The sequence below is a fragment of the Copadichromis virginalis genome, linkage group LG7 (genome assembly GCF_057382275.1).
Source record: "Copadichromis virginalis isolate Kocher_CV1m ecotype Utaka linkage group LG7, C_Virginalis_male_GT1.1, whole genome shotgun sequence".
Lineage (NCBI taxonomy): Eukaryota > Metazoa > Chordata > Actinopteri > Cichliformes > Cichlidae > Copadichromis > Copadichromis virginalis.
In genome coordinates, this window is record NC_140624.1 from 7171854 (window position 1) to 7460211 (window position 288358).

Consider the following 288358-nt stretch of genomic DNA (forward strand, 5'->3'; position numbering starts at 1 on the left):
TTTTAAAGGATGGAGTCAGGGTGGAGGGTGGTCTATTCTTTATTTAAATAGCAGTGTTAAAGGGATATCAGGAAACAAATGAGACTTGATTGGGCAGGTTGCCTGTTGGCTTAATCAAGTGTCTTCCTTTCTAAAAAAATATCTCTTTCATTTATTTCCACAGAAATGCTTTTAAATGTTTCTGTTCATTTCACTTTGGCTTGTATTACTTAATTTTAATGAATACACCATAAATGTAGGAGAAATGTATGTGAAGATTCATTTTTTACAGTGTCACTATTTCTACTTACTGGAAGTAAAGTAAAGAGACTGGGAAGCACTTGGGGTTCATCTTATAAAACTACTCAATGCTATCCACTGTCACAAGTAATATGTGATTTGGCTTCATTGAATCCGGTTGCTCAAAGTAATTTATATTTAATATTCAGTGACTTTTAATGCAACCATAATTCTATCACATCAGTCTTACCAGTCTTCCTCTCCTTCTTTCCTTTCTTGGCTGTCAGAGGCCTTGTTGACCTTATTATGAATAGTTTGACCTTTTCACAGGCTGACTTCACCAGTTGTGGACAAGGGCACATTACAGGTAAATGATCAGCCGAACAGAATGGCTGACAAGGGCTCAGATGGACAGGACAGTAGGTGGTAGAGTGCTGTAGTTGGGACATGGGCATGGAAAGCTCTTGGATGTTAGAAACGAGGGCAGGGATGAGGGGAAAAAAGATGAGATACACAGAAGAGTCAAGACACCCTGGCATGCTGTTCACTGTCCAGATGACCTCTCTCACTTTTTCACAGCAGAAGGATAAGCCTGCCAGCAACTCAGTCCATCATGTTGACTCCAACAGCTGAGCAACATCTGTTCATTAGACTTGACAGATGAAAGAGGAGCCCATGAAGATAAAAGAGAGCACATCCAACATAATATATCTCACATATAATTACGAGGACCTTGTATTACATAGCAGCCCTACTGCATTTCCAGTCTCTTGCACATGTGATCTGCACACCAAGCTGCACAGATAGGTAGTGAGAAAGGGAATTGTGAGTGGTAATCGAGGCGTTTGCTTCATCCGTCACGCTTCTTTCAGCTCTATTGTACTGTGCTGAAGGTCTTTCTCTCCATTACATTGTTTTGTTGCTTTTTTCCTCAGCCTCTGAAATGTCACAGGGAAATGGGCACAAAGCATGGACATGGATGAGAACCGATAAATAATGCAGCATACATTAATATCCCCTTCTCCTTTACCCACATCCACCTCGTTCCACCTGCAGACAAGACGGTATACACTTGCGCGCACGTTCCATACACATGAAGAAACATGTAGAAATCATTTTTATTATTTATAATCAAAATGTTTAATATGCGTCTAAAAATGATCAGTAGAATTAATGTTCTGCTGATGTAAGAACTTTCTAATTTCTTTACTTTTTTTTCTATATTTTATAAGTCAGTGAGCATCTTTCAGGTTTTTCAGGCAAATTTAGCTCTGTTGCACCTGAAGAGGACATATGTCATTGTTGCGATAAGCTTGCAATTGCGGGTAAAGCCGTATCCACACAGAAAGCTTTTCAGCTGTAATTTTCAGTTGTCCATTTGACAAAAAAAGATGCACTTCAATTTTAATTATTCCAGCTGCCTAAACTGGTGCTATAATGGCTCGAATTTTACCCACACTATACGCACTTGTACTTTTGCAATTCTATTTTCCTGCTTTCAGTGTGAGGAGCTACAGCGACTGTGTATTGGGCTCTGAGTGTTGTCAAAATGTGGGTGACCTACAGCTCAGTGTTGTGTCTGAAAAAATCCTGATACAGGTGCCTCGGCTGAATTGTTAAGGGGAGGCTCACTATGCCTTCTGCATAGTTTTTAAATATAGTTTAGTGCATTGTGTAAACAGGTTTTGCACCCATTTTATGCATAATTGTTGATACATTATATTTTGTCTAAAACACTAGTGAAAAAGTAGGTAACACAGATGTTATTAACACCTTTTAAGGAAGGATGTGCACGTTTTACTTTATGCATACAAAATACAGATGATTGTCTCTGACCATTACCCATCTGATCATCCGCATCATCTCATTTTGTCATGTGGAATACATCAAGGAACACACTCGTCAGCACAGCTTTTCTTGGCAGCCAATTCTTATAGGTCTTATGGCCATGCTTCAAACATCAGAAACACAATCCCCTGTCTTGCAAAAATTCTATTTTCTCCTTGAGTAGTTTGCTTCTCATCTTTCTACATTACTCTCACTGAGGCTCTCCTTTACAAAACAGACCATTACTTCAGAACAGTGAACATTTTGAACACTCGCCTAAGCGTGTTCTGCACAGTTGGTGTGCATAGTACTTCCCACCATGTTGACATTTTCATTTGTGATTTAAGCTGTGCATGCATTGTTTGGTTATGAAACTTGTTTGCAGAATGTTCAATCAAAGATTAGATGCGTGGTAGTTTTGGATCTAGTCACAGAATTAATTATAATGATAATATATAAAGTAACTACAGTGTAAATCATGTCGCTGGGAATGCATAACAACTTCTTCCATATTCAATGTCCAGAAACAAAAAGTGTAAAACCTGCAGTACAGGTTCAGCTTCTCATGGTTTTAAGTGTTTACGAGTAACAATAGAGGAATTAGAATTTACACTGCTGGCTTTACTTTAAAAATATGCTAATATATGCTAATGTATTCCCTTAGTAAAACCTGAAATGAAGAAGTAAGGAGTTCAATATACTGTGCCAAGGTTCTACAAAAATATTTTAATGGCTGCAGTTAGGTACATTGATTCCATGTCTATCTCCTTACTCAAATCTCAAATAAATAACTTGATAACCACCAGTGTGAAACAGTTTAGGATGACTGCAATATTTAAGCTGAGTAAAGTCACATAAGAAAGCAAATAAAATATACAACTTGCTTTATAAGACATGCCCCAGATCTACAGTGCGTGAAATTATTATTTGATTCCTTGCTGAATTTGTAAGTTTGCTCACTTATTTAGAAATGAAATGCCTTGGATTTTTATGATAGTGTCATTTTAATGGAGAGAAATAGAATATTACCAACAATTTATAAAAATATATAAATGTTCACTGGCAAACTTAAGATGGGCCTATGCATGTTCCTTCTTAAGTAGAAGGACATTCTGAAGGGCTGCAAGATTTCAGTCATTAAGGCGTAGTGTTGTGTTTTGGGGACTGTGGTCTCAGCTGCTTTCAGGTCATTAACAAGGCGTTTCCATGTAGTCTGGGGCTGATCCACCATCTTTTCATGATCATTGTCACGCTAATAGATCTTCCATGCAGCTCCAGTCCAAGGACGATTAATGGTCATTTTATATTTCTTCCATTTTGCACCAACAGTTGTCACCTTTTTCATCAAGCTTGTTGCTGGTGGTCTTGTTGCCCATTTTAGCCTTATGCAGGTTTACAGTCTTGTCCCTGATGTCATGGTGGTGGAGAGGCTAGATTGGAAGAAATGATTCTGTGGACAGGTGGGTGTTATTTACATAATACACTGAGATCAGGAGTATCGATCGGTTGGTCGGTCGTGTGCCCATGTGGCCCACATGGGCACACATCCAGTATATGGGAAAATGCAATTAAATTCATAAACTTTTTTTGTTTTTTTTTAATAGACACTGTTAATTTCTTTGTAAGTGAGCCAACTTGCAAATTCAGCTGGGAATCAAATAATTATTACCCTCACTGTGTCACGGGTAGTACTATAATACAGCATGCTCGCTGTTCATTTAAAGAAGTGCTCATTTACAGTAAATAGATACTGTAGGAGTGAAAGTGAGTAGGGATAATACACCAGATTAAAAAAAAAGCTGTGTTATGTTTAGTTGTTTTAAAACTGGAAACAAGTTGCTGGATATATATGCATACTTCAGAAAGCTTAGAGGCATTTAAACACTTTCATCCATGACTTCTGTTGATCTTCCTTTGTATTTCTTTGCATGGCCAAATTAGATACAAAAAATTTTTCTCTCACTGTTGATGATGCATTTACCATATATGAATCAATTATTTCTAAATGTTCTCTTTAACGTTTTTTCTTTCTACTTTGTCACTCTCAAACATCATCAAGTTGTCTTTAAGTAGTGTGAATCATGTTTCTGTCAAAAATACTGTAGTTTAGTTCTAGCCCTAAATAACAAAAACAAAGAAAAAGAGATGGAAAAAGAGGAAAAGGAAGACAAATGCACTGTTTTTTGTTACCCTAGGAGGCACTGTTGTTCCTAGATTGAGGAAAGCTGATTTGCAGCCACAACTGATCGCGCCAGCCCTCTTCAATATGGAGACAGATTAAACATGAAGGAATTCAAGGATAAAATGTTGGGGAGATGTATGAGAGCCACTGGTTCATTCAAACATACATAAATTTTGTACATACCAGTGGTGGCTGGTGACACAAGAAGGATCAGCTCCTGTGGAGGACATGAGGAGTGAAAAGCTCCACAAGAGGTTTTAAGAACAATTTGGATAAACCTCCTCTTTAAATAGTCCAGAAAAAGTTAATGCACAAAAACAGCAGAACAATAATCTGAAATACTGGAAATGCTTACTGTAAGTTTATGGCCCATGATCACACTTAATATGTGGATCATTGCTGTGAACAGATGTGACAGCTCACCTGTCTGATGGTCCTGATTGATCCTGTATTTGTCTAAAATAATTATGAATATTAATAATATAAAACTATGAATGTTCTAATTAATAATAATATAAATAAATATGCTCGAAAGCATAAAAGCATCTATGAAGCAACACAATTTTGTGACAAAATAAAGGACCTAAAGTGCATATATGCACTTTAGGTCCTATTTTTATCGTTTGATGATTACTTTCATTGGTTTACCAATAATGCTCTGTGTGATACGTTTGGAGAAGTCTTTGTGCTAAAATGTTCAATGTTAAAAAACAAAAACTTACAAATTGATTCCAATTGATTCATTTGTTGACAAATGAAATTTAGCACCAGCAGCAATTCAGTGTTCCAGCTACACACATGAAATACGTAAAACTGTTATGAGGAAGGGAGAAGGGAGAAAAAGAAACAAAACCTCTCTGTCTCTGGGTACCCTCCATACACCCCCCGAGCTCATGTGCCAGGCAGTGACAGGCCTTAGCTCTAACTGATCTGTGAGTATGAGTGGCAGCCACTGATCCTGCCTGGAGTGGCGCCACAGCAGAGCTAGCATTGCCCAATTTCTTTCACTGAATAGGTTAAATGTTTAGCTATTTGCAAACGGGTAACCAGCAGATCTGTTTCAAGGTCTCAAACAGGGGGTAGTGATCGGCTTGTTTCCAGGGCATGATCCTAGCTGGGTGTGATGCAACAAGCTGGAACATTTTACACAAGCTTTTATTCATCACCAGGAATGAGTCTTAAATAATCAATTCTGAAGGTAAGATGTTTTTTAGAACATATATTCTAAATGGATGTTGCATTTTTGTAATACATCTCTCACACAGCAATATAAATTCATTAGTTAGCAAGTTTTCCCATTTATAAATTAATATAGTGAATATAAATTTTATAACACCATCAGCCATCACCATCTTGCCAATAGTCTTTACGTGACTGCACGATCTATCCATCCAGCCTCTTCCGCTCATGCTTATCACAGTCGGGAGAGGAGGGGCTAGAGCTATTACCAGCTACCATAGGGTGAGATGTGGGGTACACCCTGGACAGGTCACCAGTCTGTTGCATAACTAACACAGAGATACATTAATACACAGTTAATCTAAGGGACAAGGTGAGCAGTTCCATGTAGTAGTTAATACACACACACACATAAGCTTCATGGTTTGAGACAAGGGGGAGACTCATGCTAAGCCTTAGTGAGTTACAAGCTAATGTACTTCAAGTGATGGTCCCAAGCAAAATCAAACATCCAAATTAATCTGCTGTGGCGATCCCTTGGAAATAGAAGAGTAGCTGAAAAGTACCTAAAATACATTCACTTTAAACTCATGGCATACAATGATATACTAAAAATGTGTAGTTCCCATGTATGCATCTGTGTGTGTGTGTGTGTGTGTGTGGGGGGGGGGGGGCAGGTTGGGGTGCAAAGCTATTTCTACACTGTCAGAAAAGAGGGCAGTGGTACCTGTTTTACAGTCTTGTTCTTGCTTTCACACTGTAGTGTCTTCCTAATGGTATGAGTGTGAACAGTGTCTGTCGAGGGTGGCTACTGTCCTTCTGATGACTCTACAGACTCTACAGATGTTGGTTAGGGCTGTTTCAGAGATGGGCTGCTGTCACCACCCTCTGCAGGGCCTTACTGTTCAATATTGTGCTAACAGCACGTTTAGAAATGGTACAACTTAAATAAGTAACCAGTTATAAATTAAGCAAAACTTTTCAAATCTGGAGACTGATAAACCCTTAGGTGGCATCTACATGGTGTAGATGGCATCTCAGTGGCAGATTGAAAAAATTTCTTGCTTTGCATGAATTCACTTTACTGATGTAATTGAAAATCCAATTCTGAAAGTAAACAAATAAAACAAATGATGATTTCAGTCAGCTAAATGAGCAAATTTGCACTCAAAAGACAGTTAAAGAGAATTTATATCATTCCATCTACAAAATCTTTACAGAAATAACATTTTTAAGAGCAAGATTTCTCAGAACATGATACCATATTTGTAAATGTTACAGTTTAAGTACTGCTAAATATATAGTAACTCCCCTAATGCTGAAACATGTGCCATATGTTCATCTAGAAAGACATCTACCCAAAGTTCTTATTAAAAAATGGTCTAGTTTTCAAGTTATACTAAGACTATAGACATATCCTCAAAGAAGGGAAATGCCCTGATGCTTCACTTGTGTTGGTGTAGATGGTGTATGGGCATCTCTGCCGTGTGCTCCTGCACTGAACAGGAGTGTCAGTAGCATTTTGTCCAAAAATCTCCACTGAGGAGAGGTACGTGACAGGGAAACAGTGCAGCTTTGAGATTTAAGTTGGCTTATATATTTTTTAAGTGAAGGGTAGTTCTGAAACAGTCATGGGTCACTGCTCCAGTTAACACTGCATGGTTTCAAATTTTATTTTATAGTAGATCTTTAAGTAACATGAAATATGACGTGATAATAGAGTAGAGTTAGTGGCCCATCTTTTTTTTGTGTGTCTTTTTTTTTTATTGACCATCTGATGTTACAATCAAGGTCATCTTCCCTAACCTGCTCACCACCTGAGGAATTTCAAATGCTGGCTGCTCCTAATTACCTCCTTGGACAAAGAAAAGAAAATTGCAGTATTGCAGTGCACTTGGGACTTGCAGCTGATGGTGGAAAGTTTTAACCCTGTAGACGTCTTGAGCTTTTGAAGTAGCTGCATGAGGATTCACCGCATCTTCCATGTTTTCTGTGTCTGACCTGTCAGCAATAGTTCACATGAATAAAAGGTGAACTGTTTGATCTGTGTCTCTGAGCTGCGCTATTCAATCCTGTTTTGTTTTTGTTTTTTTAGTTGCGATACTGAGAGCTTACTTTGATGCCTTTGTTTGCCTGCTTGAGCTCCATTCAAGGGTTCCCTTGGTCCATTACCTGCTGCCATATTCATGATACACCTTACTGTCATACCCCCCATGATCCTATTGGCACACAGATTACCCACATCTGCTCACACTTCCTCCTGGGCCTGACAACATCAACATTTGCTTTGGTGATTTAGCTAAATGCCAAGTGAGGAACTGTAGCATTTTATGTTAGCTGGCATGTGAAGCAAGACTGTCAATAATATCAGCTCTTAGGAAAAGACGAATGTTTGCAAAATATGGATCTATTTTTTTATTATTAACAACCATCTGATTGCACTTCATTTTCCATCACATGGAATAAGTAAAATTCATAACAAAATAATGAATTTGAAATTAAAGTTTGGACAAGTAAATACATTTTTTATTTTGTTGTTTTTTCACAATTTTTATCTTGGTATGCAGTTTCCTCTAGCAGTGACATCGTTATCGGTTTTCCTCATGGTTACATACTTTGTTATAGGTTAGGGAATTCCACTGTGCAACATCACTGGGATAACACAAAGAATCAACAATTAACCTGACAAGCATATCTTTGAACTACAGGAGGAAACCACAGCACCCGGATAAAATGCAGGCAAAGATAAAACATTCACACTCCATAGACAAAAGATCTGTAGCATGAGGTGACAGTGCTACACACTGAACCAAACAAGAAATATAATTAGTTTTTCTTCTGTTATCCAAGCTGTCATGGGGTGAGAGGCAGGGTATAGGGTCCTGGGCAGCATGGTAGCATGGTGGTTAGCACTGTTGCCTCACATGCAAGAAGGTCTTGGGTTTGAGTCCATCATGTGGACTATGCATGTTCTCCCCATGTCTCTGTGGGTTCCCTGCATGTACTCCAGTTTCCCCTATAGCCCAGAGACATGCAATTAGTGGGGTCAGGCTAATGGTGAATCTAAATATCCCATAGGTGTGAATGTGAATGGTCTGTCTCTTTGTGTTAACTCTGTAACAGGCTGGCGAGGGTGCACCCTGCCTCTCGCTCTATAGCAGCTGAGATAGGTTCCATTGCCCCCTCTTTGACCCTGAATTGGTATGCTGATAAGCTCCAATCAGTGCCTCTGGTTCTTAAGACATAGCTTTTAAAACTGAAAACAAAAACATAAATAAAACTCTAATAATTTTAGAATTAGTAGAATATATACAATCACATTTTACCAGGGTTTTTTTTTTTCTTAATTCATAGTCCAGAAGATGCACTTTTGCATGTTGGTCAGTTGTGAGTAGCTTTGAATTACTCTGCCACATGCAACAGTATTGTCTTTCAAAATGAGCCCTTCAATATCGCTGCCTGAAAGAGTGAAAAACATATCCTCCTTGCTTGTTTCTGAATATGTTTGACTAACTGCCTCACTGTATTACTGTTCTGGGAAAAGTCAACAAAATAAATATCCACACTGCCTGAAAATATGTGATTCAGTTCAAAGATTCACAATAACCATCAGCTCATGGTTTGTCTTCCTGGTATTAAAGTGTAAGCCAATATGAATGTTTCCTGGAACTGGAACTACACACAACATATCAAATGTTCTCTGCAAGTAATCTCTTTTGGAAAAATAGTAAAACATCTTTAACTAAATGAAGGATAAGATACCTGAAGAAAGTAAGACTGCAGAGATACTACACTCGTTTAATCAGTTTGAGCTATCCAAAGATAACCACTCTTCAGAACATCTAGTTTTTCAGAGTCTGTAACTGATCATTTACCAACCGATTCATTTGCAGCCTTTTATTCTTTCTCATTTTGTTTTACCTTGGAGGCATCCACATTTTAATCATCATCACCATGATTGTAATTACCATTCACATAACTATAATCCTAAAGACATTAAACAAGCTGCTGGTAATTTCTCATGACAAAAAGCATGGGTGCATTCAGTAGCCTGATTGTCTCGCTTGCTGAAGTCCCAAATGAGGTTGGTACTAAGAACTGACAGGCCATTTTAACCTTACTATTGCAATTAAATGCAAATATGTACTGTAATTTGGTGAGCCGTCAGTCTGAAATACTGTAAAAAAACAAAACAAAACAAAAAAAAAACATAGAGAACTACAGTATTACACATTTGTGCCAAATAAGCGAACATGTCAGTGTGTTTGATGAATTTAAGAAATGAATATGGAAAGCAGGTCTATGCATCATGAGATTTCCTGAATATTGATGGTCACTGTCTTCTTGTCAAAATCAAGCTTGAACCAAGTGCATTGTACAATTGGACGCCAAGAATTCCACTAATGGGTTTCTGAGAAATAGCAGTACATAGCTGAATGTGCCTTTTTCTTTGTGAGCATAGTCACCACTTCATCTTATCTTTTCTCCCTGAATAAAACATTTACGCTTAAAATACTTAAATTGCTCTTTCATATCCCTTGCCATAACCCTGATCGTCTAATATGTTTTTATTATTATTATTATTATATTAAATGATTAAGTTAAGGTAAAAAACACAAAAGCACTTACAAAAAAAAACCAAAACAAAACAAAAAAAACAAAAAAAAAAACACAAAAGCAGTCATTATCGCCAATGAGAACCTTAATCACTACAACACTTGAGAAATGCCCCTTTTTGTAATAGGGACAGATGAACAACATAAAAAAATGTATATGGTGTGAGAGAAAGTGGAGGTATGTTTGCAGTATTATTTTCTAACTTACTTAGAGTTACCAAAATTGTCTTACTCATTTGCACTCTGACAAAGCACTCCAGATGACATTACATTAACCCGCATAATTTTTTAGAGCGCTGGACTAACTTTACCCCTATTTTTATCACTTGCCTTAATTCGATCTTTGCCATAATTGTAACATAAACCAAAATCTACCTTTGCCCTAACAATTAAAAAAAAACAAAGCCTTTTATCCTCCAAGACTCTCTATAAAAGATGGACAGAGATAATAATGTCTCATTTGATTGTTGACTGGTATTTTGAAGTTTAGCTTTAAGCTCAGATATGTCTTTAATTTTTGAAGCAAAGAGTGATCATATTTAGATCAGACGTTAGACAGATAAGTCCATCCATTCATCCACCCATCGATCTGTCATCCATTCATCCATCCTCTTCCCCCATCCAATTCAGGGGGGCTGTAGCCTATCCTAGCTACCATAGGGCAAGAGATGGTGTACACCGATGAGAGGTTGTCAGCCTGTCACAGGATTCATGCAAAAAGAGAACCACTCGCATTCACACCTATGCGCACTTAGGAAGCAGAAATACCCGGAGAAAACCCAGGGAGACACAGCTAGAACATGCTAACTAAACACAGTGAAGTAGAGTGATTTCTAAGTCCCTCATGTTGCTGTCATTGGTTTTATGCACACACAGCATGAGTAACACAAATGCATAGCACATCTATGCAGACAGTTTTATTTTATTTCTTGTAGTTTAAAATGTTCAGAAAATTTTGGCAGTGTTTCATAGTAATTATATAATGTGATTTGTGCGAACGTTTAAAAGGTTATTTTGAGGATGCCAGTTTGCGTATATAGCGACTTCTTGATTTTGGATTAATATCCTGTAGGTTTTCAGTGCTATGTCATTGTATAACCCAACAAATCCTTTACAGATATCCATACCCTACAGATCAACATTATTCATATGTTTGTTCAAAAAATCTGATACTATACATCATACAAAATAGTCTGGTCCAGTACACTTTATGTCAGTACACTTTATAGTTTGTACTGTGGCAGTGCAGGCTATAAAGTCTGTAATGCAATGTAGCTTCTCAAAACGAAGAAACAACATGACAGAGATAAACAAAAGAATGTTATCTCTGAGCAATGTTTCTGTGAATTATGCAATCGCACACACTGTCAAGGAACAGCAGAAGTGCTGTGAGGTCTGCTTCTACTACCTTTGGGATGCTGAGGAGGCATCACTCCAAACTAAATGTGGCAGCTTAGATAGATGTTGATTTATGGTGCTCCTCTTGCCCTCTGCACCCCTATCTGTCTTTACCATCAGGCTGCATTTGCAAGGTTTGTACTCAATATGAAGTGCCAACCACCCATACACCCATCTTTTTCACTGTGCCAAGAGCACTGACCATGGACTGCTGCAGGTCCAGATGTAAGTGTGGTAGACTAATTAATTTAGTTTGTGAAACTCTATTTTAAAACAAATGAATTGACAACTATCCAGCTGTGCTAAAGCCATTTTAAGAATTAACTTAACTGTTATCGGGCAGAAACAGTACTTAGAGAGAATGGAGATTTTACAGTTAAAACATTCATATCAAGCTATCAAAACCATTTGTGGAAACTTTTTCTGATCTTTTCAGTCTGCTTTAAACCTGCAGTTTCTAGCAACTAGGAGAATTTTCCTATTAATAATTTTATGCAGGTTTAGCTTTACAAGGATGTTGCATCAGTGATCATTTCCAAGAATGTGACAGGAATAAAAGCTAGGGGTTTTCTAAATTAAACCTACAATTAAATATATTACAAATTTGTCAACATACACACAGCTTAGGATAATATGTTCTGGGTTAATATTTTTTCACATACACAAGGAGATTCACAAATCAGCATGCACTGCCCTTGACACTCTGCATTGCGTGATTAGTTTTAGTGCAGCATGTTCAGGGTAATGCAAATCACATTTCTTTGAATAAGACATAAAGTTGGGTTTTCTAAGTCTTTCTTTGTATATGTAGGTAAATACATGCACTTCTTACCACACCCTGAGTCTTCTTCATACAACTTGAAATTTAATTCTGGCTAACAGCATGGTTTCTTGTTTCACAAAATAAATACATTTCTTCAGCTTTCTGAACATAGACAAATACATGATGGTGGGCTGTTGAGGGAAATGTACGGTAGACTACCGAGCAATAAACCTGAGCACAAAGCTGTAGATGAGAATTTCCTTCTTTTGAATTTACTAGAGAAAAAGATACCTGCTCTATTTAGTTTTCAATATCTATTTATGTGTCCTATTGCAACAACGGAAACAAAATTATCATGAAGAGTTTACTTTCGCACAACCTCTGTTGAAGCTTTTTATTTCAGTTTGAGATCCAAACTCTCCAACTGGTGCTCTGTTACTTTTCACTCAGTCAGTACACAGGCTTGTTTGCTTTCTGTAAGGCAGTGGTTTCAAACTTTTTGCAATAAGGCACATGCCAAATAACCCATACCTACATTAATTTCTCTTCAATATAGAATTATGCTATCTGTTACGTTATGGATTTTTGCTTTGCTTCTATGGTGAGATGAAACCATTTTTGACAGCCCATTCTAAACATCTGTGCTATGAAAAATTATTCCAGATTTCTTCTTTCACAGCTAGATGTTTCAGATCATCAAAAAATATTAGACAAAGATGACCCCAAAAAATACAAAATACAGCTTTTAAATTACTTTATTTATTAATGGGAAAAAGCCATCCAAATGTACCTAGCTTTGTTTGAGAAAGTAATTGTAATCTTAATAATCCTAAAGACGTTTGGGAAAAATATTTTGTGGACTGATGAGACAAAGTTGAACTTTTAGGAATGTTTGCATCCCGTTACATCCACCGTTACATTTCATAAAAAAGATCACACGAACAAGTCAAACATGATGATGGCAGTGTGATATTCTGGGGCTGCTTTACTGCTTTAGGACCTACATGACTTGGCAAACTCTGTTCTCTAACAGAAAGTCCTGAAGTAGAATCTCCAGTCATTAGTTGATGCCCCAAAGCTCAAGTGCACTTGGGTTGTGCAGCAGGACAATGAGCTTAAACACGCCTGAAAACCAAACTCTGACTGGATCAGAAAAAACAAATGAAGGTTTTGTAGTGGCCTAGTCATAGTTCTGGGTTAAATCAGATTGAGATGAGTTGACATGGTCGTCATGATCCCTGGAAATCATCATCACTTGAATTGAAACATGCAAATGTGACAAATATAGAAAATATTGTTGTCTTGTCCTATGATTAATAACCGCCTTGCATCAGAGAAAGACTTGTTTTTTGGGGGTTTTCGTGTTTTGTATTTTTGTTGTCGTTTTTAGGGAAAATAATTATATATGAAGTGCTAATATGGTGAAATAAATGGTAATTAGTGATTCTTTGTGGAGTTATTTGTTGCAATACTGATGAATGGTTGTCACAAAATCCTAAAACCAGCAGTACTATTCTCCAGGTTTTTGATACTTAGCTACTGCAAAAACGCACTCACTTATCTGGTCCATGCATAACACAACAATTTAACTACTCAAGGTTTGAAATACGGCAGTTTGCCAGTTGTGATGTAGGAGAAAAGCTTTAACTATATTGACTGTTACCCTGGATATTTTTATGTATTTGTTTATTAATTGTATAATATTATAATAGTTGAGAGGAGAGTTTATAGCTTTGCTTGTTTTTCTATATATTTATTTTGTACTTTGCTTTTTTGTTTGTTTGTTTTTTTTTTAAGTCCCTGCTGTGAACTGGTGCTATATATATGTCATGTCTTGGAAGGTTGCAGGCTAGTGCCCAAATGCAGGACACAGACGCAGAGTTAAAAGCTAAATGCAAACCTTTAGTATGACTGGTAGACTAAATAATAAATCCAATAAGTCCAAAATACAGTGCCAGAAATCCAAGAAACGAACAAAGGAACAGGCATCAAGGGAAAAAGTACAACACGACAAGCAAATACAGGAAAACTAACACTACTTACATACACGCAAGGTAATGATGTAAGTGGAGGCAGCTGGAGCAAATTAAGAGAGGTAACAACTGACAATCAATACACTGAGGCAGGGAAAGAAGTGAAATAAACCAAAATCCACAAGAGAGAAAAGATGACCAAAATTAAAAAGGAAATGAGAATAAGTAAACCATAAATGCAGACACAGCACTAAAAGAGAATTGCAACAGGAAGAAAAGGACTAAAGACTGAAAACGTTAATGAAAACACAAAAACTTACAACAGGCAAACTAAGAATAACACAGAAAATACTAAACATACAAATACACAGAGCTTGAAAAACTCAAAATAAGACCCAGGACCATGACAACATACCTAAAAGTAAAATGAACATAATTTTTGTTGGTAGCTTTTAAATGTTTTTGCACATTCGATTCAATTTTGAAATGAAACACTCAGGCTTAAGAGGCAGAAACAATTTCTTCACACGCAGGAGATCTTATGTTCCTCAGAGAAATTAGCATTAGCTGATTGTGAATAAATTTTGATTTAGCAGGACCAAACTGAAATCATAATTGGATTTCTATTTCATTTCCTTCCCTTTCTCTGAGTTATTTAAACATTATTTTCCTATTTTGTTTCATCTTTTTTTATTAGTTGACAGCTCTTTGGCACTGTCAGCCAGAGCTCCAGAATCACCAGATTACTAAAAAGCTTGGTCATCTTTTCTCCCAGTGGGTTCAGAAGCCATGATGAGAGTCATTTTACTACACATATTGTTACCTCTGGGTAGAAATTGTAGTGAAAAACACACTAACAAGAAGCAATGTACATAGTTAAACTTGGTACAATATGTTGTGTTAATTATACACCATGCTGTGACTGTGTTCTGCATTTCCCTGAACCTCTTCAGTCTTCACTGTGGCATGGTGGCCTGTGTGTGCCCTCCCAGCAGGTGGGCATGTGTCCTGTCTGTGTTATATCTGTAGTTATTCATGGCAGCAGGTGCTGTCTCTGACATTTGTGGGGCGGGTCTCCAGCCTTTGTCTTCCAAGCCCTGGGGGAGAGCAGCAACCCTGACTTCCTAGCACCTGATTCCCTCTATGGCATACGCATTGCCCCATTACTCTCCCACACTCCCACACCACTGCAGGACAATGACTGTAATCTGGAGGCTGTATTATTAGCATGCCGAGAGGCATAGGGACTTCTTGTGTACTTTCATAGGAAATAAAGTTTCTGGAACAAAATGTAACATCAGACTGCTCGATTAATGTAATTTCCGCTTTGATGTTTATGCTCAACATTCCAAGGAGACAAACTGTGGTGGAGGCAGAAGGGACTCAGGAGACAAAATGCTATTTGGTCTATCCCACTGCTAGCAATGCATTTCATTAATGCACTACATCTAGGCTGAAGAGTAGGGTAGGTGTTACATTTATCCATAAGAAAGCTTATGTTATTTATATTTTTAAGTTGGCATCTATTCACACTAGTTATAGTTGTCCTATACCATACCGGTGGATGACGGCCCCACAGGCCTTCACTCACACTGTACTAACTATCCATGCACCTATATGCTCTGTTTTGTCTAAGGATTGCAACACTTTACTTTAATATATAGTTCTAGTCATTACACAAGCATTTGAAAAGCTCTCTTGCATAGAGATGTTTTTAAATGTATAATTGTATGCATTTAGTGTGTTAATTGGAGCAATTTGTGGATTTTTGCATCATAGATTTGTTAACCCACTGAGTTTTAAGGCACTGTAGGAGGTAATGCAACGCAAAACCTAACCTCCAAGCCTGCTGTAGAAAATGTTCTTTGTTCCTTGACTGCAGAAACCTGTGAGAACAATTTAATAAAAACACATTTTAAAAATTGCATACTCTGGCTGCTTAGGTTTTGATTTATGGTTGGGATTAAGCTTGAGGTCCTCACCCACAACTTAGACCTCAGAGGATTAATTAACAGTGTGATTTTAACTGAGGCCTTTGTCTTTGATAAATCTTATTAGATGAATAAGAGTCCAACTGAAATGTGCCTGGGGTCATCACTTCAAGTTGGAAAGGGCAGGGTATGCATAGCTACAGTGGCTTGCAAAAGTATTTGGCCCCCTTGAACTTTTCCACATTTTGTCACATTACAGCCACAAACATGAATCAATTTTATTGGAATTCCACGTGAAAGACCAACACAAAGTGGTGTACACGTGAGAAGTGGAATGAAAATCATACATGATTCCAAACATTTTTTACAAATAAATAACTGAAAAGTGGGGTTTGCATAATTATTCAGCCCCCTGAGTCAATACTTTGTAGAACCACCTTTTGGTCTTTTAGTGTATGTCTCTACCAGCTTTGCACATCTAGAGACTGAAATCCTTGCCCATACTTCTTTGCAAAACAGCTCCAGCTCAGTCAGATTAGATGGACAGCATTTGTGAACAGCAGTTTTCAGATCTTGCCACAGATTCTCGATTGGATTTAGACACCAGACAGGTCAGGGATAAAGTTATTGAGAAATTTAAAGCAGGCTTAGGCTACAAAAAGATTTCCCAAGCCTTGAACATCCCACAGAGCAGAACTGTAAACCTACCGAGACAAGGCTGTCCACCTAAACTCACAGGCCGAACATGCACGCACGCACACACACACACACACACACACACACACACACACACACACACACACACACACACATATATATATATTCATATATATATATTTTACACTTAAAGAAGTGTAAAATCTTGCTGCACTAGATTATGATCACTGCAACCGTAGACCAGCAGCGCTTTCTTATGAGGATGTTCTGGAGGATCTTCCTCTGTCTAGCATGCAGTGCAATCATGTGAGCCTGCCACCATGCTGCAGTCACCTTCTTCATTAACCCTTTCTTTTTACCTTTTTATATTACGGGCGCTCGTTGGGAGTTCGCCTTGTAATCGGAAGGTTGCCGGTTCGAGCCCCGGCTTGGACAGTCTCGGTCGTTGTGTCCTTGGGCAAGACACTTCACCTGTTGCCTACTGGTGGTGGTCAGAGGGCCCGGTGGCGCCAGTGTCTGGCAGCCTCGCCTCTGTCAGTGCGCCCCAGGGTGGCTGTGGCTACAATGTAGCTTGCCATCACCAGTGTGTGAATGGGTGGATGACTGAGTGTGTAAAGCACTTTGGGGTCCTTAGGGACTAGTAAAGCGCTATACAAATACAGGCCATTTACCATTACACAACTTTAATAATGTTGCTATTTCAAGTTTTTATTAGGGTTGAGAAAATAGAAAAACAATGTATTAAGAAAAGACACAAAATAATGTAACGGCTGTTTGAGGATTGCATTGGTCTCTCTCCTCTCTCTGCCTTTATATAGCTCCTGACCCCAAGTTCAGACTCAGAATATGACATGCTCTGCATTCCTGGAATTGATTTGACGTGGATACACTCAAAGGGTTATGTCAAATGGACTACTGAATCATGTCAGACTGGTACTGGAGATGGTGACATTTTTTTACCATAAAAACTCACTTGAATGAGTATCTGCAATGAACTCATTAGTTTTTTCCCATCCTAGTTTACTTTCTATTTTCATATTCACTTTTCCTTCCCCATCAACAAAACATGCCAGCCTCAGCTGCAGTAACATATTTGCATGAAATAATATTCAAAATAAATTATTACTCCCTATGGACAGAGAAACTTACATTAGCTCCTCAGTAAAATATTCCTTGGTTTTTTTTGTTGTTGTTTGTCGCTTAGAGTTGTGTATTGTTGACTGCTGCTGGCAGGTTCTGACGAAAATGCAAAGTTTGACTCAGGCTTGGTCTCTGTAATACACTTCAGAAATGCTAAGGGGGCTAAATTATGATTTATCACTTTAAATCTCAAACTGCTATTATAGTGGGAAAAGTCAAGATGGGCATGGCAGTCAGGTAACTGAGTATAAAAGGGAAGTCTTATTGTATGTTATTTGATTGATGGGTTGTATAACGGGGGAGGAGTACACCTTTAAAAACAAAAGTATTCCACAAAAAAATATAACAAAGTTGCTGTGTCTTAATCAATGTATTTTTAATCAATTTTTCTAGACATTTCATGAAATTGCTTCTATATTATTGTCCCCCGACTATTTCAACCCAAGCTGTAACATATACAGTGGGGCAAAAAAGTATTTAGTCAGCCACCGATTGTGCAAGTTCCCCCACTTAAAATGATGACAGAGGTCAGTAATTTGCACCAGAGGTACACTTCAACTGTGAGAGACAGAATGTGAAAAAAAAATCCATGAATCCACATGGTAGGATTTGTAAAGAATTTATTCGTAAATTAGGGTGGAAAATAAGTATTTGGTCACCTCAAACAAGGAAAATCTCTGGCTCTCACAGACCTGTAACGTCTTCTGTAAGAAGCTTTTCTGTCCCCCACTCGTTACCTGTCCACGGCCTCAAACAGTCAGACTCCAAACGCCGCCATGGCCAAGACCAAAGAGCTTTCGAAGGACACCAGGAAAAGTATTGTAGACCTGCACCAGACTGGGAAGAGTGAATCTACAATAGGCAAGCAGCTTGGTGTGAAAAAATCAACTGTGGGAGCAATCATCAGAAAATGGAAGACATACAAGACCACTGATAATCTCCCTCGATCTGGGGCTCCACGCAAGATCTCATCCCGTGGGGTCAAAATGATCATGAGAACGGTGAGCAAAGATCCCAGAACCACACGGGGGGACCTGGTGAATGACCTGAAGAGAGCTGGGACCAAAGTAACAAAGGTCACCATCAGTAACACACTACAACGGCAGGGAATCAAATCCCGCAGTGCCAGACGTGTTCCGCTGCTGAAGCCAGTGCATGTCCAGGCCCGTCTGAAGTTTGCCAGAGAGCGCATGGATGATACAGCAGAGGATTGGGAGAATGTCATGTGGTCAGATGAAACCAAAGTAGAACTTTTTGGTATAAACTCAACTCGTCGTGTTTGGAGGAAGAAGAATACTGAGTTGCATCCCAAGAACACCATACCTACTGTGAAGCATGGGGGGGGGGAAACATCATGCTATGGGGCTGTTTTTCTGCCAAGGGGACAGGACGACTGATCCGTGTTAAGGACAGAATGAATGGGGCCATGTATCGTGAGATTTTGAGCCAAAACCTCCTTCCATCAGTGAGAACTTTGAAGATGAAACGAGGCTGGGTCTTCCAACATGACAATGATCCAAAACACACCGCCCGGGCAACAAAGGAGTGGCTCCGTAAGAAGCATTTGAAAGTCCTGGAGTGGCCTAGCCAGTCTCCAGACCTCAACCCCATAGAAAATCTGTGGCGGGAGTTGAAAGTCCGTGTTGCTCGGCGACAGCCCCAAAACATCACTGCTCTTGAGAAGATCTGCATGGAGGAATGGGCCAAAATACCAGCTACTGTGTGTGCAAACCTGGTAAAGACCTATAGTAAACGTTTGACCTCTGTTAATGCCAACAAAGGTTATGTATTGAGTTGTATTTTTGTTATTGACCAAATACTTATTTTCCACCCTAATTTACGAATAAATTCTTTACAAATTCTACCATGTGGATTCATGGATTTTTTCACATTCTGTCTCTCACAGTTGAAGTGTACCTCTGGTGCAAATTACTGACCTCTGTCATCATTTTAGGTGGGGGAACTTGCACAATCGGTGGCTGACTAAATACTTTTTTGCCCCACTGTACCATAACAGAATTCTGAAGGCAGCACATTCACCTAAAATCTGAACATGAAAAATAATTGGTCAGTGAAGACGTCACTCTCCCTTGCAGTTTAACTCAGCTTCTTTTCAAACTAACTTATAGCCCTTATCTGCTCTATGCTACATTCCATCCCTCTTATTCCTTCCCATATGCAATGGCGTGTCCAGCGGGGTGGCCTGGGGGGGCACAGGCCACCCCCCCAACCAGACTGGCCACCCCAGGTGCCACCCCAAAGGCAAAACAATACAATTCAATCAAATATCAAATGTCCGATTATGTTTTCACGGTGAAGGTCAGATATCCGAGTGTAAGTGAATGCAGCATCGGCTTCTGCGGTATGCGCATCACGTTAGCAAAGGTAGGAGAGCCAAGCACGAAAGACGGCACCGCTGGAAACAATTTTTCGGTGAAAGAAAATGAGGACAGAATAAATGTCCCGGTAAGTAATATTAAGTTTGTTGAGTTTAGTAAACTTCGGTGAAATTAGAATACCAAGGAAAAAATAACACTTAAAGAATTATTGCAGCCGTCGAATATTTCTGACAGTATGCTACTGAGGGCAGCTAACATAAGAGTTATGAGTTATAAGATATCATCTGAGTCGTAACATTGCTGTATGGAGCTGCAGATTTGGTTGCATAGCTGGACTGGCCATCGGGCATACCGGGCATATGCCCGGTGACTTATTTTTTTATTTTTATTTTGTAAGGGCATGAACAATGAGAGGTGGTGGATTGGCCAGATGCAGGTCGATGTGTAAAAATAACTCAGTTGTTTGGTGGTGGCTATGGCGGGGCTTCCACAGAGGCCAGCAGGTGGATGAGGGAAGGGGAGGCAGGAGGAGGAGAGACCCGAGGCAGCCGCCAGTCCGAGTGTCAGGTGAACTGAACTTCAGGTAAGAAGTTATGACCTGCAGTCTATCTGGGTCAGATATAAACCAAGTTTAGGTGGAGTTTATTTTTGTTGTGCTGACTTTTTACTGTCAGTTGCAATAACTCATACTGCCCGAGCTAGCATGAAGGAGTTTCTGTACAGCTGTTCAGTTGCTATGATGTTACTGATAGTGAACTTTATTTTATTCATAAGGTTAGTTAGTAGAGTTGCCAACGGCTCCTTAAAAATGGAATGGTCCCTCATTCAGAGAAAATATTATGCGTTTGGTATTGAGCTGAGAAGAGACGCAGTTTGTCCCAAACTTTAGCTAGAATGGAAAAAGACAAAGCTGGATTTATTCTGTGTGTTTACGCTGCACAGCTGCCTCTTCTTCTCTCATTCTCTCCCCCTCCCTCTTCTGTTGCTACTTCAATCATGAAACTGATCAATGATCAGCTGATCGTCTCTCTCGTTTATTTATCGCCCACTTTGTGCCAGAAAGAGGAAACCAGCGGATGTCGCGCTAAACAACAGCAGCACGTTTAAGCTTGATCAGCTGTTGTTAGAATTTATTTAATATTAATTTCAAGTATCAGCTGATGTTTGCTGGAGCCACAGCTGTAAAGCTGCTGGTCATGATGTCGGTTTGTATATGTGGTGAGAGGGAAACATGAAGATGAAACCAGGAGATGTCCTTACTGAACCATCAGAGCTGAACAGGTGATGGAGAAACAGGTTTACCTTTTAGGTGACAGGAATGAGTTGAAGGGAAGTTATGAACTGTTTCTGAGAGACAAATAACACCAGGATCCTTTTTTACGTAGCTGACAGCTGGTAACTGTGCAGGGGTGGGTCTAGCAAAGTTATGCCAGGGGGCCAGGTAGGGAATTAACAGGGAAAGGTGGAGCACAAAGAAATTACTTTTCTTTCTTATTCTCATTTAAAATACCTAGTTTTTATTAAATAATTATCTAAATCTTTCAACCAAAGTTTTTATCTGATGTAAAATGTATAGAAATCATACATATACCAACAAGACAGTGTACATCACTGTCACAACAGCATTTGTTTTCATTCAAAGGCTTTATGGTTTTAATACCTGGTGGGCCGGTCTGTAGTCAAAATGCCCGATTTTTTGTCCCAGTCCAGCCCTGCAGGTTAATACTGGCAGTGTCACCATGCCAGCTGACTGTATTTCATCATCAGCCAGTGTTGTTCTTGATCAATATTACCAAAGTTTACCATAAGGCAGCAGAGAAAGTATTTACTTGCTTTCAGGTTTTATTCAAATGTTAGTCTTTTCAGTTGTTTCCCCACTTTTTTCCTGTTTCAAAATCAAACACCAGTTTGTGAGAAGATTATCTTCTTTTTTTAACAGGCAGAGAAAGTTTTACATTGGAACTGGCTAATTTGTCAATTGTTTGTTACAAATGTTCGTATTTTAATATTCAAAAATGTTTTTGCCCAAAACATATGTGCACTACATGTCAGTAAAAATACTATGCAAATATTGCTGTCCTTGAATGCTGAGTAAACACTGACAAAGCACTGATTGTATCTCTTGTACTTTATCAACGCAGTATCTAAAAACTTTGCACCGTAGTGGTTAAAATCTCATTCTAATAAGAGTTAAAAGCGCATTCGGTTATTAGGTTTATAGGATTATTGAATTATGGTTAATGGTTGGTAGAATTTTTTTTTTTAAACATTATCTGCCAATTAAATCTGCCACCCTTCTCCAAATCTGTGCCCCTACCTGGCCCCCCCAACAAAAATTTTCTAGACACGCCACTGCCCATATGCCTCTTTTCTCCTCTGCTGATCCAGCATCTGAGCTCCTCCTCTGTCTGTTCACCCCAGTCCCTCCATACCTTGTCCCTCCATCCATGCTAGCTCCTCTGACACCCAACATTACTCTAGCAGCAATGGGCACTGCTCCTGGACTGCTTCCCAGCATACAACGTCTCCAAGGGGAGAGTCTATGTGTCACAGCAGATTAATGCCTTGCCCACTGACTGATCAAGTCCCGCTGGTCTGGAACCTGAGTGTACTCTGGCATGGCCCAGATAGGGAGGTGATGCTATCCCGACTCATTGCCACTGAGGTGGTCCGGCCTGGGAAACTGTGATCCATACATTTAATCATCCCGACAGTGTCACGATGAAGTGGTCAGATGCTGTTGTGCAAAAGCCTTTGGCAGGTCTGCAAACACTGGAGAGTTGTGAGTAGGAGGTAATCAAGCTAAGTGGCTGTTTATGAAGAAAGAAAATGGTGAGGTCACTACTTGTGTAATTTAACTGCAAATGCAACATAAACGGTGTTCTTGTGTATGTGTAGAAACATAGAAATATATGGTGACTTTAAGCTGTGCCCTATTTTTATGTGCAAGGCTGTCTAACAATATGAGGAATATGCTTGTCTATTTAAAGCTGTTCATTTTTTACAAAGAAGCAAAGGGGGGTGGGGGGAGTGGGGGGGGGGGGGGGGAGGTTGACTGGGACGGAGATATATGTTTCACCAATCATTAACTCATTAACTATATGGCACTATCCACCTGTCTCTTCCATTCAGTGTGTGGATATTACAGTTTTTTCCCCTCTTTTTTTTAAATACAAAAAATGAACACCATGTTAAAATCAGTTCTGAAATTACCACCTCAGCAGTGCCTGTCTCCTCATGCCTCTTATTAACTGTAAAGGGAAGTGACATGGAAAACATGGAAATTGTCATCTCTAAAAAGCTACTGCAATAATAAAATAATAGGGGGTCATCTATAATCGTCCCTCACCTCAAGATGATGATGTCTTTTCAAACTCAATTACACATTAGCAGGACAATTTCTTCCTTTATCTATCACACTTCATCAACTAGGTCTCAGCTGCATAATATATCCTCCTCATTAGCAGTCACTCCATCACTCACTAATAATGGCCTATCAACACTGTCTCCATGACCAAAGTTACAGCACGACAGAATGAAACATTAACTTATAATGTTAACCCAGGGTCGTGTTTTAACATTGTGGAATTAGATCTGATTTAGCTGAATATGCCCATGAATCAAATATGAAGGGGAATTTTAAACAGTCAAATTTGATTAGTAGAATAAAATTAAAAGAACAAAATCATGAGTACAGAGTGATTAAAAGTCACACAAACCCAGCACTCTAGTATATCTAAAAAACTCAACCATTTGTTTCTCAGCAGAGGAAAAAACACTCAAACAAATCATTTAAGAACGGTTTAACATAGCGAGAGAGAGTGTGGTGAGGAGGAAAAAGGAAATAAGCAGGACCTGAGGCAGGCACCTTGGTTTATGTGGCCCACCATTACCATAAATGGATGCTGACTGCCTGCAGTCAGGACCAATACACTATCTATAAGGGTTCATTTCTCTCAAATTTACTTTGCAGCTGGTGTGACGGATGGTCGCTAGTCTTAGCAGCCTAAATCAGTTCACTTTCACATAGCTCTTCAGGCATGTCCGCACAGCCAGAGGTGCATGCAATGAGTGTCACATCTCCACCCTCTCTTGTCCACTCCTATTACCTACACAGATGCCATGACAAATGGCTGGCTCGAGGTTACGGACAAGGGGTCTGTTGTTTTATATTCACATCAGGATAGGGGAGTATTGGGAGCATTCATTCAATAGAACTGTGTAAGAAACATTTCCTTAGGCTGGTGTAATGACGACTATAAAATGAGATGGGAACTTATATCTGTCTCTCTTGCACTGTGAAACACACACATACACACTCACACACACATAATAAATGTCTGCCAAGAAAGCACTTAAGCAAGACTGGCATGGTGAATTTTGATACTACTTGATTAGTACTTTGCATAAGTATTGCATTTTGCTCTTAAGGGCCACAACCAATGTCAAACAGACACTTGAGAATCAACAGCCATTACCGTGTCTCCTCACGTAAACCTAGTTTTCATCACACACCAATTTACCCTCATGGGACCGTCTTGTTTTAGAGCAACTTAATCTATGCCTTGGATTAATTTTATGATGTACAGTAAAATGTGACACCATCTTGTTGTGCATTTTCTTCAACTGAGTCATTATCTCTCTGACGAAGCACATATATTTTCTTGCAGAGTGGTCTGATGCTCGATAATGCAAATGAGTTTTTTAATCTAAGCCTCCCTTAAACTGGTAATTAAATGCATGATTTATAGTCGTATGAGAGGCAATAACACTTTGTATGCAAAATATAACCCGATTGCTTGGATGTGATGTTTCTTCAATATTTTATATCAAACTGATAATAGCTCAAGCTGGAGTGTGCTGTGGAATTAGCGTTAGTTCTCCCTTACAGGGTTACAGTGTTTGTTGCTTACATAGCTGACCAGAAAAGCAATTTTTTTTACCTGAAATGCACACAGGTACCCACTCCTACCTGTAATAGGCATTATCTACTATTCAACAAGACCTTGTTCTCCATTATGAGGTCAAGGCCCCACACCTGCTTCTCCAGGTGTGCAAGAAGACCCTGATGATGGACTCGTAATGACTTGCCAGACGGAGAGGGCACTACATGCTGCTGCATACTTTACAACCACGTAAAGGCTGATTATTATCATCCATCTTGCTATATGTCAGGATTTAGAGAACTCTAGTCTAGCCTTTCTTTTTAGGAAAAACTGCTTGATATTTTTGATGATAACTAAACATGAGTGATGTATTTAAATTCCGTATAGCCAGAGCTCCAAGGAGGCATTGTTAAGGTCCCTGTGTAAGTTGTAGTTAGTTTCTATATTTTGCTGCTTTTTCTACACATTTTGGTCATTTAAAGTTTTGTCATCTACTTCTGGTCTGGCTTTCTGCTTGTATTGAATTCCTGCCTGTCCTTCCAGTCGTGGCCCCCTGTATCTTCTGCCCTAGTCTTCCCTCTTTAGGACCCTTGTAGAAATCAGTCATGCCTCCCGGTTTGTTTACTTTTCTGTCTCTGCGTCAATCTGTATTCTATCTCTGTGGCCTCTCTCCCCAGTCTGTCAGGTCTTAGTGTTTGTTTACCTTTTCCCTGTGTTAAGTTGTCTGGGCACCATTGTCTGTGTCTTGTTCCTGCTTTTATTTTGGCAGTCCTTCATCTCATTCATGTTCTGCTTTGCTTCCTGTCTCTCATCACTTAGATTGCTTTCAGCCATCTCCCCCTGGTGTGTCTCTGCTCTGATTCCCTCTTGTGTATTTGTTGTCAGAGTCTTCCTCTGGTTTTTGCCACCTTGTTTATCTCTCCTCATGTATGTTTCCTGTTCCTTCAGCTACATATCCAGTAAGTAACCAGTTAAGACTGCGTTCGGTTTTTGTCTCCGTGCCTGGAGTTTGGTTCCACACAAATTGATATATAAGAGATATTGCATCCTGATAATACGAATTAATTATTTTATATTATTATATCATTATTATTTTTTATACTATTATATTATATTTATATTATTATATTATTCAGTGAAGCAGGAAAAAATATATATATATTTAATATATATATTTAATATATAAGGATACTGTTTAGGATACAAGCAGAGTAATTGATAAAAACTTACCAGAGTATGGAAAAAGATATAGCTGGAAGCCAGGTTTGTGCAACTGATAGAATCCTACAGGTTAGGACTTAACACCAACTGCTACAGGTGGTCCAATTTTATATAATATATTTTCAGTCCTTGTGGCCTAATTTCTCAGGAATAGACCATGATGCTGAAAATGTCTTTGTAATAAAAAACAGTAATCCCATTCCTGCTTACAGCTACCTATCCACTGATGTTTTCCATCAGTGTTTGTCAACTGTAGCAACAGTTGTGAACATAGTTTCCCCATTTCAACATCTGCTCAGTCTGCCCTTCAGTTCAGTCACTCTGATTCTGTTGAACATTCCCTGACCTCGATGTCCTCTATGTTCAACTTGTCAGTGAACAAAGTTTGCTCCAGGCTCGAGGCACCACTGCTTTTCAAAAAGTCTGCAGCTGTTCTTATCCCAAGCAGAAAATCAATTCATGAATTAATTGTCAAGCATGTCTTGCCGATCAATCTTTTACTATAACCACAGCAAGGGGACACTATTCATATCAGCCAGAAGCAAAATGGGAATGGTTTTAACTTGTCACACAACTGTGGGCTGACTCTAATGTGCTAGTTCCAGTACTGATATGATGCAAGATGTAGATTCTCTTACATGTTTGGTTTGAAATATAAATCCTGCTAATTAAACATCTCTTTCCTTTGCAGATCAAATATTAAACTGCTTTCTCGGCTTCAAGTGTACAATAGCTCATACTATTGTACTTTTACAAGGTCAGTGAACAAAATAAAACAGATGAATAAAAGAGACACTGTGAAGGAGGTTTTTTCCCTTGCAATTTTCACAATTAAGGTTATACACACTACAATGGCTGGATGTAGCTTTGAAACCCGGTTTAAAGGGACAGTGTATCCGAAAATTAATTTACATGTTGTTCCTCTGGCCTGTAGTGTTATTAATCCATGTAGACTCTTTGTTGCTGGTGGAGTTGCCCAGTTTGTGTAAGGGAACTGAGGGACACTTGTGTCATAGTGCTTGGCCCATAAAAATAATACATTTGAAAAGCAATGTCTCTTTCCAGACATCATAACACGGTCTCTTAAAAATATATGTAAAACACTATAGTGAGCATTTTTGCTTATTAACTATCTTCTCAATTACTCCTGCCTGTCTCAGCACCGTACAAAAGGAATATCCATCTATCTTAATTAAAGAGGCTTGTGCATGTAAAATTGTGGCAGGGTGTAAATATAAACGACATTCCCCGAGGCTCATTTGAAATGAGTGAGTTTGTAATGTAATTTAAGGTTCTAAAGCTTTAATTTTACACTCTTTCCATAATACCTGGAAGGTGGTTGAGGGCCGAGGGCATTTTTTGTTTGTTTGTTTATTTTTTCTAAATCGTTGGACTTACTGAGGCTGATGCTATTCTCGACATGGCAGTGTAGACCACATATATAATACTTAACATAATTTTCCCAGCACTTTATTCTGCATATTTATAATTATAAAAAATTATGCTTGCCCCAAGAGTTGCTAAATGTAATAGTCTTGTTTTGCTATGTTGTCTACAGTGACTTCCTTACTGTGTACAATTAACTATGTTTTAATGCAATGCATGTGACCTTTGACATTTTAAAATTTGAAATGCCTCAAAGGAAAAGAAAAAGTCTTTGAAGCCATGCAATCTGATATGCATATAACACACAGTTAAACATTTTATGCACTATTACCTTTTTCTTTAATGTACGTCGTAAAGCTCTGATTTCTTTAATGGCAGGTCTGCACAATTGTGAAGCATTTACATTCTTATCAGCCAGCACCCCCCCCCCCCCCCCCCCCCACCCCCACCCCATCAGCCAGAAATGACTGAAGAAGTTACCAAACATTTCAATCGGGTGGCTTAAAAAGAGCCATTAACTTTGTCTGCCCTACTTCATAGTGATATAAAAGAGAACAAGACCATGGCATTTTAGATGCTTCTGGAGCAGTTGTTTTCCCTAATCTGTTTTCTCTGTCATGTTATGAAACAAGTTTTTCTCATCAAAATGCAGGTCATACATTCAGCAAGCATTTAGCCCTGCTTGTGGCTACCACAGGGAAGCAGCATGAATTTTAGAGTCAAAAATAAATAAATAAATAACATCTCACAAACTCCTTTTTTCCATCTTTTATTCACACATGGCCAAAGTACAGCTTACCCTTCCTCTGCTTTGACCTTCAACGCCCCTCTTTCTGACTTACCGTTCTCTCATCTGAGTGACCCTCATGACTCCTTCGCACTGCTCCTCTCTCCATTTGCACCCTGACCCTGTTCTCTTCTTCAGCAATGCTCATCTCTGGTGACAGCATCCTTTTGACATTAATGACACCACAGAATAGAAAGGCTAATTAAGACCAAATGTTCCCTGCCAACTCCTCATCACCATCTGCTAGGCAGCAGTCAGGTGACTACAAAAAGTTGACAGTGGAAAAATCTGAACTGTTCGGTGAGAAAGTACGTATTTGGTGAATATCTAAAGGTTTTAGATGAGTAGATATACAGTTAAATCTAGTAGAGCATCAGTTCACATTGCACATTGAGAAAAAACCATTAGCTTTGATAATAATAAAAAGTGTTTCTATTCAAAAGGCATAACTTATTTATTATTTTTTCAACCAACAAAGTTTGTTACTCAATTTGCGATTAAAAAGAAATTACACTTGGATGCAGGTAAACATTTGATAATTCTCTGCTGTGCACCAAATATGTCCAAAAAAGGCAACTGAGTGAAAAACCATGGCAAGCTGAGAAGAATCTAAGGTTTCTGTAAAATATATAAACAAAGTGATGACAAACCACTAAATATGGTGACTGGAGGGGATTTCAAGCTCTCTTTATCTTTTCTTTCATTTTCTCTCTGTCTTTATCTCCACTGGAATTCTCCACTTTGATCTTTGAACCTGTAAAATTCACACGGAAAGGCACTCTTGACAGTAAAAGAAGAAGCAAGTGTTGTGAGAAGACAAAGTGAGGGGGTGAGTGAAGGATTAGATATGCAGAACATGGACGTCAAGGGCAGAGGAGGCAGATACAGCTGGAGGCAGCCGGAGGCAGCCTATCTGAATATGTAGCTTTGGAACTGCTAAACTAAACAACCATGTTCTAACTGATGAAAGGATAGAGTAAACACTTGTAAACGCATCAGAAACAATTCTCTTCCTCTCATCCACAGCACAACATGATTTAAGAATCTATTAAAAAAAAATTTCAGAGTTAAAAGGTTAAAACTTTGTTAAACCAACCCAAAAAATTCATATCAAGTCTCAAGCAAGGTATCATTCTTAGTGAATTACACTAATGACATTTCCCTGAGTTTCATATAGATACTATCGCAACCCATTAGAGTTTAGTTTAGTGAGATTGTTGCAAAGTAAAATTCCCACTATATGCTTTTATCTTTGCAGCTATGAGGGGAATTTAAATTTAAGTAGCAGCCTTTGCAATTGTGAAGTTTTCATGTGTCTTAGTCTATTGTCTTTATGATCATCTTTGTTTCCTACGTAGGATGTAACAAAAAGATACTTTTTTTTTTACTATTTTTGATGTTTTTTTAATCAAGAAGAGTTTACATTATATATAAGTTACTAATAGCTGTGTTACGTGCAATGTTTTTACATGAATCAATACAAGTCCTGTTATGTCTCCTTTTATTTTGAGAAATTGTACAAATCTGTCAAAGTGGTGCTGCTTCAACTTGTTTGCCATTTGTCATTTGGAAATCTGGCTAACGTATGGTGAATGAAGTGTTGGTGTAGCAATTAAACTGTTGAGTTTTTAAGGGGCTTTGATATGCACCACAGTTCAAGGTGCTTTCACTAAATGCTCTGCATCAGTAGAAGTGTCCCTCAGTATTGTTTTAGAGAAGATATTTAAAATGCACAAGCTTGTTAATGTCCAAAAGATGATTAGCTTGCCCTTGATCTTGTTCCTCAACTTGATGCATTCCTTGGAAACTGCAGACTAATAGCTGTTGATAGCGGCTCATTTGTACCTGGAAACTAAGCTGGAATGATCAACAATGCCTGCATGTAATTCAGGTCAGTGTGAAGGAGAAGTTGCTCTCTGTGCATGTTTTGAATTCTGTGGTGACATTTCAGAACACACAGTAAAAGGCTGTAGCTGTTGTCATTAAGGTTGTCTGGACAAACCAAAGAAGGTGACCTTAAATCAACCTTAAAAGCAAGAACATCCACGTTTGAATCTGTTGTAAAAGTTTCTTCTCCTAGAATAAAAAAAAAAAAACTTCTCCTGTATGTTGGCATTCAAAAATTGAACACTTTCATAGTGTAATGTATCATTAAGTATGTTGTTTAGATACACTCAACAAAAATATAAACGCAACACCTTTGTTACTGCTCCCATTCCCCATGGGATGGACGTAGAGACCTAAAATTCATTCCAGATACACAATATAACCATCCCTCCCAAACAGTGGTCACAAATATAAATATAAATATAAAGTGGTCACACTGTATATAAATGCCACTTGTTTTGCACATATTCAACTCTGTATATTTTATATATTTTATTATTATTATTATTATTATTATTATTATTATTATTATTATTTTATTTTTTTACTATTTAATTTGTAAAAATGTGTATACACACACACACACACACACACACACACACACACACACACACACACACACACACGTAGGAAAATATTTAGTATACACATCCAGAAATGCATACACTATTATATATTCTACATATATTTATTAGTTTCAGGTTGGCCATTCTTGTATTTTGCTCGTTTGTGTTGTTGTGTTTGCACATCTCTGTTGCTTGTGGGGCTCGCACACAAGAATTTCACTCGCATGTGCTGTGCCAGTGTGCCTGCACATGTGATGTGACAATAAAAGTGATTTGATTTGATTTGATTTGAAATCAGTCCAAATGTGTGGTAGTGGGCATATCTGCTATATTGAGATAATCCATCCCACCTCACAGGTGTGCCACATCAGGATGCTGATCTGACATCATGAGTAGTGCACAGGTGTACCTCAGACTGCCCACAACAAAAGGCCACCCTGGAATGTGCAGTTTTTTGCGCTATTGGGGGTCTGGGGACCCAGAACCGGTCAGTATCTGGTGTGACCACCATTTGCCTCATGCAGTTCAACACATCGTCGCATGGAGTCTATCAGATTGTCAATTGTGGCCTGTGGAATGTTGGTCCACTCCACTTCAATGGCTGTGCGAGGTTGTTGGATATTCGTGGGAACTGGTACACGCTGTCGTATACGCCGGTCAAGCACATCCCGAACATGCTCAATGGGTGACATGTCCGGTGAGTATGCTGGCCATGCAAGAACTGGGACATTCTCAGCTGCCATCTGCCCTGAACAATGTGAACCATGATTCATCCGTGAAGCGCACACCTCTCCAACGTGCCAGACGCCATCGAATGTGAGCATTTGCCCACACAAGTCTGTTACGGCGACGAGCTGGAGTCAGGTCAAGACCCCGATGCACTGCAAAAACTCAAAATCTTACCAAGTATATTTGTCTTATTTCTAGTCAAAATTATCTCATTACACTTAAAATAAGACACAATCAGCTACAGGGCAACATTTCAGTAAGCTAAAGGAACTTGTTTCAAGACAGTGAATCTTGAAACTAGAGAAAAACTAGAGATTTTTCACTTGTTCCACTGGCAGATTTTTTCACTTAATACAAGATATTTTAGCTTAAAATAAGTGAAAAAATCTGCCAGTGGAACAAGTGAAAAATCTCTAGTTTTTCTCTAGTTTCAAGATTCACTGTCTTGAAACAAGTTCCTTTAGCTTACTGAAATGTTGCCCTGTAGCTGATTGTGTCTTATTTTAAGTGTAATGAGATAATTTTGACTAGAAATAAGACAAATATACTTGGTAAGATTTTGAGTTTTTGCAGTGTGAGGACGACGGGCATGCAGTTGAGCGTCCCTGAGACGGTTTCTGACAGTTTGTGCAGAAATTGTTTGGTTGTGCAAACCAGTTGTTCCAGCAGCTGTCAGGGTGGCTGGTCTCAGACGATCTTGGAGGTGAACCTGCTGGATGTGGAGGTCCTGGGCTGGTGTGGTTACACGAGGTCTGCGGTTGTTAGGCCGGTTGGATGTGCTGCCATATTCTCTGAAACGCCTGTGGAGACGGTTTATGGTTGAGAAATGAACATTCAATGCACGGGCGACAGATCTGGTTGACATTCCTGCTGTCAGCATGCCAATTGCACGCTCCCTCATTGCTTGTGGCATCTGTGGCACTTTGCTGTGAGACAAAACTGCACATTCCAGGGTGGCCTTTTGTTGTGGGCAGTCTGAGGTACACCTGTGCACTACTCATGATGTCAGATCAGCATCCTGATGTGGCACACCTGTGAGGTGGGATGGATTATCTCAATATAGCAGATGTGCCCACTACCACACATTTGGACTGATTTGTGACCACTGTTTGGGAGGGATGGTTATATTGTGTATCTGGAATGAATTTTAGGTCTCTACGTCCATCCCATGGGGAATGGGAGCAGTAACAAAGGTGTTGCGTTTATATTTTTGTTGAGTGTATTTTTATATTAGCTCGCTGAATTTCTTTCATTTTCCCACTAAACAAACATTATAAACCCAAAACCCATTAAAGAAACGCACACTTCTTTTGAAAGCTTGCATCCAAACAAGTTTATAGACATGTTTAAAATGAGACACTCATTCTTGTATGATTCTGCAATACTGTTAATGAGTCAAAGATTTTCATTGCACATATACAACAGGAACTGACACGCCATCCGGATGCTCTCCCACCATTTTCAAGTTGAACCACAAATGATTGCCACAAATAATTAAAGAGTTATCTAAAATGTAGTCTTACTCAGGAGAACTAGCTTTTAGTTACAGCATAATAAAGTCCCTTCTATATTAGAAAAGTTACTGCATCAAGTAGTATTATAGTGGAATATGCATGTGAGCATCTTCACCTAAATGATAATTCAGTACATGCTGAAATGTGACAAAGACATTTTATTTCAGTCACATTTTAACATTGTTTATCTTTATGTTCACAGAACAGCATACATCATTCAAGAAAAATTTAAATGACACATTTTGCCAGTTCACTTGGTTGCTTTTGGCAGGAACTGATGCATACAGTATAACCATAAAATCCATTGAGCACGCTGTGCCAGAATATGCCGGCATGATCACCATTGAGAAGCATCATTGCTTGCCTATTCTGCCATGTCTTCACATTGTTTCTTATCCTTTCTTTCTTATTGCCAGCGGATTAAGTGGTGCCTTATACCCCATGCCAAGGCCTTTCTACAAACAAACCATTGACAAACAGAAAAAGCAATCAGGCAAATGCAGTTAGAATACAAAGAGAATGCATGTCTATAGACAGTGAAAAAGAATTTTAAGAATCACAGAGCTTGTGAGCATGATCCAGGACATGAATATTCATTCAGTGTTCCTACAGTGTGTGTTTAATTTGTTTTTCATATTATATTTTGCAGAGACAATGGAGGAACGCCATCCCTCACATTGTTATCAATACGTTTTTTAAATATATGTTGTAGTCATTATTTATCCAAGATTTGATCAAATAAATGGGCCAAAGTAATGGACCATGAGCTTAATGAATGGACAAGTTTTTTGGACACAACTGTTGAACTTGTTTCAAAACAGTCCTCTGAGGTCCTAAGAGCTACATTATTGTCTCTATTCGCTACCAGATATTCAGTTTTAAACCATTGACAGTATTGTGAATGTTGCTGTAAACTGACACATGCACTTGCACATGAAAACACACAATCACATTTCATGTCCAAACACAGTCCATCTCCACAGGGGTTTATGTATTGAGTTTTTTGTTGCACTATCACTAGACAGTCAGACCTCACACCACCTAGACATAGAAGAGCTCAGCTTGGACTGTCCAATCTAAGTGGCTCTCCAAGGTGTCTTGTTGAATTTCATTCATTTCGTAGCTTGATAAATTCTTCTTTTTTTTTTTTAAATGTTTTAAGCAACAGTTGTTTAACTGTCATGTCACCTGCAGCCAAGTATATGATGCAGTGAACCAGGAGGGAATGAAAGCAGATCTGAAAAAGAGCCTGGCCAACAGATCACAAAATATAACAAATATAACACTTAGATGGAAATGTATATCTAATAGCCAGAGGGCAGCAGCAAGACCTTGGCAACACACTTGCTTTGAAGTTGTAGACAGTTACTGTCAGCTCAACAAAAATCCAGTATCTGTTGAACTGACAGTATGTGTCCTTGCTAAAGGCAAGAATACACCTTTGTGCAGATTGCTCAAAAACTCAGTGGCTGTTTGAGGGTTTTACTCTCATATTTGGTTAAAATTAAACTACTTTCTAGTGTCTTGAGGTTTGCCATTAAGCACTGAAGCAGACTGGATATAATCTCCACACATTTCCATATTGCAAGTGTAGAACAGTTAAGCTTGTTTTCTAATTTGGTCAATAGGCCCCATTTGGTGACTGACCAAGCTTCTGCGCAGGTACAAGTCAGCAATAATACAAATATCAATATAATGCCAGTTTTATTTATATGTCAGGCCTTTTGTGTTTACACTTCTACGATAAGGTTTTTGGTCCCAGATGTTCTGCTTCTGGATATTGAACAAAAGTGCAATAGCAGTCCAGACAGCTTTGACCAACTTACTTTACAAATGCAGCGACAGAAGAATTTTAAATTTTGGCTTGTGTCAGGAATGCAATACACATGCACATGCATGGTCAAGCTCACACAGCTCTTCTGAAACTCCCTGCCTTTTACCACTTTGATTGTGATTTATTTTCTCCTACTAGAAACTTGGATACATTTAGCACTACATCTGTGTCAGCTAAGGTTAATACTAATTATTACCAAACACATCATCAACCTTTTGCAGTAATTAGATTGTTCTTTTTTAGTAAAATAAATGCTTGTACACACAGAGTGATTAATAGGTTTTCCAAAATTTGAGCAGTTGCTGTTAAGCACTGGTCAAACAGCATAGCTAGATTAACTAATTTGTAATGTTTTAAAACATAGATTTAATAAAACACGTAAATGACCTTCTCTACTTTTAATGCATTGCAAAGGCAACTTATAATTCATAGGATTTTCGATTTATCCCTTGAATCGGGATAATATGTTTTGAGCTTGATCAAAGCTCTTAAGACATTTCTTAAACTAAATAAATCCACACACCATTCCCCGTGCATAATCAAAAGCACAATTTCTGTTCTAAGCAGAATTATTATGGGGGACTGTCAGTTTATTCAATCACATAAGCAGTTTAAAAAGATGCCTGCTATTTTCTGTTTTGCAGCATGATTGTGAAAGTTTCTCAGATATGACAGATGGCAATGCTGTAATCACTTCCATAACTAAACTATGTGGAAGACAGTTTTAGTAGAGACACTATTTAATGTCAACTGTGTTCCGCTGAAATTTCAGAAATGTAGATCATGTTGACAACTAATACTGCACCCAGCTTGGGTTCAGACCTTGTTAAATTCATTTCACATTAAAAAAGAAGGAAGGCCATACATACAGCTTAACAACAAGAACATCTTTTCTGAGAAGGAAAATAATAATCCCAATGAGGTTAAGCATATATAAACAGACAACTGGTATAAAAGTAAATAAAAACATTAAAAAAAGTTTTACATGAAATTTAAAATATTTAAATTTTATTCATTCATTCATTCACTGTATTTGTTAATAATTAAATGCTACAATTAGTGTCAGTTACAAACCTTTAAAAAAAGATCCCAAATGTTGTCTTTTTCATATGGTTTATGGCAACATCCTATGTTTCATGTCTTATTCAAATGTTTGACTCACTTAACTGCTTTGGTTTGTCTGTAGCAGTAAAAGACAGATTAGACATTTAGACAAAAAACCTCAAAAACAACCTCAAAAATTCAATTCATTTCCATTCTTTGAGTCTCTGCTGTCAAGTTGTAGGTTAATGAAATCTTAAATGTGGTCAAGGAAGTAAAGGTACTGCTTCTTCAAAATGCAGAAAAAGACGGAATAATTGTGTGGCGGGGTGTGGTTTGCGATGCTGCTGCAGGTTCGATTGACACCACCTGCACGGCATTGCAATCACGCCTTGCAGGCGTCCACACGTACATAGGTATTTTTGAAAACAGGGATTTTCCGTTTTCGTTAAAAAAAAAAAAAACCCGTCCACACGTAAGTCCACCATTGTAGAAATCTATTTCACTACCCGATCCGTACCAGAAACCCGATCGGTACCACGCTTGTGCGAAAGGCTTCTACTTCCGGTCAAAGGATAGTTACAGGTCAGAGTATCTGTTAAGATGTTAAGAATAATAAGTACCTCTTAAAATTTTTGCAATAATGAAACATTTCAATATAATGAAGACAAAAACGAAAAATAAAAAGATAGTTACGGATCAGGACTCCATAATCCTTACTGCGCATGTGCAAAGTCGGACCGTACAAATCGGGTCTGTCACTACCTGATCCGTACCGGAAACCCGATCGGTACCCCGCATGCGCGAAAGGTGTCTACTTCTGGTCGAAGCATTTTACGATAGTTACGGGTCAGAGTATCTGTTAAGGTGTTAAGAATAATAAGTATCTCTTAAAACGTTTCCGATAATGAAACATTTAATATAATGTGGACAAAAACAAAAAAATAAAAAGATAGTGACAGACCAGGGCTCCACGATCCTTACTGCGCATGTGCAGGGGTTTTCTTCTTCTTCTGTTCGTTTAATGGCAGTTTACACCCCAGTGTTCGAGGATACGGCCACCTGCTGACTGAGCGAATGAACTCTATTGTAAACTGAATTAGCGTCATTACAAACGTGTGTTAAATTTGATTTAGTGATAGTCGAGTGTGTTTATGCTTGTCTGTGTGGAGAGGATTGATTGGAATAGTGATGATGTCCGCTATCACTGTCAATTGCCAGTAAACACTTCATCTGGCTGCTGAATCTTCACGTGACATATTACAAAGTCTGTATTATTAACTCTGTAATTAGGCATCATTCTTCTTATTTTACGGCGCTGTTGTTCGGGGAACGCTCTCTGTTAAGGAGAAAAGCGTGAATTTGTTTGTATATGGATTATCCATAGTTTAAATGTCCCGGTAGTCGAAAAGGAGGCAGAGTTGTTGAAAAATGCTAGGAGCTAACTGGGCGCTAACCGTATCATTCAAATATATTGAATGTTGCAATGCTGGCAAAGAGAGGAAGTGACGTAAGATTTGCGCATGCGGGGTACCGATCGGGTTTCCGGTACGGATCTACCCGATCCGTACCACACATGTGCAGATGTTTTCTTCTTCTTCTGTTTCGTTTACTGGCAGTTTATTCTCCAGTGTACGAGGATACCGCCACCTGCTGACCGAGCGAATGAACCCTATTATAAACTGAATTAGTGTCATTTCAACTGCTTGTTAAATTAGATTTAGCGATAGTCGGGTGTGTTTATGCTTGTCTGTGAGGAGAGGATTGTTGGAATAGTGATGATGATGTCCGCTATCACTGTCAATTGTCAGTAAACACTTAATCTGGCTGATGAATCTTTACTTGACACATTACTAAGTCAGTATTATTAAGTCTGTAATTAGGCGCCATTCTTATTATTTTAAGGAGCTTTTGTTCAATCGGGGGACGCTCTCTATTGAGGAGAAAAGCATGAATTTGTTTGTATACGGATCCATTGTTTAAATGTCCCGAGCAGTCGAAAAGGAGGCAGAGCTGTTGAGAAATAATATTAGCTAACTGGGCGCTAACCGTGTCATTCAAATATATTGAATGTCGCAATGTTGGCAAAGAGAGGAAGTGATGTAAGATTTGCGCATGCGGGGTACCGATCGGGTTTCCGGTACGGATCAGGTAGTGACACACTGAAATAATAACGTGGCGCACAGTGTGACGTCAAAAAAGGCGCACACCTTTGACGCTGCGTTTTCTCAGTTTTCCTCATCCACACGTAAATGCAAAAACTGAGTTTTTGAAATCTCCACCCTGGCAGGAGTTTTTAAAAATCTCTGTTTTCAGTGACTGAAAACGCCGTTTACATGTGGACGAAAGGTGCAAACGCATAGAAAAATCTGTCTTTTCAAAAATACCCGGGTACGTGTGGACGTAGACTAAAGTTTGGAGTTTTGGTGGCATAGAGGCATTCCATCCACATCCCAAAAATCAACTATGTGAGCAGCAAAAGCGTAATAAATTCCAAGAATTAAACTAATTCAGACTTGCATTAATTAATTTAAGTCAACACAAGTATGCACATATTATTATTTTTTTACAATAGTCCATGACTCACTTTCTGTTTTTTACTTTTTAAAAAGATTTTGAGTAAGCGTGTCTCTTGATATCATGAAAATCCAGTGTGTTCATATTGGGCACTTCTGAAATAAAAAAGGAAACGACACATAAAACTGAACCCTGGGTTGCATAGCTTTAGTACAACTATTAAAGAAAATAGCAGATGCACAGTACTCATTTTCAGGAACTGGGCTGTCAATCTTTGTAGAATCATTCCTCAGGGGACATGCTCTCTGTTTTGCAAAAAAAGAGAGACACTGGGGTAAATTCACATACCAGTATCGTCATGTATGCAGTCTTCACTGCCTATGCAGTAGGGATTTCTCTTGTCACCACTGACATCAGAAGTCAGCTTATGTACTGCAGGTGTGCCATAATACTCAACAGATCTTCAGCGTCTTACACCAGGATTAGAAGTTGTTTTGATTAAGTGAGCTTTAGGTAACTCAAGGGATAATAGTCTGCAGATGCCCTTTGCTTACTTCTTAAGATTAGAAGTTGAGTGACTTGGGGAACATTAAACATTGCCATAGTTTGAAGGTCTCTTACATCCTTTAAAGCTGCACTGTGCTAAATCTTCTTTGCCATTTCTTACAGAACTTTCATTGCCACTTTTAGGTACAAGTGTCTCATTATATTACAGTTTATTGCACTGTTGGTTGCAGGGAAGTATTTGTGACAGAAACTAAAACCCTGTTTTGCTGTTTAAAGTAGACAAAACTTTATATTTTTCACAAACGTTTTGCGAGGATGATTTTAAATGGTGGTTTATCACATTGACAAGTATTTCAGGATTACTCAAACATTCCATTACCAGCATTCACTACTTGGGTTTGGTTAGCTCTGCCCTGCATTTATCCATTTAAATCTCCCCACTAGGTCACTTGCTCTTACCTTTGCATTTCCTCTTTGTGATCATGCTATGAACAAAAATAAAGTTAAAAAAAGAAGAGAGCAAGGACATGGACGCAAATGGAATTAATGACACACAAACTAAAGAGTAAGTAATAAAGCAGTAATCATTCACAGACACTATTTGAGCTGCTATTGCAGTTCTCACTAAAGTTATTCTAAAGTTCTTGCTAAAGATCCATTGTACTGCAAACAAAATGAATATTTAAAATGAGGTATGTTGATCTTAAAGTTTTCAGTGTGACAGTAGTGGTTCTCTTTTACATGTCCAGATTATCATCATAACTTTAACCTTGTCTGTACTTTGTTGCAAACACAGACGTGAACAAGTGGAAACACAATGGTCAACTAGTCATTACGGTTATAATTCTTTGAAGTCCAGTTATACTTGTTTGAAGTCCATCACATGAGGCGCATGCACAGTTGGGGCATTCCCATATGGAAAAGAAATAGTAAAAACTTATATGATTTACTCATGAAAGTGGCCACTTTCTCATTACTTTCATATATTGTTTTAATAAGTATCCAAAACATACAAGTTTCATTTCATTAAAATATAATTTTTCAAGGGATCTTATATCTGTTTTCACTCTTGTATGCTTTTCATACAAGTTTCACACAAGACAGATACAAACTTTATAAGATTTATATATATCTTTTCCGTATGGGTTGTAGTGGACAAGTCTGCAGTCTCAAAAACTTGTCAAACACAGAAATTTCTACGTGGACTCTCGTGCTCACCGTCTGATGATAAAAGTCTCTCTCTCTCTCTCTCTCTCTCGCTCTCTCTCTCTACACACACACACACACACATACATATGCTAGCCATTAGTGTGAATGTGAGTATGAATGGTTGCCTGTCTCTCTGTGTTAGCCCTAAACAGACTAGGGACCTGTTTCGTTGACTCACTGACCCATGACGGATTCTTCTCAAGAATAAATAGATGTGAACGCTTGACACTGAGGTAAGCACTGGGCTGACAGCCTACACTAAAGAGCTAAAAATATAATACAACATAATACTTAATTGACACTGTGATAATATAGAAAACACACACACCACATTACACATTGAGTGTTTGTTTTTATTTTCAATCAGTTTCTAATGGAGCTTTCCAGCTACCCTCCTCCGGCTTCACACCACACACAGTTCTCTTTTCTGGTCCCAGCGACATACTCAGATGGGATGACATGATCAGATGATGGCGGTCAGGTGTGTGAGTCAGTCTTCTCTGATACCACACCCTGAATCCACTGCTCCATCTCTTATCTGCAGCTGAGCCACAAAACCCCATCGCCCAGCTTAGGCTGGGGAGACATCCGGTCTACACCCGCCCCAAACACATACATACACGCACACACACAAAACCCTGATGAAATCAACCATGACCATCTGTGCCCCTGGCCTTTGGACCACCTTGAACTTAAAAGGCTGGAGAGCCAGATGCCACCAGGTGATACGGGCGTTGGTATCCCTCTGCAGAGGGGCATGATACGACCACAGAGTGAAAAGGTGGCCCAGAAGGTAATAACAGAGAGAGTCGACTGCCCACCAGATGGCCAGGCACTGTTTTTCTACTGTGCTGTACCTTGCATCCCACTCCAAAAAGTTTCCTGCTAATGTAAAAAATTGCGCGGTCGTCATCCCTTACCTGCCAGGACAAAATGGCCCCCAGCCCTCTGTCCGAGGCGTTAGTTTGCAGAGAGCCTTCTTCCCCTGCATAAACTTGTACGAATGCCGCCTGAGACGGCTCTGTCCATTGGACCTCTGTTTTGGTTTTGGGAGGCAGGATGTGATGGCTGCTGTTTTATCTATCTGTGGATGCACCTGCTCACCTCCCAAGTGGTACCCCAGATACTGTACCTCCCTCTGTCCAGCTGCACACTTCTTCAGGTTGGCCGTGAGCCCCACCTAACTCAGGAACTTCAGGACCACAGCCACCTGCTGCACATGCTCTGCCCAGGTGTCGCTGTGGATAAGGACATCTTAATAATAATAATAATAATAATAATAATAATAATAATAATAATGGATTGCATTTATATAGCGCTTTTCGAGACCCTCAAAGCGCTTTACAATTCCAATATTCATTCACTCTCACATTCACACACTGGCAGAGGTAAGCTACAGTTGTAGCCACTGCTGCCCTGGGGCAGACTGACAGAAGCGAGGCTGCCATATTGCGCCATCGGCCCCCCTGGCCATCACCAGTAGGCGGTGGGTGAAGTGTCTTGCCAACGACAAAGACAGACAAAGCTGGGGATCGACCTGGCAACCTTCCGGTTACAAGATGAGCTTCCCAACTCCCTGAACCACGGTTGTCCCCCATTTTCCAAGTAGGCAGCAGGGACGAGACTGCTGTAGTGGGTAATTACTGGGGGCGTCAGGCCTCACAAGAAGGCTGAGTGCAGCACAGACACTACAGACACACACTGCAACAACAGGTTATTAAACCCTGGCCAATCTGTCCCCAGAATAACAGGATAATTGTGAAGATCCCCATGAGGTCCAGGTGGTCCACTACTGCTGGTGGACATCTTCAAAGCTGCTGCTCGCTGCTGTGGGCAAGCTGAGAGTCACCGGCTGGGCTTCACTTGACAGCAGCGGGAGCAGCCTCAGTGTCCACGCCTCCTCCTCAGCCCAACGGCACGCCTCTGCCATGGCCTGAAAGATGTCCAGGAAGGACCAGGGGTCCTCTCCCTTCCCCATACATAGAGGGACATGCTGGGGCCAGCCGATCGTTGGTCGACATACTTAAATGAGGAGACATGATCAGATGCTGGAGATCAGGCTTGTGAGTCAGCCTCCCTTAAGACCACACCCCAAACACACTGCTCCACCCTCCCCCCTGCAGCTGAGCCACAATCCACACTCCCACCATAGACATATATGTATATTTTTATTCCTGATTTATTTTTATGTGTTTCTTTTACACACATGTTAAAAGTGTGTACAAAAATATACAGAGATTAATTAAGAGGTTAATTCCAGATTAATGCAGAGATTAATTCCATTCTTTAAGAGACATAATGTCAGACCTCTATCAGCAATACAAATGAATACTTTTTCTAAATTATGCAAAAAGTTTTATTTATCTTTAGTCAGATGCATGCATGCTTACATTTTGTCATGAAATACTAACATACTACAAAACATGAGGTCCTGGCTGAAAAATCCTTCTTCATCATCATTCTAAAATAGTCAGATGTCTATTCATGTCTATTCATATTAATGTACAGAATTCACCTGCTTGCTGCTACTACTGCACATTCACCCAGTGTATATACTATATGTAGATATATATAATGTTCTTCCTCTACACCCCCCCCCAATTTTTGCACATGTCGAGGAGCGTGTCAGGCTACATTTCACTGTGTGTTATACTTGTATAACTATGCATGTGACAAATAAAGAACCTTGAACCTTGAACCTTCTACTGAGCACTTCCTCTCAAGTGTGAGAATACTGGGCAATCGGGTTCAGGGTGTTATACTTTGCATTTTAGTAAGCACATCAAATACTGTAATTCTCAGTAAGGTTACACGATGGCAACCCTTTTGGGGTACCCAGGTGAGTGCAGAAGATTAGGAAAACACAAAGAGGGTTGGAGAAATGGCGCCGCTGAGGGGGTGCTAAAACAATTAGGCCACAGGTGAAAATCCGGTGAAAAATGTGTACAGGTTTCCTCACTGTTGTTTCAAACAGATGAAAAATATATAATATATAAACAAAATATATGATTGTTAAAAATTATTTCTTTAAATGTACAGTATCAAACACTAACACTGGATAGTTTTTTTGTTTCGGGCTGTTTGTTTTCAGGCTGTTCTCTTTTTGGGGCGATCGTGGCTCAAGAGTTGGCAGTTCGTCTTGTTGCCGGTTCGAGCCCCGGCTCGGACAGTCTCGGTCGTTGTGTCCTTGGGCAAGACACTTCACCTACTGGTGATGGCCAGAGGGGCCGATGGCAAGATATGGGGCAGCTGTGGCTACAACTGTAGCTTGCCTCCACCAGTGTGTGTGCGTGTGAGTGAATAGTGGAATTGTGCTATATAAATGCAATCCATTATTGTTATTATTATGTGTTTCTTTGTAGTTGCAAATAAAATTGGCTTACCTAGAATTACCTACATTATCTCACTTTTTATGAAATTTTTGAGATACAGTTAATTTTCAAATTCCAGTGTCTTTTTCCATTTTCTATTGTATTTATTGGAAATTTATTGTAGCCAATGTAGAAAGAGGAACTTGTGGCTCAAGGTGTTGAGTCTCTCAAGAATGATAAATGATGATTCACATATGTAAGTGATAAAAACTCAGAACTGAGTTCAGTATGCTGGGCCAAAACTCAGTGTGAGACTTTTCTTTAGGTTTGCACCACCTGCATGGATATTTCCAGCAGCTGCTCTCATGCCCTAAATCTTGAAACTCTTCAGTTAGTTGGTGCAAAGGGATCTTGGACACGGTCATAACCATTACTGTTCACTTCAGAAGTAGGAGATGAAGTGGTGGCTTAGTGCGGCAAGGTTTGTATGAAGAGATCTATCCTGAGCAAAGTCTCAGACAAGTAACTAGTCAATAGTTCAAGTCATAGAAATTGTGATGTTAATGGGGAAAAGTTTAGAGCTGATGTGTTGCTTTTGTTCTTGTTTTTCCTAACAGTTTGCTTTAAGAAAAAACATTTTAACAGAAGACCGCTTGCCTCAGTAGTTTTCTGATTATTATACGTTTTTCCATGTTTTGTGTAGTATGCAGTAGTATTTTGAAAACCCCTTGGTAAAAAGATATAGAATAATACCATACAAATCTAAGAGCGGAAAATATTTATTCAGTGATATATTACAATATGTAAATAAAAAGTTGCAATTCATTTTCCAACAGCAAGGCAGACCTGAATAACTTCAGTAAATTTAAGTTAGAAACTGTGGCAGCAACAAACCAAGCCATGTCTGGGTATGTTTATCATCTTCTATTGTCTTCTGGGGAAAGTTACTTTCTAACTGTTTTTACTGCAGATTGTCTGAGTTATACTTCCAAAAACAAGATGTGCGGAAAATCCCAATTCCCTTTCGCCATCTTCTTTCTCTGTGTACTGAAAGTTCTGATTACTTGTGCATTTCACCCTATATTATATTTTTACGTTGAAAATGTGTAAAATGTGATCCACGTTCAGTGTCAGATTACTCTGGAAGAATGTGTTGATGCTTTTCTGCTTAATAGCACAAGTGTCTTCCATTCTGTGCCAATAAAGTGTGAACATACCTGCTTCAACTCATGCATGGCCAGCGTTTATAATGACTGCCTTGTCTGATGTGATTGTGTATACTCCAGATGTTGGAAATATGCAGCTCAGGGGAGCATTTAATTTTAAAATGCAGCTCTAGTTTCATCATCCAACTAATAGTTTGGTCCAGAAGCTCTTGCAAACAACAGCTGCCACTTCACATACCACAATGAGGTGACAGGTGCCACCTAACATTGCAGTTTTATGTTAATAGTTAAGCTTCTAATCAGTTCATCAAAACAGGTAGTCTTCATACGCTGGGTTGGTTGAAGATAAGGGCCAAAGAGCTAGCTGTTCAATGTCAACTGTTATTGGTTGGTGTGCAGTTTCAAGGAAGACTGCATTCAGTGCACTGTTGTGCTTTTTATAGCTTTAGTCCGGATAATTAGTATTGCCATTGTTTAGCAGACTTGTCTCACTACATTACCCCATTGTTCGCATGTATTATCAGTTTGAAATCAGAGTGTAGATTACTTCTCTAAATCTAAAGGGAGTGTTCATAAGCAGACTTGGATTTGTATATTCAGTCTATTTTTGCATACTCCCAAAGAGGCGCAACAAACCATCTGCTGTTTAGATAGACTATGACCTCTATGTCTCTCCATGCCCAAGCACACCACCAGACCATATCCATCAATACAGTCTGCCCGGTTGTTAATCTCTGAGCAAAAGACAAGGAGGTTATCATCACATGCCATTTGAAGGGATGGGCCCACTGGCAAATTCCCAATGTAGGCGTTGTCTCACTTGGTGAACCCTTTCACTGTCACTTGCAGGACACAGCATGCGATTAATACATTGCCATGCTTTAGCAGTGTGACAGTCCTGATGTCTGCACAGTAAGGACCTTTAGTATATTTAATATGTTTAAACAATTTAAAAACAGCTTTTGTTTTGTCTTTGTGACAGGATAACACTGGTGACCCGAGCTGTATTCAGTATTCAGTGGGCATTCTCGGACCGTGCGTGGTTGGTGGCCCTTTCAAGAGGCAAATGAAAAAATAATAAAGAAAGAAACTTACAAGGATTGTTTTCTCTTAAACTTTAGATCCAGAAACAGTGTGTTGTACACTTGGATACAAAGACACTTTCAGGCGTGCATGAGTTTATTATAGTTTCCCCTAAATGTTTTTTTGCTCTGGAGATACAGAAACATAAACATTTCAATTCAGCATTGCTTCACTCTGCAAGCCATCTGTGCACTTAATGACATACATGATAAGGCTTCATGTTACTCCTGAACGTATGTTAACAATATATATATATTACACATTATCATTGTCACATTTTCAATATTGTGCACATTCACATAACTGCTAATTTAGATAACTGCTGGTACTTATAGTTTTATACACTTATTCCCTGAAACACTGTTTATGTACATTAACTGCAAACTCTGACATTAATGTTGTTTACATTCACTACTCTTTAGCATGTTTCTTAACATCTGTGCTGCTTTGCCTCTACATCCTTACATGACATTTGCATACCTGCAAATACAGGAACACAAGCACTCCAGTCTGGCTGCAGTCTGCGGCATGTCCGTGCATAAAACAACACAGGACCCCTGCAGCCTTCTCTAAGGGCTCCCGAGCTGACCCCCCAGTGCCTGTGTGAGCTCCACTCATGATGATTATAATTAGCCTACTAAAATATTACAATTGAATTGCCTGTGAGCATTTTGTAAGTCAGCGTGAGGATAAATGAACATAGTACCACCAACAATACTGTCGGTCCCACACATTTTTATTGAAACACACATATACATATTTGTATTGGAACAAAATGATATCATGGGTAGAAAAAAGTAGAGGGCTGTTTTATAAAAAAAATTGTATTATTTAATTATATTAAAACATTGCATTTGCACTACCTGCAAGTTGTTGAGATAAAAAAATGACATGAAATCCAGCCTGAAGGTTACCTGTGTCAGGAGCTCACAATAGCAGTGAATTTATGACCTGAAACTATGCTTGGATATAAATGAAGGAGTGAGTTTACTGTCATCAGTAGAGGAGCTGTTGCCCTTTACAACTGAAGAAGTGAGTATCCAGGGAGGTAAATTATGCCCTTTCACTTGATCTGTTGTCTTCTTAACAGTGAATAAGGTTCACAATTATATACAGAAATGAACCTTTCACAGGGAATTGTTTTTTTTTTTTTTAATTGAGTCACATTACTTTTCATTTACACATTCAGGTATGCCATGTTTAACTGCTAATAAAAACAGACTGATCATAAAGCAAGTTGACAATCCACACCAAAGTATTTGTACTCAGGAGTCTGTAACTTGATGATTTTTAGTGACGCATACCCAGTGTTGGGAAGGTTACTTTTAAAATGTATTCCATTACAGAATACAGAATACATGCCCCAAAATGTATTCTGTAACGTATTCCGTTACGTTACTCAATGACAGTAACGTATTCTGAATACTTTGGATTACTTAATATATTATCATGCTTTTTACAACAACGTGAATGTACTATTGCTGTGTGATTTATTACTATTACTGAAGGTCCGCGACTCCGAACTGTAGTAAAGGGACCTCTGACTAATACGCCGGGGTCCCTGTCGGCTCGTAGCCGAAAAATAGCTTTACTTTGTTGTGTGGGTCAACTTTTCTTGCGAGAGACAGAGAGAGGCGTTGAAAGACTGCTCCAACGGAACTTATTGTATTCGGAGGAAAACACGAACACAGTGTACAGTCGAGTCTTAATAGCTTACTTACAACTGGGCTCGTCAGGCACTCTTCTTGGCTGCAGTGGTTATTATTATATTTACATGCTTCCAGCTCCCGTTTTTCCTCGATGACAACTCGTACCTTTCCACTCCCCTTTTTCTCCCTCCTCGCGCTCACAGACCCATAACGTGTATGGCAGTCCATTCTCCCTGCAACACGGACTACACTGCCCATGATGCTACATTCTTTAGAGCTATGCTTGTAGCATTCTGCCTGTTAGCTTAGCACAACAACAACAACGAAAAGGCGCTCTCTCACCCAGGAAACACACAGTCGCAGAGAGAGAGAGAGAGAGAGAGAGCGTCGCCCTGTAACCATGGCAACCGTAACTAGGGATGGGTATCGTTTAGGTTTTATCTGATACCGGTGCCAAATCGGTACTTTTGAAACTGTGCCGGTGCTCAAACGGTGCTCAAACCGGTGCTTAAAGAATGGAGAACACAAAATTGGTCCAAAAACCTCTCATATTCAGCTGATAACAATGTTAGCCTTTTCTGCAGCTATGGGGCATATATGGTATCACTCTTGGCTGGAAGCAGTGCTTAAACAATGGAAAAAACACAAACTTTGTCCAAAAACCTCTCATGTTTAGCTGTTTCCCTCTTTTTCTTTGGTCATTTTAGCCTTTTTGGCCAGGGTGAAGGGAGTATCTGCCATCAAACAAGAAGACAGCCGCATGTAGCTATGATGATGTTTGCTAGTTCACCTTACATGCATTAATGTAATAACGTGGTTAGCCTACTCAACGTAAATTACACACGAACAACATGAAGCTACTCACGCAGAGAAGAACGGCTGCTGCTGCCATCAAATACGGCGCATTTCTCGGCTTTTAAAAAAAAAACGCTATGCGTCGCCAGGTGTTTCATCGGATTCGAGGTGTTACTTCCTTTGACAGTATCACAGTATCAGCTTAAAGCACTTGTTGCAGGCTGCTGATTTTGCATATTTTGCTGTGAAGTACAGCCAGACTTTTGACCGCTTCGCCTTGGGCATTTTTAGTCTGTAGCTCTGCATAAAAGAACGTACGTACCTGGCCCCGCCTACTATCCTCGGAAACGTAAAATGATTGGCTAGAAGTGTATCACAGCTCAGGAAAAAAAAGCACCGAAATAAAGCACCGAAATGTGCGCTGCTTTTCGGTCTGGTTACTACCGTTTATGTCATCCCTAACCGTAACGCTGCCGCCTGGAACAGCAGAACATAGCTGTCAAACAAAACCCAAACAGTCCTGACCCGCGACAAAATGAAACAGGAAAGTACCGCAGTGTAATCCATTTATTTCAACAAAGTAACTGTATTCTGAATACCACCTTTTTAAACGGTAACTGTAACGGAATACAGTTACTCATATTTTGTATTTTAAATACGTAACGGCGGTACATGTATTCCGTTACTCCCCAACACTGCGCATACCTGGATATGTTGACGTTACATACTTATCACTTGAGCTTGGTCTTCCTTCTAGCTCCCCACATATGGATACTTGGTGAGGCTCATTACTTTACGTTTAAGACATGTGAGTGAAGTTTTTATTTTACGTCATTATGTGCCTTCAATTGCCAAACTAAATGGAGGGAACAGTAAAACATCCAGTATTAGACAATCATATGGACCTAGAGCAAATAGCAAAGATGATGAAAAAGGTCAAAACATAAATTTAAATATTATTTATAGCTCTACACACAGGGTTAAAGTGGACCGGAACAAGCCAGAATAGGGTTATTGGTGCAGATGTCCATCGGTTGTGGTGGCGGTACGTCTGCATCTAGCTAACTCTACAGAAGAGGAGCGAGCTTTAAGGGTGTAAGACGTTTTTATGTGGCAGGTAAGTTCAAATGCAACTGTTGAGATATTCAGTTTGTGTACTCAAGTTGTGAAATGTGCCGGACTGCATTATTGTTATTGTTGTTTAACTGAGACTCAATATTTTAGTTGTCACCACAAGGGGGCACAGTTTCACAGTAAAGGGAGGTGTGCTCATCGGATGATCTGATATCGTGGTGTTGGTGTTGTTCCCAGATCATCATGAAAATGTTGTTCCAGGTTCAACATTGCAAGTGACCAATCACATTGTTCTGACATTATTCTTTTGCGCGCCAAGCCATTCGTGCATTTATGCAATTCCAATGTTGCAAGGACAATATCAGTTCTGCTTACCGTTTATTAAAGGGTTAGGGTTTGGGTCAGGGTTAGGGTTAGGGTCCGTTGATCAGCGGACAGAGGCTGTTTCTCGCAGCTTGAGTACAGTTTTTTGTTTTACGGCGGTTTTTCCCGAAGTAGTAAAAGTATGACGTCACAACATTCTGATTGGTCACTTGCAATGTTGATCCTGGAACAACATTTAGTATGATGATCTGGGAACAACACCAACACCACGATATCAGATCGTGCCTCTCGTCACACTACTGACCAAGTGAGTTGGCTGCACACAGGGAAATAAAGTTTCCAAAGAACTTAAGGATATTTTTTGTTCCATTATCATTTCATTGCTGTTGATGCTGCACAACAGCAACGTCAGCTCCAGGGGTGTAATTTCCTGGGGGGTTAGGGGAGCCAACCAATCTCCCCCCCCCCTCATAAAATTATGTATTATCTTGCATAAATAGGGTGTTGATTTTCTTTACTCATTTCAGGTATTACCAAGAAAATATTTGCATGTCTAAATTTATCAACTTAGACAGAGATCTTGATAACCCCCCCCCCCCCCCCAAATTCAACGTTTATACAAACTTTATACTGTCTAGCACAGAGACGGTATAAACAGTAAACTGGCAGTTTAAGGAAAGGAAATCAGCCAAGACAGTTTGTGAAACATGGGCATATATCTTGTTGAATCCACAAAGAGCAATACACATCAGACGCAGCAGGACCGGATAGCTGATCACAGGATTTGCACAAGAAAAATCCACTGGAGTTCACAATAGAAATTTTTGAGGTTCTTGAAATTATTTTGAGGTGTGTTTTTTTCCCCTTGGTAAGACATTACAACCACAAAAATTTTTTTTAATCTTTAATTCCCACATGATAATATAATTTTATTATCATATTAATATAGCACTACCTGCAGTTACCTTTGCACAAATGTCCTCCGAAGAGCTGCTTTTTACTCTCTTACATATAATTAAAAGCCTGTTCATTTCACACTTTGTGACTCAGCAGTCCATCTGCATCTTAAGGATAAAGGACACTCTTTTGAGGATGCCAATGTTCACATTTTAGACAGAGAGGACAGATGGTTTGAAAGAGGAGTGAAAGAAGCCATCTATGTCCACTGTGAGCAACAATCTTTGAACAGAGGCGGTGGTTTACGACACCAACTGTCCGCCATCTATAATTCAGTTTTGAGTTCCCTCCCCAGACGCCTTAACACCCACTCACATCCTGGGCCATCTGACCTCAGGAATTCGCATGATAAGGTGGGGCCAGGTTTCACAATGAGCTCACCCGAAACCCTGGCTGATTGGGACCCACACCCAGTTTCACACCTTGGCTCAGGCAATTAGAGGATCATCAGGGGGTCCTTTTGTCCCTCTTTGGGGGGTCACTCCCACTAGGTTTAAATCTGGGACTCCCCACCTTTTGACCTTAGAACTGAAGAAGCTTCTCGGATGAGAGGTGAAACGTCTTCAAGCAGCTTAAAGAAGTCCAGACGCTTTTCTTTGCAAACTCCTTTGACTACGATGACCTGGATGACTGAGAACCTTTACAGATATCTTAGTTTAATGTATGGGAACACTTACTGCGTGTACTATTGTGCAGATAAATGTATGCTTCACTCACACGTCAACTGAATAAATAATTCAGCCAAAATTGGTTTTCTTATGTTTGTTTTTTGATGACCCCTTCATCTAATACTATTCCCTTTTATTTATTCTTAATCAAGTTTCAATTCAGCTTGTGAAACTTGTGTTTCCTTAAAGGGCAACCACAGCCTCCCAGACACTGTTCAGAGAGGTGTACTGTTTTCCCTCCTTGTAAATCTCACATTTGATGATGGACCACAGGTTCTCAATGGGGTTCCGATCAGGTGAACAAGGAGGCCATGTCATTAGTTTTTCTTCTTTTATACCCTTTCTTGCCAGCCACGCTGTGGAGTACTTGGACGCGTGTGATGGAGCATTGTCCTGCATGAAAATCATGTTTTTCTTGAAGGATGCAGACTTCTTCCTGTACCACTGCTTGAAGAAGGTGTCTTCCAGAAACTGGCAGTAGGACTGGGAGTTGAGCTTGACTCCATCCTCAACCCGAAAAGGCCCCACAAGCTCATCTTTGATGATACCAGCCCAAGCCAGTACTCCACCTCCACCTTGCTGGCGTCTGAGTCGGACTGGAGCTCTCTGCCCTTTACCAATCCAGCCACGGGCCCATCAAGACTCACTCTCATTTCATCAGTCCATAAAACCTTAGAAAAACCAGTCTTGAGATATTTCTTGGCCCAGTCTTGACGTTTCAGCTTGTGTGTCTTGTTCAGTGGTGGTCGTCTTTCAGCCTTTCTTACCTTGGCCATGTCTCTGAGTATTGCACACCTTGTGCTTTTGGGCACTCCAGTGATGTTGCTGCTCTGAAATATGGCCAAACTGGTGGCAAGTGGCATCTTGGCAGCTGCACGCTTGACTTTTCTCAGTTCATGGGCAGTTATTTTGCGCCTTGGTTTTTCCACATGCTTCTTGCGACCCTGTTGACTATTTTGAATGAAACGCTTGATTGTTCGATGATCATGCTTCAGAAGCTTTGCAATTTTGAGACTGCTGCATCCCTCTGCAAGATATCTCACTATTTTTGACTTTTCTGAGCCTGTCAAGTCCTTCTTTTGACCCGTTTTGCCAAAGGAAAGGACGTTGCCTAATAATTATGCACACCTGATATAGGGTGTTGATGTCATTAGACCACACCCCTTCTCATTACAGAGATGCACATCACCTAATATGCTTAATTGGTAGTAGGCTTTCGAGCCTATACAGCTTGGAGTAAGACAACATGCATGAAGAGGATGATGTGGACAAAATACTCATTTGCCTAATAATTCTGCACTCCCTGTAAAAACTAATGAAATGATCCTAGAAACAGTATTTCTACTACACAGTGAATTTATTCGTGTTGCTTAATTTGATTATAATAACTGTCAAACAACTGAAACTACTTAGCTTATAACTCACTAAAGAAACACAAAGTTCTAAAACTCCATTTTAGACACGAGCCCTGGTACTGACCATTAAAAATGTGAAGTAATGAGGGCATTTTGCCTAGATTGCAAAATGGCCGTAACAATTTTGTGATAATGATCTAAAAACATCTGGCTCTGTATAAGCTTTTTTCTTAAGTTATACTACTCGCAGAGAGACTCTGGGTCCTGCGTTGTGCCTAAAGAACTATTGCTCTTCTCTGACCTGAATTCTCTCACTCCTGCAGCAGTGGTGTTAGTGGGCCACATTTGCATTTCCACTGTTTCTTTGAACCTCTGATGTAATTAATTTAGAAAATGGGGGGGGGATGATGTATAAACCACTTAAGGGAAACATATGTGTCCTACTAATAAGTAATTACCACACAGAGCAAATTTATAAAAGACAAAAAAAAAACATCTATTCTGCCAACAAAGAGGTTTTAACAATAGTTCTGATGGTAGCACATTGAGAAATAACACTTGCAACTGCAGCGTGCCTCACAGGCTGTTTGTAAAATCCTTTGAGAACAGAAAAATGATGAATTAAAAATAGAGTTGTCTCTTAAAGCTGCGAGTGACAGGTGTCTGGGTTTGACTTATGTTTGTGTCTGTACTGAGAGAAAGACATCTAAAAAAAGTAAAAAAATAATAGATAACTAAATTGCATCATCTAAGAAACTTTATTTAGTAGTGAATGGGCTGCAGAATGTCTTTTATGAATCTATTGTATGGTCTGTTTTAGCTCATTCCCCTTTGTAGTGTTTATTATGTTTAAAAAAGAGGATTCAGATGTCTAATCAAAAATGTCCAGTACACTGTTATAAATACTTTTTGGAAAATCAAACAACACATTTCATGTTTTGAAAAATACAAAACATTTAATTGAATTTGTTCCAGCTTCTCTGGTAAATTGTACAATTGCAGCTTAATTCAGCACCATAAAGCCATTTGTTCGTCCGATCAGTAATATTATGTTTGTCTTTCTCTCTCTGTTCGCAGTTTGGAAAGGTACTCATATGAGTACCAGTGATATCTCCCAAAAGTTATACCTGAACTCTTTCAAGGTCTCCTTGTTTGGTACTGTGGTGCTTCCAGGGCTTGCTACTTTCAGATCTCTCCCTGAAAGTCTCATTCTAACCGCTTGACTTGTGAAACTTTCAATGCATGCTGTGTCAGAACAGCAACTTTCAATGTGATTTTACTCTCCAGGAAGGGATGCAAATGTCAAATGAATGCAAATATGGCACGTAGGGTTGGTGGCTATGCAGTTCACATTGCCAAAAAATGTTTGTTTTTCAGTTGTTTGGATTAAGTGCATGATGAGGTTCAAGTTGTTGTCGCTACAGACTTGATGTGTCACCTCCAGGCAGACTCTTCCATTTAAGACCAGGGGCGATTCTAGGATCAGAGCTTTGGGGGTGCTGAGCACCCAGAGAGCTGCCCATCCAGGCAAGGTAAACTTTACTCATCACGATGAGAGTTCTTCCCTGTCTCTGTCAGTCCCTGCATCCTTAAATGTCTCCCGTTGTCCCGTGTTCCCTCTGACTGTCTCTTTGGTGCATTTAAACCCCTGTTCCTCCCTGTCCTCATCCTCTGTTGTCTTCATCTCCATTACCACACAGCAAATTCAAAAGTGTTAAATTTTTTGGTGTTTTAATAGTTAATAGTAATTTTACTCTAAGCAGAGTCACATTCTTTTAATGTAACTCTGAGGTGTAAAATGATAGTAGTTAAAATCGAGTGTTAAAAATGAGTGTTTCTATGTCAAATCTGGAGGTGTTACAATGGAAACATTTACTCTTGACCTCTTAACTCTGAACTCCTACAGGGGCTATGACACCAATAGAGTAAATTCACAGACTCCGCCCCCAGCACCATAGGCTCCAATCGAAGCTGAAGTGAAGCCGTTTCAGAACATATTTGAGTTGTTTGCCATGCTTGGTAAGTCATTTTTTCAAAGATTGTTTAAATTATTATTAGCTTTTACTTCTGTGGCTCTTTGGAGTTGAGACAAAGCTGTGTGGAAGGCATTAGCCATGTTGCTCGCTGATAGCATAATATTCTGTTTTAGCTAGCTGAAAGGTATTGTTTGCGGGCAAATACCACAGCCTTGAAAAAAAGCTTGCATGTGAATTTTCAGTCAAACTTTTGGTCAAATACACCTAAAACAATGTCTAGAATGTGAAATGTTGGTATAATGGTGCTACTTGAAGCCTGAAAACGATCGCCCATAAAAAAAAAAAGCGAGCAAACAGCAGTAGCAGACGTCCTGACTGGGTTCTACGTTAGCATAGATCCCTCCAGAGTTTTGTGCACACGGTTTAGGTAAAAATGAAAAAGGTTGAGGTTTTACATTTAGTTCAGTATTACCTGTTGCCTGTGTCCTTGTCTTTTGGGAAAATACTTTACACAAGTAATGGCTCAAAGAGGATTCCTTTTTTTTTTACTGTGCTGCAATTGTTTACTGGATTATTTGTGCCATTAATTAGTGTCAGCTAATTTTTATTCAATCTCCGCACAGGATATGCTTGTGAAGATGGAATATGGGGGAGAGCAGAAGTGCGTTGAAGTTCCACAAAGGGATGAATGAAGGACATGCATATTGTATTGAAGAAATAAGTGATGAGAATGCTGTTATTTGCATTTACCAGCTCACCTATGTCAGACCTTTTGATAAACAAAATTCTTTTTTTTTTTTTTTTTTTTTTTTTCTTCTAAATGACATCAGAAACAGCAGTATGCGACATTACGTGATGGCAGAGCTTCAGTTCATCCTTTGTCATTTTTTTTTTTTTTTAAATAAATAGGACAGGGGGAATGAATGAGAGAAAGAGGGGGAGAGAAAGAAAGAAAACCAAAGGGGAGAAGAGACGGTGAGAAGGGGGGGGGAAGAGAGAGAGAAAAAAAAAGAACTCCTGGGTCACCTGTATGGAGAAAAAAACAAAAACAAACAGAGGAGACAGCAAACAACAAAGAGCAACATAATAATAGAGAAAACAAAGCACCATCACAATAAACTAGCTAGTCATAGATATCAATATTTAATAAATAATAAACGATATTGTGCAGCACGTAAGATAGACAGCGCACAGTGTGCTTTGAGGCAGCAGCCAAGAAAGCTTTAGTCCGCGTCTGTGAATACCCATGTGTGCATACCTGTGTGGATCAGCATGCTTGCATTCCAAAGGTTTCTCCATGTAATGATCTGCTAGGGAGTGTGGGGGGGCCACAGCCCCGTCCTCCAGGGTGTGAAGTGGGTATGGAGGAGATCAAAACTCCAGACATCCAGAGGCCCCCAGAACACAAGAGACCATGGAAGACCAACAGAGGGGCAGCCGCGCCACTGTTCCAGTAAGAGCTAAGGAGAGTCCCAGATGAGGGCTCGCCCAGCAGCCGCGGAGCAGAAGTCAGGGGGAGTTGCAGTGACGCGCCCGTGAGCTCCGCCGGCCCCCAGCTGCGCCTGAGTGACCGAGCCCCAGGCCGAGAGGCCGGGGGCACCCCACCTCCAAAGGGGCCCGAGCGAGCCCCAGGCCCCAGGCCCCGACAAGCGGCCGCCAAGGAGTGAGCCGGTGTGTACCCGGACGCCCACCCCCAGACACAAAGAACCACCAACACACCGACACCTGAGGGAGTCCGCCACCGGCAGGGGAAGTGGTGGTGGGTGGAGATAGGCCTCCAAACCTTGGAGGGCCTGAGGTGTCCCCAGAGAGGTGGCGTCTGATACCCAACCTGACATATAGACACAGACATACGGGCACACACAGACACAAACATCCATTCCCACCCTCATGCTCTCATATGCACTCACTCCACACTCAACCAACGTGGAGACAGACATAAAGAGACGCTGTACACACAATCACACTCCCCAAGCGTACTCTACAAACCGGGTCTAGGTACCCTTGCCCCTGGAGGGGGGAATTGCACCCAGACCCAGGTGGTGTTACCCTTTTCCCTGCGGTGGGGAGAGGCAGACCACCCCGACTCCGCAGCAGCAGGGAGGCCCCACACCCCAGACCGCAGTCGGACGGCCAACTCCTCCTACTAGCCCTCCCGCTCCAGCAGGCCGCAGAGAATGGGGGTGGGAGAAGACTCCAAACCTCCCTCCACCCGCTCATTGTAGTGTTGATGCATATGTGTTCTAAGGTGCATTTAAAACCCAGGAGGGCATGGAGCTACCTGCCAAGGAGCAGCAGGTAAGCGCATAGTCCCTCCTGCTAGCCCTCAATGACTAAGTGTATTTAAAATTGAGAGGTGGGCAACGACGTCAGGGGTGAGGTATACACCCTGATGGTAATTTGGACTCCGTGATTGTGCCCACCCCCAAGATCCTATATGTATGTGTAATGAGAGTGTGAATAATGTGAATGTCTAAGTTGTGGGATAAAATTGAGGCAGAGGCAGCCAGAAGGGGACAGGGGGGGGGGGGGGGGTAGCCTCCTCTGCACCCTGGTGACATACCCCCACTCCAAGGCCCTGCATGTGTGGGTGGTTGTGGAGGAGCGGGAAGAGGGAGGCAGCTGGAGATGGGGAGGGAAGGAAGGGAGGGGCAGGTAACCCCTCCCTGGGGCCAGCTCCCCCGCTGACCCCAGTAGGCACTCCCACCCTTCGCGACCCGCCAGGGAAGGGGGGCCCAGGCCCATCAGACCGGGGCCCAGTGCAGTAGCGCCCTCCGGCTCCACAGAGCCCTGGACAGTCCACCCAACCCCACCACAGAGAAAACTGCACCCACCCCACCATCCACACATCTTCCAGACTACATAAGACGGTAAACGCCCAGGCTGAGATCTTCCTCCACCTCTCCTGTATCTCCCCCTCCTGCAGAGAGTTCCTGAAGAGAAGAAAGCTCCTGCAAGATGTGACCATCCCCCCCACCAGTTGAAGAGCCCCCCAGGCGGCTCGACGCACCCTGCTCCAGGGCCGGGCCCCCATGCACCCACCCGCCCACAACCCCGGCAACACACCAACCAGGACCCAAGCCCCCGAGGCCCGGCCCGGCCCCCAGCCCAGAGACGGAACGCCCCCAGAACCTCACGCCCATCCCGGATAAACAAAATTCTAATGAAAGTGAGAACATGTATACTGTTACATCTTTCAGAAAATGTTTTGAAATTGTGGTGCACAGTTCAGAATAAATGTTTTTCAAAAACCATTGCATCTTTTTAGTAAATGTTTATTTCCAAAATAAATTTCTAGAAGTTCAGAACAGTAAAATTCCCGCTTTTTAGAATAAATTAGAAGATAACTCTTACGTAGTTAAACTAAAATACTCTTTGAGAGTTAATATATAAACTCTTAACACCAAGTGTTAAATTATCAACTCCAGACAGATTTGGTGTTTAACACTAAATCAGAGTTAACGTACCAACTCTCCAAAAAGAGTTAAATTAACACTCTCTGGTGTGGACCCATATAGACACTTTAATAGTGTTGAAATCAAATCCGACAGTGTTAATTTGGACATGCTGGATTTGCTGTGCAGTCATCATAATTTTACCATCTCTGTGCAAGTCTGCAAATTTCTTTATTAAATCATAAGATTCTTAAATTCATCAAGTCTCTCTGTGCCTGGGTCCTCGTCACAAAACATGACATCACTGTTTTGTACATTTTAACACAATTTAATCCCCACATTTGTAAAAGAAAAGCAAAACACTTTTTTGAAAAGTCTGTAACAAAACCAGATAAAGGTTATTTAAACGCTGCTAAAGACTACTACTGCCAAAGAAGAATGGATTGGAATTTAAAAAAAAAATACATATCCTAACCTTAATTATGGGGGGAGAATAATGAATGATGCTCACAATGAGTAAAAAGTAAACTCAGTGCATTTTTTGGACAGAGATTCACTTTTAAAGTGTATATATAATACAATACAGATACATAAAAAATACACTCCAAAAATAGAAGAGTCCTTGAAATGTTAGAAAACTGAGACACCGTGGCCTATGGTACAATGTATACAATGTATGAAAAGATCTTTACTGCAGATACTACTATGGCTTTGCAGATTTTTTCTTTTCTTTTATCCTATGTCGCCTCACCTTGAGGTTGGCAAATCTGTCTATCACATTTTGGTGGTCAAGTCTCTCAAGCATCTCTTTCTCAACTGACATCACAGCCAGGTGCTGGAGTCTGCTTTGACCCATGGTCCTTCTCAGCCAGGTATGGAGCTGACTCAAGACACTAAAAGACCTCTCACAGCTACAGCTGCTAACTGGGTTTGTCAGGGCAACCTGAATAATAGTTTTCAGTTTGGGAAAGATCTGATTATCCAGAAGATTGTACAATGTTAACATATCTGGAATGGCACCAGCCTCACTCTTGAGTTTCAACTTCCAGATTGTATGAGTAAAATTAATTGGGTTTTTTTTTCTTTGCCAGTTTAACAGTTTCTGTTTTGCCTGTTAGTGCTCCCTGTCTGTTTTCTTACCTGGTTCTTCCTGACCTTGTACTTTCTCCTCATGTTCCCCTCTTTCCTCTTTCTTTCTTTGGACCGACAATCATACACAAATAGATTGTATTCAATTAGATTAAAAAATACTATTACGATCACTAATAAAAAAAGTCCTCTCTCAGTGTACTTTCAACCCAAAGGCAAATAACCAAACCACATGTACATCTAATAAAGGATATATATATTGAAACACTGATCCAACATTATCCTTTATTGATGGATCATTTGATCTTACACTTTTACCTGAATGTGGCTCCTTTTTTTGAAAAAACTTCCTCATATCCATTATGAATCTGGCTGTCTCTCCGTACACACACACGCACACAACAGGAGTTATAAGGTTAATGGGCATCCAGCCAGTTAGCTAGTTAGTACCTTGGGTTCAATATCGGCACATACACATAGGACAAAATAACCAGTTTCTCTCATTACATTTCAAACAGGACGGTGGTAACAACAGCAGGCTACGGACAATGTTAAGTTTTAGATTTTAAATAGGCTATATGCATTTAAATGGGAGCAACAGGACGTTCAAATGTCGCTGATGTTACTACAGAGCAGGACGGATTGAAGGGTAGCAGTCGGAAACACTTTTTCAGTATAGCAGGTTACCTGGTGTAATGTTTTTCATCTAAAAAGAAACATGGCCTGACTCCTATCTATCTATATAAAGAGTAACTGAAGGTTAAATGCAGCTAACATGTCCTGTTTTAAGCCCGGCACTTACACCTCTGCTCCACTGTGTCTCAGCCACCATCGCTCTGGCAGCAACGGCGCTAGAGCCAGAGCAGGGGAGAGGCGAGCTGGAACGAACCACTTTGGGAGGGGGGAGGGGTTATCTATACTTTTGTTGTTAAAATGTTCCATCTTAATTAAGTACTGTATGCTTTTTATATTTTAGTAGTGTATCCCACAAACAGCAAATATTGTGAAAAAAAGTAAGAAATCTTTGGGGGTGCTTTGATTCATTCAGCAACCCCAAAAATGGGCTAAAATCACCCCTGTTTAAGACTATTATTTTCTGTTTTTAACTCCTCAGCTCTTAAACAGATTATCATCGTGAAGGTTTAGTAGTTTAGTTTAACACAAAATTGAACACTGGTCAGCATGGGACTATCGAAGCGATCCAAAAATAGAGTGATGAGGTTGGAGGCTAGCGTTTGCAGAGCTGTGCTTAAAACAAGAGCTTAATGATGGTGCAGCATGAGGGTGGCGGCTGTACACAGCTGTCTTCCTCCCACCTGCGTCAATGAACAGTGACTTTAATTGAATGATTAACTTGTGTTTTGTTTAGCTTGGCTGTCCAAAGGAAAATGCTCCCTTTAATTCTCCTACTGCTGCTCCAAAGCACACGTGGTTAACGTGCTTTGGGATTTGACTCTGGTTTCTGAAGCTGCTTGTTTTAGTAATGATGATGGACAATCAGCTACTTTGTGTCACGGAAAACTAGAATATCTTATTTAATGTGTTTTTAAAGGCACAGACATTATAAGGAAGAATCATACACACAAAAGTCCCAAATGTGTAACATGACACATCAGTTAAATTATATGTGTCAGTTAATGGTTCTGTGGCTGTTACGTGTGGGAAACTGGGGAAGTAGGCTGGACTATGCTGTGATTACATCAGGAAATCACCTTAGTTGTTTTTAAACATGCACACAGGCATGTTTATAGCATCTCTCATTTATAATGGAAATGAGAAAAGGTTTTACATTTTTAAAACATGATTTTAAATTTCTTAAGCTCTATCAATCTGTAGTATGTCAATCAGTTTCAACCAGTATATATTCAAAGTTAAAATTGCACTCATTTTTCTTAGGCTTTTCATCAGCTGGAAATTTATTTGTTTCAGTTTTCAGTTTTATTTGTCATATGCAAGTCATATGCAAGAAATGTGTTTGACGAGCAGCAGTCACTCAGCAGCATGATACAGTAGGAGAAAATATAATAAAAGAAAAGAAAATAATAAAGAAAATAGAAAAATATTAAGGCGCAAAATATTAGAGAGACATGGTAAAAGAGAAAAGATGACTAAATATATGAATATATGTACACTAGTGATTAAATAAGAAAATCTTGAAAAGAAATATGACGGGAGGGCAGATGGGATATTGCACAGGAATGAGCAGCAGAAAATTACAGTATTGCACTTTTAAATATAAATATCAATGACAATAAAGTGGAGTGACCAGTGCAGATTCAACAGAGTACTTGTGAAGCTGCAGGGTAGCTTCTGTGTGCTGTGTTGTGTATGTTTAAGTGTTGTGGTTGAGGTGTCGTATGGCTTGGTGATAAAAACTGTTTTTGAGTCTTGTAGTCCGAGCAGACAGGCTCCTGTAACGTCTGCCAGATAGTAACAAGGAGAACAGCTGATGTGCTGGGTGGCTGTGGTCCTTGATGATGCTGTGTGCTTTACGGAGGCATCACTGGAGATAAATGTCCTGAATGGCAGGAAGCCCCGTGCCAGTGATGTGCTCTGCTGCCTTCACCACCCTCTGTAGTGATTTCGGCTGCTGGCAGAGCAGCTTCCGTACCAAACTGTGATGCAGCTCGTCAGCAAGCTCTCATTTGCACACCTGTAAAAATTTGAAGTGATGTTGGCATTCATGCTAGACTTCCTCAGCCTCCTCAGGAAGTAAAGCCGCTGGCGAGCTTTCCTGATAGCAGTGTCTGTGTGAAGGGTCCAGGAGAAGTCCTCAGTGATGTTGACTCCAAGGAACTTGAAGCTGCTGACCCTTTCGACCTTGACACCGTTGATGTGGAGGTTTGGAGGTTTTAAATTCTTATTTTCCTATTATTTTATTGTACTTTGGCTTTACTCTGGCCCATTTCACACTGGGCTGTTCATGGCACATCCCTGTTTTAGACTGTTATTAGCTGAGCTATTTATTAATTCAGTTTACATTGTGAGATTTACTCCCCTTCCCTGGGAAAATGAGAAAAGACCAGAGTATTTAACACCAGAACTGCCTAGATTCCAAAAACCCTGGAACTGCCACTGAGGATATTTTTACCCTCTTTCACAACAAGAAATTTCTCGAAACAAATCAGAAATCTAAAGATGATGCCATTTAATAGAATCAGATCTCAGGCAAATTTTCATGAGTAGAAAGTATATTCAATAAGTTCTGCACCAATAAGGCGGTACCATAACCCCATGTGTTACAGCACTGATGTAAGATATAACTACGACTACAAGGAGCTTTGACAAAACAGCAGTGTCTAATGCTCTAGGAATGAGTTATACAATAAACTTATTATCAGGTTCATAAACACATCAAAATAATGTGATTACTTTTAAACGTATCTATTCTTTCTGTTTCATAAGTCACAGTAAGAATCTTCTAAAAATGAATGGCTAGATTTGGCTGATTTCATGCTCTTGCAGCTTTGTTCAGCTTATTGTAACACATTTGTAAAGGTCTTTTCTAGCAGTGCAAATAATGCAGTTTCAACTAACATTTATTTTTAACTGAAATGGATGATACCAGTTTATGATCGGTAACCTGCAAGATTTATGCAAGACCAAGCAAAAAACCCAACAAAAACAAAACGTGGACCAGGATAAAAACAATGCTCGGTAACAGCCCAGTCCACTGAAAATCTGAATCTTGCCATCTCAAGATCACTTCTACTTTATTCACCACACTCATTCACTGTGACTTTAAAAAAAGTCATCAAATTGAAGAAGCACAATCACGTCTTTAAGAAAGACATCTTATTTGTATTCCAGACTCTCACTGTGTCTCCTCACGTGTGACTGAGGCAAGTGAACGAACAAGAGTGAGCGAGGAGGGAAGAGGGCAGAAAGAGGGAGGGAGTGCATGAATCTAATGCATTGCAGCAAAGAACTGTGACAGACCAGGCATTTATTTGAGCAGAGACTGCTGGTGTAGAAGGAAGGACGCAGGAGCAGCAGCGGCGGCAGCAGCACTCAGAACTGCTCTATCACTCAGTGCCTCTATCACAGCTGGAGACAAGGTGGACACAAAGAGGTGGAGACACAGGGATTACACACTGGGAGCACAACACCTCTCTAATGCCACCACCAGTATGATTTCTGGATTACTATATTGGCTTCTCGAGCTTTGCCTTGCAGCATATGAGTTCTCTTTTCCTTCTGACACTCTTCAGTCCATTTACTTCTTGCCTTTGGTTTGATTTCAAGGAATATTCATACCAACAGAAAGCATGGCTTAAATGAGAATTAGTGCCTGCCTATTTACTGGTCAGACATTAGTACCAGCAGAAGACTGAAGATATATAAATCTCCTGACCAATCCTCTGCGATCTGTCTTGAGTTTATCATATCACTGTGTCTCGTCCAATGGAAAAAAGTCAAGGGATATCAGTCATTAAATATATAACAGGTTCTGCTCCAAATAGGCCTTAGCCTTTCTTTTTTCACTTATTTTTTCTATACCTATATTTTATTTTTCATTTTTTGTCAAAGTTTGGTCACACAAAAGACAACAAACAGCTCCACTATTGGCTTCACAGTTCCAGTGTTGCTCAATTTTGTGCATTGCGGGGTGCCCAGGACTTTGATCTAAAACACACTGGTAAGTAATACAAGTTTCTAATGTTCATGTAAACCTTTTCTGGCTGTTGACAGACATCTGTTGAGTCTTACTCTTTGTTTCTGACATGACACTGCATAACTGTGTAATATGTTCAGTGAAATGTAATCATTTTGATATTTACTGGGTAAGGTTTGTAATATTTAATATAATTTAGATGTTCTCTGTAATTCTGGAATATTTTAATTATTATTATAATTGTATTAAAAAAGAAAATCTAGGTTTTTTGTCATGTTTGTAGCCTGCCTGCAGAGTTTCATGCATTATGCTAACAACACTGACTGGCTAACCGTTGGGTGGTCAGACTTCTTCTAAATCATCTTCTTGTAATTTTGTTGCTAGGCTACAGTTCCCTGCTGTGAGAGTAATCATCCAGGCTGTCAACAGTGACATGATTTAGTATGTTTGGATATCAGCATAACTTATTACTTTGGATCTTAAAGCTTATGCTGAATTGTTCTGTCCAGATGCACAGTGGAAACATCCATTTAGCTGTTTATGCTATACATATAGATGACAAATTAAAGGAAAAACATAAACCATTGAGACAATCTAGTAGCTGTCTTAAGTTAAGCTATCGGTCGAGTAGTACTCTAGGGAAACATGATGAAACATTCCTATGACACATTAGGCGGTTATCTAAACACCAACTTATGGAATATTGTTTTAGAAGACTAGTTGTCCATCTCGCCGGTAGAATTTTAGAGACTTGTAAATTCAATGTCAAGGTGGACTGAAGTTCTTCTAGTGGGATGAAGTGATCATATTTCCTTGTATTTCTTAGTTGTTTGTTGCTTTCTGAATTGTAATGCTGAACTGTCAAGGTTGTTTATGCTATAACAATACTGTAAGCACATATCACAGTTCATGAAAAAACAGATCTAAGCGTAACTAAGGCTATTCACCACTTAAAACATAATCACTAAATGCAGCAAAATCTGCATCGTTGTCTGTTGTAAAAGATAAATTGTCACTTTCCTGTGTGAATCCACAGGCTTCTCTGTAAGAGATTTGCAGCTCTGTTTACAGCATAAATTACTGCTTTGCCTTGACACCGTCTCGGGATGAAACAAAAAAAAAAAAAAAAACAAGCCTCCCTTTGCATCTTATCAGGTTCATAAAGAAGCCATGTGGTTCATTTTCAAGGAACTTGATGTCAACTACGGATCCCTGCCGCTTGTTCAGTCTTCTCTAACCTCTTACTATATCAACTATAATAACACATTCTTGTAATTGTGAAGTACTAAGCAGTCTGAGAATCAAGTTCACCATACACCGGCGGCCTGTGTCCTACAGGATTTGAGTATTGGTGGTGGGCGGTTTCTATTTACTGCAATCACGCTACTCTGTTACCCATAGGCATGTTGAGATAAGAAGGAGCTTTGCACACACATTTAGATTACGGAATCACTTGTTTGTATGCAATCAGGGCCTCTGAGATGCCGGACAAGTGGCGTACCCTTGAGAGAGCATGTGATGATGAGCCAATGTGCACAACCCTTGATGCTACTTGTGATTCTCGAAGCAGTAAGGTGATGATGAAAGGCTGGTAATTGCCGCTGATTAAGATATTAGAAAAGCATTCACCCATGATTAATGAAATTATATGTGTCATCAAAATCAGAGCAAACATAGTTCAATTGATACAGTCCTTTCATCAAAACAGGATCACTTAAAAAAGTGAACAGAATTTGATTTATTTACTCACAATTCAATATAAAAGGATATAGGTTATTGTTAAACAATACTTTCGGCCTGAGCTGAATACATGAATCATTGTGGCAGCATAGCTCAATATTGCAATTGTCAAGCATGGGTTGTTATTCTTACTTTTTACTCTTTACCCATCAGCCAGTATTCATCCGACTGCATATACTCTACATATTATGGCTGGAAAAAAAAAGAAAACAAGATTGCATAATATTGGTTCTATTTTCTTCTTACAAATCCAAACTGCTCTAAACCAGCAGCCCTGTGGGGAACGGAGCATGCCAGCTCCGAACAACAGACTATCAGCCATTCTTTTGAAGCTTAATCCAGCACAAATCCCATACCAAAAACATTAGTCTCAGTAGCAAGCATATGTGCCATATATTATTGAACAAGGAAAACAATAGGAACAGCATCAAAAACAAGTGAGAAACAGAAGCACACTGGTGGACCTCAAGAGTGATCTGCAGCTGGCTTTTACCTACATAAATCTATTAATGTGTGCTGATGTGTTGCAACACTGATGACTACAAACCACATATTTTGCATGTATTTGCTGAAGTTGCTGGTTTTGTTATTCTCTGTTTAGCTTTATCTCGTCACGATTACCTGATATAATATGTGGTGTTTTTTGGAATAAAGTAGATTTATGAAATATTAACAGAATGGTTACAAACTGCTTTATTTCCATTGGCACTATTTCATCACACTCTCTAATATAACATGCTACAATAAATTCAGTTTGTGTGTCATGTAAACCCCTATTTAAAAATACTTTAATGCCAATTATGCCTTTTGTTTTGTTTAATCTTTAGCATCATTATATTCGGCTTTTTTTCAAGTCAAGAGGCATTTTTATGTCCAAAGGCCTATCAAGTTTTAAGTCAGTTCATAATTAGAATTTTAGACTCTTACCTGTGCATTTTTTCACTGTCATATTCTCACCAAAGCATTATTATTTGCCAGTAAACACTGAATTAAGAACACACGCAACATCACATCAGTATGTGATGAATAATTAGTCAATAATTAGTCCCAAAAAAAGACACTTTTTTGAACTGATGATCAAATGTTATCACAAAGCAAATTAATGCAAATACCCATATGACTTTTTGTTGTATCATTAAAGTGAAAATTTTTTGTTAGAGACAAACTGAGAATAAACTTTGCGTGAAAGACGTTTAATGGGGTCACTGGAGATCCTTCATGAGCTATGAATTCATCCAGTGACTTTCCTTTTAAACCAGACTTGTGTGTATATCAGTGGTTATCTATGCACTTCACTGACGTCTCTTACAGCAGAGTGGCAGTATGAGTGAAAGAGGAACACAACCTCACTGATCTATGCCTTGTTCATATTGTAGATCTTGGCAGTTAGAGATCAGATGCAGAGAAGTTTAGGCAGTTTAAACTGGAAGGTTTGACCAGCTGTCACTGACTTTCTAAAATACTTGTTGCAACCTTATGTGTCACCTCATAGACAGATCAACATTACTATGTATTTTAACTGTGTATGTGTTAAATCAGTGACCTCCAATAATTGAGATGAGAATAAAAATGTTTTACCTTATAAAACCTTAAAAATTATTTTGCAGGTTGATGATTTATAAACTTTTTATAAAGACATTACATTATGACACAAAGCACGTAAAATGAAGAGGAAATATTAACGATTCTGTACTATAACTCATTCAAACAAATATTGACACTTTTAACTCCCTTTTAAAAACAATATGTCCTTGATTTGTACCTTCCTTGGATACATCTGTTCAGATAATATAATCAACTCAATTTGATCTTCAAATAAATCTTCTTCAATACATTTTTCAGCTTTTAAAATATTATGCCTCAAATTTATGCATGAAATTAATAGTGAGAAAATACATAATCTTTTGGTAAACTGACCAAATTAGTAACAAAAGATTGGTAGGACAGGTCTCGCCTATGCTAATGGATAAAAATGTCCCTTCCCCCAAAATCCTTTGTACCTGCTGACATCTTCAGTAGACATTTGAAAGCGTGGGCATGTCTGAACAGGTTGCTTCTGCCCTCATTAGTATTTTATCATAATTACAGTGAGACTACAGACTGACAGCTCTATTTAATCTGGTACAATGCTGCAGGTAGATAGTCACTAAATTAATAGAAATATCACCCTACCATTCTAGGAGATATAATAATGATAATACCTGTATTTGTATCAAAACACAAAGTTAGAAATGCTTCAGAGTGTGAACAAAATCATACAGTAAAGATAAGCATACATGTTCCAACAAACAGACACGTAATCAACTATACAGTCTGATATTTATTCCAACATACACACAGGCTTAAGAATGTTGTTACCAAGTCTGGTTGCTGCAACTTCAAAGATGTGATGGCCGGTTTTAAAGTAAAAGCATGGAACAATTAAGACCCCTTGATCTGACGATATGAGAAGTCGGCTGCAGTGATACGGTCTCAGCGCCTCTGATATGGATACGTTTTAAGGAAAGTCCAAATCAGGTTAGAGATTTGAGATTCAAAATTCAGATGTTGTTCAAAGACGAAACCAAGCATTTGCTGTATTCACTAAGACCAGAGGGGTTGTTGGGCTTAACAGAAAAGTACAAATGTGCATAGTGATTTTCAGGTAGAACTTCACAAAGGTGGCTTACATAAATACAAATTGAGTATTGTTCACTGTCTTATATACATATAATGCACAGGAATGCGTGACAAGGGAATATAGACATCTAATTTTGGTAGCCCAAGTTAAGTAAAATACTGCCACAGCAAGGCACAATTTGGAAAAGAAATGAAACAAGATGAATACATTGGTAGAGGGGGGAATATATTATTGAGTTTGGGTAGGCTTTCAGAGTGTCCAATTACATAAAATCTTCTCAAAGCCATTAAAAGCAACTGACAGATTCTTAATGGACAAGGCACCGAGTCCATAATATTCAACTAGGACAGAAATAGTTTATATTCCGGTAGGTGCAATGAACAGAATTACAGACCTACATATTCATGTGTAGCTCCTTTCCATCACTGAATTAAACTGGGAGTATATTTTTCCAATTAATTCAGCATAAAACTGCATAAGTCTTTGCTTATTTGTGGACTTCTGAGATTTAATAATAAACATCACTATTATCATTAATATTATATTACTGTTTCATTATGCTGTTGTTATGTTATGCTATTGTTGTTGTTGTCTAATTGGTCATTTTTAATTGTTTTTCAAGACCTGGCTCATACTTGCAGCTTGAAAAATTACCAAACCAAACTCATCCTCCTATTATACAAATGCTGATTATATTCTAGCACTGCTTGATCAGATAATTAATGAACCAGAACCTAATTGGATAAAGTGGTGTCACACCGCAGCAGTATTTATAAAATCTCTGGCAGCCTGTCATCTACAGCTCTTGGCACAGCTGTCTTTCTGCCTTCTGTCACTTGCAGCATTAGAAGTGGCCATATATGTTTGGTTTTAATTATATAGGTTATAGTGAATGTTAAATTGTAAAGAAGGTATCCCTCAGCATTACAGCAAAGCATTACACCTGCGTTAGCGTTGATCTTATAAAGAAAAGGCAAAAAAAGGGCTAATTTTTAAGATTCAGGAGTTCCAAAAAGGACAGTTTTATTTTGATCAAAATACTGCTGACATAATAATACTGTTACGTAGCTACTCTCAAATGTGTTATATTGGTACTGTTGCAGAAAGTCACAGATATTGCCAGTTTGTCTTATTTTAGGGTCAGACTGCCAGCCAATAGCCATGTGTACTGTAAGATATTGTAATGAGGCTTAGAAAGTCATTCATTTCTCAGTAGAGGACTGCTAACAGCTTGAAACATATGGAGGGAAAACCGCAAACCAGTGTTGCTGGCAATTCAGCAGTGATTATTAAGGAACACCTGTTTAGCTGGCTGGCAAGGCGACTCAGGGTCCTGCTGAATAGCAGCAGGCTAATGAAGGTCTTCTCAGCTTAATTGTTTGGGCTATAAATAGTGACCGATAGAGGAATAGGGTGCTTCACCATTCTCATCCATTTTTTCCCCATACATACAGAGAATGCGCTATTAGAGGTTTGTTGTTGTGGGTTGTGAGTAGAGGAGGCACTCACTGTCAACATTACCAATTACAAAAAAGCCATTAACAGTAAACTGTGAAATTAAACATTGGTGCAAGGACGCATGCATAAACTAAAGGGTTAGTTTTCCAAGTGTGGGCGAGACTAATAATTTCCAATAAACATCTTAGATGTAAGCTATGTTAAAACACAACTACACCATTAATATGAATTTGATTATGAAGGTTAATAGCTGCTTTTTAGCTTGTGGCCAAAGCCTAATAAAGGTCTTTATCATCAGCAATTCAAATCATGGTGAAAATGTCTTGAGTTGGCCCACAGAGCCACCAACATTCATACTGCTTTTGCTCTTACAGAACCTAATTTTAGAGGAAATGAAATGCAGAACACACTAATTGCAACATTAGCCTGAACTATGTCTTTAAATTACTTTTTGATGGACGAACTCAATGAGAATAAAGCAGGATCATCTGATTTTCTGTTAAATACTGTTTGAAGCATTGCCAGTGCAGTGTGTGCCCTGCTGTTCAGGGGTCACCTTTGTTGATGTTGTTCAAATAAGTTTGGTTGGCAGTGTTTTCCAGGTCAACTGTTTTTGAGAGAGGGAGTGATAACTTTCACAAGCCTTAAAGTTTCACAGCTAGGACTGAAAAAAACATTCTTTTGAGCAGTCAATGAGAGAACAATTATGTTAAAACCTGTTTTGCACTCTAAATTTTTGCAGCAAAATAAAATGACACAAAACACGTTTTCCTTGGTAATAATTAGTGTACAGATAAAAAAAAAAAAAAAACCCTTCCATTGCATATCCTTGTATATATATAATTAAGTAGTGTCACAGTTTCAAAAGCTTTAACACTTACCATTTACTGCAGGTCTGACCCTCATATGGGGTTCAGAAGATGATTTCTGACTAAGGTTCTGGGCTATAAAAATACTGTTGATGACATATGACGGGCTCACTGTTTCTTGCTCTTTACTCTTGCTCTTTATCACAAGACTGCCAAAACAAGATTGCCAAATTAACTTTTCCATCACAGTACTGCATCTCTATTTTAAAGAAGGTTTTCAAATTGATGGGAGTAAACCTTTATTTGACAGTGCACATTTTGGATATTAGACATAATTTTTCTTTGTCCCATGGAGGAAACTAATACATGTTGCAGTGTCTACTGATAACCGTTGATGTTTTCAAACTCACCATATTCTCTAAAGATATTTGAGAAATGACAGCAGTATTGGATTATGCAAAGTTAAAACTCTGTTAAAGTTAAAAATCTAACAAAGACTGTATTAACTAAAATATGAAACACATGAGTATACAAATAAATGTGGCTTAGTTAAAAATAACATGTGGTAAGAACAGAAATGTATATGTTTCTGATTTTTTTTTACAGTGATGAATTTTTCCTGTTGTTCAACCTTTTTGTGTTCACAGGGAAGATTTGATCAAGTAAAACTAAACTTCTTGGTCGTGCTTCAGTAAAAAACAGTTATGGTTGTCGTGTGATGTGAATATAATATAGTTTGGATGTGCTTGAGGAAAAAGAGACTATTTTATTGTATTTTGCAAACATATGCTTTGTCAGCTGATTGCGTGGTAATGTCCACCCTGCCTGGGGACGAAAATCTTCTCTTGTTGGTCTGGTGACTCAAACAGGCTCTAATCCACACTTTATCATCTATAAAATGTAGTAACCCCAACATTATAGCTAACAGGACCAGTAAAAAAGTAACAGCTTAAACTGATTTTTAGTTTTAGCCTACTTATATTCCACTGAGCTGTTGGTTCTAGTTAGCTAACATAAAATAATTTCAGGCTGCCATGTTCTGTATTGACACAAGATGGCGCTAAACATATTCTATAAACTTTAAGTGCTTATTTCTTAATCCAGTTTCACAGACAGTGTTAATCTATGTCCGTTTTTGAGAGCATGGCTCTATGGTAAATTTGCCTTTATAGATGTAGTGTTACATGTCCACTCTAAAAAAATGAACATAAAAGAATCACCATCTTTTATCATCAACTTAAGAGCAGCAGGAAATTACGGAGCCCCGCAACGGACATGGGAGAAAAAAATTTAAGACGGACTTTTGCAAGATCTCGCAAAAGTTTTGTGAGATCTCGCAAAAGTTTCATACATCTCCGAAAACGTCGGAGCACTTTTGCAAATATGTGATGTCTTGTAAAGCGAGCAGATATCTGACGTTTACACAACTACATTCACGTCTCAAAATATCTTAAAAGTGTATTTTGTGACCCAGAAAGAGTAATATTACAACTAAGTAGCTGCAGCCATTGTTGGAATTCAACTTTTGCAAGATCTCGCAAAAGTCTGTCTTAATTTTTTTTTCTCCCATGTCCCCTGCGAGGCTCCGTAGGAAATACTAGAAACACCCTTTAAAAATATGCTGCAGCAAACATCAACAACACTTAACAACAACCGCACTCCAATTTACATCAAAAGGCAGAAGGACCTGACCTATTTGATAGGACTAATGCAAAGTTTTATTCCAGATAACATTCACAAACATCTTTTTCTCTCCTCCATCGTTCCAGTAAATCATGATTTAACTTTAGCTTGACATTTAGAAATCATAAGAGTAAATCACCTTAGGTGTTGTGGATATCATCCACTGCTTGTTGTCCCTGCACCATTGTCTTTGATACTCCAGACAGTACAAGAGTGATTTTGACATCATGCTGTATGTACCTCTACTTGCAGAAAAGCCTTCAAGGCCAAGTGATGAAGGGTTGCACAAAGTCTGGCTGGCAAGCTTTCTCCCTGTCTGTAATACTAAGTCTATTTCTTTCAGCTGAAATAGAACCATATGACATGATGACCCGCACCTATTTTTCACAGAATCCTCTGACATTCCAAATAGAGTAATGTGTGGATGAAACACTCTGTCCCATTCTTGCTTCCTTTTCTGTCTTTTCTTGCAGACTTAACTTGCCATGTTAGTGCTTTTTTACAACAGGCTTGGTGTGTAATGGCCTTCAGACTGACACAAGTGTTCTAATGTGTATCAAGGTACAGAACAATGACAGAGGTTCAGTCATGTTTTATTAACACTTTTTCTAATTATTTAATAAATTATTTACTAATTCAGTGACATTCCACCAATGCAAGCAAAGCAAAAGGTGCTATTTAGTAAAATCTAAAAATAGATGTCAATTTAAAAGATGAAAGTGAAAGCATTTTGTAAGAAAGCTTTTCTCATTTAAGTCATCCTTTAAATTAATGTGATCTTGTAGAATATTGTCTCTGGAATCACGATTAATGCTGCTTCACTACAATCCCAGTGAAATCTATATTGGCCCAGTGTTTTGAGGTTGTGCCTGTGTCCTGTTAACAATGTCTTGAGCTTGTCAAGCTAAAAGCCCAGCAGCCTTTTTCTGGTTGTTTGTGCATGCATATTGTAGATAAACATCTAGGTTTTGACAAGAATGTGATGGGTTTCCCATTATACATAGCATTAGTAGAGATAGCATTAGCAAGAAAACAAGCTTTGGTGTTTCTTCATTGTAACAGATACGTTTCCTCTTACTAACCACTGTAGTGTGAAAAAGCTCCTTTTTTAACTCCTTCGGCACATTCTTTGTTTTGATCATTTTTTTTGAGACTGTGTAAATATTGGACAATTTTAGTGTTTAGTGTCTTTTATTGTTGTACTTTTAATATGTTTTTCTGAAACAATCCTTTGTAAATGAGACATTGAGTTTCAGTGGGAAAACCTGTATAAATAGAGGTTAAATTAAGAAATAAAAACATTAGCAAAGAAACCCCTGATGATGGAGAGCAGACATCAACCCCTGCCCTGTCTGGTTAAATAAGACAGGCAAGTTGAATAGGTGCAGACTCCATCAGCACTTTTAGAGTGACATATATGAGAAAATCATTTGGTTGAACAAACAAAATTTAATCGGCTCTTTTGCAAAGAAACTGTCTTAATTTTTCATTAATATTTTGAATGCCCCTGTAGATTATTGACAGTGAACCCTGTCAGATTGTACTCAAGCCTTTTAATTAGGTTCTGATTTTTAATTTGTAAACAGATATTTAATTTAAACTTTTCTAAATGAAGATGTAGGCTAGGGTTTCTGAGTTTATTAAAAGCTATTTATTCAGTGATTTGTATACATTATTATACAATATGAAAAATTATTGTACATTAACCTCCTATGACCTGAACTCTTCCATGGCATGCATTTTTAATTTCTCTTTGATATTTGGGCATATTTGGACACGATGAATATAAAAACAAAGAATTACCAGATTTGTATTTCTTTTTTTTACCTACAAAACAGGCTATATTTCTTACAAGTATACTAAAAGAGGCTTAAGAGTAGCTAAACATCTGACACGAATCAGGAAACTGCAGGAGGGACAAGTGAAAAAACCATGACTCGGCTACAAGCTAAGCTAAGCTCACATATATGTAAAGACAAATGAATGAATACTGTGAATAAGCAGGTGATTTCAACAGAGTGCGCTCTGGCTAAAGGACTATGAAATTCTTTATCTGAAGGTTTTTAATTAAACTGACTACACAGATAATCTACACAAAACACCACAGTGCTAAAACGTATTGTGGAGCAGGACAGGATACAATACTGCAGAAAGAGCCAACACCAAAACACTAAATAGAACCCTGTCAGTCATGGCAAGACAGTGTGGAGTTGTCTTGCCAGAGAAGAGAACAAAATGTAACCAACAACCAGAGAAGAAGTTTTAAATGTCCTTTAGGAAGCCTGAAGAACTATTTCCAAAGACTTAGACAAATTTCAGAAAAGGTTGTCTAAGTGAGTTCAGGCGGTGTTGAACAATAGAAGGAGAAATACCAAATATCGAGATTCAGTTTGTTAGAATTTGTACACCTTTTATACTATATTTTCAACTTTCTTCCAAGGAAAGTAATTTAAAAATGAGGAATGGCTGCAACATATTTTTCATTATACAGCACACGGCTTCATAGGAATGAAAATCGCTTTTTCATGCATACAGTTATTGCGCTTAAAGCCGTATCACGATGCTGTTTCTGCTCTTGTAGAAAGCTAAAGAAATTCAGAAGGTGAAACAAAACTAAAGGCTCATGAAGATTTTGCATCACTCTGAGAGCACTTAGTAAAACAGTTTTGTCCCTGTCACTTGTAAAACAGCGCACATGAATTGTCATTTAATGCAGCTTCTTTTCTTTAATTCTTAAACACATTCTCTTTTGTATTTTGAATTGCTGTGCATTTAGATAGGTAATGGCAAATTAGTTAAATTAGTTAAACAAACCAGTATATTTTTAATCTTCAATGCCTATTCTATTTTGTTTTGGAAAATTGTTATTTACTCTCACAGCTAACAAAATCAGAACAAATTGGAATGGTTTGGAAAATAGGTTTTCATTAGAAGTGAACAGGAGATTGAAATTTAAATGTAATTCTACTTTAACTAAGACTGTCCTAATTAGTAACTATTCTTTTTTAGCCATCCTTCCTGATTTGTCATATAATCTTCTGTGAGGACCAAAGTGATGAGGCTGCAATGTAATGAGAGAAGTGGAAGGCATTTTAACAGCTCATGCTTGTGGACAACATGGCAGCCAGTCAAAATGTAAGCAACAGGCAATACCACAATGTTCACACATAAGACTGTGGTATTTCAAAAACATGCCAAAGAACATCAAATAACCAAGATTCACTGTTGAGACTCAATGTGTAAATGTGGTCAAGACCGTCCCTTTACCATATAATATGATGAGAGTTGTTGTTGTGAATGAGTTCTTAATTACGAACACACGTTCCTGCCTGATTTGTGTGCTCTCCATAAGGACTGAGAGTTTTTGTTCGCCTGCCTGCCAGTAACAAGACATACAAAAGCACCATGAAGAATTAAGAATATTCAGATGACAATGATGAATGGCTTGTTTAAAAGCATGAATAGCTCTTGACTCACACAATACTGGTGTGTCCACATAAAAGGCTGGATAACGTGGCATTCATCTTCTTTGTAAGAGATAGAGTTAATTGCAGCTAATTATTTTCAGAATATTGATAAAAATGAGTATTTTCAAATTTCTGTGATGATGTCCATGCAGTGTGTTTCTCCTTGGTTGGAAAGAAAACATTAAGCCGCCCTCCATTCTCATATTGCAGCTTGTTTTGGCACATATACAATTGAGCAAATATTTAATTTTGTTAGGAATATTAGGGAAGCAAGAAAGCAACCATACATGAATAGAACCTGCAGTCACCATCATTGCTTTTGCTTTCCCTGCCAACATTATTGATGGCAGACAGAATGTCTCCAAGCCTTCATGCTCCCATGTGTGACAGAATGAGAGAGACAGTGTTGTCTATGAGAAAATATTTCTGTTTATCAGTCAGCCCAGCTAGCCACAATAAAAGGCATTCTGTTACATACTGTACATAAATGGCATGCTGCAATGCCTCCCTCATCCTGATTGCTTACCCCTGCACTGTCCCCTCTTGTCCCTTTTGACAGAGGGGCTTGACAGATAGATCACAAAGATGCACAATCATTGCATGGCGGGGACTGGGATGGAGTGCACCCATTATTCTAAAGCAAAGCTGTCTGGCGGGGCAAGGCCTGCACGCCACATGGTGCCATGATAGATGGGGGCCATTAATCAAGGCAGGACGGGGCCCTGAGATTGATGTGTAGAAATTCAAATGCCCAAGCAGCATTTGGAAGATTAAGGCTGTGTGGGTAAGGTTAGGAGTCTACCTTTCTGTTATGGAGAAACAGGTTTAGCTGTGCCCAGGGGTGGCATAGGGGATAATTTGCCCCCAAACTGTGCTACTTCCAGTATTCTTTGCCTCAGAGCTCCTCTGTCTTTTATATTGATTAACAATGCCTAGATTTGTCATTTTCCCACTGATGACCCGTCCTGGATCTTTTCAGCGGGAAACAAGACTCGCTGTAGTACCAAGCATTGAAATTAATATCAAAGATTACAGTTTATTTTAGTTATTTTTTTTTTCTATTTCTAAACAGATTAAGTAATAGTAATGGCAGACAAATTTAAAGAAGATCAGAACAGGCACAATTTAATCAGTCATGGGACAGTAATGCTAGTATTAAGGGTTTTCATTGATAACTGAACAACGTACCTGCAGATACTTGTTGTAAGAGGTGTTGTGGTACCTCTGTCCATCTGTCCGTTTGTTACTGACTTCATATTATCATTTCCTGTTTATGTTTGAATAAGTGCTTTTAATACCAAACTACTAGGCACTAAAAAGACAGGTAATCCCAGGCAAAAACACAGAATTGTCCTTGTCAATGTTAATACAGAAGGGATTCTTTAATGTGTTAATGTTTTGATATTTGTGCTAATCCCGTACAATCAAAGGAGTAAGTGGGCACAGATTAGCCCCCTTAGCGTGCTGCCTGCTGTAACCTATAATTTCCTTCAGGATTAATAAAGTATTTCTGAAATCTGATTTCTGAGATACAGCATGTGTGCGGTACTTGAGATAAAATCTTTAGTTAACTAAAGATTTTATCTCAACCGCTTGGTTTGGTTGCAAACTAACCAAACTTTACAGAATAAGTATAATCTGTTTTTCATATAATAATATTTATATTATTAATAATTTTCTGACGATAAATAAGTTGTATATTGTCTTATGGTGTTAGTCATTGAGTAATTTAACTTGACAAGGTTCAGTGCTTTTGCTAACAAACTGCAATAGTTTTGATGGAGATGTGCAAATCAACAAAATCCGGTTTCTATATGTAATAGAATTTTAAAAAAAAATTGTAAAAGATTCCCCCGTTGACAAAATGTTAAGTAACAGTACTGCGTAAAGCCATGGAAAACTGTGTGTTGGAGTGTGCTGTAGAACTGGTTCGACAGCTTTCTGTGCTTTTTCTTCAGGCAAATGATTCATGCTGAAAAACACCTACAGCATTTTGTGTTGCTGCAAATGGAGTACTCCAAAGTTTATTTTTTTATATCATTTCCATCTGCTGCACTATTTTTAGTCCCTGATTATATAAGACTTGAGGTGGTGCTGTGTGATTATGTTCTCGAGACATGGACATTTTTGTCAGAATTCACCAATTATTTATTTATTTATTTAGTGTTTTTTAAAACTATTATTATCATTATTTTTTCTCACTCATAGGGCCAAAGGAAGTTTGTGCCAGCAATACTGAAGACATGTAGATGAAATATATCTGACATTTTTTGGCAAAAAAACTGACTGCTATGTTTAAAAATTGAATTCAGTCATTCCAGTCAAGTTTGAAGGTTTACCTTGGAATTTTTCCTTGGACAATTCTCAGTTAACAGACGAAAGAAAATGTTGTTAAAATGCATGCCACTTATACTGTCACAGCAACCTGTGCTCATTATTGGATTTAGTATCATGTTTAGAGTCTGACATCTCATTTCTTATGATACTGTATATCAGCAGAGATGTCCATGGCAGTGCTGCTGCCATGATAATAATGATACTGCTGGCAAAAGGTTATTAACGTGTAAGTAATGCCGCACATTTTTTTGTCAAAAATTCCAGAAATTAACAAAAAAAAAAGAGCAAAAAATAAATAGCAGATGTGGATCATTGGTGCGATGGATCATTGTTACAAATATCTGTCACTCCTTTATTGCCCTGATGGTTCCTATATTAAATTTCATAAAGCACTTAATTCCACATAGCTGTTCCTGAGAGTATGCTTTTGTCAAATAATATTTGCAAACAGAATATTGTCTAAGGGTACCACCTGTTATGTTAATATGTTTAGTGTCTGACTAGTGCACCCAGAGTGTAGCACATATCAGGAGGAATAAAACAAACAAGAAAGGCAATCTATAATCAGTTAGTTATCGATAAAGCAAAGATTTGCACCTCTAGGATCAAAAGGGGAAAAAAGAAAAGAAAATTACCCTCAAGGGACTTGTTGAGATTCTCATCTGAATATTCACACAAGGCTAGCGGTAATATAGTAGAGGTAGTAAAGAATACTATAACTAGGAGAGACAGCTTGTGAATATGACTCAAAGCTTAACCAGGGCTTTATCCAAGCGAAGAGGATTCATCTGGCTTTGACAAAATAAAATGCATCAAGAAATCACTATGAAAAAAGAAAAAATACATGCTTTATAATTTTTATATTGTTCCCATGACAAGAAAGACCTTCAGCAACTCTAAATCCATCTAGAGAAGTATCATCCCTGGCTATAGTTCCCCCCAGGGAAAACTTAAGCCATTAGAGAGGAAGGGAGAGAGAAAGATACAGAAGGCTTGATACGTATAGGAAGAGGTTATAAAGTGAAAGCAGCTAGCACTTCTGATGAATTTTTCCAAGGGGAAGTGCAAGTAGAGGTACAAACATTCATCTCTCAGAAAAAACACACCTGAGGGGGGAATCAAGGGGATACTGCTGTATTCAACGCAAAACTTTGGATTTGTTTTCCTGCCTATATCACTGATTTGCCATGTGCAATCTTACAAATAAGAGTTTGTTTAACAAAGAATGTGCTCAGCAAGTTTCCCGGTAATATCACTAGGTGTACATTTATTTTTTAGGTACATGATAGTAGTGCTGAAACAAATATTCAGTAATTTTCAAAATGAAAACAAAATGTAGTTTCTAGTTTCATAAAAATATTTATTGTGTTTGATATGTTGTACATTTGTAGACAAACTAAAAGATAAAGGCATTCAATACAAAGATACTTTTTAAAAAATTTGTGTGTGGTTAAAAATATTGCTCTATATACCACTTATCCATGTGCAGTTTAAGATATAACATATCTGCACTACTTACTGGACATGTAAGTGAAGAGTTTTGCTAGCATCATTTTTCTGCTCCACTACTTCAAGGATAGATGCAAAAAATCTTAATACGTGTAGTCCTTTTAGATTAGAGCTCTTATTATACAATAATTTAGAATATTGAGCTTTTCACTTATTCAGATTTTGACATTGTTGTATTTTCTATTTCATTTAAATTTATGTTTAGCATATTTTTTGCCTTCGTGCTTTCCATTTTTCCGAGATATTGTGTTTATTTTATTAAACTGCATTGTTTATAATGATCTACTTTAATATAATTTTCCAACTTTTCCTATGCTTGTTCTTATTATTATTCTTAGGCCCAGTTTTTGTGTTATTATAAATCTTTGATTTCATCGTGGTTTATCACTGCTAGTGTTTTGGTTTCTGTTTTGTAGCTCCTTATGTTCTCTAGTATTTCTTGATTTCTAGTCTTTAGGTTTTGTTTATGTGCCCCCCTGTGTTCCATGTTATGCCTACTCTGTGCCTTCCTGTCCCACGTTTCAGGTCTCTATGGCTGTGTCCCAATTCAGGGTCTGCACGCTTGAAGTACGCGCACTACGCATACTACGTACGGTGCGTACTATAAGTACGAGAAGTGCGGAAGTGAGACGCTTGTGAAATGGGACGGTATACGCTTCGTTGCGCTGTTCAGGTTGCCTAGCAACCATGATACTAACTGCGAGACACGTTACATACAGCATTGTTTGACAGAAATGAAGGAGGAAAATGTTTTGTTGGTCATTCATTTTTGTCATGACATCACTTTGATTAGTTGAGTATCTGAGGCTGAGACCACAGGAGTGTAAAACATGATAGTTGGGCTTCATTTCTGTGCTGAACAGTCATTTAAGATTAGTTAGTAAATAATAATTAGTTAATGTTGTTCATGAGACTAAAGTCAACTCACTGTGGCAATGTAAATATAATATGGCCAATATTATAGTATTGTCAGAATATTATGATATATATATATATATACACACACACACATATACATATATCACTGACTTTCAGCTTGTTGTGTTTGTGGATATATGACTGACTTTAATTATTAAACATTCGCACATAAATAAGTGACGTCATATTCAGTACTTTTGACAGTTCACTCTTCGGCCGCTCCATCTTATTAGGGAAATTCCATATATATAAATGTAAATTTCAAAACTCAGCCCCATCATTTAATTTGGTTTTGATTGAAATTGAATATTACTTAAACTCTCTTAAATTAACTTCCAATAAAAAAGGTTTATCATTGATTGGAGTTCATTCAGAAATGTTTAAGGTATGAGTTGTGTACCTCAAGTACAAAGTTGTTATGAAGTCTGTCACATCCCCCCCCCCCCCCTTTTTTTCTTTTTCTATCCTTTATTCATTTATCCTTCTTATTTCATTGTACTGTATATTGTTACTCTTATTTGCCTTGTATGTCTACTGTACAAACTAAACTGGAATGACTGACTGTTCGCTTTATAAGTTCAATAAAGTTTTGAAAAAAAAAACCCTTTTCTGTCGCTCCCTTCTGCCTTATTTTGCGGCAAAATTATCCACACCCACCGCCGCGCTATGAATTGTGGGATATATGGGACCACGAAGCGTGCACCAGACCACGCTTGATATTTGGGGAAATCGACGGCACATTTGGAGTATGCATTTGAAGTACACTTCGAATTGGGACAGCCGCCGTCGCGTGGCGGGGACGTAACCGCACTTGATATGCGTACTTCAAGCGTGCAGACCCTGAATTGGGACACAGCTACAGTTCTCGGTCTTCCTTGTCATCATTGCCTCTGTGTTTGTGTTTCCTGTTTTACTTTGAAAGTCTGTGTCAGTGTATTCTGCTTTGCCTCCTTTGTCTCAAAACAAAGCAAAGACACTAGGAGCTACTGCTGCATGTACTATTTTGGTGAGCGTACATATATTTAATGTATATTCTGTCTAGTAATTTAATGACTTAAAGCATTTCTCCATGTATCAATGTACCAGCAAAATGCAGGCAAGCCCAAATCCACTCGCTGTTTATGCAAACATGGTTGTAAATGAATTTCATAAGGCAAGCATTTCAAAAAATCAGCATTGCAAATATTTTATGGAGAAGGAGGCACATTCAGCACATTTGTTAGACCTCAAGAAAGCACACAATGGTTATGAATGAGAGACAATGAATGCAAGCATTGCTCTGTTTGGAAGACAACTCCACAGGGTAACCATAAATTCATGATAAAAGACATTACACCCATTTGACTTGTTGATTTTACGTATTAAAAACATGATTGAACATTCTTTCCAAAAGGTGTTCAAATATATGTTTTCCAAAATATTAGGTGGATTAACCCTTTGTGTGTGTAGTTCATTGCATTTGATAAACAGTAATATTACATAATTAGCCTCACTTACCCAGAAGTGTCTAGCCTCATCATTATCTTTCTTTATGATTGTACTGATATCAAGATTACACACTTCTCTGAAGTTGTAGATGCTGCACTTTACTATAGTCATTCACTATCTCTACCATTACCAGAAGCATAAGGTCCTCTGCTACAGAAGGCAGTCTTAGTTCTGCTTGAAAGTGGGCCACCATTCATCAGGCCTTACTGTGACCTTGTTGTGCTCTCTCAGCAATATCTAGTTAGTCCAAATTGCTTCTCTTTGTTTCACAATTTTCAGCCCACATCTGTAGAAAGTAAACAATGCAGTATTGTAATGAGAAATGGCAAGCAGGGAGAAGGGGAAGGAATGACACCTTAGAGACTGTAACCCCCTTGCTCCCTCTCTCTTTCTATCTATTTCTCTGTGCAAGTGAAAACAAGTGGACTGCCAAAGGGAGAGAGGTACCAAAAATTGCTTCTGTTGAATGCACTTCTGCGCCTTTATTGCTTCCTGTAATTGCTTCTCTGAGAGGTAACTGCTCTCCTCTTGTCCTTTTTTCACTGCTGAAGGATTGTACCCTTCGAAACATGGAGCAAACCCCACCTGAGTCATGAATCCCATTTAAAGTCAATGTTGAAGGTACACGTATCAATTTGATTGAGCCTGAATGGATACATACAGCATAGTCCAACCAAACTACATTATGTGATTTAAATATTTCTATACAGAAAGTGTTCTTTACCAAACCCACCATGCCTGATCTACCAGAGTATTTTCAGTGTATACTGGTATGGTATGCACGTGGTGTGTTGATAAAAGTAACAAAACTCTGATAGTTACAAGTTTAAGATCTTGTGGGAGTAACGGTCCAATGATATATGCGCTTGCTGCATTATCAAAATGACAATATGGAGAGTATGTGCAGCGCCATATGTTTAAAGGCTAATTTCAGATGAAACAGAGACCCAAAGAATGGCTTCGTGCTTTTCTCCAGATGTTGAAGTGTTACGACCCAGCTCGGAATGACCGTAACAAGAGCGGGGTGTCCCGCGACTTCCCATGCCCAAACAGACACAGCGTCGGACTTTTAAGAATAATTTATTCACAGCAATGGCGCTCAATACAACGGTAGTGGGAGTGTATGATTTCAGGGTGAGCCAAGGCCAACACAACAAACAAAACCCAACCTAGGCTTCAGTTCCCCTTTTACCTCTTCCAGAAAATAAAGAAAGAAATGACACAGTCTGACCTCCCTGGTCTAACAGCACAGGAGAAAACGAGCAGTTACATCAGGCCGTGCCTTCCATCCACCAATCACAGCTGAGCCCCTGCACAGGTGAATTAGCATACACACATTAAGAAACAAACCAACAACACACGCACGTAACATGAAGAATAAGATTTTTTTTACATGCTAATATTTATGGATTGGATTACTCTGAATAGAGTGGGTTTACTTTTTCGACAGAGACAAGTAGAGTACTTGTAGTAAAAACAACAAGAAAGGTAAGCTTGTGTCACATTGTGTGGTATGATTTGTTCGCCTGTGTGTTTATTTTAAAGGTCAGAAATGCAACCAAATAATGGGGAACACATGATGATGTGATATTTGCTTGTAAAAATACCAAGCTACTCATACTCATACAGTATATGGATAAAAACATTTTTTAGAAAGCAAAGTAAAGTAAAAGTAGTATTATATAAGGTGTTTCTAGTATTTCACTCTCTATTATAATAAAACATGTATTTATTTGAAACATGTCCAAAAATCCCACAGAATAACTGCATGTAATACTGAAATACATTCTCACAATAAAGTACTTTTTAGTCCACAGGTATTTGCACAAGAACACAGTCAATCAAGATGTGATCTGAAATGTAGTCTTTCAGATGTGATACCAGGGATTAGACAACAAATACTAAATTGACTGCAAAGTCTTACCTTTTAATAGACATTTGATATTTGACTGATAAGCTGTTTTACGTACAAGTGAGGCCTGTTCCCTCATTATTCACGACAAATTAAGCAGATGAAATATTTGGAGTTGATTCCAAGTGTTTTACTTGCATTGGTAGCTTTTTACTGGAACACTCAATGTGAGGTGATATCAGTTTCAAAGAGATGTCAATGCAAGTGATAGAGCTCATCATTATGCAGAAAAACCTAAATTAATCAGTTAACGACATAGTAAAAACTTACAGAGTGGAATATATACAGAGTGGAATATATCAGAACTCTTTCCTTGGTTAGGCTTTAGCCACACACATGCGTGCCAACCTGTGGTTAATGGAGGTGATCGACAGTCAATAGTGTGAAATACGGTTAGGGTTATATGTTAACACCACATACAAAGAGGTTTATGGTGTTGTTATCATGAGTGCATTAAAGACATTGACTATCCTGTGAACATTTGCAAACTATTCGCCAAGCAGGAGCGAAACTGTGAAAGTGTGTAATGCTTTCAGAGTAAAACATTGTGCCTTTTGAAATGTGTTGGTTGTAGTGGTAAAGCACACTGTTTAATGTCATGGCAAACATTCTCCATTTGTGCTTTGTGAAACACTTTTGCAAGTTTCACTATAGTTTGGAGAGTAAAAGCATGGAGGACACTGACTTCTCTGCAAACACTAGTCAAACTGTGGGTGATTACAGCAATCTGCTTGTAAACAAAACAGGGATATTTGTCCTCTGCATATGCAACATATTTCACCTGGTGACAGCCAGTAACCTTCAACAACCACTTGTTAACTGATTATGGCATATCTATCAGTTAGATCAGCGATGGGAGTGACTGACTAGTTTCTAAGCCTTTGTCACTGAGGTTTTAAGAGAAATTCCTTCACAATATCTAGACAAGTCAAGAGTGCTGTCAAGGAGGGAAGCATATCGCTGTCAAGGTAAAATAAAAATGTCACGGTCTGGCTGGCAGACCGTGGGGATGTGGGGAAGGAGGAGGACCCAGGCGCGGAGCTCAAAGTTCAAGCAGTGTGTTTATTTACAGAGTGGAACAAAAACAACAATAAATCCCCGTGTTCTCCCAGACTCCCGTGTCGTGTCTCTGCGTGAATAGTTCGTGTCTCTGTGCTCTCCGCTCCCGTGTCAGCACCCCCCGGTGCTCGCTGCTCTTCGTGCCTTCCACGCTCCTCCTGCGGGAAACAATAGACGCAGCTGTCAGGACACAAATAACCGCGGGCATACACTTACACACATTAACTCAATTCAATGGGACGACTAACGCGGAGTCTCAAGGAATGATCCCGCGTCGGTGGGAGCTCCAAGACTCTCTTAAGTAGCTCCCCCGACGAGGCCTGATCAGCAGCAGGTGTGTGGCTTCGGGTGTGGCCAGTCCCCTTGCAGGGCCACACCCTCCAGGCCTGACACCGCCTATAAACAAGTGCTCAGCCACCCACACACACATATACACAAGCACAGGGAAGGGGGAGCAACACCAAAATACACAACAATAATAATAATAATAATATAATACATGACTGCTCAGGGATCCTGGGTCGCCCAGTCCCAGGACCCTGACAAAAAATGCATATAAATATAGATTTAGAGCAAAGTTCTACTCAAGAATTGGTATGCCAGATTATATTTTGTCTGAAACAATGTGCCCAGTTCGAGAAAGCATCTTTGCATTGAGCAAACCAAGTTACTCTTGGGTTGCATTGAGCAAACCAAGAGTAACTTGTACCAGAATGATATCAAAAGTTATGGAAAACATAGGAAAAGTTCCTTTAGATCATGTGCTATCAAACATGGTGGAGGCAGTGTTAGGGTTATGAATAACTGCCATTGGAACTGGGTCAATAGTGTTTATTGATTCTGGTGATGTGGACAGCCATTACTCTCTGTTCAGATGTAGCAAAATGCTGCAAAAGACCCAAAGCACACAACAAAACCAGCCAAAGAGTTTTTCAAGACAATCTCAATCCAACCAAGAATGCTTTTAACTTAGAGAAGAGGTAAGGTAGAGGGACCCACAAACAATCATAGCATTTGGTGATGTCTGTGGGTTCCTGACTTCAAGGTTCAAGGTTCAAGGTTCTTTATTTGTCACATGCATAGTTATACAAGTATAACACACAGTGAAATGTAGCCTGACACGCTCCTCGACATGTGCAAAAATTGGGGGGGGGGGGGGGGGGGGTAGAGGAAGAACATTATATATATATATATATATATATATATATATATATATATATATATATATATATATATATATAGTATATACACTGGGTGAATGTGCAGTAGTAGCAGCAAGCAGGTGAATTCTGTACATTAATATGAATAGACATCTGACTATTTTACAGGATAGACAATATAAACATATTTAAAATTAAAGGAATTGAAATGTACATTGTGCCTTGGTTTAGAGTGTCTGGAAGAGAGTCCTGTCTCAGGGTTCTACACTAGTATTAAAGATATTTATTTCAAATTATTATTATTGTTTTTTTAATTTTGTCTAATTCACTTTGGGCCTCTAAGAAGGATTCTATGTGTAGAAATGCTGGTAGTCCTAAATGGTTAACACAATGCTTTTATGAAATCCCCCAAAGATGAAGCACGTAAATTACATATTGACTGATTGATTTAAAACACACTGTCGTGTTTAGTGTGTTGCAGTTTGTGGTAAAATAACCACAAACTGCAATTGTCCAAAAACAAGCGTACCTTAGCGATGCATATTAAAACATATACATATACATATAATAATAATAATAATGATAATAGTAATATAATACATACTATAACAGCTCTGTGTACTCCATCTCTCATCCTATGAAAGCTATGATGGGCTCCAGCCTCACCTTAAATTGGGTACGTGGTTAAAAATGGATGGGTGGGTAATACAAAAACACTAATCATCTGCTTGGGGGTGCTTTTTTTGTTTAAAAAAAATACTCATTGTACTATATTGCAACTTAAATGTATCTGTTCCTGTTGTTCTTCACAGTTATTCCCCAAAAGTTATTCACATGTCAATCAAGCCATACACAAGTCAGATAAAAATAGTCCAAATACACTGAAATCCCAAAGTAGCTTGAAAGGAACTGTTATTTCTTGCTTTATAAGTTGGTATTTCCTTCTATTCATGTAACCTACATTTTACACTGAAATACTAAAACTCTTTTGAATATAACCATTTTATTTCAATTCACACTGAAGCACAATTCATGTGCTCGACTTATGCAAATATTAAAGTGAAATTGGACAAGTGATGTGGAAGAGTAACCTTTTTAGCACTACATCAGGTGTGGTTTATCATTCCAGTAGTTGTTTTGTCCATGGGCAAACACTACTTTTGTGTGCATGTCTGTATATGCATGCATATAAAACTTATTTATTTTTACTTGGGTTTGTGTTTTGTTGAGATTGCAAAGTCTGGAGTGGAAACTGCTGTGCCCAAATAGTTTTCAGCAGGTGGTGTTTGCACAGTGAATACACCATGTCTCTGAGTCCCAATCCCATTTAAATGCCTGGAAGCAAAAATCTACCCCAGTTCCCTGCTCACATGCCTATCATTGTTGCATTCATTCCTGCAGTAGCCTGTCACTTGCATTTTGTGTTTTAAAGCTGTTAATTTATTCATCCTTTTTGCCAGGCACACTGCATTTAATTTGTGATGAAGGAACTGGAGCAGGAGACAAAATGTTCCTATATTACGGTTACGTAAATCAGAAGTTTTTTTGGTTTTTTTTGTTCAATGTATATACAAAGATAAGATGCCTCCTGGCATTATTCATATTCTCTGTTTCTTTATATATATATATATATATATATATATATATATATACACACACACACACATATATACACATATATATTGAGTCTCAGTTTCTAAATGTATCACTTTTTTTCTTGTTTTTTTTAAACTTTGCTGTTGGATTTATATATATATATATATATATATATATATATATATATATATATATATACATACATACATATGTATATATACGTGTATATATATATACATATGTATATATACGTATATATACATATGTACATGCATCTGCCATGACGGTTATAAAAATGTAGTTATTGTATGAAGCAAAATAATTTCCACTATTTGTTTCTCTTAAATTTTGACATCTGATTGATATATGTGTATTTGTATGCCATGTCATATGTCAAATACTGAAACTACTGAATACCACTGGCTTTTTTTAGTATTATCAAATGTGTTTCTGTCCATTAGCTACAGCAATAGATACTATTAATCATAATATGTATTGATTTATCTTGTACAGAAATTATATCACACAACACAGGTTGAATAAAATTGGCTTTTCTGTTTCTGATATTGGCACTCAGTGTACTCAAAACAAAAACAGACACATATTCCCATGCACTATGACACTGTTCCCCTGTCTTTGGCTTGCAATCACTCAAGCTTTCCTCCATCTTGGTCTGCAGAATCCCATTATCTCCTCATTTGTGCTTACCCTGTGACAAAACCTCAATTAGTTTTCCAACCAAACATGCTAAACCCACACTCACCACTTTAGCCATTGCCAAGAAAATAATACTTATCAATTGGAAAAATAAACACTTACCGTCGGTTGAATCTCCTTAAGCATGACCTCCAGTCTTGACAGAAAAGGATGACACACAATATTGAAATGGGGTCTCCGAACTCATTAGATAGAACTGTAGAATCCTGATTTCGCCTGTCATCAAATTTGACGATGTATATTCCTTATTGTCCTTTCTAAGCATGTGATTATTATCGATTTGGTTGCAATCTACATTATTGTCACTGATATTATAGATAGAAATTGATATTCTATTTTGCATTACAACTTCAAGATCTCGGTCAGGATTTTTTTTTTTTTTTTTGAGGCAGTTACTTATCACTGATCACACAAGGGTCCCAGCACAAGTCAATAGGATTCTTTTTTTTTAATTTGGGGGACCCTTATGTTCTGATGGGGGCTGTATGGTTGAACACCACTGTCTTGCCCATGGGGGTGCTTGGTCCGGTCTGCTCGAGTCTGGACTTTCTGGTTCTTTCTGGTGCCCTGGCTCCCCCTGGGGTTGGGTGATTTCCTGGTGGTCCTCTTGGGGTGGTCCTCAGTGCTAGGCCTGCGTATTGTTGGAGGGCTAACACTTTGATGGTTGAGCCCACTTTGTTTAGCTTGCATTGGTATGCTGATCCATCCATATTTATCATACTACACCAATGTGTTTGGCTCTTCTCTAGTTTTTCTTTTTGGATGGAAAATGTGGAGAATCAACAGTAACGTGAGAGACTCGTAACCAACACATTTTATTTTAACATATGAACCATGGCATGTTTTGGATTAAATATATGTATATCATACAAGATCAACAGAAAGTCACAAATCCATTCTTATGATTTGCTTTTCTTGTCTTTGACATTGTTTTTTTGTTTTAAAGCAACATTAAAATTCAGCAACATTGACATGCTTTCAACATTCAGTGTAGGAAAGGCCAATTTTCCCACACACATATTAACAGTGTCTGTCACATCACTGCACATTTCAGGCCCATTTTCCACTTGATGCAGTATGTGCACAGTTGGTATGGGGGCACCAGGTTAGACCTCTCAGCTTTGTGTACTGAGGTGCACTAAAAAACTTTGACAAATGGCTTTTGATGGAAGCAGTGAGTGGCAGACTATATTTCCCCTCTGCTATTTGGAGTAGCCAAGAAAGCATAGCATTAAGTGAGCTGTACATTGGTGCATGCTCATTGCTGTCTTGCAAAGACTGATGGTTGAAAGTTTGAATATGAACAACACAGAGGGGGGGCAGGAATAATATTAAAGATCAGAGAATTTTTATTTTAGATTTTTAGCCATGTGTAATTAGTGGCTTTTTAAATTGTTTAATCTTGCTTTCATATGGTGGAATACACTAGATATTCTTCCATATGCTAGAAAGCCGCAGTACACTCTACACTGAGTGGTGTCTTTTGGTGGTCAGCAAGGGTAAACCAACATGTATAAAAATGTGCAGGGCAGTGAAAAAAGCTTTTCCCTCAAGGCTGCAGTCAATTCCCCTGATACAGTTCTGCTCAGCACCATTGCTCCTAAACACCCATATGTTGCTTACACTTAGATAAAAATGGGAGCTTTCCTAAGATTAGAGACACAGATCTCACAGAAATATCTTTTTCTAGAGAGCTAAATGGTTTTTTTTTTATTACATAAACTGAAGCTGAACATTTTAACAAACTGAATAATGTTTGGAGATGTGCTTTATATGTGTACCAAAGAGTTGCCGTTCTGTTGATACTACAAGTGGATATTGTACTTTTTAGTATATAAGCTCAGTCTCATTCTTTTGACCAAATATATAGATTCTTTAAAAACGCTGTAGTTGTTGGAATTGATATGAGACATGGTATTAAAAAGCACAGCTCCATGAATGTGTTCCCTTGCAGCAGCACTTCTATCTCATTTTCAACATCAAAAAGAGAGAAATGACGCGATAAGAAAGAGAACAAGGCTTCCCTTTCGAGAAGAGGTAGTCAGACACTTATGTTTGAGAATATATCGGGCTGTGGTGGAAAAAAATCAAATTGAAAATGTATTTTGTCCGTATAACAATGTGGGTTTTTTTTGTTTGTTTGTTTTTCACTTGTTATATCACTAATGACACCATAAACCTGACCCTAGTCCTCAGAACTTTGCATTCAAGACCACAAAATGCCAAATAAAAACTTGCAAATGATTATACACCACACACAAAAACACAAACACACACACACACAGGATTCGCCTAAAGCAGCATCCTATTTATACACTTCATGATATATGTAAATTTAAAGGCCAAATATAGTTGTGTATATATAAATAAAGCCCTCACAACCTTTGATAGAAACTGCAATCAGCCTAGGGACAAATCCACAAGGTGTATGATTTTTAAGGCACCTCTTCTGATGTGGAACATGCATACAATACATACATATTTTGCAATTCTTACAAAGTAAAAGGATGAACAGTGGAGCAAATTATATTTGTGGACTACAGTTGATATGTTTTATTTGTCTTTACAAATAAAATAAATTCTTACTGTATGATTTTACTGACAAATTCAAAGCTACCCATAGCATCCCCATGATAGACACTATAATAGCGTAGCAGCGTTCATGACAACTTTAATATTTTAGACAAGTGCATGTTTTTCTTCCTTGTCCATGATTTACAATAAATAACTAAAATAACTTAATGACATAGAGGAACACTTTTACGCATTATGAAAGAAACAAGTCAGCAAATGATACACCTATCATACAAGGATGCGTCCTCGATTATAACACTTCTGGCAAATGTCTTTTCTACTCCACATGCATTTTAAGAATTGAGACATCTTTCTTTGTCTATTTTCATTATCACCTCCTATAACTTTTATATTTTACTTATTTACTTAACTTTAAATTACAATTTAAGTAATTCAGCTGATGTTCTCCCTTGTAAAGGAGATGTCTGTGAGGTAAAGTTTTGATGCTTGATAAATAACATTTACTGATTTAATGTTCTCAGTGTCAGATATTTCACAAATACTCTCCAATAATCATCATTTTTTGTAGCAAGGTTTTTGTCTCTGCGTCTGTTAAGGTTAGATGTTGCCATTCAAGCTTTTCTGTCCACCCATGAAAGAAAAACAATCTCCAAGGTTTCTGTTTGAGTCATGGTGCCTTCTGAGTTTTAGGTCAAATAGAAAAGGAAGCAACATGAGGACACTGATGTGTTACTTTGGATATATACCAGCAAGGAAACACCTACAAAGGGAAAAGATGATATTTCCAAGTGGAATCAGTAACGCTCTCATTTAAATATTTACTATAGTACTAACATGCTGGTTTTCAATGTGTTCCTTTAAGTGGTAGAAGTGCTTTGTTGCCTGCTTGTTGTAAATTATGTATATTAACATAATTCACACAAAAAAACCATTTACATTTACTATCTAAATTTGTGTGCACTGCATCGGATTAAATTTGACTGCACAATTCAAGCAGACTCACATATTTTATGGTGTTATGCTCTTAAGGTTAAATGGAATTCGATGGCATGCAGTATTTGAATAATTCAGCTTATAACACATGTTGGACTTTAAACAAATCTAGTGGATGAAGATGTTACTTTTAAAAAATCTACAATATATAACACAACATGATCTGAACTACATTACAGAAGTATTTTTTGAATTGTGCATCAATTCAGCCAAATTTACTTAAAGAAATTATGAATTTTTAAACTGTTTCTACAATTTTTAAAATGTTAAAATCCAGCTGTTTTATGGAGTTGTTCTGTGCATACATGTTCTGTATGTGGATTAGATTCAGCATGATCCTTTTCTTTGAAGGAGCATTTTGATTGTTGTTGCAGCAACAAACTCCAATAAATGATGAATGTAAATATGTCACTTAACTACAACTGCACCATAAGATCAGTGCATTGTTTAAGATTGTAATCAGAGCATTTCAAGTATCGTGCAAGATCATTATGAACCTTTTGTACCGTCACTGATTATTTTTAGAGAGATGTTATTTAAGATGGGAGGAAATAATGTCCTGCCACTGACCTCAAACAATTTTGAATGAAGTGAACCACAAAGATAACCAATCATCAACATCCCTGCACCCTGCAAGAAGCTCAAAGGTACTTTCCCTCCATTACTCTGTAAACTGTTAAATGTTTTCTTTTCTTCCTCATTTCTTGCTCCTGTTAAGTGAACTTTTAATTCATACAGGAATAAGGAAATTGCTTTTCAAAAAGGCCAAATGTTTACTTCAGCTATGTTAGATGCATCCATACTATTCTAGGTAGGAAAGATATTTATTACCTATAGCTTTTAATACAATAATTTGATAACCAGGAATGGTGAAAACAGGCAAAATCACCTGCCCCAGTCAAAACTAGTATTCAATAAATAGTATTTCAAAATTAAATATACGTTTGGGTGGCATATCATATCCCCGCAACTTTGCGGGGATATGATACATTAAAAACAAAAATGTATAAAAAGAAATAATTCTAGAATCTGCTATAGCCTGTTTGCTCATTTTAATTCAGCATCTTCAGGTAAACCACTGGGTAAATACAGGGATCACAGATATCATGTGCCAGTATTGATACTTATAGCTTATGAAAGCAGCTCATGATTTGCAAAGTTTGCACCATCAATATTCTTAATCTGGATACATTTTAATATCAATTAAATGTTTGTGAATTTTGTTTTCTACTGTTAGTGTGTTTCGTTGTTTTATTTAATGCAACCAATACACAGAGTTGTTCCCAAGCCAGCCACGAGATGAGATGCCTCTAGTATGCCCAGGGTCTGTCTGGCAATCTGTCTCCAGGTAGGACATGTCCAAAACACTTCACCTAAGAAGTGCCCTGAATGGAACAGATGCCTGAAGCACCCCAAGTTGCTCCTTTCATTACAAAAGAGTACCGGTTCTACTCAGAGTCTTTCTTGAATGACTAAACTCCTCACCATATTTCAGGCTGAGCACAGACACTCTATAGAGAACCTCATTTCAGCTGCCTGTATCAGTATTCTCATTCTTTCAGTTTCTATCACTAATTTATGGCTGAAAGTAAAGTAGGATCACAGATCAACATCAGTGGCTTAACTTTAATGCTAATCTCTCCCTTCACCACAGCAGGTTGTGTCCAACCTCAAGTACCCCATTAGGGTGGCCTATGGGACTGCTCTGGCCTGGGCCTGAATGAGGCCTTGTGTCTTCAGGGTGGGGCTCCTAGTGGATGGATTCTATGACATCTGGAAGGGCATCCAAAATAAAACTCCAAAATCAAACATGTGGAACTGACTGCTGTGGCAACCCTTTTTGACCACAGAGCAACCAAAAGTAGCCAGTTTTATAGTTGATGCCCCAAACTGTGTTTCACTGAAGTGAATCAGCTAGAACAGCTACTCTTTAAAGAAGTTCATAAAATTCATTTTTGTTTAATTTAGTAGATTCCTCACCTCCTCTGTCTCAGACAGAAATACTGATGTAATTATTGATCTCTCTTCTCTAGTTCCTTCTTTTCCTTCCTCGTCTGTCTGCTTGGCTCTTCTGTAATTATATTCATGGTTACTGGAACATTTGTAACATATCAGCTGTTTAAGATGAGCCACTGCTCACTACATATGATTGCCAATACATGTGTCATCATAGCATCATTTGGTCCCTTTCTCCATCCAACAACATATATAACATATAACACTTATATAATTATTATACCTACAGATATGTAGACCCTCTAAGTCCAAAATGTTTTGATAACTACACCAATTTTACTAGCATAATTATTTTGCATAGCAATGCTAAATGCTAACATAAAATTTCTATCCCAGTTTTTCTAAATGTGTTTTTTTATGACTGCATAAATCAAAGTTCCGGTGCTTGTGTTGTGGGTTTTAAGCCTGATGTGTGTGCGGGATAGTGGTAATAAAGTGTCTTGACCAAAATGCAATCTGTACAGAAAAATTACCCTACATTCAGAGGAATACATGCCTTGTGGGATTTCTTTTCACATTTTATTGCAAAGTGGGAACACATTCAAAAATTTAATTAAAATACTGATATTTAATTAGAAGTATCAAAGGACTTGGCAAAGTGAGCTTTCCTCCAAATGCTTTTACAGAAACAACTTCATAGTATTTCTTTAGAGGAAATGGTTCTTGCCAAAAGTGACATGCTAATAACTGTTTTTTTTATTCAGCAGTAAAACAAACAAATGTCTGCATAAAAAAAAAAACATTAAAAAATTTAAATGACTTTTCACCAAAACTAAGTCTAAAAACTCAGCCATCTCACTCTCACCATGTCCTTCACACATCAGTTTGTATTTTCAAAAACATCCAACTTGTCCCTTGCATGTACAATAGCCTTGAAGAGATTCTTACAGACAGACGGCACTCACTACCCCAGTAAGACACTGCACAGCAATGACTTTTATTTACACTGACATCGCACTACGGGTATGTTTGCCAACCCCGCTCTGGGAATTCTGATAAGCTCATCTAAAAGCTAACCTAAAAACAGCACGATTAGACACACTTTTCTTTGATATGAATGAAGGGTTTCTCACCTGTTTTCTGCGTTTTCTTCTTTATCTGGCTCTGTCTTAGAAAAAGAAGAGAAAATTCAGAAAAAGGAGGAGAGTGTAAATACATTCTGTGAAATATTAAACTGCACAAACGCTCGCTTTGCCACATGTAATGCCAGTTGACCGTGAGAGACACTGAGTGCATATATTGCATTTTTCCAAAAACATTCCTGTTTGCAGTGAATGTTATAGAAAACACAATATAAGGTTTATATTAACACACAGTTATTATGAGATAATGTTAATTGAAGAATTTGTGCCTAAGAATACAATTATTTGTTTAATGAATTAGGCAGCTACTATAATTTATTTTGTTCCACACCTGTGTTGGTAATCTTTATCTCATCAAAGGCTCATGCAGTTCAGAAAGGTGTGAAATGCATTAAGCAATAACCTTGTAAACTTTTTTATTTACCTGCATTCAATGTCAAAATAACAGGCAAAAAGATGGTTGTGAAAAATAAAGGTTTCACACGTGTCTGCAGTCTTGTGAGATTTGAGAAGCTTTGGCTTCGGCTCATGCAATGTTACCCAAAGTACAGCAGAATGACCACAAACAGGGCTTGTGGTCATTCTGCTGTAAAAAAAAAAAAAAAAAAAAAAAGGGAATCAAAAAAACATAAAAATTGAAACTTAAAAAAATGAAGGTTTTCTGTTAATAGCAGTGTGAACTCTATTTTTAAATTAAATCGTATAAGGTAAAGAGACTTACATCTTTCAGTTTGTGTGCCCCAAAAATATAAATACAAGATGTAGAAATGGCAGTTTTGCCAGCTGTGGTCATTGACACTAATGAGTACTAATGATCGTTTTGAATATTGGAAACTATTAAATGTCTAGAATTGGGGAGTAGCTTATGGGATTCAGACAGTGCACACTTTTTATTATTATCATCATTATTATTATTATCATTATTATTTTTATTATTGTTTTTACTTTTTTATTTAAAATTTTCCATATTCCATAAACAAGACAATGTCTGATGATACAGCTTAAGAAAGTATTTGCCGTTGAGATGCTGTCAGCCCATGTATATATATATATATAAAAAATGGCATCATTTTCTTACTTGAAAAATGCAGTACATGGCAAAGTGTCTGGGTTATGCTAAAAAAAAGATAAACACATCACAGTGTTTTCCTCAAGTACAGTGGTGAGGCAAATTCAATTACAGGCAGGCTTATCCACTGGAGCTGAGGGTGGCTCTTACCCATGTGTCTGCAGGTGAAGTCTAGGGAGAGTTGAGCTCATTTTGTAGGTACCCTCAGGAGGACAGGTACTGAAAACCTACCCCACACTGCCTATTAAAAGAAGGCCCAAAACTTTGAAATAAACAGTTCTATTCCTTATAGCACTTTCTTCTATTTTTTTCAAGATACAAAAATATAAAAGGAAAATAATCAGCATGTTATTATTTGGAGTATCCATTCGGAGCTTTAAATATAGCAAGTATAGAGGTCATGAAGAATACTACTTAAGGGGTTTAAACCAATAGCAGTTTGAGCTTTAGCACCAAATATATCGAAACAGCCCAGCCCCATTCAGTTAGATTCCCAACATAAACTGCAATCACATTGTAATGAAAAGGCACAGACTGGTGAGAAGACTAGAGAAACAACCTAAGGAGTGTGAAAGTACAAGGTCAGGAATAGCATTAGGATAAAGATTTGTGTTGGTATGCAGGACTGTAGCATAAGGTTTATATTGTTAGCTGATAATGCGAATACATTTCAGTTTATAAAGACCCCTAATACAAAGGTAATGTAATATGTAGTGTAGCAAAGTTCTTTCGCTTTGAGTAATTAAATAACATACTGTATTGCTTTCAAGTTAAGTAATAAGTAATGTGTAATGATCCAAATATGTTGTAAATACTTATCTATATACACCAATTCTATTGTTTCATATTTATGAATATATTATTCATGTTCAGGGAGGTTGTTGTGGTCTGTTCTTAGATCTACTAGCCATTGGCCATTGCTGTTAAGGGCTGTGTCCTTCTCCTATATGCTCTTCCAGTACTGTTCTGTCTTCAGCCTTGGTGGTGCTGTTCTCATATTGTTCCCCTGCCACTGAGAGTACACCTTGGTTGTTCTGTGGAGAACGGTTGGCTTATACTCCTGCCTTCTATCTCTGGTGTACCTCTTCAAGCGGCTGGCCAAGGCCGTGAGTCTTTGCTTGGCAGTTTTCTAGGCCTCAGGTATGGACAGCCTGTTGTATTTCTCAGGCACCTTCTTCATCACACCTTTCTGCAGCTCCGATAGTTGGCTTACCTTCCACCGTGCTACCGTGATCGTGGCCTCTAGTCTCCTTGTCCATGGAGGGTACTGCTCCTAGTGGCTGTTCAACTTGTAGCCAAGCTTCTCACTGATCACTGCTGCTGTACTGTAGATCAGCTAGTTAATCTTGGTAATGGTTGTGGAAGATTGTATCCGTAGTGGTGCATTCACATCACCTAGTATATCTTCTGAGGGTACTTCACATAGCCTTGGTAACTGGCCATTGAGGATCCAGGTTTCAAGCTTTGCCATGATCCTGTCTCTCAGGTCAGTTCCACTCGCACTCAACAAACTTTCTTCCATCGCACTTGGGGCTTGGTACCCAATCTCGGGTGGTGGTGATGATATCGTCTCATTGGCCTGTCGTCCTAACTCCCCCTTACAAGAGCATTTGTGTTGTACCCCTCAATCTCTAGGCATAAGAGCAGTTCCTTCTTCCAAATGTTGGAACACTGAGCTACTAGTTGTTTCGCTGTCAATGCAGATGCTGGGTATCAAAGATTCCATAGGTCCCTCATCCTACTCATGTAACTCCATCGACTGGGGCCACTTGTGTAGTAGCATTCCGACAGTGGCCTATTTTCATCTCTTGCCCACCGATGCCGTCTTGTTCCAGTAGCCCACTCATCAGGGTGTCCTGGTTCCTCAACACCTTGTTATGGCTTCATATTTGTGTCTCTCACTCAAAGTCAGTCACTGAACTTTATCCTTACAAGTTCTATTCAAATTATAATAAGGAAAAGCAACTCCTTAAAGTAGAGTATTGCATTGGTTGGTGTTATATAAAACTGTTCTGTTTGTAGGAGATAACACACACAGCATTGTTGTTTGTCATATTAAATGTGAGACATCATGCTCCATGTATTGTTCAAGCAGTAATGCACATTTTAATGATGTGTGCATTTGTCTTACAAACCATTATTTGGCTTTTTATATTTTATGTGGGTCACGGGGTGCCAAAAACATAAACTGACACAATGAAAACATGATCTGCTTTTTTCTTTTCTCCAGTATTTCCCTCTTTATTAGCAAAGAGGTCTACCTAAATAAAGTATTCTCATTTGTTGCTGATTTTGTTTTAGGAGTAGTAGTTATTTTCTTTCTGAGAAACCTGCTACTGTATCTTCTGTATCTTCTCAACCTAGTGTAGAGATTGTTACACATGAACCTAATACAGGTGCACAGGGGTGACTTTGACAGAGATATCTCAGAGGTTAGGTAGGAATTGAGGCTACAGAGAATGAGATGCCAGCTGCAGATTTACACGCCTCCACTGGCTCACTGCACATCATTAAAGTCAGAGGCTGCTTGCAGTGGCTCCATCTCTGTCCCAGCCCACACAGGCTACATCAGGGCCCCACACACTGATTTATCTCAGCTGTCTTTCTGAACGGCTTTTCCCGCCAAGAGAGAGATGGGGGCTGACGAGATTTACGCTTGTATATGAGATGAAATTAATTTTGGGAAGAGCACATGCTTCCTCTGACAAAAAAAGAACCTTTTTTGTTTCCTTTCTCTCTCCCACCACATCTGTGACACACACCACCAGCATTTCCACAGCGAGAATCAGTGATGGATGATCACATACACAATGCCTCTAGAAATTGTGCACTAAAAATATGCAATTTAAATCACAGTTAACTTACTCTATTCTTTATTTTTTAATTGATTACTTTTGGCTTCTGATCTTACCTTATATTGCTTTTTCTACTTTTGGTAATTTTACTCAGCTGTACTATAAATGAGTTGAAATGGTCATTTGTTTTAATTGCACACAAAGTAATCAAAGTTTTACAAAAAAAAAAAGTAAAACCTTTTAATAATCTCTCAGTAGTGGCCACAATATTCTATGTGGAGCAGTATATTGGATTTGTCTAAATAACTCCCTCATCTCTAGTGCCAAATATACAATATACATGGGAATCCATCTCAACATCTGCTATATTAATATGATAATTTGGTGAAAATTCAATGCCTGAAGGAAGAAATGGTGCATTCATGTGCCCAGTAGTAAATGAAACACCTTCTTCTTCTTCTTCTACAAACTAGGTAGCACATATTTTACACACATTTCAATTTTTCTTTTTTTTCTTCTGACTATACACGTGCTTCAACACATTTAATTGAATTTCCCTCAGTGAACTAACTCTATATGCATACATATATGCAACTTACCTATTTGATGTAGTTTGACATGTTTATAGGTGTTGAATTCTATACTGCATCTACTTTTTTGTTTTAGATAAAAAAGGTTCTCTAAAGGTTTAAACTGCAGTTGTGTCATCACTAAACTTCACTGAGATCAAATCTGCATTAAAGAGGCAGGAAGTAGTGACATACACGAACTAGTCCTCTATGTCATACAGAACTAGTTAGCAGTAACTTTAAAACCGAACTTTTTATGGCACATTTCAAACAGTCTTAGAGGTCCTACATATATTATCTACATGTCTGAAGTAATGCTCAAAATTTTTTCTTGATGTTTACTGATGTTTTGATGTTTGAAGATTTCTTGCTCTGGGAAAGTTAAATGACTCTAAAACAAGTAGCAAATCTTTTTTTTTTTTCAAACTTCAATTATGATAAAATCAGTCTGTAATCTGTTCAAATATATGTTACACACGTCTCAAATTTCTAATCTAGCTCGAGTCATTAGACTGAGGGATGGAATTACCATATACAGAATCAATTATTCACAAGAATCATTTAACATGACATTTATAAAATTAAGTAACCTCATCTTTAGAAGGAAATTTTTGTTGATTCATTTGAAGGGATTTTTCTCCAGGCCTTTTTTTTTTTTTTTTTTTTTTTTTAACCTATGAAAGCTACCTAGTTTAGCTACCAAATCTTTTTTTATCTTGAATGTACATAAAATTTCTATTAATATTGTGATAGGTAGTAGCATCTCCAGACACATCATTTGACCTTAATATAATGGCAAATGATAGGGATAGTTACCAATAACCTTAACCTGTGTGCAGCACACAGGTTAAGGTTTTGTGGACAATTCTGGATGAATAACTCTTTAACAAGTTAAAAGACAGATAGTTGATGTTAACAAAGAAGAAATCATGTGCGTCTGCTCCACAAAGCAAAACAACCTGAAAATACACTAAAAAGTGTAGTTTAATTAATTTATGGAGTCCAAGAAAAACAATACAATGTTTGCAAGCCTGTACAGAGCATCAGTGTGTCAATCAAGCTTACAAGGATGCATTGAAATCATCAATGCAATCTCATGTGGCATTTGGCCAAAGATGTATGCAGACATTGTTGGAAAGAAATGTTTCACGTACGTGATGATCCACATACTGAACAAAAGGTTATTGCGTCATACGACAATTTTTCTAAAGTTTCCAAAATACCATTATACAAAACATAGCAAGTGGATCTCACAACTGTCAAGTACTTTGCTATACCTGAGGTGAGTTTCATTCACCTAAGGTACAATAAGCAGAGTGAAAAACTGAACATTATTTGTTACAGTTAACATTAACCCTCTCAAGGCAGGCGTTGCCGATTTGCAACAGTTAAAAACTAACAACCTGATTACCCCACATACATATTTTATGAGTTTTTTTTACTCAGAAGTACCACTGCAGGACTTGGTTGTGCATTAGCAACACAAAGTTTAATTTGAGCCTGAGAGGGTTAAAGGTTCATTTATAGGCTAATGAACTACATGATCTTTAATAATAATGATAATTTAATTTTGTATTAGGTTTTGATATTTTTTCTTATAAGAATTGCACTGAATTTAGATAAATGAGGATGATGCATTTTATTTTGATGCAAAGCTTTGTACAGTGAAGATATGAAAGCAATGTTATGTTTAAATGGCAGAGGAATAAAAATATTTCTTTCAATAAATTCAATAATTGTAACAAATAATCATAATTATCATTATGAATAAAATTGCATAGCCCTAGCAACCAATATAACTGTTTAGGCTGGAGGATGCCATTCTAGATTCAGTAACTTGATAACACTGATAACTTCATAACGTCATGTTATTAAGTTAAAGTGAATATGTGTGATTACCTTGTGGAAAAAAAACAAAAACAGGATTGCATTAGAATGCTTGCTCCCTCTCTGTCTGTCTTTGGCTAAGTGCATTGGAAAAATTAGATTGAAGTCTGAGCAACTGTCAGTTTAATTTACATACTACTATGTATAAGTTTCATAAGCATATAGAATTATGATAACTTATCAGGCCGTCAGGTACCAACAGATACAGATTTTGTATCCTGAACACAGACATGAGCACTTCCTATCTTGTACTTGTTCAGCAAGGGTAACCACAACACTGCTGTTTCTACATTAATTACTCCCTGAGTCTTGATAGAGCTGACAAATTACTTTTTTCCCCTTACTGCTAGAGACTTTCTGCATTCATGGTGGATAATACTACTGTCAGGGAAGTGTCCTGTGCAGTGTCTCTACCCAAACACTTTTTTCACTCTTCAATTTTCACTTTATCAGCTGAAAATACAATTTGGGGCTTAGTGGCTTGATTGTAAATTGAAATTCATTGAAGCATTTACATGACATTTAGCAATGGTTGCATAATTCAGGAATAATAAAACGTGTCAAATTGAAAGGATTCCCTTTCTGCTTGTGCTGTCTCATCATTAAGCCTACACACATAGTAATAAAAAATGTTTGTACATATTGTATGTGTTTGTACACGTGTGAGACTGTGTTATTGAGCAGAATTATATATGCATGGGTGGGGATCTGCTTGGAAGAATATTAATGCTACTGTCATGCAATGTATGCTTCACAGTAACACGAATGCATACATGGAATTCTTAATATATAGTAGACATCAAGGAAAATTCAAGTTAGGCATCAATCACACAGTCGTAGAAACTGCCTGGTAACCTCTGGTCACTAAGGGAAAATGTCTATTGCTGGTTGTTGCTGGTTGTTGCTAGTTGAAAAAAATGTAGCAAGAAAAAAGCCTTCTTGTGCTTGCTTTGGGCTCTAACAGATTGCTGTGGTTGTCTTTATGTTGCATGGAAGATGCTGACTTGTCTGCAAACACTAGCCAAATACTCACCAAGTGGTAATCAAAGTTGAAAAATTGTGACCAAATCTGGACATATTTGCTTTCATATTAAAAGTCGTGCCTTGCTGCACTTCAGTAAACATGTTTCAAAAGCCCCAGCTTTTAATTGAGATCTATGGTTCCTTGAAAGGAAGGGGGGAGGAGGAGGGAGGGGGAGTCTTTAGTCCTGCATGTCTGGGGATTTAGCAGTTGATTTCACAGCGATTTCCAGCAACCACTCGCCAACCATTTGGGGAATTTACATTTTACCATAGCAAGTAGTTTTCACCAACAAGTCCCTAAGCCTGTGTGACTAGAGTCTTAGCGTTTTATACAGCAGGATTCACCATTATAAGAAATATTGCAAGGACACTTGTACCTGGTTTTTCCTATGAAGATTGGACATCCTTAATAATGACAGCAAAGTAATACCTGAAACAAAAGGCTACTCTTACAAGCCAGGTATGTTAATAACTTTAATTGTTTTGCTGATAGTTTCCTGGCTGACCGACAGTTATTTAAATGATCAACATGCAGTCCATTGCATTTCAGTTGTGCATAACCTTTAGAAATGTGTCATGATGACTTGATCCTCCATGTGTACAGTGTATTTTGTATAGTATGTTTAGGGGACGTGTATTGTTACTAGAGCTAATATATGTTCAATCCACAAACTGTACAGCACCCAGGAACTATTTTTGAACAGTTTTACATTACACATTGTTACGTCCCTCTGCAGCCTCTAATCTGCTCAGTGTGTTTAGCTGGTGCTAATTGGCCACACCTAGTCAGGTGTGGATAAAAGCATACCTGAGGCAAGCTTCCCAGGGAGCTCACTTGTCTTTGACTTGGTGGCATCAACCATTTTAGCCAACCTGGTTTTCCATTTTAAGATGAAACCTCTTCTCACCCACACCCTGTTATTCATCTCCGTTTGTATGTTGCGGCTTTTGAGCCGGGTCCTAACACATGTACACATTTTTTAGAGCTTTTTAAAGGGACTTGGCATTTCATTTCCAAAGCCTGTATGTACAGTGGGGCAAAAAAGTATTTAGTCAGCCACCGATTGTGCAAGTTCCCCCACTTAAAATGATGACAGAGGTCAGTAAATTGCACCAGAGGTACACTTCAACTGTGAGAGACAGAATGTGAAAAAAAAATCCATGAATCCACATGGTAGGATTTGTAAAGAATTTATTCGTAAATCAGGGTGGAAAATAAGTATTTGGTCAATAACAGAAATACAACTCAATACTTTGTAACATAACCTTTGTTGGCAATAACAGAGGTCAAACGTTTACTATAGGTCTTTACCAGGTTTGCACACACAGTAGCTGGTATTTTGGCCCATTCCTCCATGCAGATCTTCTCGAGAGCAGTGATGTTTTGGGGCTGTCGCCGAGCAACACGGACTTTCAACTCCCGCCACAGATTTTCTATGGGGTTGAGGTCTGGAAACTGGCTAGGCCACTCCAGGACTTTCAAATGCTTCTTACGGAGCCACTCCTTTGTTGCCCGGGCGGTGTGTTTTGGATCATTGTCATGTTGGAAGACCCAGCCTCGTTTCATCTTCAAAGTTCTCACTGATGGAAGGAGGTTTTGGCTCGAAATCTCACGATACATGGCCCCATTCATTCTGTCCTTAACACGGATCAGTCGTCCTGTCCCCTTGGCAGAAAAACAGCCCCATAGCATGATGTTTCCACCCCCATGCTTCACAGTAGGTATGGTGTTCTTGGGATGCAACTCAGTATTCTTCTTCCTCCAAACACGACGAGTTGAGTTGATACCAAAAAGTTCTACTTTGGTTTCATCTGACCACATGACATTCTCCCAATCCTCTGCTGTATCATCCATGTGCTCTCTGGCAAACTTCAGACGGGCCTGGACATGCACTGGCTTCAGCAGCAGAACACGTCTGGCACTGCGGGATTTGATTCCCTGCCGTTGTAGTGTGTTACTGATGGTGACCTTTGTTACTTTGGTCCCAGCTCTCTGCAGGTCATTCACCAGGTCCCCCCGTGTGGTTCTAGGATCTTTGCTCACCGTTCTCATGATCATTTTGACCCCACGGGATGAGATCTTGCGTGGAGCCCCAGATCGAGGGAGATTATCAGTGGTCTTGTATGTCTTCCATTTTCTGATGATTGCTCCCACAGTTGATTTTTTCACACCAAGCTGCTTGCCTATTGTAGATTCACTCTTCCCAGTCTGGTGCAGGTCTACAATACTTTTCCTGGTGTCCTTCGAAAGCTCTTTGGTCTTGGCCATGGCGGAGTTTGGAGTCTGACTGTTTGAGGCTGTGGACAGGTGTCTTTTATACAGATGATGAGTTCAAACAGGTGCCATTCATACAGGTAACGAGTGGGGGACAGAAAAGCTTCTTACAGAAGACGTTACAGGTCTGTGAGAGCCAGAGATTTTCCTTGTTTGAGGTGACCAAATACTTATTTTCCACCCTGATTTACAAATAAATTCTTTACAAATCCTACCATGTGGATTCATGGATTTTTTTTTCACATTCTGTCTCTCACAGTTGAAGTGTACCTCTGGTGCAAATTACTGACCTCTGTCATCATTTTAAGTGGGGGAACTTGCACAATCGGTGGCTGACTAAATACTTTTTTGCCCCACTGTAGATGCTTTTTGTGTGTGTGAAATTTTAAAATAATACTAACCATTTCACTTATTTCCAGTGAAATTTGCCTACTGGTTATCACTTGTTTAGGGAATACCTCCATGCATCATTCATAAGAGTAATTTGACTATACCTTTAAATAGTTTTTCAGAGAATACTGATAATTGAGTATTTTTCCCTCAGGAATTGTGAATTTCTCTGTTGCAATGCTTAACCTACAAGGTAAAGCAAACCAGTAGCTAACATACATGCACAGTTTGTTCTGCAGTTTGTATATGCTATTTTGCATCAGTATAAGGGAAAAAAAGGGCAAGATTGAGGTGAAAAACAGAGAGTAGAGCAAATCAAGCCAAATATAAAGGGCTCTCGAAGCAGCTACAGAAAAAGCAGGTGTTTGTGCTCTTATCGGGCTGGAGACATGCCATATCAGCCACAGTCTTTGAAATATGAGATAGCATTGCATGATAAAGAACATTTGATGTTGAAATAGACTGATAGATGCACACTGTGTGAAGCAAAGGAAGAGCCTTTAAATTTGCATGTCACATCCTGAAGATCAGATTTAAGGCTTTCAACCATCTGTGATAATTCAGGGCTGAAGATGCTGAAAATTGTTATCTGTGGAATCATATGCTGTGAGTAGATTGCTTTATGAATTATTTGTATACTTGAATTATACATAACAGCATGTCTCTTTGCTAAGTTTCAACTGCCAGATTTTCCCCTTTTTTTCTGAATTTTATAAATGTTACAATAAAAAATTTTGTTAGGGGTAAAAAAAAAAGGTTACTTACAAAAATGCATTCTCATTTAAAAAATGGTCTGGATGGGCTAGATCTACCAGTTAGATGTGATATTTCTTAAACTTGCACTTTGTTGATGACATGCACACTTTAAGCATCTTATAAAACAGAATGTCAGAAAGCATGCTGCTGATTTGAACCGAGGAGAGTTCTGTAACTCCATTTAGCTCAGTTCTGTAGCTGTCATTCTACATCTGTTAAACTCCTTTACTCAGTGTGTTCTTTCCCTCTCTCTGTGTGTATTCTGAATGAAAGGACACTGAGTACATTAAGCACTTAAATGCCTGAATGTGGATAAATCTGGGGAAATAAAAATGAGTTATGAGCTTTATTACAATCTTGTGCAATCTCAAACACCTTTCTCTCTTATTTTCCAATTATAATTACAGTTGTTCTATATGTATGTATGTGTGCGTGTGTGTGGTTTAGATGATGTATGAATACATGGTGAAAACGTGCCTTCTACTCTCAGTAATCTAAACTGTTTTGAGTGGTCAGTGACAGTAGAAAAAGGCTTTATAAATGTGGGCATGTATGGGACTGGGTTCTCTGCTTAAGTTCATGCCCATTTCTGTATCTATCAAGGCACAAAAATCTACAAATAACGCCTCATTGTGTGCAACATATGCATGCATGAGAGCATCCAGGTGTTTGGTGTATGCATGTGTGTGAGTGTAAGCTCGTTTCATTGCAGCTGGCTCACTGCTGTATGCTCCTCTACACTGAGGCACTCGGACAGACCCCTTCAGCATTAATTACTGCAGCCATTAATCAGACCAGCACAGATAGCTATGTAATCCCTCTATAATGCAGTTTTCTGGAGGGGGCCACCAGTGTTAATTGGATTTGATTGGATGCTAGTATGATGCTGCACACAGAACATCTTAAGGTAATAATTAGAAGATAGATCAATTGGTCCTTTGTGACACTGATCCTGTAGTCGAGGCTGCACTGCAGTTCCAAGGTCTGTTTAAATCAAGAGCGTAATTTTGGCCTTAAGTCCTAGGCTGAATTGGCTAAGATGCTTATAACCTATAATAAAATGTAGTAAATTAATGTACAGAAATGTATTTGCATCTGTACACAAATACATTACAAAAGGATAACATATAATTAGTGGTATTACATAAACTGTTTTTTTTGGCATTGGTTTTGAAGATGACATTAATGACTTTAGCTTATTATTTAACTGGGTTAGAAACTTTGTGTTTAAAGTACATGAGAAATATACATAACAGCACACCTATTCCATTATAGTACATTTATTAAAGAATTATTAATGTGTGTTTTCGGTTGTTCCTCAAGGTCCTATTCTGTCCTTTTACAGAGCTGAATTTGGGGCATACGTGAGAAGCATTCCACCCACCCATAGTATTTTACCAGTGTCTGTGTGATTTTAGTCAATCCTACCTCAATATATTCAGCTTCCTGCGCTCATGTTGTACTCTGTATGTGCAGAGCATATTATTCTAATGGAGGAAAAATATATAATTTTGTGAAACATTAAATGTATCCATAATAAAAGACATGATTTAATGCTTGGCTACTGTAATATATTATTTTACTTATCCTTTCTCCACCATGTCTGCTTTCTGTACCAGTTTTGAAATGACACATCAATCATTTGTAAAAGCCTCAGGTGTCATTTTTACATGACGTGTTAAAAATAAATTCACTCTAAATGCAAAAGAACAGCTCATGAACATTTTCAGTGCTCACCTACACAAAGGTGTTACCTTTGGTTTTGTGAAATTAAGATTCTTCAGTCTTAAGTTCTCAGACACAAACGCCACATGGGACTTTTGTGTCCCGTGCCACATTTGTGTATGTTGAGTTTGGTAGTGATGTGCGGATCGATACTGAAATATCGATTCCTCCGATACCAGTCATTTATGTTCTAGAATCGATTCTCACATTAAAATATCGATATTTTAGTAATTTAGGGTAAATTTGTAGTTTATCATTAACAGGAACACGATGGAAAGAAACTATTTCATTTGGATTGTCTACAACTGGAAGGAACTACTTCCTCTTCCGCCTTTCATAGTCATGTGCGAAATACGGCTGTATAAATGTGACAGCCCTCACATCGCTAGAGTTTGGCATTTCTTGGGGCAGTCTCGATTTGGTTGCTTCACTGGTTCTCTTGGTTCTCTCGAGTAAGAACACATAGCCTCACTTCAGATTCAATGCAGAAAAAAAGTGCAAGAAAAAAAAATAGATGTGGCTATCTGGAGTTTGGTTAGATTTGTATAGAGGCCTGTATACTCCAGTGCAGTGTGCAGGGTCCTAAGTTCATCACATCTCATGATTTTTATAGACTAATCTTTAATAAATTTATATTTATTGCAACTTAACCATACTTGCACTGTGAACTGCAATGTTGTATAACCTGCTTTTTGTCACCCTTCTGTTGCAACAGTGTTTTCAGTCATTCACTCTGAGATGTAGATATGTCTTCGCCCACTTTAAGTGTCTGGCCTTGTTTCCACTAGAAGTACTATAGTTTATAGACTGCTATTCATTCTCTGACATCACTATTAGATACCCTTCTTTTTACAGTAATCTTGATTATATGAGTCCCATTGAACAAAGCTTGTGTTAATCTTCTGATGGGGTTATCACTCTTGTTCTGATTGTGCTTCAGGTTTCTGGGTAATTGATCCAGTTTCCAGAAAGAGGTTTAGCATCCTGTGCCATACACTACTCCCATAAAAACCTTCAGTATGATCATGTCAACACTGAGAAAGCCTCTCTTTGTTTAGAAAAACAACATCTGATACTTTAAGTTCTGATACCATGTCTGACACACTATCACAACGCTACAAAAGCAATTTTGTACAGGAAGAGCCAATGTTTTTGGCTTTCTTTACATTCTGTTTATCATTTTTTTTTTTTTTATATTAGACACTGACCATAGGGGTTGATTTGCAAAGCAATATCTTCACATTGTCTGAGCCGTCACTGTCAAACATATTTCCACTACTAATACTTAAAAACTACTTAATACTTGAAGTTGTTTACTTGAAGTACCTGGATGTCTGTTTAATAGTGGTGCAACGGATCGCGGTTGATCCGTAATCCGAACCGATCCCACTCCACGGTTCGGCACGCACGTGATCCAAAGATTCAAAAAAGAAGAAAAAAAAGTATGTGTATGGTGGCGTGGTGGGTCTGTCAAGCGATAGTTATGGCCAGTGCTAGCGATCCAAGTGGAGGAGCAGAGGAGTTTGCGGTGTTTAAGCAGCCCTTTGCTGCCCAATCCGACCGGGCTAAAGCTATTACAAAAGCTATTGGAGTGTTTAGCTGCAGACGGGAGGCCGTATTCCGTTGTGCAAAACAAGGGGTTTAAACTATGATGAACATGCTTGAGCCACACTATGATATCCCGTTGTGCGTCCACTTTAGTGGCAAGATCGTTCCAAGCATGTATGAGCAGGAAAAGATTTAAGTTATGGCTGAACTGTCCCAGGCATCTTCTGTTGCCCTAACTACTACAAACGGGTGGACCTCCAGGGCAACGGAAAGCTACGTGACCGTGACAGCTCATTATATTACAGCGGAGTGCGATATAATGAGCGGTATGTATTATTGTAGGGTCTACCTTACAATATAAAGCACCTTGAGGCGACTGTTGTTGTGATTGGGTGCTTTATAAATAAAATTGAATTGAATTGAGTGGTAGATACACAAAGCCCTATACTGCCCTATATTGTACCATAATCTTTTTTTTTTAATAACTGCGTGGAATGAGTCTAGACTTTAATGTTTTTAACAGGCAAAAAATACTTCAATAAGTAATTAATTAAATGTTCAATTTTTGTCTTTCTTTTTTTGCTGATCCGAAAATTGATCCGATCCGTGACTTAAAACCGTGACCCGATCCGAACCGTGAGATTTTTGATCTGTTGCACCACTACTGTTTATGATTTAAGTATAGAGCATTTATAGATTGGAAAGTCGGAGGTTTGATCCCTGGCTGCCGTTTCTCTCCTGCCCATGCTTTTCTATTCTTTTTAGGCCCCCTTGAACTGTTCCACATTTTGCCACATTACAGCCACAAACATGAATCAATTTTATTGGAATTCCACGTGAAAGACCAATACAAAGTGGTGTACACGTGAGAAGTGGAACGAAAATCATACATGATTCCAAACATTTTTTATAAATAAATAACTGCAAAGTGGGGTTTGTGTAATTATTCAGCCCCCTGAGTCAATACTTTGTAGAACCACCTTTTGCTGCAATTACAGCTGCCAGTCTTTTAGGGTATGTCTCTACCAGCTTTACACATCTAGAGACTGAAATCCTTGCCCATTCTTCTTTGCAAAACAGCTCCAGCTCAGTCAGATTAGATGGACAGCATTTGTGAACAGCAGTTTTCAGATCTTGCCACAGATTCTCGATTGGATTTAGATCTGGACTTTGACTGGGCCATTCTAACACATGGATATGTTTTGTTTTAAACCATTCCATTGTTACCCTGGCTTTATGTGTAGGGTCGTTGTCCTGCTGGAAGGTGAACCTCCGCCCCAGTCTCAAGTCTTTTACAGACTCCAAGAGATTTTCTTCCAAGATTGCCCTGTATTTGGCTCCATCCATCTTCCCATCAACTCTGACCAGCTGTCCCTGCTGAAGAGAAGCGCCCCCAGAGCATGATGCTGCCACCACCATATTTGACAGTGGGGATGGTGTGTTCAGAGTGATGTGCAGTGTTAGTTTTCTGCCACACATAGCGTTTTGCATTTTGGCCAAAAAGTTCCATTTTGGTCTCATCTGACCAGAGCACCTTCTTCCAGCCTCTTTCGAGGATGCCAATGTTCACATTTTAGACAGAGAGGACACATGGTTTGAAAGAGGAGTGAAAGAAGCCATCTATGTCCACTGTGAGCGACCATCTTTGAACAGAGGCGGTGGTTTACGACACCAACTGTCTGCCATCTATAATTCAGTTTTGAGTTCCCTCCCCAGACGCCTTAACGCCCACTCACATCCTGGGCCATCTGACCTCAGGAATTCGCATGATAAGGTGGGGCCAGGTTTCACAATGAGCTCACCCGAAACCGTGGCTGATTGGGACCCACACCCATTTTCACACCTTGGTTTAGGCGATTAGAGAATCATCAGGGGGTCCTTTTGTCCCTCTGTGGGGGGATATTCTCCCACTAGGTTTAAATCTGGGACTCACCACCATTTGACATTAGAACTGAAGAAGCTTCTCGGATGAGAGGTGAAACGTCTTCAAGCAACTTAAAGAAGTCCAGACGCTTGTCTTTGCAAGCTCCTTTGACTACGATGACCTGGATGACTGAGAACCTTCACAGACTTCTTCCACATGTTTGCACATGGCTTGTGGCAAACTGCAAACAGGGATTCTTATGGTTTTCTGTTAACAATGGCTTTCTTCTTGCCACTCTTCCATAAAGGTCAACTTTGTGCAGTGCACGACTAATAGTTGTCCTATGGACAGATTCCCCCACCTGAGCTGTAGATCTCTGCAGCTCGTTCAGAGTCACCATGGGCCTCTTGGCTGCATTTCTGATCAGCGCTCTCCTTGTTCGGCCTGTGAGTTTAGGTGGACGGCCTTGTCTTGGTAGGTTTACAGTTGTTCCATACTCCTTCCATTTCTGAATGATCGCTTGAACAGTGGTCCGTGGGATGTTCAAGGCTTGGGAAATCTTTTTGTAGCCTAAGCCTGCTTTAAATTTCTCAATAACTTTATCCCTGACCTGTCTGGTGTGTTCTTTGGACTTCATGGTGTTGTTGCTCCCAATATTCTCTTAGACAATCTCTGAGGCTGTCACAGAGCAGCTGTATTTGTACTGACATTAGATTACACACAGGTGCACTCTATTTAGTCATCAGGCAGCGTCTATGGGCAACTGACTGCACTCAGACCAAAGGGGGCTGAATAATTACGCACACCCCACTTTGCAGTTACTTATTTGTAAAAAATGTTTGGGATAATGTATGATTTTCATTCCACTTCTCACGTGTACACCACTTTGTGTTGGTCTTTCACGTGGAATTCCAATAAAATTGATTCATGTTTGTGGCTGTAATGTGACAAAAGTTCAAGGGGGCCAAATACTTTTGCAAGCCACTGTATAAAGTGGCTGCAATATGTAAACAGTTAATGCTATTACAGATAGATACATAAGGTGGTTCAGGTATTAGGTTAGTATGCTTATAGGGACAAGTCATAGGTACATTTAGGTCATATTTCAAAGGGTCAAAATACACACAAGGGTTTTGCGACTGGCTTGGGAATGCCTTGTCATCACCAGGGAGAATCTGGAGGTGGCTTGGGAGAGTTGGGCATTTCTACTTAGACTGACAAATCTGTGAATCTGACGTGGAGAATTGTTGAAAAGTTCTTTCCATCACATAAACAATTAATCCAATTATTCTGTTGAACTACTTGATTTAAACTCCAGATTTAAAGTCCATGAAAGTCTACCAGTTTACTTGTGTTTTGTCGACATGGAGAAGGAATTCAACATTTGTTTTCAGGGTGTACTTTTTGGGAGTATTCAGTATCAAGCCTGTTATTATGGGGTATTTGGTCCCTGTCTATATGTTAGGCTGCCCTTCGTCATGGATTGTGTTCTGTTCATTTTTGCAACTAATTGTTGGCACAGCCAAAGGCTGAAACCTGTCCACTGGAGTGGTTAGAAGCTCGGTGCAAAGTAGTCAGGATAAAATTAGACTCTCAGAGTCTGAGGCATAGAGGTACAGAGGTTTAGAGCTGAAAAGCCATCTTTCATAAAGTTTGAGCTTATTAAATAGGTAGTTTGATAAAGGACTCTTATTGGCTTTTATCCACACAGCTTTTGATAGCAGTTACAGTAGCAGCTGGACAATCTACTTGTCCAACATATTTCATGGCCCCAGGCCGCTGGTTGTGTCAAACCCTGATAAGAGGCAGAAGTGATTCCTCTGAAGGGTTTCTGGGCTTACCCTCAAATATAGGGTGATGAACTCGGTTATTCAAGAGGTGCTCAGGCTAGATAGAGTAGGAGTTTCTTTGCAGTGAAAGTAGCAAGTGGAGGTGGCTTGAGCATCAGATTAGTATGTTCTGGGACAGCTCTGAGGTGAGATGCCATCATTGTAAAATCAAGAAAAAATTATTTCTCACTCCACCTGGGTTAGTTTCTTTGGCCTCATTGCTGCACACTGTTTGTGTGTGTCAGAAATGGGCCAGCTTCACCGATAACAGTGGCATTTTAACTGCTGTTGTGAAAAAGAAAACAGTATTTGGGTTGAATATTTTTCTCGACTTTTAGTCACAAATATTAGTGAAATGCCCACTCTGTTCAGTCCTGCGGCACCACTAAGAACTGGAGTTTTATTTCAGTAATTTATGATGCTTCATGTAATATGAAAATAGGTTACTGATATAAAAAAATCTGTTATTGTTGTTGCATCTGCCTGCTTGCTTTGCAGGTGAAATAATGTCACTGACCAGAACAGGACAGCAGCTGGCCAGTCTACTTGTCCGACATACTTTTTTTATGTGTCTGGGCCATAGGTGTTGATCTATGATAACAGACTGAAGTGACTCTTCTAAAGACTTTCTGGACGCATCCACAGCAATAGGGTGAAGAGCTCCGTTATTCAAGAGACACTCATAGAGTAGATAGGTAATTTCTTTGCAACAAAAATAACCAGTTGAGGTGGTTCAGGCATTAGATTAGATAGTATTCTTAGGAACAACTCCCAGGTATGTTTAGGTCATATCTGAAAGACACAGAACACATAAGAGACTTGTGACTGGTTTGGGAATGCCTCGGCATCACCCAGGATAAGGTGGAGGTGGTGACTTGGTAGAGAGATGGCACAGCATTTCTGCTTAGACTGACAAATCTATGAGTCTGACATAGACAATTGTTCTTTCTTTCCACCACCAAAAAGAGTTGATAGGCATGTGATAACACAATACCTCTCGGCAGTGATCTCCTGGTAGCCGTGGTGCTTTTTGTTTTGTTTGCTGACATTTACCAAAATAATTTTCAGTCAAATTACATTAACTTCATTTTTTTTCTTAAACAATCCTTCATCACCATTAGAAAATAAAATCAAGCAATAGAGTAATAATAATGAGCTTGAATTAATCTTCACTTTAAAACCACTTGTATCTTTTCCTTCAATTCCTTTTTTAAATAAGACCTACAATAGAAATTCTAGTGGGAGAATATGCTATCGTTTTTCAAGCGCCACTAAGTCCCCAGCAGCATCAATCAATGTAGAACGCTTTCCACAACAAACACAATCTCATTAATGTGTATAGAACCTCGTGTGAGTACAATGTGCACTGAAACAGCAGCAGACAAAGGGAACACTAACCTGTTATTTGTCTCCATCTTCCTCTATTGGGCATATCGATTTTTTTTCTCCTTTGTTTTCAATGTAGTGTAAGAATGTTAAAAACACATAAAACATTAAATTAACACTAACAAACATGTATAACATAGATATATAACATTAATAACATGTTGTTTTCTGGTACTGAGAAAGTCTCATGTATTCTGTTAGATTAACCTTTTTTAATTTGTTTATTTTTGTGATTAAAAAATAGCATCAATTAAAGTGACTGCAGTTCATCCTGAGGGTATTTGATGGTATTTGATGGCTCTCACAGGCACAAATATGAACCTCATAGTACTAGTAACGAAAAGGTACCTCATGCAACTCGGATTTGTCATCAAGAAACCATACCAGACATAGCATAACCAAACTAGTTCCACAATTTGGATGTCCAACCATTACCCACTTTGGACGTCAATGTGACGTTCAAAGTGGGTACTTTAGACTGGACAAGTTTTTGGGCTCTACCAAGTAATCTCCCTCACTGTGCCACAAAAGGCAATTTGGTTCTCATCTGAAAACTTTGTAAATGGACAAGATCCAGAATTCAGAGGTCAGGTTTACAAACAAATGAGACAAGAACATTCAACGAGCACAAAGGGCAAGGGCTATACTAAAACGGGGATATTTTATGATTTTTTTACAACATTTTTAAATGTTAAAGCATCACCTTGAAGCATTACATACTAAATTACTTATTTTATTATTTTTACACATATGTATGAAAGAGGATGAGGGCCACTGGAAAAAAAAGTGGGCACAACTTTTTTCTCAAAATTTTTCAAAAAATGAAAATAAGAATCTCTGTGTTACGCCCCTAGTCTAGGCGTGTAGAGACACACATAAGGTTGGAGGAGAGAGAGACAAGTACCCGCCCGGGTTCCCAAGCCAAACATCTGAAACCAGTTATGAGTAAAACAAAGGTGATTTTATTGAAGTTCAGGAAGCATAGCTCCAGGGTGAACCCAGGCCAAAATAATAAACAAAACCAACTAAGTCCCGCCAGAGGAAACTAACTAAACCCTAAGAAAGAAACAAAACAAACAAATGACAATAATATCCCTCGCTCCCTGGCTCCGAAAACAGGATAAAACTGTTCAAAAGAAAAAGGGTTAGGGTTAGGGTCACCCCTTCCGCTTCAGCCTATGCGTGCCTAAGCACTACGTTAATAGACCAGTGGCGGCTCACACAGATACACAGAAAAGTATAGGTTGGAAACCAGGGCCAGGTCCTCGTCTGCTGTCAAACTGCTCACTCGCTTTTCTCTCTCTCTCCCTCTGGCGGCAGCTGTCAGAGGGGCTTTTTGAACGCAGTCACGTGTTCCATGGTCCAATCAGCAGCTCACTACTCTTCATTAGGGGAGGAACCTGCAAAGAGTTTTAAGCACATTAGAGAGACACAGAAACAAAGCAGCCCACACAGAGTCCTTATGGCCACAGCCGTAACACTCTGATATACTAATTGTAAAGGTAATAGTCACTGATCAAACTTGGGTGGATTATTTCAGTAGTGGTCACTTTCAGTCACTTCGTCAGTTTTAGCCTTACACACTGCCACCTTATAATGCGCACTCTATTTTTTTGAGATAGCATATTTTCAAGTAGAATCTATTTTTATGATGCAACTCATTTTATTTCATGTAGAAAATAACAGTTATTAAGTTTAAAGTACACTCTCAAGTTTGTCTAATAAATTCAACAAAAAAACCCCAACATTTTTTGGTGGTGTTGAAGTCCCCCCAGAAAAGTCAATAAAAAAGTCTACGCCATGCATGCGTGCAACAATGAGACAGTCCCAGTCTGAGAGAGCTGTCATGTGTCAGTCTGATGATTTAGTACCTAAGAAGCAAGGCAGTTCAACCCCCCCTTCAAAAAGTATAATATTTTGTAAAATATGAACAAAAACTGTTCCTGCCAAAGTAGGAAACAACAAGCTTGTTTCACTACTTGAGGCAAAAACACAACATTCGAGTACAAGCAGGCTATGAAGGAGGAGATGCTAGCAACTAGTGATGTGCAAACCAAATTTAAACAATTGAGCATTACTGGAGCACTCACTAACTGCACTACATATGACAGGGACAGCAGACGGTGGATGGAAATTACCAATATGGTTACATGGTGGAAAAGCAGGGCTTAAAGCAGCTGGTTGAAAAGCTTGAGGCAAGATACTACATGACAGGTAGAAAACATTTTTCAGTATGACAATATGGTGTATGATTCTGAAAACGTATACTGTTATTTAAGTTATTATTAAACTAAAGGGTTAATCAGCCATTTCATAGTTTTATTATTAAAATTTAGAGGGAAAACAATCTATGTTACTTTTGTCATTACATTTGAGTTATGCTGTGTCCCTACTTTTACATGATAGTGCTGTTGCTGACAGCGTGTTACAAATGTTACAAATGGTCCAAATCATTTCATCTTCAATAAAATGATTAATGTGGCAACTCTCCTAGGTGTTAAAATAAAGTTTATTGACATCAATAGAAAAAGTTGATTTAAGAGGTTAGCATGAAGTTAGCTTGCTAGGTTTATGCCATGCTCTAAGGAATGAGTGAGGAATTTAAAAAAAAATGGTTCTGGTATTACTTTGGACATGAATAAAAACAGAAAGCTAAACAGCAGAAATGTTTGTAAGGTTCTTCAATTTGGGCTAGCTGGTATATAATGATGTGCTAGGTGGATATCTACAGACCTGTGGTTAAGGTAATATAAACACATTCAGTGTTGGGAAGGTTACTTTTAAAATGTATTTCACTACAGATTACAGAATACATGCCCCAAAATGTAGTTTTCATTCCATTAAGTTACTCAATGTGAGTAACGTATTCTGAATACTTAATATATTATTTAATATATTGTCATGCTTTTTACAACTACTTGAATGTACAATTTCTGTGTGATTTATTACTGTTACTGAAGACCACTTGCCACTGGTGTTAGCTGAGGTTAGTTCATTGACTGCTTTCAGAACTGCACATGATTATTTGCAGCTAGCAGGTTGTTAATGCTATCCATCAAGTCCAACAGTCTGCAGTCTATGAACTAACCTCAGCTAACGCCAGCTAACCTCACAGCAGCTGATGATTACCATTTTCAATCACAGTTTATAGCTTCACCTGAAAAAAGGGATAAAGAAAATAAACAACATTTTTAAGTTTGTTGTTGGAACATTTTTGTATTAATGGTTGCACCAGGCTATACAGTGGGGCAAAAAAGTATTTAGTCAGCCACCGATTGTGCAAGTTCCCCCACCTAAAATGATGACAGAGGTCAGTAATTTGCACCAGAGGTACACTTCAACTGTGAGAGACAGAATGTGAAAAAAAATCCATGAATTCACATGGTAGGATTTGTAAAGAATTTATTCGTAAATCAGGGTGGAAAATAAGTATTTGGTCACCTCAAACAAGGAAAATCTCTGGCTCTCACAGACCTGTAACGTCTTCTGTAAGAAGCTTTTCTGTCCCCCACTCGTTACCTGTATGAATGGCACCTGTTTGAACTCATCATCTGTATAAAAGACACCTGTCCACAGCCTCAAACAGTCAGACTCCAAACTCCGCCATGGCCAAGACCAAAGAGCTTTCGAAGGACACCAGGAAAAGTATTGTAGACCTGCACCAGACTGGGAAGAGTGAATCTACAATAGGCAAGCAGCTTGGTGTGAAAAAATCAACTGTGGGAGCAATCATTAGAAAATGGAAGACATACAAGACCACTGATAATCTCCCTCGATCTGGGGCTCCACGCAAGATCTCATCCCGTGGGGTCAAAATGATCATGAGAACGGTGAGCAAAGATCCCAGAACCACACGGGGGGACCTGGTGAATGACCTGCAGAGAGCTGGGACCAAAGTAACAAAGGTCACCATCAGTAACACACTACAACGGCAGGGAATCAAATCCCGCAGTGCCAGACGTGTTCCGCTGCTGAAGCCAGTGCATGTCCAGGCCCGTCTGAAGTTTGCCAGAGAGCACATGGATGATACAGCAGAGGATTGGGAGAATGTCATGTGGTCAGATGAAACCAAAGTAGAACTTTTTGGTATAAACTCAACTCGTCGTGTTTGGAGGAAGAAGAATACTGAGTTGCATCCCAAGAACACCATACCTACTGTGAAGCATGGGGGTGGAAACATCATGCTATGGGGCTGTTTTTCTGCCAAGGGGACAGGACGACTGATCCGTGTTAAGGACAGAATGAATGGGGCCATGTATCGTGAGATTTTGAGCCAAAACCTCCTTCCATCAGTGAGAACTTTGAAGATGAAACGAGGCTGGGTCTTCCAACATGACAATGATCCACAACACACCACCCGTCCAACAAAGGAGTGGCTCCGTAAGAAGCCTTTGAAAGTCCTGGAGTGGCCTGGCCAGTCTCCAGACCTCAACCCCATAGAAAATCTGTGGCGGGAGTTGAAAGTCCGTGTTGCTCGGCGACAGCCCCAAAACATCACTGCTCTCGAGAAGATCTGCATGGAGGAATGGGCCAAAATACCAGCTACTGTGTGTGCAAACCTGGTAAAGACCTATAGTAAACGTTTGACCTCTGTTATTGCCAACAAAGGTTATGTTAGAAAGTATTGAGTTGTATTTCTGTTATTGACCAAATACTTATTTTCCACCCTGATTTATGAATAAATTCTTTACAAATCCTACCATGTGGATTCATGGATTTTTTTTTTCACATTCTGTCTCTCACAGTTGAAGTGTACCTCTGGTGCAAATTACTGACCTCTGTCATCATTTTAGGTGGGGGAACTTGCACAATCGGTGGCTGACTAAATACTTTTTTGCCCCACTGTATATATAAGCGCTATGTAAATACAGGCCATTTATATTTTAGAGTGGGATTTGGGGCAATTATCTCAGATTTGACACATTTCAGGGTGAGTAACAGTAACAGTACATAGATGTATGAACAGAATAATTATGTTTATTAACCTCTGACTGAGCAGGAGTATACTCCAGTCCAGTATACTACAATTACCACTGCAAGCAGTCAATTACAGTTTTTTTTTTTTCTTTCTCGGCACTAATTCATGCACACATTACTTGCACCATTTGATGATTAAATTGCATTTATGTTTAATAGTGGCCACATAGAAACAGTATTCATCCATTTTTCCTTCAGTATATAGTGTATATTATACTGTATTTGTTTACTTGCACTACTCTAATTTATGTGCAGGAAACTTGGGAAACATTGAGGAAAAGTTTAAATGAAGAGGGCAACATAAAACAACTGTAAACAGGGCTCTAGACTAACTTCTTAGGTGTATCAGTGGAAAATTTACGTGCACCCAAATTTTTCAACCGCATCCCTTAACACCGCAGCTTTACATGTTCACTTTTTTTTAAAAGAAAATTGCTGTCCATACAGACAATACTGATTTGTAAATGATTAACTAACAATCTTGTCAACACAAAGTTCTTTATTTGGAGCACATTTCTACAAGAAAGATAAGCTACCCTATTTTTCAGACCATAAGGTGCACTTGATTATAAGGCGCATAAAGCAAAACCAAACAGTCAGATAGGTCTAACTTTACTCAACTCATTCTTCTTGCTTCCTCCATTTCCGTACCATTTTGGGATCCTTATAAACACACAATACGGTAATATTATGTTGAAGCACGGTACGTATTACTCTGCGAGGCTCCTGACTACGGTACCCATAATATTCCAACAATCCATCAAGTGGTGCTTACCAAAGTCATACTAAAACATTTTGACAGCTTTTTGCGCACCATGTACCACATAAAATCAGTTCGTGGTCAGTAAGCACAACCAGAATTCATACATAAGGCACACTTTTGAGAAAATGAAGGGATTTTAAGTGCACCTTATAGTCTGAAAAATATGGTATTGAATAAGTTCTTGTGCTTAAAGTGCTTCACTGAGCTGAAATTTAAACTTAAACTATCTCAAGATATATAAAATAAAAAGAAAGTCAAAATCAAAAAATGCCTCAAAAGCTTCAAACTGAACATTTCAATATCTGAACATCTTACCTTGGGCATGGGGATCTGAGAGGTTCCGCCCTTGACTATTGCTGATTGGTTTAGACCACGATATGGGCATAATGTGTGTCTGTTGTCGACCACACAGAAACTTTCAGAGCTGCTGAGACTTTTTTTTTTTTTTTTTTTTTACTCGAACCGTTGGTCGACCTACGATTTTCTTTTAGTCGCACCATTGAGAGATTAGGTCGCATTTGCGACCACATTGGTCGCACTCTAGAGCCCTGGTAAATCAAGGCTCTAATCAAATCAAGTCAGCACTTGCTCTTCCAGTTGTACAAAATAAAGGCAAAATGTTTTCACTTCTTAAGCATGATCATCCATATCAATAAGTGAAATAGAGAAAGCTCAACAAAGCAAAAAGCAAAAAAAACAAACAAAAAACAAAACAACAGGAAAGCTAATGTGAAATGTCATTAGGTATGTTATTAGCTAAAAAAAAATTGTCAAAAATTTAACATTTGTGAGCTAAAATCATAGTGATTGATCAATGCAGGGTACTACTACAGCAACGGTTCAGTAGACTGTTGTAGCATGCTAGATACCTTTTATCTCATGTTCATTTGGGTTTTATTCTTTACCTTTAGTGTTTGATCACCTTTTAAGTTAGTTAAATCTTAGCTCCTGCACTTGCATTTTTTCACAAATCATCTAATACATTACCGATTGACAGGAAAAAAGTGCATTACTAACACATTTGTATACAGTGCTGACACCACCCAATTACATCTGTTCAGACAGTGAAATTGGGCTATTTTTTGAATTTCTGTACCACATCTATTTAAATTAAACTTGTCATGCTCCAAATATGATGGCTGTCAAAATGCTAGAGTGAACCAGCAATAACTCAACAAGGAAATAAATAAATAATTACATAGAAGGCTGTGGTCAGCAAAAGTGCTTACTACCACAGCCTTCTGCCTCTTTCTCTACCCTCCCCAAAATATTATTGTCCCAACTCAGCAACACTGGGCTTATGTTTTTGGATTAGATGTCTCGGAATTTAGGGATAGTCACGCAAGTAAGGCAAACCAGGTAGTGTCACAGGTGTGAAGAGAATTAGACTATGAGATTAGAGCTGAGATGAGCTACTAAGGGACTCTACCTCTGGACAGCTGCAAAGTTATAGTGGTTCTAATTTCCCTTCCCGAATGAGGAATGGTATCTCACTTGGCAGAGATTCAAGCCAGAATATGGGAACAGAGAAAGGACTGAAAACAACAGAGCAGCTTTGTCCTTATGTGCCTTTACCTTCAGTGAAGCCATTGCGTTAAAATCTATTAGTTTTTAATCCCTTTTTCATAGCATAATCTGCCTGGGATTGATAAAGATTGCTAAAATACATTGCTTTAGGAGGTCTTTACTAAATGGATTTTCAATGCCACATTTGAGATCTTTCCTCAGTTGGAATACAAATTGAATATATTTGGGACTTTTTGCACAACTGTGCTTTGCCTGAGCTACAAGATGCAAAGATTTGATACAGTGTTATAATTTCACAGTTTTCTCCAGTTGTCTGACACAGAAAGTACTGATTGATTCAGGAAAAAAACAAGGCACTTTATGAAACTACTCAAGGGTACAACTTTCTCATTAAAAAGAACCTTTCTCAGAGTATTTTATCTTGTGTCTTCTGTGGAGGGTAGAGATCTGTCTAAGTCATGGACACAAAGTACACAAACCATAGAAGCATAGATCAGAGCCATCAAAATCATGCAATTAGCATGGAAGCAGCATTTCTCAGCTTCCCATGATGATATTTCAAATTGAGTTATTTTCTGTTTTTTATCATCGAAGACCAAAACACATTTTCAGACATTCCTAAAATGGCAAAATTGTTCTTCAGCCACATGTTGTTGAAGGCTCACTCTTGCATCATCTATCTGATTTAGACGTCTTCTTCGTCTTTCAACTTTGAGGCAGAAAGTGATTCCGTTTACCGTGCTTCTTTGCTTAATCTTTAGTCTCACAAAAACATGTATTTTTTACAGGATTAAATGAGGTATCATAACCTGCAGTCAAAAAGAACTGTGCCTTAAATATAAAGAATGTAAAATCACTTTCTGAGGATAGATTGACAACAGCGAGGCTGAAAAGAAAGTGACACTATGTAATCACTTCTTCAAATTCTATTGCATTGTTATTAGAGCAGAAAATAAAAATAGAAAAACTAGACCACAGCATAAACTATTATAAAGAGTAAATAATTTTTTGATTTTATTTTTATTATTATTCATACATCAGTAAAAGATACAGTATCAGTAAGATCAATAAGTGGAGGTATGAAGAAGTAGAAGTTTGGTGTTTTGATATTCTTTACAAACTTGGGGCAACTTTTGTAAGAACTTTTCTCATATATGTCCCTTATGAGCCAAGATAGGTCGGTGTGTAATAGTAATAGATACTGTATTATGTTTTACAATAATCTTATTGAATGGAAAGGTTATTTCAGAATGCTGCAATCAATTAAATAATAATAGAAACTTTCACAGTGTTATTTAGAGACTACTACTGGTGATTTGGGACATAAACAATTTAAGTTTTCTATTAGTCCTATTCTCCCAAGTTTTGAGGCAAAAATGGTAGAGTTCATTGTATTGATTGCTGTATGGGTTTGAAATGTTTGTTTTTTTGTATTCTTGTCTAGTATAATTGTTTATCTTAGAAGAAGACAGAGAGATCACGGCCGCCTCCAAGACTATGAGCTACTGTGAGCTTTCTCAAAAATATGGTGGCAGGTCATAAAAGGCATTCCCTTTTTTGAGATTATTTTTCTCTAAAACAATGAGTAAAGAGATTCAGAGGCCAGCCTGTAGCTACTCATCACAATTCAAATGTTCAAAGCAAAGGGCATCATGCTAGTGTCCACTGAAAATAAGGATGCAAAGAACAGGGATGATACACAGAACTCAAGATTTAAGGAGAATTGTAGATTTAGACAAATTGGAAATGTCTCATTCTGGAACTTTGAATCACAGTGAAGTGATTTTTATGCCGGATTGAGAGGGTGTGAACCATGCATAAAGCCCCTGGTTCACAAACCACACCTTCAAAACTTGAATGAAATTTGCCGCTGTCCACTTGGACAGTTCACATGCCTTCTGGAGAAAACTTCTATAAATCAGACTACTTTATTAATCTCTGAGGAAGCTGACTATGGTTAGTTATGAGAAAGATTGAGCAAGTTTACACAGTGGCAAGAGATATATTTGGAGGAGCAAATGTGAGGCTTTTAAAGAACACTTTACCAATGTCAGGCAAGGTGGTAGCATCATGCTCTGGGGCTGTTTGCTGTAAGTTGTTCTGGTGGACTGCATAAACTGGATGGACTAATGAAGAAGAGAACAACCTCCAAATTCTTCATTGTTACCTCACTCATTAGCTTAATGTTCAACCATATTGGTTACAACTGGGTGTTTCAAAAGGACAAATACACATCAAGACTGATTTTGGTCCTGATGAAGCAGGCTAGCATTAAGCTTCTGAAAAATCTTTCCCAAAGCAAATTTATAGACTACACTTAAAAGGTCTGTGCCAGGAAACCAGCCAACTTTAACTGGCTCTGCCAATTCTGCCCAGAAAACTGGTCATATAGCAAAGCAAAATTATGTCAGAAGCTTGTTGGAAACTCGTGCTCACAATTCTTGTTTTCTTAAGATTTTAAAGGAGTGTGCTGTACCATCATTTCATCCTGCAAAACCAACAGTTCAAAGAGGTCATTTAAAACCCCAAATTACCATGGCATTTATGCCCATGATGAGTGTATGTAAACATCTGACCACAACTGTAAGCCGATAATGTGTGCTGAATGTACACAATAAAACATGTGCAACTCCCATAATTGTTGGTACCATCTCAGGCTGTATATTCTATCAGCAGAGTGAACGCAAATGTGTGGTGGGAACCTACTGAAATAATATACTCTGCTTAATTTTAAGTATGCAATAATTAATGAGCTAATAGTGTCATATTAAAGTCTATATGTCTGAGCTCTTCTTTTAATAAGATAGATAAAGGCAAAACGAATAAATAAATAAAAGGACTACATCATTGCTTTTCACCTTCATAGTTGGGGGCAGAAGTGGTTCTGTGTTTCCTCCTGCTGTCATAACTGGTGTTTATACTTTGACCTGTTGGCAACAAAGCTTCTAATCATCTGACCTTAAAGAGCCTGAGGTTTGGGGGTGTTTTTGTGATTGCTGTGTAGGACAGGGAATGAGTCATACTACAAGGGCTTTTTCCAAGGCCACTTTCCCAGTGGTGGCTCCTGCGGCATATTTATATTACTTCACCACCAAAGAGGTTGTGGAGAAGAAGGAGGAACAAACATAGATCACTAGTGGTTTGGCATCATGTATGCAAACTGCTACTAAAACACACAATAATTACTTTAATATTATTATTCTATCCTTTATTTGGGAAGGATAATATTTTCTGTATAATTCCTTGAGAGAAAGTAGGTGGATGCAAGATGGATGCAAAACAATCTACAGTTTTCCTTGAAAGTCTGCCCTTTGTATTCAGTGGTATCCGTGTATAACAGCATTGTTACTTGCAAGTCTCCATCTCTTCAAGACATGAATTCTCTTTTGGTCTTTGTCAGTGACAGTGTTGATGTTCTCTGGGTTTAAGGTCAGACTTCTGGCATGATGACTAGTCAGTGGAGAATGAGAAAATTATAGAAGTACAAAGAGGGAGTCTAGCTTCAGAACTGCAGACATTGCAGTTAGTTACATAGGACACAGTTCAAATGTGTTTATTCAGCCAGCCATTTTTGACACAGGGGATTTGTATTGAAGTGACATAGAACAGAAAACCTGAAATCCTTTACCCTAATGCCACATCCACCTCCCACTCATGTGAAATCCAGAGGTATTTTGAAGCCAGTCTGGCTCTGATGGAATGGCTCTATTGCGAGATGCATGGAAGGCATCCTAATCGATGCCTGATTTACCCCCAACTGGCTCGTTTCAATGCAAATGGTCAGAATTGCTTTACTGAGCCATTTAAGCATGTTTTAACACCTACTTTTTTTTTTAATTGCTAATTTTAGTCATGTGTTTTTCTTGGATTTTTGTCTCATTTATTTCATTTTTATGTCATTTTTATTTATTTCATGGATTTTAAATGTTTGTGTATTCAGAGTATTTTCAGGCAACAGTTTCCACCATTTTTCTTGAGTACTATTGTGCTGTTTACAGGTTACAGTATTTCAGGTTGTCCGCAGGAATAATAATAATTCTTTATATATCAAACTGAAAATTCTAAACTTTTAATATTTGAACACAATTGTCCAGTTTGCCCATTTTACATTTGTAGTAACTTATTCCTAAGTGTGCAGTATTATTAATATTTATATTAATTGTATTTATATTAAAATATTTATAATGTAAGAAAATTTTTTTGAAGAAAAAAACCCAAAATAAACAAAAAAAAAATGATGATGATAATGTACTTATGTTTTTGTGAAAAGAAATATAATTTCTTTGCTCTTATCTCTTAATATTTTAAACAGGGTGATAGTGTTACATTATGCTAAAAATGTATCCAACGTTGTTTCTGATTTGCTATTTCAAAAACTGTTTATGGTTGCTGAAGAAGACACAACAGAGCCACTTCGATGTCTGTGGTGACTCTAGGACTTACTGTAGTACTGTTACTTTATAAATCTGCTCTTTGTTACTAAGTGAAGTTGTGACAGATAAACAATAGCAATCTTTCTGATTGCTATTTAAATCTACATGAATCCAGGAGATGGACAGAGTTAAAGCAACATAAACTTTAACTGTAGGCCTTCATTGTTAACACACCATGTTCTGCTATCTTAAAATGTGTTTAGCCTATGGACAAACAAAACTTCTTCACCTACAAATATAATACTACAACATAGCAGAACTTAGTAGAGTCAACCTCCCATCTTGAGCCATAGTCTACTCATTTTACTATTGGAGGTGTTTGTCAGTGGAAGAAACCACGGCGTGTTCTAATAGAGACGATGAATTCGACACATAGTAATTCAACCAGACAGTCATCTTCCCTTTTTGACACATCAGTCAAAGTGCATGACATGCTATTTAGCTGCCAGGCAGTAATAGGTGGAATAAAGGTCACATTCTATGTTTAAACAAATATCGACAACCTCAGAAACCCAATTTTTTTTTTTGCTGCAAATCATGGTGACTTAATGAAACATAAATAACAAAAGGACAGATGGATAGATTTGGCTTTTATGCACAACCAAGTGCTCTTCTTCATCCTCTTTAAAACTAAACACAAGCACAAACATATTCCAGTGGTACAGTAACTGTCAGGTTTCGTAGATCGGACTCACGCGCAGACCACTAGTGTCTTCAAAAGGTGCATTTATTTACAGTGTTTCCTACAGTGGAATTCATATATACACATAATAGTGTCAAAGGAAAAAGGGGCCGGGGTTCCAGGGTCCAGGAGTGAAAGAGGCAGGAGTCCAGGAAGGGAAAGTTTCCATTCAGTCCTAGCACATCTCCTCTCCTTTATCTCTCTTGCTCCCGTTCAGTCGCCAGGCACAGGGGAAGAACAAGTCCAGAGGCAATCTATGCACAGGCAGAAAAAAAAAAAAACCATTAGTCTCCTGGTTCAGACATGCTCATAAACTGACTTTACAAAATACAGGACGACTGACGCTGATGACTCAACGATCCAGCGACGAGTAGAGCAGACTCGCCCTCTTACAGTTTTTCTCGATTGCTTAAACACTATAACCAGGCTTTTAAACTAAAATTTCAAAACCGTAACGCTATTTTTCAAAAAGCTCACCCATTTCCCTGAACTATAAACACTATTCCCTGCTTTGACACATGAGTCAAATTTGGTGAACTGTTACTGCAAAACTCTACACACAAATCCCTACATTTTTCAGTGCTTACACCATGTAGTCATTTAGAAAGCACTAGCATTCAATAATGTTAACTTAAGTCAGCATAGCTTGAGCTCAATTAGCACACAATTAACCAGGTGGAAACACTAGGAGTCAAAATTTATCACACACCAATCAGAACCTTCGATGGATAGATAAAAGGGCCAAAGTCAGCTCATTCAGGTTTGAAACAATGGATCCAAAGAGATGCAAAGGAAGAGGACGTGGTGGAGAAAGAGGATGTGTTGAAGGAGGAGGACGTGGTGGAGGAAGAGGACGTGGTGAAAGAGGAGGACGTGGTGAAAGAGGAGGACGTGGTGAAAGAGGAGGACGTGGTGGAGGAAGAGGACGTGGTGAAAGAGGAGGAGGAGGAGGTGGTCTAGGACAACAGGAAGGTGGTGGAGGAGGAGGACGTGGTGAAGGAGGTGGAGGTGGAGAACGACGGCGACAAGGAAGGGGAAGACCAAGGGCAAGAAGACAGTCAGTCTCGGATGAAATTCGAGCCACTTTAGTTGACCATGTCCCTTGTCCATGGGATGACTATGAGGGAGGCTGGGCAACGAGTACAACCAAATTTGAGTCGCTTCACTGTTGCCTCCATCATCAGAACCTTCAGGGAGGAAAACAGGTAGGTGTACTTGCAGTAAGACTGCTTTGTACAGTAACTTTTAAGTTACTGAACTTATGTTTCTTGAGTTTCAGTATGTTTCCATTATTTTCCTGTAAAAAGAATGTGTGACAGTTACAGTAATGAGTGCTTCTATTTTTGTAGGACACAGAGACGACCACCTGGTGGAGGCAGGTTAAGGCTTTTGTCGGAGGGGCAAGAGAGGGAACTTGTAAACATGGTAATTGCAAATAATGTAATCCGCCTGCAAGAGATTCAAAGGAGAGTGATTGAGGATGATCATCTTTTTCGAGGCATAAATGCCATCAGCCTCTCCACAATTGACCGCATCCTCCGAAAGAATCAATTCCGGATGAAACAGGCATACCGAGTCCCTTTCGAACGAAACTCTGACAGAGTGAAAAACCAACGTGTGGAATATGTTCAGGTATGAGTTTTGATACTGTATAAAGTATTGTGTACCATCACAGCATGGCAGTTTATGCTGCCATTTCAGCACTCTTGAACTGTGGTTCAGGGTACCGATTGACTCTACTGTGTTATGTGTTTTGCAGAGAATCTTTGAGATTGAAGGACGGCCTGTTCCCCATGAAATAATCTTTGTGGATGAGGCAGGTTTTAACCTGACCAAAAGAAGGAAAAGGGGGAGGAACATAATTGGCCATCGGGCTATTGTAAATGTCCCTGGTCAGCGTGGAGGGAATGTCACTATGTGCGCAGCCATCAGCCAACGAGGGGTACTCCACCGCCATGCCGTACTAGGACCCTATAACACTATGCTTCTCCTTGCTTTTCTTGATGGTTTAAGACAACATATGTTCCAGCTGGACTACAGGGAACCAGCACAGCCAGAGCAGCCTCACTACGTTGTTGTGTGGGATAACGTCAGCTTCCATCGCGCTGCTCTGGTTTGTGACTGGTTTACCAATAACCCAAGGTTTTCTAATATCTTTCTGCCTGCATACTCTCCCTTTCTAAACCCGATAGAGGAGTTATTTTCGGCATGGCGGTGGAAAGTGTATGACCGAGAACCTTATGTCCGTGTTCACCTCCTTCAGGCCATGGAAGAAGCCTGCCTAGACATATCAGATGCATGCCAGGGGTGGATCAGGCATGCAAGAGGATTTTACCCCCGCTGCCTGGCTAGGGTCAATATAGCCTGTGATGTGGATGAGATTCTCTGGCCTGACCCAGACCAAAGACAAGATGCTGAGGTGGAATAATGTTTTTTGGTGTGTGTTGTACTGTATAGTACATGAATAAAAATGTGCCACTGTACATACATTGGTTGCGTCTTTTGTGTTTATCATGTGAAAAGGTTTTTGAAGGGGAGAACCATAAGCAACCTAATTGTTTTGGAACTATTGTTTTGAATTAATTGTACCAGTGTGCAAAACTCTGTTGTAGTGTGTGTGTTTTTGAGGGCTTGTGTTTGATGTCTGAGGGCAAAGTTTGGTTTTTCAGCAAGAGTGAATAGTTTTGAGTGTAGAGCTTTATTTTGACCTGAAAATAGGATATTTGGGAAATTGAGTGAGATGTTATGGATTTGTGTTTACTGTTGTGAGAATATGAGGCATAGTTTCAAGAAATGTGTTTTAGCAATCGAGAAAAACTGTAAGAAGGGTTCCAATCTTTCATGATCAGCGACAGATGTGCTGATCACCTCCAGGTGCGTAGGCCAGGGGCAGGAGCCCATACTGAGCTCCGCCCCGGCAGGAGAAAGAGAGAATGGAAGAGGGCGAGAGAGAAAGGGAGAGCAGAGGTGAGAGAGAAAGGTAAACAAAAACAAAACACCTGACAGCTGTCAGCTGACGAGGAGCGGAGACCATGACAGTACCCCCCCCTCAACGGGAGCCCCCCGGCGACCCACCAGGCTTGTCCGGATGCAGGCGGTGAAACTCCCGGAGCATGGGCACATCCAGAACGGCCGCCCGAGGGACCCAGGAGCGCTCCTCCACGCCATAACCCTCCCAGTCAACCAGATACTGACAGCCACGCCCACGGCGCCGAGAGTCCATGATGCGAGTGATGGAGTAGGCCGGCAAGCCATCCATGAGTCGGGCGGGAGGAGGGGGCCTGGAAGGAGGGCACAGAGGACTAGACCGGACAGGTTTGAGTTGTGAAACATGGAAAACATCATGGATTCTCATATTGCGAGGGAGTTTTAACTTCACAGAGACAGGATTGACCAAGGCGGAGATTTCAAAAGGGCCAATGAAGGTGGGTGTAAGTTTCTTAGATTCAGTCCTGACCGGAACAAAGCGGGTAGAAAGCCATACCTTCTGGCCGACAGAGTATTTGTGTGCTGGAGTCCGGTGCCGGTCTGCGATGCGTTTATTGTTCTCCTTCGTGCGCAGTAGGGCCGCTTGAGTTGCCCGCCAAACTCTGCGACACCTGCGCAGATGAGCCTGGACGGAGGGTACAGAGTGCTCACCTTCCACAGCAGGAAAAAGAGGAGGCTGATATCCCAAGGAAGCTTCGAATGGAGACCGGCCGGTGGCAGAGGCAGTCAAGCTGTTATGGGCGTACTCGATCCACGGCAACTCCTCACTCCAGATGGTTTGATTGGTGGAGGCGACGCAGCGCAGGGCGGTCTCCAGTTCTTGGTTGGCCCGCTCGGATTGGCCGTTGCTCTGAGGATGATAACCCGAGGATAGACTGACCTTTGCGCCCAGGGAGTTGCAGAACTCTTTCCAGACCCGAGAAGTAAATTGAGGCCCTCTGTCGGACACTATGTCTTCCGGGATCCCATGCAGGCGGAAGACGTGAGTGGCGAGTAGGCGTGCAGTCTCTAGAGCTGTGGGAAGCTTAGGCAGAGCAATGAAATGAGCCACTTTAGAGAAACGATCGATTATGGTGAGAATGACAGTGTTACCTGCTGATGGAGGTAACCCGGTGATGAAGTCCAGTGCTATGTGAGACCATGGCCTGGAAGGAGTGGATAACGGATGGAGCTGACCCGCCGGGGGTTGGTTCGATGGTTTGTTTCGGGCACAGACCGTACAAGCAGTGACGTATTCCCGAGTATCTTGGGTGAGTGAGGGCCACCAGAAGTACCGCTGGAGAAACTTGACGGTGCGATGTATCCCTGGGTGGCATGAGAACCGGGCCGTGTGAGCCCATTGCAGAACCTGGGATCTGACAGAGCGCGGAACATAGAGTCGGTGGACGGGCCCCCCTCCCGGATCCGGTTCGGCTATCTGAGCCGCCCGGATGGCCGCCTCGATCTCCCAGGTGATGACCCCAATAGTACAGGTTGCCGGCAGAATGGAATCCGGATCCGCCTTTTCGTCAGCAGCGGAAAACTGACGGGAGAGAGCGTCCGGCTTGACATTTCGGGAACCGGGTCTGTAGGTGATTGAGAAGTGAAAACGGGTGAAAAACAGGGCCCATCTGGCCTGTCAAGCGTTGAGACGTTTCGCCGTTTGAAGGTAGGCCAGGTTTTTGTGATCGGTCCAGACCACGAAGGGTTGAGTGGTGCCCTCCAGCCAATGCCGCCATTCTTCCAGGGCGAGCTTAATCGCCAAGAGCTCCCGATCGCCCACGTCGTAGTTACGTTCTGCAGGGGTGAGACGACGGGAAAAATAGGCACAAGGGTGCATCTTACCTTCCCTCTGTTGGGAAAGGACGGCCCCCACCCCTGAGTCGGATGCGTCAACCTCTACCACGAACTGAAGAGTAGTATCAGGTTGGACCAGGATGGGCGCTGAAGCAAACCGTTTCTTGAGCTCCTGAAAGGCTGATTGGACAGCGTCACTCCACTGAAAAGCAAGCTTGGGAGAGGTTAACTGAGTTAATGGTAAGGCAATCCTGCTAAAGTCCCGTATGAATCTCCTGTAGAAGTTAGCGAAGCCAAGGAAGCGTTGCAACTGGCGACGGTTGTTTGGTTCTGGCCAGTTCACAACAGCCTTGACTTTCACAGGGTCGGGTCGAAGATCTCCCCGCTCGATTATGTACCCTAGGAAGGCAACCGAGGGCACATGAAACTCACATTTCTCGCTTTTGACGAACAGCCGGTTCTCCAGAAGGCGTTGCAGCACCAGCCGGACATGGGTCTCGTGTTCCGCCTGGGAGGAAGAGAAGATCAGAATGTCGTCTAGATAGACAAACACAAATCGGTTAATAAAGTCCCTTAGAACATCATTGACCAGAGCCTGGAATACTGCAGGTGCGTTAGTGAGGCCGAACGGCATGACCAGATACTCAAAATGTCCAAGGTGGGTATTAAACGCCGTCTTCCATTCATCGCCATCCCGAATCCGGACCAGGTGGTAAGCGTTTCTCAAGTCCAGCTTGCTGAAAATGACGGCGCCCTGGAGATGTTCGAAAGCGGAGGTGAGCAGAGGCAGTGGATATTTATTCTTGACCGTAATGTTATTGAGTCCCCGAAAGTCAATACAGGGTCTGAGGGTCTTATCCTTCTTTTCCACAAAGAAGAAACCTGCTGCGACGGGTGAGGAAGAGGCCCGGATAATGCCGGCAGCGAGAGATTCAGTTATATATTTCTCCATAGCCTCCCGTTCCGGCAGCGAGAGGCTATAGAGGCGGCTGGTTGGTAAGGGAGCTCCCGGCAGCAGGTCTATGGCGCAGTCATAGGGCCGATGGGGTGGCAGCGACTGGGCTCGGTCCTTCCGAAACACCTCAGCGAGATCGTGGTAAACAGACGGCACATCTGCTAAGTCGGAAGACCGCGGTGGCTCTGGGCCGGTGACAGATTTGTTAGGAGGTACGGCAGCCTTAAGGCAAGTCATATGACCCTCCTCTCCCCAGCCCGTAATGCCTCCTTTCTGCCAATTAATCGTGGGGTTGTGTTGCTGGAGCCAGGGATGACCGAGAACTAACGGCGTCTGAGTGGAGTGAAAAACAAAAAAACTAATCTCCTCCGAATGATTGCCAGACAGTGTGAGGGTGAGCGGTTCAGTGATGTGTGTGATGTCGGGGAGGCGCTGCCCTGATAAAGCCGTGACGCGTAAGGCGTGGGGTAGTGACTCCACAGTCACACAGAGTCGTTTAGCTAGTTCAGAGTCAATGAAATTTTGTTCTGCTCCAGAATCAATAAGCACAGAAAGTGAATGACACTCGGAATGGACCAGAAGCTTAGCCGGCAGGGCTAAACGTGGAGGAGATTTATCCTGATTCAAACCGCCCACCAGTACTCCTACCATCACTGGCGGGCGCGGCCTTTTGCTCGCGACGGACAGGAGGCAATCATGTGTCCCTTATTACCACAATACAGACACTCACCGGCCGTGATGCGTCGCTGACGTTCTGCAGCAGTTAGGTGAGAGCTGCCGATTTGCATGGGCTGTACCTCTCCGTCGGCGCCCCCTGATGTCCGGGAGGACCGGTAATCGGCCGAAGCCTCCGCCCATCGCGGCCCTGCGGCCTCCTGGGAACTGGAGTTCCGTGCTTGCCTACGAGCTCGTAGCCGCTCATCCACCTTAATACATAACGACATCAATTCGTCAAAAGCAGTGGGTAGGTCCCGCATAATCAATTCATCTTTCAGATCTTCCCGGATGTTATTTAACAATGTGCTCCTGAGCGCATCCGGTCCCCAGCCGGTTTCTTCAGCCAAAATCCAAAAGTCGATTGAATAATCTGCCATACTCCACTTACCTTGCTTAAAGTTAAGGAGGCGGAGCGCCGCAGCCTCGACTCCAGAGCCCTGATTAAACACAGTCTTAAAGTTAATCACAAACCTCTCAAAAGAGATCTCCGGGTTGGAGTTTAACACGACCTGGGCCCATTTCAAAGCCCGGTCACGAAGCATCTGTACCAAGAACGCAATCTTTGCCCCGTCATTGTTATGAAAACGCCGCTGTTCGCGGAAAATCAATGAACACTGGGCCAGAAAGCCAGAGCACTTCTCTGTCTCCCCTGAAAAGGGCTCAGGCGAAGGCAGAGGACCGTCAGAGGATGGGGTGGCTGCCGATGAGGGACCGGCCGTAGCCGCCGCGAGTGTCTCCTGCTGGGCAGGGCGAGCCGGCTGGGAGGTCCCTGGCTGTACTCCCCCTGGCGTAGTCAAACCGGAAACAGCTTGAGTTAGTGCAGCGATCTCACCTCGCAGCTGATGTAACATTTGTTCGTGGCGAGTCAGCGCCGCTTCTTGGGCAGCCAGTGCCTGACCGATGGTATTCTGATCTGCTGAGTCCATGTTGTGGCTGGATCGTTCTGTCAGGTTTCGTAGATCGGACTCACGCGCAGACCACTAGTGTCTTCAAAAGGTGCATTTATTTACAGTGTTTCCTACAGTGGAATTCATATATACACATAATAGTGTCAAAGGAAAAAGGGGCCGGGGTTCCAGGGTCCAGGAGTGAAAGAGGCAGGAGTCCAGGAAGGGAAAGTTTCCATTCAGTCCTAGCACATCTCCTCTCCTTTATCTCTCTTGCTCCCGTTCAGTCGCCAGGCACAGGGGAAGAACAAGTCCAGAGGCAATCTATGCACAGGCAGAAAAAAAAACCCATTAGTCTCCTGGTTCAGACATGCTCATAAACTGACTTTACAAAATACAGGACGACTGACGCTGATGACTCAACGATCCAGCGACGAGTAGAGCAGACTCGCCCTCTTAAGAAGGGTTCCAATCTTTCATGATCAGCGACAGATGTGCTGATCACCTCCAGGTGCGTAGGCCAGGGGCAGGAGCCCATACTGAGGAGAAAGAGAGAATGGAAGAGGGCGAGAGAGAAAGGGAGAGCAGAGGTGAGAGAGAAAGGTAAACAAAAACAAAACACCTGACGGCTGTCAGCTGACGAGGAGCGGAGACCATGACAGTAACTTTTTTAAGTATAGTGAAAGTACAGACTCAACCCGATGTCTTATTGCTGCTTATTGATTTTTTTTCCTAACAAACGTCCTGTAAAATGTGAAAGCAACATATCAGTGATTACTGATTTTGGTGACTCAGATCTAGAGCTACTGAGAGCCTGTCAGTTTTCCTTTCCTGCTTCATCCTTTTATTCCTGCCTGTCGGCCAGAAGACTGGACAGAAGGTCAGAGAGTTGATCTGTGCCAAAACTCTGAGGATTTTACCCCTCCCCCTTTTCTCTCGTTCTCCCTTTCATATGTGCAGATTCTGGACCTCCTAATGAGAATATGTTACTCCCCAATACCATCTGTTCCACTTGCACTCTGTATGAGAAAATAAAGAAAATGTGACATCATTCCAACGAGACTGATTAATCAAAGTCATGGGGTATTTGCACTTTGTAGAAGTATGTCACTGTCTGTCTGCAGTATACTTTTCTGTGTTTAACAGAAAACACATGTGAATAAGGATAATGAATATGGAAAATTGAGCATCCTAAGTTTATTTAAAACAAATTTGACACTTTTAGTTATCTGCACATCGCCTGGACTCAAACTCTAACTCTGTTTTTTTTTTTTTCAAATATAGCTGCATATTTATTTAACTCTGATAACATGTACAACAATCACCATAGCAGTCCACACAATGCATTTATTGTTCTTTCATTTGAAGAACAATAATATCTTGAAATGAAAGCTTAGACTTTTAATAATGAAAGACACTCATCAAGGGGCCAAAATAATGATGTAGGCAGGGCTTTGTTATTCGCCTCTGTCTTTTGACCCTGGTCATTCTGTAAATATGCAGACTTGTTTATTTTTCTCCATTAAATCGCCACACACACACACACACACACACTGATTAATACCATGGAAATGGCTGTTGTGAAGAAAGACATTCATATCTACAATTTTTAGTAAAAACTAGTAGAAGATGATTTGTCTTGGTGGCTGGTTTCCATTTCTGCAGCATCGCAGCAAACATACAGTGCTGTCACTGTCAAAATGGGAATTTCTGTGAGCTCAGTGCACACCAGTATTATTCCAATCAAATCTAGTCCTGTCTGTGGGCATGAACTTCCTCCCTTTCCCAAATAAGAAATGACAGCCCAGAGTGCTGCTCTGGTAGACCAATCAAAGAACAGCTTCGGGATGTTACAGTGATTACCAGGACAACCTATGCTGGACCAGAAAGAGGCCACAGGCATCAGAAAGAGAAAAGTAACTTAATAACACAGTTAGTGCCAGCGGTCATACAACCTTGTGCACAGCAGACACAGCAGGGATAAAAATTATAGAGTTACAGTTAAGTTGCTACAACCATGGCTGTTAAATGTGAAAGGTTGCACAAGACAGACATGAGCTCAGAGCAGTAAAACAGTATTTAAAGATTTGGGAGGGAATTCGATTTTAATCAAGACTGGTAACATTCTTACTGACTGTTCTTTTCAATATATCTGGCATTTAATTAAGAAAAGGCACTGAAAGAGGTGAACAAGTTCAATACACTTTAATAAATTTTAGAACTCTACTGATTCAGAAATAGACATTACCAAATGATTTCAACAGCTTCACTGCATAGACTGTACTGTAGGCTTGTGACCAAACCATGAATTCTTTACCAGTTACTTATTTTTGATGGAAAAATAGTCACTCATTAATTGTTACACTGCTCTTGCTAAAAACCTAGGCCAGGCTAACGCGTGGTGAAACATAGTATATAGTATACCTTTATACTAGGTGGTACAGCCTTGCACTGGTTAGCATGTCATCCCTGTGCATCTGCCTTGTCTCTAGGTACTCCAGCTTCTCCCCACACTCCAAAGACATGCATGTTAGGTTAAGTAGTGGTTTTAAATTAGCCATATATGGGAATGTGTTACTCCTGTGTCCAGCAGGTCCCCTGGATGCTTGTCTTGGTTATTATCGGGTATCATTAAATCATGGATGATTTAAATCAATTTGAAAAACTGGATAGCATTAGTGGGACATTGCAGTGCTGTCACTGTGTTTGGCCTGAAGCACTTTCTAAATAAGTTTAAGAGAGTTAAAGTGAATGTAATATGGTGGAAAATGCCAAGAGCAATTGCTTTAAAGGCCGTAGTCACAGAAACTAATTCCATTGATTTGGATTAAGTTGGATTTTGACTCCACTCCACAAAGAAATAAGCATCAGACAGTCCCAGACAAAAGTCATTTAAAAAAAAAAACCTAAAAATGGATATGATACATTTGAGATAATAAATAAATACAAAAAATGCAAGAAGCACATTTTCACTAATATGAAGTTAACCATAGTAATTATTTTCCTAGGCAAAAGACAAATAAGACATGTGGGATTTTTAGTTGTTCTTCATGTGAAATCTGTGTAATTCATGTCAGTGCTACCACCTCCTTACTCCTATGCTGTTCCTTGACACTCCAAGTACAATTTGTGTCCATGAAGAGGAATGAATAGATTACTATTTTAAAAGCTGCTACCAGTCAGACTGTGTTAAAGCCATTCTTCAATCCGTGTACTTAAAAAATGAAAAATATAAAAAGCGTGTTGAAACCATGCATCAAAGCTTAAACGTAGTTACTGTTTCATAAACTGCCATTTTACTGTTTTGTGTAGCAAAGCCACTTGGCTCACAACACTGAGGCACAATGAATACTATAATAGTATTCAGTTTGAAATGTGAAAAAAACTAAAAAAAACATAGTACTTATAGAAAAAAAATGATATAACAACATCTAACGTCTTCTTCTTAGAAGTCTGAATTGCTGGTGTAAAGACCCATTGACTGAGCTCTTCCAATCAATATATGCATTCATCTATTAGCTACAGTGTTTTGCTTTAGTTTCTGATCCAGAAAGGTAAATACAAACTAAAATAGAATAAAATTTCGCGGAAGCAGCATCTTCCAGGAATTTTATTTCCTGGTGTTTTTTTATTTTTGAGTATCTTAGTAGAACAGTCCACAATGTCTTTTGGAAATACTAGTAAGTATTGCACATAATGCCTCATCAAGTGCTTATCTCCGAATGAAAATGATATAATGTGATGAAATTCAAAGGCTCCTGATATAAATGACAAAAACATCACACTTTGGTTGATTTTGGACTAACTAAGAAATAGATTTGTCACTCTTCTTGTCTGATACGTAGAATAAAGTTTTCAAGAAAAGAAGATTTTTCTTTTTTTCCTTGTGTTGATTTTTTCCCAGTATTTCTAGTCCCTATTATTTATTTGTAGGAACTACACTTAACAGTAATAGTCGATACATTTATAAGCTAACAGATATATTATGTGTTTGAAATTTGAACTGATTTGAGGAGTATGAACCTGGAGCAACAGAGCTTAAGTAAAATATTTTACTTTACACAAAGTCAGAAAGGAAAGTAAGGTGGATGTGAAAGTTTGTACATTATTGCAAGGCTGTGGTTGTGATAACTTTTGAGGGATCACATCGCCCCAGTATTCAAATATGTTCATAACCAACTTCCTAAACTTGTCTTCCCCATAACAGCAGAGGTTATTTTGACCTCTGCTGAACAATCTGTACTCAGACCAAAAAGTCTTTTAATATTCTAACAAGAAAATCCTTTAAGAATTCAATCACACTCTAACCTCCTCCAGAACAAATCTTAAAGGCACTGCTTAAGAACTAGAAAAGAAAAGATTAGGATCATATTGTAAAGAACTTGGATCTGAAGAACGGAGTTAGGAATTTCTGAGTTATGGGTATTCAGAGCGATATCCTAGAAAGCTTCCAGTATCCATTGGGATTAACTATCCAAGTACTGTATCATTGGCACCATTACTCAGTGATTGAAATGCAACAAAGACGAAAGCTCACTCTCTGTACTTCATTTGATGCCATCTTCAAAGAATGTTTGATGTCTTTTGATTTTACAGTAATGCCACCCATGACCCCACCTTTGCAAATACTTACTGATATGCAATAAAGTGCTATTTTGATATTAAATCTGATATTGCACTCAGCAGTGTGTCCCACAGTAGAAACTTGGCTTTCTCTTTGAACACACAGACTGTCTCATTTTCTTCCAGCCCAGTACCATACACAAGTGTATCTCACACACAACTTGAATGTTAAAGTAATCATTGAAACAGATGGCATTACTTGGATGCAAATAGAATGCCAAGAAATTGTTTGAACATGCTGAGTGCAAACTGTTTTATCACAGACAGGAATCTGATCATTGGGCTGTTTTTTTTTTAGTTTTTTTTTTTAGAATGCTTATATGGTCAAATCACACATCAAGACACTATCCCATATTACATCAACACGTGGCAATAACATATTTCCATCCCAAGGATGTGCTCCTTCAGATGTTCAAATCTGAAACTGCTTTCTCAAACTATAGCTAGTGTTGATGATGCGCATTATATCATTTTAATATATTCACATTTTCTTTTTGTCTTACTGCTCTCTGCATTTCCTTCTGTAAAATGTCTGTAATTTTACCTTTTCTGTCATTTTTTGACATCCACATCTTGTATGATTAAAGGCTAAAGAAATATTCTTGAAATACAGAAAGCACACTAGTCTCTTTTTCATGCTTTTACTGTACTTTGAGATAGTAAGAGAACTGTTGTTGTCAACAAAAATCAAGGACCATCTAGTGTGAATGAGAATGAAGGTAATAATGAAAGAGAGAATAATTCATGCATTAGCTGGAAACCTTCTTGACACATTTGAATCATGAAAGTCATTTACTAGAAAGGCCAATATTGTAAAGGGAGATGAAAGTCTTATATGAATGCTTGCCCAGCTTGCTTCTCTTATATGGCTTTAGTAAAGAGTGATTTATATCCTCCCTCTGAAGCTTCCAGGAGTGTCATATTTGTCTGTTTTTTTCCTCCACACTGTCATATTCAGACTATATTGACTTGCGTGTTTTCTCAGTATGAATGCTTCTCCAATGATATTGTGTCTTTAGACAAATGGATGGCCATCTATATCCATCCATCTACCCACTGTTCCATATTGCCTAACAAAGAACCTTATTAAAAGTAGATGTTAGTTTTTTTTTTAATCAGCCTGTATTGTATATTCTAGGTTAAACACAGGAAGTCATTTAAACGAAAACGAAATAAAACGAATGAATAAAAATAGAGAATTCTGGTGAGATTAAAAAAAAACAAACAGTTAATGCACTTATGTAGCCATGGTGACCAGGACCAGTCGCTAATCAACATGATGCTAAACTAATCAATAGACTGGCTCATGTAAACTCTTTTCCACATCACAGGCCTTATCCTTCTTAAGAAGAGTAAGATTAAGGCACCGTTTAAAACAGGCATTCCAGTCATAGGATAATACACATGGAAGTGCATGTTTTACCCAGTATGTAAATGAGATACATTTGTTACTCTGATTCACTGATTGCTCAGATTTTTAGATTGCTCCATATTGCACTTACTCTTTCCACAATTTACAACAGGCTGGCAGATGCTTAAAAATAATGACCAAGTGACAGAATAAACAGAAATAAATTTCAGACTTGGAAATTATTAAACTAGCAAATATTATCAGCAGTTTTACTTCTGTTTATCTTAGCAGCAGGCAAATAAGTGTATTTTATAAACATTGACATAAAACATGAACTTAAAGCTAGAGGGATTATTTTTTATTGTATTTTGTTTTGAATATTTAGGTCTGAAATACCTATTTGAATTGAATGCTTCAGCAATTATCTGTGGTAGAAATGTTAACAAAAATGTTGATTGAAGCAGTAGCAGCGGCACACACAACATAAATGATGCATTGGAAGCCTCAATTCCAAATAAATTTGATGTACTTTATACATATCAGTGCACAGTGGGGTTAAAAAAATATCTCTCTCGCGCGCGCTCTCCTTTCTCTCGCCAATTATATTCATTAAATAAATTTAGCGATTTTTTTTTTTTTAATGTTCATGTAAAAATGTGGAAATCTCATTTATGGCTTGATCCTTTTCCTTGGTTGTGTTAGAAAATTATTTTCCAAGGACCATTGCTATTGAAAAACTGACATAAAATCAACAGATGGCATCATGCATGAATCTCAATTTCCATATCAGAGCACTTTCTACACTCCCCGGATGGATGGCTACGCAGTATATGGAAAGCACTGATCATCAGAAGCCTTAGATTAGACATGAAACAGAACAAATATGCAGTAGTTGTACAAATTTGTCTCCAAATATGCACTAATCATAACATTAGCGGTTTTTCCCATGGTTAAAAAAAATAAATGGAGGGAAATAAAGTCTCTGATTTGTCAATCTGGAGAAATAGAGATGCCAGGATTTCAGCAGTTAGCAAAGCCGTGACAAATTTGCAATCTCTGGAGATTTGGTTTTATCCAAAAGAAGTTATTTTATGACTTCTTAAGTTTGTTATTATTGACTGCATCATCTAGAATCAAAGGAGAGGCATTTTACTAAGTTTTAACTATAGAAATAAGGCAACATGGGGAAAAAAAGCATAATTTTATACCTTTGAGTCTGTATTGTTAACATCTGCTGTCTAATTTAAAACTAAAGAAAGGACTTGTGAACATTTTGTTCCTTCTTTGGAGTGTTTTTTAAGGATGGTATACATCACATCTTATTTTCCACTTGTCTCAATATATAATGATGAATGGCATTATTAAATTTGGAACCAAATACTTGGTATTTATACTGCGTAGTCCTGTTCACTCTACAGTTACCCCACAAAAGATGAATTTTCATGTCAGCACAGACGAGTTGAAGACAGGGAAGTAACAATCTCTTAACAAAAGAACAAGTGGAAAAAAGCAGCAACAAAATAGAACAATGCAGTGAAATTCCTTGAACACTGTTATGGTTCCATGCTGATATTTGTGCAGGAAATATTTGTATATAAAATTATAAAGACCACATGTTGTAATAGTGACATTAGGTAATGAGCAATCAAAGTCAGTGCTTATTTAATTGTTTCAATGACTGATCGGTAGACTACAAAGTGCACAACTACCAGTGTTGGAAGGAAAAAGTAATTAGTTATAGTTACTTCTTCAAAAAAGTAACTGAGTTACACTATTATAAAACTACCTAATTACTAGGAAAAGTAACTATTGTGTTACTTTAAAAAAAAAAGTTTAACCCTCTGGGGCCCAGGGTATAATTGGCTGTTTTTTTTTTCTCTATCATTGATTTTACCTCTGCATTTCACCTTTAAAAACTATTTATCTTGCCTTGTTTGGTATCATTCTTTTCAGCACAACCTCACACGTTTAAATTTGATGTTATTTTTTCATTTTGACATACTATATTAACACAATTCATATAAAATCAGACAAAAAAAACAGTAGAAAAAAAGTTACATTTTTTACTGTAACAACCACAAATATGTTTAACAAATCATTTTCATAACTTGAAATGCAAATATACACTGTAAATTTTAAAAACCTATGCAAAAGTTTTGCAAACAACAAAGTTATATGCAACTATTTACCTAAAGATGCAGCCAAGGCATTTTTTTTATAACCATTTCAAACTATTTACAGAGCATTGAGGTGTTCTGCATCAAATAAGAAGTTTTACAAAGGATCTGTGCCACTCCAAAAAATTATTTATGTCCACTAAGACAGAGGAGCACATCACAAGCCTGATACCTGCAGGCCTGAATGCAAGAAGCGTATAACTCCTCCTGTTTTCCACCTGGAGACAGCGTTTACACTGCCTTTGGTGGCACTTAGACAGCCACTGTGACACTGAGTCGCTGCCTCATTGTTTTGACACACAAAACAAAACTATTGACTAGACTACACACTAACTACACAATCCAAACATGCCAAACGTCACAAATCTCCCACATCTCAAAACTCACTGTCTCTCTTGTCGACGTCACTCCTAAAACTTCACCCTCTTCCTAAACAACGGCACATGTTTCCATATAATTTTTTGATTGGTCGACATGGTACATTTTCCACCAATAGTAAAGGGGTGTTTTTTGTTTTCTTAAAATTGACTAAAGTATTTATGAAAAAACATTTTGTATATTTTTTTTATCATGACTCTGGTTTCACGTGACCTATCAACACAATTTAAAAACTGGTATATCTCAGTTCAGTTTAGTTAACTAAGCTCCATAAACACACCGGTGTGCTTATGGAGTGAACCCTAACCCAAAAGCAGACACGGGAGAAGTGAACTGATGCTCAAACAAAAAGCGAGCCATTTATTTCAGGCTGGTGTCCAAAAACAGAAAAACAAGGCAAGGTGGACAAGGGCATAACTAAACTAAAACCTAAACTGGGAAAGAACTAAACTAACTATGAAAACACTGACGAGAGACAAGAACATGAAACTGAACAGGAACATGCAAAACATAAACATGAAAAAGTCTAAACATGAGCATGCAAATGAAACTGAAACTTGGCAGTAGCAAAACAAAAGGAACAGCTAGAGACAGAGGACTTAAATACACAAGAGGGTAATGAGAGAAGTGGAAACACCTGGGGAGACACAGCTGACACAAATGATCATGACGCCAAAGGAAAAAGTAAAACAAAAAGAGAAACAAAACAGTTGCCGACATGTCTATTCCATCAGATTTGTAATCAAATTAAAGAGAAGCTTAAATGCAAAAAGATAAAATTGGTTCTGATTCTTTGATATATGTCTGCTGTTTATTGTCTTTAAGCTGCTTTGTTAAATGTCTCTTAGGTCTCTTTGCCAGTCAGTCCCCACTTTGTGTGGGATTAGCTTTGCTATTCAATATCAAGCCAATGCATGTTTGGTGGAACATGTTGAGAAACAGGCTAAAAATGCTTGTTTAAGTTCATCTGTCTGGGCCTGCAGAGCTCCCTCCCTTTGTCTCTGTCTAATTATATGAGATCTGCAAGCTGCCATTTGGTGGTATCGATTTGTGCTACCAGTTACACACAAGGCTCTGGCCCCTCTAGATAATGTCTGTGGAGTGTTTGCCCACACTGTGTAGTAATTATTGGCTTGCCAGCTCTGTTGTTCAGGATATGAATAAGTATCAACACTACAGGTAAGCCATTATCATCCATGATGTGTCTTTCTCCTGAGATTTTGCAACTCAGAGACAGAGCAGCAGAGAGAGAGACAAGTGTAGGAGCATGGCAAGCTCAAGGTGTTTATGTGTTTGGGAGAGACAGAGGCATATGAAAAGGCAGAGAGGGAGAAATCACAAAGTAATGTAGCATGTAATTCAGCCATATGTTAATATTCACCTGGGGGCAGAGGCAATACCAGAAGAACATATCTATGGAACTCTGATGCCATGATTTTCCATGGCAACAGGTAAATAAAAAGCAGTGCCTCCATTTTATTCCAGTGGAGCTAGAAATATTAATGCCTGTCATTGTGGACCATGACATTTATCTTAAAAACACATGAGAGGAGAGAGGAGTCAATAAGTTAACTCTATTACATTTTATTCAGCACGCTTGCCTCATTCATCATTTACCTGACTTGAATTTCCTTTAATGGATGATGATGATGATGATGATAAAGGAATCCTTCTGGAATCCTACCTTATATTATATTGATACTAATGTACTTTAAATGCACTTATACCGTTGTTACTTTTTCAGTTGTACGAGCTAAATGCAGGTGACAGCAACTGAATATGAAAATATGGCTCAAAAAGAGGGAGTGTTTACTCAGTCATAATAATTTTCATTTCCAGTTAGTGTTGATATGCTAGTTTACATGTAAAACTCTTTTTCAGCAGTCTTTAATGAGCAAATTTTTATCATCACATTATTTTCAACAACAAAAATTGTCGTGATGTGTGCTGTGGCAGGCAGGAGATTGGACCCAAAAGGACTCGCAGGACACAAAGGGATGAACTAAAAGAGGCAGCTTTTATTGCAGTGTGAAAAACTCAAATACAGAAAACAAAAACAAATAATAACTATAGCTAACAAACTAAGGACAAAAGGAACTGGAAAAAAAGAAACCAGAACTAGGAACTATGGAGACCAGGAACATGAAGGAAACGCACAGCACTGAGGAGATATGACGTGACAACGAGCAAGGGAAGACTGAGAACTAAAATACACAGGCAGAAACATGAGAGGATGGGGGATATGTGGAAACACAGCTGAGACAAATCAGACATAATGAGACAAAGGAAAGCAAAACTAGATACACTGACACTGGACAAGGACTATCAAAATAAAACAGGAAACACAGAGACCGAAACTCCGACTTAGGACACACAAGCTTAACACAACAACTGGGGACAATTTGCAGTATCCACCACTCAGTGACAGAATTAACATTATGCACCAATTAAGGAAGAAATTTTCTCCCAATGTGACTGATCACTAAAAAAATGAAAAATTAAAGTTTGTTCCCTTATCTGCCTCTTTATGGAGATTTGTTTTTATTTCAATTCACCTAAAGGCACTTTATATTGTAGGGTAGAGACCATACAATAATAGAATAAGTGCATGTATTAGTGTAATCGACACTCTGAGAATTACTTTAATGTTTGCAGCGTTATTTTGCCCATAATACAAAGAATAATTGATGAATCCCAGATATTCCTACCACCACCATAGTATACGGGTGAAAGACATAGCATCTTAGATCTGTAGGTTCTCACTCATCCAGGTCATGGTAGTCTAAGGAGCTTGAAAAGAAGGCGATTGAACTTCTCTAAGTTGTTTATTTTTTGTTTTGTTTTGTTTTTTTAAGATGTTTCACCTCTTGTCCAATAGACTTGCCCTAACCCTAAAAAACACAGGATCATAATTTGTTTTTAACAGCGTTGCAAGTCTGCAATGTGGACACACTGAATCTGTGTTACGTTCTAGCAAGGGAAGGACCGCAGGGCTTCTGTTGCAAAGTGACTCAGCTTGTGACTTGGCAAGTGCAAGTACATGGCTTTGCTCTATAAAAAAGTCCTGCATGGTAGTCGTTGTGGCTCTGGGAAAACAGCTAGTATTAAACAAATCTGCTTTGTTAAGTGTGTGTGTACTTTGTTTGAGTGAATCCAGTGAGAGAAACAGAGCAAGCTATTTGTTTGACTCACCAATTGGCAAAGTAGAATATTGTGTTTATTAATGTGCCACATTTGAGGTTATATTTGAGCTGTGAAAATTACACCAGACTTGACTTTCTTGTCTTGATGGCCAAAATGTGCACTGTGAGACTTCGTCGTAGTAGTAAGACAACTATACTAAAAAAAAACACTCATTCAAAGTTCCTAATAACAAATCTGAGACTTTTTCTTAATGTTTTTTTGTCTGTTTCTTTTTTGTGTGTTTTTAAGGGGCGATGCATTGGGTTGACCGGGGTCTTTGTTTGTAGTAATATTACTTTTATTATTATTATTTGTATATTTCTCTTTGCATGTTTGAGTTTCCTTTGAGGTGCTGCTGTTCCCTTCCACATTCTTTCTTTTTTTTTTTTTTAGATGGCTTAATTAACCATAATTCCTGGGTTCATAATGCTGTCAATATGGTCTTCTGAAGTGTAAGTCCTTGTTAAAGGTGCCTTTATTGACTAGCTAAAGTGATCTAACATCCACAGATACACCTATGGATCACATAACCACCACTATGGCCTTCATTTTAGATTAAGATCACGTGTACATGCTGCATGGTTGTGCTCTGGCAGAGGTGGGTCGAGTACCCAAAAATTGCACTCAAGTAAGAGTAGCATTACTTTAAAATATTATTACTCAAGTAAAAGTGAAAAATAGTTGTCAAAAAAGTTACTCAAGTAAGAGTAAAAAAGTACTTGGCGAAAAGCCTACTCAAGTAGTGAGTAACTGTTTGAAATGTCCGATTTATTTTATAAATAAATGCTATCAGACAAACAAAAATAAATAAATATACAAATTGTAGTATTTTCAAATAGAATATATGTAAAAACATCAAAAAATAAGGCACAAAAATCCTAATTTCCAGATTTCAGTTTTTCACAACAAAGCTTTTTTCAGCAATACCTACAGTAAATAATATAAATATATAAACAGTGCAAACAATATACAGCGACAAGATATGCTGTAAACTTTATATTCATTTTTGCTCCAAATGGCACAGCAGCCTCAGAGAAAACATTAGAACGAGGCAACTTCAACATACAAGGCAGCTCAGTTTACCATAAATTGTATAAGTGCGCATTTATTTCTGCATATTTAGCAAAAATGTGCCATTTCTTCACTCGGTGAAGTGATGGTTAAGCTTCAGCAGCAGTTTGCTGTCAAGGTTCTTGCTGTGAAGCTGTAACTGTTTAGCAGTTAACAGGAGTCCTGCATGACTGAGAAGTCCTTCACAAGCTCCAGATGCAGGAAGAGTTATACTGATTTTAATCGACAGCTTCCTGATGTGAGGAAAGCCATGCAATAGATCCACACCTCCAGTGAATGGACATGAAAGGTACCTCTCCAGCTCCCCTGCTTCTGGCTTTCCTGACCCCATGGATCCATCATCTTAGTCGGTTAGGCTGTTGTTTGCGCTGGCCTCATCCAGCTCTGAGTCTAGGTGATGTCTGATGAAGTTGAGACCTGTGGAAAGATGTATGGTTTTCAATAGAATTAGCTCTGGTCATTATAGTGCTGTACACTGGCAAACTGCAGATGTTTGGCAAGAAGATTTGATCACACTGGAGATGTTTTTTACTAACTCTTGTCCAAAAACAAAATCTTGTCATTCATATCCCACACAAACAGTTTGCAATTAATTCCGGACTGCTAGCCAATAGATCATCCTGTTTGGCTGTTACTCTGGGCATCACTGTGTTTCTCGTCTTTTCCCATAACGTGATATAGCTCTATTTTTCTTTTGCCTGGGTGGCAGCTCTACGCTTCCGTATCCGAGGCTTTTCAATGTGGCCTCACAAAATTATCACGACTACAACAACCATGAAAAGAGTTGGATGGACATTGCTGATCAATTGCACCTGTCTGGTCAATGTTTTTCATTAGTAATTTAGCAAAGTTGATGGTGGTGGTGTGTGTGTGTGCCTGTGTGAGTGAAAGACAGAGAGAGGGAGAGCGAGGGACAGATTTTGTATGATAAGCTTCATGTTATGGACACACAGTTTGAGCACTCAAGTCGCATCAGAGCACCAGGCCGTCTAGTGTGAGACCCTGCATCGTGATCTATGAACTTCTAACCCCTGACATTCAATTGTACAGTTTGAGCAGGAGCTGAATAACGCGACTGAAAAAAAAATCGCAGTGTTTGTCCAGCTTAATGCAGACTGTTTAAACTAAACAAGCTGCTGTTTCACATAATAAATCATGTCACCCGCAGTATTGCCTTCTGTTTTAACAGTTAAAGCAGTAGAGACGAGCTGTTTGCATGTGCGTGGGACTCTAGCGTCATTAACCAGGCTAGCTGTTAGCGAAACATTCTTTGTATCTGAGGCCAAGGGTGTTCATCCTCTTCAGCTCTAGTGTAGACAACTAGCTCTGCCATGTTTTCATATGTTTCTTCTTTCCGTGTGTCCGCTACTTTGAAACGCTTGGGCGGCCACAGTTTGGTAAAACAGTTACCGGAAACTCCACTGGCGGCATATTATCTAGTGTGTTAAACTTTTTTTTTTTAAGTAACGAGTCGAATTTTGCAAATGTAGCGGAGTAAAAGTACAGTTTCTTCTTTACAAATGTACTCAAGTAAAAGTAAAAAGTAAAAGTACATTTTTTTTCAAAAACTTACTCAAGTAAATGTAACTCTTTACTACCCACCTCTGTGCTCTGGACATGGTTGTATCTTTTTTATGATAAATTTTTCACTTTACACAGTGGAGTAACCAGGCCATCAATCTAAATGAAACGAAATAAGACCAGAAACATAAGCAAAATGAGACCCATATATCAATACATTTTTTTTTCTTCGTGATTTTCTGTTTTTGGCAACATTTCTAATTTTTCCATAGCTATTGGATTCATCTAATGCACCATTAGTTGAGCCCACTATAGTGAGGTTTGCATGATAGTAGATGTCCAGTTTTAGGCGACTGTGCCTCCAACCTTATGGCAATGTTGGAATAATCACATATGTAAAAAAAAAAATCAGAATAAAACTTTAAAGATGAAAGACTGTAATTTAGACTGCTATAAAGTTAAAGTCACTTGAAGCAACTCAAAGTTTGGATTTGCACTTCTGACTTTGCGTGGTCTATCCTCCATCCCACTTGTGAGTAATTTGTTTTGGCAGGGGGATCTACTATCCATCCCACTTTCTTCCTCTTCCAAACAGAAATACAATATTTTAATATTGTTTTCTAGTCACATTGCAAGTGGCAGAGATCAAGTGACTGTTTGTGCCAACAGCTTTTTGTGGTATGGTGGAACAGAAGAGTAATACCTGCAAGCAATCTTTACATTTCATAAAGAACACTACAGTACATGCCCTTCACATTTTTTGGCAACAGCTGTTAGGTATTCACTCAAGTTCTTCATATTAATTGTCTATTTGCTGAAGTAGTCAGAATTGAAGGCATTCTTCCTTTGAAATGGAAGATTGTTTATTGTATAAATGCATAGATTGCATGTATTGCAGGAATCCTTGAATATGGAGAAAACTTCTGATTGGATATCACTGAGACGTCCTCCTTTACTTTACCCACAACCTGACATGAACATTTGTCTTGATAAAAGAACAACAAGCAGTACGTTTGAATTTTACCCAAATGTTTTTTTTTCCACAGAGAAAGTAATTGTACTTATTGTGTGTGTGTGTGTGTGTGTGTGTGTGTGTGTGTGTGTGTGTGTGTGTGTGTGTGTGTGTGCTTTTAATTTTTATTGTGTGTAATACTATTACACACAATACTATACTATTACACATATACTAAAACTATTGATAATAACTATTCTGGTTCTGCAAATACTAAAGTGGCTCCCTCCTAAAATCCAATTGTTACTATGTTGATTTATTTCTTTCCTGCTCACTCACATGTACATATGTTTTCGTACTCTTGTCTGTCTTTGTCTCAGTTTTTCCTGGACACACACGCTCTATTATCTGTCACTCCAAGTCTTCTTTCTGCCGCTCACTGGCTCCTGGGAACATGTTGAATATTCATAACTGTCCTCTGATGAGCATGCTAAATGGGTGTCAGAATGATTTGGCCACATGACAGAAGTGGATTGTCTTTGATAAGCCCCGACTTGAGCCAGAACAAGGCGGCGAGGAGTAAAAGAGCGACAGGGAGAAAAGAGACATTGACCCCAGAAGTTTTTTTGGGTTTTTTTGGTTTTGTGTGTGTGTGTGTGTGTGTGTGTGTGTGAGTGTGTGTAGGTGAGTGAACCAAATACAATGCCTCAAGGTCTTTTCAAATTGAAAATGTAATGACCCCCAAAAACGTTGTCCTTCAGTGTGGTATAAAGTAACACTGGTTGAATATTTTTAACCATACTATAACATTTAAACCAGTCTAGGCTAGAGCTGATATAGATTTAACATATAGATTTAACAAACTTTATTTACATCATATTGCATATAACATATGATATTATCCACAAGGTTTTACAATTGCTACAAGTTTTTTTTTACCTGACAGCTGTTTTTGAACTGCTAATTTAAAACAAAAAAAAGGTATATTTCTGATCCAGACTTACTGGAATTGCTTAGAAGACATCATCTTACCCTTAGCTGATTTATTAGAGGGTTTAAAAAGGTTAAAAAGTAATCATGAAGTAGCCATTTAGTAACTAAGCCGAGTGCAGAGGTGGCAAATTATGTTCTGGTCATCCGCTGTTTAATGGTCAGAGTTTTTTATCCCGTGTCACATCTGGCTCCATATTCTATTCCTCTTCTTACTAATCACTTTAAAATATTGTTAGCCTGCCCATTAGGCATTAACACAAGCAGCTCTTTTGAATGCTATCATTTACCAGGCATTGATTCCCATTGTCTTACTTAACCAGGCTGTAAATGACCTTTCAAGGAGAAAGATGATTAAGGTGATCAAGAGGGAGCCTCATGGTGTTGAATTATTTTCAACCTCTCAAGGTTATACCTTATAGCAGCCAAATAAAGACTACCTAATAACACCTAATGTTGCATGTTTCCTTTCCACTTGTGCTTTTTTTAAGCTTACATTGGGATTTTGGCATGTAAGAAGTCAAAGGCATAGGATTGACTTTTAATGAGAGCCTTCTGAACAGTTTTCTCTGCATCCGTATGCTTTTTAGCTCCTTTCACATATACAATTATAGATTCTTTTGAGACAGATTTATTGATTGATTGAATCACCAACCAATGTGTAGTTTAGCCATAATGTTATAATGATGATTTACACATTATTAAAGTCAAGTATGATTAATGGTTGGATTACTTACATCAGCTAGGTGTCAATGAGAGTCTTTACAGGGGGATTTTTACCTACTAAAGCTATTAAAATCATGTTACACAGACTACATGACATACTGGATAATGTTGATTGTATTCACCCATCACTGTTTACTGCAGATGTTACAAATGCAAATGCAGCTCACTAGCAATTCATAGTACCCCCCATGCCCTGTTTTTTCATACCTTTTTATATTGGCAATAATATATACAAACCTGGCAGGTCTTCATAGACCTATACTCAGTTTAATACATTTAATACATTTTGAAATCTATTAAAAATTAAAAAAAAAAAAAAGACTAAACGCAAGTATGTTAAAACTGCTATGGAAAGGTTCACACAATCTACACCTCAATCACTGCACTGAGTAAATGAATGAATCATTTTTCCAAAGTGAAACCACTGAAAAATGACATGGTCTTTATCTAACCTTAAATCTTGCTAAGTAAAAAAATGCAAACACAGATGTGCACTACTTATGTTTCTTTGGGGTTTAGTGGCCATTTACTGTTTTTTTCCCCTCTGTTTATCTGCCCTATGGCAGGCAGGTTGTGAATAGATGGCCCACTCGATCCCTTATGAGCCTGAGCAGAAATACAGCCACACAGAGGATTAGAGTGAGAGAGGATCGGCCGTCAGATCCAGATGCTGTAAATCTGCTCCCAGCCTCACATGTGAATAGGTATACCATTGTTTAGAACACTGCTTGTTTTGCAAGAACAGAGACATGGCCGTGGAGATAAATAAGCTGAAACTGAGGTTACACCAAATCTAAATCTGCTATGATACAGGATTACAAGGTTTATGTCATGCTTAAATCTTTATCCTCTGATTGTCACTCAAGATTTCCTCAGTAGCAAACTTACTAAGCCTTTAATGGTTGTGCATTAGCAGATAATTCTAACAGAAATATGGGAGCTGTGAAGAGATGTATAGCATGCTGATGATAACCAGAGATGGGCAGTAACGCATTACTGTAATCCGATTACTTTTTTCAAGTAACGAGTAAAGTAAGGGATTACTATTGCAAAAAAGGTAATTAGATTACTGTTACTTTCCCGTAAGCACGCTGCGTTACTAAAACCGTGATTTTTTTGCAAGAGTGTCTCATGACAATGATGTAAGCGAGTGAGACGTTCGTGACAACAGCTGTGTACAGATCAACAATGGATGATATAAGGAGTGCGGCAGAGAGTATGCCTGTGCAGTGTTTAAAGCGTGGAAGTACTGACCTTACTTTGAATTTGATTCTGTAAAAAGTGACAAAAACATTAGCGTCCGCTGCTCACTGCGTGGGAAGAAAACTTCTTTTTACAGCAAAAAAAATCCCCCTAAACTTCCAAGCAAGCACCGACAGTACACTGCCACGGGAATGTGAAACTCCCAGATCCTTCCACTAACCGCTACGACACACCTGCACCAGGGCAAACCTCCGCCTGCCCCACTCCTGCTATACAGGTGAAAATAGAGCAACAGGAGCGCTGACTCTTTGATTTTATTCATTTTCTGCTGTAAACACAAAAAACTATTTTATTTTATATGCTGGAATATGCAGAAATTAGGTTTAAATGTTAAACAAATTTCTTCCAGTCAGAGAATGTTGCATATAATTTAATATTTGCTTGATGCGTAAAGTTAATGGATTAAAACTAATAAAACTAGTTTCAAAAATAGACTTTTTCATTTGATTACATTTTATATGATGGATTATGCAGAAAAAATAGAACTGGGCTGAAAGATCTATTGCTTTATTACCTATTCAGGTTGTAAATCATTTTTTAAAAAAAGTAACTAAGTAACTAAGTAACTAATTACTTTTGAAAATAAGTAATCAGTAAAGTAGCAGATTACTTTTCAGGGGAAGTAATCAGTAATTAGTTACTGATTACATTTTCAAGTAACTTGACCAACACTGATGATAACCTATTGTCATGTAACTGGTTTCATGGTTATGACTCAAATTGTGCTCGTTTTGGGTAATTTGATGAAGATTCTACATTGTACACTGTATTTTATTCCAAAGACACACTGTTGCACTAATGCAGCGATAGCTCTCTTACCATAATTACAACATGAAATGCCTTCAACACTCACATTAAGGTCTGTATGGAAAAATTATTGTTAATTTTTTTTCAGTGATCATCTTAATGTGACAGTCTACAGTGTCACTATTAACACTATTAACACTGTATTAACACTATCCGCTATTAAAAAAAAGTAATGTATGATTGTGCCAGAGGCACTTCACGTTTTGTGATGAGGGCATAAAAAATATTTATTCATTAGGGGATATCAAAATTATAATGGGTGATTGGGGAAACTGATGACTAATAAATTAAAGCTTAATTTCTGACATTAAAGTAGTGGGGATAGCTCAGGATTCAGCATGATAATCTGCCAAGTACAGTAAATAATATGGTTTTTATTTTAAGGATTTGAAAAACATTATTTGAAATAAATCAACACAACCAAACTTGCTAAAGAATGTGACTTTCAGATGCATAATTTGGATGGACTAAATCACATATCATCTATAACATAAATCTGTTTTTTTCCCTTATCACCTTTTTTTCCTTTCAAATTTTACACAGCATATTTCAGCTGCCTACATCATCTTTGCATCACTAAATTCTGATACTTAGCCATAATCCACAAAAGAAGTTACACACTGGCTAAAAGGAATACATAATTTCTTAATGCCCACGCATTCTGGCAACCAAACCTCACATAACCCTGAAAGTTTGTCAGACCATATTTACTTGGGCTGTACTTTACTGCCCAAACAGTGGCAGAGAGTCAGTTGGCAATATGGTTGGCAACAACTCGTCTGCTGTCACTTATAAAATGGTCTCAAAGAGAAAACACTGAAAAAGTAAGAATGAATCTTTGATTTTGATAAGTTATTTGAGCCATAATCATGATGGGTATGGGGAGGTCAAAATGGCTAATTTTGTACATGAAAAATGATTTTGTTAATATTCACAAAAATGATGTTAGTTACTCATTTCCACTGTACATTATTTAAACTAAAAATAGAAGGTAGCTTAAGTTTACTTCTTTGCGAAAGGAGTTCATTGCTTATCAAAAAAACATATTGACTTCAATATATTCTGAACTTCTCAAACAAATTTTGGCACATGACAGTTTTATCCAGTATTTCAAAGGATGTAATATATGACTTTATTTTATTTTTTTTTATGTAATTTTTGGCACTATAACATATGGCACTGCTTAAATTATTTATATAATATGTTGGTTAAAATCCCTTTCCTTTCTTTTCTTTGCAAGCCTCCCTGAAATCAAAGAGATAGTCTGAGGAAGCTCTGCGAAAACGTGTGCTGTCCTCACTGGAAGTATGGTTGAATAGATATGCAGTGTGCATGTAGTGTTTAGCATCTTTTAAAAGACAGAAGCGCTTAGAAATATTTAATAACTTTATGTAAAATGCTTTTTATTGGGATCTCATTACAGATTTCATTAACCTCAACTGACTCAGAATTTGTAGTGTCTCTGCAATGAGAATAAGGGCTCTCATTAATTTATTTAGCCATTCATTCATTCCATAAGTACTTCTGTTCAACCAATGTTCAAAGCACATCTTGAGCCATAATAGAGGCAAAAAGTTTAAATGGTTGTCTGCTGAAGTTCAAACCAAGGGCCAGAAAGTAAGAAATGTGACTTAAATCATGGTTGTAAGTCAGGCAGATGTTTCTTAAACTGCTGATCTACAGAGTGCTTCTTTCTTTCCAAAAAAAAAAGAGAGACAAAGAAAGCATGAAAGAAGGAATTGCTTCTTGCAAGGTAATAAAATGGACAGTGAGTGTATATAATTTGTGTGATAAATGTTCATGTTTTATCATTGTTAATATCAGTACACATGCTAACAGGTACCATTTGCACATGGCAACGCTCCAAGACATGATTTGTAATATATTGGTTATTTAATGATGAACTGATTTAATAACTAAGCCAGTTATTCAGTCCCTTCACTCTAGTATCACAGTTAGAACATTTTAGAGTTCATTATTTTAAACCATGGTTTTAATTTTTTGTTTTAATTCCAGATACATGAATGAATCAAAAACTGAGCAAAAACTGGTTAAAGATGGAAACTACAAATTCATTCTTCTAACATGAGCCTTATGGGCCAAAGGAAGCCACTGATAAGCGGTACAGTTAGAGATTAGTGAGGATCAAAGTGGACATTAAATAGGATGAGAAACACACTGATGCACTAATTATCAAGTCTGTGAAATATGATGAATTGCTTTGGATTTCAGAAACAACTTTACTGTGGCGTTAGTAAAATATTTTCCATTGGCTCTACACGCTAACCCAATTCAAAACGATTTGTGACTGCAAAGGAGTAAATATGGATGTGGACAATTACACAAGTGATCAACTAGTGAAATATGCACAGGCCTGCAGTCTTGCCTTTCTGTCCTATCTCTCGCACACCTTACAACATTATTTTATTGCTGCTGAGCCCTGCAGGAAATCACTTGTGATGTCTCGTACCCTCCAAAAACATTATGAATAATGAATGGAAGATCTCAAAATAAATAACACACATTATTAATGTATTCAGAGCCTCATTTAGAGGGGGCAGCTGTAGGTGCCACAGCACCCCTTTCTCACTAAATATGTGAGCATGTAGAATCACAAAGAACACTAAACAATGGGAAGGGTATTGTGCACTTCATCAAATCTGCAATGCAACTGAAAAATAACAAAACCAAATAATGGAGAAATGGGAATTTTAGAGCGAGGAGAAGTAGGGCGAACGTTGAGTGAAGAGTGTGTTGGAGTGGTCAAAAAACTCCTTTCAATGGGCAGATGGCACACTCAACGTTTTAGGTCACACAAACACAATTTTCACCCACCATTTATTCTTTGTCTGTCCACAGAGGACAGATTTATAGTGCATGATCCTGTAAATATCCGCAAAAACGACAAGAATCCTTCATCCTTCACTTCCTGTTTGTCATCCTTCACTTCCTGTTTGCCATTTGTTTGGAAGTTGTGTTTTGATCGTGTCCTGTGGATTTTTGAAATTTGGCCATCAATTTCTGGAGCAAAGACTACTCACATTGTTGGAACTTTTGGTACAACCCTGTCTGGATTACGACTTTGATACAGGATATTGGACTGGACTAACGGAGTTAACGAGGTAATTGCAGGCTAGCCAACGCGTTACCAGGCTAACAGCTGACTGAGGAATCAGCTGACCGAACCTGCTACCAGGGTAACCAGATAAAATGGGGCCGAAGAGGACACCGACAGCTGAGGAAGTAGAGGACATTAAAAAGTCCCTTGACTTCATAATGGAGGAAATTTCTACTATCAGGTTGCAGCAGAAAAATATCATTGAAATTGTGGAGGAGGTAAAGCTCCTCCGCATCCAAAATGCCGAAAAAGATAAAAAGATTGCATACCTGGAAAGTAAGGTCGCTGACCTGGAACAATACTCCAGGATAAACGACGTCATCATCACTGGGCTCCATATTAAACCCCGGTCATACGCTCAGGCGGTGACCGCTGACAGCAACGAGGGACCTGGAGAGCTTGACATTAGCTCCACGGAACAACAGGTGGCTGCTTTCCTGCGGTCCAAAGGGATTGCCCTGGACTGTAACTCTGTCGAAGCATGCCACCCTCTTCCCAGGAGGAACGGCAACATACCGGCTATTATATTAAGGTTTGTAAATCGAAAGCACAAGATTACGCTGCTGAAACAAGGAAGAAAATTAAAAGGATCTAATGTCTTTATCAATGAACATCTAACCAAACACAACGCTGAAATAGCCAAAAAAGCGCGACACCTTAAGAAGCTGGGAAAAATCCAAGGCACTTGGACGACGAACTGCAAAATATTCATTAAACTAAACGGATCACCAGAGGAAGCCAAAGTTCTGACCATTAAAAATATGGCGGATCTCGAAAAATATCAGTGAGCAACACGATCTGGACGGCAAACAAGGTAACAGACAACCACACACTCACTTATGACACACACTGGAAGGAAGAACTCAGATACATCTGGAAGAATCAGCTGCATCAGTCAGACAGTTGCAGAATATGATCAATTGGAACTGAAAACATTTAACTATATGGATCACAATACACACGACTTGGAATATGAAATAGATCCAGACAACAACTTTTTCTCATCTAACAATAACAATTGCTGCTACTATACAAATAAAGACTACAATCAGAGGATTAAAACTGAGAATAAATTATCAATTATCCACTTTAACTGTAGAAGTCTCTATGCTAATTTTAGTCATATCAAAGAATATCTTAACCAGTTTTCACATCCATTTAGTGTCATTGCCTTATCAGAAACTTGGATCAATATGGAAAAAGGAACAGACTTTGAACTGGAGGGTTATGAATTCACATTTATAACTAGGCGAAACAAAGGAGGAGGAGGAGTGGCCTTGTATGTGGACAAATCCTTGAAATTTAATGTGGTGGAAAAGATGACGATGGTGATTGATAATGTACTAGAATGTATTACAGTCGAAATTTGTAAAGAAAAAAGTAAAAATGTAATCATTAGCTGTATATACAGAGCTCCAGGTAGTAGTATTGAGACATTTAAAGACTGGATAGAAGAAACATTTATTGAAATAGCTCGCAAAAAAGTTTTCATTTGTGGAGACTTCAATATTGATTTGCTAAACCCAAATAAACATAAAACCACTGAGGAATTTATAAACACAATGCACTGTATGAATCTATTCCCTAAAATTACTAGACCTACCAGGATTACATCACATTGTGCAACTCTCATAGACAACATTTTTGCAAATGACATTGAAAATAAGACTGTAAGTGGACTCCTGATTAACGACATAAGTGACCATCTTCCAATTTTTACAATCTATGATAGGAATTACAAGATCAATAAAATGGACAGTAAAAAAGAGTACAGACGAGTAAGAACAGAAGAAAGAATGAATGCATTTAAAAAAGATTTATTGAAGGAAAACTGGGGTGAAGTATATCAGGAACAGGACGTTAATAGTGCTTATAATAAATTCCTTAGAATATTTACATTACTGTACAATACCAACTGTCCAATAAAGCAATATAGTAGGAAACAGAAATATATGGACTGTCCATGGATAACAAAAGGTCTGCAAAATGCATGTATAAAGAAAAATGCTCTATACAGAGAGTTCTTAAGAACGAGAACTAAAGATGCTGAAATCAGATACAAAAGATATAAAAATAGGTTAACTAATATACTTAGATTTAGTAAAAAGGAATACTATAAGAAGCAATTAGATATAAATAGAAATAATAATAAAAGATTATGGGAAATCCTGAACAGTGTTATAAAATGTGGGACTGGACAAAAGAACTATCCCAAGTATTTCATTTGTAATGACCATGAAGAATACAATATGGATGTTGTGGCAAATAGTCTCAATGAATTCTTTGTAACTGCTGGACCAAATTTAGCAAGAACAATCACTCATCCTGGGAAAGCACAGGAAAAACCCGATACACTGATTGACAGAAATCCATATTCTATGTTTCTCACAGCCGTTGATGAAAATGAAGTTCTTGAAATTGTCAAAAAATGTAAAAATCACAAATCTTTGGATTGTAATGATATTGATATGATAGTGGTTAAAAGAGTCATTGAGGCTATTATAAAACCATTTACATACATCTGTAATTTATCATTTCAAACTGGTCGATTTCCAGACAGAATGAAAATAGCAAAAGTTATACCTCTATACAAATCTGGAAACAAACACCATTTCACAAACTACAGGCCTGTCTCTTTACTACCTCAATTCTCAAAAGTTCTTGAAAAACTGTTTAAAAACAGACTGGAAAAACTTATAGATAAACATAAACTACTCACTGAGAGTCAGTACGGATTCAGATCAAGCAGATCAACATCATCGGCACTATTAGATTCAATAGAATACATCACAAATTCCATAGACAAAAAGCAATATGTGGCTGGGTTATTCATAGACTTGACAAAGGCATTTGACACTATAGATCATGATATATTAATAAGAAAACTGGAACGTTATGGTGTCAGAGGGGTAGTTTTAGATTGGGTCCGGAGTTATTTAAGTGACAGAAAGCAGTTTGTGAAAATAAATGGTGGTTGCTCCTTATGTATGGACATTGCTTGTGGTGTACCCCAAGGGTCAGTTTTGGGTCCAAAATTCTTCAACTTGTACATTAACGACATCTGTAAAGTGTCCAAAGTATTAAAAATGGTTCTCTTTGCTGACGATACAAAAATTTTTTGCTCTGGTGATGATCTGCAGAATTTATTGGAGGATATGACTAATGAAATAAGTAAAGTGAAGTTCTGGCTTGATAAAAACAAATTATCATTAAATTTGAATAAATCTAAACTTATGTTATTTGGAAATAGTAGTTTAAATACAAATGCAAAGATTCAAATAAATGGTGTTGATATTGAAAGAGTCAGTGAAAATAAATTTCTGGGGGTAATAATAGATGAAAAACTTAACTGGAGAGCTCACGTAAGATATATTCATTCCAAAGTATCACGAAGCATTGCAGTACTAAACAAGGCAAAACAGGTATTCGACAGAACATCACTTCATATTCTCTACTGTTCACTGGTTTCACCATACTTAAGCTATTGTGCAGAGGTCTGGGGCAATAACTATAAAACCACATTACATTCACTTTTTACTCTTCAAAAGAAAGCAATTCGAATCATCCACAATGCAGGTTATAGGGAACATACAAACTCACTATTTTTGCAGTCTGAAATATTGAAAATTGACGATATAGTGAAATTCCAAACAGCACAAATTCTATTCAAAGCAAAAAATAAAGAACTGCCAGGTAATATTCAGAGTATGTTTTTTTTGAAAGAAGGAAGTTATAATTTAAGGGGTTTTTGTAACTTCAAAACAATGAAGGTACGTACTACAAGAAAAGGCTTTTGTGTTTCTGTTCAAGGAGTGAAACTATGGAACAAACTGAATATGGAATTAAAGCAATGTCCAAACATAAAACTGTTCAAAAAGAGTTATAAAAATATGATCTTCTCGATCTATAAAGAAAAGGAAAATATTTAAATTAAGTGAATGTCTCTATTTAAAAACAAACAAACAAAAAATTCATGATGTGATATTATAGTATATAGTATATCAGAAATCTGTTCACTATTTTTATTACAAATTATATCAGTAAGGAAGCTGACTAAATATTCACTGATAATTTATGGGACAGGGGTGGGATTAAATAAGTGTATACTTCTTCCCACTCCCTTTCAACATGTAAATTAATCAGAATGTTTTTTTTGTATGTAATTTGTATAGTATATATTTTTTTTTCTCTCATTTCTTTTCTAAATGTACTTGTATATTGTTCACATGTTGAAATAAATTACCAATCAATCAATCAAAGAATCTCACTGAAGATTTTTTTTGGGGGTTCTGAGTTGTACCCAGTTCTCATGACCAGTGATCATTCTAAATATGAAGGTTAGATCAGAAAAAGAAACTGAGGTTTGCTGTTTGTGCAACCGTGAAGTAGGTGGTCAAGAGGTGAATGAGGACGCAACTTAAAAAATTTAGTCAGTCAAATGATTTCTTGCTTTTGTTGCTAGAGCTGCAGAATTACACATGGCTACCAACCTCTGAGGGTGTTTTTAGTCATCTGGCCTCTGGTTGTGCAGCGTCTTTGGGTCCTCTGGGTTATTAGGAGAATTCTTGTTTCTTGTTCTGGTGCTTGTTTAGTTTAAATCTTGGAATTTGGGAGCAAAGTAAAAATTCTGGACTTTGTGTCAAGTTGTTCTTATGCACTTTTGGTGGTGAGGTACAGCACATTTTGTGCCTGGTCTGAAATTGTGTTTAGGTGGGCTATGGAATGAAGCCAACAGCTACAAAAATGCCAGGGCTCAGAGTGTCCCAGCAAAGCATTTTATTCTGATAAAATGTTGAAAAACTTTTGTCACCGGTCACTGGTTTTGATATTTTGGCTGCTGAGTGTATAATCTATATAAAATGATACAGCTGCCAACATATGCATAATGTTTGGGCAACATTATATTATAGTTACATATGTCTACATTTTGTCCAGCCTGAGAAAAAGTTCAGGATGTACAAACATTTTCTTTTGAGTGACTGAACGAGACACGAAGAAATACCCAACATGATTATAACATTATCTAATTGCATCCCAACACATGAATTATTCAGCTCCTGACAATGCAATATTGTCATGGAAAGGAAGAGATGTTTGTGTTAAGCTGCCACTGGCACTACTTTTTCCCCTCTCTTCTTACAAAACAAAAACTTTTTTCCAAGGGCGTCATTGCAAAGCGATAATAAAAGGAAGAAAAATAAATAAAATAAAGGGCAATCATTTTGAAGCCTGCAACACCACTGTGTGTTTGTGTGTGTGTAATTCATATTGTTCTTGTTAGGCAATTATCATTTTTACAATGCCAATGGTGACCATTAGTCTGTAAGGGAGCATTCCTTGCCCTTGTCACTCTGAGAATGACTGGCCCCACATGTCTTACTCTGTACTAAAGCCACCTTCACCTCTTGCCTGATATGTGGTCTACCAGTGGTCAGCTTGAGAACAGCGGATTGGCTTGTCCAGCCATAGATATTCCAACTCAAGCAGCACTGGTGTCCTGCTGTATGATGAAACACTATAGCTAACTTTGACCACAGAGAATGTTCCTGCATACTTGTATTATAATAATAAAAAAACGTTAGAAAGATCAAAAGGAGTGAAATGATATTCTCTACTTAAAGAATTAATGGCAAATGCCTTTAGTTTTGTTTTTGCAATTCACATCAAATGTGCAAAAATTATATTTGCTAAATTATACTAAATTGATTGAATTTCCCACACCTTTCTGCTTTTAGACACTCGACATTTTCACGTGGTATCATTTTTAAAATTGAATGTGCCAAAGCAAAACTAAATAAATAAATTGTGTAACTGTGCAAATAGCTACAGTTCGTTGTGATGGTTTAGTTAAGAATATGTCAAATGGCGTGCTTGAATACTCAAGCGATTTTATACATTAAAAGGTTTAATTCATGCTCTGAGGCAAATATGTAGCAAGAAGATTTTACTGAAAAGGGGGGTTTACTTAATGATGTCTCCCTCAACTGGAAAGCAAAGAGGGCGGTGCTCTTTACTACCATATGCCAGACACACAGACAGGCAGGTCGACAGTTATGAAGACAGATGAATGATGCAACGCCTTCAGCACTGAGGGAAATGAGATCAGATGTTGACAGCTAGATCGACAGATCCCTGGTCTGGCATTCAAATGTTTTCTCACATCTCTTATTGCATGGTTCATGAATGGATACACTCTACAAGATAAGACATACTGTAACTGGCCTATCTGTAAATAAATGCTTTGCTTTTTTCCCTTTGCTCTATTATACATGCTGTATAATATACCTGAGTTTAGCATATGTGCAGTACAGCAGGTTGCCTAAGATAAACGCTTCACAAGCAATAATCTTCCTGAAGACCTGAAGTCTTTGGTGTCAGCCGCCATGTTAAAAAACTGCATCGTGTAGGCCTATTTCATAATTCATGTACAACTCAGCCAGCATTTATAAATAAGTTCTAAGGTGCTGAAGCCTGTGAGGGAATATAACACATATTAATCGACCTCCAGAATTGTCAAAGGTGTTTCTTCTCTTATCTTTCATTCTCATTTACTTTGTTTTATTTGCAGTATAGCATAGGCCCCTCTCTCCTGATGATTCTTACAGCATTTTAAAATACAAATAGACATGATATAAATAACCCAATATAAACAAAATCTAGTCTGTCATGGGAGAGCAGTCCTATGCGACAATCTGCCCGAGGCCATCATCAGAATACCATACACCTAACAGCAGAAGCGAACCAGTAGGTGGCAGTGGCGTCCCATTTGCAAGATACACATGGGAGGAATCTGTCTGTCTCTGCACTTAAGCTAAATCACTCTCTCTCTTTCTTCCTCTCTGTCGCTTGCTTGCTTGCTCGCCTGCTGGATGTTTTCTGCCACGCACGCACACACTAATAAAGAACTATTTGTGTTTGTTTCCCCCTTTTTTAAACTGACCAGTGAATAAAAGGGGCGATGGTAAAGAATCGGTTAATGAATGCCAGTCTTCAGGACGACATGAACGCACACGGTGAAATTTTAGAAGCTGTAGAAGTTCAAAGAGAGCACCATGAAGACTGAAAGAGAGGGAAAACAATATCTCCTGCCCTCGCTGCTCCAGTCCTGCGGTTGACGGCAGAGTCGATCCACCAGCAGTGACTGGCGGAACAGTCTCAGTTGGAGAAAGCAGCTTGTCAGTGGGAGGTAACCTACATGATGCCCCCTCCTGAACTTATCAATTCATCGTCCGTCCGTGCTGCGCCCGGCGTTTTATTTTGGTACGAAAATGCTGAGCGCACTGAGGCACAGTAAAGCGCACCGATGGATACAGCCTGCTTGCACGTCTTGGAACGGGTTATTTTGTGAAGCAGCCTAAAACACACGGCAGTCTACAAGAGAGAGAGAGGAAGCCTGGACTTGGACAACCACCCATTTGTGGATAATAACCCTAAAAAAAAATTAAACATTAAATAAAAAAAACCTTACCCCGGTGTGTGTCACATCAATGGAGAGGCGAGGGTCGAATATCCGAAATATACAGCGGGGGCGCAGAAGTGATGACAGCCTTTGATGAACCATAACTCCCGTCCAGACAAGGTGAGATCAAAGCTCCGTTCGGAAAACATGTAAGAATAGAGCTTTTGGTGTATAACGAAGGCTCTTCACACTTGGGAGCCGCTGCCTGAATTTGTGATGGGGTTTTAAAGGCTTCTGAAGGATACCGCCTGGAATTTTTTCTTCCGATGCTGCATCCCAGAATAACGAATTTCCCTCTTAAATATGGAGAACGGAGCAATCTGAAGAGAGAGATTATCTCTAATCGTGACAACTTTATCACTTCTCCAACCTACAGGATACCCTTTCAGTCACTGTACTGCGGAACTTCTTTTTATCGGTAAAACCAGGAGGGGGAAGAGAAATAAGCATCTTGAAATCCGCACTGGGCTGTGCGGTGAAATTTAATCAGGACTGATAGCTAAGAAGCAATAGGGACTTGATGAAAAGTTACATTTGACACGTAGGCGAGCAGTCGGGTTCTTAAAATAACCCCACCTTAACAGCTCAACGTGTGGATGATGGTCTACCGTAAGGTCTACATGAAAGGCTTTAAGAGCATATTATTGATATCAGAGAGAAAATAAAAAGTCGTCACTTGGAGAAAATCTTGGACCACAGTGGGCATCGCTTTGCCACGAGTTGTTTCAACAATGGCACTTGTGGGTGCCTTCTGAAATGTGCGTCTTGAAAAGGGAGGAAATATCGGATGCATTATATCACTGTGAGAGTTAATTGCATTGCATCCGGACTAATGTTTGGATTACATACAAAGTCGTGTTGAGACGTGGAAGAAAATGAGTGTGAAAAGCAAAGGTAACAAAGGATTCTCCAAAACTGCCTGAGTATTGCGGATTTTTTTTTTCGATGCAGTTTTTGCGGAGGCAGCGGAAGAAGAGCTGTTCTTCGCCGGCGGAGATCTTCCAGACCTTGGCATTTCTCTGTAAATAAGTAAGTTATTGTTTATAATGTACTGGGAGGGAAAGCATATTTCTAAATGTCTTACTATTCTCTATAGTATAACTATCCTATTCAGCCCTTTCGCTCTGTTGGATGTCAAAATGCGGAAGTTTATCTTCGCTGTTTGATGATTGATATGTACAAAATCAGCACGCAGCGCTCCCGAGGTTTTGCCATTTATATTACTTATACTGCGACCTCTAACGAAGAGATATTTAATTGTAGGGTGATTTAGAGCATCATGGAATGACGCGCGCTTTCGCATTGGTGTGCTTGTTTTAACTGCGCGTCTTCGAGTGCGCAGTATCAAGATTAGATGTCTTAAACTCTTAAAAGAAAAAGGGAGAGACCGATTTGAGCCTCTAAATTAAACAGGTAAAGAAGAATCTTTGTGAATGGAAGTGCACTTAAAGCATCTGATTTTGGTTTTTCACACTGTAACGTGACTAAACGGGGACACGCCACCTGCAATCCCTACACCCGCCTATCAATCCATCCAGTCTGTACTTCTGTGCGCTCAACCTACTTTCAGTATAGGAAAGTCTGCCATGTTTTAGCACGTGTTCTTGTACGCTACAGCAACCGCGAAAAATACTTAACATGACCCAAAACATGTTCAAGTTAGATTTGAAAATCCAAGCTTTGGATGACCTAGCTGACGATTGATTAATGACCAAATATTGTGTTTTCTTCCTCTCCACCCTCCCCCTTCTTTTCTCGGGGTCCCTTACACAAAAAGCACTTGTTCACCGCCCTCCGTGGTAGCCGGAGAGGGAGCTGTCCTTTCTCCTGGTGCTGAAATTAAAAGTGGCGGCAGTCACTCATCCTCTACTCAGCTGGAAAAGGCATAGATGTTATAGATAATGGCTCAAGAATCACAACCACTAAAAAGGCTGAAGAATATCCTTGACTGTGTGCAACTAAGCAACAGATGTGATATTGGCGAAGTTCATAGCATTTCATGTGGCACAACATGTTTTGTAAATCATTTTGTAATCTGACTCATTTTACCTGCTCCTCGAATTAAAGATTAAACATTTTATTAAAGTATCAACCCCAGCACATATACATACACCACACCCACAACTCATAAAATATGCAGATAAGTACATGAAGTGCCACTGGTTGTGTGTTATGTTGGTGGTGGGCTTAAAAATAGATGTTTGTCAAGAAGGTGACAAACCAGTGTTGGTGGTAAAAGCATAAATAGAGGTGGCTGTCACTCTTGAGACAAAGAATAAATTGCATCTCTCACCTGTGAAAGTGAGAAACATGGCAGACATTATTCACCCACTTGAAAGGAAAGCCCTCCATATGATGGAGTGGCATCACCTTGGGGAGACAAATTAGACTGCTGATTTTATGTTTTTGCCCTGTCAGAGGCTTATGCAAGATAAATCCCCCCTACATTTTCCCAAGTTTGCTGATGTTTGTTGGCAGCTGGTACAGAGTGATTCATAGTAATAAGCAGAGAGACTCTTCCTCCTCCCCATTTAACACTACTCAAACCTTTTTTTCATCCCCGTGGAGATTTTCTTGGAGAGGGAAATGGGTTGTAGCTATGGGTTGTAAGGATCCAGCCAAAATAAGGAGCAAATGGGTTTGAAACTGACTGATTCACTGGGCCACTCTGGATTAGTGCTTGTTTATTTCACTACACTAGATGGACAACAACTGTATCTCCAGTGTGTCCCTATTAGTCCTTCTAAACAGTAGGAAATAGCCTTAGAGCAGGTGCAACTCAGGGACCAAGTGGGACTTTCCGCTGCTCACACAAATCCAGTCTTCGGCTGATGATGTTTCTACCATAGACATCTGTTTCATGTCCAATTTCTCTAGCCATTGTTGTCTGACTTATCTATTGAAAATCATTCCAAGCAGCCGCGTCAGAAAATTAATGAACTTGTCATCTGGGAAAGGGCACCATTGCAATAAGGTGCCAGGGTCTTGCAAAGCGACAGGCTGTATACCCATGTTCCCTCCCCACACTCCCTTTGTCATTTTTCCCCTCCTCAGCTTGTGACTCAGTTCAGATCAAGGCCAGCACTGTGTGCCTTATAATAAAATGTTCATTTTTCAAATCGGATTAATCTCTGTAAAGCCTGGCTTAGGACACCATTAGCATTCATTTCTTTCACTGCCGGGGACTTGTATCAATAATGGAACTACCCCTACATTTTTCATCTTCTCTGGGTATAAAATCTCTCAGGGGGTTTCATTCAGTGAGAAAGAGAACAGTTACAGTGATCCGTTATCTACTCCCTTTTGTATTGGAAACCAGCAGTGCAATGCTGGGGGTCTTGAGTGCTAGGCTAGATAGGAGCTGAAAGCCATAATAAGATAAGATAAGATAAGATAAGATAAGATAAGATAACCTTTATTAGTCCCACACGTGGGAAATTTGTTTTGTCACAGCAGGAAGTGGACAGTGCAAAAGTTATGACGCAAAAATTAGAATACAATAAGAATAAATACAGTACACAGCTGTACAGAATAGAATAAAATAATATACTATATACAGTAGAATAAAATAGAATAAAAATATACAATAAGATAAAAATAGAATACGAATGCTATATACAACTGAGTAAAAATACAACGATGCCAGAAAAGATTATTGCACTTAGTGTTATTGCACATGTGTGGATGTGTGTGTTTGTTCAGTTCAAGTCTTTGTTGTGGAGTCTGACAGCAGTGGGGAGGAAAGACCTGCGAAATCTCTCCGTCCCACACCGTGGGTGCCGCAGTCTCCCACTGAAGGAGCTGCTCAGTGCTGTCACAGTCTGCTGCATGGGGTGGAAGACGTTGCTGGAGGTGAAAGGAGCCTTCATACGAAGATGATGTTGATAGATATGGTATAATTAATTATAATAATAATGGACTCAAGCTAAAACCATATACTTGCAGTAATAATTAATTGTGCTCTTAGCTTACGGTACATTTGGATTTTAGTATTGTGAATGTATTTTTATTAAACACCCCATTGAGCATAACTATACATAGTGGCACAGGGTTTATGGCAATATTATATCCACATAGATATTATATTAGAGAAACTTGTAAGTGTGTGGAGCTCGAGAATAGGACAGAAGCAGCAAAAATATATTTTGAAGCTGTTGGAAGTGCATGTCTAAAATCCACAGTCATGGCTGATGACTGCAGATTTTAGACATGTGGGTGTGACATGTTGATTAATCATGCATAGCTGAAGAGGTAGGTGAGAAGAGAGTCACCTTAAAGGAAACATCTGAAAGATGCTTTCATAAGCCAGCGGTGGATTACTACTAATGTGATGGCTACTGACACAGTGTTGCAAATCTGCATCTTATGCAGCTATTGTGAGTGTGATAAAGAAGCTAACCTCAGTTTCTTCTTCTGGATGACGCATGTAATCTTTTGAAGAGAGTGCTGTGGTAAAATGTGGGAATTTGTCACAGTTTTGTCACTGTAAGTGCACTATATCAGTGGCTTCCTCATGTAGTCGTTACAGTACTCTACCACTGTGTAAGATCATCTGAACCTGAGATTTCTTTTTTATCAACTAGACACAAGCAAGCATCTTGGGCACAGCACAGCACACATGCACCATGAATGGTATCTGCAGCAGCCCTGCTCATTAGTCATCCTTTCCTGCATGTCTGTCTGAATGTTCTGTCCAAAAGAAAGAACAGCTGAGCAGGGGGACGGCCACAGCACATTCCACCATCCGATGGATTAATCAATTGGTGTTCCAGCTCAGCCCATCCAGCTCAGCCCATCCAGCTCAGCCCATCCATCTCAGCGAATAATCTGGGAGACATCATAAAAGTGCCATTCTATCATTCTAGAGGCCAGAGAGCATTGCTTCTTTTTTTCTGTCCCGGCTCCCACTCACATCGTGGGAACACTAGTAGACTGAATGAAATGTAGATAAGTGTACTCAGTGTGGCAACATTGTGCGGTGTTTGCTGGTGTTTTGAATCAACATAGATTCAAACATTTTTGCTACTGTGATTCATGGCTAATAAAGAATTCTTTCAACTACATCACAATTGCTCTGATTCGTTGCTTCCCTTGTAAAATTCAGCTAAGAGTACTGACCTGAATTCAGGATGCGTCATTACTCACCGCTTGCCTTACATCACCCACCTTACCAGTCATGATGATGGTGTCTTTTCGACTTAGTAATCCTCACCTTCCTCTTCACTGCCAGTTTCTCTTTTCTTGACCTCACTGGAATGTCACATGCTACTAAAATGAGAGTGACAGCACCCGAGGTAGGAATGATGTGATGACTCGGTTAATAATATCTTGCTTAATAAGTACAGGGCAAACACAGACACATTCTTTCCCTCTTTCTTTCGCTGTCACACACATGCATGTGCACATGCACGGAGACACACACTTCCACAGCAAATTAATATGTATGCACCACAGAGGAGTCATTCTTCCTGTCTTCAGGGCAACTGGGCAGTGTCTGTTTAAAGTGATACTGGCCCTGGCCTCCACATTAATTCTTGCTCTTAAATTAAAAGGTTAAATGAGGTGGGAATGGGTGCCAGGCTATCTCTTTCTGCCTCATTTTACTTTTCTCCGGAATCTGCCTTATGGAGGTATGGATATCTAAGTATTGTTTAAAAAAAAAGACAAAAATTAAATTGACAGCAGGTTACAAAAGAAGACATTTCCCCTCAAGTGCTGTTTCCTCAATCTTTTGCTGTTGACAGTGGAATCTAAGAGTGAGCTTTGTGTGCTGGGGGCTTCATACCCTGTGCTCTAAACACTCAAAGTTAAAAACATTTGAACTGGAGATATGCCCTTCAAACAGGTTTTTAGTGGTCGCATAGCAACAGATCCATGACTAGCACATCCCAAGGCAGCTTCTAAGCTGTTAACTAAAACACAGGTTGTCAGTGGACACCAGCCTTTAGTGACAAAACTAAAATCTAAATTTGATACGGTCGGATGTTTTAAAATTAAACACCACAATTCTGTCTTTCTTCACTTTCTTAACAAGGTTTTGTAATATGCAGCCTGAATCCTGTTAGCATAATCAATCTGAAAGAGGATGATGAATGGTGGAAAAGCCATGTCTATATGGTTGCAAGTGTTTAGCTTTAAACATATACTGTTTTTGAGATTAAAAAATATATATTTATTTGACGGCTCTCTGCGGATAGGAGGATTTTTTTGTCCGGATAGTGTTGTGTCCTTAGAAATAGCAAGCTTTATCTGCTGGGTAGATGCACAGATTTTGTATCTCACTCTCCAAGACAGCAAAAATAGCACTTAACTAGGGGTCCCTTATTTTTACCCTTATTGTAGTTTTTGGAGTCCCCAGGTGAAAGCATCAAAGCATAGGAAACCTGGAAAAAGAAAGCAATGACACAATAAAAGAAAAAAAAGATTCAGCTGTTGGAACATAAATGACTTGTATGGAAGAGAAAAAAAATCTACAACAAAAAAGTACAACACGGTGCCCAAACAAGCAACAACATATTCTGGCCACTGAACATAAGCCTGTTGATTCACTGACTGATAAAAGGTTATATTTTTAACATTTAATAAGCTCTTTGAAGCATAAGCTGTTTGCACACCATTACATGCAAAATCTAAACTGGTTGATTTGTCCTCAATGGCCATGCATGTGAATTTTGATTATCAAATGGATTCTCTGTAGATTTTTGCTTAGCATATGTATGTGTGTGAAACCACATGCAGGTGCCTTTCAAAACTAGTGTCTTCTGCAGACCCAAGAGTGCAGAAAGAGTGCCTGGGATCTGGACATCTGGGTCTAGCTTTGCCGTCTGTCTCTCAGATCAGCTTTTTAACTCATAAGCTCAGTCGGGCTGGCAATCAGTCTGGTCATCAGTCAAAGCCCCACAATACAACACAGCATGGTCACACACCAGTTAGTCGTCTCATTGTTAGACTTTCAAGTTATACAGACATTGCATCTTTGATCATTCAAAAACAAGCTATATATATAACATGTGTTGCTGACAACTCTAGCACCTTTAAAGATACTCTTATACTCTTATCATGCGTTTTCATTCAGGTACATGTGCATGCACGCAGAATCGTGTTTTTATTTTTTAAATAAATGATATATTTTTGATTTGTGCATCAGTGTATCAGTGAGTCTCAGTATCTTTTTTTGTTGCTTTTCTCTCACTACCCACTCACCCTGTTAGACTCTGACCTTAATGTGTCACTCATCCTAGCACCTGCATGTAGGCAAGGCTGCCCTACTATGATAGTTTTGATCTGACAAGAATTGACTTACACTTGATTTAATCCAAGTTGTCTCTATAGAGTCTTCTGTGGTACCAGTCTGTTTCGCCGCTTAGGTCAAGGCCTTGTGACAGCGGCTGTCAGTCCGCTCTGCAACTGCATGTGTGAAAAGAAATAAAAGCTGCCGAAAATGCTGGATGGAAATAAGAGAACTCATGCATGCCTGGCTAATGGCTCATCTCCCTCATAGACAACAATGGGGCTCAAGAGTTGCGAGTTCGCTTTGTAATTGGAAGGTTGCCGGTTCGAGCCCCGGCTCGAACAGTCTCGGTCGTTTTGTCCTTGGGCAAGACACTTCACCTGTTGCCAGTGTTGGGAAGGTTACTTTTAAAATGTATTCCATTACAGATAAGATAAGATAAGATAAGATAACCTTTATTAGTCCCACACGTGGGAAATTTGTTTTGTCACAGCAGGAAGTGGACAGTGCAAAAGTTATGACGCAAAAATTAGAATACAATAAGAATAAATACAGTACACAGCTGTACAGAATAGAATAAAATAATATACTATATACAGTAGAATAAAATAGAATAAAAATATACAATAAGATAAAAATAGAATACGAATGCTATATACAACTGAGTAAAAATACAACGATGCCAGAAAAGATTATTGCACTTAGTGTTATTGCACATGTGTGGATGTGTGTGTTTGTTCAGTTAAAGTCTTTGTTGTGGAGTCTGACAGCAGTGGGGATTACAGATTACAGATTACAGAATACATGCCCCAAAATGTATTCTGTAACGTATTCCGTTACGTTACTCAATGAGAGTAACGTATTCTGAATACTTTGGATTACTTAATATATTATCATGCTGTTTACAACTACATGAATGTGCTATTGTTGTGATTTATTATGGTTACTGAAGGTCCGCGGCTCCGAACCGTAGTAAAGGGACCTCTGGCTAATACGGTGGGTTCTGTGTCGGGCTCGTAGCCGAAAACTAGCTTTACTTTGTTGTCTGGGTCAACTTTGCTTGCGAGAGACAGAGAGAGGCGTTGAAAGGCTGCTCCAACTTAACTTATTGTTTTTGGAGGAAAATACGAACACGGTGTACAGTCGAGTCTTAATAGCGTACTTACAACTGGGCTCGTCAGGCACTCTTCTTGGCTGCAGTGGTTATTATTATATTTACATGCTTCCAGCTCCCTTTTTTGCTTGATGACAGCTCGTACTTTTCCTTTTTCTCCCTCCCTCGCTCACAGACACATAACGGGTATGGCAGTCCATTCTCCCTGCAGCACGGACTACACTGCCTATGATGCTACATTCTTTAGAGGTATACCTGTAGCATTCTGCCTATTAGCTTAGCACAACAACAACAAAAAGGCCTCTCTCACCCAGGAAACACGCAGAGAGAGAGCGTCACCCTGTAACCATGGCAACCGTAACGCTGCCGCCTGGAACAACAGAACGTAGCTGTCAAACAAAACCGAAACAGTCCTGACCCGCCACAATATGAAACAGGAAAGTACCGCAGTGTAATCCATTTATTTCAACAAAGTAACTGTATTCTAAATATCACCTTTTTAAACGGTAACTGTAACGGAATACAGTTACTCATATTTTGTCATTTAAATACGTAACGGCGGTACATGTATTCCATTACTCCCCAACACTGCCCGTTGCCTACTGGTGGTGGTCAGAGGGTCCGGTGGCACCAGTGTCCGGCAGCCTCGCCTCTGTCAGATGTGGATGTGTAAAGCGCAGTGTTGGGGAGTAACGGAATACATGTACCGCCGTTACATATTAAAATACAAAATATGAGTAACTGTAACTGTAATACATTTTAAAAGTAACCTTCCCAACACTGGTAAAGCGCTATACAAATACAGGCCATTTACCATTTACAAGTAGTATGTTTAATTCTAAACATATGAAACCCTTAAACATTCAAACTGTCAGTTTGTCAGGAATTAAGACTGGGAGACAATTATTTTCTTCCTGGTTACAACTCATCAATAAAGATAATTGGAAAGCTGTAAAAAACAAACAAACCAAAAAGCAACACATAACAACAACAAAGTTCTCTATGAATGACTCATGTTTATCTGTACATCAGGGTGTAATTCTAATGGATAAAAACACAAAATTAAACTGATTGGTCTAAGCAGTCATAGAGAGAAAAGCCAAAAGCAAAACTCCTTGCACAGAGTTTTTCTTTGAGCTGTTTTTAAAAAAAAGAAATGTTTGTTAAAGAGCCATTTGGCAGCTGCCAATCTGAAAAAAATATCTGCCAGTTTTAAATGCATCACGTGAGGTGGTTATGGACAGGTTGATAAATCACATTGCTACAGCGAAATCTGGAAATATTAGGGAATGTAATTTTCCTTTTGGGCACTCAGACTGAAAAATTGTACTTGTGTCCACATAACAGAAACTAAGACATAATTCCCAGCAGTAATACACCCAACTGTTTTGTGTCAGTGCTTGCAGATGGGAAGCCTATTAGGAATCACATAACAGAAGACAACAAAGTTCTTGTTAAGTGTTTGTCATATTTTTATTGCTACTGAATTGCCACTTAGCATAACTGCACAAAAGTGGGTTGGATCTCAGGAATTTTGTCTCAGATCTCTGTGAAATAGCTTAAGGAATATATTTCTTCCTTTAAACTTTAGATTTTTCTTTACACTTCTAAGCTACTAACTCCCACACTGGGCTGAATCATAAGTAATCTACTGTCAAACATCATCACGTTTTAATGGTGATACTCATTTTACAGCATACGATGTTGCATAATATGTGATATTATTTATAATGGAGGATTTTGTGTCATGTGGAACTCAGGTGTAATATTACTAGTTTTCTAGTTTGTTTGAATATTATGAAACAGCTGTGACCTCCTCATCGAGTCGCGCTATCCATAGAAGAGTCTCTGATATTCCTTGTATGTGACTGTGGTTTGATCCTTCCCTGCTCCGAGTCTGTCGCAGTGATATAGTGATTATGTATAGTAACAGGGGAACGTTCCAGGCTCTATGTTGACTGCTAATTGGGCTCCAGTGTAACGACTGTGTCATATTAATGACCCAGATCCAGCTCATTGTAATATTCATTAGGTGTGAGGATTGCCTTTTCTCTCTGGGGCTGCATAGTACAGAGGTTTATGAGTGTGTGTCTGTTTGTGTGTGTAAACGATGGTGTTTGTATGTCTGTGTTGATGCAAGCGTGGGTGTTGGAAACAAAGGTCGATCACTGCGTACGGCTCTTCTTCACTTGATCCTTTTGTGTTTCTGGAAAGCACTATCCTTGCTTCACTGATTTGGGTTTCCTCCTTTGCAACTTTATTTTTAGGAAAAAGTGATAGGGATTCAAATCTCCACCTGACTTGCAAACAAATATTGAGCCACAAGTATGTCTCTTTGTGCAAAATTACTGAAAAAGATGATGGAAAAACAGACTTGAAATCAGGTGGACTATGCTAAACCATGCGTTTCAAAACAAAATCCAGAATAAACCTTTTTTTTAGCAGAGGCTCACAAAACCCTTCGGGAGACTTACTGTTTTTAGGACAGTGTGGACAGGTTAAAAGAATATTCTGTGCTTGATGAAACAGGTGGGACACCTATGGTCACTGGCATGCAATCATTCCTCTTCCCCACCCCCACTGATATGGTCTGGATTTGCATAACACTAAGCATGCATGAGCATAAAAGCGAGTCAGTTTCTTTCTGTTTTCATTGGCTTCATCTCTACCTCTTTCTTTAATCTATAAGGGCCCTATCATGTCCAGGCCATCATATTGCTTTTTTTTTTTTGCTCCAAGGCACAGTTCTGCTATTCTATTTCATTTTGCAATGCTTGAATTGGAATGTGGAGTTTTGTAGTTAAAAGAGGTCATATGAATGTTAGGTGCCCCTTACAGCGAAAAAGGTTAAAACCCTTCAGTAAGGAAGTGGAATAGAAACAAGCTCTTCCTATTGTACTCTGGATAAGATCACAGCAGACATGCCTGGTTGACTGCTATAACAGGACAAGGTCTTTTGAAGGACAAAGCAGTTCCGTAAATGCAGAATGTATAAGTCATGAACTGCTGTCTTGCTATTTCCTTATCACTGTCTGTACTGTGGACAATCAACCTCAAACTTCACAGCACCCTGCCCTACGTGACTCTCTCTTAATTTGAATTCTTTCTTTAGTTTCATTTCAGTGTTCATTTTTGAATGATGAACCTTAATGGCAAATTGTGTTTCCTTGTACTGACTAAAGTGATGCATAAAAACAGGGGGTGTTAAAAAGGCTTCTGTCTTCTAAAGACAAATTAGGTTTTAATGAAGAATGAAAGTGGCTCTGTGGAGTCTCTGGCATAAAGTCAGAGCACAGTAACTTTTGTGCAGTGATGAGGTATTCATTATATCCAGTTAAGAATGGCAGCTATCAATCTGTAAATGAGCTGTATAAGTCACATCAATTATACTGCAAGTGTTGGAAGGACACCCATAAATGTCAAAAATGCAAATAGTCTTCAATGGATGGCTGGGCAAACAGGAGAAAGTCTTTTTTCAACCCAAAAAGCTCGGATACTCGATCCTCTCATTTAACGTGACAATGGAGGATTTCATCATGCTGAAGAAAACGAGATTCATTGACTTAGGGGAGATACAGTGTTCTCACTAGTGAAATAGGAGAACAAATCTTCATAACACTGTTCTGCCATTTTTGTACTCATTTGTAACAACATCAAAGGATCAGCTGCATTGTGATTACAGCCTCTGTGAAGTGGACCTTAATCCAAATTAACCGACGGAAAAATGCTGGAATATGGTAACAAGGACTATATTGTTTTGAATGCTTCAATAAGAAAGTTCTGCATAAACTTTTAGAATTAAATTAAGCATTTTTTATCCAGTGTTGTCAAGCGACTGTACGTCAGGAACATTTTAATTTCTTTCTTCATATCAAGTGTCTTGTTTTCACCCTTTTTAGTGCTACAGAGGTACAGTAACATGAAGTGGGACACTGGGTCTCTCCTTATGAATTCAATGTATAACAAAAAGAAACATAGTTTGATAACGACTGAAAACACATATCAGTATGTATATTTACTGGTAGATTTATTATTGCTAATTCCAAGTGGGCATTTGCTTGCTTGTTCATCGATGGCAAACAGTAGTGTGCAGCAGTGGAAACAGCTGTTTGGTAAAACCTCATCATCAGACCATTTTCTACTGCTTATCCGGGTCTGAATCACAGGGACACCCTAAGCAAGGAAGCCTAGACCTCACTCTCCCTAGCCACTTCCTCCAGCTCACCCGGGGTACACATAATCTCTCCACCGTGTCCTGAGAGAAAACTCATTTTAGCCACTTGTACCCATGGTCTTTTTCTTTCACTTGTGACCATAGGTGGGTAAATCAACAACTACAAACTACAACTGCAGAATGATAAAGAGTCCCCATTGATACAGGTGCTATACCAATCCATGTTTCAATATCATGCTTTCCTCTCCCCTCACTCATAAAGGCCCCTATACTTAAACTCTTCCACTTGGGACAGCCACTCATCCCTGATCTGGGCTCAGACTTGGAGAGACTAATTTTTAATCCTGCCAAAACAACCATGTCATCTCTCCAAAAAACAGAGACAAGATTCTGAGGCCACCAAGGTGGAAGCTTCCTGCCCCTTAGCGCCACCTAGACATTCTGGTTGGATGCCTGCTCCATGCATCAGTGTGATTGCAGATTGCCTTGAAGTAATGCTTCCACTCCATGAACATATCCTCAGTGAAGTCAGAAGCACCCCACCCACACTGTAAACCGGGTGTGTCGAGTACCACTTTCACCTGATAGTTTGCCAGAATCACTTTGAGGCTGACTGAAAGTCTTGTTCCATCAAACCCCTCCCACATTTGAGTTTTTGCCTCACCTACTCCCAGAGCTACCTGCTAGTACCTGTCAGCTGCCTACGGAGTCCCACAAGCTAACCAAGCCCAGTGGGACTCCTTCTTTGGCTCGGTGGATCCCTTCACCATCTGGATGATGGGGCTAAGACCTGGTACCTAGTGGTAAAGGTTTATAATAACCTTAACCTAAAAAACAAAACAAAAAAATACTACACATAATAACAGTTTCATTGATTGTTGAAATTTCAACCTTGCTTCTCAGATGACAGATTTTGACTAGATTTTGAGGATCTGAATTTTATAGATCCAGTGGAAATATTATCACATTTTCTTTTGAATTTACACTATAAATGACAAGTTCACTGGGAAGAACACTCCATAAGAGTGTTAGTGTCATTGTGGGAAATATGTAATTCCATATTTATATTATAAATTTAACCCATGAAGTTACAAAGGTTGAACACGTATATCTAATGGTATATTACAGTATATGAGGTCCATTATTATGGGAATGTTCAACCTGCACTCACACAAATAATTTAATTAAAAAAAATGTTGTTGCTTTTTTCTAATTGGTTAGAATTTGGCTTTAGGCACTAAAACTGCTTGACTGGATATAGGAAAATATGTTTACGTAGAACCCAATCAGTAGTGATTGAATGCATACTTTAATACAAATTGGTCAGTATATTGTACTTTGGCATAATGTCTGGATAAAATGTCCACAGGACAAAGCATTATCTATTTTATTTGACCGTAAAATATATCACACATTTAGTTTAATGCCTCACCTTGAAAATGGGTAACTGGCCAAGAAGACTGCTGTTCACTCCACATGTCATGTGTGCTGAGTGTGGTTGCTGTAGCTTTTGGTGTGTCAGACCTGCTTGTGAACTCAGACAGCAAGTTAATTCCACTCACCAGATGCCTGGCTAACTTGGTGTTGTGTTTGACATTGCTGTCCCTCCTTCTCTAGCTGTGTCTTTGGTTGTCATTCAATTTAGCAAGATCAGGCAAACCTTCTCTCCTTCTCTACCCAATCAAGGAAGTCACAGAAATAATGATGCTTCTGGATTATGCAGTAAATTTGCATTAAAATGACAGTTTAATTGCAATTTCTAAAAGAAATATACATAAGGCCATACATCTCACACATTAGTTGATATTATGTCTATGAAAACCCTAAAGATGTGGGAAAAGGAAATACAAATGGAAAAAAGAAAGAAAGAAAGCTTCAGAGAGTGTGTTAAAATGGAGAACTGCACTTTGATATACCACGGTAAAGCTCTTGCCTTTTCAGTGCAGCTAGGGTCCACAGTGATTTACCATGTTTCAAACTCAATGCCCAGAGCTGTTACAGGATTAAAGTCTTTATGAAATGTGGTGGACCACATATGCTTACATATGAAAGATTACTGAGTGTTTGAGAGGGGCATATCCTGGTTAGCATAAATATACAGTAATTGTCCTAATTAGAGAAGGTAAATAAAGAGGTGTCCCACAAAGACATTAAACTGCAGATATAAATATCAGGGAAACACATTATTAGGTTATAGTATATAGTTAGTATTCAACCGAGTTGCTGCTATAAGTAACAGCACACTGTATTTCGTATAAAATGGAAATAATACTGCAAGGTTTGCAAGGCCTAATCCTACTAAGGCATCGTTATGTTATGCAGTAGTAGTAGCTTGGATTTACAGGAGGATCCCAGACTGATGTGTGAGGACAAAGAAAGTCACTGAAGGTCTATTTAAACCAGTCACCCTCTTTTAGAAAACCAGGTTACTTATAGTGAATTGTCAATTAAAGTATGCTTTAGGCAGTATTTCTATTACCCTGTAGTGAGGCTTCTCAGGCAGATAGCTGAGCATTGTCTCACTGTATGAACAAGAATGTGAACATGACAAACTTCTACTGAAATATGAAGTGAACAACCAATGAGAGCAGGTACATGTCTGTCTCTCAGTGAAAACATCAAAAAGAATCTGTGCTTTTGACTTCATATACTTGACAAACAGCCATGCGATGTATGATCGGTATAATTCAATTCAAAATGTCCCAGTATGTTTTTTTTTACTTTATAGATTTATTATTTTGGAATGTGCTTCTTTCATTTCGTCTAAGGGAATCTATTCATTTCCACTCTTGTTGAACTCTTCCAAACTCTCTTCTTCTATTGCCAGTCTAAATACCCTAAACACTAAGTGTTATATCTTCCCCTCTTATCGTCGCTATCCTGCTCCACATTTTCTCTTTCACTAATCTCATTGTGCTTTATGCAAAGGAGCTGGTTTTGAGAACTGTTTATCCACATTTTCCTCATTTCCTGGTGCCTGTGATGGCAGATCCAGTAACCTGTGTGCCTTCAATCACACAGCTATTCCAGGAGAGCAACAATACCCGAGCTGATTTCAGCTCTACTGTTCCCTTGGTAATGGGAAAGTTAAAGATGGTTGGTTGCTGGAGCATCGTGCAAACAAGGCAGACTTGTGGGGTGCACTGTTCCTCCATAAAGCAAGCACATCAGTGCTATTGTTAGCACTTAGCAGGAGATTAGCACTGATGGCTGTATGGGAGCTAGCAGGCTTGGCTGGTGTTCTGAGTCGGATGCTAACCCAGCCCACCCCTGCTGCTTTTGCCACCATGTCAAAATTAGTCTAAAAAGCTGCAGACATGATTTCTTGCCCTGATGGCAATGCAGTCAATCCATCTCCAGTGACTGTGATACCACCACTCTGGAGATCACTATCAGCATAATGAATAGTGCACCCAATCCCATCTAGTAGATGATAAAACTCCAGAATCAAAGATTTACTTGGCCATTGTTCACTGGTCTGATTTCTTTAAGTCTAACAAACTCACAGTACATCATCAAAAGACAACTCATAGGTGCCAAGCAAAAAGTGAAGTCTGCACTGTATTTTTGCAACTTGAACCTAGCTAAGTAAATGCCAAAGCCTGATTTCATTAACATTGCAATTATAGATGAGATTACTGAAACAGCAAATGGCATTCAGTCTGTATCTTTTATTCTGTGTACCTGTTTCCTAATACATATGAATACAGACTATTTTTCACTACCTATCTGACTGATTACAGTGCATGATTAATTAGCAGACAGATTGCTAAACGGTGGTGAACATGGTATGATGTGCAGAGGTAAAGAGTAGACTCTCCAAGGAATTCAGTAATGTCCTCTTTGCCCTGCTCACTCTCTCACTCTTTCCCTCTCATCCTTCTATCCCATCTATTTCTTCCTCTCCTTCTATATTAAGCTCTTCTGGGTTAATCATTCCTAGAGGACGACAGTACCACAGTGCTGCAAAAAGTGATACACAGCTGTGTGGAGTGGGGTCTTGTGCAACTACTTCCAGTGATTACAGACCCTTTCAGGGATAACTAGATATCTTACAGCCACACTGTGCTTAGCACTATACACTTCAAAAGACGTGATGGGTTTTAATGCTGTCTTTGCTTTGTCACAGAGCCAATTTAATTGACCTTATTTGTCATTTATTCTTATATTTGCCTGAACTTTTACTCTAGCATCACAAGAGGGTTTTCTAATCTCCATCTTATTATAGGGCATTTCTTCACCTCACCTAACACCCTTGCACCCTATTCTGCTCATGGATCCGGTGGGAGGGCACGTGCTCTGATTCATTTGCTTGCATATGGAGGATACGTCCAGCTCTGATGGATGGCTTTGGCTCTTGTAATCCCTCAGCAGTTCACAGTTTACATAGAATTTGTTTTCAGTGTCCCAAAGGGCCACATCCTCAAATAAAGTGAAACAAATAAAAGCTCCACATGCATGCAGTGGTACAAAACATGCCGACAAGCAATTCCACGGCTATAACTAGATCTATGTACACACATACACACAATAGCTGTTTCTTTATTTAAAAAATTACATGTGCTTATAATCCATTATTCACTAATGCCTAGACATATGACTAAAAAAGTAAAAATAAAAGCTGCACAGAAAGGGGAAAAAAAATATTTATGGTGATGTGAGATAATTAAAGTGTTCTAATGTCCTCACATAAAATCAGAGGTTGCCAGTAACCGTTTAGTCTGCTCCATGTCCAAACTAGTCTGCATGGTAACTCTCTTAATCAATGTGGTTGCAAACTGTGATGTGATGTGACTGCTAACATGAAGTCTCTCTCTCTTCTTTACGCACACACACATACATAAACACACACAGACACACACACATACACACACTCGGGGGTTCTCCAGCTAAAGTTAAATGTCTGCCAGCTGAGCGTGTCCCTCAGTTGGGCTTTTGTTCATTTCCAGCTGAAGCTCTGTAATTTGTCCGCCAGTAATTTGTCAGGAACGAAGGCCTAGGGATGCCAAGTTTGTCAGAAGTTATATAAAATATAAAAATACACAGCTGAGATTTTCAATTAATATTTTTTGCTTTTTAACATAGAGAGTGAGCCTGTGTGTGTGCAAGCATCTGTTCTTACAGGCTTCACTTCTAAACACTGTCTACTTTATGGGTGTATAGGTGTGTACGCTGTCTGTGTGCAATGATTTCTGTCATTTCTTTAGTTCATGCATTGCTAAATTGCCCTCCCAAGCATTATTGTCATAGTAAGATGTTTGTTGGGGTAATTTTGGGAAGGAACTGGGTTTAATTAATTCCACTGTAAAAACCTTGAACCACAGATCCACTGAGATTCTTATCCAGATGGCCATTTGTCATTCTAAGGTTTAGAAAACAAAAGCACTTTTGGGGATTATAGATAGACTGTGAGTTTGGTTTAATGTAAATATACACATCACATCTAGATCATGATTCTTAGCAGCAGCATAACCAAAATTAATCCTGTAGTAGCAAACGGCAGAAAAACTGGGAATTGAAATATTCTGTAGGGGAAAATGTGTTGTCAATTAACAATATTATGTTCATTGTTAACATACACACAAGTGATAAGTTAAGAGAAATTGACATTAAGTAAGGTGTGTGCTCCCAGAGTGCCTTGAATTTTGTACCTTATACTTGTATCTCATCATTCATTCCTCAAGCTTCCATAACTTTATTGGAAAGATGGAACATCCCCCTTTAAAAAGATATTCCCTGATTTGGTATTTTGAAGATGATGGAGGAAAGTAACACTTCAGCCAATAACAGCCCCCACAGCAAATGCCCTGGAATGTGATTGACATCATTTTCATCAAACCATTTTGTGAGCTTTATAACCCCTTGGATGTGAGCATTCTCATCCTGGAAGAAAATACTCCCATCACAGAAATGTTTTATCGCTAGATGAACGTGATCGCTCAGAACAAAGTGATTGTTCTGAGCGATCGGTGATTTTCTGTGATCCTGTGAACGGGCCAGTAAAATACCCCCAGCTGTCAACAAGAATCACCGGATCCCCTCACTGTGAGGGTCAAGCATTCAGGTTCTCCATTAATTTGTTCCTCTTTTGTATTCATGGCTTGTTAGACAGTTGGGTTAATAACTGACAATAATTGAAAATGAAGTCTTTGTTTAATATACTTGCTGATACGTTCATTCCCTATAATTCCTCTTGCTGTGATACGAGGATATATTTCAGTCATGTAATATGAAAAACAAAAGAAAAAAGAAAAACAGGCTAAAGATTGTTTGGTTCTGAATTTTGTGTACAGCATACTTTTTCAGTATCTACTGAAAGGGTTCACCTTGTCTTGTTTGCAGATCTGAAACAAACTGTATACGCTCTTGTTTTGATCCATGCTTTTTGATGCCAAATTGAATGCACAAGCCCTTGAAAGATTTCTACATCTGTAAAACCTCAGTGACCAAAATGCCTGAGACTCTGCAGGGTAAAAGGAAGGCATGTGGCAGGAGCCATGTACTTCTTCGGTTCATTTCATCTCTCTATGCTCTCTCTTTCTCTCATTCTGTATTTCTACAGGTCTCTGCCTGACTCAGAATAGCTCTACAAACCCAAGTACTGCTTCTTAGACAAGGAGCAGCAGTAGTATTGTGGGAGAGCATTCACACACTTGTTTTATTATTAAATCCTGGTTATGTAAACCATGAACAGACATCACTAACGCATAATGATTCACCACAGTTCAATTGTGTAACGGGCCTAATTCAAGGAATCATGAGCAATGTATGTGAGGGAGAATATGTAAGGAGGTAGCTGCGTCATTTGATTGATTTCTAGTTTTACTTCAACTGTTTCTTTCAGGACTTTGATCTTCATGTGTAATTAAGTGCCTAGAAGTGGTTGGTGGTTGAACTGTATCTGACGAACTCAAAATTGTGTCATACATTCTTTGGCAAAAAAAAGGTTTTCAGTTTGTATTATATAGCACTAGTTCTTAAGTACTGGCTATTACAATTAGTTTGTAAGACCCAATCAAAATCTGGTTAATACTGTAAAGCAGTGGTTGATAATATCACTTCAAAGCCAGATTATTTAACTTTTGATAGACAAATGTGCCAGTCTATTATTTTATAAACTGAAAAAGTTTGAATTCATCAAAACTAAAACTTCCTTTTGTAAAGAAGTGGTTTATAGCTAGACCTACCTATGTTAGCAAATCTGTAATAAAAATATTTCTGAATTACCACAGTGCTTTTATTTATTAATCTTATTTAATTTTTTGTATTATTTTAATTTTAATAAAGAGAATCTTAGTTTTATTTATTTTTACAAATGAGCTCGAGTCATTTATCAATCAAGTAAAAATGCCACAGGCAGTCATCCTGTTTAGCACGATGTTTGACTTATTCCTGTAATTAATAAATACTCTGTTGATGCATCTTGCAAATGGTTACCATATCAAAACAAGAAATAACCGATCAACCGGTTCCCAAAAGACAAAATGAACATTAAAATACAAGACTTTGAACACTACTTTTAACCTCAGGAAAATTAGCCTTTAGCATCCTAATCACAATTGAAGACCCACCTTTTGTGTATCTTACAGCCACTACTACTAGTAGATGACATTTATTTTGTTGCTACATTCTCAAATCAAGCATGACCTAGCCATTTGGGTTATAGCTCAGACCGTAGTTTAGTAAATCATAATGGCATACCTCCTCTGACAGACAATGGGTGGAATATTTATGAAAGAAAAAATATCAACTATTACAAAACCTGTAAGAACAAACTGCATGAACAAAAATGAAAGGTATTGGAACAGCCAATAACTCCCTGACACACAAATACACCGAGCTATACACAGCTGCCAGACACAACAGGATCAACTTTAGTTAAAATACATCTCAGTAAATATGCAACATACAAATTCAAGTTCAATTCAAGTTTATTTATATAAAGCAAAAGCACAACAGTTCCCCCAAGGCATTTTATACAGTAATATTCTACAAAAATATTAGAGAGAAAATCCCAGCAGTCAGACAATCCCCTATGAGCAAGCATTAGGTGATGGTGGGAAGAATAAAATCCCTTTTGACAGGAAGATCCAGGCTCTGGAGAGAGAAGACAAAATTAAATGATATGCAGCAAGGAGTGAAAAAGGGTGAGAGACTTAGTGTATCATCTTAGTGTAGACGTTCCCTAGCAACTTAAACCTAAATACTGAGGGATGGTTCAGGGTCACCTGATCTAACCGTAACTATGAGCTTCATCAAAAAAACACTAATTTTAAGTATAATCTTTAAAGTATAGTCTCACTCTCTCTTAATAAATTACAATTATTAATCAAAAATGTTGATGATTACAAAGAGGTCTATTCATATGTATTCAATTATTTATTTTTTTTTGAAGAATGTAAGGGCAACCATTTGGCTAATCATTGTTTTGCCAAGTAGAAGTGCCTTATTTTGGAATAATTATGGACAAAGGTGAATGAAGCACCATTAAGATCGGCGGCAACATCTTCAGAGAAAACAACTTTTGTGCTGAAAATTCAACACTTCCTTCTGAAATCCTCCCTAAAATACTGGAAATAGGAAAGTTTGTCAACCAGTTGTAAAAAAGCATAGTTTTAAAAGAAATGGTGTAATCAAGTAGTTTTTGCCACTTTTTTGTCATATATTCTTAATAAATAATGTGTAATAGCCAAATGAAGACTTGTGTTCAGGGACATAATATACAAAGTTTGTGTTGAGGAACATAGTAAAAAAACAGTTCCAAAAAATTGTAAATTCATGTCCAGCAACAAAAATGAATAGATTTAAAGTTATGATAATATCACGAACTGTTGGGAGGCTGGGCTGAACCGACACAATGCACTAAAAGGATTTATCGAAAAACACATACTAAAAGATAAGACTTTTAACAGACATGACAACTGAGACAGTGGAATACTGGAGGAAGATGATCCTGAAGCTAAAAAAAAAAGACCAAGACCTCAAAACTAGGCATAGAATAGTAAACCATCTTCAAATAGTTATTATATCGTACAAAAAAACTGAGTCTGAGCATTGCTAGAACACAAGGAGACTGCAACAGGATGGTTCCCGTTGTAGTCTCCTTTTAAACTTAACCTGCAAAACATATGAATCAAAACCAACTCAGATACACATCAACATTAAATGTCAAATATCAGGGACAGCACACAGTCCTTGGGCCATGACAATATCATCATTTTAATGGTTTTTCAGATTTGAATAGACAGCTTTATTTTACCTTTCAAGTCATATTATATCTATTCATTAAAAAATAATATGAAAATAACCCTTACTGAATCTCAGGCATTTTGGTCCTTACTGAAAAAATAACTGGAATGAAATGGCTCCTCTCATCTTATCTGTTGACGTGCAACACTGATGGCCTATTTTATCCTTTCATCTTACTCTTACCTTAATTCTCTTGCTCTTATTTGGTTGATGTCCTTGATATCCTCAAGGGCTCCATAGTGATGAAGCCAAATTACTTTAATAATGGAGTATCTAGATTAATAATCTAAAATCCCGCATCATTACCTTGATATTTGGTGCACAAGCCTGTTATTTAGCAGCCATTTTGAAATGAATTATACTTAATTAAATACTTTTTAAAAAAATCCGAATATGACTGGTGAACGTTCATTTTCTTTTTTCTGATGACTTGACAAGCTGCCATTTTTAGATTATTAAATTAGATTATTCCTGATATTTTACCACAGCAAAGAATCCGCTTAAATATAAATGAAAAGCTGACTTTCCATCGAGGTCATATGTTGATGGTACACAATCAACAATGCTCACTTAAAAAGATAAAGATAAAACATTGGCAGGTCTTGCTGTGCAGTGCCATCTGACCTGGCACCCCTCCCAAAACTGAAATAGAGGGGAATCACAGCTGCTGTCTCGCACGTTCTCTCCACTCTCTGTGTCTTGCTCCCCCACAGACACACATTACCCCATCCATCCAAGCCACGTTGTGGAAAGCACCATTTTAGTTATGTTTAATTTGTTTTCCTCTGCATTCCCAGCGTTCCTGAATGAATTATCATAGTGATCTCATGTCTTGACACAGTAGGTAAGAAGATTAAGTCATGTATATAATATAAGTAGAAGATTATTTAAAAAAAATAATGCCATGGGGTTTTCAGTGTAACATTTTAATATTATTATTATTATTATTATTATTATTATTATTATTATTATTATTATTATACCTATTATTTCATACATTTTAATGTAACTTACCTGTTAATTACATATGACTTCTTTCATGAATAGTGTGAACAATTAAAGGTTGTCTGGAGCAACATGGACATAGAATATCATCCGGCCAGTTCATTGGTCACACCTTGCTAGTACCGGGTTGCACCTGCTTTTGCCTACAGAACTCTTTTTTTTTATGTTATTTTTATGCTGTCAGACCCTCCCATCATAATCTCAGAGCTGATATTGAAACTGATCAGTCCGAAACTTTGCTTTCCAATTTTGGTGAGCCAGAGTGAATTGTAGCCTCAGTTTCTTTTTGCAGCTGACAGGAGTGGCACCCAATCTTTGGACACTGTAGTCCATCTGCTTCAAGGGTTGATGTGTTGTATGCAAGGCATGCAAAGATGCTCTCCTGCTTACTGTAGAAGCAAAGAGTGGTTATTTGAGAGTGCTTCCTATCAGCTCAAAGCAGTTTGGCTATTCTCCTCTGACCTTTGGAATTAACAAGGTATTTTTACCCAGAGGACTGCTGATTACTGGATATTTTAGCTTTTTTGGCCCATTCTCTGTAAACCCTAGAGATAGTTTTATTAGAAAGTTTCAGCAGATCAGCAATTTCTGAAATACTCAGCCCGCTGGCACTCAAAGTCACTTAAATCATCTTTATTCCCTGTTTTGATGCAGGGTTTAGACTTTAGCAGGTTTTCTTGACCTTGTCTACACACCAAAATGACTTGTTGTCATGTTAATAGCTGGTTATATTTTTGAATTAATGAACAGATGTATGAAAGACAGTATATGATGGACTAGCAGTGATATGTGACCAAGCGGGTTTGATTATAAAATAAGACTCATTTTGCAGAATTTACATCCCTGAGAAGATCCAAACAGTGGCTCTAAGCCAGAACGTGTGTAGTGTAGGAGCACACAGTTATGTGGAGTGTAGTGAGCAATGACCCATGCTGAGGTTCTGCTTCGATAATTAAAGTTCATTGCTTTTCCATTGCGCTTTTTTTTATTTATAGTGTAATTTAATTTGGCATACGGGGACAAAAAATAAAGTGCACTTTAGAGTCTAATTGATGCTCGTTTCTTCTTAGTCTTGCCTTCTCAGCATTCTTCCTCCTCGACCAATGAAGTTAACTAGGCAGAGGATGGAGTGCAGGGGAGAGTTACAGGAGAAGGAGGAAGTCATAGAGAAGGCTAGACGAGGAAAGAAATAAGAAAATAAGAAGGTTAACAGGTGGGGGTGGGTGGTTGGGGGGTGCAAATTTGATTTCTTCTACACCCATTGTTAGCTTGTGGCTTTGAGAGGCAGTGAAAGCAGAGTCAATTTTCTTGTTACAGTCGTGAGGGAGATTAGCAGAGACTGGGCTTGTTTCTATTTGAGGAATAATGAACAGTCTCTCTTTCTATACAAGCCCCACTCTTGCAGCAGGTCCCTTATTCATCTCCCCCGTCCCTCACACCCGTCGTCTCTCTCTCCATAGAAATGTAGAAGCATTTGATGGTTCGTCATTCCTCATCATGTTTTCATCCAGCTTATGAAATCTGACAGTAGATGGGGATTGTGTTGTGCCACGACAGAGAGAAAAGCATCACACGGAAATAGCAAACTCCTGGGGTCACACACCAGCGCCAGGTGAGAATTCCTACACTACTGCCACTGCTAAGGAGCACTTTGCTGTAGCAACAATGTCAACTTAATTATGCAGTTGCTCAAAACTTGCACTGTATAAAGGCTGAAACCTTCCCTGGATGATAGAAAGGGGAAGGGGTTGTCTCAAATCACTCTCAAAGTATAAGCTGCCATGCATACTTTCTGCTGCACTTGTATTTTTAGCATCCTGACTTCTTGCAGCTATGGAGAACCTCCCAAATGACCTGAATATGAGATCGCATTTGACACCTTTGTTCATTAAGAGAAATTGGGAACAAAAAAGCATCTTTTCATTGCCTCCCATGGTAACACCAGAATGTCTGGAACGGGTCATGGAGAGGTAGCTTTATGATGCTTATGTAACCGCAGTTCTCTGCCTCCCAATAATTCACTCTGGTCCTGGTGGAGTAAAGGTGTCAGCCATTCACACTACTAGTTCATCCAAACAGAAATTGAATGATGAAAGGAGAATATCAAGGGGGATGGAGGAGGACAAGTGGCTCTTTTAATGACTGTGGTGTGTGATGGGAATGCTGTTAATGAGGAGGGCTGGGATAAGAAGCTATGCTTCCCACGTAGAGGGAGACAAACCTGGGAGGAGCCTTAAGAACAACTCAGCTCAGCTTTCTTGGTGCTTCTAGAGCAAAGCAAAGCCAAGCAAAGCTCTGCAGACCACAGGCGTGTGGGATGAATAGAGTTTGACTGTGAGGCAGGAAAAGATGGCATTGAGAATGAGCAATTTCCCTTTTTCTTCTTCTCTTCCCCCTTCTCCCAGAGAGACAGTGGCAGCTCTCTGGTGAAGATCAGAAAGGTGGGAGATGGAAAGTGAGCAGGAGTGGGAGAAAGAGGGAGAAGAGAGAGACTGTAGCCCTGGGAGGGTATATCTCCAGTCAGTAATTCCACTGGGGGGTCTCCCCTCTGCTCTTCAGCTTCCATCTCCAGATGAAACATAAATAACCTCAGACGGCCTCCCTCACTGCTGAGAGAGAGAGAGAGAGGGTTCCCAAGAACTGTGTTCACTTTCCATACAGTTATCGCCCTGTCACCCCTCTTTAACTCAGTCTTTTTTTTTCACACACACTACCAGACATGCATGTCAGTGATTTCAGTCTAACATAGTTTTACATGACCACAGCATAGGTATGGAAAACTTTGATAAAATATTTACAATAAGACATCAAAACACACACATGGACATGGCATGATGTACCAATTCACCCAATCTGTGGACACACAGTAAGAAACCATAGTTATTTTTATTTTTTAGTCTTAGTCTTAGTTTAGGAATTATGTTACATTATGGTTGTATGTTGTGTATGCAAATACAGTAACTACAATGATTTTTGTGTTGGCTTTGTGCACTTCCAAAAGATGGAGGAATCACAACACACTCCAGCTGTGTTGGAAAACCTCTTCTGGAGACCTAACATGCTGTTCATACCATGTCGATTCTTTGTGGGCAGAAACAGTTCCCCATTACAAATCAATGCAATAATGCACCAGATGTTAAATAATCTCACTTATAAGTTTTTTCATCACCCAAAAGTAACTTGTATTACTAACAAAGTGACCACATTTAATTTTTGCCTTCATTTCTTGCCACTTAAGCACTCTCTCAAGTATTACATGCATAATAAAACTCCACAATCCAGTTTCATGGCATGTGTTAAGGTGCAACTCTAATTCTGAAAATGCTGTGGCACTATGTAAAATTGTTAATACAAATAGAATGCAATGATTTGCAAGGGTCCTAAACCTATACTTTGATCATAATTTTTGAATTTTCTCCAAATTCTCTGACTCTCTTGACAATGTTAGCGAACATTATTCTGGAAGTGTTCCACAATATGTAGACACACAGATTTTTTTTATTTTGTTTTTGTTCTTTGCAGACTGCTGAACTTCTTCCCATCTATATTTCTGCAAAACTGCCTTTTAAAGACATTCTTTTCATATTACGTTATGTTACTGACCTGTAATATAAGTAATTAGCAGCATGTCAGTAACATAACCAATTATAACCTAATTGGTTATAACATTTTTCTCCAGGCGTTTCTTTTCTTTACCATTTACTTACATAGTATGATGCGGATTTTGTAAATAATATTTTGTGGTAAATTTCATTTACATATTGTATGGACACTTATATTGCATATACATACATTTACAACATAATACCATATTCTGGTGATTCATGCACTCACTTTACTTGGCTTCAGGAAGACACAAATTAAGTCATATTCTAATCTATAGATCCTCACTTCTTCTCTTATTCCTCTTTCACCGCCTCCGTCTACAATGAAAATGTTCAACATCATAATCTGGCACTCATATTACATCCTTTCTTTGATACTATGTCAGCATTTCCTTTCTTAACTGTATTATCAACTTCAACTCTTGATACCTGTAATGAATGCTCTGCTTGGTGTAGATATTGTACTGTAAATCCGCTTAGCATGCCTAGCGCTGAGCCCACCAGGGAAGGGTAGCTACACTTCTGCATCCTCACTCTGTTGCATGGGTTATAGCTGTAGTCTAATATCAAGTCTTTTGTGTGAAAATGTGTCCACGTGGATTTTCAGGCAGGTGGGTGAAAAATTGTCTTAGTATGTGGAAACAGAGATGCATGCATTTACAGATTGTTATACTAACCTGTGGACCGGAATCTGGGATCTTTCTTACATGGCTGAAAAGTCAAGGGAAATACAAAATTCTGCACATGGACACATACCAAAGCCTTCACACTTCTCTAGAGAAGTCCACAACACCACGCAGCTTTAAAGTACTTGATGATGAAAACAGTAGCTTAATGTAAAGGTTGTTTTGAGAGTAACATAACAGAAAATATCATTGGGGTGGTTAAATTAAATGGACTTGTCTCCCTGGAAACAACAATATATTTAACAAAATACAGTGCAATATGCCTCACAGATTATGGTTTCTTGTTAGGAGAAATATGCATAAAAAGCTGCAAGGTCAGTAAAAAATATGCTAACTAATTGGTGATGGAGTCTGATTATTTGAAATTAATATTTCCTGTGTGGAGGTAGAAATGGTTGTCTCACCGCAGCAGAAAACACCAGCTAAACAACTTCAATGTGTGCAATCATAGTCAGATCAGTCAATAAAAGAGACCCAAGAACAGAACTCATACTCTAGGGACCTTGATCATATAAACAAGATTACATTAGACAAGTCAGTGCCTTTGGAAATTTAAAACTCAGAGTTCCATATCTTCAGTGTAACGAAAATGATAGAGCAAGCAGGATCATTCTATCATAAAATAGCTTAATTAGACTGTACCGATAAGTCTGTTTTTCTACCAAATGAGACACCAATTGAAGTCCACTTTTTAATTTCTGAAAAAGAACAGATGGAGGAAATTACTCCAACTTGTCAGTTTGCCACGGAGCATGTTATTCACTTCAACAACTGCTCAAGTTTAGTTCTCAAAAAGTATGGTGTACATTTCACATGCGGTGAATTACCATCACATGTGCCACGAGTAAAGTTTGCTTTCAGGGTTTTCTGCCAAGTAGACTCACTAAGATGTGATTTATGTTGCTGAAAATTTGGATTTTAACATTGACTCTTTTCTGGCACGATGCCCGTAGGAGCAGTGGTTACGCTGTCACAGCAAGAGAATTCCTGGTTTAAACCCACTGACTGGAAATATACTGAAACAAACATGTCCATTAACCTGCTTGGGCCTTTTTGTGTGGAGTTTGTTCTCTCTGGGTACTCTGGCTTCTTCCCACAGACATGCATGCTAGGCTGATTGGTGATGCTAAATTGCCCAGGTGTTCATGTGAGCACGAACGGTTGTCTCTATGTGTTAGATGTGCAATAAACTGGTGCACACCACCTTTCCCCCTATGACAGCTCGGACGGGCTCCGGCATACCTTTACCCTTAGCTGGACAAGCAGTTTAAGACAATGGGTGGATATTATTCTTCCCTACACCTAACCAGAGTTTTGTTGACTAAACCTATTCAAACTGTAAGAGAAAACTGAATCGAATATAAAAGAATTGAAAGCTTTCTTTTAGAAAGCCTTTCTGGTGCAAAGTCATGAAAGCAAACTTCTCTCAACAGCCATCACACCACAAAATGAAATAAATAATAAGAATTCTACTGCTCTCCACTCTTCTCTTTCCCCATGTGTCTCTCACCCTCTTTGCTCATATATCACTCATTTGCCCAAAGTAATCCACATACCACTTTGCCTTTTCTTCTTAATTTGTATTCATCTTTTCTCCTGCTCGAAGGTTTTCATTTCTCTGTCTTACCTTGCATTTTATTCCTTGGCTGCGCTTTTTACTTTGATCGCTTCACTCTGTTCTTTTAAGAGTAATCTTGTCCTCTTTTTATTCTCTTTCACTTTTGCTCTCTTTTTTTTTGTTAATTAAGAGGGACCGCGCACAGATTCAATTTCAGTGTCAGATCAAATAGATTTGCATTGCATATGCTGTTTTGCTTACTGTTCTGTGCCTCCTCTGTTAATCAAGACGTCATCTGTTCTCATGCCTTTTTCTCCGGCTTTCACCATGTCAAGTTAGACATTTTAAGGAAGAAACACCATATTGATAACTTATTTCTCTCTCTCTCCGAGGGGCGAGTCATGTTTCCTCTTTCATCTTCCATTCATCTCCTCGTACTACTTTTTCCCTCTGTTTTTCATCACCTTTTTTTTTCATAAGTGTTGGTATTGTGTCCTTATTTGCCTGTCTCTAAATACTTGTCACATTTTTTAATTCTTAATGTCTTTGTTCTCTAAGTATAACCATCTCCATGTAGTCATTCAGTTCCTAATTACTGGGTCTACATAAAAACAGATCATAGTGTCTTTGAAGGCACTAACTTTTTTGATGGGGCCAAACCAATTACCTCTCACATCATGAACAACTGACAGCTGCTTTCTGTATTGGTGAAAATCTAAGATAAGGCAGCGAGTGTGAATCCATTCCGCAAGCAGATCAGGAGAAAACAAAATTCTGTTGTTGTTTTTTTATTTGTTAAAATTATTTAACGACTGATCTGAGTAAAACCAAGAGTCATAACTGTTCCTTCTATCATTTCCCTCCGTCTTGTTGTTTTAGCTACTCTATTATCCTCTATAGTGCAATCTGTCAGCCTTTCTTCTTCTCAGAACATATCTCATCCCTCCCCTCGTGTTTGAAATCTCTTTGGACTCCAAATGCTAATTTAGTCAGGCACTTAATCAGACATATTAATTCCATATCTCCCCTGATTGCACTAATTCCACTCTGCAACGAGTTCCTGTGCGGCATCCTCGGTTCAGCAGCATTTCAAACTGTTGTGCTAACCAAGGTCTGTAAAAGTGTTTCTTTTAAACAGCAAATTATAATGCTTCTTTTACAGTGAATCTTTTGTAGGGATAATATGTTGAGGACAATGCTACATGCTGTAGTCTGTGATGTATCCCATTTTTCTCTTAGCCTTCAGCCCTGCAGGGCTTCCAATTCTATTGGACTTGAAAATAGCTATGTTTTGCATCACTCTAAAACACTACAGATGAAACTATTCTGTTACAATAGACAGACCTCATCCTGCACCGGTTTCTGAATTGCAGATAAGAAGATCTGGCAGTATGACATCATACCATCAGACACCATATTTCAAGCAAGTCTGGTTGTCAGTAGGCGTGATGATCAACTGTACTAGCACATACAGGCATTCAAACATACACAGGCACGCACACACACACTGACACACACACACATGGAGAAAAAAATCAGAATTTTCAGAAAAGCCTGTAAGCCCTTATATTGTCTACCAACAAACTGTGCACATAGCTGAGGCATGTATTAATTAATAACATAGATTTGGTCACATTCTAATTTAATTAAGTCCCAGATCATGTAATTGAGAGAATTATGAAATGGCTTTCTTTGTTCCAGATAATTGTATTCTATCTAAATGCCTACTTTTAAGTCTGTTAATTTGTTTTATCTCGTCATCATTATCTTCCTCATTCTGTTGTTTTTAGTAGAAAATATAGCTTGGGATCCATGTGTGCTTGTACAACACATCAAAGCAAAGTTGAGAGATTTCATGGATCTTTTAAAGCTCTTGATATAATCATACCGCTTTTAGTAGTAAAATACAATATAAAAGAGGAACAGTATGCACACATTTGCTCTAACATGTCTATAGACATAAAATTTTTAACAAAGGTGTTTATTGTGTATACAACGTGTTTCTTTCTTTTTTTCCTTTTTTTCTCTTAGTGTCACTTACTGGTTGGTGAGAGCCTTCTACTAGACACACATGGATTTACCATTAGATAATGACAAATGGAAGGCTCAGCTGAGCTGATTTCAGCACTTACTGCTCCTTTGGGAGATGCATTTACCACACTGCAAACCACACGGGCCAGCCCCACCAAAGACCTTAATTGAACGAGTGGATGTGTAGTCAGTTGAATCATCCTGACATGCCTTTCTGGTCTTTTCTAGTGGGTAATGTAGTGTGACCTGCTGGTCAAAATATGCTGAGATCCTGGACAGAAAACAGTGAAGTAAGACTTTGTTAGGCTACATGGCTTGTTTTCTTTTTTTTTAAGGCTGAGTATGGGTTTAATCTGGTACAAATAAGTGTTGTTCCTTTTAATTTAACTACAACACCTTAGTGCTGCTTGTCTGTATTAGACTACATTTTTATCTTGTTTTTTTTTCTTATTAGCTATTTTTTATTTGCAAACTGTCACTATCCTTACCTGTTTAGACCATTTTTTAAAATAACACACTGCATAACGATGTTTAGAAAATAACAATGTATAATTTTGATAACATTGGGGATACATTTTCAAGGCTTGGCATTTATTCTATTATTCTAGATCATCCATGGGTTGCTATTTCTTACCTTGTAGTTAAATTACAAAATATAGCATACTGACTGAAGAAACACATCATACTTTCTTATCCTACAAATGTCCAAACACCATCAAAGTCGCAGCTGTCTCTGACAGACCAGACTTTTTTCTTAATTAGAAAAAAACACATACGTCTTTTAAAATACAGGATCGAAACATGCTTTTTAAAAATGTAATAATGTAGATCTTTGTCAGAGGAAGAGGAAAGTCAGAAGGCGTTTTCTGTGCTCTCTTTGGAGGATAGAAGGTGGGGGTGGAAGGGTGGTTACAATATTGATGTTGTTGATAATAACAACAGTGATAATGATTATAGCACATAGTCCATATCCATCATCGCTATCATCTACTTTGTCGACATAATTGGTCATTTTTAGCAAAGTTTAAGACCGATAGCACTGAATACTTCTCCCTCAACTAATTGTGTTACAATATTTATTGATAAACTTACTTATTCCAGTAAGGGATCTTGTCATTGCTTACCAATTTTAAACACGTATGTGTTATTTACAGCTATAGACTTGGATTGAGGTATACTTTTATTATTGATGATAAATGATATTCTATTTATATTCCTACATATCATCAAGATTCATGACATGTTCATGAGTGCTAAACTATTCAGGTTCCTTTTTTCTTCCGTGAGCTACACTGTTGTGCAAAGTCACCTCTCCCCTCCTTTCGATGAGTTTATTTTGAGTCAACTACATCTGCTATAAATAGACCAACTCACCAAAGATCACCAAATCTGTGCCAATTGCCAGTTGTCAAAAAGCTCTGGGGCTAGTGGGGGAAATTATTATTATTATTGCTGTTATAATTATTAAATGTATTCAATTGTATTAAACTGTATATAACTCATTGATGTCCATTCTATTCCGCTCTAGTCTTTTCAGTTTAACTTTGCATTAAATATGAGAAAGACATATCTATGTTTGCAGTGTTTTGTGGCTATTAACTGGTATGTCTTTGGATTCAATGTAACCGTAATACAGAGACCATACTTACTGGCAATTTTGTGTAAATGAGAAATCTTTAATCAGGAATGGCTGTTATGATTGCCTGTTACTGTAGTAACAACCCACTTGATCAAACATACACTTATTTAGATTCAGGGTTCCTGCACTATACTAATGGATGCCATGCAGGGTGGAGAGCTTTATCTCCATTTGCTTTTGTCCCCCATAATTTATTCAACAGGGTCTGTCCTCTGTGTGTCCGTGTTTGTGTGTTCAGGCTCTGAGTGTTTGTGTGTGTGCTGTGTGCATATGTGTTTTGCAGTGTGTTTGTGAAGTTTTATGGCTTTGACTGTCCCGTCGTCCCTGAGGAATGAGCTCTTCCGACATACAGTAGCATACTATAAAGTCCCTCTTGTTAGATGGAGGGTCTCAGAGGTACTAAAATATCAGCATCAGCAGAGAGTGCTGAGGAAGTAGTTGAAAGGAAAACTAACAAGATGACTCAATGATTATTTAGAAACAGTAAAGAGAATTTTGAATTAGGTGTACTCTATCCTGGGGGTTTAAAAAAATTGCATTTTTGGTAGCTGAGTAGATGCATCATGATCTTTCCAAAAATGTGCATTATTCATAGACTCTATTCCATGGAGCCCGGGGAATGGAGTGGACAGAAACTGTATTGCTACAAATCTATTTTAAAGGTTGCTTACATTTATCCTCTTTTATTTGCAGGTCCAGCATTTTGGTGGATTGAAAGCTAATATGTGGATGATTAAAACCCCTTGGATCTTGACTGAGCTGGCAGGTAAGACTTAGGCAGAGCTTGGCTCAACCTTGGTGATTTTCTTTCCTGGTCAAAGAGATATGCATGGTTTGTCTGATGCTTTCAGAGAAAAAGATGCACACATAGAAATGTGTAAAAAATTATTTGTTTTGCTTGTCATGCATATTTCATTGATATGAAATAATGTATAATTTCACACCTATGTCTAAACCGCTAAACCCATTGAAAACAAGGACATTATCAAGAAAACATCTTTTTGGTTCAGAGAAAATTCTGATAATTTGCCTGGTTTTTTTTTTTGGTTTTTTTTTAAATCAAAGAACACTTTTGATAAATTTTTCAAGGTTTGGCATCAGAACACATCTAAATGTGTGGAATTAAGTCCAGTTAACACATTGGCAAATAAACTGGTCAGTTAATAACCTCATTGATGGAGATGGACAGAGAGAAACTTGATACTCCTGTAGACTTTACCCCATCACAGTGAAATGAGAAATGACTTGATTTTAGGCTGTGGATATAGTTGAAAAAGGAGCTAGAACTATTGAAGTGTAAAACTAAAAAGAAGCTTATGACTCTCAGTAGTTATTCTATGCTGGTGCCTATGTTCACAAAAAGTCTATTTTCACTAGACGTTTTACCTTTGTGTCAGGCGTTTTTTTTTTTTTTTTTTCCTTTTTTCTTTTTGTATCTAAGAGCGTTGTTGGACTGCACACAGATATATGCCTCTGGAGTGAACAGCTCAACTCATGCATGTAACTTCTACTACATGTCTGTTCTACATTTGGTGTGAACTGCTGTCGCAGTGTCAGAAAGCTTTTACTGGCAAACACTATTCCTCTAGGCTGATGATACTGTTTCCCTGCATTGGCAATATGTTGTCATAATTTAATACGTCTATTATCCCTGTCACAATAAATCATCCTGGAGTTGTTGGGTTTTTTTTGACCAATGCAACCATGAACCCGGCGCTGACTCTTTGGCATCTTTGAAACTTTGAAACCCTAGTGATGTCTTAAAAGCTCACTAATAAAAGTGCTGTCTGTCAGACCTTTTTAAAAGCTACATGGCATTCAACTTATTTGATATGACTCGCATGAATAGTTGCTTTTGTGATTCACTTACTTCAAAGCTTCTTTTCATGTGGTATTTCTCTTATTTTCTCTTATTTTATCCACCCTTTATATCCATCCCTGTGGGGTAGGAGATTGAAAGTCTTCATGGAAATGATATTGAATTTGTGCAATGGAATCAATTGACATGTTTTTATTTCCTCTAAAATGCACCCTTTGCCTTTGGTGCCAAGTATCAGAAAAACAGCAGGTTACATACATGTTCCCAAACGTGTGCAGTCACAAGTGATTTTGTGTTATTGAATGAAAAATATTGTAATTAGTCTCATTACAGAACAAGTGCAAATGTACAATATGCCTTTCCAAAGAAGCCCTCTGTGTTTTCAGAATCTGTCTCTGGTGTCATTTAATTAGCAAACAACCCGATGGATCGCAACAAATTAGGATAAAGGCAGCTTAATTTTAAAAGTGCATGCTTTTATATTACTCCAGAAAGTGAGGATGTTGTCACTTTGTGAATATTTACAAAACCACATGTGAGGAAAAGGTTGAAAGCTACTTAAAGTAAAAAAAAAAATCATGAATTGTTCTTTTGAATTTACTTTCAAACCATTAGAGGTTCTTCCTCAGTGTAACTATTCTAAAAACAGTTTAATCTGTGCCACATTGCCTTTATTTGACATCTGTACCTTCTAGCTAAGCTTCTTTTAGCTGATTCTTTGCCTAACTGACCTTCAGACTAGCTGATGTTAAAAAGGTAGTGACACATCAATCAAGGGGACATTACAAGACTGTGCCCTTGGACATGTTAACACTGAAATGATATTAAAGTAAGTCACATGTTCAGGAGTGTGTGTGTGTGTGTGTGTGTGTGTGTTCAAGCATTTTAGACTGCCTACAACACTTTTTATTTTGTCAGTGGATAATCATACATAATGATCTTAGTCCAACTGGATTATAAGTGTGTAACGATTAATCCGAAAGCTCAATAAATTAATTCTCAAATTCCGGTCTTATTTGAATATATTTTCTGACATTGCAGCTTCTAGCACTGTCTTCTGTTTTTAGATACCATCAGTGTGCTCCCGCTTATCTCTCATGTTCTCTCCATCCCAAACTCAATTACAGGGAGACCATACTGCCTGCATCACCAGGTTCACAGCCTCAGTACGACCTCTCCACAGCTCGGACAGACTCAAAGTGATGCATGCTCACCCTGACCTCAACCAGACACTAGAGTGACAGCAGTATACAGACTGACTCCTTCATTCGACATCCTTGAAAACTAGTTAGCAGCTATTTTCTGCCCACAGCCTCTCTGAAATGTTCACAGGGTGACAAATGATTTTATCAATATCTCTTGTCACCCGTGAGCCCCTACTGCCGACACAGCCCTTACTGTGAAACAAGAAAGCTGTCACCCAGTTTGTGAAAATCTGCAAATGCTAAGAGCACACATTAAAGACCCACAGTTGCACACGTACACAGCTTGTGTGTGAAAATATGCAGAGGTTTTTTATGTTTTAATTTGAGTCAAAATGTGCACATCTTTACTTGAGTGTGCATTAGTTATGAGTGAGTGCAATAGTTGTGTATGTATGCGTTTTCAATGCCAGCAGACCTAAATGAGGCCCTTGGCACTTGTAGCCAATGAGGCTAGAAAATGAGTGTGTTTCATTCATCAGGAAACAGTCCAAGGGTCATCCTCTGACAGAGAGGGATGCTGGTGCCTTTGCATTTGCTCTGCATTTATGTTAAGCTGACCCACACCTGCATGTCCAACTATGATGTAATAATGCCACATCACACATCACGCTTTGGTGTTGAGTGGACTTTAAGAAGTACCTGACCTCTAAAAAGTCACAAGTGGGGAATGTTTACCTTACAATAACGTTTGCCTTTAACAATGTAAAAGGGGAGAAAATGTAATGCTTTCCATGACGTGAAGCTTATTTCCAAGAGTCCACAGCTCCTGGCTGTGAACACAGCTGCAGCTACTCTGCCTGACTGATCCATGTGAAGATGGGGCGGGATACAGTTGTTGTTATTATGACTTCACCTGCGTCTGTGGTTAAATCCATTTTAATATGAATATGTCCAGGTGTCCTACTAGTTGAACCTGGACTGAATCTATCAGCTATATATTACCAACACACCACTGGTGTTTTGATACAGAGCCAGCAGAACAATGACTGCACCCACACGACCGCATGAAGTCAATATTTATGTGTTACAACAAGAATCCAATAACCAAAGCACGGCCATGGCCACAGCCAGAATCACAGTGGGAGCTGTATCATTGCAAGGCTGCAATTTTTGACTTAAGCGAGGCAACCGTCTGTTTCTTCAGCACCAATTTTTGCAAGACCCGATGAACCAAATTCTACAGTTGGCTTTTTCAATGCAGCAATAAAGACCTTTGTCTGAACATTAGACAGACACAACATTCAAAATTGTCTAGAAAAGAAAAAAAAACATCTTCCGTGACCTTTTTAATAGTTTTTGTAAGATACAAACTGACAGATAAGCTGTTACTTTAGATAGAATCAGACAGAAGAATGTCTGAACTCTGTGGTACATTATCCATCTTTAATCGCAAAAAAAAAAAATTTAGTTCCCTCAGATGTTCAATTTTCATTGTGCACAATCTCATAAAGAATGTGGAAAATTTGAAGCTGAAGTATGCAACTAACGTGAGACAGCCTATTATGTGAAACCAACAGTGCATGTACAATTGTCTTTTCAACAGAAGACATCTTTTGCCTAGTAGTTAAACTGTGGAAATGAACAATATTAGCATATTTATAGACCCAGGTTTTTTTTTAGTAAAGAAAGAAGTAAGTTTTTGACAAGTTAACTTATATGTCTTAAGAAATGTCTGGAAGGGATCCCATTTATTAACATCTGAGGTCCCCAGTTGCCTATATACTTAAAATGTCAAAATGTCACTTCTTTTTCTCTGCTGTCAAATCTTGGAAAAGAGAAGTCTTTACTCTCCATCTTTCTCTCTTGTTCTATATATGTGTGTGTGTGTGTGTGTGTGTGTGTGTGTGTGTGTGTGTGTGTGTGTGTGTGACACTCAAAATACTGTTGAGGTAATGTTAATATTCATATGATCACACATACAGCTCTCCTCAGACGGGCAGCAACCTCTTTGCCCTCTCCATTTCTATTTAAACATGTTTTGGTGTCGTCAGAAAGAAAAATCATGGAAACATGTACATTTTTAATGTAAATTCTTTGTTATATCAAACTATTTCTAAAGTCTTTCTCAATGCACATGTGGTTTTATGATAAGAACTGCAAAATGCATAGTGTGTTTAAAAAGGTTTGCTCGTGGTTAAGGTTAAAATTTTATAATTGCAATACATAAGCATTATTCTTGGTCTTAGTAATAGTCTTAGTATGATGGAATTATCTTTTTTAGCGTATCTTAGATCATTTCCATATGTATGTTTTCATTTTTAAGTATTTTAAGTATTTTTAAGCATTTTAACATTAACATTATTTGTGTACTGAACACATTTGATAAGCTTATTTATAAGAGCATGCTGGGTTACTCAGTTTTTGTTACATGCATCAGATTCATTTCACCATCTTGTTATAGATGACACAGACAAGCTGTGAGTGAAAGAATGTAAGGCTGTGGGCATGGGAGCTGCTGCCAGTTTGTCTCACTTGGCTAGTTAGCACCAATTCAAAGTATTTGGCTTGTCTGTTTCACTTGAGTGGTTAAAAGAAAGACACTGAAAAAGAGCTGCAGTGTGACCATTTTCTTGTTTTTTGTTTTTTTTTTTGTTTTTTTTTTGGGGGGGGGAGCCAGCATCCCTCAACATTACATTTTAAAGTAGCTTAAAGTGCCCTTAACTGCAGAAATACAAGGCACAGTAATAGTGCATATGAAATCATAAATGTCGCTATATACATGTAGCATATATCAGTATTATAAATTAAAATCCATCCTGTTATACACTCTATAGTCCAACAGCTCGCACAATGTAGGATAAAATAATTATGCATGTAACCTACTGGCATTTAAAAAGCCCTTTTCTTGCCTTACTGACACACAAAGTACTTTAGACCACGAGTCACATTGTTAAAAAGCATTCATACAGCACTTCAAGTACTTTATCTGTTTCACATCTCTGGCCAATTTGTAATCTTCAGTTAACCTAACATGTTCACTGTGGGAGAAACCCAGAGTACCCATAACCAGCGCAGGCACAAGGTGCACATGCCAGCTTGGCAAAGAAATGCCCAGCTAAGATTCAAACCAGAAACCTTGCTGTTGGCAGGCAATGGTGTTAGCCACCCCTATGCCATCCTAATAATTCTAAATATTCCAGATATTGCTGTTATTTAACTGAAATTAAATCTAAATTTGGTTAAGGTTACGTTATTTATATCCATATGTAAATGTGCTTTACAGAAAAATGATAGCATTTGGCATCCCTTCACAAACACACACACTACGGAAGCGTAGAGCTGCCACCCAGGCAAAAGAAAAATACAAGTGTATCACGTTATAAGGTGAAAGGTTTATTGTTCTAACAAGATACTTTTCCTGTTTGTACAATATACTATCATGTTTGTACAATATACTTTTCACGTTTGAACAACATAATATCACGTTATTACAATATACATAATTATCACGTTCGTACAATATAGGATCACGTTCGTACAATATAGGATCACGTTCGTACAATATAGGATCACGTTCGTACAATATAGGATCACGTTCGTACAATATAAATATTATATTGTACGAACGTGATAATTATGTATATTGTAATAACGTGATATTATGTTGTTCAAACGTGAAAAGTATATTGTACAAACATGATAGTATATTGTACAAACAGGAAAAGTATCTTGTTAGAACAATAAACCTTTCACCTTATAACGTGATACACTTGTATTTTTCTTTTGCCTGGGTGGCAGCTCTACGCTTCCGTACACACACACACCTATTGAAACCTTTTGTAATTAAACAAAATGAATCAAATCAAAAACAATTCTTATGGAGTTCAGTGACAGCATCAGGGACAAAGCTGCCCTGTCTTTACCCCAGTTAGGCTCTAATATAATGTGTGTGATTAAATGTGATGAAAGACCACTGGGAAAATGTGACTCTATATCAAAACTATGATCACATGATGAAAATATAAAGACATCTAATCGGTTTATTGTGCTGGCTCGAGAGAAGGAAAAAAGAAGGCTTGTGATGCATGTGGTGGGTATCCCTCCCACACTGGAATCCTTAAAGGATTCTGATTTATATTTGGAGCTGTTGCTGGCATTATCAAGAAGTGGCCTGATTTGATTTATATCTCATTAATCCCTCCTTCTCTTTTTCTCTCTTGCACTTTCTCCTTTCTCTCTTTCTCTAGCATACATACCAACATTCCTCTCTCACAGATGCCTCACACTCTGCAATCTTTCATCATCTTTTCTCTTCCATGCAATGTGAAAGCTAAAGCTTCTGTCAGTCACTCTTTACAGAAAAGTTCACAATCAGCAAGTACTCGAGCATTAACTGAGTGTAGAAAGCGTCAGAGGAGTCCACTCTATTTTCCCCACCTTTCAAAGGAATTAATGCATTTGTAAGGAATGAATACAGGAAGTTCATGCTGTCCATAATAAGAAAGCAGAATAAAATAACTCAGTGGCTTGTGCCAACTAGTCACAGACTTATTTTGGGGGGCTTTAGCCCCACTTGAATTTCCTGCAGTGTAACTAAATAATTCAGCCTTTTCTACCCAATTTATAATGTAAAAATATGACAGACTTCAGAATTACAGTAGTCATAAGAAGGGCTAGACTTAAGACCATGTGGAAACTACCACTACCACTACGAATGTCCCATCCTATCTATTGGAGACATGTTTTTTAAATAAACAAAATATACCATTTTACGGATGGCAGTTAATCTAAAATACTGACCCTGATTTTTATACCCCTTTTTCTCTTGTCATAATTATTTTTATTTAAACATTTTTATATATTTTTTCTCTGATCTTTGAGGACATTGTGCATTTTTATTTGTTAATTTATTACATAACTTCATTCATTATCTGTATATTAAATAAATTTGTTACAGTTCATGTATATGTAGTGATGGCAGGGCCTGTGAGCAATACAGTAAAGAACTGGTTGTTCTAGTCTTGAAGATTTTCCTTTATGCCCTTGTGCTCCAAACAGGCCCATTAACTCCACCTCAGCATCATTTAATTACACTGACCTGATTTTTGCAGGCTCTTTTCTTCTTTTTTCTTTTTTTTATTCCAGTGGTGTCCATCATTTTGACGACTATAAATATACTAATGGTATCTCAGCTTACATTGGCCATTGCCCTATTGTGACAGTATGGTACACCAGGTTATGACCCATGAATAGAACGTGCAATAACGCTGTGAGAAAAGCTGTATTTTGGTCATTTAACATCTCTTGCCTTGTGATAGAAAAAACAGTTCTACAGCAGAGGAGTGGGATGTTAGTAATGTTACACACCATGCAGATCACTAATCCTTGATGGGATTAGAGGAATACCTCTTGGCATGTGCATAAAAGTCCCAACACGTCATTGGCTGTCTAGCACACTTAAAACTGATTGAGTCAGGGAGGACTCCAAAACATGCGCAAATAGAAATGTATGAAGCGGCATGGAGAGGCCCAAGAGGCTGATGTATCTCCATCCCTCTGATGAGGGCTGAATTTAAAGTGCTTGTGAAGTTAGCAGTTAGGAGTTAGTCCTGCAAAGGCTCTGTTGATCCTGCACTGTAGGCTTTTGTGCAATTGAATCACACAGGCAGGTAGACAAACATTATTTGCACATCTGGACTGCTTTACTGTCAGAGTATGGATGGCAAGCATCATTTGTCAAATCAGGTCTCATGATTGCTTATACTACTTGTAACAGAGGTACCATCACTGTCTGCCTTAGACAAAGGTTTCTGCTCAATGATGCAGTTCCTCCAAGCGAGCACAGGACTAGAATGGAGCAAGTAGACTGCAGAGGGAGTGCCAGTCTGAGAGCATGGAAGCAAGCATTAGACTCGGGGTGAAAGTCCAGTGGGAAATAAGTGGTCTAGTAACCACTCCACAGGTGGATGCTGCAAAAACTTTTTCATCTTTCATTATTGGCTGCTTGATGAGGCAATAATTTGGAGCAAATACTGCAGAAGCAGCCCTAAGAAGAGCCTGTGTGGACAACAGGGGCACAAAAGAAAATATTCACAACTCCACATAACAGTTTCTGTAAAAGCAAGAAATGAATTCACAAATATTGCAGGTCTGGCTGTTTAATTGTCTCCACTTCTGTTAAGCAGGGTCGCGCTTCAGTATGTCTGCAAGACAAAGAGACAGCTGGCAGTTCATAATCTGTTAGGACAAAAGTTGAAAATGCTTTCTTTTCTTAATCCTATTTTCCTTATCTCTTTTCATCTAATTCCATCACAGCACTATGTAAATCCAATTTTGCTGCTTTCATTGTCAGTGTGCAGATATATTGTTTTGCTCTGTAAATCAACTTGATCTTTTCTACTGCCACAGTTTGGATTCTGTTCTGCTGATTCATTGTTTATCTTTTTATCAAGGTTTGATCTGTTGAAAAGGAGGATGAGTAAATAGCGGAGATACAGGGAGTGAGGAAGTTTTCAGAAGTCTTAACTGAAGCATGTTTTTAGTAGGTCATTATATTCATTCATGGCATTGAAAAGACATTGTTTTCACCTAAAAAGATGTGTATAATAAAGATGTGTATACAAAAATTCAGCTTCATATATTAATATTTTCTTCTTGCAGTGTCAATAGAACATCCAAGCATAAATCTTGTATTAAACCATGTGCTGCACTAAACCCTGTTGTTTTGTGCAAGGTTTTAATTTCGAACAAATTAAAACTGCAACAGTGGAATGTGATTTTCAGCCTGGTGTGTGAGCTCTGTCACATTTGCTCAGTCCCCCTGTATGAAAACAAATTCTTTTTCCACCCCCAGGCTTTGGCTGCTTGGAATTTAAATTTTGCAATTGAAGAATTAATGGAGTCAGTAATCAAGCAATTAATCAGTAGTTACAGTAATAGCCTCCCCATTCTTAAGTGAAGAGCTTTCTATTGGAGATTAGGCTGTGTGTTGAACACACTGTATGCCTACAGAAACTATGAATATTGCATCCCAACAACACTGCAATGTTACTGCATGTCTTCATTCGCAGTGCTTTTCCAATTAACACAACAAGAGAAAATCTTCTGGGTTTTTTTTTTACAAGGAAATTGTGCTTTTCCTTCTAAATAGACAAATTGTCTTGCATAAAACATTTTTGAACACTGTAATTTGTTAATATTCTTTCTAAATTTTGATGTTGACTCAGTGACAACTAACAGAGCTGTTCATTTGTGATTAGTTTCTTTAAATATAAAAGATATTTTACTTAATTAATATATAACACATCTCAAGATAACTCTTATCTCAGAGAGCTCTTTCTGTTATTGTTGAAAGATTGAACCTTGTTGTGTGAAAGACATTGTGTTCCGTTACAAAAATGTTTCACATTTCCTGAGCTATTCATAGCCGAACAACACATATTCCACAGTGGTTCAGTATTTATCGCTGACATTTCACTGGAGGTTGAAAATCTAACAGTATAGTTTACATCTTTTTCTTCATGTTCACATTGATTTTCTGAACATGCTCCAGTTTCCTCCCACATTCAAAAACATGCAGGTCAGGTAGATTAGAGGCTCTATAAATGTTTCCCTTTATCTGTGCTAGCTCTGTGACTCACTTCCGACCTGCCCAGAGTGGTTCCCTGTTTTTCACTTAGATAGTAGTGAGGAAAAAAATGACAATAAAAAAAAACATATACTAATGAACTGTATAATAAGCAAAGCAATGAGAAAGTTGTATGACTCAACATAATAAGAGTGTTGTAATTATTGTATTTGAATTCATTTTTGAACAATGGTGTTGCAATGTAGTCATTAATAATAAGCCGGTAAAGTCCAGAGATGTTATACTGAACATGAAATTAATCAATATGTCAGCGATGTGTCTTTCAGTGGGTTTATTATTCCACAGAATGGATATGATTATGTTTAACACTAAAACACACACATACATTGATTATAGAAAACCAACAGGGTTTTTTTTATTTTTGTGTGACAGACACACTTGGCTGAGATATTTGACAATGAAGGACATCAGAGCATCAGTGGCATTTATGGCATTTAACTGTACTGATCTTTCACTTATTAAGTAGCTGAATACCCATATTGTATAAAACATGTAAGAAAAAATGTATGAAGTGCTTAGTAAAAAAGAAAAAATATTTTGAATGGTCTAATGGTTTAAGGTAAAATGTCTCAGACTTTAAAAGCCAACTTGGGCCCTGGGAATACTCAAGTTCCTTGAGTAAAGTTTATTAAAAAAAAGAAAAAAAATGTAAAGTGTATATTCAGCAGAAAGCAAATAAAGAGAGGCCACTGTTGTAGTGTTGACCTCACTGCTAGTCTACATTTCAGCTGCTTAATGTTCCTGCCTTAACTCACAGTGCTTTTCCAGTTAACATGAAAAGAGAAAATCTTAACCTTAATCTTTTTAAGGAAGTTGTAAATTTAAACAGAGCTTTTAATTTGTGATTTATAAAAAAAATAAAGAAAATAAACCCAAATGGAGAGGCCACTGTTGTAGTGTTGAACTCATTGCACGTTCTCTAAATCGATATACACACACATATTATATGTGTATATATATCTATATATAGATATATATATAGATATATATAGATATATATATATATATAGATATATATTTTCACTTGCTTTCATGCTTTTTGTTTGCTGATTTGTGAGTTGTAATCAGAGGTTTCTAGATATCTTGACTCGATTGAAGGACTAGTGGGTGTTGAGCTTATTATTATTTATGCTCCTCCACACTGAAATATAAATCACAACGCAGCAGTCATGGCTGCTTTTTTTTACTTTTTTTCACTCGTTCCCTTCTTCTGCAAACAAACAGCACAGAAATCATTTGTTTTTTCAGGAATTTGGATTATGTGACTGAGATACAAGGACATTGTGCCTGAAAACGCATTTCTATATAAGTTCCCAGTTTGTGTGTGGATGTGGTTAATGGTTGCCACAAGACAGTATACCTTTTTTTAAGGCTATCCTTGTGCTAATAATTCGAAATGGCATGGGATAAACTTTAGTATGCATTAGACTTGTTCACACACTTACCTAATGGGTGTCTTCTCTTTTCTCTTTCTCATTTCATTCCAGTGGGCCAAAATCCTCTTTTAAGAGAGTGAAAGACCAGTCAATGAATTATGAATGTTAAACAAGATGACCTCCTCTCAGCAGCAGCAGATGATGCGAGGTCCTAGGTGGAACCGGGCCTTGTCCGACCCTTTGTTTGTTCTGCTCCTGGCCCTCCAGCTGCTGGTGGTCGCAGGACTGGTTCGCGCTCAGACGTGTCCCTCTGTCTGTTCGTGCAGTAACCAGTTCAGCAAAGTCATCTGCACCCGCAGAGGCTTGCGGGATGTTCCTGATGGCATCTCTACCAACACACGCTACCTGAATCTGCAAGAAAATCTTATTCAAGTCATAAAAGTGGACAGCTTCAAACACCTAAGACATCTAGAGATACTACAGCTGAGCAAAAACCACATACGCAAAATTGAGCTTGGGGCCTTCAATGGACTGGCCAGCCTCAATACCTTGGAGCTATTTGATAACCGCCTCACCACCATCCCAAACGGGGCTTTTGAGTACTTGTCCAAACTAAAAGAGCTTTGGCTAAGGAATAACCCCATAGAGAGCATTACCTCCTATGCTTTCAACAGAGTGCCCTCATTACGAAGGCTGGACCTTGGGGAGCTCAAACGGCTCAACTACATATCTGATGGGGCCTTTGAAGGGCTGAGCAATCTGCGCTACTTAAATCTGGGAATGTGCAATCTGAAGGAAATTCCCAATCTTATTCCCCTAGTGAAGCTGGATGAACTGGAAATGTCAGGAAATCAGCTATCTGTCATCCGGCCTGGTTCATTTAAAGGGCTTATACACTTACAAAAGCTGTGGATGATGCATGCCCAGATCCAGACCATAGAAAGGAATGCTTTTGATGACCTGCAATCACTTGTGGAACTCAATCTGGCCCACAATAACCTTACCCTCTTGCCCCATGATCTATTCACTCCTCTACATCACCTGGAGAGAGTGCACTTACACCACAACCCTTGGAATTGTAACTGTGACATCCTCTGGCTAAGCTGGTGGCTTAAGGAGATGGTACCTGCAAACACCAGCTGCTGTGCCCGCTGCAGTTCACCTCCTCACCATAAGGGACGCTACATTGGTGAGCTGGACCAGAATTACTTTCACTGTTATGCTCCTGTTATTGTGGAGCCTCCCACAGACCTAAATGTAACAGAGGGAAGTGCTGCAGAGTTGAAATGCAGAGCCAGCTCTTTAACCTCAGTGAGCTGGATTACACCCAATGGTTCCATCATGACACACGGTGCATACAAGGTCAGAATCTCTGTGCTGAATGATGGCACACTGAACTTTACCAACGTTACCATGCAGGACACAGGTACATATACGTGCATGGTGAGTAATTCTGCAGGTAACACAACAGCGTCTGCCACACTCAATGTTTCCTCTACGGAAAGCAGTTTCAGCTACTTTACTACAGTGACAGTGGAGACAATAGAAACCCCGCATAATGAAGGCTTCACCACTACTGTCCAACAGAAGGTTGGCCCCACACCCTCTGCTGGTACATGGGAGTCTATCTCACCAACCTCTACAACAACCACCACCGTCCGAACCGCACTCTCCACACGTGCCACAGAGAAGACTTATACAATTCCCGTCACAGAGGTGGGTGGTGAGGGATTGCAGAATGGCTTGGATGAGGTAATGAAGACAACCAAGATCATCATTGGCTGCTTTGTTGCAATCACACTCATGGCAGCTGTCATGCTTATTATCTTCTATAAGATGCGCAAACAACACCACCAGCAGAATCACCATGCACCCACACGCACTATTGAGATCATCAATGTGGACGAGGATTGTGTAACTGGAGGCCCAGGCATGGAGGGCCACCTTACTCTGCCTCCTCTTGAGCACGAGCACCTCAACCACTATAACACCTATAAGACTGCATACAACCATGCCTCCACAATCAATTCTATACACAGCTCAGCGCACGAACCTTTGCTAATCCGGGCCAGCTCAAAAGACAATGTACAAGAGACCCAAATCTAATACTTTTGTGAGACATTTTAAAACTGATGAAATTACTTACAGGCATTATTGACAGAACATTACTGACCTTTGGTTGCGAGGACTGCGGCTGACGCTCGGAATAACAGACTTGTGTTTGGCAAATCAGCGACTAGCAATGTTAATTCAGTGACTTTCGGAATTAGAGTATGTCTACTGTTTCAAAAAGTGTCTTTACAAAGCAGAAGTTATTTATTTAAGAAAAAAATGTTGTGGTTAAATCACGAAAACTGTATTCTGCAATTATTTTTTCAACACTTAATTCATGTGGGTTTTTTTCTTCTTTTTTCCTCGCATATCACAAAATTGGTTTACTAATATACTTTCAACTTCTTTCAAAGATGTGTCAAAAAACATGAAACAAAGTATTGTTCCTTTATTGTTCTTTTTTTGGTATAGCTGCCGATTTTCGATCAGATGACACAGTAACCTCATTTTCCCCATTTATCAAGGAATCCTAGAGCACATTAGTGATTTTCTCAGCTGTGGATTAATTGATGAAATCTTTTGTGACCATCTCTAACTGAGATGAATTAAACACTTGTTCATCATTTTGGAGTGAGTGACAGAACTGTCAGTGATGGAATCTGATCATTATTCACCGTTTAATTATCTGTCACATACATTAGCCACTCTGCGCTGTCATCAATAGGCTGAGGACCTGAAAAGAGGGAAATGCATCCATTTCTGCTACTGTAAAAGTTGAAGCTCACTGCTAGAAGGACAGTTTTGTTAAATTAAATACTGTTGATCTATATGTCTTTGTGTTTCTATTGTATATGTAAAATTTAAAATGATCCCTGATCTCAAATTTGTCTTGACAAATCGCATTATTATAGAAAGCATATAATAAATTGCATTAAGAACCATTGAAATTCTGAAGGTCATGCTACAGAAGCAGCATTAACACGTACTTTAGAAAGAACATAATTATGACTGGAGAGGATGGGAATAATGCTTGTACAGATGTACATGACCTCAAATTCTGGCAAACACCCACTGCCTCAGAATATTTCCAGTGTATCATGGCTTCACCTTTACCTTGCAGTGCTGTGTAGTGTTGCATATGAAGATGATTGCTTTGAAGCCCCATTTTCATGCTGGGACCCCTTACCTCATCTGCAGTACTGCAGGAGTGCTGTCAGAAGTAGACTGATGAGCGGAAGAAAGAGCTTAAACCCTTTATACAGCTGTCTGAGCACATTGCCTGTCATCTTTGTGCCATATTTCCACATGGGCAGTGCCTGGCAGTCCCAGATTCACACCCTGCTCCCGCCAACCACAGAACTTGTCCCTGAGTGGCAAGGCTTAGCTGCAAGAGGCTTATGGGGTGAATGTGTGGGATCGGGCATCAACCAGATGTTTGGGTTGCACCTGACTCTCTCCATCGTTAGTGACAACACAATTTACATTTTAATTGATGTGCCTGTGGGCTTTGGATGGGCACAGCTCTGCTGCCATCCATACCCTGGAAAGCATTTCAAAGTCCCAAATGTAATGAATGGTGCCAAGCACCATAAATGCAGTGGTTATGCAGACATTTGAGATGGCACAGGTTTATTTTTAGCAAGTTAACTGTGGTTTTTATTCAACAGAAAAATTTGCAAAAAAAAAGTTAGGCCACTCAAATTCTTAATTCGGTTTGGTTTTTTTTTTTTTTGTTTTTTACACTTGCAGTAATGCAATCCAGAAAGGAATGCCTTTATTAAAGATGATGTCATGTGCTTTCTGTGGATTCACCACGCATATTATTTAAGTAAAAGCTGGTACTCCACTGAGAATTTGAAACATTGTCCTCTATTAGTTCAAAACATGTCTGGAAAAAAATACATGAAAACAGTCCACTGCTGTGGTCACTTTTAGATGAATGGTGGCAATAGGTGTTTTAAGTTCTGAAAGCTATTCAGAATAATGATTTAAGAAGTGAAAGATTTTCTGTGGGCTTTTCTTCAAAATCATTTACATATTTTACAGAAAATATAGCAAAAAACACAGTTTTCCTGTCAAGATAACAAGCAGCAATGTCTATAGGTCTGCACGTTACACCACCTGTTTCACAAACACATGGGCTACCACAGGTAACAATCAAACAAAAAGATCCCACTGTCTACTATACAAGTTTGTATACTATACAAGCCTCATTCAAAACTTCCACAAAGCCAAGCAAAATAAACCAATTTTTACAGAAGTTTTAAAAGAATTCACTCTCATTCAAGTGGTTATGTGTCACTATGAATAAAGGCAAATTAACAAAACGGCTTTAACCGGACATAAGTGCAAACCTTTTACAGCCAATACAGATTTTAGCTTAAATTGAAAAAAAGAATAAAATGCTGCACCCCTTAGCTTAATGCATAGAGTATGGAGATTAAATGAGATACAGTGTTAGTTTGCCTCAGAACAATATGATCTATGCTTGATTCACACCGAGTTTTTATTACCTGGGATACCTGATATATGTATTACAGTTGCACAGATTATATATTTTAATTAATTCATAATCTGTAGTGTAAAAAAAACACACACACACACACACTCCAGCACTCCACACAAACTCACACACACCCTATAATGCAGAGTATATTTAAGAATATTAATTCTATTAAAGTAATTTTATTTTCACAGCTTTTTTTCTCTGCCAGATAAGGAATTATGGAGGTTTAAGATGAGCGACATTTGAGATGCAAGTGGTTATTGCATGTAGTGTTTCAAGGTGTTTTGATAACCAAGACGTTCTGAATGACGTTCTGAAATCAGAAGTTCTGATGTGCTGTGTACAGCACAAACGTGGGGAATACTGTAGATTCCTAAATAAAATGAGGTCACCGGGTAATATTAGTCCAGATTTAATGAATGATTCCCCTTAATTTTTTTTCAACAACTGGACAGGATTCACCCCATAATTGCCCTTATGTGGAGACTGGCACATTTGTAAACCATATTGTGCGCGCGCGTGTGTGTGTGTGTGTGTGTGTGTATGTGTGTCATTCTCTGTTTCAGTTCATACTGGCAGGCAGGGGATCACGATTCTCCTCAGTTTATGTTGAGAGTGTAACCATCTTTCCCTTCTGCCTTTAGTTGGAGGTAAACTGTCTGAAAATTTCAATGGTAACTTTGTTGCATTTTAGTCAAGCTGTCTCATGTGTGTAAGATATCTAAAATATTTTTGTCAATACTCCTTTTTTTCACATCCTTTTCTTTTTCTGAGAAGGAATGCTGTTCTAGTGGTAGATTTATATAAAATACATTTTGAGAATAAAATATAACAAAAACAAAAATTTTTAAATTTTGATTTTACATGTGCCAACAACCTGTTCAAAAATTGAAAAAAAAAAAAAAGATAAATATGTTGTAAAAGAATAAGAGATCGATTTTCATGTAAGCATTCTTTCATGACCTTTAAAAGATACGGAGATCGATTATAGAGACCAGTTTGTAGTTCATACACAAAATATGGTTCAAATAAACTATTGTTGTTTTTCTGTATTGTCTGATCCTTGTTTTCAACCTCTGAATTTATTACAGATATCATAGTTGATGTGAATATTTACCTTTTTTCGTCATCAGAAAAAAAAAATTTATGCATACATAGTTGTCCAGGAAAAACTCACAGGGCTAAATATACAAAATCATATATAAAATTTCTCACATCCTGTCAGTAATGTCTGAGGGAAAAAAGGAATTTCAAAGACAAAGCAAACAAACTTTTGGTAAATATCAGTGTTCTTTAGTCCTAGTTAGTTCTCAGCCATGGTACTAGCTTGCATGCTACATAAACAGGATTGATAATTAAATTTATATAATTTATTTGGCACTGGATTACTTAGTAGCTTAACATTACAAACTAAACAAATGGAGAACTAATAAAACCATATTAGTGAAAAAATATCTTATCTAAAGCAAAGCACAAGGCAAACATGATTGTATTTTTCTAATTAAATTCTCCATTATCTGCATCCACGGGACATTGTTCCAGTTGATAATCAGCCAAGTAAAGTCAGATTCTGAATCTTGATATGACTGATGGAAAGTCATATGAGGAAGTGAAAACTAATAGTCATAAATTGTTAACAAATGAAATAGCTACAACATCAAGCTGGGGCTTTCGAGCAGTTTTGCTGAGAACAAGAACATCCAATGTTATTTAAAAAATAAAAAAATAAAAAAAATAAATAAATGCATCAGACTCTTGCTTGCTATTTTTGGATAGATGAAGATGCCGCTGATTGATTACAGTGAAGGACCTGGGCTAGATTCAACCCCAAACTTCCATGGTAAGGATCAGGCCCAACTGAAATGTGTGGCCGTAAAAACAAACGATAACTTAGAGGAATGTTTTTTGATTCTAAGATATAAATAGCACAATAGATTCCAGCCAGGTATGAGTATAGGAACCACAAATTGGCAGTCAAAAAAGCAGACAAAAAAATGGAAGATTCACAATAATTGAAGAATTTACATAATGCAGTAATGGCATAATGTCATTAAAAATATTTGCTATTTGCACCCAAGACTTCCAACTTAATAGAAAAATGAAAACGTCTGTGTCCTGTGGAAGTCCAAATCTATTTAAATTAATATATGAGAAATAAGCAACTAAACTGCATGAAAACTATCAATCTGAACCTTTAAAATAAATCTGTAATCATAATTGGAAACTGCTAAATGGAATTGTTCCAAAACATGTTTTTACCCCAAAGTGAAAATGTGGTTGTTGCATTATTCTCAAAAATAACATATTTCAATTTATTTACTTTTTATTTATGAGTCTGCTTTTCGCGGATGATGTGGTTCTGTTGGCTTCATCGGGTGAAGGCCTCCAGCTCGCACTGGAACGGCTGAGTGTGAAGCAGCAGGAATGAGGATCAGCACCTCCAAAGCTGAGGCCATGGTTCTCAGCCGGAAAAGGGTGGAGTGCACACTCTGGGTCGGGGATGAGTTCCTGCCCCAAGTGGAGGAGTTCAAGTATCTCGGGGTCTTGTTCGCGAGTGATGGGAGAAGGGAGCCGGAGATCGACAGACGGATTGGTGCGGTGGCTGCAGGGATGCGGACGCTGCACCGGTCCGTCGTGGTGAAGAGGGAGCTGAGTGTAAAAGCGAAGCTCTCAATTTACCGGTTGAGCTACGTCCCTACCCTCACCTATGGCCACGAGCTGTGGGTAGTGACCGAAAGAACGAGATCGCGGATACAAGCAGCGGAAATGAGCTTCTGGCTGGCCTCTCCCTTAGAGATATAAGTTCGGCCATCCGGGAGGGGCTCAGAGTAGAGCCGCTGCTACTCCATATCGAAAGGAGCCAGCTGAGGTGGTTCGGGCATCTGACAAGGATGCCTCCTGGGGTTGGTGTTCCGGGCATGTCCCACCGGGAGGAGGCCCCGGGGCAGACCCAGGACACGCTGGAGAGATTATATCTCTCGGCTGGCCTGGGAACGCCTTGGTGTTCCCCCAGATAAGCTGGAGGAGGTGGCTGGGGAGAGGGAGGTCTGGGCTTCTCTGCTTAGGCTGCTGCCCCCACGATCCGGCCCCGGATGAAGATGGATGGATGGATACTTTTTATTTATTTTAAAGGTTGAATATACAACCTTTCCACTTCTGTGGAACTTTCTTATCAGTAACAAGCTAAAGCCCAAAGTCTTCTTCTTGAGGAACCATTTCAATTGTAGTGCCAAGTGATCTTCTCTGGAAAGTGTGTGATAAATTGGTTTTCATAATGGTTGCCTATTGAAAACATAACCCAGGGCCTTTTCCACTGGCTCCTTACTAATGCACCATTAAACTCCTCTTTTTCTTATTTATTCTGTTCCTAAGGCTCAGATGAATTAATGGATGCTTTCTGACAGTGCATTGCTTGGTATGTTACTGGCATTTTTTTGTTTGTTTTGTTTTTGTTTTGTTTTTTTTATAATGTAATATGTCAGCATTCATATAAAACTGTGAAGAAAAATATGTCACTACAAGAAATGTTTAAAGAGGACCTATTATGCTCATTTTCAGCTCAGTATTTATGTTCTTGGACTCTACACAAGTAGTTGTTCATGATTCACAGCATAAAAAAATAATAATAATGACAATATTTTATTCTGGATCCTGATGCAGTCCCTGGGTGTTTCCACAATTCAAAACAAGCTGCTTCATTTTCTGTGTCTTTAAGATCCCCCAAAGCTTAGCACCACCCAACTCCTCTTGCCAGTATGGAAATTGCCATGACAAATAAACTGGCATTTTCTCCAGTCATTCCCTTTATGTTTGTGTACAAATGTTATCCAGATGGGACATTTCTGTTCACTAAATATTACAGTCATTACATGATAACTGAGAGACACACTGGTGGCTTTAGTGTTTTAGTCACAATGTCTGTATATGTGAGACATGTTATGCTACAGACTTTTCTAGACTGTAGCACATACATTTTATAAGATGAACTACTAATCAGTAACAAAGTGTCCATGTATTTGTTGTTGGGGTGTTCTCTATATAAACCTGAAGTCTCTATAGAACAGCTGAATATGCAGAAGGACAAAAAACATTGTTCACTTTCAGGTCACAAGCCATCCCAGTTACTATGTTATTGTACCACATGCATGTATATGCGCATCAGTTTTTAATATTAATAGAACATTGGAATATTCAGGCATTAACTAACACACTAACTTTTATTTGTTACAGATTCAACAGAGAGAAGTTGCTTGCAGTGTGCAAATTGCTGCGAAAAAGAAGCTAATTTCAGTTAATTTCTGCTCTGTTTCATGAAACCAGTGTTGCTGAGGAACAATAAGTGAGGCTTGTCTCTAAACACACAGCATGAGGACTAAATGAAGAGTTTTATGACACAGCCAAAGTTTTAGCACTGAAATAACTTGCCAATTACAAACACGTTCTGACAACATCTCTCTCCTGAAAATAAATTCTCCTTGTACCGACTGTCACCACCGCAGCAGGGATAATCTGTGCTTTTTTCAACATTAGTTTTTGCAATTTGCAGTAAATTGTGTTCCACTGATTTTGTAATTCACATTTGTGTGACTCATCTCAATATTCTTCTGCTGAAAGTTCTACTGAAATATATATAGCATAAGGCCAACTGTAAAAATACTCCTGTTCACAACTGTCAGTCACAAACTGACACTGAGCCTCTTTAATAAATCCAGTAATTTTTTTTCTTATGTCAAGAGAAGGTTTTCGGCTGCTGACATTAGTAAAACTGGCCCTAAAAGTTCCTTCTTTTTTTATCAAATTCTGTTAAGAAATATACTCTAAAACACTTCTTCAGTAAAGACTCAGAGAAGAGAAACACACAGAACTTCTTGCTAGCAAGGGCAGCCTCCAGACTGAGACTCGCACTAAGAAACTGCCCTGGTCTTTATTTATACTTCAGTGAGTGTTTGTTCCTTACATTGGAATGTGGAGGTGTGTGTGTGTGTGTGTGTGTGTGTGTGTGTGTGTGTGTGTGTGTGTGTGTGTGTGTGTGTGTGTGTGTGTGTGTGTGTGTGTTCAGAGTGTGGCCCCATAACCGACTTCCCTTAACCTGCTGGTCTGGAAAATCCAACAGTTCATCTATATGTAAAAAAGCACTTAAACTAAAACTGACATAGCTACGTTAATCCTACCGTAAAACAATAAGACAAGGTACGACCTCTCTCATGCTCCTAGGATGTGGGGGTGAACACCCTAGAATGTTACAGACCTCCTAGGATGAGACATTCTTTCAATATGCCACCAACTATATACTTCTACACACAAATGATTACATGCAGCATTCTACCATATGCAAACTTACTGTATATCATTAAAAGATTATACTGACTACTAAGTACAATTTTCTTATTAACAAATTCCATCATTTGTAATGAAGAAAAAATTTTCACAGACTCTTCTCGTTTATGTGTCCTCTGTAAAACAATGGGGTTAGAACACATCGTGGCAAAGTAATATGCACATTTTGTAGTCCATCTTCTGTCGCTGATTGTAATGTAATGACTGTAGTTTCAGCAGGGTGGACAGCTGGCGTCACATTGTTAAGGAGAGACAAATGTAATGCTGTTCCAATTCTGAGCGCATGGTCCTTCTAAAGTCCTTAGCAATACTCCTACCCACTCTTCATTGACCTCGATGAGGCCAGGAATAGGAGATAGGAGGTACTTTTTTGAATGCGCCCTAGGTTTGGCCTGTTTACCAGGTTATCTGGGGGAACCTGCACGACACAGCTGGTCTTCTTTTACTGACATTGACAAAGAAGATGATAATTAGGTGTGCACAGCTGAAGAACGTGAAATCCAAAGCTTCACCCAAATGGGAGAAAAGTGCATGGAGGATAATTGACTTGGAGGAAAGAGAGAATCTAAAGCAAACCGACAGCCATTATGGCAAAATTATTTCAGGAGAGGGGGTTTACTATGCTTCATCTAACTAACAATGCAGTAAACCAACTGCCCAGTTGCATATACAGTACAGCAAACACAGGTGACCTGCCATGTGACCAGCCAAACTCATTCTCTCTGCCTTTCTCTCTTTTTTCTCTTAAAACCATATATATGCATTAACCACAGATGGAATAATGGTAAAGCTTCTTTCTGTGTGGGTGATCACAGGAGGTGGTGTTGCCTGATGCAGTATTCTCCGTCTGTGTTCCCGTGGAAACTGTGATAGTAGGATGCACTGAATGACTGACCCTCTTTAGCATGTCAAAAGATAGCTATGCACAATAATCACAAGTCACAATCATTTTTACATGAGTAGGTTTTCTTGGTATACATGATATGATCAGCTGACCCGCTCCTCTTTGTGGATTTGCACAAATGAATTCAAGATGTCGGCAGATTTTTCACATGTTTTTTGGCTGATACCATCCTCTACACTGCCACAATACTGTATACTGTCTTTATATTAGACTGTATACAGTTGGTATAAAGGTGTGACAAGCTAACCTTTGCATCCCATACAAACTACAAAGTATTTTCTGGTAATATTTGAATAACACAAAGTTAGTATACCTTAGTTTGTTTTTGCAGGAATATCTAATATATGATTAAAATTATGACATCACATCACATTTAAGGTTTACATTTTTTAAAGTTTATCAGGCATCACTGAGCATCCTTACCTTTAAATCTAACTTCTCTTCTCAACATGTCCTGTCTTTTCTTACATTTTTAACTGAGTGAATTTATCTCACACTCTTTTCTCTCCCTGTGAAATACAGCATCTGAACCTTTAGCTAACAACACACTATGTGACAAACTGCACACAAACAGTTTGTGTGTTTGCTGATGTTTGTTGAGCTGCTAGAAACATTGAATTTGAAATTACCTGCCACTTAAAATAACCAGAAAAACCCAAAACAAAACATTGCTCTCTTCATGCTTCCTCTTCTTCTGTCACGCTACCTAGATTCTGAATTACTGCAACTACAACTTGCGGACACCTGCACTCCTTCAGCTTAATTTAACCCTAGATTATAAACGATACATGAACCTAAAGTAATGAGTCTGTTCTCAAAATGAAAGGCGTAGAAGCTACAGAAATGTGTTTTAAAATGTAGGGAGTAAAATTAAAAAGTTGTTGGTCATCTATATCACACTTAAAGTCAATTGATAATTGTATTATTATTATTATGTGATTGAACGTTTGCAGCTAGCTCCTTTATTCTGTCATATACATTACATACAATATAAAAATTAAATAAATAATTAATAACATGCTTTTCTGTTATACATTTTGTAGTTTTTTGGGGGGGGGAAAGCAATTTGCTATTGGTTGTATGGTATTATAGCAAGTGGTTATGTTTTGCATTACCGACCAACTCACTGACTTGTCTGCTTACAGCCCTCAGGGGCAACTATCAGTTTTGGGCATGTTTGTCACCAGTGTCAAGCTTTTATGAAAAATAATTGAACTTTTTCTTTTATTCTTCACATTTACTGATGATACTGTACCTTCATCTTTTAGTTACATGCATACACCTTGGTTATTGGAAATGCCTAATCAGACAATCACATGGCAGCAACTATATTTACATGACAACATTATCGCCACCCGCTACACTTCAAACATCAGAATGGAGAAAGTCATTTAAGTAACTTAGAATGTGGCATAGTGTTTGTTGCCAGACGGGCTAACAGATCTTCTGGGATTTTTGTGCACAACCATTTCTAGGGTTTTATAGAGAATGTCCTGAAAAAGATGATCTATCCAATGAGTGTCAGTTGTCTAGGTGAAAAACACCTTGCTAATGTCAGTGGTCAGAGGAGAATGACCAGATAGCTTTGAGCTAATAGGGAGTAACCTAAAATAATTACCAGCCAAGGTATGCAGAAGAGCTTCTCTGGTCGCTATGGTAGAGCGTAAACATTTCTTTCAAAATAAGACACACAACTACAACATGGGAAAAGACCCAGGGAAACCGGAGCTTCAACTCTCGTGGCCTGGTACCAAATGACTCGATTGGGGACCGCTGCAATAGAGCAGCAGCTTTGGGATGTCCCAGAACAGGACATTTAAATAAAATCTGCAGGAACTGTGTGATGCTATCACAACAGTATGGACCAACATCTCTAAAAATCTTTCCAGCGCCTTGGTAGTTAAAATAAATAAATTCAAGGATGTGGAAAGAGAAAATGAAAAATAGTTTTCAATGTGAGGTGTAATGAAACAGCCTTGTGCTGTCAGCCATTTAATTTTATTCCACTAAGCTAACATACCCAACATACTAATAGAGAAAGGAGCCCTGTAGGCCATCTGCTTCGAAAACACATTGCTGCCTTGCTTGTCAAACCACAATCATTTTTGGCCAGGGACAGAATGTTCCTCTTGCAAGACTATTTGCTGGGTAAGTAAAGCAATGCATTAAAGTAACAGGTAGTTACCATATAATAGTAGTTAATACGAGTGACTGCATAATACTGCTTTAACACTTCTGGCTACCTGAATTGGTGGAGCTTATGAAAATCGTACTTTTACCTTAGTTTTGATCTCTGCTATTGCTGAGAAAAACATCTGGCCTGCACTTTAAACATGATCTTTCCTCATTAAAGATCCTTTACTCTTACCATTCTTGTATTCTCACCACAGCTAACAAATCACATATTAATCTCCATTTGATATTTTGTAATTTTGCTGCATTTTCTAATGTTCTGCTTGTTGACTAATAGGGGTGCTTATCATTGTGCATTGTTCAGTTTATCACTAAACGCTCTAAATTTGTACATATAAATTACATCTCTAAATTACAAACAACCTACTTTTATAAACTCCTGTTTTATAAAAGTGAGCTTGCTGCAAGCACATATTTGAAGGTCAGGTCTTAAGAGGGAAAAATCCTCCTAACTGTGCCAATTCATTAATCTAAAGCTCAATGCAGGAACAAAATGTATTTGGATGATGAATGTCCAGATCAAAGGCTTTTGCTCCCCCAAAGGCATGAAATTACACAGAAGTAAAGCTCTAGCTCTTTTTATGAATTTAATTCGTGATACTAGACCAGGTAATTTTTTTTCAGATTTATATTGTAGTGTTTTAACGATGCTTGATACACAGATTTTTCTGAAGAAGCCAAAAGCATGGGTAGAACACATGACATCAATTAATTAATAATAAGCACTATAAAAAATAACAAACAGAAACAGCCCAAATAGTAAGACATGGCATATGAAGAATTACACTGAAGCAGACATGGAACTAACAAGTATGTAATGAGTGTATGGTGGAAATCTGGTTATGTATGATCTTAATTGTCAGTTTTAAATGAAATATTGTTGTGGTGTTTTAACATATAATAGACCTTTGTGCCATCTCACCCTTTTCTTTTTCAATTTTGTTGAGTCAGAAGACCCTGACTCTGAAGTAAGAACGTTGGAGAAAGTGTGCAATGCTTACAAACTGGGACACTTTAAAACATTTTAAACCAGACATACCAATTCATCTTTCTTTGAGACTTTGACAGAAGACACAAATTAATCTCATAAAATTCAGATTAAAATATATAATACCAGCAAAGAAAGACAAGTAGCATACATATCATCAATCTATCTATCCTTTGTGTTTCCTTCTATTTGATAGAGTTGGATGTCTCGAGACATTTACGTGGTCTTGGTCTTGCCTTGGTCTCGGATCCCTCAGTCTTGCTTTCTCAGATTGACATAGTGTTCGGGAGATTTGGAGTCAACCATCGGCAGGGGTTTACTGGGCTTAAGCTCGGGTCATTTTATCAGAAGCTTCTGGAGTGTAATTTGTTTTATAGTTAGATGCCTGACTGACAACTGTATAAAACAAAAACTACACACAATATTTGATGCACATAGCGCACAGTCGTAAATCCCCCCTAATTTTGGTATAATCTGAGCTCAGGCACTAGGCGACTGAGCACAGCACATACGCATGTGAGCGCCTGCGAGTTTGCTGTAGGAGAAGCGCAGCCAGGCAGACAGAGGAGGGCTTAAGTTTGACCAGGTACCAAAGCAAATCTTTCATACTGTACAAATAATGTAAATATGACGGTGTATCACAAAAGATTGATATCAAACTGATCACAACAAATGGAATGAAAAGCCGAATAACAATGTTGTTTTTTTAAAGAGTCTTAGCTTACATGTGTGTGAATGGGTGGATGACTGGATATGTAAAGCGCTTTGGGGTCCTTAGGGACTAGTAAAGCGCTATATAAATACAGGCCATTTACAGGCCAGGGCATGTGTTTATTTCATATTTTCAGTTGTTACCCTCCACGGCTAAACAAAGCACTCTTAATCGGTTTCAGTTATGTACTGATGAACACAACAATGGACATAAGGGGCTTGTCTGTGAAGGTTCTCAGTCATCCGGGTCATCGTAGTCAAAGGAGCTTGCAAAGAAAAGCGTCTGGACTTCTTTAAGTTGCTTGAAGACGTTTCACCTCTCATCCGAGAAGCTTCTTCAGTTCTAAGGTCAAATGGTGGAGAGTCCCACATATAAGCCTATTGGGAGTAACCCCCCACAGAGGGACAAAAGGACCCCCTGATGATCCTCTAATCGCCTGAGCCAAGGTGTGAAATTGGGTGTGGGTCCCAATCAGCCAGAGTTTCGGGTGAGTTCATTGTGAAACCTGGCCCCACCTTATCATGCGAATTCCTGAGATCAGATGGCCCAGGATGTGAGTGGGCGTTAAGGTGTCTGGGGAGGGAACTCAAAACTGGATTATAGATGGCAGAGAGTTGGTGTCGTAAACCCCCGCCTCTGTTCAAAGATGGTCGCTCACAGTGGACATAGATGGCTTCTTTCACTCCTCTTTCAAACCATCTGTCCTCTCTGTCCAAAATGTGAACATTGGCATCCTCGAAAGAGTGTCCTATATGGGCTCAAAATGTGGTCATAAATATTTTGTACTTGTAAAAAAGATTTGTATGTGTAAAAAAGATTTGTGTGTGCGTAAAAAAGATTTGTATGTGTAAAAAGAATTTGTGTGTGCGTAAAAAAGATTTGTATGTGTAAAAAATATTTGTATGTGTAAAAAGAATTTGTGTGTGCGTAAAAAAGATTTGTGTGTGCGTAAAAAAGATTTGTATGTGTAAAAAAGATTTGTGTGTGCGTAAAAAAGATTTGTGTGTGGACTTAGAAAAAAAACCCCTGCAAGTTACAAGTACGGATTTTTGACCCTATTTTTCTTCCCTTCATCTGATTGGTCAATGTCATGTCAATCACAAATGTAACAATCCAATCAGAGAACAGATGGGTTTGGCTGTCGAGGGGCGCTTTTTTTGAACTGCAGGTCTTTGAAGGGAATAAATGCCCTTTTACATGCCAACCCAGCGTTTTCCTTCATCACCACGAAGGAAAACAGTCTGTGGTCGTCCGAGTTTGGTGATTTTTATGTCACAGGTCTATGTGTTTAATACAGGGACTTCCACAGCCTTTTCAACAGCGCTGCGGACCGTGGGGTGGGGGCGGGCAGTGTTTTGGAAATGACAGTCTTTATTACAAAGCTTTCTTCGTTATGAATTAGCATACATGTTTTTATTGAACATTTGAAGAACTAGCAAAAAAAACAAACTCTTGTAGAGGACATAAAGTCAGAGATAAAAACGACAAGGAGCAGGTGCATCTAGTACAGGTAGAGCTGCTGCAAAAACCCACAGAGCCCAGCAGCCAGCGTAACAAATTCTGGATCCTTTGCTTTTAGTTAGCAGTTAGCATTAGCAGCACATCCTGCGTCCGATGTGAAAGGACTTTTATGCTGCGCACTGTGACTCACAGCAATGGTCCTGGGTCAGCCCTGACTTTTTTTTAAACTAATCCTAAAGCAATAATGTTATTTCAACAGCTACTGAAAGTTAGGGGACCTAGCTGCTATCGGATATTTATATAGCGATCCTCCAGCTTCAAACGGTATCACCCTTCAAGGACCTGCAGTTCAAAAAAGCGCCCCTCCGACAGCCAAACCCATCTGTTCTCTGATTGGATTGTTACATTTGTGATTGACATGACATTGACCAATCAGATGAAGGGAAGAAAAATAGGGTCAAAAATCCGTACTTGTAACTTGCAGGGTTTTTTTTTCTAAGTCCACACACAAATCTTTTTTACGCACACACAAATCTTTTTTACACATACAAATCTTTTTTACGCACACACAAATCTTTTTTACACATACAAATCTTTTTTACACATACAAATCTTTTTTACACACACACAAATCTTTTTTACACATACACAAATTCTTTTTACACATACAAATCTTTTTTACGCACACACAAATCTTTTTTACACATACAAATCTTTTTTACAAGTACAAAATATTTATGACCACATTTTGAGCCCATAGTCCTTTATCCTTAAGATGCAGAAGGACTGCTGAGTCTTGTCCTGTGGAGGTGGCTCTTCTGTGTTGTGCCATGCGCTTGTGAAGTGGCTGTTTGGTCTCTCCAATGTAGAGGTCTGTCCCTCTGTGGGGGGATACTCCCACTAGGTTTATATTTGGGACTCTCCACCATTTGACCTTAGAACTGAAGAAGCTTCTCGGATGAGAGGTGAAACGTCTTCAAGTAACTTAAAGAAGTCCAGACACTTTTCTTTGCAAGCTCCTTTGACATAAGGGGCTTCTTTCACAGAAAAAACTCATACACATACACTTTAGGGAAAAAACATAAAAACATTTTTTTTTACTGTTAAACATCAATTTAGAGTAAACTTTTTTGTTTTAGATAAACAGATATTGAAATATCTTTTGAATTAGTCAAATGTCAGAATAAAGAGAGAGAGGGCTGTCTATTTTTTATCACTTTCATCAAATTTAGGAGTACATATACACTAAGTTTATTGTTAAGTAATAATAAAACTCCAGACGATTCCATTCTGAGCTTAAGAAGCCTCTGATAGGTTAGACTAGTAGAGTCAATTTGAGTAAACTGGTGGCACACCTGTGGATGCATATAAGGCACCCCCAAAACACAGAGTCTGTTTCTTTGACATTTGAAAATCAAAAGATATCAACCAAAACCTCCATAAGTGTGGCTCAATTTTGAATACAATTTGGGTGCCATTTGCAATTAAGAAATACATACAATGTCTCTCTTTACTCTTAAATTTAACAAATATGTCTTTTTTTATTTATCAATCTAAAAAAATAAACATTTAGTCTGATTTGATGTTACTATTAAAAAAGTGTTTGTGTTTTTATCTGAAGAGTATGTAAATATCTGGTTTCAACTGTATATTTGATGATGTTGGTGTTTGGCTTGCTTGTCAGCACAAAGAGGGAGAGAGAGGAACAGAGTGGGAGATGGAGAGGAGAATGAGGACAGAACAGAGATGGAACAAGAGCCAGGTGAGACACACATGTTAGTCAAACGGTTGTTTGCCAAAACTCATCAGAACATGTATCTAGTACCTAGTGTATCTTTTTAGATACCATTTGTTACTTTTCAAATTCTATATTTATTAAGTTTTGCAGGCTTGTTTGCGCAACAAGGCTAAATAATTATATAAACTTTTCTGAATCTAAATAGTGTACTTTGGTAGAATTAAAAAATAAGTGTAGTGCAGGTCTATGATGAATTTTAGTGCTACTATCATCTAATTTTGATTCTGGTTCTGTCTTGGTTAAGTTTTGAACTGATTTTGAACTCTTGTAGTCCTGTTTTAATTCCCGATCAGTTCTGGGTCTGGTTGAATTGGGGTTTAGTCCTTGTGTCTAGATACAGCCCTGATTTTGTTCTGCCTTGCTGCTTAATTAAAAAACTACTTTAAGGTGTCCTGCATATGTGATATATATATATTTTTTTTCCTATATGAAGTCATTCTTTTTTGAACAAAACTCAAAACACAGCCTAATAAATCTTTCAGTAATTTCTGCCGTGCTTAGAGACTGCTTTGTAGTGAATCAGAAGAGTCGACACCCATTGAGTGAAAGCTGGCTCCTCACTTAATTTCCTTTCGCTGCTCAGCTCTCACACAGTGGCTCAGCTGTGCTCCAATCCCCCCATATTGTGCCCAATCACATGGGAGGATATAGGATAATATCATTATGTGAAAAACAGAGAGGGTGAGAGACGCGACAGTCAAGTGGAGCATGTGTCTGTCCTCTCAGTAAGTGAGTGAGACAATAGACAGCGTTGAGGAGGGCTGTGCGAGTGCATCGCAAAACCACATAAATATGCCTGACACCAGTCACACACACAATCTTTTTTATTTCATTTTTTGAAATGTAAGTGCTTTTTACCTAACATTCTCATGCACACATTCTGTCACGACTAGTGAAGCAGACTCAGGCACAGACCACAAACTCCTTCAAACAAGAGTGAATTTATTTACAGTGCTCTCCACAGTGAAATATATACACAAAGGTGTTTGGGAAAAGGGGCCGGGGTTCCAGGGTCTGGGAGTGAAAGGGGCAGGAGTCCAGGAAGGGAAGATTTCCACACAGCTTTCTTAAACACCAACAGCTCCTCTTCTCTCCACCACCACTCTGGCTCACACTCAGTCACAGTGCACAGGGAACGGGTCCATGGGGGAATCTACACACATACAGATAAACCGTTAGTCTCCAGGTTCAGGCATACTCACGACTTAAACTTTGCAGATTGCAGGACAACTGACGCTGATGGCTCAACGATCCAGCAACTACTTGAGCAGGTCCGCCATCTTAAGTAGCACTCTAATTCATAATCAGCGGTAGGTGTGCTGATCATCCCCAGGTGCGTGGGCCAGGGGCGGGAGCCCACACTGAGCTCTGCCCCGGCAGGAGAAAGAGAGAGCGGGAGAGAGCGAGAGAGAAAGAGAGAGCAGAGGCGAGAGAGGGAGAATAAATAAAACAAGGATGTGCATCTGGCTCAAAAAAACACACATACATACACAGAAGCAAACAACCAGTCATGATATATATGTTGTGTTTTCTCCCTGCCCTGGATCAAGGCCTGGGGAGGGTGTCCAATGGCGAGCATCTGGTGGTGAGCCTTAATCCATCAGGCCCGGCTAGGCACACCCCGAAGAAGGGACATGCTTGATTGTGTGATCGTATGATCAGATCTACGGCCATCCAAGATGGCACCGCGTGTGGATGCCCTGGTGCTTCAGTGCGTTACTTCTGTTTTGTTTTTGTGCATAACTTCTGTGTCTGGGCACTCCTCTGGATATTCTTACACCAGAGAAGAGCTTCTTAACTACAGGACTACAACACCTGTGGATTTACTTCCAATATTTGTCGCATCTGCGGCAGATTTACTGCAGACTCTGATCAGGAAAGTGAGACGCCGAAAGAGAGGAAAGCGAGCCGGCACACTCGTACGTCTGAGGAGACGCGGACTGCGAACTGCTCTTCCTGGGATCTTCCTTTCCAATGTACGCGCACTCGGGAATAAGATAGACGAGCTGGCCCTGATGAGAAGCATGAACAGAGACTTTGCCTCCTCCCGTGTCTTATGTTTTATGGAGTCGTGGCTCTGTGAGGACATCCCGGACTGCGCGCTCAAGCTGGAGGGCTTTCATCTGCTGCGCGCGGACCGGCAGGCCTCTCTCTCTGGTAAGACCAAAGGTGGAGGTGTCTGCTTCTACATTAATAGTGGCTGGTGCACAGATGTAACAGTGATTGCTCAGCACTGCTCTTCCTCTCTGGAATACCTTTTTATTCACTGCAAACCGTTTTATTCTCCGCGGGAGTTTGCTTCATTCATCCTGGCCGCTGTTTACATCCCGCCAGATGCGGATGCGCAGGCAGCTCAGTGCGCACTCGCGGAGCAGATACTGCACATGGAGCGGACATTCCCGGACTCTCTCATTATTGCTCTTGGGGACTTTAACAAAGCCAATCTGAGCCATGAGCTTCCCAAATACAAGCAGTATATTAAATGCCCGACCAGAGAGGAGAGGACATTAGACCACTGTTACAGCACGATCAGCGGGGCCTATCGCGCGGTGCCCCGCGCTTCACTCTGACTTTCTGACCACGTCATGATCCACCTAATCCCCGCGTACAGACAGAGGCTGAAGCTCTCCAAATCTGTCGTGAGGACCAAAAAACTGTGGAGCAACGAGGCTGTGGAGGAGCTTCGCACGTGTTTGGAGTCTACAGACTGGGACACAATGAAGGCTGCTTCTAACAGCTTGGATGAGTTTACGGACACTGTCACCTCCTATATCCACTTCTGTGAGGACAGCATCGTGCCATCATGCACCAGGGTGAGTTATAACAATGACAAACCCTGGTTTACTCCTAAACTCAAAAAGCTGTGGCTGGAAAAGAGAAAGGCGTTCAGAAGCGGAGACAGGGACTGCTACAGAGAGGCCAAGTACAGGTTCACTAAAGAAGTGGACATTGCTAAACATCAGCACTCTGAGAAGATGCAGCAGCAGATCTCAGAGAATGACTCGGCCTCTGTGTGGAAAGGTTTTAGGAATATCACCAACTACAAGCCTAAAACCCCCCACTCCACTGATGACTTGCTCTTGGCCAACACCCTTAACGACTTTTACTGCCGTTTTGACGAGCCACCAGGCAGCCTTCACACCTCCAACGGCCCCAACAATAGAGGCACTTTGGACACTCATTCCCCCACCTCTCCCCCCTCCATAGAGCCATCACCACCTTCAAACACTTCACCTACAACATCCCCCTCCTCACCCTACACAAAAGAGGATTTCACACCACCTCCTCCCACCACAACTCTTCATATTCATGAAGCAGATGTGAGGAAGCAGTTTAAGAGTCTGAATGCTCGAAAAGCTCCCGGCCCAGACGGTGTGTCTCCTGCCACCCTCAGACACTGTGCAAACGAGCTGGCCCCAGTGTTTTCTGGCATTTTTAACTCCTCACTGCAGGCATGTCATGTGCCTGCCTGCTTCAAGTCCTCTACCATAATCCCTGTCCCCAAGAAACCTAGGATCACTGGACTAAATGACTACAGACCCGTGGCTCTGACATCTGTGGTCATGAAGTCATTTGAGCGCCTGGTTCTCTCCTATCTCAAGACCCTCATGGCCCCCCTCCTGGACCCCCTGCAGTTTGCATACAGAGCCAACAGGTCTGTAGATGACGCCATCAACATGGCCCTACACTTCATCCTGCAGCATCTGGACTCCCCAGGAACCTACGCCAGGATCCTGTTTGTGGACTTCAGCTCTGCCTTCAACACCATCCTTCCAGACCATCTCCAAGGCAAGCTTTCCCAGATGAATGTGCCTGATCCCATCTGCCGGTGGATCACTGACTTCCTGACGGACAGGAAGCAGCATGTGAGGCTGGGAAAGAATGTCTCGGACTCCCGGACCATCAGCACCGGCTCCCCTCAGGGCTGTGTTCTTTCTCCTCTGCTCTTCTCCCTGTATACCAACTGCTGCACCTCCACCCACCAGTCTGTCAAGCTAATCAAGTTTGCAGATGACACCACCGTTATTGGACTCATCTCGGACGGGGATGAGTCTGCCTACAGGAGGGAGGTTGAACGTCTGGTGTCTTGGTGCAGCCACAACAACCTGGTGCTGAATACCCAGAAGACAGTGGAGATTATTGTGGACTTCAGGAAGCACACAGCCCCACTCCCCCCCATCATCCTGACTGACACCCCCATCACCTCTGTGGACTCATTCCGCTTCCTGGGTACCACCATCACCCAGGACCTGAAGTGGGAGCCCACCAACACCTCCGTCATTAAGAAAGCCCAGCAGAGGATGTACTTCCTGAGGCAGCTGAAGAAATTCAACCTGCCAACACGGACGATGATGCAATTCTACACTGCAATCATCGAGTCCATCCTCACCTCCTCCATCACCGCGTTGTACGCTGGAGCCACTATCAGGGACAAACAGAGACTGCAGCGTGTTGTGCGCTCTGCTGAGAAGGTGATTGGCTGCAGACTCCCATCTCTGCAGGACCTGTACACCTCCAGGACACTGGGGCGTGCAGCTCGGATCTCAGCTGACCCTTCTCACCCTGGACACAGTCTGTTTGACCTGCTCCCCTCAGGCAGGAGGCTCCGGTCCATTCGCACAAGAACCTCTCGCCATAAGAACAGTTTCTTCCCCTCTGCTGTTGGACACATGAACAATAACCGTATGACTGTTCCCACCACTAACACATGACCCTACGCTGTGTTCACTCCATCATTCCATGTTTGGCACTGATCACCACCTGCACTCATGTATATATCTTTCTACGTAGCACTTTAATTCTTATTTTTATTTTTATTTTTTCATGTCTATTTAAGCGTAATTTATGACAGTATGTTTGCACTGAAGCACCGCAGCAATTTCCTAATGTTGTAAACCTGCTCAACATTTGGCAATAAAACCCTTTCTGATTCTGATTGTGTGATCATATGATCAGATCTATGGCCATACTTTCTGGACACTTGGGTGAAGAGAAACAGCATTCCACTCTCTGGACTCTGGACATCAAGTCCAAATGGACCATGTTCAGCACCTCCATTGCTAAAGCTGCTGCACTGAGTTGTGGCCACAAGGTGGTTGGTGCCTGTCATGGTGGTAAGCCCTGAACCAGATAGTGGACACCAGAGGTGAAGGAAATCATCATGCTGGAGAACGAGTCCTCTAGTGCTTGGCTAGCCTGTGGGACTTCTGAGGCAGCCAATAAGTACCCGACAGGCCGAGTGGAGCACGTTGTGGGCAATGGTTAAAGCAAAAGCTCAGGTTTGGGAGTTTGGAGAGGCCATGCAAAAAGACTTTTGGACTGCCTCGAAGAGATTCTGGCAAACCATCAGGCGAACCAGGAAGGGAAAGCAGTGGAGCACTGTTGTTTACTTTGACTGAGGGCATTGTCAGGCAGTGGAAGGAATACTTTGAGGACTTTCCATAAAGAAAGCAGAGTCTGGGGATGACTCGTCTATACCAGGGGTGAGCTCCCTGAGGCAGTTAACCAACTAATTGGTGGCAGGGCTCCTGGAGTGGATGAGGTTGGCCTTGAGTTCCTGAAGGTTCTGGATATTATATGACTGTTTTGGTTGACACGCCTCTACAATGTTATTTGGAGATTAGGGGTCTGGATTGGCAGACTGGGGTGTTGGTCATCTTCAAAAAAGGAGACCAGAGGGGACTATAGGGAATAAAACTTCTCACCCTCACAGGGAAAGTCTATGCCAAGGTGCTGGAAAAGAGAGCCGTCTATTAGTTGAACCTAGGATACAGGAGAAACAATGCACTTTTCATCTTGGCTGCAGAACGCTGGACCAGCTCTTTACCCTGTTGAGGACACTTGAGGGTGCATGAGAGTTTGCCCGTCAGTCTACATGTTTTTTGTGGACTTGGAGAAGGCATTGATTGTGTCCCTTGGGGTGTCCTGGACTATCTGCTCGACAGTCTTTGTTGATATGCACATTATGCAAACTGCTTGTGAGAATCTGGAGACAAGACTGAGTGTCCTGAGACAAAAATTCAGCCCTGACATTTCGGGTCCAGACGGCCCACCATGATCACTCTCGCTCTCTCTCTCTCTCTCCCTCTCTCTCTCTCTCTCTCTCTCTCTCTCTCTCTCTCTCTCTCTCTCTCATGGATACACATGTATATATTTCATTTTGTTTGATTGAAACAGGTTTTAATCAGTTATAACCAAAAGTCGTTGTTGGGTTAGTTCTCAGTTGCACTTCAGCATATGACAATAATTTAAAGTTACACAGTATCTGTTAGCAACGTGGCCATTCATTTTATCTGAATCATTGAATCCCTTCCTAATCATGTTCCTCATCTAATCTGTGACCATGCTAATTTTACCTTCTTCGTCTCTTGCGCACTTCTCCACACTAGCAACAGCAACCTCCTGTAACTGTGAGGCCTGGTCACTAGTTGTTACTATTTGTTGCTGGTACTACTGTTCACGGTGCGCAGTGCAGCAGCCTGATAGCTAACATGTCAGTTAATTTGACACATTTTGCTGCATCTATTTTTAGTTTCTTTTTATTATCTTATTTCAGCTTTTAGCTCCACCTTTTTGCCACTTCTTCCACACTAAACTTTTTCTACAATCTGCATGAACCAGTGTCATTAATGAAAAAAAGGCTTCTTTTAGTCCCTGTACAGCCAGTGTTTAGTGGTCCATCGGCTCAAAAGTGCGTCGGACCACCAGGAAAATATCAGGTGTTCCCAATTACCAGTCCAGCCCTGACTCGGGACATTTCTGCTCAAAACCCACCCTGCAGCTGCTCATTTTTGCTTTAGCATCAAGAGCCCGCTCGATCTTTAGATGTTCACTGATCACTCTGCATTCCTTCAAACATAACTGTTATGATTTAGTCCCATTTCAGAAGGTGGCATACTGTTCCAGATCATTTTCTAATAACATCATTTGATTGCCTCAGCTCAGATTGTAGCTGGAGACGCATGCAAAGGTGTAAACTAAGCTACAGAAAGATTAAGTGCTATAGAAAGCATGTCTTCCACCCTATGGAAACATATGACTACTGATTCTATAGAAGCAGCATAAAAACGTCTAAAATGAATCTAGTTTGACGTTGAAAAGAGGGAATCCTTACAGCTATCAGGCACTGACTGAAGGGAAGAACATTCTATTTCTTATATGTTAAAGATAAAAACCAAAAACAGATAAAAATACAGTGCTTATAAGTAACACTACAATAGTATTATCTAAGTAAAACCAATTAACTGATGCATTCCATTTCATCAGGAGCTTGGGAACCATCGATCAACCTAGGACGGACAAACAAAATACAGTACTCATGTAAATTAAAGTCCTGGAAAACCTCTGGCTCAGAATCAGAATCTTTTCATCCAGTTATTAATTTATTTCTTCACAACTCCTTATTGATTAACCAATGGAATGAACAAAATGAGCTTAAGGGGAAATGCTTAAACAACATCTGTTACTGAAAAAAATCAAGAATGTCACATGCAGCTTACTTGAATCTTTGAAGATGTAAAATATTTTCTGTTCACTAACTTTTAGGACACCTTAACTTGATGTGTGTTGATTCCAACTGGAACAGCAGTATAGAAAAGTCTACTCTGTATACAGTAATAGCAAACAGTCAATTTATGTTATATGTAAATTAAAACATTACTTTGTGTCACAAGAACCTCACTTCACCCTGGTATTTTCTTCAGTCAAAAACAGGATTTGCACGTTTAAGAAAGCAGAGATGAAAAATCTGGATTATACTGAGTTAAGCCTATTCCTATTGAAAGCTATAGATTTGTAATAAGATGGATAGGGTAAGCTTTACCTCCACTCTATTTCTGCCAAGTTGTAAAAGTAATCAGCAATACACTTCAGATGATTGGCGGAACAAACTAGAGGTCTTATCATACGCAGTACCATGCAGCCATAGAAAAATCCATAGTAACTCTAGCTTGCAAAATGTAGTTATTGTCTCTCCTCTGGTTGATCAATCATAGAAGCATATTTGAAAATGAAAAATATTTGGGTTTGAACATGGGGGCCTTTATTTCCCATGTTTTTTCCAAGTTTGGTCCTGGGCTTTTTGACCCAGCATTTTGTGTTTTCTTTGGACTCCTAAGTTCTATTCACCATTAATTGTCTTGCGTTTATTTTGTGTATTGTTTTTTATTCTCTGTACCAGTTACTATTGTGTTTATCATGTTCCTTTTTTCAGTTAACCCTATCTCCCTGGTGTTCCTCATGTATTGTTAAGTGAGTGATGCTTCCTCCCATATGGAAAAGATATATATAAATCTTATAAAGTTTGTATCTGTCTTGTGTGAAACTTGTATGAAAAGTATATAACAGTGAAAACAGATATAAGATCCCTTGAAAAATTATATAAATGAAACTTGTATGTTTTGGATACTTACTAAAACAATTTGTGAAAGTAATGAGAAAGTGTCCACTTTCATGAGTAAGTCATATAAGTCTTATATGATTCACTATATGAAGTAGGCCACATCTTATGCAAGTCTTTTATAAGTTTTTACTATTTCCTTTCCATATGGGCTTGTTTAGTTCTGTTTGCTTTATTTTGTTAGTCATTTGTCCTTGTGCTGTATTTTTTGTTTTTAGATACTTCCTATGTCTTGTTATCAGATTTAGTTCAGCTTTCTTTTATTCCCAGGTGTGTCTTGTAAATGCTCATCACCTCATGGATTTATTCCCACCATTTGTCTTAGTTCATTGTCGCATCATCCTGTTTTCTGTTTACTGAGTACCAAGTCCCTGCTCTCAGTGTTTCCCTAGTGTCTCTGTGTATTCTTTTTTTTCCTTCAGTAATAGATAGCTTTCATTTTATCCTTGCCTGCTGTTGCATATCATTGCTTGATTTGGTAATATGACTGAAGAACAAGAATAGGTTACGACTTCTGGCAAAAACTGCCAGAAAAATCTCAGTGCACTGGAAAGACAGGCTTTTGGACATTCATAACAAGCATGTGCTGCAGAAGGTTTATTTTATTATTAATTGTTTTAACCACCCACTCCACATTGAGTTTGACTTTTGCCCACTGGCCATCATTTTAGAGTATCTGTGAGGAGGACCAAAAGACTCCAGGTCTCTTTCATTCCTATTGCAACCCATCCCCTAACAACAAATAGCCACTTTAATGGGTTTTTATCATTGTTAATTGTATTGCATTAATAGAATTGTCTTGTTTCAGGGTTTGTTGTTTATTCATTGTGACACTGTTTTATTCTTTGGAATCATTTACTCATTGGGTATGTCTCCCCATCTATGTCGTCCTTGTTGGCCCTGCTACTAAACTAATTTCCCCTTGTGGGACAACATAGTATAACACTGTGTTGCCACAACACTGAATGTAATGGAATTGAATTGAACTGAATTGCCTAAGAGTCTGCATTTGGAGTCTTTCATCACTAAATCTGACATGCTAGAATTTTTTAATGTTTTGATCTTTTAATGAGCCCAAATCAGAAATCTGCAAAAAATTATTCTCTACCGGTCTTTTTGGATATTTAATATACGTCAAATATTGTTACTGTTTTAAACTCAAAACTAGTATGTCAAGTAAGATGCATTGGCTTAGAAAATTATGTGCAAGTGTTGAGACAAACTGAGAATGTAAAGCGGATAATTTTTCTGTACTACCTTTGTAGCAGTTTAAATACTGTACTGGGGAATTCTAAGGAAACCATCAGCACAGGAAAATCATTTAACCAATATCATTTTAGAAGTAAAAATATTGGCGGTGGCCATGATTACCATTCAGCCATCTAGTAGATCCACCAGTTGTAGGAATTTCAGAATCCTGCGTTACAGTTTTCGCATTCACAAGCTTTTCAGAAAACTCGACCTCTGACCTTGACCTTGAGATCAAGGTCACTGAGCTTTAAACTTCCCCGAGATTTTTAGTAGATACATCAATGGTATTAATTTCTACCCAGTCTGGATGAAGGATTTTGTGGTGGTTAGCCCTGTTGCCTTACAGCAAAAAGGTCCTGAGTTGGACTTCATTTAGCTGGGTACTTTCTGTGTGGAGTTTACATGTTCTCCCCATGTTTGCGTGGGTTCTCTTCAGGTACTCCGGCTTCCTCCCACAATCCAAAGACATCTGTCTGTCTGTTTCAGAAAAGAACTCTTTGGCTCTTAGAGGAGGCAGACGCATCTTTCACCCTCTCCTTCCCTTATCTTCCTTGGTTGCTGCTTCTATGTCCTTGTCTGGTCTTGCCGTGTGCCAAGCGGGACTGTCTGTTGAGGACATTGAAGACATCTACCTATTCTGAACCATGATAGGGGGTTCTTGCCGATCGGAGCTGGCATGGCCCTTGCTTAACGGAAAGTGAAGAAAGCGCTGACTGTTGTTCAAAAGCCTACAAGGCTAGCCGCTATGATTGAAAGTGTGGGAAGAGCTGTGAGTACTCAGGGTGTTCTTACCGAACGCAATATGGGAAAGATCTTTGAGGAGCTCATGGCTCTTAAAGGGGAGATACACCTGGAGACCAGTGATGGACATTAAGGCTACCGACTGTTGATCTTCGCCTAATAGGTGAAAGGACACTTTCTCAGGCTGAACACAGGACAGACATCCTGACACGCACACACACATGTACACTAATACTGATACGCCCTCACCACCACCCTCCCTTCCCCGAATCCAACGCCTCGCCATGCTTACCTCCCATCCGATGTGGACAACAGCTCAGCCAGAGGCGCGATCGCGAGATTGCAGCATCACAGATGCAGCTGTGCACAGATGTTGCTTATCTGTCCTTTCTTTATGTGCTATGGAGTTTTTGTTTTCTCCTTATACTGACTCCCTTTTGGGGACCAGTATGAGCAGAATTTCTTTTTTTCTCTTAGATTGCCCTTCTGTGTTACACATTTCACTGTTTTTCCTTTTTGCTATCTAGCCTGACCTGTCTCCCCAATGTGATGTTTGTGTATTTTATGCATGGTCGGTAAGGTCAGTAATTTCAGTTGCAGCCAACTGCAACCGACAAATAAAGGCATTTATCCAATCCAATCCGATCCAGTCCAATGGATGGATATCAGAATTTCAGTTATACTAACGTATGAAAATTGTATTATAGTATATAAATTGTGGTATATGATGATGCTCAGACTTTGTGCAAAGATAATAATAATATCTTTCACAAACTATGGGTATGGGTACTACTTCAGGCAAAGTAAGCCTGTGCCCGCCCTTACTGGGCTCTGTTTTCAGGCTTTAGAAAATCTAGCGCCTATTTGGAAACTTCTCAAAGATTAGTTTCAGACCAGACTAAGTAGTATGTGTATTCACCAGGAGGCTAGAGCCTTTCTTAGCTGCCAGACTCACAGTTATGGCAAATTGAAAATCACTAATTAACTCAACAAGTGTGTCTTGAAACTGGGGGAGGAAGCCAGAGTAGCCAGAGAGAACCCAAATGGGCAAAGGAAAACTAGACCAACTTCAACATATAAATGTCTCAACCAACTCAAAGGTTGACCATGAACCTTCATACTGTGGGGCAACAGAGATAACCACCGGACCATTATGCTATTGTGGCAGGATGAATGTTATCCCTCGGTCCAACCCACTTTCAGCCTGGCCCATTAGGGGGCGCTGGTATAAATAGTGGCCATTTGAGTGTCTCTGATCGTTTGCCTGTGATCTCCTTTTTGGTCACCTGACTTCCTCGGTGTGGTAGAGATCGTTTGTGGGTTACTCCTCTAAAGTCTCCATCGCGGCTGGTCGTAGCTATAGAAGCCTCCTCTGAGCTATTCTGCTTACGTTCTATGACCCGGCTTACTTGGAAGTGTGGACCTTAGTTTTGCGCCAAGCTACGCGAACTGAAGTGCTGCTGTTTTGCCTTGCTGTGCTTTTACCGTCTGTTCCCGTTGTGAGAATTCTTTCCCTGCTGCTGTCAGCTTTTACAGTGGACGTCGGCGTGGACAACGGCCATATGCATGCCGGTTATCGGAGTCAGCTGGCGTGCATATTGATTGACTGTTACTTATCGTCGTGTGGACGGCAAGTTGGAGCAGTACGGCGATTCCGTTTGCTCCAGATTTTAGAGTTTTATTCAGATTGTATGTTGTTTTATTGCTTTTTGATTTGTAGTTTGGATTCTCTGTTACACCACTGGTGGGAGGCCCTTTTTCTAGCTGTAGATCACCAGTGTGGTCCTGCAGTTGGGTTATCCCCCGGTGCTACACATTAGTTTGTTGTAATATATTAAAATTTTCTTTGTTTCTTTTTATTCAGATGCGGAGTGCCGACGTGGAGGAGACTAGGGTGCCTTGGTGGTGGGATCCCTTGAGTGTACACACCTGCCTTGTCTAGTTTATGAGTGTGAGTGTGTGATAGTGTGTTGCACTTGTGTTTTGGTGTGTTTTCTTTCTTTAGTTGTGTGTGGCATCCCTGCCCCTCCACTGGTAAGCCTCAGCTCTGAATACCTTTTTAAGCATATTTGTACTTGAATATTTATGATTGTGCTTTTATATGGTGTTTTAAATAATTATTAATAAATTGTGAATTTGTTGATCATTGAACCTCGTCTCTGGACTGAGTATAGCGAACCTAAGTGCCTTTTTGGTGATTTAGTGTAATTTCCAGTATTCTCTGGGTGAAATTCCCAGGGTGGCGTTGTCGTTCTTTAAAACTGAAGAGTATTTACTTTATATCCCAACCTCGTCTCGCCACAAACTTGGCGTTGTCGACAGGATATACTCTTTAAAACAGAGACGTGTGTTCTTCTTTTTTTGTTTGGTGTAACGTAAATTGTTTTTTTTATATTATTTTTGTACAGAATAAAGGCAAAGCAGCAGCTACTTTGGTGTGGGATTTCACAGCTGTGTTACAGAGATGGAGGAAGAGTTACAGGAACTCAGGGACTTGATCGCGCAGCTGAAAGCAGACAATGAGAGGCTGCGTCAGGAGAGGGCTGTTGGGTCAGGTACTAGTGCTACACCTTCTACTTCAACTGCATCATCTGTTAACCCCCCAACGGCTGGTGTCTCTGTAGCAGAGAGACTAGTTTTTGTGCCCCGTGACAGAAACTGCCCTATGTTTAGAGGAAAATCAGGTATAGGGTTGAATGAATGGTTGGAGGAAATAGAAGGTTGTGCTAGAGCACGTCATTTGTCTTTGGCTGATAAAGCATTTTTCCTGTTTGACCACCTAGAAGGAGAAGCACGTGAGGAGATTAAATATCGCTCTAGTGCAGAGAGGACTGATCCTGCTAAGATAATTACTATATTGCAAGAACTTTATGGCTGTTCAGAATCCTATGTAGCATTGCAGGAAGCTTTCTTCTCTAGAAAACAGCAGGAAAGTGAGACACTGCAAGAGTTTTCCCTCGCTCTCTTGGGTCTTATGGAAAAAGTTAAATCGAGTGCCCCCAATGGCATGCCCAATGCTGACGTTTTATTAAGAGATCAATTTGTTGAACAGGTCTTAGATAGTACCTTGCGGCGGGAGTTAAAGCAGCTAGTAAGGAGGCAGCCAACACTGACATTGCTGGAGATTAGAGGGGAAGCTATTAGGTGGGAACGTGAAGGGTTGCCTAGTGGCGTTAGGCATAGAAGCAGTTCTGTCCCTTCTGTTTATGGCATTCAGTATGGGGTCCATAGCGGTCCCTCAGGAATAGCTCAGTCTACCCATTTGTCTGAGATGAGCGAGATGAAGGAATTGTTAAAGCGCCAGCAGGAGCAACTTAATCAGCTCACTCAGAGCATTGCTCGATTGCAGGGCCCCCATCGAATGCCCCGCTCAGGACGGGGCGACTCCATTATATGCCGTCGTTGTCAGCAACCTGGACATTTTGCTCGGGAGTGTGATGGGGAACGCGTTCCTCGTTCCCGGCCTCCTTCGCAGGCCCCTCTGCATAATCGCAGGCACTCTCCTTTGAATACGGCTTCGGAAAACTAGCACCCTCCGTATTGCCGAGCCACAGTTCGGGTGGGGTGTCTATTGGCTCAAGGGTTGTTTCTAATGGTCCAGAGGCAGTCTCGAAATTAATTTCATCCTGTCCTCATATAGACGTGGACATGGGCGGTATAAAAGTACCTTGTTTGGTTGATACAGGGTCCATGGTCTCTACCATTACTGAAAGTTTTTTCCGCCAGCATTTTGAGTCCTGGGGTCAAGAGCGTCTCCAAGCTTGTCATTGGTTGCAGCTTAAAGCGGCTAATGGGTTGTCCATTCCTTACCTTGGCTATATCGAGCTAAGTGTAGAGCTCTGTGACAAGTTTCTTCCACAGTGTGGCGTGTTGGTCGTTAAAGATCCTCCAGGTGCAGGACCTTCCACGGTTCCGGGTGTATTGGGGATGAATGTCATTCGGAAGTGTTACCACGAGCTTTTTGGGCAACACGGTGAAGCATTGTTTAGTTTGGGCTTTGTCACAGAGGCCCCTAAACCCCTTGTGCAGGCGCTGCAAAAGTGCCATGACGTTAGTATAAGAGCCCCACTGGATTTGTCTGGCCATGTGAGAGTGAGGGGTAAGCGAGCATGTTGCATTCCGGGTGGTGTAATGAAAGTAGTGGCCGCCACCTGTTCTGAGCAATATTCAGGTGCCACTGTGTTATTTGAACCTACTGATGTTAACTTGCCTGCTGGACTTTTAGCGTCCCCTGCATTGGTTCGAGTGGTTAGAGATACTGCATACATACCAGTTGTTAATGTAGGGACTACGGCGGTCTTGCTTTACCCTAGGACCGTTATAGGGACCCTGGAAGATGTTCATGTGGTCAGTTTGCCCGCTGGTGTGACAGAAATACCCCCTAACGTAGCCACAATGGCATCTCATACCGCCACTCCTACTGTGCAGGATCAGATGGAAGGGATTGATTTGTCTAAACTGTCAGCAGAGGAACAGGGACAGGTGAGGTCTCTCCTTAAGAAATACAGCTCTGTCTTTTCTGCTCATGATACTGATTTGGGTTGCACTAACTTGATCTCCCATGACATTCCACTCTTAGACGATATCCCCGTGCGGCAGCGTTACAGGCGCATCCCCCCTTCAGAGTACGAGGTTGTGAAAGAGCATATTAACCAGTTGTTAGGGGCCGAGGTGATTAGAGAGAGTAGCAGCCCCTATGCTTCTCCCATTGTGCTCGTTAAGAAGAAGGATGGCAGCCTGCGCATGTGTGTTGATTATCGGCAACTGAACAACAAGACAAGGAAAGATGCATTCCCCCTGCCGCGCATTGAAGAATCCTTAGATGCGCTGACTGGTGCCCGTTGGTTTTCCACCATGGATTTAGCAAGTGGCTATAATCAGGTCCCAGTTACGGAAGAGGATAGGCCCAAGACTGCCTTCTGTACTCCTTTCGGCCTATTTGAATGGAACCGAATGCCATTTGGGCTCTGTAATGCCCCTAGCACCTTCCAGAGACTAATGCAACGCCTTTTCGGTGATCAACAGTGCCAGTCTCTGCTTCTCTATCTTGATGACATTGTAATCTTTTCATCAACAGTATCGCAACATCTTGAGCGGCTGGATGTGGTGCTAGGTCGGCTTCAGCAGGAAGGTTTAAAAGCCAAGCTTGCCAAATGTGCCTTTTTCCAGCGGGAGGTTCGCTACCTAGGCCATGTCATCTCCGATCAAGGTGTCTCTACGGACCCTAGCAAGGTGGAAGTGGTGGCTAACTGGCAGCCTCCTAAGATTGTCTCGGAACTACGCTCCTTTCTTGGGTTTGCCAGCTATTATCGCCGTTTTGTAGAGGGTTTTGCCAAGTTGGCGGCACCTCTGCATAGACTGGTGGCAGAGTGGGGAGGCAGAAAATCAAAGAAGAGGTCAGAGCATGGTGTCGTGGAGAACTGGACTGCAGAGTGTGCTCAAAGTTTTGAGGCATTAAAGACTAAACTGACAACAGCACCAGTGCTCGCTTATGCAGATTTCTCTTTGCCTTTTATTTTAGAAGTGGATGCCAGCCATGCCGGCCTAGGGGCAGTGCTTTCCCAGGAGCAGGGAGGTAAGGTGAGGCCAATAGCCTATGCCAGTCGGGGTTTGAGGCCCACTGAGCGCAATATGCTAAATTATAGCTCAATGAAGCTGGAGTTTTTGGCACTTAAGTGGGCCATGACTGAGAAATTTAGAGAGTACTTGTTGGGCCATAAGTGTATTGTTTACACCGACAACAATCCTCTTAGTCACTTGTCTTCTGCTAAACTTGGGGCTACTGAACAGCACTGGGCAGCTCAGCTCGCTTCGTTCGACTTCGACTTAAAGTACAGGTCAGGAAGGAGTAATAAGAACGCAGACGCTTTATCTCGCCAGCATCCACCTGATCCTCAGGAGATTAAAGCCATGGTTCCTGGTACAGCCTTGCCTGGACCTCTTCAACAAGCCTTGCGGCTGGGACCAGCTGAGGCATCACAAGCTGCCATTACGGTTTTGCCCCATCTCACTACTCCTGATCTTCATGCCCTCCAACAGGTCGACCCAGTGATAAAGGAGATCTTGGTGTTCTGGAGACGGAAGCAGCGACCCAGCTTTGAGGAGCGGCAGCAGCTTGCTCCACTTGCTCTGGTGCTGCTACGACAATGGGATCGTCTGATTGAAAGGGAAGGAGTTCTGTATCGTCAGGTTCATCGTCCTGACGGTGCCGAGGTGGTACTTCAGCTTTTGCTGCCTAGTGCACTAATTGAGCAGGTGTTGACTCATGTTCATCAGGAGCACGGCCATCAAGGTGTGGAAAGGACCCTAGCGCTTCTCCGCTCACGGTGCTATTGGCCAGGTATGTCTGCTGAGGTAGCTCGTTGGTGTCAGAGATGCGAACGTTGCCAAGTTGCAAAAGACACCCAACCAGCAGCTCAAAGTTTCATGGGACATTTGTTGGCTTCTCAACCAAATGAAATCTTGGCCATTGATTACACCTTGCTCGAACCTTCCCGGAATGGGCTGGAGAACGTTTTGGTGATGACTGATGTTTTCAGCAAGTATACATTGGCTGTCCCCACTCGTGACCAATGTGCTGCTACAGTGGCCCAGGTTCTCGTGACTGAGTGGTTTTCGAAGTTTGGTGTACCAGCGCGTATCCATTCCGATCAGGGTCGTAACTTTGAAAGCTCCCTGATCCAGCAGCTCTGCAGGTTTTATGGTATCGAGAAGTCCCACACTACTCCTTATCATCCGGCTGGAAATGGTCAGTGTGAACGTTTTAATAGGACTTTGCACAATTTGTTGCGGACCCTGCCAGTATCCAGAAAAAGAGACTGGAATGTATGTTTGCCCCAGTTACTCTACTGTTATAATACCACTCCCCATCAGGCTACTGGGGAAACCCCATTCTTATTGATGTTTGGGCAAGAACCCAGGTTGCCAGTGGACTTTCTGTTGGGCAGAGTACTGGACCCCATCAGTGGAGATGTGCACGAGTGGATTCAGGAGCATCAAGCCCGGCTACAGGTTGTACATGAAGGAGCCAAGGAACGATTGCAATTGGCTGCCGACCGTAGAAAGAGGCACCATGATAAAAAGGTGAAAGAGGCACCATTGAACAATGGCCAGTTGGTGTTCCTGCGCGATCTGAGTGGAAGAGGGAGATGTAAAATCCAAGATCGATGGAAACCCGTGGTATATAGAATCCTGAAGGCACCTAAAGGAGGTGGGGCAGTATATACCATTGCACCTGCAGATGATCCCAGCAGTGTGAAGCATGTTCATCGTACCTTGTTGAAGGCTGTGGTAACGGCAGCTACACCATCAGAAGGGCCTGCTCCAAGCAGTAGCTCACATGGCCCAGAAATATCCTCCCCAGAACCAGGACATGACTCATCACGTGACAGTGACCTGTTATTCCTGAGCATAGGAGCTCCTCAAGTAAATGTTTCACCATCTTACAGCCCAGTGGCAGTGATTCCAAGTAGCCCTGAGTTGTTGCTTCCACCAGAAGACCGAACTTCCGATGTTCCAGCCACTTGTACAGTTACTCCGAGTGTAGCACCAGTTCCATCTAGCTCTCTTCCTGCTCCCTCTACGAGTTCTGATACAAGAAATGTGGTGGTGCGAAAAACAACCCGGTCCACAGCTGGCCAGCATTCAAACATCCATCATCTCCCAAGACCAACAGGGGAGGTGGCACAAGGGGCTGCTAACTCTATTTCTGAGCCTAGGGTACATGCTGTCTCTGCATTTTTTAGGCCTTGGGACTAATCTGGGTGTCTTTGTAATTCATCGTCGGGGCGACGATGCAAGAAGGAGGGGTAGAATGTGGCAGGATGAATGTTATCCCTCGGTCCAACCCACTTTCAGCCTGGCCCATTAGGGGGCGCTGGTATAAATAGTGGCCATTTGAGTGTCTCTGATCGTTTGCCTGTGATCTCCTTTTTGGTCACCTGACTTCCTCGGTGTGGTAGAGATCGTTTGTGGGTTACTCCTCTAAAGTCTCCATCGCGGCTGGTCGTAGCTATAGAAGCCTCCTCTGAGCTATTCTGCTTACGTTCTATGACCCGGCTTACTTGGAAGTGTGGACCTTAGTTTTGCGCCAAGCTACGCGAACTGAAGTGCTGCTGTTTTGCCTTGCTGTGCTTTTACCGTCTGTTCCCGTTGTGAGAATTCTTTCCCTGCTGCTGTCAGCTTTTACAGTGGACGTCGGCGTGGACAACGGCCATATGCATGCCGGTTATCGGAGTCAGCTGGCGTGCATATTGATTGACTGTTACTTATCGTCGTGTGGACGGCAAGTTGGAGCAGTACGGCGATTCCGTTTGCTCCAGATTTTAGAGTTTTATTCAGATTGTATGTTGTTTTATTGCTTTTTGATTTGTAGTTTGGATTCTCTGTTACACCACTGGTGGGAGGCCCTTTTTCTAGCTGTAGATCACCAGTGTGGTCCTGCAGTTGGGTTATCCCCCGGTGCTACACATTAGTTTGTTGTAATATATTAAAATTTTCTTTGTTTCTTTTTATTCAGATGCGGAGTGCCGACGTGGAGGAGACTAGGGTGCCTTGGTGGTGGGATCCCTTGAGTGTACACACCTGCCTTGTCTAGTTTATTAGTGTGAGTGTGTGATAGTGTGTTGCACTTGTGTTTTGGTGTGTTTTCTTTCTTTAGTTGTGTGTGGCATCCCTGCCCCTCCACTGGTAAGCCTCAGCTCTGAATACCTTTTTAAGCATATTTGTACTTGAATATTTATGATTGTGCTTTTATATGGTGTTTTAAATAATTATTAATAAATTGTGAATTTGTTGATCATTGAACCTCGTCTCTGGACTGAGTATAGCGAACCTAAGTGCCTTTTTGGTGATTTAGTGTCATTTCCAGTATTCTCTGGGTGAAATTCCCAGGGTGGCGTTGTCGTTCTTTAAAACTGAAGAGTATTTACTTTATATCCCAACCTCGTCTCGCCACACTATCATAAATTAACACATACATACAAGATTTTTTGCTAATACAATAAGCTGCCATGCTACTCTACAGTTGGGCTGTGAGTGATTCTGGGTTGAGAAATGCATCCAAAAACAGGTATTAGTGTTGCAGCAGGTTTGTTCAGCTGTATGAATATTCAATATATTTAGTCACATATTGAATGTGACTAAATATTCTTATATTTCTTATAATGAATTTGTGAAACATAAACAACATGAAATGTTGTGACCACTTGATATCTCAGACCTCACCATCATGGTTCAGTCTTTGTTTACACAAGGCGTTGTGTGCTTCATTTAAATATGTCAGTAATATAATCTAACCTGGTTACATTCTGTTACTGGTTTTAGTTTTGCAGTGTTCCATATTTCTTTAAGGATTTGTTGATTTTGTTTTTTTGTTGTGCCACTACAGGATGATTAAAAAAAATCTGCAATGGCAGGCTTGAACATGTATAATATTTTGCAGGGATTTTGTAAACACACCTTTGGGGGGATTATGCATGCAGGGTTTGACTACACCAGCACCAGTAGCCATTATCTCTAAAATTTTACCACGCTTTTCCCAGATGCATTAAAAATTGTGTCTGGCAGAATTATTACTGGCGGAGGCAAACGGTAGAAAGAGAGATGAAGTGGGAAGGGGAAAAAAAAACTTGTAACAAACTTTCTGAGAAGAAGTAAGCCGGAAGAGCTGACTGGGGAATAAATAATAGAGAGGGAGAAAAAGAGAAATCAGAAGCCAACCTAGAAAGTCACTCTGTCAATTGGTCAGAGGGTACTAGGAATTTTTAAGTTTCTTATTAAACATGACTTTGTGGTATAGAACAGCAAAGGAAATGCTCTTCCATAACAACAACCCATGACTTTCATCTTAATTCAGGACTAAGATAAGCAAAATAAATCACAATAAGTTTCAATAAGGTTACCACAAGCAACATGTTTCTATATTTTATTTTATGAGAAAATAAAAGCACAAAAAGTTTTAACCAGTGTTGTATGAAGTGTTTGATCAATATAACCTACAAGTCTTTTCAGATGTCAGGCTTGTTGTAAAATCAAACAAGAAGGGAGAATGTGTGTGCCACAGAAGTGGTTTCCAGCATTTGTCCTGTAATGTCAAATGAGCTAAACAAGTCAATGCAAAGGTTACTATGCAGCTTACTGTAAGTACAGCAGCAAAGTCTGGACTGGCTGCTACACTAGTTGTCCTCCATATTTTGTTACTGCATTCATTACTACAGTACTTTTTCAGTGAAATTCTGTTTGCATGACACTTAACTACTTCATTTTGGTTAATTCATATTTGCTTTTTGGAAAAAAAAAATGAGTACAAAATAATATCAAAGTATGTGATAATTACAAACATACCATTTGACATCCACTTATGATTTGAGCATTTGCACTACATATGCTAAAACATGGTCATAATTTTTGTTAGGTATGAGGTTAAAGAAATGTTAATTACAAAGGATATACCATTCATTTGCTCTTATTGCTCCACAATAGAGAAGGCACCCAGTGAGTAAAGATCTGCTCTTCTTTCTTTGCTGTTAGTTCAAAATGCTTTGTGAGTGCAGTGGATTTAACCTTCTGTTATTGCTTAGCAACCATCTCAGAGGACCCTAGGTGTGGCCAGTGCCTCATGTGTGGTGCTTCCCAAATTTCTTCAAAGCACTATGTCCCATGCTAACTGCTACTAATTATCCTGCCAATGTCCTGATTGCAGGTTTAGCCGTACAGCAGAGTGAGATATCACCAGCACCGATTCTATCGGACTGCAGCGCACACTACTACAGACTAAACAGGTGGATCCCAAATGGATACATGAAGGTTATGGGAGACTCCAGCTAGACCACAGATTTTTTCACTATAATCTGAACAGGTACAATCTAGCTGCTTTACATGTTCCTTTTTGTACTGCTTCAGCACAATTGCATCCATCATAGATATACACAGTCCTTTATGGAATCCTTTAGGCATCCTTTCCTGATTCACCTTCTGATAAATCAAACTTAGTTCAGTCACTAGTGAAGTACTTGACAGAATCATTAGCTATTAAAGCTTAATCAATGTCTCTAGTCACCATGCCAATTAAGCGCCACAGAAAGCATTGATATTCAGGATTATTCACGTTGTTCTTATTGAGTCATCCCACTGCTATTTCAAACACATTATATCACCAATAGAATGTAAAAATTTAATAAAATAATTATATCAGAAGATCTCGATATATGAAAAAGCTATCCCGCAGTTTAACTGCCTCTTACTCCCCCGCATCCCCTCCCCAATTGCTGTTTGCAGCATTTAAGTATTTAAAATAAACTGATTCATATTTACAGTTCATGGCTAATCAATTTACAGCACCAGAATCATCCATATGTACAGGGTATAAATGTATTGACCATTCTGCTTGTTGCAATGAAAAATTGTTCAGTGGAAAACATGTGCTAATTAGTTCAAGCTCCATTGCAGTGTGGATATTGATCTGTTTTGGCAGCAGTTCCATTAATTGCAATTCCTGTTTATGAACAATTGTAGTGGTAAAGATCGAGAAACACTGATTTCACTTTGGTGGAAGTTGTGGCATGTTTCTAATGTTTATATTGTTGCATGCTGATTCTTTTTCTAGTCTGTAATTATTAAATGTTTGACCAAATTCATTTATTTACAGCCAGTGTGCACGTGTCTGTTATCGGTCTCCATGTGATGTGTTGTACAGCCAAAATAAGAAAAGAATGAAGTCATCAAGAGCTTCCTCCTACAATGTCAAGCTTTGATATGTTGAAATTTGATGTGTGGTTGTTAGAGGGAGTTTTAAATCCTTCATGCCAAGAATTGGGAGGGGGGCTGGGGTGGGAATACTCAGACATGTTTGAAGTGAGTGGGCCTGTTTGTTAATCATTTGTCATCATCTTTTGCTTTTCTTATGTCACTCGTTTCTACCAGTAATGTGGGGTTGAGGAGCAATTTAATTACTGCTTGCCACTAGGTTTTTTTCTGTCTCACAGTTGCCCTTTTTTTGGTGAATTACCTCCACACTTATTACAAACTCTTATTACTCAAAGTAGAGAGGAATGTGGCTGGCTGAAAGGAGCTAGTAAAGCAATGAATGTCTTGTTTTGTTGATTATTTAAGTCAAGTAGGACAGATTATTTATTTTTTGTATTGTTTTGGTAAAAAACAAAAACAAAGGAATACAATCTGAATAAATAAATGAGGCATTAATATGGAACAAATATGGCTGACTACATTACTGAGCTGTAATGTACATTACAGTGAATAAAAGTGGCTTAGTATAAATTAGACTTCCTGTCAAGGATAAACCAATTAAATTCTTTAAAAAAAGCAAAAAAAAATGAATGCCCAATGCATGTAGATCACGGTGAGATTAAAAAAATTATTAAAAAAGCAAAACAAGTCCTGCTTACAACAAAAATAATAAATACAAGATGAGCATTTCCAATTAATGCTTGTTTATTAGGACTTAAAACTGATTATTTTTTTTGGAAAGTGATTTCATAGTAAATAAACTGACATTGCTGGTTGGCAGAGAGAATGAGTGTACTGTCGCTACACTCTGTCCTGTTCCATTAAAATATCCCATTCAGATGGTGATTTGTTTATTGATATTTTTCTAGTCTAAATGATCTGAAGGGGTTTGTTTTTGTAGCACTTCCACTAACTTGGGCATTATTTCTTACTTTCTGGAGCTGCAGTTTAGATCATTATTGAGGTTTAGCTTCTTCAACTTGGAACAAAACAAGTACAGCTGGAGACCTGTTGCTACCTGAGAAAGATTCTGGACTCTAAAGTCTTTGAATGACAAAAAAACAAAAATCCAAAACCAACCAAACACAAATAACAAAACAAACAAAAATGGGCTACCAACAGTTTTTGTAATTTTGCAAACAATTTAGTGTGTTAACTATTTGCTTACTGTGAGGAACCTGAAGTCAGATTGTCATGTTCACAAACATGTTTTTCAATTTGCTTTAGCCTTTATTTCAAAAATCAGTCAATGAGATGTGTTGTTAAATCCACACCAATTACCAAAACAGCTCTCGTGCTCTTTTGGTAAGGCATGTGCAGTTTTTGATTTTGACAGTCATATGTATCCAGAATGTGTCACATTAAGACAAAAAAAAAAAAATCCTGTTTTTCCACAAGAGCCGAAAATCACTTTATGCCAGTGTTGATAACATCCACTTGTTGAGTTTCATTTTAAAGGCACAATCTCCAAAAAGACAAATGGTCCAGCTTACATTTTTCATTAACAACATGATTTTAAAAAAAATAAATAAATAAAAAGTCCATATTATGAAGAATATCAGTCAGTATATTCTTAGTTGGGGGCGATCATGGCTCAAGATTTGGGAGTTCGTCTTGTAATTGGAAGGTTGCCAGTTCGAGCCCCGGCTCCACCAGTCTCGGTCATTGTGTCCTTGGGCAAAACACTTCACCCGTTGCCTACTGGTGGTGCTCAGAGGGCCCGGTGGCGCCCATGTCCGGCAGCCTCACCTCTGTCAATGCGCTCCAGGGCAGCTGTGGCCCCAGGCAGATGTGGCTACAATGTAGCTTGCCATCACCAGTGTATGAATGGGTGGATGACTGAATGTAGTGTAAAGCGCTTTGGGGTCCTTAGGGACCAAGTAAAGCGCTATACAAATACAGGCCATTTACCATTTAATTGTCAGTTCAACCTGATTTAATGTATTTTATATTTTAGATTCACTATTGGCTCATTATAATGAGAATATAAAAATCCTTCATATCATATCCTTCATCACTGTTATTCCCAAACAGTGATTGTGACAGAACTCAGCCATAAAAATAGAGGGGATACTGAATGCTGAAAAGGGTGAACCAAGTGTGTCCTCCAAATTCGAGCAAGAGACGGCTGCATTTCTCAGCGGCCTTTTGGAGGAGTCTTTGAAATATGACAGATCTTGTCAGCGCCTTATGACATATTCAGCCAAGAAATGTAGACTTCAGAAGATACTGTCCTCGACAGACAGAGTATCAGTGGATTCCTGCTGTGTTAGATGATGGTGCAGATGTAGTCTTTTGCTCACAAATTCCTGACATTGTTCTGCTTTGTTGCCACTTAAAGCAGCATCTACTTTCCTGATCTAAACAAGCTAAAATTACAATATTTGAGTTGAAAATGAAATGTAAGCATGAAAACAAATGAGAACATTTTCTGATTAGAACTCCACTCAGTGCAGTCCTCTTTTACACAAGAATATGAGATGAAAACATTTTTAAGAAAAAATAACTGAATACAGTAAAAAAAAAAAAAATTCTGAAAAAGTACAGTATATGGGCAACAGTGGCAAGGTGGAATTCCAAGACACAATGCTAAAATAAACTTGTCCTACATACATAAATACATGGCATTGTTATTAGTCAATGAATGGCAGGTGTCAAAAGGGTTCTTTATACAATATAGGATCAGACTTTAGAAGACAGACACAATGGAGAAGGACTGATTAAAAAAAATCCTCTTCTATCATCACTATCATACCTTTGTTGAACTGTAAGCAAAATTGTGTAGATTACATCAAACACTGACAAAGAAAAGTTTCCTGATTGCTTTCTATTTCTTCTGGTGTTCCAACCAAAGAAGTAATCTAATTTACCCTGTTGCAAACCGTATACATCCCAGAACTCCTTGCTATAATACAGTGGCAAGCATGGGCTCTTATTTCATATTATTGACACCCTTTCATGTGTCTCTTAACTGTTATAAGCCTGTGGCCTGTCTCCACCCGCTCAATATCACTGACCGTTTGAGTGATTGGCCTATTTATTCCCACAGTGTTCATTGATTTTGTTCTGACGCAGCTGCAACCTCTCATCTTGGAGCCCAACCTTGGACATGTGCCTTTAATAGCGGTCTCCTATGTCAGTTTTCTGTATAGACGAGATCCATAATAGTAACATATCTATGCTAGAGATTTTACAGGAGCCACCTCTCGTGAGAAACAGCTCAACACTAATTGTTGAACTGTGTCTGTATTGAAAATATAGGAATCTTTTTATCAGTTAAGAACATCAGCAACTCATGTTGTTGAACTCAATTCTGCTGTCATCACTCTGATCCAGTAATTTTCATCTCTGTGAGCCGGTCAGCCTCGATTGCCTTGTACATGTGACCAGCTTCCTCCAGGTTTTGATTATTTAAAGCTGGACAGTATTTCAATAACAGCAGCACAACTTTAGGGTCATTATTTTTTGGGTTTTTTTAGAATAAGTGCGGTTTGAGATGGACATCGATTTCACAGCTCATCCACTTTATTTTTGAATGTAAATATATATTTATACATATAAATATATGAATATATGTATGCTTTTGACCATGTGTGAATCATTTTTTTATATTATATTATCTGTATAGCACTTTAGAGCACACCTTTCACTTTATTAAAAGCACCTGTCCTGAGGACCTGTCCTGGGGCAACCATATCACCTCAGTTGTACGGAAGGCCCAACAGCGCCTCTACTACCTGAGGAGACTGCGGAGCGCACACATTCCCAGATCTCTGATGTTGAACTTCTACAACTGTGCCATCAGCAGCGTTCTGACGTATGGATTTCTAGTGTGGTTCCCCAGCTGCACCAAGGCCGATCAGCAAGCACTCCAGCGGGTGGTGAAAGAAGCTGGCAGAATTATTGGAACAAGTCTGCCAGAGATCAGTAATATCTTCCCCACTCGCTGTCTGAGGAGCGTGCACAGTATCCTGCGGGACCAACATCACCCTGCGCGCCACCTTTTCCATCTGCTGCCCTCAGGGAGAAGGTACAGGTCTATACAGGCCAGAACATCCAGACTGGCCAACAGCCTGTATCCACAGGCTGTGAGGCTCCTGAACTCTCTGCCCCCCTCTCACGGACAATAACCATATCCAACTTCTTAATAGCAATGAACTGGTCTGCATTGGTGCATCATATCTTTATTCTCTCCCCCCCCCTCTTTCTTAAATAGATAACTATCATATCTGATATCATATCTCACAGTACAATAATATTGAATGGGTTGCATTGTTGTATTTTGTCATGTTTCTCAGGTCTTTGTCTGAATTTCTACGAACATTATTGCTAAGGATTGTCTTATTGCATTGGAGTCACACTGGGTTAAATATGTACACTTGGGTTTTAAGGGGTATTTATTATTTTCTTCTTTTTTTTGGGTTGTATGGAAGCCCCAAACGCAATTTCATTGTTCTTGACAATGACAATAAATAAATAAATACTAAATACTAAATACTAAAATACTAAATACCTTATCAAGCACTTTATTTAGCATTGCACTTTAAGCATGGATTTGTACACAAGAAGTTTAAATATTTATTGACTATTTATTGGGAATTTTTAAATCAGTTGGTAGCCTTATTTCAGATCCTGCACAGCTGCTCCTCATCAAGGAATGTGGTGGTTGTCTGTCAGAAGAAAAGAATGGTGATTGAGATTTTGATTAAGGTTTACCAGTAAGGAAAACTAATGCAAATGTGTGTGTGAAATCTAGGGATAAAAGAGAATTTACCTGAGAGTGGAATAATGGTTTAGTCTGTGACAGCTGAACATATTTAAGGCTGCCAATTGTCATTAGAGGGTGGATTTTTGTGCTGTGAAGAAGCGCGACAAATTAATTGTTGTAAGGAGAGCTGTATAGGAAATAAATGCTTTTTTTGTTCCACTACACATCTACCTGACCTCATCTGTTCTAAAACTTAGCTCACCAAGACTCTCACTGTCCTCATACATGTTCTGCACAGCCCTCACATACTTCTCCGCTGCTCCTCACTCACTCATACAGTACTACAGTCCCTCTCCTGACATCCTGTCATATATCCTTCTGACCTTCTCTATACTTCACCATCAAGACTCTCAAATCAAACTTTGCATTGGTTGTGATCTGTACTTCTTTCTCATATCTTCATGTTATAGCTCATCAGCTTCATCCCTTTATGAAGGGGAAGGGAGGGTGTGGACAGTAGAGAATAGCAGGCCTCCACAATTACCCCCACCAACCCTGGAGCCAACTCAGGACATAATGCAATAATCCAGTATCCTTCAAGGAAAATTAGAGAAGATGGATAAAGAAAGAGAGGTCTGGGCAACTCTGTTTAGGGTACTGTCCTAAAACCTGAATGGATCTGGAAGACTGTCCTCTCTGTCGGTCTCTCCCACAGTCCAAAGTTCTCCCATATGGATGGGGTCAGAATACTTTGTGATTCTAAACTGACTGTTCATGTGGATGTGAATGTTAATGCTTATCTTTCTCTGTCTCTGTATAGCCCTGCAACAGATCAGAGTCCTGTCCACAGTATAGCCTTCCTCTTGCTGGGATAGGCTCCAGCCATGCCGACCCTGAACTGGATAAGTGGAAGAAATGGATGGATGGAAAAAGTATATAATTTCTTAAATACACATTTAATTAATTAATTAATTAAATCCACCATTAGTTAATTAAAATATCAATTTCTTTCATTTAAAGTATATTTAATAATTTATTGGCTCCTGCAGCTCAGGAATCGTGAAATAATTAATTAAACAGTGAAATAATTAAATTTGTGTTTAAACAAAATTATATATTAATCATATATTTATTTAGTTAATTTTGCAACTCTTACTCTGCTGGCTTAATCTTTTGTCTTTCTGTGATTCAATGGCTTTGAAAAGATTGCTGTAAATGGCTGTGGAGTATCATTGACCTAACATGATCACACCTTAATTGGCCATTGTACTGTACATGGTGCTTTATTATAACTCACCTGACAACATTTTTAAAAATATAAATAAAATATAAAAACAATAATTCTTTAATAATGTTGATTCTTAGTAGCTCAAATGAACTGTATTGAGTGATTTTAATGACCTTTTACTAATAACATCCTGTTTTAATAATTCATATTCTTACTGTATTGAAAACCTATAGGAATCAACTGAATGCACATAAGGTAGTCACAGCAGGCTGGGAAATCTCAGTTGGGAACTATGTCTGAGGGATTAAGAGATATTAGCAACACTCTGTGTTAACAAAACAGACACAGCTACACAGAAGAAGACAACATATCTGAGCAGTTAATATCAATTAATTTATAATTAGAGTTTTAAATGGTTATGTGTAGATCAGGGCACGAGGTATTAGAGAGGAAGATATTGCCAAACCTCCTGTCAGTCATAGATAATATCTACCACTGGCTACAATCAGCACTTTATGCCAAGCACTACTAATGCGTGAGTATTAGTATAGTTGAACCACCTATGATATTATGTTTTAGATTCATTAAACAAAGCACAACAACCTCTCTTTTGGATTTCCCCATCTCATAATTTATGTTCAATCAATTAACTGCATAATCGTGGCTGGTCACCATGAACTATCAGTTTTCTGCAGGGAGCTTGGTTCTGGGGATTAATTGCTATATCTTATTACAGTGCTGCAAAACTTTTTCTTTTGTCTCTTTCAGTCAGTGAATAAAAAGCACAGCAACTTCTTCTGCAGTATTACAGTAGAAATAAATAACTGGTGCTTCCTGTTATTCCAACAATTAAGTAAAGGGAAAAGACACTGCTGTCTACTGCTGACGCACTAAGCATCTGGCTTGATGCAAAAAGAGAGAGAGAGAGAGAGAGAGAGAGAGAGAGCTTTAAAAAACAAATAATGATGCAGATTACTCTGATTGGAAAACTCATTAGTAAATTCTTCTAGATAACTCCTTATCAGTTAAATCAAAGGCAAAGCATATATATCATCTCATGTTTAAACTTTCATCCATCCACAAAGTCTGGGATACTGTGGCTGCAATATGAGCAGAGATGCCTCAATCTCTGCCTCTGCAGGCACCGTTTGGAGGAAGCTCAATTATTTATGTTGCTATCAATTAGTGCTATAGTTAAGGGTGGTAAATAGATCAATCAAGCAACAGCTTCATCTTCAGGCTCACCTTTCTCGTATAACCAAATGTAGATTCGAGCAGTCATGACACTTTTTTGAAGAGTGTCCCAAATGACACATGAAAAGAATTGGCTGCCTTCAGCTCAAATGAATTACTAACCTAAAATGGATTTTGGATTACTTTGTGTGTCAGTTTTCATCTGCTCAGGGATAATTATTAATACCATAGTGATTAACAGAAATGAATTGTTCATAATGACTTGTGTAATGATGTTTAATTTGATGGCAATTCTGCCGACTTGTGATTAATATTGAAAGACAAATATGGATATTCTAAATTATGTTGCATCCTGTTGCGCCCTTTGTTCCCTGTCATCATACAGGATGTGTAGCGCTAAGTGTACTGTAGTATGTGGCAGGACCCTAACTGAATGCTCCTCCTCATCTGAGTGACACCTTAGGGAAGGTCCTCAGATGACGAGGAGCCCACTCCTTTGTGTCTCACAGTGACAGCCCCGCTGACCCATGACTGTCTGTGACATTTAGGTCTCTGACTCCCCTCACTAGATCATTTCTAGCCAGCCTGAGGTTAGCCTTGGGGCACATTTGTCTAGCTCTAGTGGCCAGTTGTTTCTACTTGCACTTGGCTTTTGAGCGATGCATCAGTCACCCTTAAACTCTATCTTGATTTGGCACTTTTCACATCTCGAGGAAATCAAACTGAATTGGTTGCAATTTGTTATAAAAAAGAAGCTGTAGATGTTCTGCTAGTAGATTGATAGACTTTATCAAAGTCAAGGCTGTTTACTTTACACCTATTGTTAATACAGATTTTTCAAACATTAAACTTTCATGTAGATTTTTGTAAAGACTTCTACCCTGGCCTTCTACCCTGGCCAAAAGCTTTTGTGGCGAGATGAACACATTTTAATGTTTAGCTGTGATGAGTAATTTTATGAATGACCAACCATCTACTTTTCATGGGGTCTTATTTGACCTTGATTTTAGGTGCGTGAGATTTTTTCCATTGCCTGTTGAAGCGAGAAATCTATGGTGAAAACCGATGTGTCATTTGAACTTTCTTTCTACTACTAGACACAAAAGGCTTAAAAAAAACAATTATGATGAATTTGACTTAAAATGTGTGTTTACTTACTTATTTAACTCTTGTGATGATGTAACTGCATTCTTTTTATCCTGCTGGGAAAAAATAGCAATCATCATCAATTATCCCCTGTCAGGTTGTCTCTTAAATAGGACACAACCACTTGGGGGGTCAAAATTCTTTGTCTTTAATGTAAGCGACTGCTTGGTGAGATTGTTTGGATTGAAAGCAATAATGAAGGCAGTTGCACACTAAAAGACACACTTAACTATAACTTGTTTTTGTACTGTTCAGGAGCGTGTTGAAAAGAATACATACACTCAAATAATGGTCTTTGTAAGAGTGTACTCTTGTGGTCTGCATAGATACACAAATCGAGGACTCCCAAGAATTAACATTCAGATAGTCTATCAATTTCATGGTGTATATCTGGAATCCTTACTATAATTTGAGACAACAGAAATAAAAGTACAAAAAGACTAAACAGAGACATAATTGTTCTGCTGAAGCGTTTTGATCAGCATGAAATTATGCTCATTTGTTTGCATCTGTTGCTGTTTTTGCCTTACAAAACATAAAACTGCTGAGTGGTACTAAGCGATAGCAGATAATACAAAAAAATGAGCAAGAAAGAGCCACAAATGTGATTTCATCTTTTTAAAACAAGGTCATAAAACATCTTGTTACATGATGATCCCAGTGCAACAGGGTCTTTATTCATCCAGTAATATCTTGGGCTTGTCTGGCCTCTGCTTCAGTGCCTTGCTCCCCTGGGGAATTTCACTCTGGCTGGAGTCTGGATGTAATGAGGTGGTAGCAGTATCTGCAGAAGAGAAATACCATGGACCTGCAGAGTCTGCTCTAATAAACACCCCAAAAGGATTCTGGCCTTGGTAAACAAGAGCAGTTTGTTAACTGGTTGACTGACCAACTCATCCTGTCATATTTGAGAGATATCCTCAAACACAAAGACATGATAAAATATATTTAGAAGCTGTGGGCAGTGCTCAACTCACCTCTTTCTCTCTCTTTTTATGCTATGCCTGCTTGTACGTGTCGAAAGTGTTGACACCAATTTGAAGTGTTTTGCAGTGCATTTTGTTAACTATCAGTGTCTTTCACATGAGGGCTCTGGTTTCTCCCAAGGGGGAAAAAAATCACATGTCAGCTGATTCTGGCTGACAAATAGGTAAAGGTGCACCGCCATTTTGACAGAATCTTCTTCTTTTGAAACATGTTTAAAACAATAGATATCCATGTTTTCAAATTACTTTTGTATTGTCTACCTGCTCCATAACAGTCAATGCATTTGCCAACTTCAGTGCAGAGGAGGGTTTGTTTGTTTTTAGCTCTGCCTACCACAAGTGGGTGGTTGATTGCTGCACAGTGCTTATGTGAGATCAACAGGAACCACTCAGGGACAACATGATAAATTCTCACAATTAACAAAAATATTTTGGCAGGTTTCTCATTTACATGCATTTATTTGATTTTTTTTTCTCACTATTATCCTGACAACATCTAGCTCTCAAGGCTTAACTCTGTGTCCTTCAGTATCACAGTGTTACTAACTCACATAAAGATATTACAATTTTTCTTCCAGATTCCAAAACTGTCTCATAACTGAGAAAAGGGTTTGTACCCAGTTCATGTAGGTAACCACTTGATTTATTTATTTCTTCCCGCTGGTTCACCATGTCCATTTCACACTTTGCCTTTCCAAAATGTGAAATGTGCATGCATGCAGAATTTGCAGTAACAGCAGAGGGAGGTTTTTTTTTTCCAAGCCACAAGTGTTTAAACAGATATTATTAACATATTTACATGTATGTGCATATTAGTTGCCTTGCTTAATCATTTCTGATCATTAAGGAACCTGGAATGTACTTAATGCATAATTTGCTCACTCGCAACTTTGAGGCTTTAAATATATTATCTCCCCCCGCTGGTAATGCAATTTCCACATGCAGTAATGCAACTTTTGAATGCGTGTCCATTTCACGTTTGGGAGAGACAAAGACAGAAATGGACACAGTCGACAAGTGTGTCTATTACATGCTTTGCAAACAGATAACTGCAATTACTGCAAAGCAATAGCAGCCTAATAATTATGAACCTTTAATTGGCACCCCTCTGTATGAATTTACTGATATGTGTCACTAATATGACCTCAGTAGTTGTTTTTCATCAAGGCAATAAAAATAAGAGAAAAAAATTCCTCCCCCATTTGTTGCCAACTCTTTTCAGGTTGACACTCATGGTGAAGCAGAAGCACATATTTGAAAAAGAGAGATAATTGAATAGACTTAGAACTAGATACTTTTCACTCTCTCAAGAGGACAGATTTTGAGAAATGGCAAGATTGCTTTTGTTTCTGTTTTGTAGATTCCACAGGGAGCATGAGTCTTTGTAAAAGACCATCAGCTGTCGCTTCAGAGCATAGGTTATCAGCAAGGAGTCCTGCTGAATTATATGCCAGCCAAAGAAAATGGAATATATCGACATACTGTATGCTTGCTGAGAAAGCAAATGTACTTAAGCTGTCAATGACTGATTAAAGGTCTTCATGAGAGGAATGTGTGCTTTGCAACAAATGTTGGAACATAATGACAGTAATGAAACTATCAACAGGATGCTAAGATGCACATATACTTTGTATACAGCAAAGTGAAAAACTGTTGAGCCACACATCATTTCATACTATAATATAATATAGCAAATAACCAACATAAATCAATAGAAAATAAATAACACAATTTGACAGGAAAAAGATAAGATAAGATAAGATAAGATAAGATAAGATAAGATAAGATAAAATACACCTCTATTAGTCTGTGGGAAATATTTTGGTCATGACAGAAAGTACAAGAGCTGTGAAAATTGAAAAAAACAAACAAACAAACAATAGAGTAGAATAAGATAAAAAAAGAATAACATAGTATACAAAATAGAATAAAATACTTTGTTATATTGAGAATATTGCATTCGGTACTATTGCACATCAGGGAGACAGGGTGTAGATAATTGTGAACGGGTTGTGTTTGAATGTGTGAATAAATAGCACTGTTGTTATTTCTGCAACAACAAGGTGATTCTTAAAGAGCTATTAGCAAGACAAATTGTCACAGTGTGTCATTTAAAAAAAATGAAACTGGAAAAGTAAATATCAAAAGAAGAAAAAATGTTTCTACATCAGAAGAATCTGTACATAATTTAAACTTTCAGTATCTGAAAGCTGTGTCTTTAAAGAGGGCAGAAAATCCAGCAAAGACCTGACACAAGACCTAAAAGACTCACCTAGCCCTGAAGTACCTAGTCTATGCCAAAGACTTGGTCTCAGTGGAAGTGTGTCAAAAGGCCATTCTTAAAGAAGTGAAGTAGGAGAAAAAGGAGATAAGTTATATCCAGTTACCCAAAAATTGCATTGAAAATCAGTGGTTTTATGGAGTGTCATCCAAATTTGATTTTTTTTTGTTCACCGTCAGGATAGAGGAGGTCAGGAAAAAGGCACAACAGTGAGCGTCTACATGTTGGAGGTTTGTAAAACATGTTGAAGGCTCTATCATGGTAAGGGGCTACTTTTTAGCCAGTGGTGCTGGAGATCTTGTTAAAACTGATGGAAATATGAAGGCAGAAATGTAGCATCAGAGTTTGATCCAGCATGCAATATCATCTAGAAAGGGTCTGATTGGTAACAGTTCTAATTTTTATCATGACAGTTATCCGAAACACATTACTGAACCAGTGTGGAATCATTTTTAAAGATACACAGAGCAGATCAAAAGGTGTAGACATTCAAAGAAGAGCTTTTTAATGTCCTTCAAGAAGCCTTGAGAATTATTCCTGAAGACTTCTTAAAGAAATTAAAAATTCACTGTAAAAAAAAAAATTGTAATATAAAAGTATTTTATTGTGCATTTGTCTGTACATATGCATATTTAGATTGTTAAAATACATTCACAAATGTATCATAATTTCACAAATATTTGTCTGTTATTTGAAAGATTGAAATGTTAAATTCAAATGTAATGCTATGGAAAAATATATAAAATGATTCTTATAAACTTTTTTTTTACATCAAATAATGTTCTTTAGGGCGATCGTGGCTCAAGAGTTGGCAGTTCGCCTTGTAATCAGGTTGCCGGTTCGAGCCCCGGCTCGGACAGTCTCGGTCATTGTGTCCTTGGGCAAGACACTTCACCTACCACCTCCTGGTGATGGCCAGAGGGGCCGATGGTGCAATATGGCAGCCTTGCTTCTGTCAGTCTGCCCCAGGGCAGTGTGGCTACAACTGTAGCTTGCCTCCACCAGTGTGTGAATGTGAGAGCGAATGAATAGTGGAATTGTAAAGCACTTTGAGGATCTCGAAAAGCGCTATATAAATGCAATCCATTATTCTTATTTAAACCAACTGTTAACTGTATATTTCTGTAGATTTAAGTGTTATTATTCATATTGCTGCATTCATTGACCTTGTTTATAGGTAATTTCATTGTTTAATCACGTTAAAATGTTCCTAATTTAATGTTTAAAAGCACTTGAAAAAGGCAAAATCCCATGTAAAATTAGGGCTACTTTTAAGCTTGTCAGAACTATATGAACTCGGTCTTAGCATTATATTATGTATATCTGTTTAGATTTAAATCAATAAATATCCGCAAAATTACAAGCTCAAATATATTACATCAGTTGTTGTTACAAATGTTGTTAAAAAAAATACGCTGTTCTTAATAAATACAGAATTACTTTTGAAAAATCAAACTCAATCTGAATATGGACTGATGCACCTGAAAGCAGATGCTGTCACACTAAGACTCTAAAAGCATTCAAGTATTTTTACATAATCCTCAAGCAAATAAATAAGAAGGGAGAAAGTGCAGTAGAGAGGCACACGTGGAACCTAATACTGCTGCCTATGCTGAGAAAACCAGTGAGCCCATGTCATTTGACACTTTTATTTTTGGTTGAAAGCTGGGTGTTTCTATGTTAATGCAAGAACTTTTTATAAACAAGCAGTAGCAAAGTGAGGCTGTGTTTTTTTACTTCAGTGCTATCAATCAACTTAAAAGTAGGTGGAAAAAATAATGTAAATAAAATAATGAAAATAATGTTGAATTCCTCTCCAATCTTAAACAACTAAAAACAAGAAAATATACATATTTATTTAGTGCAGTTAATGACTGATTTAAATGCAACAGTACTCTGTATTAAAGCTGATGCTGCATTCTCCTACAGTGAAAGATTCTGATTCTAACATGGGCAACAACCAAAACACTACCACGTGGGGCTGCATGGCATCAATGCGTTAGCTCGTTAACGCATTAGCGCCGTCCAGCCCCATGCACGGGCGATCCGCACTAACTCGCTAACAGAGATTTACCGCTTTCATGCGATTATGGCGTTAACGTCATTTTAACAAGATTAACGCTGACAGCACTAATAAAAAGTCACTGTTGGGTTCGTCGACCCAGCTAACATTAAAGAGTTCTGGAGGGTTCTGTGCTAGGACCAATACTATTTACATTACATCCTCCTCTTAGTCAGTATTATTAAAAAGTAGTATATGATGTACTATATCATTGCTATGCAGATGATACCCAGCCTTATGTATGCATCAAGTCAGATGATGTACATCAACTAGTTAAACTGTAGAAAATTCTTAGAGACATAGAGACCTGAAAGAGCTCTAATTTTCAGTTTCTAAATTCAGATAAAACTGAGGTTACTCTACTAGGAACTAAGAATCTAACCTAAAACCAAAAGAATTACATAAAAAAAAAAAAAAAAAAAAAAATGGGGGACAGAACATTACGTCAAACGAAATAGTTACTCTGGATGACATTACTTTGGCCTCCAGTAACACTGTGATGAATTCTGGAATGGTTTTTGACCATGATATGTCTTTCAGTGTGCGTATTAAACTCGTATGTATGACTGCTTTCATCCAGTTCTGTTTTCTACAATACTTTTAAAATTACAAGCATCCTGTTTCAGAAGGATGTCAAAAATTTTGTTCACACATTCATTTCAGGATGATCGTAATGCTTCATTATCTATCTGGTTGTCCTAAAAACTCAGTGAAACTCCTTCAGTTGATTCAAAATGCTGCAGGGAGTATACTGACAGCAACTAGAAAGACAGAGCATATTTTCCCCATTTTGGCTTCTCTTCATTGGGTCCCTGTTGAATACAGAATCAAATTTAAAATTATTTTCCTCACAAACAAGGTGATCAAAATCTTGAATCTTCTTTTGTTCTGTGAAATCATAGCTATGAAGTAAATAGAAACTTTTGATTAAAAATATAATAAAATGTCAAGGTCTGCGTGGATGAGAGGAATGAGGACCCAAAATGCAGGACTTGATGATGAAGATTCCGACTCCCATTCCGTGTCTTCTGCCTTATCCCGTGCTCTGTCTCCGTTCCCTGTGTACTGTCCGTGTGCTGCCTCCTGGTCGCCACAATTCCTCCTGGGGAAACACGCATACAAAAGGCAGCCATGAGTACAAAACCTAACAGCAGACTTGCAATAACCTTGCACATTAAACTGAGACTGACGGGAAGTCACTCAACGATCCAGCATCGAGGAGCTCTCAGCCACACTGTTTTGAAGCTCCTCTGACGAGGCTTGATCGGCGCCAGGTGTGTGTGGAGAGTCCTGGGTGTGACCGGTCAGCTGGCAAGGCCCCACCCACCAGGCCTGAAAGAGCCTGCCACGACCGCACCCTCACACACACACACCCATACACACCTGACAGTACACAAACACGGAACACAGAACAGCAGCAGTGCAGAAGACACAACCCTCAAACAACAACCATAATAATAATAATAATAATAATAATAGTAGTCCACACTGCTCACGGACCCCGAGTCCCTGGAACTGGGTCCGTGACATAAAATTACCCTTTGACAAAAGCTCCTGGCAAACAAAGAGGTGTCCTCTGATTTTGGAAATGAAATGGAGGATGTGTTTATGTAAAATAGCTATAGACCTTGTGGATTCCAGTTCCAAGTACTCCAACTTTTGAATGATGTTTCTGACTGTATTCATCTAGCTGCCCATTCTATCTGCCAATGTTTAATGAAAAATTATTTTACTAAAATAAAAACAGATCTAACTGGTATGCACCCTATTACTCCATTCTTTACTATAATCACAATGACTTTTTTTTTACTTTCTTGAGTTTCCTACTTCTTATATTTGTCGTCCAATTGTTCCTTACATGTTTTTCATTTTTAATATAAGCTTCCTGAGTGTGGATATTTAGGCCTACTGGTGGCAATTGTATTCTTTGCTTTTTTCCCCCTCATTTATAGTGGATTAAAATTGAAATCCTGTCTTCTAAAGTATATAAGCTGCTGCCTATTGTCGCTTTTCTGCTCATTCTGCTAATCCCTGGTTGACAGCTTCTGCTTTGCAAAGACCTTAAACATCTCTCTCGCTCTCTCTCTCTCTGTCGCTGTCTGTCTTTCACTTGCATAAAAGAAACCCACTGCATTTTTTACCCTCACAAATTGCCACTAATTTTATACAGAACCAGACCTCAAATGTGGAATGTTCAGAAAACTATATTACTCACATATTAAAATCCAAGTATGCAAATATTCTCCTATATTTTTTTGAAATATACTTTTCATTGATATTGTGACCATACCTCATCACTTAACCCTATGAAATTCACTTGACAATGAAGCTGTAGTAAAAGTAGTTTAAAAGAGGTGAAAGAACCTCTATTTTGCTGACTAATTGTTGCAATACCCAGGTCTCTACAATTTTGTCTTATGAAAAATGAATGAAACCAAGGACATATTAGGGGAGGGAGCTCACAGTTAACTCCATGTTGGCAGAGACAGGTAGGTCTTTGGTGGAAATTTTAAAAAAAAATTAAAAGCATCACATCATCTAATTATCCCTGACTGTTCATTTCGACTGACTTATCTTTAGTTCCTTTAGTTGTGTAAAGTGTGATCCTGCATCGCACTACACAGTGAAACGAGACAATGTTCCTCCGAGACCATGGTCCTACGTATATCATATAACAGACAATCAACACAGGAGTACATAAAGTGCAAGTGTGCAAAAATTGCAAAAAACCCAAAACAAAAACAGTAGAACACCAGACACAACAGAACTATACAGACGCAAGACAGTGAAGACACAACAGCGCAATAGAAAAGTGCAACAATGACAGTGGGTTGTACAAAAGACTGAGCATTGTGCAAAAAGTAACTTGATGTATGAAGGTATGTGTCTGTGTGTCAGGGGAAGAAACTGCTTTGCAGTCTGGGAGTGAGGGCCCAAATGCTCCGGTACCTCTTGCCAGAATGCAGCAGGGTGAAGAGTGTGTGTGAGGAGTGCGTGGGCTCAGGAAGTCCTTCTGTAAAAGGTGGTGAGAATGGGTGGTAGGAGATGGGCTTTTCTCAACTTCCACAGGAAGTAGAGATGCTGTTGGGCCTTCTTAGTTTAAGGAGCTGGCGTTGAGGGGCCAGGAGACGTTCTCTGCCAGGTAAATGCCAAGGAATTTGGTGCTCTTGACAACCTCCAAAGAGGATCTACCAATGTTAAGTGGACAGTGGGCTGAGCACACAGCCCTGATGGGCTCCAGTGCTCAGTGTGGTGGTGTTCGAGATGCTGGTAGTAAGCAATTGCCCCCTGGTTTTTTTTGTGGCTAAGCGAAACAGAGGATGAAACTGACCTACCCTTCTGCTCCTTCAAAGAGTTATGAGTACAGGAAGAGGAAACAAAACATTATTACAGGAGGTAAACTTCATCAGCAAGTTTGATGACAAATGATACTGAGTGTTTGCCTGCAATATTTATTCAAATTCAAATTCAAATTTTATTTGTCACGTACACAGACATACACAGTACGATATGCAGTGAAATGCTTAGACAACTGCTCGTGACCTAAAGAAAAAAAGAAAAGTCTATGAATAAGATAGGAAATAAATATGAAAATTAAAAAGGGTAAATTTAACTAGGAAGGAATAAAATAAAATATAAAAATTAAAGTTAAAAATGAAATAACTGTACAACACAAATTAGAATGAAGGGTAAATTTAACTGGGAAAGAATAAGATAAAATATATAAATTAAAGTTGAAAAATAAAATAACTGTACAACAAAATACACAATACACAGTATAGAACTATATAAGAATGTATGAGAAATATAAATATATATATACAATAACAGCAGCTGTACAAGTATTAACCCTTGTGTGGTGTTCGTATTTTTGTTACTCAGCCAGTGTTCATGGGTCTGGTGGACCCGCTAGAGTTTTGGCTTTCCAAATTAACACTATCAAACAATTTTATGTTAAATTACTCAACAGATGTTTACTTCATCCCAATTACAAGACATATGAACAGCAAACATGGTTAATTTTTTCCCTTTACCTTTGTTAGATCACATTTATGAATTAATGTGCTTCTCGTTTTTCTTTTATATAAAATGTTATAATAAATCAGTTATAATCAAGTGGAGTGAGTGGAAAGACACAACACATTTACACGTGAAAAAATAATTAATTGTTTAATTTTTCTTTTGAAAAAAACTGAACACGGGTCTCACAGACCCGAACACCATACAAGGGTTAACTGGAAATGAAGAATATAATGACCAGTGTTGTGCAATCCACATTATTTAGTGTCTTGTGCAGTGCAAATATGCTTAAAGTGATTAAGTGATGAAGTGAAAACAATGTCCAGAATGTCCAGTGTGTGTGTAAGAACCATATGTGTGGGTCAGTACTGTGTGGTGGTGTGATTGAGAGACCGTATCGCCTGCGGGAAGAAGCTCCTCCTCAGTCTCTCTGTGTTGGTCTTCAGGGAGCGGAATCGCTTTCCTGACTTCAACAGAGAGAACAGTCTGTTGTTGGGATGGCTGAGGTCCTTCACGATCTTCCTGGCCTTGGTCCAGCACCGCCTGCTGTAGATTGAGTTCAGGTCAGGGAGCTCGGAGCGGATGGTGCGCTCAGCTGACCGCACAACCCTCTGTAGAGCTCGTCTGTCCTGCATGGTGCTGTTCCCGAACCAGGTTAAGATGTTTCCCATCAGGATGCTCTCTATGGTGCACGAGTAAAAGTTCCTGATCACCTTGGAGGGCAGTTGGAAGTCTCTCAAGCGTCTGAGGTGGTAGAGACGCTGACGGGCCTTTTTCACCACGGTGTTGATGTGACAGGACCATGACAGGTCCTGCGTGATGTGAACTCCGAGGTATTTGAAGCTGTCCACTCTCTCCACTGGGCACTCGTTGATGACGGGGGTCTGGTAGTTCCTCTCCTGCTTAGTGCTGAAGTCCACTATCAGCTCCTTTGTCTTACTGAAGTTTAGAAGGAGGTTATTCCTCTGGCACCAGTTCTCCAGATTCCTAATCTCCTTCAGGTAGGCCGTCTCGTGGTTATCAGAGATCAGGCCCACCACGACGGTGTCGTCAGCAAACTTGATGATGGTGGTGGAGCTGGTAGTGGCCACACAGTCATATGTGTACAGAGAGTACAGCAGGGGGCTCAGAACACACCCCTGTGGGGCTCTAGTGCTGAGAGTGGTGGAGGCTGAGACATGTCCGCCCATCCTTACTGCCTGTGGTCTGCCAGTTAGGAAGTTGGAGATCCACTGACACATAGATGAGCTGAGTCCCAGATGCTCCAGCTTAGTGGTGAGTGTGGAGGGAATTATGGTATTAAATGCAGAGCTGTAGAATATGAAGAGCATTTTAACATAATTCCCCCTTCCTTCTAGTGTCCGAGTAAGTGATGTGTGGAGGAGATGAGAGATGGCATTGTCTGTGGAACGATTTGGACGGTAAGCGAACTGTAGTGGGTCCAGTGTGTCTGGTAGTGAAGAAATGATGAAGTCTTTGACCAGGCATTCAAAGCACTTCATCACTACTGAGGTGAGGGCTACAGGGCGATAGTCATTGAGAGAAGTAGGGTGGGGTTTCTTCGGGACAGGAACAATGATGGACTCTTTAAAGCATGTGGGGATCACCGACTGAGATAAAGAGATGTTGAATATCTCAGTGAACACAGGAGCTAGCTGGTATGCGCAGTCTCTTAGGATACGACCTGGGATGCCGTCTGGTCCTGCTGCTTTCCTGGTGTTCACTCTTTTGAAGGCTCTCCTTACTTCATGCTCGGAGATGACGAGCACGTTTCCGGTGCTGGCAGTATCTTCCTGTCTGCAGCCGTTAGCACCGCTAGCACTAGCATCGTTGGAGTCCTTAGCTGCAGCCTCGAAGCGAACATAGAAAGTGTTCAGCTCGTCTGCCAGAGTCACGGCCGCGTTTGTCATACCGGTTGTTGGTACTTTATAATCCGTTATTGTCCTTAGTCCCCGCCACAGGCTCCTAGAGTCACTCTGTTGGAGTTGTGACTCTAGTTTCCTCCCGTAGAGCTGCTTCGCCTCTTTCATCACCTTCCGCATGTTATATGACGCGGCTTTGTACGGGTCCATGTCCCCTGTCGTGAGTCCCGTGTTGTAGGCAGCGGTGCGGGATCTCAGAGCATCGCGGATGGTTTTATCCACCCACGGCTTCTGGTTGGGAAACGTTGTGATAGTCTTTGTCTCCACGGTATCATCCGCTAGTTTCCCGATGAATCCCACAACCGCTTCCGTAAACACGTTGACATCATCATCGGAGCTGTTTCTGAACATGTTCCAGTCTGCGTCGTCGAGTGCATCCTGTAACGCGGCCACCGATTGGTCCGTCCAGCGCGCGACCCACCTCTGAACCGGAACTTCCTGTTTCAGCCTTTGTTTGTATTTTGGCATGAGGAAGATGGCGGCATGATCGGATTTGCCAAACGGAGGGCGAGATTGTGCCTTGTAGCCATCCTTGACCGTAGTGTAGCAGTGGTCCAGTGTCCTTTCACCTCTGGTGGGGCAGGTGATGTGTTGATAAAAGTTCGGCGCTGCGCGTTTGAGGTTGGCACTATTAAAGTCCCCCGTCACAATAAGCGCAGCGTCCCAGTGTTGTATCTGGTGCTGTGTGAGTGCCTCATGCCGCTCGCATAAGGCGGTGACCGTGCCCGCTTGTGGTGGAATATAAATGGCACTTATAATGACCGATGTAAATTCTCGAGGTAGATAAAAAGGACGAGACATGATGGACAGCAGTTCCAGATTTGGTGTGCAGGAGCGTGTGAGAGGAACAACGTTCGCACTGTTGCACCAATTGTTGGTCACCATTAAACACACACCGCCTCCCCTTGACTTCCCCGAGTCTCGTGTCCTGTCCATGCGATGAACCGAGAAGAACTCGGCCAGCTGGATGGCGTGGTCTGGCACCGCTGGGTTCAGCCATGTCTCGGTGAAGCAGAGGAGATTGCAGTCCAGAATGTCTCTCTGGAACTTTATCCTGGCCCTGAGGTCATCAAGCTTGTTCTCCAGTGACTGGACGTTGGCGAGCAGGATGCTAGGCAGAGGTGTGCGGTGTGCACGAGCTCTCAGCCTGTTCCTGACGCCGGCTCGCTTCCCTCTAGCCCGCCGCTTCCCTTTGTTCTCCCTCAAGATCTCACTCGGCCAGCTCGGATCCGGAGTTAAAAACTTCGAATTGTGAGTACATTGTATACCAATAAAAACAAGAGTGTCACTGTCATACCTAATGTACCCAATGGTGATGATTTTGCCAATTTAGAGACGCTGAAAACTAGCTTAAAAAAAAAAGACAAAGAAAAGGTGGTCGGAGCAGTCGTGACGGCAGCCAACCTCACCGGCGCCATCTTATTTATTTATTTTTTCTTCAAGCTTCATCTTGCTAACCTAACTAGGCAGTGCTTCTCTTGCTCTGTCTATGTGTTTCTTGCTTGTCAGCCACTTCCAGGCTATTTTGGCCTGCAGCTTTGTGTCTGAAAAAAAAAGAACATCAGCTATTTATTAGCTTTGATCAACTGCTAAATCATGGAACCTATCACTGTATTGGACATACATGTATTCACATACAATTGCACATGCCACATTCTAATCTCTGAGGAGAATAGTACAAACAATATATGGTTATAATGTAGATGACCATAATTTTCAAATAAAAAGAAATGGGCAACATGAATGCACAGTTCTCAGGAAACATGCTCTGTCACAAGAAACAGCCAGACTATATTATGGGCTAAGGTATCAGCATTGAGGTATCAGGTATGACACTGTTGCAAGTACAACAGCTCCTGAGTATGTCAGGAGAACTAAAACTCTGTAAACAACCTACTGAGCCACTAGTAACAGCACTTTGTGTTATTGCTAACAAAATGGCAATAAATGAGTGATATTAGTATATCTAATATTAATGAGAATTTGTCAATATAGATGTAAAAACCCAGAAATTCATACAGGCTATTTTCTGTATCGGTCACCTCTATAACGATAGAGGGAAAATGAATTTAGCCTACACTCGTGAATGACTCTTTTGGGGATGTAAAATAGGGAGAGCTAATGCTCAGAGTCAAATTTAACTAGTGGTGTAGTGTTCTCTTTTATTTGCTGTTGTTTTTGTTCTTATAGTCTCCCTTGTTTCACATGCCCTAGCCCCTAGAAAGCACTGGACAACATTAGACACTGACCTGAAGGCCCTGTCTCTAATAATCTAATATGCAGAGAAAGACATGCATTTAAGAGCACATGTCTAGCAGTATGATTATAAAGAAAGGATTTGCTTAAAAACAACAACATAATGCTCAGTACAATACTGTTTATGTTTTGGGAAAATTAAAACAAGCAGATAAGTTAAAAAAAATAAGTTATATATTTGATAACACTTTGTTAGTTTGCTGTTAATTGGTAGCTGGTGTGTGTATGTCAGTATGGATACATCATGGTCCTGATGAAATCTAGTCATTAACGTTGTTAATATTACTAACCGAATGTAGATCTTTAATTAATTTTGTCATTCTGATACCAGAGAATATTAAAACTTATAGGTAGATGAATGTAAGATTGCATTTACCTAAACAAAAAAACACAAAAGAAACATGTTTATTTCATATTAATTAAACACTTTATTTTACAGGTTTGACGTCCTTGTCTTGTTGTCACTTTTTAGAATTCTGGCTTCTCTGGACTCCATTCAGTAAGACTGCAAATGGTATTACAGAAAAAATATCAATTGGCTTTTGTTGCTTTCCTGCTTTTCTTTGAGGCTTCCCCGCCTCAAAGAAAAGCAGAAGATGCTGGCTCAAAATAGTGCCTAGAATTGGATTATCTTAAATACTTGCATTATTGATTTACTCATTCCTCCATTAGCACTTAAGTGAAAGAGAGGGATTCATATACTAAGTAGCCTGTTTAATTGCAGAGAAAGATGTGGGAGTAAGGCTATAGTTCACTGCACAAAATTAAGCTCGTTTTTTATGCTTTGGCATACTTTACTGTCTTCAATCAAAACCCAACCTACTGATTTAAATGTTAGAACTTAATCAGATGATTTATGCACTGTGTTATAGTCATAAATTATTATAAAGTTACAAATAGTGTAACATCTACATATTTTGTGTCAGTCTGTCTTTCTCTAACACCACTGCATAAAGTAGGTACCCCTTTGTTAAAGATAAGAGTTCTATTATACATAACTACTAGAGAGGTTCATGCGCAAAAAATAATTCATTTGAAATTGCTAAATGATGTGAAATGCCCCTTTGGAGGATATTTCGAGTGCAGATGTGCATAAGTTGTGGTCATGATACTTCAACATTTACAAGAAGTGTTTAGTAGAAGTAGAAGTGTTTCGCTCAGCTCAACAAATATCAGCAAATTCTCCAACTGTCTGTGTGCAGTTAGTCACAGTGTATCTGGTAGCTAATGGTACAGCTGCTGTATTTCCCATGAAGAGAAAAGATATCATAACTCCGGGATGTCAGGACCCGAAATTCATGTTGCCACAAGGTTTCCGGAGCCGGGAGGGGTTAGTCAGTAAGGCGATCCAGGGAGTGTTTGGTGGTGATGGGCAAGCGGGTGTGGTTGGCCAACTTGAAGTTCCAAGATCCATTTGGAGTCGTCTAGTGGAGACGGCTTGAGGAACAGTTTCCACAAAACAAAAAACACAAATGCCCTGGTGAAAGAATGAGAGCTAACATCACTTAGAGATAGAGAAATATACTAAAGACATGGCAGGAGAGTGAGAAGAACGGTTATATATAAAGGTAAGGATTGCTCAGTGGTATTTGATAGACTGGAAATTTAAAGTTTACATGTAAGTTGTCATTTTTTTTTTTTCAGAAAAGGATTAGGGCCACTGGAAAAAAAAAAAGTGGGCACATCTTGTTTTTTTCTTCTTTTCCAGAATTCTGAGAAAAAAGTCTGACTTTAATCAGAATTCTGACTTTTTTTCTCTCAGAATTCTGGAAAAGAAGAAAAAAAAAAGATGTGCCAACTCTTTTTTTCCAGTGGCCCTAATCCTTTTCTGTATTTTTAAAATCAGATATTGGATCTATATATAATGTGACGCTGTGTGTTTTCCACATTGTGAAATGTACTGCAAAAAAATTGAGGTATACTAAATTTAAATACTCTGCAGATTAGTACATGATAAACAGGCTAGTTTGCTGAACTGTGATGGATTTAAAGTAAAGAACAGTGTGTTGGACTGGTCCACAGCAGCTATGGTGTTTATGGTCAGAGTTAGGTTACATTAAGTACAGCAGAGATGACATTTTTTAAGCTGATGATGTTCAGATTTACTTGGTGAATTCCACCTCGATACCAACTTTTTACTATTTACTATAAAAACAATATAAACCATCAATGTAGAGGATGGAAATCCCCTCAGACAACTCATGAAACATCTTGTTGAATCCACATAGAGTAGTAAACCTCAGAGCAGGAGCAGAAAAGGTCAGCTGATCAAAGTTGAAATTATTTTAACTAATTTTGTGCGGCTAAGCCACTAGAACCCATTTCATGGTTCCCCCACCTGCTGAATCCCACTTTAACCACTGATTGTACTCATTTTCCTGTTTAGATGTGGAGGCAAAGTCACCCTTTGCAATATTGGCAACAGAAAATCAAGCTTTTTTTAAAAGAAAAAAATAATCCTTCTATTTCTCTGCTCATGTTCTACATAATTGATTCATAATTCAGTAAATTAATTACAATTACAATTTAGATGGAAATAAAGTTTATATTGCCATTTACTAATGTAAATTTATTATAGCACAAGATTCAGTTGGAGTTGCTCAACGATAGCTGGCAAAAACGTCCTCAAAGAGCTACTTTTCACTTTCTTAATTTGAGCATATTTCAGAGCCTGTACTTCTTCACTTAAGTTTTTCACTTTTATTAATTTATACTAAAACAAGTTTCAACACTTCTACTTAAGAAGAAAATGTCTTTGCTTGTGTTACCTCTGCCTAGACAATCTGAAAACTTTGCTCACTGAAGTTCACTGAAGCATCAGCTTGTTCCATTATTCATTGTGTACAATGAAAACTGAACAAACCAGAAATATAAACTTTTTGCCTTCAATGTAAACGCTGTGCCTTTTGAAATTTGTTCGTTGCAGTGGTAAAATTTAATACACGGATTTCCATTTTGTAACATTTTGTAACTTTGTTAAATCAAAACCTCATCATCATATATTTATAGGTAGCTAGGTGTGATTGAGAACTTAACAGAAGCAGAACAGGGAGCGTCTTACCCAATGGGTGAAAAACGGGGCAATCAGCCGTTGAATCTGTTTCACAAATAGTGCTGTTTTTATACTGCCTTTATTTTTTTTTTAAATGAAATTTAATGTAAATATCTATGTGTTGAAAAGTTTATCTTTGTGTAGTGCCATTTTTTTCACATTTAAAAATGCACAACCTTTCTTTCATATGTTTTCTTTTTTTTTTAGATTTTATTTTGGACTATGTGAAAAGTCACAATTTTCACTTGGTCTGTTTCCAGGATGTGTCATGACTGCTTAATTTTCATTTTACAAGTTGAATAATTGAACAAGATACTACCTGTTGTTTCTGAAATGTACGCTTGTTTTATACTCACAGGAAACTCTAGCTGTCTCCATTTTACAGTCTGTCTAAGCAAGCTAAGAAGCTAGGGTGACCAACTGTCCTCTTTTTTTCACTTGTTGACTTTTAAAAGCCTATGTGACATTTTTTTATTTCAATATTCATTAACCGCACAGAGAAGACATCATGTAAATATGTTAAAGTTTTCTTTAAACAAACAGTATTATTAAAGTTCTTCAGGACTGGGACAAAGTGTCCTGTTTTTTGGAAATCAAAATATGGTCACGCTAAAGAAGCCCGGAGCTTATTTCTGGTGGTTTGCAAATGCAGATTGTAAACATTATAAACTAGCATGCAATGAAAGCTGCCACTAACTCTGTTTTGATTGCTTTATAATCAGTTACAGTCTGCGTTTTGTGTGGAAACACAACTAGCATTTCTAAGTAAACAAGCTTCAATGATTTATCAGTGATTTAGCCAGGAAGATTGTGACTACGGTATGATGGAGAGAGGAGAGCAGCTCTAACCATGTACAGTCTAATAAAACATCTGAAAAGTATTGACCAATAACATGGAAAATCGTGTCAGGCATCGCAGTGAACAGGAAAATGACTCACTAGATGAGCATGTGCCAGAAAGGAATTGGCAGAAGGCAAAACACCGGCGACTTGTGGCAGTTACTCAAGACTATAAGACTGATCAACCTGTGCATTGCCTGGACTGACTGCATGAAAGCCTGTGACTCAATGCCTCACATTTGTATACAAGTTCACCAGGACCCTAAGAGCCTTCATCAGGAATCCGATGGGGACGTGGCGAACAACACTAGAGACCAACTTCAAGCCAATTGTATTAGTCACCATCAAGTGTGGCATTTACAAGGAGATGCCCTGTCCCCACTGCTGTGCTGTATTGGCCTAAACATCCTCAGTCAGATCAGTAACAAAACTTAAAAAGAATAGCAAATATGGAGTAGAGCAAACATCAGCCACCTTCTCTAAAAGAATATATAATTTATCATTATATTTATCAATAATAATACCTACGAAGAAGAACTGAACTCCTTCCTTGTATGCATGTCACATGCCAAAAGCTAAACAAATTCTAGAAAACCTTGTCTCTAGACACTCTAAGAAACATCTATTCTTCATCTTTTTAAGGCATATACTGGTTTGTTACCATTGTGCTTTGTTCCTTCCTCTTTTATTTTGTATTCTGTTATTGTGAACTGTTTTATTATTATTTTGTATTTTATTTCTTTTTTCATTTTTTATTAGTGGAAAATAGTAAAAATAGTTACAACATAGTTCCAAATGTACAAGTTATATTTTGGCACAAGTGATATTTTACTGTATATTGTGAGGAAAAATGAATTATTTGTGATTAAAGAAAACTATAACTCAATGGATCTAGAATTCTGATATCCATCATAATACCTGAGTAAGAAAATGGTAACTACAATTAAAATCCATCATAACTACCTGAGCAAATCTTGCTGCCAATAATCTGCATGTCCTTTTATGCTTTGTGATTTAATCACTCAGCTCATTAACTTTACAAAAAGTTGCAATAGCTTTGGTCATTTTAACCAGTTTTGTGTGTCCTCTCTGCTGTTTGTATCACTGATAGGCCTCGTCAGAAATGAGCACAGCAAGCTTTGGGAGCTTTTCAGAAGCAAACATGCACATGTACCTTTAATAGCAGTAAGCTGTGGCTGTTTCACTCAGTTTGTTTGCACTTCTTATTTGTCTTTTAGAATTGGCAAAGCTTAAAAACATTACCCCCTGTTTTAGAGGACACTGAATACTGGGAACAATAGTGTCAAAAATGAGTAAAAACAAACAAAAAAAAACAGTTGATATGACAGTATTTAATATGACTCATAGCCTTCAGCATTGTGAAATAGCACTGATTACTCATTACTGGCTTTGTCTTTTATATTTATATGTATTAAACAACATTATATTTTTCCAGGGAAAGGAACTAAGTGTTAGCTAAAAATACCTCTGGAATTATGTCGACATGCCAGCTATTATTCTGATTATCAAGTGTTGAGTAAGCCATGCCCTGCCCTAAAAGGATGTTTGTTTTTATAAGGAAAAAAATGATTAGTACAAACATGATTGATATTCTTCTAAAGACCAGTTTTAAGACATCTCTTATGTGTGGCTTTGACAAATTATGTCCTTCTCTGGAGACTTACCCGCTCCAAATTGTTTCATACTAAACAATTAAATACAGTTAGCACAAAGTATACACTTTGCACAAAAATAAGGAAATTTGTGTGGTTGATAACTTCTTGGTTGATTACTTCTACTTGCATTATACTGCTGGAAAGCCTGTTTTTGTCATGGTCCCTGTGCCTCACCAGCTGATCCTGTATTAGGCAACATCTTCTCTCTCTCTCTCTCTCTCTCTCTCTCACCTGCCGGGGCGGTGCTCATTATGGGCTCCCGCCCCTGGCCCACGCACCTGCTGCCTATCGGGATGATCGCAAGGCCGATTTAAGACGGCAGCACTGTGTCACTCGTCGCTGGATCGTTGACCTATCAGCGTCAGTCTCTCAACCATTAGTGAGTTAAACTCTGTAAAGTTGTTTCCGTCTGTTCGTCGTAACCCCAGTCTCTGTGTGCAGATCTACCCCGGACCTTTCCCTGCCTGCCTGTTTCCGTGTGGACGAGTGAGTGGATTTGTGTGTCCCCATTGTGGGGAGTGAAAAGAGAGCCTTTGGAGTGCGTCTGATTCCCGTCTTTCCCCTCACAAACCCCGGAACCCTGGACCCCCCTCCCCTCCCTCCAGCACGTTGTAAATAGTATCACCTGGTGTCGTTGTGTGAATAAATTGATTGTTAACTCTGCAAAGATTCCCGGTCTGCGCCTGAGTCCATTAACTAAAACGTGACAGTTTTAAGGAATATTGATTTGTGAGTTGAGCAGCAGATTCGAGTATGTGGGTTGGGCCCATGAAACACTTGCCAAATCTTCTCTGCCAAATAGATTATTCTGCAACTGCATTCTTCTGGACAGACAGTGTTACAGTTTCTAATGCTTCACATCTATTCCAGTTGTTGTTTCAGCTCCTTCTCTGTTCGCTCATATTTCTTCTGTGTGATGTTGCTATCCACTGGGATTTCCATATTTATCACATATGGTCGTGTGCTTCTTGTCAACCACAACTATGTCTGGTTGGTTGTGCAGCAGCTGATTGTCTGTCTGGAAATTAAAGTCCCAAAGAACCTTAGCCCTGAAATTCTCGACCACCCTCGGCGGTGTTTCCCATCAAGACTGGGGTACTTCTAGTCCATATATGACACTGATATGGCACCAAGTCATAAGCTTTCCTCCAGACAATGCAGGTGGTATTTAGGTTGGTCTGTAATGTCTTTGAGTCCTGGTATACTGCTCTGTCAACCAATAGCTGATGATTTAGCCCTCTGTTATTATTTCCAATGCTTTTCTGAGCTATGCCCATGTATCGACTCACATGCAGATAATCGCCCAATAGTTTGATGATGTCATACTCTTTTGTTGATACTGCATGATTACGATTGTGTGTTAGATACATGCTTAGATACAAGCCTCCTCATTTCTGTTACCAGGTGATCATTAAGTGCCACCACCAACTTGGCATTTGTGTTGTGTGATGTCTCTCTCTCTCTCTCTCTCTGTATTTGACTACCGATACAAACATCTAAGTGTGTGATTAGTTGCCAAGCACAGCATCAGATCATATGAATTACATTAACAAGTGCATCTATAACTGATTTCTGCGATCCACCTTTAGTTTCTCATTTGGGAGATGGACAAAGGCACAATTTGTTTTGTGACACACTGGAAAAGCTTCTAGTGCAACCATTTCTCTACATGATCATATCGCCAAAGGTTAACGTCTCCTCTCTTTTACTAGCTCATGTCACTTACCATGTCACTACTGGCCTATTTCATCATTCCTTAAATCTTCATTAATCCCGCCCCCCTAAATTTCGTCAATGTCATAATATCTGTATACAAAAGAGAGCATTGCTATTTGAGTTAGTAGGATTGTTTAAAAAAAATAAGTTTACATTGATTATTTATTATTTAAGTATTTCAAGTGTTTGTGTTTACAGTGTGTTATTGCAAGAAAAATTGCATTTGTCAATGAAGCTTTAAATTAATGATGTCTCACTAGGTGTTTGTTTTGCTTATTGAAAATGAATTGCATCAAATGTGTTAGTAATCACTGCATTGTGTTAAAAAAATGTAAAAATCAACAAGCCAAGAAGTACTGAACTCAGCTTGGTTCAGATTGTTTGTGAGGTGTATGTTGTCACTCAGCAGGATCACCATTCAGTCTAACTAAAACTGCACTTACGGATGCATCATTACATTAGTTTGATTAAATCTTACAGGAAAGCAAATCATTTAATGCTTTATTTAAAGCCTTTTATAGTTTTCATAAAATATGATCATTCAGTTAAAAAGGATATGAAAACAAACATTAAAATTATCATTTAAAAAAATAATATAATATAATTATATAATAATATATATTTTTTGCATCTACAACAACAGTACTGATAAATATCTGAGTGCAAGTATCCTTAAAAAAATAAAACAGTAAAACAATTAATGAATTTGACCCTTAGGGTATTTTGAAATTCATGGTTGCTCCTTAAGCAAGAGTCAAGGAGCTCATTCTCATCTTTGGTCTAGGCAGTTATGTAGTGTCAGTGTCCATTTATCAGCAATTTGTAATATTCATCTTTCCCTTTTAAATTGTACCTTGTGAGCATTTTGTTTCTGTAGTTATTGTTACCTTGGTTACATGCTTCTTTTTGGAAAAATTTATGAAAATGTCTTTGAGCCTCATTCTGTAATATACAAATAGAAATGTTGGTACCAGCAAAACTACATTAATGACACCGAACCCTAAAACAGTGTTTAGTTTTCATCCATCCACCCATCTTTCATTTGTTTAGTTTTTTTTCCTTAACAATAAAAGAAAGGCGGTGCTTTTCTTGGTCACAGGTACAGAAGGTGAGAACATTTGTACACATTAAACATTAAAAACCAACAGATCATGCCAGCATCATAAGAACACTTCCAAGCTTGAAATAGAAGATTATTAAAATGTATCCTGCTGTCTCAGGTGTGACTTTATGCTTTAGCCGTTGATGGATACAGGTCAAGAATTCTTAAACTAAAACTAATGTTGGAATTGCATCTGTAAATTTAAACACTAGCATACTCACAAATAATTCCTTTTTTAACTATTATCTATTATCACTTCAATATTTATCTGAATTAAATAAATGTGTATTCTGTTTCAGATAAAATCTACAAAAATATATTTCTTATAATTCTTATAATTTAACTAGATGTGAAAATGCCTAAACCTAAAAACTTAATTTATCCAGAAGTCAATATTCTCAGGCAAGTGTTTTTGTCTTTCAGAGACCCCTGTTCTTGAATGCTATATTCATCTTTCCATGAGAAGCAATTGTGTGCTTTCCCCAGCACAATTACCAAACCATGACAGCCCATTTCAGCTTTGTCTAACTCCTCACTTACCATTCCAAATATATCCATTACCATGCAGATTGGTCCATTATCCTCTGCAATAGGACACTTATTTTCAAGTGAGATGTTGTGATTTTCTGCACCGACGTGGGTGGCTTTGAAACTTTTTGTCAAGTATCTATTTGTTCCCGCTAACAAAGTCTCTCCAGACTTTATTTCAATTAATTCAGTTACATGAAAAAAGTTTGGTTGCACACTGTAAGATTATAATATGACTTTACAGGACCTTGAGCGCTTACCTACTCGTGCTTTGTCTTTCAAGCTAGCACACTGATAAATTGCCATTTCAACCGACATAGCATGTGGTCTTTATGCCACAGTGAATATTACAGTCATGCTTCCACTGTGGTACCATTTTAAGCCACTGGTGTCCCTCCTCTAGGCGTGGTCCCCTGATCCCAGTCCTGACAAAGACCTGCCAAACTATACCTACTTCTGATCCCCCGGTTGACAAGCCAATCCATCTTCAACTGCAGAGAGTAACTTTACTCCGTTTGTCATCATTACCTGTCCTCTACCAAGGAGAACTGAAATAGATGCTAAAATGTTCACTGCTTCCTCAGTGATCATGACATAAAAAAATTCTTCATTATATAAATGTATAATTTATAATTTGTTATTCTACAATCATTCTTAAATTGATGTGATAGTTGTTCAAGTTCAAAAATGTACAGTTAAGTCCATATTATGTTTGGACACTAACACAAGTTTTTTTCATTTTTTAACTGTTTACATGTTCCAAATATAGTTATATGATGGCCACGGGCATAATCTGTAGACTCTCAGCTTTCATTTGAGGGTATCCACATTCAAATTGGATGAAGGGTTTAGGAGTTTCAGCTCTTTAACATGTGACATGATTTGGGCGTGCATGGCTGCCAGTGGCACTGAGACACTAGTGCCACTGGCATGATGTGATGATGTGACAAAGGACAGAAGCAGCTGAATGAATTCAGACATACTGTCTGCTCAAATCCAGCTAAATGCAGTCAAATTGATTGGGCAGCATTTCATAATACAGATGGACAATCACCCAAAACATACAGCTAAAGCAAGCCAGGAGTGTAATATTCTTGAATGATCAAGTCAGTCACCCGATCTTAACCCAACTGAGCATCCATGTCACTTGTTGAAGACTAAACTTTGGATGGAAAGGCCTGCAAACAAACATCAACTGAAAGCTGCTGCAGTAAAGGGCTTGCAGAGCATTACAAAGGAGGAAACCCAGCATCTGGTGATGTCCATGAATTCAAGACTTCAGGCTGTCACTGCCAGCAAAAGGTTTTTGACAAAGTATTATTTAATTTGTCCAATTACTTTTGACCCCCTGTAATGAAGGGGTTGCTTTAGTTCCTCACATTTTTATGCAATATTTTTGCTCAACCCAGTAAGCTGAAAGGGTGCTCTTCAACTGAATCAGAGTTGTGTCATTTAAAATGCATTGTGGTATTGTAGATGACCAAAATTAGAAAAAAAAAGTTGTCTCAGTTGAAATATGTATATATTTAGCAAACTATTTTTTTCTTTTACAGAAAATAGTACATATCAGTGCAAAGGCAGCAAAGTCTAACTGTAATAATTTAATTCTGTACAGTATATTTAGAGGGCAAACTGTTAGGTCCTGAATGTTCACACACTACCACAGAGCCAATAAGCATTGTCAGGTTTGCAGCACTAACAGGATTAAGCACCAAGACTTTATGTCTTTTACAGCCGCTGCCAGGCACAGGCCTGGGAATAATGGGATCAGTTTTAAAGCAGTTCATCATGGAAGAAACCACCTCTTCTCATATTAGCTCAGTGTAAAGGGCTACCATTGCATATGAGCACACAGAAACATGGCAATCAATTGTAAACAAATAATGGCATCATTAGAAAAAATACATGAATGCATGCAGACAAAATTTACATGTGTGCTAAGAATCACAAGTCTAATTGCAATAAGAGCAAAGGTTTGTAAATAGGGGTGCCAGTCAATCACCCACGCACTGTTAATGACAGTATTAGCTAAATGAAGTTCACAAAATCTTTAATAATTGGAATAGTTTCCTAATCAGGGGGCCTGCACTTTAAACCAGATCTGTCTGTCATCCTCCATAACTTATGATCCTAGGTACTTTACATCATAATACATTCATAACAAAGTGTTTTCTTATGCTCATATTGTCAACATGTATGTCAACACTAAGCAGTTACTTATTGAACCCACGGCAGCAGAATTGGAGAAATTTTTTATCCATTTAGTGTACGTTTAATGGCAGTGAAACAAATGTACATTAGGTATCAACCTCTTTATACTTGTATTTTGATTCATTCACAGATTAACTATTCTCTAAGTTGTGCCACAACTGACGCTATTTACAGCTGGACAAGTATGTATTTATCGGCGCATACAGTTCATCAGAGGTGGGCGATGAATCCTTACATGTTTATCATCCTATATTTGTCCTTTGATCTGTTGTTAGTGAAACCATAAAGCAGCTGTTTGGACCTGCAGAGTACATCACATAGAATATATAAGTATGTAACATCTGTAGTACTGACATAATGGCTTAACAAAGTTACAGTGAAGCATAATGTGGCCAGTTCAGTGAATGTGAAATGATGACAAAGGTACACAGAACACTACTCTGAACATATTTCAGTAATTATGCTTGATTGGTAATAATGATGCTTCATAAGAGCTCAGTCATACATTACCAAACAAAACTGTGAATCTTGGGTTTGTAACCACAGAAGTATTCTAATGTTTCACAAAGTGCATCAATATCAACGCTTACAGTTTTATCATAATGAGGCACAGAGAGTTTCTGAATGGATTTTCCCTTTAGTTTCAGGTGTTCTTAATTAGCAATAATTCCTCCTATACTCAGCTCAGTCAAACTAAGATGAATGTAATCTTACTTACCTTACTGTCTGTGTTTGGAGCTTGGTCTGTGCTCATTTTGGGGCAGGGATAGCTCAGTAGGTAAAGTGGTCGCCCCATGATCGGAAGGTCGGCGGTTCGAATCCACTTAACGGCTACCCTGAGGTACCCCTGAGCAAGGTACCGTCCCTACACACTGCTCCCCGGGCGCCTGCTTAGTGGGCTGCCCACTGCTTCACTGAGTGAATGGGTCAAATGCAGAGAAAAACAAGTAATTTCCCCATGGGGATCAATAAAGTATCCATTATTATTATTATTTTCACAGCAGACTGCTTGTTATAAAATCATTATATAGATACATTATTGTTAATTTGGACAATAAAGGCAAGTGGAGCAAAAAAAAAAAAGCTGTTTTGCAAGAATTTTAAAAAAAAGTCTGATCTAAACTTATAATCTACAGATAAAAGTTTCTTATTCTTGCAAAAGCAACTGTGAAATGGATCTTTCGCACATGTCACATGGCTGAAAACACTGCAAAATCCACTGGAAGGTGGTCATCTAAAGCTGTCCATCCGGTAATAATAATAATTTTATTTAGTAGACTCAGTTTAGCAAAATACTCAGAGGGGGACCACTTTAAATGGAAATCTGTCTGGTGGATTCAGAGGTGTATCAAGAAATTTGATACGTTGTGTTTAAAAAGGACTTTGAAATGCATGATTGAAGAATTACTCACAGCAAGTGAAATAAATGACACAATCAAATTCCCCCTATAATCTCACCAATTTCTGACCCTCTTTATCACAGTATCCATCAGTATTGTTTTGCACTGTTTGGGTAAACATGGGAAAATCATTCCCGAGGGCATAATGATTAGCCCAATGGAATGGTAATGAAATACAGTACCTGCTTGAGAGAGTGCCTGCTTTATTACTCTATTATACATGAAAGAAGCTGAGGGCTCTTAGAAGCCCTCTTTCAAAGCAGGAATCACTGCCTCACATCTCTCCCATGCCTGTTTTCATTCAGGACTCATTAATTGCGGTTTATTTTGCATCATTTGCAAATGAAATGAAAGCCATTCCTGAATGGGAATGGGGGATATTTTTGTCAGTTTTATTCTTTGTATGCATCTTGAGAAAATGTGATTTAAAGTGAAAAAGAGCCATTTAAATATTAAAGTATAAGTAATGAGAAAAACAGTGAGTGAGAGTAAAACCTTTAATTTTTCAAATGGATTAAAGGAATGTCTATCAGTCCTTAAAATGATGACAAAGGCAGGTTCTTTTGCTAGTTGTTTAAGTTTTCTTTAATGCTAACGTGAACATTTATCTTTTTCTCTGGAATAGCTTTAATATCTGCAGTATGATATTTGTTTTTGAAAGGACCATTATTAAAACCTCAATATTTGAAAATAATTTAGTTTATTTTAAAAAATTATATTAAAAAATATTTTTTATGATGTTGGTTTTGTTTTTAATAGGAATTTGTCTTCAGTGCTAAGATGCAAAACATGGCATGCTTTATACCTCCTCTTCATCAGCACAGTTATTGACTGTTAGTCTTGTTATTCCAAGTTATTACACACTGAAGTCTGAAACCAAGAAACTGTGGAAATCTAAAGGAAAAGAAAACACACCTAATTTAAATATTAGATAGAATCTGCACAGAAGGTGAAATGTGAGCAGAAGATGTGGTGAGCAGGACGAGCAGCACCTTTGATGCACTTTCTGCACCAGCACTGGACGCAATCAGGCAAGGTATTGAGCTTTAGGTCAACCACAATTTAAAAGCACTCAAGGCCCAGCACACAATCACTGTGTGCCTATAAATGGAGGGAAATGAGATTTGTTTTAGGTTGCCTTTACAGTTGTATAGCACAACTAATACATGGTAATATGCTGTTTTGTAAGTGCAAAGATAAGTCAATAAGTGTGATTGGAAAAAATAAATAGCATTTCTTTGACAGTGTGTTACCTAGGACAGTGAAAATCATATATTGTTGAGTGTGGCAAGGTGTAAGGTGAAAGTATAGTCATATATCAAAAAGCACTATAAAGAGGCAGCACTTAAATTTGGCACAATAACAAGGTAGTGGCACAGGAAATGTGCAGATGCATCACATTTCTCCCATAGCATTGCATGTGTAACAGCACACTCAGCTTACATACGGCCTGGCAAAGGAAACTTATGATATTTTATGAAGAAAATCAAAATTCACATTAACACAGCTAATAAAAAGTTTAAAAAGATGAGTTTTAATGATATGATGGCACATCAGTAGTGACACTGCAGTCCTTGCTACTGGGATAAAGAGTCATTAGAGGGCAAGGACATAGAGGAATAGCAGCCAGGTGGTCAAAGGTTTGTACAAGGTTTGAGAACTAACACACACCAGAAGACGTGCAGTGCAAACCTGAGTATTACTGATGGGAGAGATGAGGGTTGTGTTGTTCCCTAGGCTGAAGGAAAAACAGGAAGAGTGTAAAATGCATCAATTTGGGAAGGCTACAGACAAGGGCATGAGTTGCAAAGGGCAAAAAAGAGGTGGGGAAAGAACATGCAGAAGCTAGAGCCAGAAGTGAGTCACTGTAATCCAGCGGTTTCACTTCAGCTTTAAATGTTTCATTTCACTTGAATAGTGCTTTTGGTGGTGTGAAGGGTGAGGTAATGGCATGGCCTTTAGGGTGTGTGTTGAGCAGAGCAAGGTCATGGAGAGTGGAACAAGGAGATGGTGATGCAAATTATGTAAGTAATTTTTGGAGCCCGCTTTTAAAAATAGAAACTGTGTTTTATTCCTTAAAATAAGCAGACAGACCACTCCAGGGAAGTGAAGGAGAAAGACCTACCATCTGTTGACTCTTTAGAAGTCAGGGTAAGATCAGTTGGAGAACAGCACCCACACAGACAGTTTAAGTCTAAAACGATTCGTTACATGAGGGAGCCACTGCGCAATGATGTGTTCTGTCCTGGTTCTGAGCATGTTTTGGCAGCAGTTTGGAATAGGTTGTCAGTGTAATATAAAGAGTAGTTTGGTGCACCTGCACAAAACAGCAGCAGTCTCTTACGTGTGTGATAAAATTATTAATCAGTATTTCACTATCATGCAAACATCAAGTCATATTGGGGAAAACATTTTTCGGGAGAAAACATGTCCTCGGTCTCTGTGCTGTCTCAGTACGCTTCTGTGCTGCAAATATCTTTTCACGGCATGAAGCCCGTAAGCATTGTCAGATTACAATACTGCATAAGGGAGCATACAGTACAGCCAATAATTCAAATTCTTCACCAAGGTAAAGGTACTTGAATTATATGACAGCTGGTGCAGTTTGCTCTGAATTTAAAGCAGCGTTATTCGCAGACAATTGCCAACCTGTGGAGAAACCTTGGCAACAAGGCACAAGAACCCTGTGGTAGGTACATGCAAATGGTTAAAGGAAGACAGGAGATGTACGTCTAATTTACTAAGACAAAATATATACATAAATGATAATATTTTCCAACCAATATTTTTTTTAACAATAACTGCCTGATTTCTGATTATTTTAGGCTATGATTGTTCCCAAGGTTAAAAATTATGTCTTTCTGTCAAAGTCACTGTGGTCTCAGAGATATGCAGAAGGTACTTCATGTCAAAATGGACAAGACGACTGAGTCATCTTTTGAATGTCCAGGATTATATGAAGGGTGATATATGTGGGTATTAGGGTATTATATGTGAAGGGTTTCAACTCAAATCAAAGTCTTTCATAATCTCCAACCACAAATCTTTGGTGCCTAAACCTATATGATATGCAGAGACCAGTTTGTGATAACATAGATAACAAAGGATATTTGATGCCTGGGGATGAGAACATTTTGAAGTTATACATTTGTTCTGCAAAATACTTAAAAATAAACAAAGTTTGCTCAGAAAGGTTTTTACTTCAGTATCCAAACTATAGTTATGTGCTTTAGGCAGCACTATTAGCACTGGTTTCTTACATAAAGATGGTGTGGGCTCAAAGCTAGATTGAGCTCTTTTGTAATGAATTAGAATGTTCTCCCTGTTATTTTTAATTAATGCTACATATGTCAGTCAGGATGCTCTTGAGACAGAAAAATGTAAGAGTTTCACTTAACTGGCTATATAAATCATACTCTTAACAAAGATTGTATGTGAATAGGTTTTGTCTAACAACTGATATTCTTAGATGCTAAATGGAGTTAAAAAAACAATATGTAATTACTTGAAAGGCCTCTTGCTGTGAACATTTGTACAGTGCTAATGACTACAATATTGTATTCATTAGAGAGGCAACTGGACAAAGTTAACATTAACAGCAGGTCAAAATAGGAGAGCTAGGAAAAGCTCACAAGCACACTGGGGAAAACTTGTGCCCTGTTAACCTCTCCTTATGTGTAGGTGTTTGGGAACTGGAACTTGGAGATTCGCCAAACAACTGACCATCTTCTTCTGTTACAAGGGGGGAGTAAGTGTGTTATTTAAAAGGCATTTGCTTATTTTTTTTTTTGAAAGATTCAATTGTTTTGATGAAATCATAAAAAAAAAACATACATGCAACTTGGAGAAAGAAGAATATTTAGCAAAATAGAAGAAGTGCTAAATATGTTAAGGTTGCTTTACAATATCACTGCAAATACATCAAAAGACAAAACTGTAACCTTGAAGAACCTAGTATTTGTAGCTTCAAGGCTAGAAAGCAAAACAGTTCACATTTATTCTATAAAAAATAGAAAATGATGTTTTACATTGTTGTATGTAAGACCCTTGTATCTGACTTTTGACTCGTGTAACCAAAATCGATCAAAGTAAAAATAAAAAGGAGTCAGACAAGATTTCCTTCTGAAGTGTAGATTAGCAGACTTACATATAAAAGTGTAAACTCAAAGCACTCAAGTGATGTTGAGAGGTACTCATACTTCAATATTTTAGAGTTCTTCAGTCTTCAGTTTTCAGAAACTGAAAGACACCTGCAAAGATGTTTTTAAGCATCACATCAACTCAATTTACTATACATTCACCACATTTAAGTTTAACCTCCTAGGACCTGGCGTCCACATATGTGGACATCATATTTTGGGTTGTCTAGACCAAGATACTAAATTTTGCTCTACAAGGGCCTGATATCCACTTACGAGGACATTGTACTGCCACTGTTCTATCGAAATTTTAGACGAATATCCTCATATGTGGCTCTCATTTTTCTCAGAAACAAAAATCTGGTAAAAAAAAACAAAAATAACAAAACCCAAACAAACAAGAAAAATCTGTTAATTCTCTGTTTTTACATTCATCGGGTCCAAATATGCACAAATATCAAAGAGAAATTAAAAATGAATGCCATGGAAGAGTTCGGGTCTTAGGAGGTTAAAAAATAAATTATTTCATTGTGTTTAGATGCAATATTAAATTAAAATTATTGTGTCTTAACCCACCACAACACACATGTTCAGACACAAAATCTATGAAAATATTTTCACACTGAAAGAAACAGTGCAAAATGAACTTCTAGATAATATCATACACACGAACATAAATTCTACTTCGAACCTACAAACCCTGAAATTTATACCACATGGACTATTTGTCTTGCTTGACAGGTACAAACATATGTTATGAAAGCAGATTCTTGGCAACCGCACAACCTCATGTGATCCACAGATAATCTTCCATGTGTGGTTAAGTAGTATAAAAGCTCTGTCATGTTCACAAAAGGGGCAGTTTTACAAGGTTACATTGTAATGAGTGTCTTTGCCAGACCGGCCTCTCATCTGATATGTACCTGGTGCTGCTGTTAGGAGCCCAAGCCATTCTATCACTGTGTATACAGAGCTAGCCAGGTTCATCATTAATACTGCTCTTATCTTTGTTTCTGCCATGATTTCCATCCAAGCCTTTGTTATCAGTGAGACCCATATCAAACTGTGTCTGTCTTGTTGGGACATACAGCAGAAGATTTGCTACTAGGCACTGTGTCTGTTAACTGTTGCCTACTGGCCAACAGAAGACACAGCAACCTTGACATTAATGATTCAATGAGCACAGTAATTGAGTGCCTTTCTCATTTCCTGGCAGCTACAATACAAAGCTGGTGGTGGGGAGACAGGAGAGATACAAGAAGGAGGATAAGAGGGTGAAAGAGAAAGGCTTACAGTATGAAGAAAAACCTTAAAAGTTGCAAGGGAAGATAGGAATAAGTGAGGAGTATAACACATGACGGAAAGGAAATAAGGAAGCAAAGTAAAGTGCAAGGAGAGGATCAGAGGCAGAGGACAACAGGGAGAGAGATTGCATTAGCTCATCGTCCCACTGGGCTTAGCTGTGCTCTGAGGTTGACCGTCATGAGAGCTCCTGTCCTTCACCCTTCCTATGTGCTTGTAGCATTATCTCCTACTTACCATAGTGGGCCAAGCTTTCAGCGCTGGCAGTCCTTTTACTTGCTTCAGAAATAATATAGGACGTGTGCTGTAATTCCTGTCATGGGCGTGGCTAAGATTTGCTTTTGCAATTCATCATGTATATCTATTATTTGGGTAGTATTAGTGTATAAATAGGGAACGGGTTAGGGTTAATGCAAACCTGGATTTCTTTGGTTTCAGTGACAATAGTACCGAAAAAAACGGTGAACAAGAGTTTTCTTCAAATAAAAGTGTTACCCAATGATGACCCACATGGAAAATATGGATCCTAAAATCTATTCCTGTGGAGGACCCTATTTCATCTCAGTCTATACAATACTTACACCTGTTTCATTCAAACCATTGCGTACACAAGATTTGTGCATTTCTTTTTTTTTTGCAACAATGAGCGTATGAACACAAATGTGTTTTTGAAACAGCCTTTTTCCAAAAAAGGCTGTTTCCAATTATGTTAATATTTATATAGCTTGACAGTTGCACATTAAGGTTTCTGCTCTGTGCTTTTCTAATTTCCACACCACAATAAAACATTAAGCCAACTACCGTATATATTTACACTGGGACTATCCAACAGACTATTCAAGCAACCTAATTAGTTTGCACCAGCTATAGACCATTAAATTAACTGGGAAAAGCTAAATTTCACATAATTGTATTCTCT

The 288358-nt window shown here is 39.0% G+C and overlaps 3 protein-coding genes and 2 long non-coding RNA genes across 6 annotated transcripts; 4 read left to right on the forward strand and 1 right to left on the reverse strand.

Moving 5' to 3' along the window:
* Positions 1-63118: 63118 nt before the first annotated feature.
* Positions 63119-213192, forward strand: LOC146704339 (leucine-rich repeat-containing protein 4C-like). Of its 2 annotated transcripts, XM_085461428.1 has the most exons (4): positions 163361-163424; positions 164256-164333; positions 196290-196362; positions 207696-213192. In XM_085461428.1, the coding sequence occupies exon 4, from the start codon at positions 207747-207749 to the stop codon at positions 209688-209690; it is 1944 nt and encodes a 647-aa protein (XP_085317554.1). In that variant the 5' UTR covers positions 163361-163424; positions 164256-164333; positions 196290-196362; positions 207696-207746; the 3' UTR covers positions 209691-213192. The 2 variants fall into 2 exon arrangements, with proteins under 2 accessions (XP_085317555.1, XP_085317554.1); XM_085461429.1 differs by lacking the exons at positions 163361-163424; positions 164256-164333 and adding an exon at positions 63119-63789.
* Positions 127458-128790, forward strand: LOC146704340 (uncharacterized). The gene is made up of 3 exons (XM_085465174.1): positions 127458-127567; positions 127712-127994; positions 128122-128790. The coding sequence occupies exons 1-3, from the start codon at positions 127458-127460 to the stop codon at positions 128788-128790; spliced, it is 1062 nt and encodes a 353-aa protein (XP_085321300.1).
* On the reverse strand, positions 145768-163376 carry LOC146704341 (uncharacterized). The gene is made up of 2 exons (XR_014921164.1): positions 163314-163376; positions 145768-146885 (listed from the first exon to the last, which is right to left on the reverse strand). It is a non-coding gene; the product is annotated as an uncharacterized LOC146704341 (long non-coding RNA).
* LOC146704342 (uncharacterized) lies at positions 155690-158502 on the forward strand. The gene is made up of 2 exons (XM_085461427.1): positions 155690-156377; positions 156485-158502. The coding sequence occupies exons 1-2, from the start codon at positions 155938-155940 to the stop codon at positions 156504-156506; spliced, it is 462 nt and encodes a 153-aa protein (XP_085317553.1). The 5' UTR covers positions 155690-155937; the 3' UTR covers positions 156507-158502.
* Positions 213193-237871: 24679 nt separating the features above from the next.
* LOC146704343 (uncharacterized) lies at positions 237872-244730 on the forward strand. Its single transcript, XR_014921165.1, has 3 exons — positions 237872-237959; positions 238334-238480; positions 244444-244730. It is a non-coding gene; the product is annotated as an uncharacterized LOC146704343 (long non-coding RNA).
* The last annotated feature ends 43628 nt before the right edge of the window (positions 244731-288358 follow it).

Bases quoted from the DNA above. Each gene is read 5' to 3' on its own strand.
- LOC146704342 (XM_085461427.1), top strand. From the start codon at position 155,938: ATGGGGCCGAAGAGGACACCGACAGCTGAGGAAGTAGAGGACATTAAA. The intron at 156,378-156,484 runs GTTTGTAAATCG...ACGCTGAAATAG, and splicing joins ATACCGGCTATTATATTAAG to CCAAAAAAGCGCGACACCTT.
- LOC146704340 (XM_085465174.1), top strand. From the start codon at position 127,458: ATGTCCCTTGTCCATGGGATGACTATGAGGGAGGCTGGGCAACGAGTA. The intron at 127,568-127,711 runs GTAGGTGTACTT...CTATTTTTGTAG, and splicing joins ACCTTCAGGGAGGAAAACAG to GACACAGAGACGACCACCTG. The intron at 127,995-128,121 runs GTATGAGTTTTG...TGTGTTTTGCAG, and splicing joins AACGTGTGGAATATGTTCAG to AGAATCTTTGAGATTGAAGG.
- LOC146704339 (XM_085461429.1), top strand. From the start codon at position 207,747: ATGTTAAACAAGATGACCTCCTCTCAGCAGCAGCAGATGATGCGAGGT.